We start from the raw sequence: 219,721 nt of genomic DNA, 5'->3' as shown, positions 1-219,721 counted from the left end.
TAAAGGTAGGTATATAATGCACGTGTGCAAAGTGAAGTGAAGTGAAGTGAAGCAAAATCATTGCATTGACCGAAGTGGTGACCTAAATGCAATAGGAAAGATACCTATCTTTTAATATACAGAATCCTCTGAATAAAAGGCCCCCACGTAGGTAACATGTTGAAGATTTTTCTGCATTATTTGATACCTACATGATGAAAGTATCAATTCAGTTCAATATCCTCTAAAATACAATGAACCAGGAAAAAATCTTACTATCGCATTTTTATTGAAACCAGTACCTTTGTCGTCATCAATAAAGTTTTAGTGAGTCACTATAAATTAACACTTACAGCTGCATTAGAGAAGTACCTGTTCACAATCTGTCTCATGCAGTTTCCTCTTAATGAACGGTAAGTATGGTAAAATCCCAGTTTTGCAGCTACCAAGAAAGAGAACATGGAATTATTTTAAATTGGGTCGATGTTCAGATGTTTATTATGTTGTTGAGAAAATATGGGTCTAGGTTGAAAAGCGTCAATTAATAAATAAGAGAGACTATTGTTCAAAGTATTATTTTTATTTGCTCTCATCGTTACTTATATATTTTCAAGTAGATTTATAAACATTATTAACATTGGCTGCATACTTAACCCAATCGCTATGTGATTTCTATGAAATATCTGTTATCAATGAAATAATGCTCTATATAAAAAATCCAGCATGTTTTGTGATTTTAAGATGAATATAAGTCATGGAAAATATGTGAGACTATTGATGTTATGGATGCAGGTGGAAAAAGTATATGACGCACGAGATCAATGAAGGAAAAGTGAAGGTACCTACTTATATAAATAAAAATGAGTTCCAGTCATTTTATTTCCTCCTAACATTCCAAGTAATAGAAATTAGGTATCTCCTTTTCTTTTAGCCCGTATTTTATAAACTATCGGTTACCTGTAGGTATGTTTTAGGCACCATTTTAATAAAGTATGGCCTTTAATACCTAATCATTTTCATATGTACAAACGCCTAATTTGCAAGGCACCATTTCGTGAAGGTTGTGCTCATATACCAAGGTATACCTTGGAACTAATATTATAAATTTCAATAAAAATAAAAGTTTAACAAATGAATCAGTGTGTGACTAGAAACTACTTAGACAGCCTGGCTGCAGTCTACCTATGTAGTTGAATAGGTATTAGGTATAAGAATGTAGCTAAGATGTTTTTCCATTTACGAATATAAATATTTCCTCAATGGTTCATGTGCGTACAGTTTTTCTTTACTTATAGATGAATCGTTTTGTTTGAATCCATCGAACTGGATAAAAAAAATACCATTAAATATGAAAATAGGTTGTCCTGTAAAAATATAAAGGAAAGGCACTAAGGTGTTTTACGATGTCACATAGGTCACGGTAATGTGATTGAAATAAAAAAAAATGAATTTTAATCAATTTAAAAGAAGCAAGGACAACAAACACTAATAATGAAGATGAATTAAACACGAAATACGCTTCAGAAGACAAGAAATTTGGATCAACAGTGACGATAATTTCTGATAACTAAAACAATAGAAACATTATTACTTTAAAACTTTTTATTGCAATTTGTTCGCAGTTGATTAGCCATGTAATAAAGGTCAGTGTCGACCTCCATAAGACTAATTAGCGTAGTTATATAAAAAGTAACAGTCAAGGCAAATAAAAAAGGAAATGTAAAAATTAAGGAATCAGATTTGTTCGGAAACCCGTTTTGTACATAAATGGTCTAATGTACGTAGGTATGGTTTCTGCTTCCTTCCTTTAGTGGTTTGGATACGATAATGTTAACACGTGTAAGCAGGTAGGTAGCTGAAGTTGATCTTGAAGGGGTGAATGTGTCAAGAATTTGGGTATAAGTAGAGTAACTTTTTATAGATCAAAAATGACCTTTCCTCAGCATTCACAATGTGAATCGTTTACCTCCTATCTGAGCTCATCATATCTTTTAGTTTAATATATCCTGTGATACTTCTGTAGACTGCTCAGGATATCTGTGAAGGATTTTCATTCGGAGGTTTGCTAGTTTCTTCAGATCTCATCCTTATTTCTATGCCTCAGGAATCAGATTCATTTATAGAACTAAATTGTAAATAATTACACTTGTGAGCTGTGTGTATTAGACCGTAATTTGTTCAGTAATTGATTATCTTTAATTTACGGTCTACCGTTCACTTCAAATGTTGATTAAAGATATATTATTTTTAAATAAGTAGCTATTACTGATAGCCTTGAGGGGTTAGGCAGTAATTAAGTCAATCTAAATTCAGGTAATACTTAAGTATACCTTAAACTATGGAGTGCCAAGTGCGGCATCTTTTGTTGTTTCTAATGTGGCTAATTTTGGCATCCTTGAACATTTCAATTAGTTGACAAATGCAAAAAGAATAGAGGGAGAAATCCATTATCATCCTCCTGTCCTGGATAGTAATTGACGAAGCAAGAGCAGCTATTTTTGAAAACATTTGGTCAAAGTAATTAACTTATTAATTATCAGATCAGGCCTGTGGGGTTGTGAGGGTTGTGAGGGTGAAAAAAGTAATATTTACGTCTGTTTTATGAATCTCATTAATTACTCATAAGTTGTTGCAATTTTTGCAAAACGGAACTGATCTGAGGGATTTCGGAAGAGAACTTCCGTTCAAAAAAATACATTAGCATAATATAATGCAAGCAATTGATTAAAATGTATCAGTTGACACGCTTTGACAAAGTTTGCAAATCACACATTTGTTTATATTTTACTGGAGTAACCTTACGAAGTGAATTGACGTCGCGCAGTAGTATTTAAGAAGGCTACGCAATTACTGACGAGTCAAACCTTCGGTTCAGAGGCTCGCGGCCGGCCGCAGCAGCCATTCGCAATACAAAACAAATGCACAATTGAAAACTTTATTTTCTTTGAATAAAACCACGTGTTGAGTGAAAGAAGATAAAGTCAAAATGCCTGCCGATTCAGATCTTATTGTACCCGATGGTGAAGACCGAGGAGTAGACAAGGATCTTTACAAGAGTCTTGCTGAAAGATCGAAACATGAAGATTTTATGAGGCGGGCTGTGGATTTGTTGGTGGAACGGGTGGTCTTCGCAAGAGTTTCTAGGACTTCGAAGGTGGTAGAGTGGGCTTCTCCTGATGATATCAAGAAGGCTATCGATTTGAAGCCGAGGGATTCGCCAGTATCGCACGATGAACTTCTGGCACTTATGGCTGACGTGAGTTTTGATTCTTGTGGGTTCTTGTGGGTAATTGACAGGAAGAAATAGTGATACCGATAGCTTAGTTAAACATGCTAGGATAGGTCATCATCATCATCATCATCATCATCAGCCTATCGCAGTCCACTGCTGGACATAGGCCTCTCCAAGTGCACGCCACTGAGATCGATTTTCGGCTTCTCGCATCCAGCTCCTGCCAGCCGTCTTGCGCAAGTCATCACTCCACCGTGCCTGAGGACGTCCTACACTACGTTTGCCGAGGCGCGGTCTCCACTCTAGAACTCGTTTACCCCAACGGTTATCGGTTCTTCGGCTAATATGGCCAGCCCACTGCCACTTCAGCTTGCTGATTCGATAGGCTATGTCGATGACCTTGGTTCTCTGACGGATTACCTCATTTCTGATGCGATCCCTCAGAGAAACGCCGAGCATAGCCCTTTCCATAGCCCGCTGAGCGACTTTAAACTTGTGGACCAGCCGTACCGTCAGTGTCCACGTTTCGGCTCCGTAAGTCATGACAGGTAGGACGCACTGATTAAAGACTTTTGTCTTTAGGCACTGTGGGATCGACGATGTTAGGACTCGACGTAGCTTCCCAAATGCAGCCCAACCCAACTGAATTCTCCTATTCGCCTCGTCCTCAAAGTTGTTTCTACCTAACTGCAATGTCTGCCCGAGGTATACATATTTCCGAACAACTTCGAGAACGGCGCCGTGTATCGCAATCGGTTCCGGTAGAACATGTTCATTGAACATGACCTTGGTTTTGTCCAAGTTCATCCGTAGGCCGATGCGTAGAGAAGATTCAGCCAGGTCGTTCAGCATCTGTTGTAGGTCCTGCAGCGTTTCCGCCATGATGACGATATCGTCAGCAAATCGCAAGTGAGAGATGTGTTCGCCATTGATGTTGATGCCGCGTCCTTTCCAGTTCAGCGTTTTGAACATATCCTCCATTGCATTAGTGAACAGTTTCGGGGAAATAACATCCCCTTGTCTCACTCCTCGATGCAACGGTATGGGCCTTGTTTGCTGATTCTGTACTTGGACGGACATTGTAGCGGCTTCGTAGAGACATCTCATCACTTGGATGTATCGCCAATCTACTTGACAACGCTGCAGGGACTCCAGAACAGACCAGATTTCAACCGAGTCAAAGGCCTTCTCATAGTCCACAAATGCTAGACACAGGGGCTGATTATACTCTTCGGTCTTCTGTATAATCTGCCGCACTGTGTGGATGTGGTCTATAGTGCCGTATCCGCTCCGAAACCCAGCCTGCTCCGGTGGTTGGAATTCGTCGAGTCTTCGCGCAAGTCGGTTCGTGATCACTCTTGAGAACAGCTTATATACGTGGCTTAGGAGGGAAATGGGTCGATAGTTCTTCAACTGGGTTTTGTCTCCCTTTTTGAAGAACAGGACGACAACACTCCTACTCCACGCCTCTGGAGTTCTCCCTTCAAACAGGACGGCATTAAAAAGCTTCTGGAGCTCCCCCAGTACGGGCTTACCTCCTGCTTTTAAAAGCTCTGTTGTAATGCCATCCTCGCCAGGGGCTTTTCCATTTTTGAGCTGTCTCAGAGCGATCTCGATTTCGCCACTAGGATAGGTAATCTTTAGAAAACAGTAGTCGTAGCTCTACTTATTTGTCGATAGAGGAATTTTTATTTAAATATCTTACTCCATCCATCCAAATAACGAAGCAAAATCTTCAATGAAAACCATTTTATTTCCGAAGCAAAATTATTTTGCCCAATTTCCTATTAGCAAAATATTAATTAGTTCATCATTTCAGGTCGCTCGCTATTCCGTTAACACAGGACACCCATACTTCGTGAACCAATTGTTTTCTTCAGTAGACCCTTACGGTCTGATCGGTCAATGGCTGACCGATGCCTTAAACCCCAGCGTTTATACCTTTGAAGTGGCACCAGTGTTCACTCTGATGGAGGAAGAGGTTCTTCGAGAAATGAGGGCCATTGTTGGATGGCCAGAAGGTGATGGCGATGGCATCTTCTCTCCTGGAGGATCTATTTCTAATGGCTATGCTATCAGCTGTGCTCGGTACTACTTCTACCCAGAAATTAAGGTAAGTTTATTTTTACACTTTAGCTGTAGCTTTTTAATCGTGTTGTGTTTGACAAAAAATACAGTTTAGGAATCATTGGGACCTTCATTTTGCAATAAACCTAATTTCATTGTTTGGTCCAATATTATTTTTAAATATCCTTACAAAAATAATGCCGATGAACTATAACAGTACAAATATTCAATCCAATTCACGCAATTATACAATTAGTTAGTTGGTATAGTAGATCAATCTCCTTCAATCGCTTTTTAAATGAGTTTCATTAATTTATAAACGTACAATATTTATAACAGGTTGTTAGACTAATTATTTTATCTCGTATTGCAGTCGTTCATTATATAGATTGCTAGTTTTGCAGGAAGCATACCGTTCGGTAGTTACCTTAACCCCGATATACCGATCATTATTATCGCGTGCAGTAGTTTGTGTAAACCTTGGTATTTTGTTTTATAAAAAACTGTTTAGTGTTTTATCTGTACTCTGAGAAATGGAGCACGTAGAACTGGCATTAAAATCTTTAACATCTTCGGCTTTATACTTAGGTTCATTCAATCGTTCATTGATAGTAACAACTTCGGCAGCTTATCGTAATAAAAGCTTGTCAATATTTGAATTCGCAATCTTAACGATAGACGCTCTTATCAATCGAGAGATTTGTCAATATTCATTGATTATTGGGTCAAGAGATTCATAAACATTTAGCTTCTTTATTGATCTATTTCAGAAATGTTTCCGTACTCCATTAAATAGGACTAGGAACTATTTATAGATCTATTTGAGTTGACAAGGGTACCTAGAGTTGTTAAATTAATACTGATTGATTAATGGCTTTGTGGCATCAACAGTTATGAAGCTGATGACTTAGCCGAAGCTTATATCCTTATAATAGGAACCATCTAATCACAGATATTAACACAGTTCGTAAAGAATGAAGTCATTATTTCAGTTGAAGATTTTGCTGCAGCCTAATTAAACATTGACCATTTATTAGGTACAAATCTAGAATAGTGTTATTTAATTATTGATGTTAATCAGTTAAAATGCAAGGGCAAGAAGCTCAACGTAAATAAACGTAATGAGTGACCGTTTTTTATTGCTGTAATAATGTTTACAATGCAAGAATTAATAAAGATATTTATAATGACCTTGACCTACAATTAAAGTAAGTAACATATGTTTTTAGTAGTTTTAGTGCAAAATATAGTTCAGAATTCTTTGCCCAACAATATTAAGACATAGTTAGGACTCATACATAAGTATGATATGTAAGAGATCTAGAAAGAAATTAAGTAGATCTATTTATTATCATCGTTGGTTTATCGCAGCGTTATTCAATACAGAAAGGAAACGGATTAAATTAGTTACGGGTTTTCTTGACTCAAAGTTATGACGCCAAAAATAAAGACAAAAAAGTACACATAGCTTGCAGGAAAAAGCAGGCAAAAACGATTTTAGGGTGAATGCACATTTTAAGAAAGGTGACAAACCCGTTACTTCAACTAAGGTCAAACTTGCAACTGTGGGACAATTCGTGAACTGGATTGAAAGTACTCAATTTAATACGTGACAATTATGTCTGTAACTGATGGACTGTGACTAGGGTTGCCAACTTTTTTTACAAGAAATAAAGTATATTCAGGTCTATGAAGATGATTAAACAGTATTTTAGCAAAACAAACAGTATTTATTTATTATTTTTGTAAAAATATGTTTGTGAGCGTCTAATTGTAACACATAATAATGTGTCTGCATTTTGATGCCGAAAACAGTATTTTGTATACTTTTTTTTTGTTAAACAGTAAAAAGTATAATTTAGTGAAAAACAGTAGAATACTGTTTAAAACAGTATAGTTGGCAACAATAGCTGTGACAATGCATTACAGTTTTATTTTGCTAAACAAAATGTTCGTAGGTCATTTCTAAACCTTCCGCTTACTGATTGATTAAATAGGTAATTGTTGTAGAATTTATTGACTAAAAACTTATATCAAATCAGTGTCGAATTTGCAATAAGTTTCTACTGTTGTCAAAATCGCACAAATGGCTGGTGCCATGTGCAAAGCACAGTTGAATGGGACACATTAATTGTTCGGAATGTCTAATCAATTTATTGATACTTCGAAGAATGTGTAATAGCAGAACCGAATAAAAAATATCAACATTGGCTTCAAGCAAAAAGACATAAAACCAATCAAACAATGTCAGTTGATTGCTATCAATAAAATATTATATATTTTTATTAATATTTCCAGATAGTACCCAGTAGTATGTTCATTTTGTAGTACATACTAACGTATTCCTGTTATACTCAAGAAGTCCTGTAAATAAAATATGTTTTTTTTTTTCTCTTTACATAAATGTTCGATTTTACAAAAGCTTATTGGGCCATTTTTATCAAATGTCTTTCATCCATTTTCATCACCCATTTGAGATATTTAATACAAATAGTTTATCCGAATAAGTAACAAGGACTATAGTTCTAATGTACTGTCCGTGGGTTGCATTTGTAATTAGGCTTTCCAACTCGTTACAAATATTAACATGCCCAAATTGTTTCTCGTAGATATTAGATCTATGTTTAGGGACTTGTGGAGAATTTGCGGAATTGGGGTACGAAGGTCAGATTCCTTGGACTTAGTTTGTGTCTGGTCTTAACAGTGGGTTGCTTGAGATACATTAGATATTAACTGTAATTTTACGGTCAATTTGACTATCGACTATTTCAGTATAGCTGATGGTAAGGAATCTATTTTGAGACATATTGGTTACACATAGGTTTTCGAAATCAAGCGCTTGAGTTTAAAAAAAATTTTATTTCGGAGCAAATCTGTTCAAAAAGATGACGGAATAGAGATAATAACAATGTCAAAAAATAATTCGATCATATTGAATCAAGTTACGATAACTGAATACATACTTTAATTCAACAACAATCACTTAACTGTTATTCAACCCATGTAAATAGAACCAGTTAAAAGTTGTAGAACTTTTTAACATAAATCAATCTTCTATGCTTTTTATATACGTTGAATTGCAATCAAGGAGCTGTGACAAGTAATTATAAAAGTATTTAAATCCATATGTAAATCCTTTATTCATAAACCTATGCTTATCACCTCTACATGTATATATTATTATATCCTTGTTTTTATATCTTGTTAAATAAGTAATTTCCGCTTTGCTAATACGTACACACAGACGCGTAATCTTAAGGATTTTATACCTAAGTATCTACAATTCTTCGCGGCTATCCGCGTACTTTGAGGTCATTATTCTAGTTTGCGTAATTACTATAAGATACTCGTAAAATTAATATTTTGTAGTGTTAATTTTTTGTTAAAAGATACTCAAAATATTTTCCGATTGAGTATTGGCATAAGTACATAATCATGAATGGGGTATCTTCAAAATGCAATGTCAATGCACGTGTCAATCTAGTTTATATATTCAACAATGATAGATTCTAGATTACATAAAAGAAAAGAAAATTAAATAAATGTAGCAGAATTTCTTAATGAGTTTATGATGATATCGAAATTAATAAATACTAATGAATATAAACTTATTCAATATGATCAAATAACCTCAAAGACAAACTATCCCAGACAAGATAGTAAACTTATGAAACTTGTCAGTTTTCATTAAAACAGCATTGTATTTATTCGATATCAAAACTTATAATTAATTCATAGATTTATTACAAGCAAAAATACAATTATTGTACGTTAAAATGTTAGTATTAGTTATTCCACAAACAAATATTCATTTAAAACAAAACAGTTCTGACAAAGTAGTTTATATTCAAACGTATACAAACGTTTTTGATGTGCTTAACATAACTTTTTTCTTTTCAGAGCAAAGGCGTTTACGCAGTGCCAAGGCTGGTTCTCTTCACATCAGAGCTAGCTCATTACTCCACAAAAAAACTCGCCACATTCATGGGCATTGGTGGTGACAACTGCATATTGGTGAAAACTGATGTAAACGGAAAAATAATTCCTGAAGATTTGGAAACTAAGATTGCTACTGCAATCGAAGATGGTGCTTCTCCCTTCTTGGTCACGGCGACGGCTGGTACAACTGTCTATGGGGCTTTTGATCCTTTGGTGGAGATTTCTGAGATCTGCAAAAAATACAACCTGTGGCTCCATGTGGATGCTGCTTGGGGTGGTGGAGCCCTAATGTCTAAGAAGCACAGACATCTTCTGAATGGTATTGAATTGTAAGAACATATTGATTTTTGATAATTTTGCGACGCTCAAATTGATCTAAATATTTTGAACTATGCTAAAGCATTTTTATGACTTATTTATCTTCCATAAAAAACAGTATTCATAACGAACTTCCTCCCAGACACTTTCATAGTTTTAAAAACAAAACAAAAGCGTTAATATAACAAACAATTTCGCAGGGCGGACTCGGTGACGTGGAACCCTCACAAGCTCTTAGCGGCGCCACAACAGTGCTCCACCTTCCTAATTAGACACAAGAATGTCCTCAAAGACTGTCATTCGAGCCACGCCAAGTACCTCTTCCAGAAGGACAAATTCTACGACACTACATACGATACTGGAGACAAACATATACAATGTGGTAGAAGGGCAGATGTACTGAAGTACTGGTTCATGTGGAAGGCTAAAGGTAATGAAGGATTCGAGAAACATATCGACGTTCTTTTCGATAATGCAGCGTTCTTCACGGAGCATATACGACAGCGGGAAGGTTTCCAACTAGTATTAGAGAAGCCCGAGTGCACCAACATCATGTTTTGGTATATCCCTCGCTGTCTCCGCGGTCAAGAGAATGAGCCAGACTATAAAGAAAGGCTGCACAAGGTCGCGCCGAAAATAAAAGAGCGCATGATAAAGGAAGGAAGCATGATGGTGACCTACCAGCCGCAAGGTGACCTCGTCAATTTCTTCCGCATCGTTTTCCAAAACTCCTCTCTAGACCACAAGGATATGGTCTACTTCGCGAACGAGATCGATAGACTCGGCAAAGACATGGTAGTTTAAATAATATTACAATTAATATTTAAATAAACTGAGCATAAAGCTGTACAAATTTTAATGTCAGTTGACCTGTGATTATTTTTAAAGAATTATAATATATTATTCGATTTATTTAGATTTAGAGAAATTCATGTGATTAATGTAAATGTACTGTAAATAAATTATATGTTATTTAGAGTTATGGTCTGTTTTTTTGCACTCGCCTCTTCATAAGTAATGGATGTAATAAAAGTACGGAGCAGGCATTATGATGATGGTCCTTGCAATATGCTGCTTGAATAAACATTTGTCAAGCACACTGAATATAATTTTCAGTTTTTCAGCAGTATAGTGTATTGTGTTGTAAGCACACTATTTTTCAGGGGCACTTTAGCATGTTCAGCATTTACATAAATATATTTTTAATAAAGATGGATAGGGTTTTCGTTATAGGGCTTTACGTGCAGTAAGTATTATAAATATCCCTCATATTTAGGATTGTAAAATAACGTAATGTCACCTGTCGTTATTCTTAGAAGTATACTGTTACAGCCTTTTTATCGTCCCACTGCTGGGCACACGCCTCCTCTCACAAGGAGAAGGATTGAGCATTAATCACCACGCTTGCTCAATGCGGGTTGGTGATTTCAGACTATAGTCCAGGTTTCCTCAAGATGTTTTCCTTCACCTTTTTAATAGCCATTGGTGTCCAAGATATACTTAGAAAGTATAATAACCAGTTTACAAAATAAAGTGAGATAGAATAGAATATTTCTTTTTGAGTTAATCCCTAAGAAAAAATAAGACCAAACAAATTATCACTTAGATGCTGTTCAGTAGCTTTAGCATGAAATCGTAACAAACCTACAGAATAGCCACTATACGTTAAATACTTTGAATTCTCCATTCAAATTACAAAAGGTCATATAGATCCATTGAATATTACCTGCCCAATGAGCTAGTTCTGAATACATTGACAGATGTATCCCTGGGTAATTTGACCGGTTGCAAATTAGCCACGACCGAGTTAATACCCTATTTACATAGATCATTTGTCAATATTTACGGTAGATATGTATCATATCACCTATGATTTGGACCGAATATCAACCCCTGAGGCATCCCTTGGGTCTCATTAGATAGTCCAAACAAAATTAATCATTGGACTCCATTATTTAATTCAAGGAGTTTTTATTTCGTCTATGGATATTGATTCGTATTATAATAGGAGTAAATACTATACTTTATACGATTTTTTTTTTAGTGTAAGTTAAATGTAACCCAATATTAAATGTGAGACATGATTTCACAGAAAAATGCGATGGTACATTAATTTGTATAAAAGTAATAACATTTACACAGATTTTATATAGAGTCGAGTTACATGCTCGACATGTAGAAAATGTAAAAGGTTGGTAAAAATAACGTCAAGAAAACAGAATACCTATAGCTTTAAATAATCATTTATTTTTATTAATTAGTGCTTATAAATTATTGTCAAGATTAGCTCAGAAATAAATTACATTCACCCAATAATTATATTATTAATACAAGATATCACCCCACTATCATGGGAAGTCGACAAAATCAAACTAAAGTAAACGATTATTCACGTTTCTATTTACACTATTATAGCAATACTTTTTTTTATAGAAATCTATCAAATCACAGGCCATCACTATACATCCCACTTCACGCCCGTAAAGTTTCAATAGTAGGCACATAGTCGAGTTGTCACCGAGTAGTTCTCCTTAGAACATCTCTTAACGTTTAGACTCACTTTGCCCATCCTAACCAAGCTCATTAACTCTAAATGGGCACTAGACTCAACGAGCCAGTCATTAAAATAAAAATTACAATTATCAGATCATTATCTTATCACATCTTCCTCCGGAACGTCTTCTAAGGGCATCTCTTCGCAATTCAGCTGAAAAAGAAACGACTAATTAAACAAATGAATCGCTCGCTGGTTCGCAACCTAAGAGTACCTGTTTACTGCCAACTTTTAGTCAGCTATAGTTCGGCCATTCAGAGAATGCGTTCCTGACACGTCGCGATTGAACTGACGACGTAACTACATTCATTGATTATTGATATAATAATGTTGTTTTAATGCTCCTCAATTGTTAAAACGGTAAACAACCAGCAAAAATATTTTTATCGTAACTGCAACGCCATTGCAAAGTTACGTCGTCAGTTCAATCGCGACGTGTCAGGAACGCATTCTCTGAATGGCCGAACAATAATAGTTTGTTTAAGCTCATAAACCAGTATTTAAATCAGTTAAACGATTGGGTATTTGGCCGTTATCAGACCGCCTCAAAACTTTGAATTCACGATAAAAAAAAAGACAAATCATCGGACAACTTTCGGTCGACTGTTTAGTCTGCAGTGTGCTAATTGTATTTAAAAATCATTAGTTAGTATACATTGCTTCCGATGTTTGAAAGTACAAACTACTCACAGCACAAATGTTGTAATGGATATTATTGACAGTGATCCAATTGGAACTGGCAGAAAATCGAGTTACGTAATTACAGAGTGGATTCCTCTAAACGTTAACTAGGACATTGGGTCGAACACATTCAGAATTAAAATGAGGTACTTCATTAGTACCAACTAGTTACTAGAGCATCGAAACTGCAATAATGATTACGATTTATCTCTTTTTTATTGAAACTGCTTATTCGATTTTTACTTATTTATAAATAATCGTCGATTAACGCTATTCACAGAAATAATATTAATTTCAGTTTCGTCGAAAGTTAAAATGATAACTGTCGGATAATGGATTAATATTTGTAGTCATTAAATATAGGAACAAAAATTCATTTTCCGTGTAATAGTGAAAAGTTAAATATCCGCTTCATTTGAATAGTTTTTGTGTTAAACCTAGTTAATTCTAAATTTTATCAGAACGATATTTTTGTTAATTTACTGAAAACAATTGGTATAATTCGCTGAGTACTGTTATTAAATAAACCTATGAAATAGTTTTGTGATTTTTAAAGATTATCTCTAAAGAGTGTTAAATTAGATTGGACGGTGATCGTAATTGAATGAACAATATTGTTATATTAATTTCTTACCAATATTTCATCGTTAGGTACTCTAGACAGCAGATCCATTATCTCATTATTTGGTATTCTGTTTGGTCGCAATATTTTTCTCGTGAACTTGTGAATTCCTGAAATAAATTGCAAAATAAATGATTAACGTTACCAAAAATGGCAAATCAATGAAACAATAACATTATGTATAAGTGAGTATCTACTGATAAAAATTACGAAATTGAGAATTTAAGTTTTAAGTATTGCAATGATTAGTTTACTACATACATATTTGGGTTCAGAATCGATTATAGATGATGAAAAAATAATAAGAAAGTAAAAATTGTACATATATTTTTGCTTGCTTTTGCTTTGCTGGGGGGGGTGCCAGCAAAGCAAAAGCATTCTTAAAAAAAAAAATATATGTACAATTTTTACTTTCTTATTATTTTTTCATGTTTCAGATTTTCTTTATAACATGGATGTAATAACAAAACTATTTGAACTTACCCCAAATGATAAATATGTATTTCGTTGGTATCATAAACATAACGAATGCAATCACTAGTATCAGGAAAATTGCCAGAAGACTGAGGAATGGTACTGTGAAGTTGAATAAGCTGCAAAAGAAAATAAGACATAATTATTCATATCATTATCGAATTGTATTCAAAGAGAGTTAAGTAGTATATATTTAAAAAAAAAATTGAAAAAAAAATACCGTCGAAGTCAGTTTTAATAGCCAGTACAAAATGAGCCCGATGAGACTAACTATGGTGTTGGTCGTCTTGATATTTTAGTTACACACAGCTACCCTACATTTTGTTGATTATTATTGACGATCAGACTCACGCAAAACGAGCTCACTTATCATAATTAGGATCGTTCTAAAATATAAAAACGAAAAATAGTTCCTGTATATAACCCACTGAATGAGTTTGGTTAAAAAAAAATGTAATTCGTTGTAGAGTAGAATGTCCTAAAGTACCTGTATGTGATGGGATTTTATGTGATTATGTATGACACATTTTGTATAAGCACCTACCTACTATTTAGAAGTTCAAGACTTACTTTTTAATACTTTCCCCGAGGTTTGCAAAGGCACCAATAAAGTTTTGCACAGATTGCACCATTTCTTGGAAACTGTTTATTTTTTGTCTTAGGGATTGATTTTTCTCTTCCTGTAATTAATAAAACTTGTTTTTAATGTCACGTCCAGCGTTAATACATATTTGAAATGATAATGAAAAATTAAATATAAAAATATGTTACCTTTTCTTTTTTGATATCATCTTCGACAGGAATTTTCTTTAAAAAGTAGTCTTTCCCTGTAAAATAAGTTAAATAAATAATTAAAGATTACAGAAAAAAACCACACCATATTGATGAAGATGCCTATTTACTATTCAAAAATATATATTGAGTTAAAATCAGATTTGAAATATGACGAACTTAGTTTTATAATAAGGGAACAAATTAATTTAAGTTCAGCTATTTACTAAGTCAAAATGCTTACATCTAAGTAGGAAGTATTTCGGAGGTCGGTACCAAAAGAATGGTATAAGCAGGATTAGTGGCAACATCCATATTTTGAAGAACCAGCAGAATACCATCCATATCATCAACGCTATTACATTGGCTTTTCTTGACTCCCATTCGAAACATGTTCTGAAAAAAAGTAGTTAATATTAAGAAAAGTCGTAAAAATATGCATTTAAAGAAGAAAAAAAAGTTTTACGCGAGTTGCATTTATTTTATGTCAAAACAGCTCAACCATTTTTGATAAAATTTGGTAACCTGGTATCTGGTTTCCCAGGATAGAGTGAAAATGCGAGCTAATCCAATGCTCAACTTGTGTAGGTAAATGAAAATTAAATTCATGAATTTCTAAACACAACATAAAACCTCCGTAAGTAATTCAATCTTATAATTTAATTCTCAGTTGTACTCTTAAGGCCCTAATTACTTGAAACGAGCTGATCAAAGCCGATAAGTGGCCCACTTAGTGTTGGAGGAAATTCTACTGGAAAGTGCAAACTTTACTTGAATTTCTCAACACTTGCGCAATAAAAAAGTTTTTAGTTAAGGCTCTTTTTAGGTTCAGTAATTTCTTATTTTTCCTTGTGAAGACTTTTTTAGATTTTACCGGAGCTAGGAGTGGAGTTAGACTCAATGGGACTGTGGTACTATATGAAGGACCATGTTTTGCATTTACCTACATCTTAATTTGCAAATTCTTTTCGCACAAAGAGGTCACGGGACACTTAGGAATGTTCCTGAGTGAGGATTATCGATACTGAAAAATTTAATCTTAATATTAAGTTACCTCATTATCTTTTAATCCCACTGCATACCTATGCACAATAGGGTATTTTAGTCTAGATGAGAAAAAAATTAAAAGTGTATTACAATGATTGTTTAGAGGAAAAGCAATCGGGAAATGTTAGTTTCACTTCGTAAGGTACATAAATATATTTTTTATTGCAGTTTAAAGTTTTTAGGTTTTTTTATCTGTCTTTGAACACTACGAAATGTCGCCGCCATGCTAATGACGTCATTACGGTAGTAAACAAAAGTGTATAACCTCTAAATATTATCCACATTTCCCAAAGTATTGATTCTTGAAGTAGTTAACCTATCATTAAAGAGTATATTTCATGTTAATACAGTTACTTACATCAAAGTGATCTTCACAAAAGTATAAACGAGATTTATCTGATAACAGTCCGGGATCTCGTCTCGCAACTTTTAACCAAGTGTTTCTCATATTTATATCCACTGGTACTTGAATCCATAATTTGTCTGGTGTTTTTACACTAGTGTTCTCACATTCAGAAACAACACACCAACGATACGGAGCATAATTACTCATTATTAAAATGTTCAATACATATCAAAATATGTATTACTGACAGCTGTAGTTTGTTTACTAACGTAATGACGTCATGACCAAAAAACAATCATGGCGTCCGTTGTGTGCCGCGTTTTCGCGAAATACGCGCGAAATTTGAAATTATGATAAAACAATTAATTTATATTCGTACATAACGTGAGAAAAAAAAAAAAATAATTTTTTAGAGATATATTAAGACTAAAGAATTTATTTAAGATATATTTCAAAAATGCATGTAAAACCCTATTAAGTATTCCAAATCAAATTTGATATAAATTGATACCAAAAAATATTATTTTTATACGTATACATTCAAAACTTCCTTCAGATGGCTAGTAAAACCAAAATAGAGTTCCTTTAAATATTCTAGCTAAAACTTACTTCATAACTCCAAAAGCGTCCAGCGTCCAATTTAGCACAACTTTAGCTCGTGCGAGGTTCCTCGTAAATGTGTGTCGGTCCAGCTTCTGCTTGGTCTCAAGATATTTGGCCTCTTTCGGGTTTACTACGCGGACTGATGCTTTCAGCTGAAGATTTAAATTGGAAATGTTGAAATTTACTAAAAATGTACTATGTTGACTTTTTTTGAAATCAAGTGTCAAGAGGTAATTGTCGTGGAGGCCTAGTTGTTAAAGCACTGGCGCTCAAGTGTAAACGTGTGGGTTTGATTCCTGGTCAAGCAAGTATCAATGTGTTTAAAATTGAGTAATGCTAAAGGAAAACATCTTGAGGAAACCTGGGCTTACTGACTCTGCTGATAATACATTTGGGAGTTAAACCGGCAATTACTAAGGATAACTATGCTTTACCTCAAAAACAAGTTTTTTTTTTGTTTTTGAGGTAAAGCAATAAAAAAAAGTATTGATGTATTTTCGACCCTGATAAGGTCAGTAACCTCACACTATTTACTGAGGACGTATTCATTTATTCACATAGCTACACGATTTATCATGAAAGTGATATTAAGAAATTAGTTTCTCGGAGACGCGATTTCTCATTATCTGTCACCCATGTTGTCTTTTCCTGTTATATAGTCTTATTTTCTTCTGACAAGTGGCAGACAGATAATATTATAAGGAAAATAACTACGGTTCTATACGTGTTATTTTATTACTGGGCTACTTCTATTGTTCTAAGAAAAATATACATTGAGTCATCAGTTGGAGCGTCGCTATCTGGTATTTGGGTTTGGTTTCCAGTCTTTGAGTATTTGGACTTATGAATACCTATGTAAGTAAATAAGATAACTATTTCTAGTTCCATTTTGTTAGTACGTACGTACATGTAATACGGCACTTTTGTTGTGGGACTTGTGGGTTAAGTCCCTTTACGAAAGTTTGTAGAGTTATCGTAAAATGACTTTGCTACTGTGCAATTGACGAATAGTGACTTCACGATAGTAAATGTATTAATTTCTATAATAGAGTTAAAGATTTTTGCATTTGTAGGTACATTAAATAAAATTTTACTGTAACTCAATATTTTTAGTTGATAGAAAATAGATTTCTTTCCTTTTACATAATGTTAAAGACCGCTATGTCTATATTTGTTTAAACAAATGATAATTTAAATGTTAGGAAAACATTCGGATTAATATTTCTTATCAAAGTTCTACTTACGAGTTTCCAAGTGAGATTCATTTCTAGCAGTATCCTGGGATTATTTCCTTTAGCTCTCTCTCTTAGACTGGAGTCTTTGAGCGCGTACCACTTCTTCTCGCCACTTTTGAAGTTAAGCAAAGGTATTGAGAGACATCCTACTTCTTCGGTTTTTTTCTCATCGAGGATTGTGATATTAAGGATCGAGGTAACGTCGGATACTTCGCTGTAATTAGACAAAAAAGTAGGATTTAATGTGAAGCCTACTAATGTTACAGAAAAGGTACTAAACTTCCGTAATTGGAAACTTGAAAGTTGCATTCTAGGAATCTGGAAGTTTGAGCTCTTTTCTGTGACATCAGATTGTCATCCCATAGGGCTATGAGTGTGAAGGAATAGAGAAGGCACCAGTGTCTGCCTAAATGCTTATGTACCACAATATGTCCCGTGCAGCTGACTGATCTCTTTAGGGAAAACTGCCACGGTGGTCGACCATCCATCTGAATGTATTTTTTTTTTAATAATTCGATAAACTTACAAAGTAAATATCTTCATCCAGTTAGGGTCAGATGTTTTGAACTCAGTTTGCGTCTGCAGTCTTTCGTTGTCAAGTTCTAGAACACAGTAGCACTCATTGCAGGCCAGTCCTTTGGCGCCATAGACTATTACTGTTAGACTGCCAACCTCATCTGATTTGCCTTTGTATTTGTACCAGGGCTGTAAAAAAGTACGTACATGGTTAAAAATTGCCATATTTCTTTTTCGGATTTTTTGTTAAATGTTATATAGGAATATTATCAAACAGTCTTCAGTCAATCTTTTCTCTAGAAATGAACGATGATAATATCCTGATGCATATCAAATTTTGCGCACATGTTGTTAATTTGTTAGTGGTACACTCATAGTTAACTTAATTTTCAGGTATATGGAAAATTATTTATCCTTATAATTTCAAACAGGCCTACGATATGACGAATTCTAAATATCATCTTTTTATTATCTCATATTATCGTAAGTAAGTACATAACGGAACTTACAGAATTCTTCGTGACCATAGCAAGCCTCCTCTGCGTCTCCTGATATTCATCAAGGCTTATCAGAGAAAACCCAGTGACTGTCAGCAACATAAACATTTCAACCTTCTCTAGATCACCTTCTAACTTTATTCGTAATTTGTGAGTTTTTTCTTTTTTCAATTCTGTTAGATCGATTTGTGTTCTGAAAATAAGGAGAGATGGAAATTACGAATATAAAGTTTTATGTGGGTTAACATAAAGCAGTTTTTTCTTTAAATACCAAAGAAGGAAAAGTATATTATATGGATTTAAAATGTATTTATAAATAAAGGATTTTTTTTAATACGTACGTAATAGTACGTCAAAGTTTTATCCAGTTAGCGATGATAAGATATAAAACAAAACACGATAACGATCAAACGATGTAGGTTTAGTAAACTAATTTAAGAGAGTTTTTCTTTAACGGGCAGAATAAAAATTGCTGACAAAACTCACATTCAATCTTCATACAATATATTAAACGACAAATTACGAATAACAAAATATTGTTATCCAATATATACCATAGGGAACTTAATGAAAATCCTCGGCATTAAAATTATGTTTTTCCTTTCAAATATTAAAATATGGTACAAAAAGGAACTCAATATACCTGCCAACACAAAAATCTTTTTCCAATAGTTGTATTTCCACAATGTTGTCTTCGTACAAATTAAAATTGAACAATTCTTGCCATTTTGCTTTAGATGTGTTCGTTTTTATTACTTTCGACTTATATTTTTCTGTGCCCAACCTGTAATAAATTAAGTACATCTATAATAAGGAAGCAAGAACGTTTGATATCGCTCTAATTAAAATAGATAAAAGGTCCGAATTTTCCCGTAAAAATATTCATTTGAAATATAAATGAAATAGGTACGAACGATGTAATTCACTTATACTTTCATGACATACTTTGAACAGGATGTTCAGACTTTAAAAGATATATAAATTAATCGTATGCAATTAAACCACTTATGTACACACATAAGTAATCTTGATAAACTACAAGATAACAATAAGGCAACTTTGCTTCCTAAACATGAAACGAAAATTCATAAACAAAGAAATAATAAAAGGCGTTGGCAACTCACCTAAATCGACAAAACAATAACCGGGGTTTGTCTTCTAAAACATCAGTTTCCAAACCAGTGGCTTCAATTAAAGCAATGGTCACCGTAGCCACTTTTGTCCTTTTCAACGTTTTTACTCTTTCTTCTTTAGTATTGCTCAAAATAAACTGAAAACAAAGAACTCCTTTATTTACTTGTCACTCCTAAAAAAATAAATCTTTTTTATTTTGCTGAAAGAAAGTCCAATAAATCGTAACAGGCGATGCTTTACGGGATGTCACTGTCGGGAATTTGTAAACATTAAAGAAAGAGTTTAGCAATCGCAATCGTAACGTTCTGTTGAAATGTAAATAAAAAGGACCTTTTCGACTTTCTCCCGAGCTGATTTTTTCTCGTTTTCAGCCTTTTCTTTCTCCTTTTGTCGTCGTTTGTCTTTAACAGCTGATATTCGCGAGCCAATTTTGTTTCGTATCGATAATGGCGGGGGTGGAGTGGGAGTTGGCGTTTGATACTCGTCGCTTTCTTTAGCCACTTCATTTAATCTGAAATATTGCAGGAATTCCTCATTACTTTTAAAATTGTCTCTTAAATAAAGCTGGGGCTACAATATAAATTTCAAACTTCACACTTCAATGTTTTTGATTTGTTGTTGTCGTGACTTTTAATACCCATGTCAAAATTTTGTAATTTTTCTTAAATCTAATGTAATTAATTCTGTCTGGTGTTTGTTCTAGATCTTAACTCATCCTTAACATAGAAAATAAGAGGAACTTACGATTCGAGACTCAGCTTGGAGAATTCATCACCGAAGAATTGGTTTGAATCACTATCATTCTCGTTTCCACACTTAATAGTTGGCGTAGGCTCAGATTCAGATATACTGGCCTGCCTTGCACTAATATACTGTAAGGAGGCATCATTTTTAGCGATCTCCTCAACAATAACACTGTATTTAACACTATGTCTTTCGAAGGGCACGTCTTGTCTTTTCATCGTGGTATCAATATTATTAATATCAGCACAGCTCGCGTATCTGGGTTCCTTGTAGACGTAATCTTCTTTGAGTGATGACAGCGAATCAACGGACCTAGATTTATCAAGTTTTCTTTGCATCTCCTCATATTTGTTTTGTATTCTTTCATGGAGTCTCGCGAAATGACTTTTCTTGAGCACATCGCCGTTTCCACGCACTTCCTCCATTTAGTTTAAGCACTATAAATATTTTTTCGCACACAAAAGACGTAAAATGATGTTCACGTGAACGATACGTTAACATTGGCAAATCATTTTGCTGCGTGTTGAGTATAGATAACGTTATCAGTCGAGGTATTGATTATTTTGACTAATCTATTATCTTTGAGGTATTTTTAGTTATGCGGGGGTTTTTGCACAGGTGCGAGTACGTCGATGGTCGAAGGGATATGAGTACTGGTTCTAATATGATAGAAATTAAAATAAAGCATAGTTAGTTGTGCTGCGTACTGATAAATCTTATCAGATTGAGTTGATGAGTAATCAGCCAAGTACGTTATGTGAAGATAAACTAACACGCGTTCAATCAATATCATATACAATTAGGAGATAATATCGCAAAAAACAACAATGACAGTGATATAGTATACAGTTTCAGGTGAAAAATGTTAATAAAAATATTAATACTTATTGTAGCCAATAAGCCTGATATTGTGGTGATAGATCGATTAGCGCGCCGCGCGATGATAGTCGATGTCGCCGTTCCGCATGACGAGAACCTTGTGAAAGCTGAGAAAGAGAAACAAATAAAGTATCTCGACTTAGCGCACGAGGTTGTCGCCATGTGGAGTGTCGACACGGCTGTTGTTGTGCCGATTGTCGTTACGGCCAATGGTTTAATAGCCAAGAGCCTCGACGAACACCTCAGGAGGCTCTCGTTGGGCGGCTGGATCAAGGGACTGATTCAGAAGGCAGTACTCCTTGATATGGCACGTATCGTGAGGAGGTTTCTGTCTCTGGGACCCTAACCACCGGTACCTTGGACCCTGTGCCCGATATCGGTGGCAACCTATTTTTTATATTTTTAAATGTTTTTTATTTTTATATTTAATATTTAAAAATGTAAATTATATGTTCTAAATAAATAAATGACTATAAAAATATTAATACGATCGCATCATCTGCCTAGACTTTCCCAACTACATAAAGTGGTCGTCTTCCAGTCTAATTTACAAAGAGACTATCTATATGACCACGTCGACCCAGTCAAATGCGCAAATCCCTGTACCCCTTGGTAGGACTACTCAACAGACTAATATTTCTGGTTACCCGTAATGCATGCTCAAATGCAAATGTGTTTGGCCCACCAATTTAACGTGCTTTCCGAAACTTGGAAGAACTCGTCATGTCACGATAGACCACGAACGTTCCGCACCAAGTGTGTTGCTTTCCATTTACATTCAGTATTGACAACCACGATATCGGTTACTTATATTGCATCATAAAAATTGTATTTTTTCCTTGTAGTTTAGGTACTAACGTTAGGTAATAAAGTTAGGTACTCGTATTTGTACTGTTTTATCATATAGGTAGTTAGGCACCTATGGATTAGTCATCTTTTAATAAACTGCCATTTCAGTATTTCCAGAGTTTGTATACCTATTACCTATGCCGAATATAGGGATAAATACGACTGTCTAGATGGGTTATATTTTTATATCTTAATTGGCATCTCTTGCTCGAAATATGGTCTACTTAAAGTTCTCTATATGTTAATCCACGTTAACAGGTTAAATATTTATTTCTGACCAATAGATTCAAAAGAAATTGGATGGTTGTTTTAAACATTCATCGACTTTTTAAAACTTTAAGATATGTCTGAAAGACAGGAACGAAAGAAGTACTTATTTCTAAGGGGGCTGGGATGTTTCAATGTACATATTTTTTAAGACCAAGTATATGTGTTTGTTACTTCTTCCTCCTATCCTCTCTGACTTCGTCTTTTGTCATGTAAACTTGACGAACTTTCTGGATATGAACTTCTTTCTTGTCATGAGATCTAAAATCTTAAATACTACACATATAATGTGAGTTTCTTGTTATTTACTAAGTGAATATAGAAAATAATATCGATTGATTTTTTTTTGTATCATGTCGAAGCTTGATAAAAACAATCATGGATACAATAACTGCTGGAAGCGAAACAGATGCGACCACAATGATAAGTTTTAACTTTTCTTAAAACTACTTTCGAGAATCGCAATCGTAGTAAGCCTTAATTTTTCCCAATTTGAGTGAAAATTCTTTCTGAGTACCCAGCTAAGAAATATTTTTTCAATCAGAGTAGTAATTCTTGAGATTAGCGAGGTCAGATATCTGCCCATACAGAGCTTTATGATGTCCTCCTAACCGATTATCGGCTACGGCGACTGTTCTCATGTAAGGAGATTAGCCAACTGCGCAGGACATAGGTATTATAGAGCACAAGCATTTGCGCAGACACAAGTGCACCCACTATTCCTTCACTCTCATAGCCCGATGGGACCGTAATCCAACACAACTTTAGCTTTATAATATTAGCTCTTATCTATACTAATATTATAAAGAGGAAAACTTTGTTTGTTTGTTTGTTTGTTTGGTTGTAATGGATAAACTCAAAAACTACTGGACCGATTTTAAATATTCTTTCACCATTAGAAAGCTGTATTATCTGCGAGTAACATAGGCTATATTTTATCCTGGTGCGGGCAGTAGCTCCCACGGGACGCGGGTGAACGCGGGTGAAAGGGCGGGGTGGGTATTATGTAAAGAGATATGTTATACACCAATGCTAAATTGATTTTCGCATCCTGTGCTCTTAGTGTCTACGGCCGTAATCTATGATAGCATAACGTTAATGCTTGTTATGATAGTAGATAACACGTCATAGTATTACTGTTATCACTTCAAGTTGTATGTTATCATACAAAGACGCTTCCTTATAATGCCTTGTAAGTGTCGCTTTCGAACTTTCGAGTACATTTTAACTTCTTTCAGAACAACTCGGAGATTATCTAAGGAACATTTTTTCGAAAATCATTTAATCGTACCGTGGAATTCGTAAATGGTTAAAATTCTCAAAACAGCTCGATATTTTTGTCCAAGAAACTTTTCATGGGTAATTTTAATTTGTAAGTTTTTTCAAGTTTGTAAATAATGTAAATGTTATTTCGAAAACTGTTCACTAATGCAATGGAGGATATGTTCAAGACGCTGAACTGGAAAGGACGCGGCATCAACATCAATGGCGAACACATCTCTCACTTGCGATTTGCTGACGATATCGTCATCATGGCGGAAACGCTGCAGGAACTACAACAGATGCTGAACGACCTGGCTGAATCTTCTCTACGCATCGGCCTACGGATGAACTTGGACAAAACCAAGGTCATGTTCAATGAACATGTTCTACCGGAACCGATTGCGATTTACGGCGCCGTTCTCTTAGTTGTTCGGAAATATGTATACCTCGGGCAGACATTGCAGTTAGGTAGAAACAACTTTGAAGACGAGGTGAATAGGAGAATTCACTTGGGTTGGACTGCATTTGGGAAGCTACGTCGAGTCCTAACATCGTCGATCCCACAGTGCCTAAAGACAAAAGTCTTCAATCAGTGCGTCCTACCTGTCATGACTTACGGAGCCGAAACGTACGACTGGTGTGGACTGAGACGGTACGGCTGGTTCACAAGCTTAAAGTCACTCAGCGGGCTATGGAAAGAGCTATGCTCGGCATTTCTCTGAGGGATCGCATCAGAAATGAGGTAATCCGTCAGAGAACCAAGGTCATCGACATAGCCCACCGAATCAGCAAGCTGAAGTGGCAGTGGGCTGGCCATATTAACCGAAGAACCGATAACCGTTGGGGTAAACGAGTTCTAGAGTGGAGACCACGCCTCGGCAAACGTAGTGTAGGACGTCCTCAGGCACGGTGGAGTGATGACTTGCGCAAGACGGCTGGCAGGAGCTGGATGCGAGCAGCCGAAAATCGATCTCGGTGACGTGCACTTGGAGAGGCCTATGTCCAGCAGTGGACTGTGATAGGCTGATGATGAAATAATGTAAAAAAATATTGTATTAGAATCTTCTGACCATCGCTAAGTCACTAGTATCCAATTTCATCCGGACCCTCGAAGTTGGTGATTGATGCACCCGTACATCGGAGAGTATGTAAATGTCGGTCCTGCGCCTGATCTCTCTGAGGTCATGTCGGATTGCCGACCCATCGCGCTACGAGAGTGAAGGAATAGTGAGTGCACCTATGTCTGCGCAAGTACTTTTGCACTATAATGTGTCGCAGTTGGGTAATCTCCTTATAAGGGAACATCCGCCGGTAATCGGCTAGAATATCATCGTCACTAGAAGCCGCAAAGTTATTTGAGGAAAACGATGTTAAAATGTGTGAGAGGGTAAAAAATGCGACTCAAAAGATTTAACATTTTCGGTTATGCTGTTTATATAAATTTTTGGCTTATGTGTTTCCCGATAAACAAATCGGTAATAATCGTAAGATGTAATGAATTAAATAAATGTTTCATTGATAATAACAATGATAAGTTTAGTTATCAAAGGCGAACCTGTGTAATGTTATGACTTTATGACGAATCATACTACATTTTACACAAGTTAATAAAGGATTAAGGATCTAAATTATGCGGTTTATCTTATTATGTGATTTGAAAAAATCTTTACAATCCGGGATAATTTTGGTATGAGTTGAGTCATTATTTTGTGTTTACCTAAACTGGGTTCTAAAATAATTTGAGCCATATTTAAATGGAAGATGTTTGATTCGAATGACTAATTAAAGGGTAACTAAGAACACATAATTCTTGGAACAAGTTGAGTATCTTGACTTGAAGATATCAACAAACGATGTATTATCAGCAACTTACGTATATAGTGAGGAATTTAATTAAAGTACAGAAATGTGTTCACTTAACTTGAGACTTTTAAGTGGCTGTTTGTCATTTACTGTACACCTCTAAAGAATAACATCTAGAATACACAGAGAAGAGGCAATTGGATTACTGAAGCACGATAATTATAAAAATATTAGCAATCTTAATCCATATACTTATTTTGCACGATTTGGGGGATTCCCCGTCTGTATTCTGAAAAGGCAATAAATTATTTTTATGCACTAATTTTACCGAATAGATTATTTTTTTTACAATATAATAATAAATATATTAAGGCAGCCAAAATAATTCTAGTAGCAAAACATAAATTCAAAGTTTTACACGTTTCAAAAACTACACTCCTAAACTTACTTTCAAATAAACCGGGGCAACCAAACATTTTGCTCCTAATTATGCGAAGTTCTTTAGTATATAAAACCTTATAATAAAGCTGGTTGGTTAACCAACTCCGGCGAACTAACAAGACGAACAAACTCGAATAAGTCCGACTGAATTAAAGGAGGAAGCAACGATTCTGGAACTTTCTGCGAGTCAAATGGACGCGAACTTTAAGGTTCTGTGGGTCAGTTGGGCACAATTGTTGGGTACTTTTGACCCTTTGATATGAGTGCTGAATTAAATGGTGTTGTGGGTTCAATAATTTATATTAAGTGTATAGGGATGTGGGGATGGAAGTTTGTTTTTGTAACATTTTGGGGTCGTTATTTTAGATTTATTTATCTAGTTGTTAGTCTCGTGAAATGTAGGTTGCTGTACATCGTATTTATTTCATTCGTCCAGTAACCATGAGGAGATGATTTCTTTGCGATAGGTATTCAAATTGTCTCTTATTTGCGAACTTTTTGATGACATTTAAATATAACAATAATCACAGCCCCGCATAACTAAATGATCTATAACATAGTAATTTATCATCCATAAAACTTTACTTAATACACAGTTCAAACAATAAAGCAACTATTTCATAATGTTCTTAAGTAATACTTACTAACAAAAAAAAAAAAAACAATAGCAGTTATTTAACTCTTTATTATTGCAACACAGTGTAACGAACTCCGTAATGGAGGCATCTTGACCAGTGATTAGCTATCGAGGTCTAGGTGACGAAGGCTCGAAAGCCAATTAAAATGGCCGACGTTATTATAAAATGAACAAAAAGATGTCAATCTTGTCGTTGGAATTTATGGAGGAATCTGCAATCATAATAAAATAGATTGGTGTTGATTGTACGTGGTTTTAGAATGGCTACTTTGAGATAATTCACATTTTGAGTGCTAATTTTAATGTAGCTGTTTTAATTAACAAAATGAAGGTCGTAATCGAGTGTGGCTACATTAAAATTAGAGCAGAGCTAAATAAGTAGGTATCATATTGTAGAAAAAATACTAACCAGGTTATTTGGTACTTAATCCGACAGGGGTCGACAATGACTGCCCGAAGCTTCCTAGTCATATCATCAAAGGAATTTAAGGGTTTCATTTTGTAATTGGAACCTTCCTTGTGAGACATTATTCACTATTTATCTTAGGTATTGTCTGTTACGAATCCTCATAAGCATTAGAACTAAACTAAAGATAATTTTATAATCCATATGAATGAAAGAAATCCTTTTGGAAAACCTATATTTAACACATTAAAGATAATGCATTGATAATAGATATTGGAATGAGATAACAAGAGGATATGAATCATGAAATCATCTTTAGTAGTACCTTAGTACAGCGTTATTTACAAGCTTTTATTTTTTTTTAATTTTAAGTAACAGCAAACAGTTACATTATAAAATCTTACAACTAATATAACAGTGGCTTGTTGTGGTCATAATGTAACCCACAACGCTATATACAGGGAAACATAAAACAAATTGAGAAATAAATAATATAAGAGGTCTCTAAGAGTAAGGGTAACATAAAAAGTCCTCATCGTTGTCGACCGTTAGCTTGCCCAAAAGGCTGGCAGCACTGCCACGTTGGACGGCAATGCTTATCCTTTGTCCAAGGCATCAACCAGCAGTTTGGAAAACTCCTTAGAAAGAACGTGGGCATTCAGAACCTACGACCCGAGGGTTTCAACCATAAAACTTGTAAGTTACAAAAACATAATTCTCTTTCTGGTGCTGTCGATTAATAAAGAGGTGAAGATCACGAATGTAGGTTGAATTTTAATTAGTAATTCGATGTAATTAGACACTGCCTTGACAAGTTCAATTATTGTGACTAATATTTATGACAGATCTTACAATAGATATTGTTTTGATTGATCCTATTATACTGTAGTTTATTAAGTTGTTTTTTATGATGATTTATCATAAAATATTCCACTAAAATGTACGAAGAAATATTTGTGTGCTATTGTTGTAAGTATAGTTTTTATTGTATGTGCAGAACTGCACACACTGCGGTTTGACTGGTCCTCGATTCTAAAATAGTTGGGAAAAGGCTATGTAGATGATGAAATGATTTCAACGTGTGTGGATTTTCTTGCCAGTTCTTCTCCATGAGACCAATTCTTTGGACCATGCAACTAGCTTGACGGTTTCGCTGTTATGGGTCCATTTGAAATTAAAAATGTGACTTTATAAGCCACGTATGCTGCTACAATAAGGGGAAGACTGGACACAAAATAAGACAGCAAACTCATACAATACCAGCATAAAACTGAAGAAAGTCTATGAAATAGAGGAGCGTAGTGCTAAATGATGGTAATGTGGGGCGCCAGGCTGCCGGTTTGTCACGTCACGACTAAGTTATGAGCAGAGGTGCATGCTGCCCCAAGAGTAATGACGTCATCAACTTGCAGCTATTTAAATGTGGTCTTCTTTTGTTTCGAGTATTTAATTGGGGTTTATTTAATAATGCTTCTGTGTTATTTTTAATTTGTGTCTGTGAAAGAAAGGAACAAGTTCTTATGTAAAATGTCAGGAGTCATGTTGAGTACTGAAGTTGAAATATAAAAAATTTGCGATAAAATGTTGTAGAGTATTGATGTTCGACTTATCCGTTGTACTAATTACACAGAAATATTCTAGCTACACCTAAAATTAAATGAATAAATACCTCACTATGAAGGTTTTAAACTAAATAAATAAAACAAACACAACCAGGTATAAACAAGACATTACAAATTCGAAATTCAGAATATAAATACTTCGTGCCAACTCAACAAACAGCTAATCCATTTGAATTCGTATTATATTTGTTATATCTTTTGATGTGGTTCCATCGGATCGGAAGCAAAACTTTCGCGTTCTGAGTAAAGAGTAAAGTTTCATCGAACTTGCCCATTCACATTCAGGGATCCAGGCAAACTTGTTTCGAGAACTTCAGCCGTGAATATAATTTGAAAAAAAAAAAAAAAATTATGTCTCTTTTCTAGGTTCTATGGATGAAACTTCTTTGTTATTTATGTCTATGGTCCATGTATACTGTGAACCTTTCGAACCTAAATCTTTTACGATTAAGTCAGTGGATACATACATAGATTTTTCAGTTTATTTAATATCAACTTTCATGCAGATATGAACAGTAAAATGGCAAATTGGCTACTGGCCATTTGTGGATTTATAATAAATACTCCAAAAAATTGCATTGCTTGAATCCCACAAGATTACATAAATCCGCTTTATTTCGACAATGAAATAAAAAACAAGTCTTGAAAAAAAAATGACTCAATCATCTTTTGAAAATCGAATCACGTCTCTAAGCTGAAAAAATAAAAGTGCAGAGAAAACATAACGATAAAGATAAAACAGAAAAGATTAAAAAGATATTGAAGATGATAGATAAACTAGGGTCGCCGTTAGATTTGCATCTTGACCTTTATAGGCAAATCGACTTATCTTTTTATGATTTCTGCTATTTATTGTAGCAAAAGCAGTGGTTGAGTTTGTTTTTTCTTTCGGCGTAAAGTAAACATGAAAACATAAAATGGGTAGGTACTGAATTTGAAGAATACGTTTTGGAGATTCCTGTCATAAATAGACCAGTTTTTGTCTTACTGTGTTTTCTAAACAGCTCTACGATTTTTTTTATGCTTACGACAGAAATGGGTGAAAGAACACTGGGGGAAGGCCTTTGCCCATCACCCAGTGATCTTATGATATGATAGACAAGGCTCAGTAAAATGGGACAGCCTAATAAAAAAATTGGTAAGTACATTTGTCTCACATACTCATATTTGAGTGCCTACACTCATTGTTATCGAAACAAATAAACCGGCCAAGTGCGAGTCGGACTCGCGCACCGAGGGTTCCGTACAAATGCTGTATAGATAAAAAGTGAGTTTCGCGCCAACCGTTCAATTTAGAACAATCATAGTTATGGTAATTTCGTGAGAGTCAAAATAGTTAATATTTTTTATTTTATAATATAACTAAAATAGTAGGCCAGTACCTTGTAAAAGTTATTTTATTGAAGTTATTTATATACAACATTTTATAGTCATCATTCAGAAATCTGATTGAAAATAACTAATTATGTCTTAAAGGTCATGGGGCATATCTGACCCGCTTTGTAAAAAGTGGCGGACATGAATCAAAGTCGTTTTAAATCGTGGAGAATGGTATGACGTTTCTTTGAATATAAATATTTTATTAAAATTCCATGGAGACGAATGTCCAGGATCGTTTGAAAAATATAAAAGACAAGCAGTTTCAGAGGATTGTACAGGTTGCAATGCTAGTTTTTATTGTTAAAGACATTTCATAAAGAAGGAAGGTGCCAATCCGGATGACCAGGATCTGATGAGGATCTGGAAACCCAGAGAAAACTCTTGAATATTGTAGGCACGCATCGAGTCATAACCAGACATGTGAGTGTATTTTTGAGGGTACTGGTAAACTGAAGGTTTGGAGCTGATTTGATTATGGAGACTACAGAGAGTCAAGGGAACTCCCGAACGGTATGTTGCAACTACCACGTGTTTGGGCTTATTTTATTCGTATTGGCGAAGACTTTCCACAAAGATAGGTTTGACTGCCATTGTGGGATCGACAGCTAAGATCAGATATAGTTATGGGAACTCCTTTACAATTTATAACGTAACCTTGTGTTGGAGCTTATTTTATTTTAGGTGATGAGAATTCACTACTAACTTGGGTTAAAGCAGCCATTGCAGGAATGGGATCTTTTATTTTTGAGGGATTAATCACCTAAAGAGCCCCAGTTTCAGGTTTTTTTCGAAACCGCCTGACGACTTGTAGCTGTCGAATTGTAACAACGACTTCTAGAGAGTAGGATTCGGGGCTGCTGGCTTTACGTTTCTAGAGCCTTGACAAAAGTGTAATTCTGTCCCTTTCTTTGTTTTATAAAGTCGGCATTATTTTATTTTGTAGCATTTGACAAACAAATCCAACTTCAAACATATAAAAAAGCAACAAGAAAACAAAAGCAAGGAAGAAATTAAAAAGATGTTAGGTGCATCGGTCTAGAAGTCGGTGTCTAGAGGATGCATCTATATTTATTTAACCACCGAGATCTAGACCGATGCATATAAACAGTTTTCTTGTTGTTTTAGAAGTTGTTTTTTTTTTGTAAAAAGTTTTTATTTTTATAACTTTTGTGAAAAGTTCTCGTCAATACGAATAATATAAGCCCAAACACGACGTAACTAAAACAAACTGTTGAGGAGTTCTCTCGGCTTTCTCACGTCTCCATCATCAGGTAAGCTCTAAACCTTCACTGTTTGACAGTATCACCAGACATACATCTGAGAATCAAGTTTTAATCCTATGCATGCCTACAATTTCTGATAGTTGCCCTCGATTTCTCGGGATTTCCATCATCAGACCCTGACCTGATGACAATGGAAATAAACGGCGAGTATACTCTTTCACTACAAAGAAATGATTTCTCAATTCCGTCAAACTTGGTCGTTTAAATTCCCCATTGAAATGAGGAAAATATTTAATGCTTACACCTGATTTTCTCTAGATTCCCATGGTTCACATTGATGCGACTAATGCCATAGTAAATCAGAGCCTTTATCATTATACTGTGCTATATTTCGTTCGTATCCGCCGTGGGTATGGTTTTCATACTAAGGTGCCCAATGACCATTGAATGATTTAAAATTTTTCACAGTTTAGAGGCCATTATATTTAAGAAGTGTTTGATATGAATTTCACTTTTTATTCAAAACGTTAATATCTCTACGCGTTCATGTGAAAAAGGGTAGGTAGTAAGTTTATAATTATTAAAAAAATATTTTATGTCATGTAAGCAAATATAATATTTTAATATTTTATGTAACTTCAAATTTATCATTTTCGCAATTTTTCCTTTATCTGTACTATATAACGTTGCTTCGTGCCGAATTTTAAGATTCTGAGTTCACGGGAAGTACCTTGTAGGTTTTGATTCCCTAGCGTGTGACGGAAATTCGTCTAAGGTGTCGGTAAAACTGCTGTATCTTTTGATCGCGTTAACTGAGAAGTTTGATTTTTTCATTGCTTAAAGGGACAATAGACCTAGGTATTTGGTATAAATTTCAATTTGGTACCTTTATTCGTTCGTGAGAAATAAGGTAGTAAGTTTCATTTTATTAAAATATTTTTTTTTATATTATATAACAAAAAAAATGAGATTTTCGCAATTTTTCCTATATTTGCATTATATAACAATGCTTCATGCCAAATTTCAAGATTCTGAGTTTACGGGAAGTACCCTGTAGGTTTTGATTCTTTTGCGAGTGTCGAGAATTTGTTGAAAATATCGACATAATCGGTTGTATCTTTTGATTGGCTTGGCTTAGAAGCTTGATATTTTCACAGCCTAAAGGGACAATAGACCCGAGTATTTCATGTGAATTTCAGCTTGATACGTCCACGCGTTCTTAAGATAAAGGGTCTTGACAGACAGACAGACAGACAGACAGACAGACAGACAGACAGACGGACAACAAAGTGATCCTATAAGGGTTCCGTTTTTTCCTTTCGAGGTACGGAACCCTAAAAAGGGAGAAAAGTTGTATGAATAAGATAAGATAAGATGATGAAGATAAGATGTGTGCGAAATTGTGCCAGATTCATATAGCATGCAATATCCGGACTGTGCCAAACACAAGGGTTAAGACTTTCTTATTAAATTAATGCGACTCCTTTTGTAAACGGATCGTGTAAGGATTTCAATCGTATTTCATTTGTTTTTCGTATCGCCTTTTGATCTTCGGGAATTTTGCGAGATTCTTGGTTCTTGTTTGTTTTGTTTTGGTAAAAGTATTGCTTTACTTTGTGTTGAACTTTCAATGTATGATTAGAATGGTATTTCTACATTCTAGAAGACCAATTGCCGACTCTATTGTCCTTCTTCCATCTACAAACAGCCAATACGTTTACAAGCCTAGCTATTAAACTATAAAACTAAAATCAGGTGGCCGTATTGATACGTAACATTTTATCACTTATTCAATCAAAACAAATAACTTTGAACAGCGTCCCGTATTCATAGGCTGGATTTATCTTGTAGGCTTTGAAGGGTGCGCATAAAAATTCGTCTCATGCGCCATGATCACAATTTGATTGCATCCGAGGATCCGCTTGGTGGCGCGGACCCTGCGGTATTAGGATGTCTTCGACTCAAAATTTATGACCGCTATCCACTTTTATTACGGATTGGACGAAAGAGTGCAGATGTCCTCCTGATATATTTCGTCAAGAGGACTTTCTCTGTGTTAGCAATTTTTCCTCCTTAATTTTATGTTTAGATTGAAACGATACGTGGTTTATTTTGATTGGATCGCCGATATTCGGGGACGGTTTGGACTTTTCGGTAATAACTTTCGTCTTTTATTTTCTCGTCACAAGTTTTTAATCAATATAAATGTTTTAGTGTCGTAGACGAATAATCGTTTTGTGGTGACTGATATTTTAGATTTTGTGGTAGGTAAGTTAGTAACAATATGATTATTTTCAGTGACTCATAAATTCACCTTGTGGCTATAGTTACTTGATTAAAGATAAGTGAAGCAAATAAACTGCGACAATTGATTATTTGGATATATTGTTGTTCCAGTTGCCATATGATACATTAAGCATAAAGAGCATAAATATTAACTTCTGTGTCTCATTATTTTTGTAGTTGAATGATTAAATAAAATAAGCTGTAGTCAGAATGGCAATAGAGCTCTATCTAATTCGGTCATAATATGTATCTACCTATGTAACCTGTATTTACTTTTAGCACTTATTACACAATTTTGATATTATTTAACATGTAGGTTGCTAAATAATATCAAAATTTTAAAGACATTTTAGTCCCTAGCCTAGTTAATCCAAATACACTTTAATCTGAAACAATTATCTTTTTCAGACTACCAACAATCACCTTACTTCAAATCAAAAGACTAATATCATCACCAATGGCATAGGTATTTGTCATTGTCATCAATTATCAAAATTACCCATTCAGAGCTTTATCATTTTAATTGACCAATTACTTTTACAATTATGAGAGCCGAATGGATCACAATTCAAACGTCTTTCCCATTTTAGTTATAATTTAAAATCATTTTTGATGTTCTCTTCATTCTGTATAATAATTTACGTTTCGAGATAGCGGCTTTCGGTTTAATCAGTCGGGATTTGGTACTCTAATTGAAAGGACTCGGTGTCCCGCGGACCGACTATGAATTTGAATACCGTTATGGAATTAAAATTTGGAATTTCGCGTTTTGAATTTCGTGTTCGTGATATGTTTCGTTTTGATTCATATTATTTTTTTCATTTTGAAGATTATTTTTGTCTCAATTGTTCAGTTAGTGGCCAGTTCAAAAATCCAGAGTGCACAAATGCAAAGAGGTTAATGTTTACAGAGTTTATCCTAGCCATATAGATCATTTCTGACATCAACAGGATATTTATTAATAAGAAAAAACTTCGTACGAAAGAGAATACAAGATAAATGGAACACGCTGCATATAGATCAACATAAAAAAAAAACTAAAACTGCGATCGGTTACGCCGCGAACGCTTACCGGAGCTGTCAAAATATTTGTACCGTAAGCGTTTGCAAACTAGAAAAACATTTAATAGTTCTGCTGGGAAATATAGTGGTGGGAAGCAAAATGAAATAGCGAAACAAGGAAAACTGTATGACAAGGTAATACAAGGACTGAACAAAACGGTTACAATAAAACACGGTGTTTGGTTATAAAACGGAACGACACGAGAGGGCGCCGCGGGCATTTTAAAATTGTAGGAAATTTTAAATTCATTTCCTGATTGTACTTACTTTATTTTATTGTGAACTATTTATGCGTTGTGTTGCCTTACGTATGTTCCTTTTTAAAATAATATTTGATGCTCACTTGTTTTTTATGTATTTGTGAAGTCCGCAGTCCTGAGCAGTAAGCCTTGGTACACGATGGGCTCTAGAATAAACATATGTAGCTGGTCTGTAAAAGTCTGAAACAGTTGGAAAGGTCATCTATTCGAAATCTTTTTATATAAACCTTTTACACAAACCTCTAACTAAGATATTTCACGTTAAAGTTATATTTGTTTATCAAGAGTATTGATCGTGCGAGATATAACGTTGCTATCTCAATGTAAAACAGCTAACTCCCAATCAAATAATCCGATACACAAAATGCATGTATCTATGTACTTTAGTCGTGAATCATTTTCGTTTACATTATAATTGACGTCAAACTATTGAGTAGGTATTAAAAGCTCTTGAAAAGAAAATTATTACTACGTAGCATTTTTTATCGTACCTGAATAAGTAGAGTAACTATTGATTTAATAATTTTAATCATCATCTTTTCAAATCACACTTTTATTGGAAACGCACAATTTTTCTGTATAGATCTGAGAATAGCTGTCACTTTTTTACGCAAAATAGGACTTACTGATTATTATGAAACTATTGACATAGCTTAATAAACAAAATACATAAAAAGGCACGGAATGAAAAGTTCTTTTACCAACGGAAATAAACCGGCATTTTGATTTTGTATGACTTTCACAGCCTACAGCAAATGACATACGTAGGTTCTATCAGGGTGCCTGAAATAATGCCAATCACAATACGAGATTTATCCTTCTCGTCAGAGACAGATGAAAAGAAGGACCGGTCGTAATTAGTCGACTGTGTACTAATCAGTACACCCTGACTGAAAGTTAGTCAGCTCTGTCATTCTGAAGCGTCACACTTCGCCGCCTCTGGTAATCCGATTTTGAGAGGCTGTACAGATTAAGCAATAATATTTCCTAGAGCCGTGTAGATTTTCGTTTAATTTTATACTGTTTAAAGAAGAATTTATTGCTTGAATAAGTCCATGTAAGAGACGAAATTCTTCAAAATACTTTTATTACTCTATTATATATTCCAAGTAAAAAGTATTATTCCAAACCTTTTCTCATGGTCCTTAAAGTTACAAGAAAGTATAATTTCTTTTCTACGTTGTGTAGGTACCTAACAGAACAATTTTGAAACAATAAGTTCCGCTCACAAAGTCAACTGTAAACAGCCAAACAGAATACAGTACATAGCCTAGGTGTCTGAATACCCCACTGGGGTAACCACGGAAGTCTAAGAGTACCCGCATACTACAAACTTTTAGTTGACCGACGCTTTGCTAGGGCTCATAAATCAGTGTGAAGATGAATGGCAGTAAGCACATAACAACAGTCAAGTATTTGGCCGGTATCAGACCAACTAAAAACTTTATTCACGATTCTCTTAAACAATATACATATATTTCTAGCTTCCGCCCGCGGCTTCGCCCGCGTGGTGTGTTAATAAAAAAAGTATCCTATGTTACCAGAAATATGTGCATAAAGTTTCATGATGATTGGTTAAGTACTTTTTGCGTGAAGGCAAACAAACAGACTTTCGCATTTATAATATTAATAGGATAGTAGGATTCCAACCATCGGGCCAACTGTAGTGTGTGGTTGCCCTAAGCGAGGCACATACTATCGAGCAACCGAGCAACCACAGGCGATTCAAACTTAATTGAAACGCCAAATCCTTTGGAATTAGTGGTAGGATTCCGACAGTTCCCCGGGATTCTTTGTACAAAGTATATTGGGTGCCATTTTTGTTAACCTTTACGACTTCCTTTTATGTGAAGGTGAAAAGTCTTGGCGTAATTAATTTAGTAGATACCAACTAAACCTCTAGCTGGATAGATACAAAACTTACGAAAATAGAAACAGTCTTATCTATACGGTACATGGCTTAAATTAATTATGTTATATCGATGGGAATATAAAGTATGAGAACTGCAAAAATTTGGTGTGGTTGCTACTTATTTCTTAGTAGGCACTTTTTACTTTCAACGCTCAATCTTTCTCCGTGTGAGAGAAACCTGTGCCCAGCAGTGGGATGATAAAGAGGCTGTAACAACGGTGACGACGACGACTTTCTAATTGAGTCATATCAATCATTCCCCGTTTTTATTACCTACTTCTTTTGTAAATATGTAATGAAAATAAGCAAATTGGTTTTATCCCAGTATTCCGAGTAGCTAATAAAATCTAATCAAAATATGCAAAATCGATTTGAAACAGAAACGGATTTCTCTACCCAATTCAGTACCCTTCTAACCTGCCAGCCATACATTTTTAATCACCCATAAAATCCGTAGCGATTCTTAGGGTTTATTTACATCAGCCAAGTTATTTATAGAGACTGTTTAAAAAGAAGGGGTCAACTAACTTTATATTTCTAATTATTAATCAACAAAGTCAATACCCTATTGTATCTATGTCAAACACACATTTTTGAAGTAATGAGAATACAAGATAGCTTGTTTGGTGATCTTGAACACAATTTGAAAGGTTCCGATTGGTAATCCAGAATGATTCACGCATCTTTTTTTTACTTTGATATTTTTAATTTACACGTATCTTATAAGGTATTTATATAAAATGTAATTAGTATTTTTATCAGATATTGAAATTACAAAGTATCTAGCATTAAATACCGAAAAAGAGCGGTAGGTATACAGGTGTACACTATAGGTATACCTACATTTATTTGAATTATAATTTAATCGTAATAGACAGCTGTGTTGTTGGGAAGTTTGTTCTTCACCGCTTCTTCTTCCCAGTCATTACACTAAGAAATGGTGAAACGCCCCTTTTGCTGCTGCTGTCCTTTTGTACTTTTTATGTGAAAGGGTGCTAAAAACTAGCCTACTTTTAATGAACGTTTTGAATTTGACTCTATAAAGATACAATGCCATCAACAAATACCCAATGTACACATCGCCTTACACGTGTCAAAAGTTCCCAGCTAATGTTACCTCGCATTACCCTAATGAAAACCTTCCCAGTGAAATACTTTCGCAATTAAAGTAAACGTTGGGACGTATTGTGTAGACTCCTGGGAAATCAACCGCAGGCAGTTGTAATACCTAATCCCACTTATGTGAGGAAGTCTCATAAATTGACATCGTCGGCATCGTCGGCGTCGAACCTTTTCGAATGCAGATGTGGGGCGGTTAATGGGTTGCGTTGGTTGTGCGTGAGGTTAGATTTGTGGTCCTCGGTATGGTGTATTTTATTGATAGGTAATATTGTTGATGTTAAAGACTCTTATTTTAATATGGACGTAGGGAAAGACAATTAGTCTTTAAATATTGTGTACTTTCGTATTTAAGGAATTTGTTGCATTACCACTTCCCTTGTGTAAAAAATCTATTTTGTTCGTATATGACTTTATTTAAACCTAACCTATCTAACCCTCTCTCTCTTTCCAGCTATTTATCCCATTAACCCACCTTCATAAAATATGTATGTTACTGTTACTGTTACAGCCTTTTTATCGTCCCACTGCTGGGCACAGCAGGTCTCCTCTCACATGGAGAAGGATTGAGCATTGAGGAATAATATGCATGTAGGTTTTTTACCTCGCTTATAAAACTGTGTAAAATATTTTTCTTTTACAAAATATGCAGCACTAAAAGGTCCATTATCGATAGCAAAACGTATTAAACAATTTTAAACTATAAAGCAGGGAAAGGAAACTAGAAATAATAAAAGCTGTATTTATCTAAGAGCGTCTCTTACATTTTCAATTACTGAAGAGGGCATTTTATATCGTACGCTACCATGTATCGACATTATTACGTTCGGAACAACACTATTTTGTTGTGTTCGAGTAAAAATATTATAGTTCGGCCATTCAGAGAATGCGTTCCTGACACGTCGCGATTGAACTGACGACGTAATAACATTCATTGATTATTGATATAATAATGTTGTTTTAATGCTCCTCAATTGTTAAAACGGTAAACAACCAGCAAAAATATTTTTATCGTAACTGCAACGCCATTGCAAAGTTACGTCGTCAGTTCAATCGCGACGTGTCAGGAACGCATTCTCTGAATGGCCGAACTATAACTTCTTATTGTTGAAACTGGTAAAAATTGTAAGAAAGAGAAAACAGTTTATTGTTTAAAAAGGTTTTCTTTCAAAGAAATGTCGGTCTGCATGTCTGTTTTCTAACTGTCATACTACGGGTTTTTTGAAAGGGTTTTTTAGGAAACAAGGTCTGGAACAATATTTTTATTTCTATAGATCATAATAACACTATGTCACTTGTGGTTGAACAGTCTCAAAAAGAAGTGCCTGATATTCAAACACTAGCAATAAGTTGTGAATGCTGTCGGTTGCTGAAGCTTTTATTGAGTAACTTATTTCTTAATTTATAATTTTGTCAGCACATTATAAGCTTTAGGTGAAAGGTGTAAATCAGATATTATATCTAAAGGTGTGCCCCTATTGGGGTCAGGTTGTGGCAATAGCCTAGTTAAATAAAAATACAGACTTACCTACTATGTATACCGTCATCTATGGAAATCTTAAGAATATACTGGCTAGATGATCCATCTTTTTTTTCTTGCTAATGACTTTTATTATTGTGAAAGAAAAATAACCTATTGATACAATGCACATCAACATAAATTTAAAAAGCTTTCGATGTCTCGGAAATAAACATTTTCTATCGAGGACGTAAAGGTCGGAGCTAAGAAAGCATTTGCTAAGAAATAAATATTACCTATGTGAAGTATTTCTTTGTAAGTCATATTAAGATACGCTTGCAACGTGTGGGTAGGTATCGAGGTAAGAGGCAATGAAAACTTTGTTACATCAAGGGCTCGCTTGAAATAATATAAAAAATAAAAGTCAGTTGAAAATAGGAGAATGTTATAGGTTCTACATCCATAGATTTATCTCTCTCTTGTAGTAAATACATGTGTATGTCTGCATACAACCGTACTGGTTCAAGTTTCCTTCAGTTTTTAATGAGCAATGCAGCACGTGACTGTCATTTTACGCTAAAATCTTGGCTGATCTGGTTAATGCAGATTTAGAGAAAAGAAAGAATTTTAATTCTTCACTCAATACATTTACCTTATTAATTTACCATCCCAAAACGTTCTCATTATTTTAAAGGCAACATAATAAGCCGTTGACCTCATAATAATATCAAAAAACGCAAATTCACTCCGAAATATTACCGAAGCATTTCGAAAATGGGATTTTAAACAGTGTGATTTTCGAATAAAAATGGTTCCACACTAATTTATTACACATTGTATTGTAACGAGTGTATTACAGTCCAACGTCCCGTGATTTATGCGTCTGCATATTTTAATATTGCACTACGAATAATTTGGCTTTTGGGTAGGTATGAGCATGGGCTTTTAGTAAGGTTTGTAGTCAATAAAATGTAGGTACGTACTTTCAGTTTTAATCACGGTTTGTTTGGGAAAGTCTCTGATTTTTAAAACAGCCACGCCTTGCTTCCCGATCTCTTCTTGTCTGATACCTTTCCGTGGGTTAACAACGTGAGGGAGTGTCAGACTCTTACTGATTGTTCAATCGGCATTGTTCTTTTTTATTTTATTTCGTTTATTTGTTCGACAAATCAATGTAGTTACATCGCTGCTTACAGCAAGCTGGAGTGGCTTTTATTTAAGAGACTTGGGACCTGAAACTATTCTATTGGCAATATACTTTGATGCAATCAAACCAGCCTTCAAACATGTAGATACAATTAAAACTGCCGAAGTAAAAAAGTTAATATACCAATTGTTTGATAGCCACCCCGATGAAAATAAATTTTGAATGAATACTTAGTTCATACTTAATACTTTTCTTGCTCAGTTAACTTATGTAGGTAGTTTTGTGAAATTAACGATTTACAATTACTGTTTCCCTACAGCAAAACTCAAACATTGCCATACATGAATAACAGTAGCTACTGTTAATAAACTAGTTCGTTATAACAACTCAAAGTTGGCGAGTTAACATAATTCTTCATTGTTGTAACAGAATTTTCAACTGCAATAAAGGATCTAACTTGTGTTTAGTTATTGATAAACATTGGTTTATTGTTACTGTATTAGTATGGCTGAATTTGTCGGATTGGAATGGAATTTATAATGTTAGAGACTGATTTAACTCTTCGATGCGACCTTTAATAAGCTGGGTACTTCTAAGTGAGTACCCAGCTATAGAGAGCTGCTTCGTTTCGGAGCCTAACATTTGACCTACTGTTAGACCATTTATAGAACATTCTCTTACTAAAAACCAGCTTCTCAGGCAGTTGCATCGTCTTCCCGAGATATTGTATAATTACCACACTCGGATTAAAAGTAGTTCATGTCCTTTCTCAGTGACTGAACTATATGTTTGCCAAACTGCATTTAAATAGTCTTGGCCTGAAAGTCTGTCAAAGCCGTACAGACACTCAGAATTACATAAGTTCGCAGTTGTTATATCAGGAATAATTATATTTTAAGTGTTACCTCGTTATTATAGATTTTATTACGCTTACCAAAGGGACGTGAAGAACAGTAATATAAAATAATAATAAAAAAACCGTAACAAGTAAATATTATATAATCTTGTCAATTTAGGATAATTGTTACGAGAGCCTCCATTAAAATTTACAGAAGGTGCCTGTTTATTTATTGCCTAATAACATATTTTTCAAAGGCCATCATAAAAACCTCAATTCCGGAGGAACACATTCATTACGAAAACCTGTTTAGAAATATTATTTTCTTAACTCTCATTGCAGCACGTGCAACATTTTTTTTTGGTTACAAATTCCGTCACCTTAAAGGCTAATTAAGAAATTAAAAAAAAAACACGTTTTCTACCTAGTCACAAAATTAATTCAGAATTATTTCTATGTTTTTTCGCCTTTGGATTAAGCTAGGTAGGTAGGTAATAAAACACTTAATTCTACAATACAAAAATTATTTATTTTTTGTAATAAATAATAATGCAATTTTTTCTCAACTATTTATAATGAGTCCGCTTCCAGACTAACCAGATGCAGCTGAGTGTGTTTTTCAGGAGCCTGCCTATGTAACATACCCAGTTACCTAGGCAACCCGATACGCTTTGGCAAAACTGGTTGTCAGATTTGCTGGTTTCCTTCTACCCGTAAATACTGACATAAGAGGTTTGAATGACAGCCGGGACCCAGAAGCTAATCGGGCCATCTAAAACACGGTTCTGTTTTGGATGGCGACGTATAAGGTTCATAGAAACTTTACAAGTTCATAGATCCCTGTAATGTTTTGACTAATATTTTGTACCTATCATTCATTGAGGAACATTTGAAGTGGTCAGTCGTACTCCTGTTACTGAGTTCTTGTTGAAACCGACTTTGTAACAGATTTGAGAAGGTAAGGTTGACCATCGTTTTGTAGTTAATAGGATAATTTATAGGTAGTGTAACTTGTATCAATTGTATACCCATTGAATACTGTTACGTCTTTAATATTTGTCTAGTGTACGTCCGTAGGTTACTCCAAAGATTTTGTAGATTAATGAGTCACTAAGCTGGTCACAATAGTGCAATCTAGTGTGCCGTGCCGTAAAATTGACCACTTCCCTTAAAAGAACATAAAATCAAAAGAATTTTAATTTAAAGTCGTTCACACACGTAAAACGCCATGTCCTGCTCTAACAACAAAGCCTGTCCGCCCTAAGTCACTCGCGGACAAGTTGGCAAAGCGGTTTAATTTCACCGACCGTTCAAAACTTCTATAAGAGGATTTCGTTACAAAACCATGGTGAGTCTTCGAGCACCGGTGTGTCGCAAAAATACACAGTGGCCCCGCCAAAATGTTTTCTCCACTTTTTTGTCGTAACAATTGAATTTCATAGTTTAACGAAGTAAATTCTGTACTGTGATGTTCGCAGTAACTTTGTTGGTTTTCAATTTTGACTATTTTTGTTTCCCCAGTGTAGTCCCGGCTTTGTGGTGAGTTTTGAGGAATTTAAAGCATAGTTCTTTGTGTCCACAACAAGCTGTTTATTCTGTATCTCTGTCAGGATGAAGAGGTTTTGTCTTTTGTTAATGGTATGCTTTTGTTTATTGCACTACTTTTTTATTTTGAGCTCAAAGTGTGTTTCAATTAACGATCACTTGTGTCAAAACTTTTAGAAACTATTGCAATAAATATTTTTTATTGTATATAGGTAATAAAGACTTTTATTCTCAAAAAACTTAAAATTCAGGTCTTTTTATTTCACAGACTAATTAAGACTTTTTTCTCAAAAAACTTAACATTCACGTGATTCTTCTATTAAAACGTTTTCAAAAATTTCAAAAAAATGTTCCCATCCTTCGTTGTTAATTATAAATAACTTATTACTTTAGTCTAGCGAAGATATATTATAAAAAATATTATTCTCAAAGTAAAAATGTTTTATGTAGGAGCACTTCATTTAGAATTTTGAATAGACTTTGAGCACAGAAACATTTTAACTTCGATGATTTTACGGAAATTAAAAACACTACCTTATCTTTTTAAAAACAAACTCTTGTTGTTTTAGTAGACATTTTTTTTTAAATATTTATCCTAGATTTCTTTACTTATTTATTTCAAAAATGTATTATATTATATTATTTCAAAAACTACGGGCCGATTTGAACAATTATTTCAGTGTCCATAAATAGTAAATTTATCCAAGCAGGCTATAGTTAACTTTTTATCAGGTGTGCGGAGTCGTTTTCATGGGAAAGGGAGGAACACAGAGGACAGCTAGTATTTTGTGATTAATAAGTTGTCCAAACAATCCTTACTATCGGCTTCCAGATTTAGGTACTGTCTTCACTTTGCCTTTTTTCTATGGAATTAGTAGTAGAAAAAAAACTCCATTTTGTTACAGAGTCGTTGCAACATTAATGGAATCGCAAGATGGAATACCTCACAGTTCAGACGGCCTCGTCTCTACTTTAATAAGAAAACTTTTCCTCTTCGATTGACGAAGTTTGTCAACGAGAAAAAATTACGACCTACATAAACACCTGGAGTGTTCTCATATTATTGCGGTTTTGCAAAAAAGAAAAATGTGTTTTAATTGAAAAATTGGTCATGTAGTAAAATATCGATACTTTTATGAGATCCTACTTGAAAATAATTGTTATCCTGAATTTCCAGTATTAACTTTTGTGTTAGCTGCATTGTTAAACTTACAAGATATTATGCTCCATCAAACTAAGACGCTTTGCTAAATGAATTCCGTCTCGTGAAAATCATGCAGTTAATAAATAAAACATGCGGTAGATGTCCCAACTAACTCCAGGGGGCAAAGTTAAGAAGGCTAAAAAAGGATCCTTGAAAAAATAATTTAAATCACAAAAAAATAGATTATACTAATATATTTGGGAGAATTTCACACAGCATAACTTAATGATCATGTTAATTCATGAGTTCATTGAAAAGTTTTTTTTAAAGAACATTAATTGAATAATGTAGGTAATTTAATGTTCATGAAATGAATGAAAAAGAGAGAAAAAAATATAATACCACATAAATTTTTAAAATTAAGCGATTTGTATACGTATTTATAAATAATAGGTACCACGACCATGGTCCGTGCAATTCGACCAAAACGGCGGAAAATGGAAAATAAGAATTACGTATTTAAGTTTGGATTATTTATAAATATGAATACGAAATTAGTCGTCTTAGGCGATGCTGCAGTCAGGAAGATTTATGATAATCACTATGCACTGCTTTATTAAGAAAATTCCTCATTTTTATACCGCTTTATGCGACGTCACTCTTCCCTTTATAAAGTGAGCAAGATAGGCGGTTGCAGTTCATCTGCATAACAGAACTAAAGTAGGGGATAGACTAACGTAAAAATAAATCTTTGTCTTTTCAATGAATTTTCAATTTCAACCAAATGTAAACTTAGATTTATAAAAAATTATAAACAAACCTTTAAACTATTTATAATAATCTTTTACAACCTGGGTATATACGCAACCGTTTGTAGTTACTAAAAGTAGGTGTGACTTTGGAAAAAACGGACATGCAAATGAAGTTTTCTAAATAAGTGTCTAAAGGTAAGTCCCCTTTCATAAAGACTGAGTTTTAGGATTTCTCTAGATAATATATTCTTACGTGGTTTAAGCTAATCCCTGGCAAATAATAAAAAAATGCAGTTTTTGCCTCCAAAATCAATAACGGCGGGAAAAAATCTGCAAGTGCGATTAGGCGTGCCACATTCTACACGGGAAGCCAACCAAAAAAATAGAGTTCCAAATGTTGTTAGCGTTTTCAAAAAAATATTGCAGTCGGCACGAACGCGAATGCACTCAACAACATTTTGTTATGCGTTTTTACGATTAGCTGCACAGCCTAACAAGTTTTGTTCTAATAAAAAAAGCTGCACCTTCAATAGTTTTAGTGTAGTAGAAAATGTATTTCCCTACCTAATATTATATACGAATATATATCTAACTAGCTGTTGCCCGCAACTTCGTCTGCGTGGGCAATATAGAATCGTCAAAATACTACTTATCCCGTAGGTGCATTCTTTCACGTGACAGTATAATTAGGATTAGCACTTAGCAGTCGCATAGATTCATTGATCAAGGTTGTGTTGTGGATGTGACCATTTATCTAAACAAAAGAAGTAAAGTTTGTGACGTTGTTCAGCCAATTTGGAAAATTATTACGTATGGTGCGTAAGTAATTTTCACAGGAAACAGCTATAATCTATGTCTACATGCTTTGAGTCTGACAAAGCCGTCATTTGTACATTTTCTGCAGCTGCTGCGACTAATCAAAAGCCAGAAAGTCTGTCAGTCTTACCATAATATGGATATCGTCTTGTGTAGTTGACTGGATTGTAGATAGGTAGTCGCTCCAAGCAAAATATTGGTACTGAAACAGATTCGGTGACTGGAAGCCAACACCAACATAGTTGGGGAATAGCTGGATAGATGATAAAATGAGTCATCATCATCAGAAGGCGCATAGTTTCACTTACTCATGGTAAGGCTGACCACACATTAGGCGTGCGCGATCCTCGGGCGTGTGAGTAGCGCGGGCGTCGCGAGCGCGCTGCGTGAACGTCGCGTTTTGCTGCCCTACGGCATGTGTGAAGAGTGCAAGCGACGCGCTCGCGGCGAGCACGCGGCGCTCGAGTTGCGTTCTTACCCCTTCGCCTGCTATCCCCGCCGCCCGCTAAACGCCTTAGCAGTTAAGCGTCAAGGAGAGCGGCGCGTGCGCGCCGCGAGCGCGCTGCAAATGCCGCAGGGCAGCAAAACGCGACGCTCACGCAACGCGCTCGCGACGCACGCACGACGTCCGCGCTACTCACACGCCCGAGGATCGCGCACGCCTAATGTGGGGGAGGCCTAAGCCGGGACTCCACCGAAATGTTTGCATTAGTTCACGAATAGGCAAAATGTACGTATCTGTGAGAGTCCACTTCATGTGTTCGTACTTGAAACCTGTAGTTTTGCCAAGATTTTCAGAATGTACACTCGCAATTTGTCATTTTTTGGTGGAGCCAGCAAATCAAAAGAAACATAAGTGTTGTATACTGTGCGTCACTACCGCACACCGGGAAAACGCTCTTGCGGAGGACGTTTATATACCATATTTTGTGTCACACGTAAACAGGACGACAGTAAGTATCCACCGAAACACTTTCAAAGATCTGATGAACGAACAAATCATACCTGACTTGGTCACCTGGGGCCAATCAGAGCTCTATGAAGCGATAATACGCTTTGGCTCCTACTGTTATTGTGGTTTCTGAAAATTTATTCACCTCATTCAACGATGAATGTAATTCTGATGGTACTATTAAGAACACTTGCTTAGCGCAGAAGCTGACGTTGGCAGGTCAACTCTTTTGACTTCTCGAATAGGATACCATTGGTTTTTGTGCAATGCACACCTGCAATGCATTCTGGATTAGGATAAGATATAGGTGGATAGGATTTGCAACAGAGAACAATTCTGTCTTTGTGATTAAATGACATCAAACGTAGTTTTATATAAAAGGTGTTTTTTAGGGTTTTTAGACTTGGCTCGGGTCTTACTGAGACTATTCGTAATCGTGAACAGTATATTTGCGATCAGAAGTTGAAAGTAAGCATGTCTCTGGTATGCGGCGCGTAATTTGTACGTTTTCAGACGCATAAAGCATTTTACGTGTGTATGGTGTTAAATAGAGAGAGCTCCCATTTCTTATCTGCACTTTGTATCTGGGCTTGTTTTTAAAGCTACAGAATCCTACATTACCTTCCTCACGCTTAGCAGCGCTTGCGAGAGATAGATCCTCATTTCTTCTAGGATTAAGTTTACATATTTTGCATCAGAAAAAATAATTAAGGTCTACTTAATACTACTCACTCAAAGTAATTTGTTTTAAGGCCACCACATTAGTGGAAGATAAGCTAAACTATGTTTATGAAAAAATCCTGATATGAACTCCATCTGTAACTTTAAATGATAATTAATTGTTTCACTAAAGTCATCATTTTTGACATAATGTTCAAAAAATAATTTAGATGGCACCGTTTTAAATTTGGCTGAGAACTATTAATTTTCTTTTCATCAAGGTAATAATTATAGTTGGATTTTGATGTGGCACGGCAAACTGACAAACACTATTGAAATGTCTATCGAAAAATTACACTACGTGTTAAAATATGGTCGGGGTCGGTATATGGTATGACATATTGCGCCGACCCCAAGTAATATTTGGGAACAGGGCAGGAGAAAGAAGATCTGTTGAAATAATAATCCTCTATAAAGAATGTATGGTAATATTGTCATTTACCACCTCGCTCCTTTGACAAATTTAATGTATTTTATTTACCACAGATGGAGCTACTTTAACCTTGGCTAAACAAAATTTTCATATTATTTTTTCTTCCGAAGTTACTTTTAAAGGTGTGATTTTCTTTGTAAAGATTAATAATAGGCCGATCAACTAATATAAGAACAACATTCAAATGTACAGTTTTGACAAATAGATTGCGTGTCGTAATATTTTACATCTTGAATTCACAAAATTAATCATATCTTTTGATAGAGTGAATCGATTTCGATGAAACAAAAACTGAGTAATACCCCAAGTTACGTAGAATTTTTGTATATAAGCATTGTCTGCATTTAATTCGTAGATTTTACGTGAATCCCGAACAAACAAACAGATAAACAGACAAACAGACAAAAATGACAAAAATGATGGAAATGGGTTCTGTTAGTTATCCTTTAACATGCTGGCTATTTTTTTTGTCAATTTCTTCAATGTACAAAAATTACTTTTCTACAGATTTATTATATGTATAGATAATAAGTCAGTAAGTAAGAAAGATTTTCTTACGGAAAGTAAATTATAAAATCGTATGTATTTTGAATAGATCTTTAGAAATACACTATAGGTTGTCGGTATGTTATTTAAAGACGAGTGAACTAATTATTAGTTTAACTAATTGACATTAAAATAAATTCGTATCCTTAAAGTCAAATAATCAAGCACACCCTAATCCCAGTTAACTAAAACTTTAACTGTGAATGAAATATATTTCGTGCACCCGTCCCAACTGCAGTGCAGTCCTTACAATTTCGAACCTAAAATTCGCCTTACCTGACTGCGTTTGAGTTGAAATCAATTAGTCTGCCAATCGCAGGCTCGTAGGTAGGGTGTTGCTAACAGCACTCCCCCCCACAAATCAAGGAGAGCGATTCAATAGCCAGACCCGTCAATAGTGTCTGGAATTACTGTGTCTGGATTTCGGTGTTTTAGTTTGACGTTGATTTTTGTCTGGTGAATGAATGGTTTGTTAATGGAGTGAGTGACTATTAGTTGAAGTAATGATGTTGTTATTATCATTTTTTTTAGTGAAAAAATGTTGTAGTTTTCTTGTAGGTACATGTTTTTTGTGCTTTTACGTGTTTCAATAAATCGAACTTTAAGTTTATTGGTTACTTACTTGTATCTTAGTGGTACAAATAGGTTCTAGAAATAATAATTTCATTATCATTATTTTAAGAACAAAAAATCATTGTATATTGACTTGGTAAAGTCTTTCAATAAGTTTCTAAGTATTTATTAGCAACTAGCTGTTGCCCGCAACTTCGTCTGCGTGGGCAATATAGAATCGTCAAAATACTACTTATCCCGTAGGTGCATTCTTTCACGTGACAGTATAATTAGGATTAGCACTTAGCAGTCGCATAGATTCATTGATCAAGGTTGTGTTGTGGATGTGACCATTTATCTAAACAAAAGAAGTAAAGTTTGTGACGTTGTTCAGCCAATTTGGAAAATTATTACGTATGGTGCGTAAGTAATTTTCACAGGAAACAGCTATAATCTATGTCTACATGCTTTGAGTCTGACAAAGCCGTCATTTGTACATTTTCTGCAGCTGCTGCGACTAATCAAAAGCCAGAAAGTCTGTCAGTCTTACCATAATATGGATATCGTCTTGTGTAGTTGACTGGATTGTAGATAGGTAGTCGCTCCAAGCAAAATATTGGTACTGAAACAGATTCGGTGACTGGAAGCCAACACCAACATAGTTGGGGAATAGCTGGATAGATGATAAAATGAGTCATCATCATCAGAAGGCGCATAGTTTCACTTACTCATGGTAAGGCTGACCACACATTAGGCGTGCGCGATCCTCGGGCGTGTGAGTAGCGCGGGCGTCGCGAGCGCGCTGCGTGAACGTCGCGTTTTGCTGCCCTACGGCATGTGTGAAGAGTGCAAGCGACGCGCTCGCGGCGAGCACGCGGCGCTCGAGTTGCGTTCTTACCCCTTCGCCTGCTATCCCCGCCGCCCGCTAAACGCCTTAGCAGTTAAGCGTCAAGGAGAGCGGCGCGTGCGCGCCGCGAGCGCGCTGCAAATGCCGCAGGGCAGCAAAACGCGACGCTCACGCAACGCGCTCGCGACGCACGCACGACGTCCGCGCTACTCACACGCCCGAGGATCGCGCACGCCTAATGTGGGGGAGGCCTAAGCCGGGACTCCACCGAAATGTTTGCATTAGTTCACGAATAGGCAAAATGTACGTATCTGTGAGAGTCCACTTCATGTGTTCGTACTTGAAACCTGTAGTTTTGCCAAGATTTTCAGAATGTACACTCGCAATTTGTCATTTTTTGGTGGAGCCAGCAAATCAAAAGAAACATAAGTGTTGTATACTGTGCGTCACTACCGCACACCGGGAAAACGCTCTTGCGGAGGACGTTTATATACCATATTTTGTGTCACACGTAAACAGGACGACAGTAAGTATCCACCGAAACACTTTCAAAGATCTGATGAACGAACAAATCATACCTGACTTGGTCACCTGGGGCCAATCAGAGCTCTATGAAGCGATAATACGCTTTGGCTCCTACTGTTATTGTGGTTTCTGAAAATTTATTCACCTCATTCAACGATGAATGTAATTCTGATGGTACTATTAAGAACACTTGCTTAGCGCAGAAGCTGACGTTGGCAGGTCAACTCTTTTGACTTCTCGAATAGGATACCATTGGTTTTTGTGCAATGCACACCTGCAATGCATTCTGGATTAGGATAAGATATAGGTGGATAGGATTTGCAACAGAGAACAATTCTGTCTTTGTGATTAAATGACATCAAACGTAGTTTTATATAAAAGGTGTTTTTTAGGGTTTTTAGACTTGGCTCGGGTCTTACTGAGACTATTCGTAATCGTGAACAGTATATTTGCGATCAGAAGTTGAAAGTAAGCATGTCTCTGGTATGCGGCGCGTAATTTGTACGTTTTCAGACGCATAAAGCATTTTACGTGTGTATGGTGTTAAATAGAGAGAGCTCCCATTTCTTATCTGCACTTTGTATCTGGGCTTGTTTTTAAAGCTACAGAATCCTACATTACCTTCCTCACGCTTAGCAGCGCTTGCGAGAGATAGATCCTCATTTCTTCTAGGATTAAGTTTACATATTTTGCATCAGAAAAAATAATTAAGGTCTACTTAATACTACTCACTCAAAGTAATTTGTTTTAAGGCCACCACATTAGTGGAAGATAAGCTAAACTATGTTTATGAAAAAATCCTGATATGAACTCCATCTGTAACTTTAAATGATAATTAATTGTTTCACTAAAGTCATCATTTTTGACATAATGTTCAAAAAATAATTTAGATGGCACCGTTTTAAATTTGGCTGAGAACTATTAATTTTCTTTTCATCAAGGTAATAATTATAGTTGGATTTTGATGTGGCACGGCAAACTGACAAACACTATTGAAATGTCTATCGAAAAATTACACTACGTGTTAAAATATGGTCGGGGTCGGTATATGGTATGACATATTGCGCCGACCCCAAGTAATATTTGGGAACAGGGCAGGAGAAAGAAGATCTGTTGAAATAATAATCCTCTATAAAGAATGTATGGTAATATTGTCATTTACCACCTCGCTCCTTTGACAAATTTAATGTATTTTATTTACCACAGATGGAGCTACTTTAACCTTGGCTAAACAAAATTTTCATATTATTTTTTCTTCCGAAGTTACTTTTAAAGGTGTGATTTTCTTTGTAAAGATTAATAATAGGCCGATCAACTAATATAAGAACAACATTCAAATGTACAGTTTTGACAAATAGATTGCGTGTCGTAATATTTTACATCTTGAATTCACAAAATTAATCATATCTTTTGATAGAGTGAATCGATTTCGATGAAACAAAAACTGAGTAATACCCCAAGTTACGTAGAATTTTTGTATATAAGCATTGTCTGCATTTAATTCGTAGATTTTACGTGAATCCCGAACAAACAAACAGATAAACAGACAAACAGACAAAAATGACAAAAATGATGGAAATGGGTTCTGTTAGTTATCCTTTAACATGCTGGCTATTTTTTTTGTCAATTTCTTCAATGTACAAAAATTACTTTTCTACAGATTTATTATATGTATAGATTATTGTGCGTTAGGGAAGTGAAGTTTGTTATTTGTAAAAAATAAAACAATTTTTCCTACAGTGTCGTGAAAACATTTATTCACTTACTTATCAATATAAATACAGTCGTTCGTAATATAATACACGAATAGTTACATTAAATCGATGTAAAGCGATGCTATGAACGAATATCTCGTAAATGCTTGTCGGTATGTCATGTTGTTTAACAATTGTACTGTTTTACTGCTTTTGTGATGCAAAATGAAATAGTTATTATTTCCTTTATAGTTGTTGAACGGGAAAACTTAAAATTCTATATATACCTAAAGATTAAATAATATAAATAATACCTACCACACACTAAGATGATGTTGAGAAAAAAACATTAGTTTTCGTGCTCAACTAAAAGCTTGTGTAAGTTTATCTAGAAAAATTATGGCTAGATACATATTGTAAAATTATTTTCTACTTTTAATAGTATTTTCCATTAACAAAAGCAGTAAAACAGTATGAGACTAGTCAATTAAAATTACAAATTACTGGTAAAAAATTACAGGTAGGTAGGTACGTCACTACAATGTACTTCTAATATAAATACAAAGTATGTTTAGATAGCAAAATAAATCAGACTTTTATTGTATTATTTCGAATGGCACGAGTTTTGAAAAGGACCAAAGGTGGAAGTACCAATCAATATTTTGGTCCTTACGTCCCACAGTGTACGCGAAAAACTACACACAATATATGGGATTGCAAATGAGGAAATCAGAATATATTGGCAGTACTGAACTTTAAATAAATCTAATCGGAAGTCACAGAAGTAAGCTACTGCATTTATTTAAAAACCTACAAGTATGCATGCAGTAAATTTTTTGTGTGTCCTCTAGCTTGGTAAAAAAAGCTACAAAATAGCATACAAGTTACTAAGTGGTTAGAGAGATAAGTACTATTTTTCTAAAAGTCAAGTATATGGACCAAGTTTTGCTTACAAGAGTAATTAAATATTATATTACGTTAAAACATTAAATACAATAGAGTATAGAACATTGTGATACAAGATGTATATTTCAATTATGATAATAATATTCAGTGCAAATGTTGTTATTGTCGAATTTGGGAGTAAATGCAGACATGACAAGAAATGAGAATGAGATCCCCAGCGGGGCCCAACAGGGCCAAGGTCTGCCGGGGCTGCGGGATTGTTTGAAAGAGTTACCGCGGCCCTGGTACATAAGAGGCCTACGACGGAACATGACGGTTTTTAGTCAGTAAGAGTCTGACACTCCCTTACCGCTGCTAACCCACAGCAGGAGGGGTCATTTGATGGTTTTTGACGTCGTTAAAAAAAAGATGAGAATGAGATTTAAAACACACGAGTTGTGTTTTGAAAAATATACGATAATATTTGATTGTTAGACGAACACAAATAAAAACGATTAGTTTTTATCTGTGCATCGTTTATGGTTTTGTTGCGATGTTAGTTCGAAACAATGTGTTTTATTTGCTGACGATACATAGTCGTACTCTAGTTTTTTTTATTCTGTAGTGTATTTATAAATCAAGTTCGAATAGGATGGTTATGGATCAGAAAGTTCTATTAGGTAACAGTTATTTATGATATTTATATATACGAATGGGATAATAAATGATTTTTATTCTTAATAAAAATTTTAGTGATTTAAGTATTGTCATGTCTGCAGAAATCAAATTACAAAAGTACTTAAGTAAAAATCAGTCAATTACATTTCAGTAAAACATAGCGGTAAGTAATTATTTTGATACTGATAGAATTTAAATAATTAAAAAATTTACTAAATAATTGTAAATACTTCAATTGTCTTAAACTCATAAATAGTTACTTCTCGAATAATAATAATAGTATATACAGTCTCGAATTAATATCTCGAAATAATCACAAACATTGGTATTGTATTAAAAACAAGAAATATTTTAGTAGCAGACTTACTAATCGTCCCACGAAGGTAAATATAATTTACACATGCGGACACAAAAAAAAATGGAACCTAACACTTAGGTACTTCTTTCTCAAACATCACCCCAGATTTCTCTTCCGTCTTCCAACTAAACTTAACTTACTTGTACTAGGTGGGTAAACAACAGATCTGCAGTATTTAATCATAATCTTCTTCGATATCTTATTGCAACATTACATCAATTAGTATTAAGTATTACGTAGGTAAGTTTTCTATCTTCGTAAGATGACTAGTAACTCCACCAACTATACAAACCAATCCAATCCGTAAAATAATTTTACAAAATTTATTTACAAACATCCTAAACGCAGAATGAAGCGCGAACTAATTACATTTCACTATACTTACAGTAATACAAATGTAGGTCTGTAGTAACTTTCACTGGCTTAAGCTTAAACGCTTAGTTTAATAGGAATCTCATATCATGAACACCAAGCTCCGAGACTTGATACTTTAATCTCATTTACGCCCGAAATTTCAGAATTTGACTATAGTTCGGCCATTCAGAGAATGCGTTCCTGACACGTCGCGATTGAACTGACGACGTAACTTTGCAATGGCGTTGCAGTTACGATAAAAATATTTTTGCTGGTTGTTTACCGTTTTAACAATTGAGGAGCATTAAAACAACATTATTATATCAATAATCAATGAATGTTATTACGTCGTCAGTTCAATCGCGACGTGTCAGGAACGCATTCTCTGAATGGCCGAACTATAAACACTTTTACATGATGGGCGTTTGAATTTCGAATCAGAATACATCGACAAAAGACGGTCTTTGCCGTTCGAAATTTTCGTACAACGAAAGAGTTGCTAATCCATTAGCTATCAATGCCACCATTGATGTTTTGCTTCGAAAGATTTCGATATAATCATCGAAAAAGAGATTTTCTTTAAATTGCCAATCTTTTATGCCAAAGGTAACATTTAAATATCTCTTGGGAAGGTCCTAAATATTTTGGAATTTTCATAACAATAATGCACATTATAGATAGCAAACAACGTCAATACAAATCATACGATTTCGAACTCACGAGCCGTTGGTGCATTCTGACGTAACACATGAACGATGACGTCATAACCTAATTCTCTCTAAACGGTTGAGCAAATATTTCGTTCAGTAGTTGTTGGTATTCCTCCGCATTGTAAAGATAGTCGTCGTCATCGAGTGTGCCGGTCGCATTATATCTGTAATAGATTTTGTTAGTGGTTTTTATTTTATTTTAATAGATTAGTTTTGGATTGAAAATGTAATAAGTATCTTTATCCTTTTTGGTCTTTCCGTCAGCAAGCTATTCTTGGTGTTTGGTGTTCTGCCCACCATGCCCTTACCTTGGAGTCTCTCGTTTTCTTCTAGAATTTATTTCTGACGCCACTTCGACGCAAAGCACGATGAAATGACTACTGCATGGATATCTGCAAATATAATTACCTACTATTAAAACAAGTCCCTTCTAAAACTTTATAATATTTCCGTCAAGCAACAGAAAATTAGCAACGAAAAACTTTGCTAATTCCCCGAACCCTTCTGACAAGACACACTCCTGGTTTAAATTGAATTATCAAAATGAACGGGAGGTCTCCAAGTTTTGCCACTACGATAAAAACGGGATTTTGAACTTTGGTCCTTTGAACCAAGGTTTTATTTCGTCGAGCAAAAGAAAATTTACAATTACAGGGAGTCGATATCAAGTTGGATGGAACGCTAATTCATCCAAATGACGCTTTCCGTCTCAAGTCCTAAGGGATAGTAGTAATTAAGGCACCTTGCTATTGTATAAATATTTCAATGTTGAATTCCAGATTTATGAATAGGTATTTTAGACTGGCTGGTGGAATACTTTACCTCTCCTGTGCAAGTAGTTTGTGTGAGTACAATGAAGATCCGAGGCCTCTGTTGGCGGGGTCTCCATTTTGCCACTCATGACAGTAGCTGTCCAAAGCACGCTCGCCGTTCGCACGAGAGCCATGCCAGATTATTTTTTGAGGCCTAGATATAACGAGAAATGTGAAATATAATTGTTACAAGTCATTGTGAGTAGACAAATAATATAAATTATACTATCTAAATCTGTATTTTCCCAAACAACTTCATGGAGAAGACTGAAATGTCAATGTTTAGCCGTAGCGATTCGATATCTAACGATATTTGTACCAAATAGAATTTCACGGTAGGGACCATATCAACGATTTTAGATAGGTACCAGTTTATCCGCAGGGTAGCTGATATGATAATGATGTTGATATGATATTGATTACGTCTATGTTTTTGATATCTTGCATGTGTTACAAAATAATAAAGACATGGATATGGAACGGTTTTCTAAAGATTATGCAATAGTCAAATCATCATCATCATCATCAACTCAGCCATAGGACGTCCACTGCTGAACATAGGCCTCCCCCTTAGATCTCCACAGATACCTGTTGGAGAGTCAAATGCTATGTGATAATTGTGAGTTTTACCAGTAAGAGAACGCTTTTCATTTTTGAACGGGATTTGGTCCAAAAATTCGAATTAATTGACCCCTATTGCTAACCAAAAATACATTAAAGGATCATCCAAATTTGAAAAAGGTATAGTTGTACTCTCTCAAAACAGTGAAAAGTAATATGAACTTACCAAAGCGGGTCAGTCAGAACATTCCTTCCATTGAAGCTGTAGATCCTGGCATCAGAAGCCAACGCCCCATTACCATCAAACATATCAGAGAATGACTTGAACAGCACTTCTCCTTGAGTGTTTACAACTGGCAGATGTCGGTCTGAGTATCGGACTATCGAATCTAAGTTCTGGATCCTAGGACAAAGTATAGCATTAAAATGTGGTCTTTTGTGCCGTATTGTGGTTCGAAATTTAAAACAGTTAATTACACGTTTTTCGAATTAGTGAATGTTTTGTGGTTTTATATGAAACTATGCTGCATTGAGTGCGGTTTTAATCAACGTATTTTATTTTAAATGTATGTATTTATTTAAATTTCGGCAGGTGGGCGTGATAAGTTATCTAAATAATGCAGGTTTGAATTAAGACTGTCATTTCAAACAATTACATATTATTCCACATCAGTTAATTTACATCAAAAGTAGTTTTTATGACTTACTTGCTCGTCAGCAGAGCTCTGAAGGTCCCTCTCAATCCAGCCCGTCTTCCTTGACGATAGCACGCGTAGTCAGCTCTGCGTATACCATGCATGTTCCCTGGTAAAGGCTCATTCAGTGCTGCTAGGTGGAGCTGGTGAAATATTTAATTATTAAAGAATTTATATTTTAAGAATACGTGCTCTACAGAACAACAGTGGCAGCATGGTATATGACTGTGGTGGCAGCATTTAAGTCTTTAGTCAGTCAGCATACAGTCATTATTAGTGTATAAATTTAAAAAGTATTAGGTGCATTCCGATAGGGATTACTGCTCGTATCTTGTAATCGATTCGAGTCACTTATAACATAATACTTTATTTGTTATTGCAGATTTACTAAAATGCAGCGAAATAATCTTGTCACACCTATTTGGCATGACTTGACAAAAGTGACTCGAACACGATATGAAAACAAATACCTATCGGCAGTCTATGCCATGGCAATTTATTACCATGACAGTCCGTAGCTGAAGATAAGTATCGCAAAATTAGTTCTACACAAGGAAATACTGCACGTATCAGGCAATTGTTACAAAGTACCAACTAATTAAAAAGCCTCTTTTGAAGTCTACGGAGTTTCTTGCCGGTTCTTTTCCATGAATCCCACTCCGTGCAACTAGCTTGGCGTTTCGAAAGAGGCTTGATAGGCCAATTTGAAAAAAAATGATTTTGAGTTTGGAACACTTACACTTGGTCCAACGACGGGTGAATTTTCAACCAGGTTCGATATTGGTGGTACATGGACTAAGCTGGCAGCTTGCATTGGAGGAGGTACCGGCGCAGGAGTCGGGTGCGATGGCGCAGCTTGCGTTACCAGGGACCCTAACTGTTGGGAAAAGAAAACATATTTTATTTTAAGCAGTACGTAATATTTTCGTTGTTTGGCTAACGCTGAAAGTTAGTGATGGGGTTCTGTCTCCGCATTACGTTTATTGACTATTTAGTTCCTTCAAAAGGTTGTTTGTGACTAATTGTTTTCAAAGTCTATTGTTATGTTCTTTTTGTATTAGTGTAAAACATATTTTACACTCTACCTATCCACAGAATAAAACGTGGTCGTGCAAATTTTTTAAAAACCTATTCAAAAGTAAATCGAACCACCACAAACAAAAAGTAATCGAGTCCACATACAAATAGCATTTTATCAAACATTTATCTATAATTTGAGCAGGAAACCGAGATTAGTTGAGTAGACAGCGCATTCGAATTGCCACTATTCGATCGTACCATTCGATTTAGTGAAAATCCGTAGCTTATGCAGTATGCAGTTGTTAGTACAAAACTCACCAGTACGTATTGCCATCCGGAATTAACTTTGACGAACAAAGCCTGCTCTTCGACAACGTAACCCAGTGCGCCCACTGGGCTCGATGATGCGAGCTGAAATCAAAATGTTTGATGAACAAACTGGCTTTAGAAAAAAGTGTGGGTAACAATGTTTTTTTTTTTAAATAGAATTCTGTTTAATTACAGCATAAAAGGTATAATAAAGCAATTTCTAGATGAAAGACCACTTGCAAAAATGTTGGTTTTAATTGAATATCAAGATTTTTGCGACACAAGTGCCACTGACAGGATGTAATGAAAGCTACAAAAAAGAAAGATTTAATTATCCCGGAATGTAGGTTGGCAGCACACCTAAAACTTCTTGTGATATTTTACATATACTTACCTAAAATATTTTAATTTAAAATTGACACAGATTTATTTGTTTTACCTTTAACATTTCCTCAGTTGTCTGGAACACGGCGGCACCAGGCACCGATTGCACCGATTTGTTCGGCTCCTCAGTATGGTGATGATGAGTGGCTGGATGTGACTGGATTGGTCCTGGGAATGAAGTCAAGTTAGAATACGCAGAATTTTTTCAAGGACGAACTATATTATATTTTGATTAAACTGACTGAGACAGAATGTAGGTACAATTTTAGTTACCGCTTTTAATACTTGTACAAAAGGACGAGACATGGTCAAAGGACCAGTTTTCTAAAATCATGTTTTATTATATTGACATACTAAAATATAAACAGTTCTACTTATTCTTAGCTATAAAAGATGTCTTAGAAAAAAATATGTCTTCATTTAACTTACGGGTAGTGACAGTTATTTTGATTGAAAGAATTTAAATTACGTCAAACTGATAAAATAGCTGCTTCTGGTACAACATAAAATAATTTACCTACCATATCTTCATGATACCTTTATCATTAAGTTTGACAGATAATAACGGATTTGGTTAATTAAGTAAGATTATGGGTGCCTAGCTACCTACGTACATATTAAATTGATTGTTTACGTACAAACATAACACAGAATTAATTGAAATAGGTACAGAGAGATTGGTAGCTAAGGAGGTTTAACCATATTTTTTAAATTATTTTTTTATTAGATTTTACCACGACTTCGTCTGCCTCCCGTATCCTACACCTACACGAGGTACCTGTTTCCGTTCCCAAGGTACAACTTGTCTTCAAGCCAAAACCACAATTGGTCCATCTGTTTTAACGTCATAGTCCAACAAACAAACTTTGACTTTATAGAAAAACAGAGGAGAGCCAGTTTTTATAAGACTCGGTGACGCAAAGCTATGTTTGACTAATTATATTATTAATTATTAATTTATTAGGATCTATTTATAGGAAATGTTATTTTGTTGCATATTTATTTCAGAGCTTTCACACTGGCGGATAGACACAATTATACCGAGAGGCAAAAAGCTGTTAAGGTTAGTTGTCAATTGTTTGATTCCAACCAGTTGTGAATTGAACGAACCGAACCACAGTGTCGCTCGGAAAAGCCAAACGTTAAATCGACCAGTGTGAAAGCGCTATTATACTTACCGTGTCTATCTCTGTCCCTCTCTTTCAGGTCTTTCAGTTCCTTTAGGGCCTTAAGTTCGTCAAGAGGGCTCTTTATAACTTTTGGAATGCAGCGTGAACAGACACAGAATAAGATATAACAGATTGAATTTCGTTGAATACATGACATTTACTTACACGTTATGAAAATGACATGAATAGAAGGCGTGTACTTTTTATCTCTTAGCCAAAAAACAATCAGGAATTACAAGTCTACAGATTACGATAAAGCATGATTTATGTAATATATGCTTTATACATTAATAGATAAAAAAAAACTTCAATTTTCGTTTCTATTTAATGTTCACATGTTCAACATGTTTAGTTGCTCAAAGTTTGGTTTCAGTGATGTCCTTCTATACCCAGATAATAGTGTAGCTTTTAGAAAAACATTACAACCTATCTTAATTAAAACATATGCAATGTACTTGAAAGAACTTACTCGGTCTTCCATAAAACTTAGTATTTCCATGAACTGGGTGTTCTTCATAATGGCTGAATCCTGGTTCTCCTTTTGGGCCAACTACGGATACCCCAGGAGGTCCCGGAGGTCCAGGCGGGCCAGGAGGACCGGGGGGTCCTGGGAGGTACTGAATAGCTTCAGACAGAGACCCAGAGGGCCCGGGAGGGCCGGAAGGACCAGGTACTCCGGGTAAGCCGGGGAGACCATCGAAGCCTCGCTCACCCTTTTCGCCTTTGAACTGTTTAGGGAAAGATTATGTTGATAAATTAGTAGACTAATAAAAATGAAAATAAGAAGTAATTTCTTAAAAGTTAATTTTACAAAACATAGTTCCTCACACCTTTTGTCTTTAAAAGGAGAAATATTGAAACTAGGGGCAGCTACGGGTAGATACGCCTCTGCGTGGAACAACCTCGCAAGATAAACTTAAGCTGCGTTATTTAAAAAAAAATGCAACGAAATTTAATTTGGTCGTATCTATAATATATAATTCCTATAGACGAAACAAAAACAAACGAATAATGCCAAAGGTACAAAAACAAGAAGGTACCTACGCTTAATTTTATTTGCTTGTTGTAAAAAGTATCTACGTGTCACAATTTGAAAAGTATCACCAGAAAATGTTCGTTTCTTCCTTACAATTCATAAGTCATGAGATATAGCCACATAAACACGATAAAACGAGTTCCCTATAAACTCCAAAGTTGTAAGCTTACGGATGACACAGAAAATCTCAGTTTACTGGCGGTGGGGAACTTTGTTTTATGGCGTTCTCCCGTCGGGATAATTTTCCTATAAAGAGGTTGAGGGTCACAGGAAGTTACCCTTTTTCGTGGACAAAAGATGTTTTTTTTTTGGCAAATAAATGGTTTGGGTTTTAATATCAATATTTTGTTGCATGATATTTATTTATTTATTAATACTTCATGCACATTTTGTACAGTGGTGGACTTAACGCCTTGGGCGTTTTCTCCCAGTCTAATTTTAGGTGGTGGAGAAATAGCAGTGGTAGGCAAGGTTTTTGAATTTTGGTTCGTAGCATTCACTCTTAACAATAATAAAATTATCTTCCACATAGATAGTGTGGGTATTATCTCTGATCGTTAGATCTTCTATTGTTACAATAATGTGTGCTGCATTATTGAATGTGCCTTCAATAAAACCTTGATTGAATATCGCATCACCAATTTTAGGCCTAAAAGTTTATTTTTAGCAACAACAGGTCAAACAACTACATACATTACAATGATAATGATCAAGATGGCCTTGAAACAATATTGTATGTATATTTGTATATATTACCGAAATTGCCTGCGTATAATATTTTTTACACACATTTGATTTGCAGAATATAAATTATGACTACTAGAGCATAATATGGTACCCTAAGTGTAAGTATATATTTTTTTTCACGAATTTTGAAAAGTTAAGAGTACAAAAGAATACAATGAAGTGACTTATCAAAATGATGAGTCATCATGAATAGATCTTATCTTTACGTCAAGATTAGGTATTTTTTGATAGCTTTACCCTACATTGGGTACATTGGGTGTTCTTAAGAAATATGTTTATTATACAATTGCTTTAAAAAATTGCAATGTCTGCATATTAAAAATATTTTAGATTATTTAAAAGTGTAATTATATAAAGATTACGCGTCACATGAAAATTATCAAAACAAAATAATTTAAACCAAATGGACTGTTATATTTTTTGTGCAAATTATTATCAGCAGCGATTATTTTTTTATGTTGATAAACAACGAGATAACGCGAAACAGATCGCTAACGGATTCCTATTGTACTGTGTTCACTATTATATCTTTATATGCGTACGCAGACTCGAGTCGTCAGTAGTTGACATTCGCATCGCGTAGTGTGGACAAGGATCGTGAACTTATGTGAATTAACTCAAACAAAATGTTCCTCATATTAGTGATAGTTGCTCTAGTGTCTCTCTATTTATACGGAACTCGGACATTCGATTATTGGAAGAAACGAGGCATCAAACATGACAAACCGATACCTATTTTTGGTACAAACTTGCAACAGTTTCTACAACAAGCCAGCATGGCTATGATGGCAACTGAAGTATACAACAAATATCCAGAAGAAAAAGTAGTGGGATTCTTCAGAGGAACGGCACCAGAATTAGTAGTAAGAGATCCAGAAATTATCAAGCGAATCCTTGTAACAGACTTTCAATATTTCCATTCGAGAGGGTTCAATCCACACAAGACAGTCATAGAACCCCTACTAAAGAATATTTTCTTCGCTGATGGAGATTTATGGCGTTTGATCAGACAGAGATTCACACCGGCTTTCAGTACTGGCAAACTTAAGGCTATGTTCCATATTATCACAGATAGAGCAGAGAAACTACAGATCATTACAGAAGAAGTGGTTAACAAAGAATATTATGATGTCAGAGAACTTATGGCAAGATATACTACAGATTTCATCGGTGTATGTGCGTTTGGTATAAATATGGATTCATTAAATGATGAAAATTCGCATTTTAGAAAACTGGGTAAAAGAATATTTGAACGAAGATTCAGAGACGCAGTTGCGGGAGCTCTCAAAATTATGTTTCCCGAATTGTGTAAAAATATGCATTTCTTATCACCAGAACTAGAAGCAAACATGAGACATTTAGTTGAAACGGTGCTAAAGAATAGAAATTATAAACCATCTGGTCGAAATGATTTCATAGACTTAATGTTGGAGCTCAGACAAAAAGGCAAAATCATTGGAGAGTCTATTGAAAAGAAGAACGAAGATGGTACATCTAAAATAGTTGAATTAGAAATGGATGATTTATTGATGACTGCTCAAGCTTTTGTTTTCTTCGGTGCTGGTTTTGAAACTTCGTCAACGGCTTCTAGTTACACACTACATCAACTAGCATTCCACCCTGAGTATCAGAAAAAAGTGCAGGAAGAAATTGACACAGTGCTAGCTAAACATAACAATAAGCTAACGTACGATGCGGTCAAAGAGATGCATTATTTAGAAATGGCATTTTACGAATCCATGAGAATGTATCCCTCTGTGGCTTATTTAGTGAGAATGTGTTGTGTTCCTGAATATACTATCCCAGAGATTAATTTAACAATCAATCAAGACGTTAAATTAATGATACCAATTCAAGCTATTCATAGAGATGAGAAATACTTCAGGGAACCACACAAGTTTGACCCTGAGAGATTCAATGAAGGCACAAAAGAAGACATAAAGAATTTTGTATATTTGCCTTTTGGAGAGGGACCTCGTTCCTGTGTTGGTAAGTTACTCCTCAATTACTACAAATACGTTTACCTACATTTGATTTATATTTTAATATTCAAAGTGAAATTTCTAGCGGGGAAACGCACCTGAATTCCAACAGTCCCGACAAAATATCTCAACATGCTAATAGAACAAAAAAACACCAATTCGTTATTAACACCAAACATAAAATTGAATAAACAAATACAGACATACAAACCTCGAATACTTAAAACATCTTATAATATTATAAATTATTTTCTGATCGGTATTTTAAGTGTATCTTTCGTTACTACAGGTGCCAGATTAGGACAGATGCAGTCAATGGCTGGACTTGCTGCAGTTTTACACAAGTACTCAGTGGAACCTGCTGCTTGCACTGTACGAGACCCGTTACCGGAACCAACAGGAATCGTCTCCGAAGGTTTCGTAGGAGGCCTACCTCTTAAAATAAGAAGACGCGAAAAAAACTAGACTGTCTTTAAAAAGTGATTGAGTGGATAATATAACCTTTTGGAATACAGTGAATGTAATGTGATTTAATTTCAACGTGATAAAAACTGGTTTTGATTCCAGTGCCTAAAATATATATTTTAAATGTAAGTGTCTGGTCAAGTAGCTTAAATGAACTGCATTATTATCATACATGCTACCAAGTTGTAATGCTACTATTTTTATTACTTTACGAAATACAAGAGGTAATTTGTGTTGGTGATAAAATAAATATTTTTACCATTGAAACGTCTAAGATGTTAACTCCTGGATCCCCTTTCTCCCCTTTTGGTCCTGCTGGTCCTTGATGCCCCGGTGGTCCTAATGTGCCTGGACGACCCTGTAATCAAAAGTAATTTAAAACGCCCATTTTCAGTTTGCTGATAATAGTGATTCACTGGAATATATTTTTAAGGAGTAACTATTACCATGAAAGAAAAACGAAAATGTATTGTAAACACGTTTTTACCTTCGCATTCTATGCAGCATGGGAAAGAAATAACAATGACTTAATAAAATGTTTTAAATCTTAAACATTTATCAACAAGCGCAAGCAAATTATTAAGTAGTTAAAAACAAATATAATGAATATTTATCACACCCTGTCACGTGCTCTACTTTTTGTTGTCATATTGTATTGTGAATTAAGAGTTAATTTATGCAGTTCTTAACTGTAGATTTAACTGACAGACAGAAAGACGTCACAACTATTGTTTGAATGTCAAGGGTGAATTCTGTGACGTTCGATGTTTATGAATGTACACTAAAAGCTGTGTAATTATTGCAATTAACAGTCGTAAGCATAAAAACCTGGACAAGTGTAATTATATCGATAAGTATAAGTTGGTTGGATTCGCTCACGTCATTATATTATGAATAGTCCAGGAAGCGAATTTTCTTTGCTATATTTTTTCATTTTTTATCATAAAGAACTGAACTTGAGTTGGAAATAAAGCAATGTGCATAAGCCCATTCATAGTACATGACCCACCCAGATCTCCTTTTAAATTGGTCACCACAAATTATATTCTGGTGTATCTATATCTATGAGCTACAACTTACAATCCATCCAGGTAGGCCGATATCTCCTTTATCCCCAGGCCTGCCAGGAGGTCCAGGAGGGCCGGGATTTCCAGAAGATCCTTTAGGTCCAGCGGGCCCAGGCCTACCTCTTCTTCCTCGCAAGCCTGCGTCACCTTTGTCACCCTGTTATTATTAAGTAGCTATGAAATTCGAAGACTTGAGAAAATATTTTATTGCATGTGTCCAGTGCTGTATACCATACCTTGATAGTAACAATGTCAGATCCAGCCATGGTAACACTGATAGGGCCAGGTGGGCCTCTCTCTCCCCTCTCTCCTTTCAATCCAGGTGTTCCCGGCGGGCCAGGAGTTCCGGGCATGCCCGATGGTCCAATGTCGCCACGTTCACCCGCATTACCATCCTTGCCCGGAAACCCGGGTGGGCCGTCATTACCTCGACCGCCTTTTTCACCCTGTTGCATGTCAATGTGTTAAGAGAAACAAAGTATGACCTGACTAGAATAGAAAAGTTCTATAATTATGGGAGAACATGACATGCTCCCAAATTCCAATGAATAGTTAATTGAAGAAGTTATAAATAGAATCAACAACATCGACATCAATTACAAGCTTCGGTATTTACCCAATTAAAAGTCACCTCACATCTCATAATAATGCCATCAATGAATACAAGATGGGGGGATTCTCAAGCGTTCACGAATTCGCCCCAACCTAATTGGTGTTTGAATAATGAATTCAGAACCTCACCTTTTCACCTTTGTCTCCTTTCAAGGCAGCCCCTGCCTGCCTTTGTCCTTTAAATATGAATTTCTATTTGTTAGTAAACATGCGAATGAATTTTTTACAGCATTTTTGTGACTGGCAAAACAAAATCAGACAAAAACATTTAAAATTGTGATGCACGTGACGTCCATTATAATGGTCTGTAATTATGGATTAAAATTATTCTACTGTATACTTAAACCAAATATTTTTGATAAAGTTCATGATGGTAGTAAGACTATGTGGATTGTGTGGTATGTTTGAGACACAATATTTGCTAATTATAAATCTTGTTTAGTGATTTGAGCTTGTAGATGAGATGGAATTCTACAAAGAGTACTTTTAAGGAAAATTATCTATTTTATATCATTATTCATTTAAAATTAAATTGTGATTTGAATTACGTGGTAATTAGAAGGGGGTGAGCTAAAGTACCTGCTGTTAGGAATTCAGCATCATCAGGACTGAACGAACCGATGATTGGAGGTCCTGGTGGACCCGGTTCGCCTCGTTCACCTATACAATGGCAATATAAATATAAATCAACAATTGAAGATCAGAAGATAATATTATATAATGATAATTGACATTCATGTAGCTTACTAAAATGCTAAACAACAAACAAGAAAGACAGGACATGTCAACTCTATTTAAAATGGTTTCGACTTTGACTATATATGCCTTTGATATATGTGCCTATAGAATACATGATTCCACGAGACAGCGAGATTATGTTGTAAACTTACAACAACAAGTCTGTTGTTACCTTTTTCTCCTTTGTCAGCTGGTCTTCCACTAGCGCCTGGGATACCTGGTCTTCCATCCAACCCTGGGCTGCCACGATCTCCTTTGTAACCTCGCTCCCCTTGTGGTCCCGGGTGACCCTGGGTACATAATTTGAATTGCATAAGTGGTTTCTTTAGTTTATTTCTACTTACATACACAAGATCGTAGCGTTTGTATCAGATACTATCTCAGATTTCAAAATGTGATAAAATCCCATTGTTGAATCTGAGGTGTATTTAAAGGAGATAGAGAAGATATGTAAGATCTTCAAAAGTGTTTTGTATTTGGAAGGGGTCGATGTCTATTATTTTCTTGATAATCAAATTTTCGACGGTACCTAATAAATAAGACGCTTAACGATCATTTAAATTATATTGGTATGCATCGTAATCATGACTTTGCAATAAAATTATCTATGTTATCATACGAAACTATATTCTTTACATTTTTACTTACCCTATCTCCTTTAGTTCCACCTACACCCGATTGTCCCCTCTCTCCTTTATGTCCTGGGAAGCCACGTTCGCCTTGTGGTCCGACTGGTCCTGGCTGTCCAGCGTCACCCTTAGGTCCAGGGGCCCCTGGTCTGCCGATAGCTCCTCCGTAAGAGCCAAGAAGGGATTCCTATTACATAGGTATCCGATGTTTTATTTTTATATAACAAAAAAAATAAGGTTGAAATATTGTCAAAAACCTAATTTAGTATAAATTTTTATTCGAGCTCTTAAAAGTCGTTGTGACCCACTTGTCTGTGACTCACTTTTCTAACTCCAATGAAAACACATTTATTGAATTCAGTTTAAATTGTTAAAACATCAATATATTTCCAATACTGTCAAATTTTTATTCAGAAAGTAAACAAACCGGAGAAAATAACAGAACTTCGAACAAAGAAGCCTACGGGAAGATCCAAATTATTTTTATACAGACGATACACATGACAAAACTTTGGGAGAGGCTTTTCAAATAAATTCCCTTATCTGGGCCTGTCGTCGGTATAAATCAACAGTGAACAAGCTACTTTCACACTTCTGCCCAAGTTATTCGGAGTGGTTTGTTTGCTAAAGCGGGCACAATCGTTGCCTCCAAAAAGCAATTCGTTTCAGTCACAAACAAAATGACTTGACAATGAAGGTGATCGGGTAAGATCGATTCTTTTAGTAGACTCCTTGTTAACGATGTTTCTCGTTTTGGAAGTTGAGGTGTTATTTTATTGTTGGATAATAATAATCTTCATAAATTCTAATTGTACGGCATTACTAGTTATTAAAAAGACTGGCTTAGATAAGTGACTACATAATTCGATTTATAAATCTAGTTTTGTCGTTCTATAAATAGAGCTTCTTGCTCAAGCAAACTTTTTATAGATATAGACTAATGATAAACAAAAGATTTCTTAGCTTAAGAAAGCAACGATACATATTTAATCTTTCCTAAAACTTACCTTGTATATTTGTCTAGGCTTCCAATTTGACTAAATTAATAGAAATGGATGGCATGAAAATGATAAAAAGTCACACTCGCATTAGAATTTAGGCAATGAGTCTATTTTTGCTATAGCATAATTTTAACTCAAATTCAATCTATTTTCAGCTAACATAAAACAGCGTTTTCATTATTTTATTACTTCTCATCTGAAAATATGGTAGAATGTCCTCTGTTTTTATTTCAGGTTTACTTTATGAAAAGTGATAAAACATGTTCACATGATAAATGCTGGCTGGCATTTTATTTTGGTTATCTATCTGCAACTTTACTAATCTTTATTTTAGCGATACAACACAAATATGTTGGCTATATTGAAGCTCAAATAGCTGATTAAAAGAATCAATACCACAGATTGGTTCTTACATCAAAGTTACTGTAATCTGATGCTCCTGGTGGCCCAGGCGGGCCCGGCGGACCTACAGCACCTGGTCTCCCGTCTACTCCCGCCTCTCCTTTAGCACCCGCTGGTCCTTCGGGACCCCTTGGGCCGCTGTCACCTCTGTCTCCTTTATCTCCTCGTGGTCCTATAGGACCACGCTCACCTGGTGATCCTGGTTGACCCTGTAAAACATAGTTTTAAAGAATGAGCACGTAATTATCAGAGCACTATAAAATCTAAAATAATTCTATTCTGAGGGTTTTTTTATTCTGAACAATAAACAAAATAATCTAAAAATGTTTTAAGTAAACTATCTTACATTATTAAATTGAATAAAATAACGACTGAAATACCTGTCTTATGACATAAGATTGCAGCTTCATTCACACTTTTAGTAAATCGACACAAAAATAATGTAAGTAATACTTACAGGTAGCCCAGGTGAGCCAGTGCGTCCATCAGCACCGGTAATTCCCGGAGGACCGGGAGGTCCCTTTAACTCAGGCGCTGTTTGCAGAAGTGCAAGGATTGTACTAGAATTGCACCCACATTGACCCATGGACACGTAGTTCTCTCCGAAGATCTGCTGCTGAAGAAAACGAAACGAATATACTACGAACCTTTCACTGTTGATTAAGAACCCCCGGATTCATCCACTCGAAACAAAATTGAGAATATCTCGTTAAGGGATTAGTCTAGAACGTGAAATCAAGCAAAAATTCGCGATTCTTATCGAAGTTAGTTACCATGAACCGTTTTTGGATCAAGTACTTTTAATTTAGGATTCCATTGTGAAGTCGACGAAAAGTTGTTACAAGTACCTTTATCGGAAATATAAGGGTTTGTAAAGATAAAAAAGGTCTGTATAGATACTCAATGTACAGTTAAGTATTAAGGAATGAATTACACTTGATCTTTAGTCTCGGAATATAGGCCTTTTAAAATACAAGGGTAGTAAGTAAGAGGTCGAATGTTTCATACGAAACTCTCAAGACCTATTCCTAAGATTAGTTACAAATAACCACAATATTGGAGCATCCATTTATTTAGAAGCGAAAATAAACTGTTACCGGTTTGGCAGCGGCACTAACAAAACACCAATTAGGAATATGCTGTTGTATTGATCAAGGCACACTCTAATGTGGCTTTCGAATAGGGTGGTCGACCAAATAGGCACACTGCCAAATTCTGCACTACAGGAATGTGGTTTCAATTGAATTAAATTAATTACTAAACCTACTTTTGTACGTCTAATTGTGCTAACGACTGAGTAGAAGTGGAGTGTAATGATACTGATTATTTTTATCGAATAACAACCCTCGGTCATTGTGTAATGTTTGTTCCTCAAGTTGTGTTGAGGTTTGCAAAGGATCCGAGCCTCATTAAGGCTGTCAAGTTATCTCGTATTATGCAAAACACATTCAGGCGGAAACATTTTCACATTATAGGGGGTTCATATTACGGTGTAGTTTGCTCTGCTGATTTTATTCCATAAAATTATATTAAAAGTAAGTGGAGTTTGGAGGAAACTAGAAGATGGTTTGTTTTTTCGATTAATTTAAATTGTGTAGTGTTTGCATTTTTGTACTAATTATTGGAGGATTTGGAAAGATAGAGTAAAAGTGCAGTTGTAACAAAGATTCGTGTGAAGTAAGAGAAGAAAGTAAGATTGTTTTTGATAGATAAGAGGAGTATATAATGTGTAAAGCTGAAAATGTTATAAGTATCCTAGAATATTATGTTTGAACAGTAATTTTAGTTAGTAAGATAAAATAATATTAGGTAAAGACTATACTAACCTTGACTGTACTCTTCTGTGTCGGTGCCAGAGGTGCAGGAAAAAAGAAATAACAATTTAAATAAATACAGATAACAATTGAAATATATAAGTATATCTATACTAATATTATAAAGAGGAAAACTTTGTTTGTTTGGTTATAATGGATAAACTCAAAAACTACTGGACTGCTTTTAAATATTCTTTCACCATTAGAAAGCTATATTATCTGCGAGTAACATAGGCTATATTTTATCCCGGTGCGGGCAGTAGCTCTCACGGGACGTGGGTGAAACCGCGGGAAAACGGCTAGTACTACATATTTACCAGGTACTTAGTCTATGAATAGTCAGTTGTGATTCATGAAAGGCTTAGAAAACAGATTTTAAAAACTTTGGAACATTAATTAGTATCAATAGAATTTCTAATAACATTCAATTAAGAAAAGTATAAGCTGACGATTAAAAGAACTCCAGACGATTAATAGTACTTGAAAACAAAAATGAAATTAGTTCTTAAGAACTAAAAGAATAGAAACAAATGACTGTAGAGATTGGCGAATTCGATTAGTTAAGATCGTTACACCGTCGAATCGACTCAAAACCTCTTGGAGAGAGAATCAATTGAATCGATATTGTCAAATCGAATGTAGGACGGGCGCCAAGAGCATAATAAACTTTGTTACGACTGTAACAGGCAGAATGGTCCAATTTAGTCGCCAATATTGAATGTTCTCACTATAGGTCCACTAATATAAGAAACATATTTTTTTATTACAGCGCAGGATATAATTGGGTAGTGGGGTTGGTTTCTGGTGAAAATGAATCGATAATTGAATAAAATAGAAATCTGAGTTTATATCTGTAGGCCTACACGTTAATACCAATATTATTTATGATAGGGTTATTCATTTTCTTCTAAATAAATAACAATGAAATAACATGAATACTGAACAGACTCGTTATTAAAAATTTATAAATCACACAAAGTACAATACAGACTGAAAATGATAACAGTAACAAATGGACCTAAAAAAACTACAATTTTAACTAGACATAAACATATTATACAAAAACAACTCATTTGAAACCACTATCAAAGCGAAACAAAATAAATGAAATAACAAAAACTGTTTATTTTACACAGCGAGTTTCAAGTGGCCGAGAATAATGTAAAAAGTTGGTTTTCAATAGCCTATTCAAGTTCATGTTAGATATAACTACGCGTATTGTGACCAACGGAGTAGGCAGAGATAGTGCTATTATGCTTATATCGTATGGTACAAGGGACGAAAAACTAAGTATTTAAAAAATATTCGTTTCTGTAACCGTAAGTAAAGAAAAGGTCCAAGTTGGGTGTGTAGTGTGTAATAAAGAATAAGAGGATACACGTTTTCCAAATTAGTTACAACTAAGCTATACTGAAAACTAAACTAGGTACATAAAGTTAAAAAAAAGATCAAACTATGTATAAAGTTTCTACTTAGAAAATTGCCATTATAGAACTAAATTCCATGATAGAGTCCAAATGTAAAGAGCACCGATGATCATTTTTTAGCCAATCAGCGTTCATTTCTAATTGTAAGGCGTCGCGACTGCCCACAACTTTAGCCATGCATAAGGTACTCGCATGCTTGCTTACAGGGGAGGCAGGTGATATCCGCAGGCTAAATGAGAACTCTGCGGTCTAGACTTTGATATGGGCTAGGGCCAAGGAGTAAGGAAAGATAAGCGGAGATATCATAATGCAGGTAGGTTGCGCCATCCTCTAGGCTAGGTCAAATTCGCACTGCGGGCCTGACCAAAACGATCAGTTACGAGTGAACTAACAAGGCGAGATATCTGTCAACGATATTTGGTACAGTGGTCGGACCAAAGAAGGTGTATTAGGACTAAAACAGGAACGTTTCTCGTCCCTCACCCACCCGCATTTTGGCGCGCTACTTTCCTAGGCGTTTTTCTATTATGGCACCTCCGCTGATCATTTTGTTATCCATGGTAGGGGGCCGACCAGTCCAGTACGTATGGACGGTAACGAGGTCTTGTTTAGACGTCCTCGTAACGAACCTTCAAATGAGCTGTATTCATACCGAAATATGATAGTGTTTTGTCATTAATTTTGTCTCTGTTGGCGTGTGTGGCAGGTATTATGCGACAGAGTTTTTGGGGACCTACGTAGTTTGTTAAAGTAGAGTTGTTACGGTGATCTTTGGGATTTAAAATCAGTACTTATATTATGATGTGAGGTTTGTGTCATTATTTGTGAGTTTGTGACGTTATGATGGGTTCCTAATCTCTTGATCTACTAAACAGATTGTGAAAATGATTATCAATAGACAACTGCAGCATTTGTGAGTGACATATTCTGTATTTGATATAAGAAGTAGTTCAATCGGGCGGGTGATATTTCAGGGAACAGCTAGTTATACATTGATATATTTTACGAGAAAAAAACTTCTACGTCATTATTGAACAATTATATAAGTAGGTACTTACATCATCTCCCGAGCCGGATATTTCAGCAATTACTCCAGGTGTTCCAGATATACCAGGAGGTCCTGGAGGCCCGGGCGGACCCGGCGGACCTCTTATAGATTCTCCTGGTGCACCCTGTATAGAAACAATAGTTAGTAACAATACAACAACATAATAATATGCCCCTTACATTATATGTTGCCTTTGATGTTGAAGAAATAGGTATTCCGAAGTGATTTAAAATTGTATTATAGTTCTAATTTTGCTAACATTTGTAATTATTTCATAGATAAAGTTAATTGACAACGGTCTTATGAATGTGTGAATGATTCACACATTAAAATTTCATGGACAATGGACATACGTATGTTGGACATAAGAGTCTCCGTCCTTACTTGCTACCTATAGTAGCTATACGCAACTACACCAATCCAAACTAATATTATAAATGCGAAAGTAACTCTGTCTGTCTGTCTGTCTGTCTGTCTGTCTGTCTGTCTGTCTTTTCTTCACGCCTAAACTACTGAACCGATTTGTGTGAAATTTGGTACAGACATAGTTTGAAACTTGAGAAAGGACATAGGATAGTTTTTATTACAAAAAAAAAAAATATTCCGGGCATATAGCGCCATCTATTGGTCAAATCAAAAATCTGCTGGTAGTCACTATTCCACGCGAACGAAGTTGCGGGCAAAAGCTAGTATCATTATAAAAGCAAGAATGAAACGTCATAAAATATTTACCCAACTATCTACCTAACCCTCCCTCAGTTAGGGTGGAGCAACAGTTTCAAGCACACACAGGGTTGTGACGATCAGCAAACATCGTGTTAAGTGTGCCGTAATGGCCCTATATCATGTTGTTAGTGAAGTTTCGTAGCTTTCGAATATGTAATTTTGGTTACCAGGTTATAAAATTGTACAGTCGATAAATTTTTATGGTTCTATAAAAGTGTTGAGCTTTATTTAAGGGAAAAGTTTCTTCAATGTAGAATGGCTGGAAAAAAAATCTATGTCGTAATAAGTGTGTATCCTGCTTTAATTTCCCGGTTTTTATAAGCATAAAATATAAAAAAGAGGAAAAATAAGCACAGGACATCAATGACAGGTAAATAAAAGAGTACGGATATCTTTCAACTTGCATACTTTTTGACAGGAATACTCAATGGACAGTTTGTCGACAGCCTTTTTATTTATTTTTTGCGAATTTTATAAATAAATGCCTTTTATTTATGATGTTACTGAACCACTTTAAATTTTAATGAAAATAGGAAGCCATTGTAAAGGCCAAAGAACTTAATTCTTGTTTAATTTAGAATATAATGATGTTATTGTATTCATGCAAATAGCTTACCTATATTGAATGCCTTACACAAAGAGAAAGCTATGGAACTTTTCCCTGATTCAAGCAAGCTGGCTGCAAACGTATTGACATTTCTAAAGTATCTCATGTCCCATAAATTATTTGAGCGATAACGTAATGTAGATAGGTCTATAATAAAGCCATATATTCATACACATGTCCCATGCACCTAAACACGATTCCTATAGGCGAACCGGGCTATAAATCGAAAGCCAAAACAATGGACGACCACCTTTTGTATGAAAACGACCTGGTATGTGTTACCGATCACATATTTGTTTATAATAAATGGTTATTCCAAAGCATTTTGGAATTTAAATGGCGTTTTAAATCTATACGTGTATTGTTTGAAAAATGTTAATCGCTTCGAAAACTGTCGTTTCGGGATTTTCATTTTCCCATTCAAAGTTTGACTATGAATAAATTTATTGTTATTTATTGTGTCTCGAATTCTAGAGCTTATATTTATGGCTTATTTTATAGCTATGCTATCTATCTTCAATTCTATAAAATATCCTTGACCTATATCCTCAATTATCCATAATTCTGATGTTATGTCGTCAATAATCTTCTGGACATGTTTTTCTTGTAATATACTAAATGAAAATAATTTTAAAATCTTGCCCTTGGTCCGCGTTCTCCTTTCTCGCCTTTCAGTCGTAACGAGTAGCCTGAAAACAAAAAAGAATAATATCTAATAGTAAAATACCTATTTCTACAAGGTTTCGTATTTTGTACATAATCTGCACAGTTCTTTATTTTCACATAGGTATAAAGTTGCACCCGGTTAATATTTTTTGGTGAAAATGTTTAAAATTCAACAGTTAATTTAATTATCTAGTCATAATTATGATAATCGAGACAATTAATCTAAGAAAGATAAAAAATAAAATACAATGATTACTTCTCAAATTAATAACGAAATAAAAAAAATACTTATTATTTTAAATTACTTCTTTCAACTGTCCGAACTGTACATAAGCGTAATAAAATACATTGGGTCGAGTTGAATCCTTACCTCCATCCAAGCCGGGTGGTGGTGGCGGGAACGGTGGAATAGTACCGTACCTTCCAGAACCTTCCGCGTCACCTTCTTCTTGGTCCACCTAGAGGTAATAGCATAATACAATAGACGTGAACTCTTTAGAGGGTTGTTACCACATTAACTTGTGTTAGTCATGACAATATTGGTCAATGGTCAGTAGCAAAGGATAGATAGAGGTTGGTGCTTCGAAAGATTCTCAGCTTAGATTTGATGCTAAATCTAGTTTATTCAATTGATTGGCAGTAATTAATATTGCTTGAATCAAAAGGGTTTTTTTCTGCTAAAAAGCAATCTTTTCAAGGCCCAATCTCAATTTAGGCACTGAAAAATTTAAAATTCAAATCTCACTAAAATCAGGTCAGCTATTACAGAATACACCCCAAAAAGGTTTTGTAAACAGGACACCTCCTTTCAGTAATCCCCTGATTACGTAGGACCGGGCATGTTCAAATATTCACCATGTAACCCGCAATTAGAAGGGTGTTCCGAGCAAACAAGAAGATTTGTCTTGGCATTAATGCAGTAGGATTTCCTAGGGTTAAGATGTTAGTAAATACTGTATGATTAATATGCAATCCTAACCTCTTTGATAAAGCGTGTTGTTGCAAAATGGTGAGCAAGTGAATAGCTGTTATTGGTAGGATGTTATTGTTAGGTTTAAGCGTCGGGTGAAGTGACAAACTATTAATTATTGTGAAAGTGTGGGTTACTAGTATAAACTAAAATCAATAATTTTCTGTTCGTTTGGGTAATTTTGAATTTTGATTTCATTTATCTGCTGGGTGCATAAAAGTGACCTCTATACATTTGTCTACTTTTTTCATTGTTCATCATTTGATTAAGAGCCGTTACATATAACGTCACCTATTGAGCTATTTCAAGTCGCTTACTAAAGCTCAAGTACTTAAAAAATCTTTTTATTACTGCACCATAGCAAAAAAACTGTCATCATTTAAACCCACTAAAAATCCATTATGAACCAACTGCCATCTTGTTACGCGAATTACGCGAATTCCGCTTTGACTATTGTGTTCCGGAGTACGTAGTTACTTATTCTGCAAACACGAGAGTCGTTAGCGCACGATAGCGGTACACGAGTGCTACGAACAAAGGTCTGAGGAAGTTTCTACTTATCAATGTTACTGGATATGTAGGCTTTGATTACCGAATCAGACTTCAAAATGCGAAGACTCGTGTCGGGTTCTTGGTGATTTTTTGACTGGAAATGGTGGAATAATTTTGGGGGTCTTTCTGATTTGGTGTGTATTGCAGAGTGGGTATCTATATTCTGAAAGAGTTTTGAGCTTCGAACTTTCTAATATTTATTTTTATTTTAGAAATAAATTCTTAGCATATGATGCTACAAAAGTATGTTAGGCAGTAGATAAGGTATAATTAGAAACACCAAGCAAAAAAGTCCCATTCAAAAACCCAATGGTACTTTTTGATCTTGGAAAAACATTCTCGTTTGCAAACACGACAAGAAGCGGAATTAAAAATAATTGAAAGAACCTGTGCGGTTCAGAAAACTTCAGGATATTTCATCCTCAAAAACGTGTTTGGAAATCCGAGCGAATTTTTACGGAGCACTGGAATTGTTATTCGAAATTCGCAGAGCTCAGCATCAGAGCAGAGCTTTATCTGAAGTTGATATCTAATGCCGAATGTAAACACGACGCCATGATGCAGTTCCACTTGACAATGTGACATCGATACCTATGATTCGGAAGCGGTTTGGGTGCATCAGAGAGCGGTAGCGGGGAACAAAAATGTGAGGTGTCAAAAGTCGAAATAAGACACATATTTATTCAATCGGATTGTTTTCGGGTGTGGAGATATGACGACACAGTGTATTATCGTCTGTCAAATGATTTTTTGTGATTCATTCCTTGTCGTAAAAGTAACTCTCGATGGCAAAAATATACTTAAAAGTTCGATTGTCTTTGACTTTCAAATGTTTTAAAAGTCTAAAAAGAGACATTACTCCTGGCTTTATGCGATCACGGTCCATAGCAGTAATTTTTATTACACAAGTTATTTTATTGCACGACTCTTAAAATTGGACGGGGTCTTTGCAAACTTTTTGTGATTAAATATAAAAATGTTTGACAAGATTTAAAGCTTTGACATGTGTATGAAAAGTTGGGTTATATGAATAGTTTTTACTAATATTTTGAGATATTGCTTTGACTGCTTTAAAGTCTGACAGCTTAATAATCTTCTATGTAACAGATGTCTCTTTAAGTATAGGTTCGGCCTTGTATTTTCTGTTTTTATTTGTGAAATAGTTCGAGGAACCGATTTCTGATAAATAAACTTAATTACACCGTCGTTTATGCTTTTGTTTAAACTTTCAGTTCCCCTGTGAAATGACGTAGACATCTTCTTTCACTTCATATGTATAGTTTACAAAAATAACTTTAAAATAATTTCCGCTACTCACACTCAGTCCACACCCTACATGATTGCAATCCGATGTTCCGCTACCGAGTTTGTTTACGATATTACTGTTTGTGCTTGGCAGTGTCAACGAACAACAGAGAGGTTAGAAATCATCAGATGTGGATCGCTGGCATGTCAAGTAGATCTACTACTGCCGGTTGAGTCCATGTTGTCGAATAGTTTTATGTAGTTCCCCGATACCGGGGAGTTATGAAGCGGTACATTTTTGTGCAGGCTTTTTTCAATCTTTGATTTGAGGACGTTTGGTATTTCGATTTTAGGGATTATAATGGGAACCGTTTCCTCTGATATCATGCGATAGTTTTGTAGTTTGAAAAAGTACTTTTTATGTAATAAATGTTGTAGTTTTTCAATATTACAAATTATTAATAATTAAATTACATAGATTATGTTTGTTTAGGTACATGTATATTCATTAAGTAATGTAAGTATTTTTTTTTCTCTGTCCAATTTCAATTTAGCCCTAAACCCACGAAAAGCGTTAAGAGCCAATAAAATAAATCCTTGAGCGTCTATTTGTGCCCATTTGGTTAAGTAAACAAGTTTAATTTTGCAAGCAATTTATTTTATTGCACTGCATACCGCGGTAGTGGACTAGTGTTATTATCTTTGTTCTCGTAATAAAGATCAGCTTTGTTAATGGAGTCGATGACTCTTAAAGATAATATCATTACATATTCTTTAATATATTTCGCCACTATCGCATAATATTGCGTTTCCGATTTTTTTATGTAAGTGTATTGACTTCATTTTGCAGGTTTTGAATAGAGGTAAATTATTGAATTGGTCATTATTTATTTACAGTATTATATATTTTTTTGTTTTTTCCTAATAAGAGATTAAAAATATATTTGGCCACGTTATTACCGATTCTTTTTTATAATTTTGTTTTAAATATTAGCAATAATACTATGTTTTTCAAAGACCATTTGGTGAATTGCTGTGCTACGGTTGTGCAAAGTTTACGATCGAATACTTTCATATTAATAGCACAATCACTAGTGGAACAATAGGTATGTGGCCTGAATTTTTTGCTACATTCAAGTATTACTTTAGGTATCGAATATTGTTAGTACTGTGAAAACATTTAATAAATTAGTTAGGACACCACAAAAACCGTGTTAGGTACAGCATTTCAGTGAAAAGCGATCAATTATATTATTTTGTAATCACCAAGTAATTGTCAATGTCTATCTCGTCTCCATCGCCGGATTCCTGTCAAAACGTTGAAAATTGTACATTTGTGTGAATTCTGTGAAATAGAGCCAAGCCAAGATTGCAGCTTCAATATTGCACCATTTAGAAATTCAGTTATATTGTACTACTGACAAGTTTAACTATGAAAGTTTTGTAAGAAATGTGTGAGAAATGCTATGAGAGCATCATGATATGATTTTATAAGTAAAACAAAATAATTGCGACTGTATTTTGAAAGTATTGAGGTATCTTTTAACCTCCACAGCTTCATTCGATACTACAGTTTATAATGCAGATATAGTAATTTAAAAAAGGGGTTTTGTCACCTTGTGTATTTAGAGTATAATTAATAAAAAAATCTTACCTCAAAAGTGTTGACACATTGAACTTCAGCCTGCGTCGGAGATCCATACAACTTGAGCTCTTGAAACGCACCCTGTATCACGATTATAATTAGCAATCGATATAATATCGATTCCATTTCGATTGACAACGTATCGAGTGTTCACTTTGTCCGGTTATACACATCATAATACTGGCATTTTGTAGGGTTACCGACATTCAAATCGATAAGTAAATATGGGAAGAAACATTGTTGGAACAAGTGTTCCTAGTGCATGTCAGACAATAGAAAAAAGTTAGGTGTAGTTAAAAATATTTGCCTAACAATTTGTTCCTAGTTTTTGCTTTATATAAGCCGCCGGAAATAAGGATGTTTCTTCCTTTATTAGGTTTAAAAATAACTTAATTTCACAGAAGTGAAATGCGATACGTGAGACTTAATTAAAGGAACAACCTATTAGGTAGGTACAATTTCCGGATAGTGAGGATACGAGTAAGTATTCCTAGAAGAGATTTGTTTATACATCTACAAAACTAATTATACCGTTTTTATATGAATGCTGGCCATATGCATTTACTTCTCATTATAAATTATACGCAGACACATATATAAATTGTATTTTTATACATTAATATAAGTACCTAAGTTATACACAGGTAGGTATATAATTTTAGAAAAATCTTTGCAACTTTATTTACTTTGATATTTTTTGCGGCTTTGATAGGTGATTCTTGAAAGCCAAACCAATTAATTCTTAATTAGCGCGCTTAGATGTCAAATAATTAAAACTTTTAACTAGTAATTTAAACTTTGTATTTTACTTGACACTAGAAAAAACTTAGGAATACAAATTATCTGTTTGGAAGATCGCTTTCATCAACCCATTGATAATTAAAATTCACACCAATAAAAACTTTTTAGATTTGATTTTTTTATTAGTTCAATGAACTTTCAAATGGTTTTTAATTTTTGTTTTATCAACTATCACACTTCAACTCACAGTTTGTTGACCTTTAACTGAAAAAAAAATAAATGCCAAACCGGTATATTATTAAGGTGCGTACACGCATGCATTCGGTCGCATGCGCCGCGATGCACTAAATTTAACCGAAGCAAGTCAAAGGATGAGGTTAAACGTCCAGTTAAACTTGACCTTTATACAGTTAGCATTGTTTATGTAAGTTCTGGAAAACTGCGGTTCGGTTAAAATCGGTCAAAACATGATAAGTATGAAGATTAAGAAGTTAAAACGAAAATAAATAAATCTTAATACCAAAAATAATTATTATAAAAAAATAAAAATAAAAGTCATCTGTTGTGAATAAATTAGTTATAATGTCTAGAACACCAAGCCGTGTATTTTGTGTTGTTGCTAGTATTATTTTCTAAATAAACCTCTGTATTTCATACTAAACTCAACTGAGAGTTTTAATCAAATACCACTCCCAAATTAAAAACAGTTAAAATTCGGAACATCGGTTCGTTGATTAAGTTGAGTAAGTTCTCAACTTTTTTATAATAAAAACTCAATTTCTTAATTATAGCTTTCTGGATTAGTTTTCAATCGGAATTAAATCCATGCCATTACATAAGAAAAGGAAAAACAGTCCTCGACCTTTTTTTATCTTTCTGTACAGGTTGTCCAAAATAATACTGAATAGATTGGACAGTGACACCACCTAGGTGCCAAAATTCATTACGGTAGAACTGTAGTTCCATTGAGTTGCACATCTCTTTGTCGCACTAAGTTCTATTCAGGGGAAGCGCGATCTAATTACTACTGCTTGTCAGAATTGAAGTATGGGGGCTATTGTGATATCACTCGATATAATGCGAGTGACTGGCTTTGGATAATCAGTGTCAATGTTGTGGAACGGCTAGCTCTGTTCCTCTTAAAATCATCGTTCCTACATTCCAACTCGCAAACCTTTAGTCAGTTCATAGTTACATGAATAATATATCGTCCTACATAGTTGTTATAACTGCTTAATTACACATGTCAATCAACTAAACTTAAAGAAGTCAATTCACTAAAATGACAAAATATAAACTTCAAATCATAACACGAACAATAAATCTGAACGTCCAATTTTTTTTTTAATGTCGCGACACCTTTTCACACACGGTTGGTTAGCCCCATGGTAAGTTATTAATTAACTTGTGTTATGAGTGCTAACACAACTGATAAACTACATATAGCTACATATATACATATTTATAAATACATATTGTAACACCCAGACCACAGAATTAAATAACATAACTGTCTACTTTTTCATAAAATAAAATAAATAGGCACGAAGCAGCACTGCAAGGCGGCACTGGGCAATAAACTAGGCTTTAACACACAATAAAGCGAGTAATGCTCAGCACATTTCTTACTCTGAATACCGCATACGACTTTATGGAACATTTCGACCATTTCTCTAGCACTTTGAGAATAGGACCCCGGCATTCGTTAGCTAATAGAACATTAAAGCTTTGTGCTACTAGGGTCTTATCTAGATATTGTGTCTGACGGCGTTAATTAAATGCTCGCGAATTGTTCGCGATCAAAGTAGCTCCTCTTGCAGTATGAAAATATTATGAAAAAGTTTTAATTAAAATTATCTTTACATTGTTTTGTTTTCTGGTTTTTGTGTTCGTAATTGCAACTTTAAGACTTAATTGTTCTCACTACAAAAAAGTTAACGTTCATCACGTGTTTAAAATAATTCTCGACAAAAATTTCTTATTTCTTAAACACGTGACGAACTTCTGTTTACTTTTTTGTAGTAAGATCATGAAGATTTAAAATCTTGGGAATCAACATTTTTGAAAACGAGTAACAAAGTTTTCTCCGATGGACTCTCCTTCCAAACAACTCAAAACTGCCTGTAAACAGTTAAATTATTTTTATTTATATTAATAAACTGCTGACGTAACTCAAAATAAAATTGGATCAGACGCGACCTTTTCAAGTTGTAGCAACTGACGTCTCAAGTTACAGAAAACTCAGTTGAAAAAATATTTGTTGAGACGCAAATTGAAATTAACAGGTAAAGAGAATTCCTTGACTCCTACGCAATATTAATTGAACCTAGTCGAAAATAAATGTACCCAAAGTCCCATATAGCAACTAAAGTGTTCTGAAAAAGCGCGCAAAAATTTCGATCCACATAATGTTTTTAATTAAAAATACTGCGGGGTCAAAAGTGAGTTTGGCGGACTCACCTCCATTTTCATGACATCGAAAGCCGGGACTAAAAGTAAATCCGGAATTCAGGAATTTTATTTTTTGTACATGTACGTAACAATATTTTTTTCGACGGCCCACATTGGAAAACGCTCGTCAAATCGGATAACGATGACATCTCGCGTACTTCGATAATAGGGGCAAAATAAAAATTGTTTGATAAATATTTGTCTAAGAGCGTCTCTACATCAATAAGTTGGGAACTATGTAAGCTTCAGATTTTTAATTTGGCAAATAAAAAAAACTCAATATACAATTTAATTTATTATACACAAAAATGCGTCTTATTCTTCTACTATAAATTTATAAAATTAAAATAACAGATAAATGCACCTAGAAAATTTAAACAGAATTTCACAATACATTTAAGCTAACAAGCCGTACTTCCAAGCCCTCTTTCTATTACGTTAGGTCAAAACGTTAACCCTTTTATCGCACATTTGGCTTCTAATGAAAAACGACCCTACTGGTCGATTCAGCCGAGGCGATAATAGAACACCCCGAATAATGACGAGTGGCCTGCCACGCAAAAATAACGCTAATTTTTTCAACACCAAGATTTATTACAGCTTAAACGGATTTAGGACACGTACGAAATCACACAATAGGCAGGCCGTGTAAATAAAATTGATAGCCTTACATGAACCATTTTCTAGTTGAAAAATGTATTTTTAAGTTGGAATGACGCAGGTGGAAATTCGTAAAAGAAAAATTCGCTTTTGATTTATGTAGTTGTAACTGTAATGTAGTAAAAACAAAGTTAAAATGTAATCTCGCTTTTGGCATGTTATGGCTGCGCTGTGTACATTAAGCTGTGTTGGGTTTCATATATCATCGCAAATACTGGTTGTAAATAATGAACTTTGGTACTCATCTAACTGAACGCGTTTTTGTGCTTAGTTTTGAAATACGACTTGGGTCATTTGAATTTTGCTGTGACTTTACTTACTTAGTGTAATCCTAGTTCAACATCATTACGTTTTAAGCTCTTAAACACACTGTTGCTCTTATTATGCATGAGGGTTAAAACCCAGAAAAATAACAGCTTTTTATAGCATTCTATTTAACAACTTTATTAATACAAAACCCTGATCCTATAATACCATATCTTACAAATTATCCAGTTCACAAACGAGTCCACGTAAAAAAAGGCCAGTACCACACTACCGATATACAAAAGCCCTTCAGAGACCGCAAGTAGCCCACAAGAGCTCTTTTAGTTAACAGCTTCCAAGTTTTTCCTAGCATACATAGCTACAAATTGTTATTGCCGGAATGTGGACACGCGATAACGGGTAGTTACTGTTGAACTGGGCGATTTCGGCGATGTGAGACAATTCCCAGTAATGACACTTCATATCGCTAGGGATTGTTCTAGAAGGGATGTAATAAAGACTTTAGTGCTAGAAATCATAAAAGTGTATGTTTCACTTTAGTTGGTACGTGGGTTTGTATTTAGAGTGTGTGTGTATAAAAGTTGTTACAATAAGGGTGATGCTTTTATTAAAGCTATTTTATTAGTGTCGGTTTTAAATATACAAGTAATTTAGTTCCTTTTCATTTAGGGCATATTAGTCAGTAGTCCGATCTAGGCCAACCTGTGATACTAAGCGATTAATTTAAAAAATATGTAGGTAAAAGACTCGAAATAATCGTCATTTAAAAGAGAAGCCAATATTAAAAGTCTGAAAATATATTAGGTGTCTTATGTCTATTTATTTGATAAAGACTTTTTCATATACAAGAGGTTGCAATTAACATTCAAACAAATGACAATAGTTTGCTTCTTCCTCAATAATTCAAGGATCTAAAAATAAAAATCCCATTATCTGCGCATTCAGCAGGTAACGCGATGGTAAGCAGGACAAAGATTGAATAGGCTATCTTTTCTAAACCATTTCGGAAGACATGCGAACCCCATTAATTTTATAGGTCGTTGGCACTTCAGGAGCGTGACGTCACAGGTAGCCAATAAATCCAGACCTATAAATCCTCTTTAACACTAAACTTAGACAGGTCAAAGTAATTTGGTGAAATGTAATAACGTTGTAACGTAAAAGTGCGGTCATTCCGGTAAGAGCCGGTTTTACGGAAGGCTTTTCCGGTTTTGATTGTACCGATTTATCGTAACTATTACCGTTTATTTGGTTTAATAGAACTTAACTATTATTAGGATGAATGAACTATTAGTTGGGTGATTTGCTGCTAATCGCTTTAGATCGCGCCATTGTAGTAGTAAAATTAATGAGGCCTATAAAAACCAATGGGTGTGTAATTTGGAATTTGATTTGGAATTTCGCGTATTTACTGATGTTAAATAAATACTAATCATTATAATATGAAATTGAATTTGGTTTTGAACGGACTTAGATGAAATATGGGGCTTAAAAATTAAAGGAAAGTAGTAGTCAATAAATTTATAGAGAGGGCATTTAAAAGACTTCTCTTCTTCAACTGAAGGTAAAAAAATGAAGAAAGGTAGGTACGAAACAGTTCTCATGCTTTTTATAGTTTTACCAAATAACCATTACTAGGTATAGGTACTGAATTATAACATAATACCTATTTCTCCAACATCAATCTAAAAAGATACCTCTAAGTAGCAAATGAAGATTGTAGTTTTTTTTTGTTTAAAAAATATCTAATCTTCGCTTAAACTAAGTTACTTACACCACCAATTTCCACGATCTGCGGCGCTGAAGTCTGACTGTACTTTTCAGCCAAAGCGTAGTGATGTTCCTTCTTATCGAACAGTCCTAGTGTCGATATCACAGCCAACACTATGCCCAGAGCCACTAACAAGAACAGCGAGCATATACAACACTTTGATTTTCTTGACACTACCATCGCCATTTTGGATTTGTTTTTTTTTTTACTGCACTTTTAGCACAAAGTTTCTTTGGCACGTTTCAGTCTTTTATTTGTAGCACTTTTTGGTTTAGTTTGTAGTAAAAAAGGTTAATATTCAATGCATTATATGCGTCTTTATAATTATGATATAGGGATGAAATGATGATTATGTTTAATTAAATACTTAAGTAAATAATTGTTTGTGACTGTTCTTATAACTGTCTTGAATTACTGTTGTAAGTATGTAGATACCTATATATTCTTCAATTCTACATTGCAATTTATATCAAAATAATTATAGGTACATTTCTGCTGACACCGTAATACGTCAAGCTTACAATTCTAACCTATATTCACCTGTACACTGCAGGCCAAATATATTGGGCACCAAACGTATCTACTGATTAGTAACGACAGATCGATGCATTACCGACATTCCTGTTTCGCCGTACTAATTCCCTTGATAATCCCTTCAAACTACATAAGCTTCGTCGGCTAGATGTAGGATTATTACCACATCAGTAGGATAGGATTCGAACCGACAAATTCTAATTAGAAATCACAAAAGAGGTTTTGAATTTGGATGAACTTCTGTCAAAAGTACAGCTTATATAGGAATTCGTTGGTCTAGTGGTCGCAAGCGCGGCTGCTGTGCTCGAGATCTCGGGTTCGATTCCCGGGTCGGGCCGAATCGCTTTGTGGGTTTTCTTGAACTTTCACAAAGCAGCCCGTAGTCTGGAAGTTGGTGATTGATTCACCCGTGCATCGGAGAGCACGTAAATGTCGATCCTGCGCCTGATCTCTTTCCGGTTGTGTCGGATTGCCGTCCCATCGGGTTATGAGAGTGAAGGAATAGGGAGTGCACCTGTGTCTGCGCAAATGCTCGTGCACTATAATATGTCCTGCGCGGCTGGCTGATCTCCTTAAATGAGAACAGCCGCCGTGGCCGAAATCGGCCGTAGACGCCATTAATCTATGATATTGCTATGATATTGATCTAAGATAAGTTAAATAAAACTACATATTAAGCTTCATTTGATTATTTTTTTAAGGTCACAAGATTAATAAGCACTAATCGTAAACATTTACAAAAGAAGATACAGTGTTATCATCACACCCACTTAGTTCGTGAAATATCATATTTTTTTTTGCTTTACTGAAAATATGAAAAATTTTGACATGTTTGTACCTACACTCAGCATGTGAAACACAGAATTCAACTCTCAATATGATTTAATTAATATTTGTACAATTTCAATACTCAAGACATTTTTACAACTGCACCCATTGTATAGGTCTCAAGGCTAAGACATTTCAGATAAATAATAAAACTAAACATAACTCATCTTAACAATACACCCAGAGCACATCTCCATCGTTGCCCTTCAAATGCAAATAGAATACCAACTGATAATACTAGGACATAATATTATGTCCATAGAGGAAAAAAGATAAACGGAGATGCCATAAGGCAAGTAGATAGGACAGGCGTCCTCCTCTAGGTCTACGTACGGGCGTGACTAAAACGCTCAGGTACGAGTGAACTGAAATCTGTCGAAGATTGTTGATGTTAAATTTTTTTTTTTTCGGGCGGGCTTCAAAGAAGGCGCAGGGGCATAGCTAGTAACTTTCCTCGTCTCCCAAACACCCCCATTTTGGCCACGCCACTTTCTTAGATTTTTCGTTCTAACATATCCGCTTTTCATTTTGTTCTCTATGAACATGTCCTATTTCAGTCAGTGACAGGCATTCAAGTGCGGTCTACTCAGGCATTCAGTCGCAAGTTGCACTTCAATGTCAAAGCTATGAGAATCAATGGTGAAGCTATGAATGAAGGCGAAAGGAGGTATAGGTTTGATAAGGGTTTGTAAGGGTTCTATGTTCCAGAATAGACTGTTGTAGGTATTCGTGGGAGTTGAGACAGTTGAGATAATTTTGATTTAATGTCTTGTTACTTTTGAACGGCAAAATAGATGAAACCTACATAAAAAATAAACTTAAAACTAATCTCTAAAGGGCGTCAAAAAATTGTAAAAAAAAAAAATAATCTTTATATAGATATTTCTAGATTGTCTCAAGCCTAAAATAAAATACCTATGGTAAATTATGTTGTTATAAATTATCAGAAAGCAAGTAACCAAATAGTTTAAGTAAGTAAGCACCTGCTGTAGTAAAGGAACAAACTTAAGTAAACGCTACCTCCAATAAACTTTAAATATCGTCTTGTCCAATTTAGTATAACCCCTATAAAGTACCTATTTAGAAGAACCTACCACAAAATTTATAATTCAATTAACATTTTTCACTATTAATGGCCCATTAAATTCTAAATTAACTTCGGATATTCGACACTGGCGACTTTGCCACTTAAATCGCCAAGCGCCTACTAAAATGTGAAAGGCAATTTAGTATTCCATCAGTGTTACATAGAAAGTGTAAGGCGCTTAGCCCTTGTTTTAACGCTGCATAACAAATTGACAACGTAGTTTAATATTCAATTTGCCATCTTAACCCGAAAATGATACCAGTGAACGGTTTTTAGTATAGCTAGGTAATCACAATATCCCGTTCAGTGTAGTTAGACATTAAATCTATGGTTTATTCATGGCGTACTAAGAAAAACCGTTTGGATTGCTTGATGGGTACATAAAAGAAGAGGAAATGAGAAGTACTTATCAATGCATTTTGAATTATTTTACCCGTAGGTAATAGATAGGTAATGTTGATTGCCCTAATTGCGAAAACTAACCTTCATTTGTCGAACTTAGTCGATTCTTTTTCACAAACTTTTATCCTGACAAACATTAGGGTAGATTTCTTGAATTACTAATAGGTACATTCTATCCTTGTCAGAGCTGACAGATAAGACTGGCAGTACAAATTAGTTCGCACATTCTTCGTAAAAAGCTTGCCTACTAACAAAATAATCATTTTGTATGGACAATCAACATAGATAGGCTACGTTGTAAGGCTAGATTTATCTTTGCCAATCTTTTAATCTTCTCGATCTGCCACTGGAAGTAATCGATTCCTTATCGTTCTACTCGGTTCTAAATCGAATCAAATTAATAACGGTACGGCTCCCGTTTATTGCTGTTTATACAGTAAAAAGTTTTAGAGTTTTACTTTATTTACTGTGAAAAGTCCGCTTTTTCTATTATTGGCAGGATTATTAAATTTTTAATTTTAAAACGATTCATGATGCTTATTATGAGTGATCGTTTGGCCAAATATGAGTAATACTAACTATAGTATCAAGCTGTTTAATTTTCTAAGTATTCTCTTGTTATACGTAGCACAATTTAAATCTATACTAGGTTCTGCTCGCTACCTCGTCCGCGTTAAATTATGATTTTGTGTAAAGAGGGATCCTACATGAAGAAATATTAGAAGGCAAGTACCATATAAGTACATTTACTATGACACAAAAAATAAAAACTACCTTAACCTAGAACTCCTATATATATCTATATAATATACTTCTATCTAGACACACGGCAGTGTGTCCGCCAAGTTCGAGCAAAAAAAAAGCGACACACCGGCCGTGGGTTATATTACACGAACCATTTCGGGCCAAATTCGATCCCCCTATAACTCAAAATCTATTTTATTTACGCATATCAAATTTCTAGTATCTGTTGAGACCCCCTCACTTATTTAAAATAAAAAATTTCATTAATATACCTTTAATAGGTCTTGAGATATTGACGTCAGAAAATCGCTATTTTTACTATACACTCACTGACTGACTCACTCACTCATCAAAAACCTAGACCACTTCCAATAGTCGTATTGACTTGAAATTTTCAAGGCAAGTTTTAATAGAAAATGATATACTTGATTCATTGCGTTTAGTAGGTTTATAACAAGGTGTGTGAAAGCTTGCCAAGTAACATCATTAAAAAGTAACTATTTTTTAACTGAGGTATGTTTATGGAACTTGGTACTTATTCAGATCTCACTTCTTTTATAGGCGAAGCATTCCCATATTATCGAACTTGGCAGCCTTTCACATTTTTGTTTTGGGTGGGATATAATTGTACTACATTCTGACAAATAAATTTTTCTTTCTTTCTTCTTTCTTTCGTCCTGTAAGCTCATTTGTAACCAGATCCCCCTTTAATTCACACTAAATACATGATCAGTTTTAAAATACATCTCGTTTTCAATAGCAAGTGGTATTTCAGTCTGTTTATCGATTTTATTACGCAGGTATCGATACATTAAAAGTATCGTGACCCGAATACACTGAGATTTGGCGGGGTGATTGATTTGCACTCAACGTTTGACGTATAGGGATGACTATTTTAAGACTTGCTGGAATCAAGAACATTGAAAAGAAAGTGAAGTGGGTGAACAGTTGTATACAATTTGTACTTGATAGAAGGTAATGTTCAAAAGTGAGTGTTGGTAAAGCTGTATCTAGCAAGTTGATGGATTAGTAACAGTATTAATGGAGAGGGATTTTGGTTACCTGAAAGAAGTTGTATGTTCTTTGTGGGCTGTTTACCAAAACTCTTGATTACACTAGATGTTCAGTTCTTAAATAAATTTCTTCGACTAAAAACGTTCACTGCTGATCAAATTGGGGGGATATGCCACTGGGGTATCCTAAGTACCCCTTTTGATATAATAAATTATTGAAATATTAAAAGCCTTCTTCTCACCCTTACGAAATTATATATTCATCATCAGCTTATAGCAGTCCACTGCTGGACATAGGCCTCTCCAAGTGCACGCCACTGAGATTGATTTTCGGCTGCTCGCATCCAGCTCCTGCCAGCCGTCTTGCGCAAGTCATCACTCCTCCGTGCCTGAGGACGTCCTACACTACGTTTGCCGAGGCGTGGTAAATTATATATTAGAGTCCTTTAAATTCGATAGATATACCTATGTGTTACTCTATTGTAGGACAATATAACTCTTTGATGTTTGTTGCTACACAAGAAGCTAGTTATTAAATTAAATTCAAAGTAAACCGGGTAAGCGTGTGAACCACAGTAACTTCTTCGCAAGAAAATTGAGGCAGAATATTTCAAGCAAAATTCATCCAAAAACTCTCAAGTATAAGGTAGAAATTACAATGAGAAATATTATCGTAGCCTTCACGACTTCTTCTATTCAGGATGAAATCACAAAAGATGGCCACACGCGAAAAACATTGAAGGATTAAACCGAAATTATTCTAATTCTGACACATCATGGTAAAAACTGTCACTTGTGTAAGAGAAAAGGAAATTCCTACAGGAAGCACTAGTAAGTATATTCAATGACATCGTTACTAACTTTATAATCAGTTTATACGTAAAAATACTTTTATTTACCATCTTTGCATGTTACAACAAAACACTCGATTCAAATGTCATAAAATCACTTTGATATTTTCTAACACAGCTTAGACGCACTACCCACAATTAGGGACCAAACGCTATCATATCGACTTTCTACCACTTAACATAAGACAAAATGATAAGAATAATTATAATTAAAGGAATACAGATAACGAACACAATCATATTTCTTTTTAAATCACACGCGACGCAAAAGGCCGTAGAAGACCAGCCAGTTACAAAAAATTATACAACGGTCTTAGAGAGTTGACTTAACACTTTTGAAAAAAGAATAACTATTTTCGGTTTGCCAGCGTTTAACTTGGAATTGGTAAAACGGTCTCAGAGAATTGACTTAACACTTTTGAAAAAAGAATTACTATTTTCGGTTTGGCAACGCGTAATTTGGTCCGGAATCCGCGTGCACGCGTCCCGGCACTGCTCTCATGCTACTAAAATCTTGGAACATCAGCTGTTCAAGTCGATATCAGTGGCGTCGTCTCGTCTCCCAATCTGACCCCGATGTCTGGTTGCCTAGTTCCGTAGTTCCCGTGGCCGATTACATGGCGCAGTTGCTGTTATGTAAGAAGGGGTGCTGGTACATAAAATGGAATAACTGCCGAGCCATTTTTTTTTTGCAATTTTGGAGAATTTGAGGGTAAATGATGCAAACCGTGCAGGTGGGAATTGCATTATATTTATAGCTGGTTTACCCGGTACTACGGTTAACGAAGTTTGTTTTTTTGTCTACTTACTAGATTCTCTTTACAATTTGTAGTCTTAGGAAAACTAGTTTACAAAGAATGTAACCGTTTCGGTATGTGGGAGGCTGTTAGCGGCTCGTAATTTTATGCTCTTTTATCGCGCTGTCTGAACTAACATGCACTTTTTAGAAATCTATAGCCGCGTCTGGGTAGTATCATTCTTTATTTGAACATTTTTATTCTTCTTTCTGACTCTTAGATATAACTCAGTTTCACTACCCCTTCATTCGTCAGAAGCATTCACAGACATGCAAAGTTGAGATGCTCGAAAATGACCAGCTAGCCATTTCTGGTTACCAACAAAAAATGGCTATTTATCTAACAGACTTAGTTTAGGGGGCTAATATTTTTAAGATTGGCCGATATCTGCCTTCAGTTTACACCTTCAGTTAACACGTGCATAGTCCTAGTACAGGAATAGCACAATAAAACCTGTTTACCAATTCTAAGTGATGAGATTCCAAGAACTCAATAGTAGGGGCGCCGTTAGCCTGTCTACACCGTTCATATACTTCAATAAGTCATGCTCTATTAACTTTAATATTTCATATTTCTAGCGGAAAATATGAAGAACAGGAACTCTAAGGATTGTTCGAACGATATGTAGAACAAGTTATTGATGTGTACAAAACAATATGACTTTAGATTTCTATATTATCTTGTTATACAGAAGCTTACCTATGTCAATCATGTTATATCAAAAGGATTAACTTATATTATGATATTGTTATATATAAAAAATAATAGTAAAACTAGAATAGGCCATAACAAAGACAAGCTTTCATGTTTTTAACCGACTTCAAAAAAGGAGGTTCTCAATTCGACCGTATTTTTTTTTTTTTTTTTTTTTTTTTTGTATGTTTGTTACGCGATTACTCCGCCAGTTATTAATCGATTTTGATGATTCTTTTTTTGTTTGATAGGATATACTCCCGAGGTGGTCCCATAGACATCAGGTCAGGATCTGATGATGGAAACCCTGAGAAATCGAGGGCAACCTTCGAAAGTTGTAGGCATACATAGGGTAAAAACTTGATACTCAGGTGTACGCCTAAAAGCACTATTCAACAGTGAAGATTTGGAGCTGACCTGATGATGGAGACCAGAGAGGGTCGAGGGAACTCGACAACTGAATATGTAAACTACCTCGTGTTTGGGCTTAAATAATTTGTATTGACAAGACCTTTGCAACAGTGAAGGTTTGAAGCTGACCTGATCACGGAGACCAGAGAAAGTCGAGGGAACTCGACAACTGAATATGTAAAATACCTCGTATTTGGACTTATATTCTTTGTATTGATGAGAACTTCCCACTTGTATGGATAGTGACAACTATACGTATCACTGAAAAGCTTTAAATAAAAAACTTTTTTACAAAAAAATTAAACCGACTTCCCAAAACACTAAAAAGCAAAAAAAAAACTATTTTTAGGTGCATCGGCCTAGAAGTCGGTGGCAAAATTAACTTAGTAACATCCATTAGACACCGAATTCTAGGCCGATGCACCTAAAAATAGTTTTTTTTTTGCTTTTTAGTGTTTTGGGAAGTCGGTTTAATTTTTTTGTAAAAAAGTTTTCTTGTTGTAATGTCTAGAAATTATAGATAGTACAGTGCTACAGCTTATCTCTCGGGGACAGTAGTGGTCGCTTAGTTTACGCAGCTTAATTCCCTTAAGAAACTTCACTATGGCTAATATTGTGGCAAGTATTTTCTAAGGGATTGATAATATAATTTCCGAAGGACCTAAATATTGAGAAAATTTGTTCGTACGTAACTTGTCACGAGCAGTCATACATGGTACTTTAAAAAGGTAACAGGGTTCCTCTATATTTTGAATTTACTCAAACTAATCTGGTTATTTACGAATAAAATAAAAAATAATACCCTAAATAAAAGTCCACAGGTACAAAATTCATTCGCAACTTGCACTCAAAACAAGTTAATTGAAATACATTGTATTCAGTTGGTACCACTCCAGTTTGCACCAAAGTCGCAAGCAAACTAGTGCCCGTCGGAAATTTGCAAATTTGCTCAAACGTAGATACAGGATCCACGAAGTGATTGAAACACTGTTTCAAAAACCAATTTTGGTGGTCCGACCATAGGGAATGAGATGGGTCTGATAAAACATGGATAGACCGTGATGGATACCGATTGGAAAAATAATGATGATGTTCGATTGAGTCTTGAAAACGATAGGGTGATGAAAGAAAATAGTGAGGGACGGTGAATAAAAATCTATATTTGGGTTGGTAGACAAGAGCGCGGTTCGCAAAATGGATAAGTGAAGAAAGTAAGGAAGGTTTTAATAAAAACAATTTGAACTACTTTTATATAAAAAAAAAAAAATTTTTTTGAGCGAAGCTCTGAAACTTGAAATAAAAATATCGTTCCATATTTTTCCATCACGCTGACTTATAGCCTACAGGGTTTTATTAAAATAATACACGAACAACAACACTGTAATATTCATTGAAAATCCTGCTATTGTTTGCCTTAAAAATTCTTTGTGTTGTTATTATGAAACCGATGCCATCAAGTTATCTATCGCTCAATAATCGCGGCGCCGGCAAGTCTGCGAAGTCAATATCATTCAAATGTCTTGTTAGCTGTATTGTTTCTGCTTTATTATAATAAACCTAAATGTACGTGGGATGTCATAAATCAAATTATTGGAGTCTTCTATTTTATTCTGTCATTTTTATTGAGATCGGTTTTATTGAGGTTTTTTGAGACTTTATTTAAATGTTTTTATTTACTGTTATTCCTATGCTGAACATTACCAACATACCTGTAGCTATTATTAAGGGGCATAACTACACTCAGACATAAATAATGGCCAGGTATTCCAATACCTACAATATAATCTTTAAAGATGTGCTTAAGCAACAGGTGGCGCCATCTATGACTCCCAAACAAGTAAGTACTTTTCTTCGATTAGTTTACCACCGACAGATACAAACGCAATTGTTTTATTTCGAGCGTTGATGAATCAATCTGAACATTTCTTTAAAACAAATGCAACTTCAATCAACGTCAAACATCTTGAAGAATCTCAAAGAAAATTCTGGAAATTTTACAGCGATGTAACTTTCGTTTATTGTTTATTTTCCCCCGTTTCTCGTATTCCCTGTGCGGAGACTAGTCAATAGTCCAGGCGCCTCTCAGTCTGCAGAACTGACCCAGTTATCTCGGAATACCGCAGTGAGCCGACTACCCGCTAAACGACGTTTTTACATCGTCCCCAGAGTACATTCACGTTTATTTATCCGCCGCAAATTAAAAGTTTCAAAGTGATATACTGCTTTTTTGAGTGCAGTGTCCTAGCCCCCACCCTATTCAACATCTACACAAACGATCAGCCGCAACCACCTAATACAACCAGTTTTATCTATGCCGACGACCTGGCACTGGCAGCGCAGGCAAAATCGTTTGAAGTGGTCGAGACCTACCTCTCTGCTGCCCTTGAAGACCTGGACATCTATTACAGGGAAAACGCCCTGAAACCGAATCCTGCCAAGACACAGTCCTGCGCCTATCACCTGCGCAACCGTATGGCTAACCGCAAATTAGACGTCGTTTGGAGAGGCGTACGCATCACACACACTGACTGCCCAAAGTACCTGGGTGTTACCTTAGATAGGTCATTGACGTATAAGACCAACTGCGAGAACGTCAAGAAGAAAGTGTTCAGCCGTAATAACCTCCTGCGACGTCTAACCACCTCCAAATGGGGTGCTGCCCCGAATGTCCTGCGTACCACTGGATTAGCATTATGTTTTTCTGCCGGTGAATATGCTTGCCCGGTTTGGGGTCGCTCCACGCACACAAAGGGGGTGGATGTAGCTCTTAATGAGACGTGTAGAATAATTACAGGTTGTCTCAAACCAACACCGGTTCAAATGTTATATCCACTCGCCGGAATTGCACCCCCAGCGGTACGCAGGAACGTGGCTGCCTCCCTGGAAAAAATGCGCCAAGAAACGGACCACCGTCATCCGCTACATGGCGCTAGACCACCGTGCAGCCGACTAAAAAGCAGGAACAGTTTCCTCGCCAGTGTAGCCCCAGTTAAAGATGCTCATAAGACCCGCATCGAACAATGGGAAGAACTTGCTCTGCCTGACTTCCTTCCACCCGTAGAACGGCTTCCACCAGGTTACGACCAACCGTGGCCTGTATGGAAGTCTCTTAACAGGCTACGTGCACAGGTAGGCAGGTGCAGGGAAAACCTATGTAAGTGGGGCTACACTGACGACAACAGCTGCGGGTGTGATGCCATTCCACAAACCATGCGGCACCTTCTATGCTGTCCACTATGCCCCGACAGCTGCATAGTGGAGGACCTTTACAACGCTACTGACAATGCCGTATGCGTAGCGAAATATTGGGCCTCCAAAATTTAAGTTGCCATCGACTCGCCAAGAAGAAGACTGCTTTTTTGCCATAAAATTCTTCTTACGTACGGTTAACGTTGTAAAGTTTTATTTGTGTGTACTTAGTTTTTAGTGCTTACGTGTTGAACACGAGTACTTTTTTATGTTGAGACTAAGACTTCTTTTCAGTCTTAATTAGGTGCCCATGCCTCTTAGAAATGTTAATGAATATCATTTTGTAATGTTACCCAGAATTATACTAATTATATCGATAGTCAATAGAGTTTTGAATTAGTTATGAAGAGAATCTCTACAAGTACCGTCAAGTGAGACTATGAGCTATTTTAAGCTCAAATCGATACCATTTCGATTGCCTCTCCATTATTTTTGTTTTATTCAGTGACAGTTGGAAATTTCTAAGTAAGTACTCTTCACGTTTTCATCCAAATATGAACGGAATTTTACAAACACGCGCTTTTCAATCAACATGCAACAGTATTATTGGTTTTATACCCAACTTTAACGGTTAACATAAACTTTATAGGTTATAATCACTTGACAGTAACAAAGTTACAGCTTCACTAACATTATTAAGTCCACAGTCCCAATATTGGGTTACATAAATGCGGCTAATTAATGCACTCCTAATTTGAAATTCAAAATACGTTGGTAACTGTCATTCATTTCGTGCGAGTCACGTGACCATCATGGCGGATCGCATCGGCGTGTCACGCGCATTCGGTTAACGTCACTTCACGTCACTCTCACGTCAATATGACACGTGTGGTATGACACTATAACTATGTATATTACGTGCGCGCCCCGCAACCGACCGATCTAGACTGAGATGTAATCCACTTCTCTCGCTATACACTTGCCAAAATATACGTGAAGGATAAAAACGCCATTGTATCACAAACTACGGTACATTAAATTAGGACGAAGTTCGAACGAGGATGGACTTGTTAAGGTAACAAGTTTTGGTGCGTTGTCTCTATTTTTGGGCGGGAAAAGTACCTAGTTCGTTTGATTATGGGCCGATGCGGTGGTGGTATGCCCGATAATGGAATAAACTATCCTTGGGTGGAGGGTGGTCTTTACCTCGGTCAAACTCGGTTATGTAAACAAACTGCTCATCCATTTTCTTGTTATCACTTAGCTGAAGTTGATTATTGGATGGAATTACAATTAGTTATTGTTTTGTTTATAATTCGAATATAAATATTGACTTTGTATTAATTTAAATATTCACTTTATTCAACAACTAACAACTACAGCCTGAGAGGCCAGACGTTTTTTGATCTCTTATCGAAATTCAAGTAACTACCCTTCGTAAATCGTGACTTATTTAAGTAACAAAGTATTAGGTACACAAAACTGTCTGTCTGACTCGTTTTCCAATCATTCAAACATTGAGATTCACACTGGCGACTAGATTTTGAATCTAAAAGTTGTGGCCAAAAGTTACTCGCAGTCGGTGTTAGTTCAAATCAAGTTGATATCTGAACCAACCGTCTATGAACTTTATACTTGACTAGACAGACAAACTTTTCTAGTTATTGCATTGAGTTATGACAAAACTTTCATGAACAGATATAATATGTGAGACGATGATTTCAACAAAAACTTTTATAAAATCAACTTTTGAGACGAGACAAGTTTTATTAGTGTAGATAGAAATAATTTTATTTAAATGTCTCACCTCAAAGTTTTTTTACTGTTTATTTTTTTTTTATTTCAATTTGTCTTTAAAATATAATGAAATTAAATATTTATTTTGAACAAAATCCTGTACCTATCTATGTATAACATTTAGGAAGTGACAGTGTCAAGAAAAGGCACAAATCAGATTCAAAGTCTCCAGAGAAAGAAACCTTTTATCAATATGCATACGATGTTGTCTCCGAGTCTATTTATCACTATTTTATATTATGATTGATAGATATTATTTCCGAATACCTCAGCAAATTTACGTGTTTTTCAAATGAAAGTTAACAACAACTCCAGGAAACTTAAACATACTTAGCTAGTAAAATCAGAATTAAATTTTAAAACCGTCTTAGTTCATACCAGTTGGATTTTTCGTGGAACCTTCTAGAAATATTTCACCTGGATAAAGCTATCTTGAATTCACATAGCTGGCTGAATACACAACGAGGGACCAACCCGAATGATTAAAGTAAACACGTCATCACCCCGTGAAGGACTGGCTGATTGTACCCTGAAATTTTTATAGCGTTTGCACCAGACCTCTTTTGCAGTAATTTGAGTAATGTCGCGTTCTTTTTTCGAAAATGTTTGCTTTTAGATGGCATTTGTTTTTGGAAGGAAGACATATAGTCGGCCTGGTATATGAATGAATTTCTTATGTTAGAAGTAAATTAGGTAGGTACCTAAAATAAAATCTATTTTAGTGCCTATATTGAAATAAGTATTTTATCTGGTACATTAGGAAAGACAAGTCAGCTCGAAAATAAAAGGAAAATGGATAAGCACGTGAAATAAAAATAAGTCCTAAATATATAATACCTACGCCAGGACATGTATTTTAGAAACTAAAATTAAATTTAGTAGATGAGATAATTACTCTTTGTTTTGTCTCCAGTGTTTGTAATCCCAAAGGAACTACTAACATCAACGGTAGTTTATTTTTAATGTTTACAAACTCTTTTAGATCTTACCTTTATAGCGCCTACGAGTGTACTATTTTGGTCACTTCAAACTCCTTCAATTTGATGTATTGATCTATTGATATGCGTCATTAAGAACTGTTGAGCGGGTGGAAACTGCTTGGAATTTATCGTTGTAAAGGTACTTATACAAATCCTTACCAATATTAATGTTAGTTTGTCTCTATGTCTGTCTGTTTTTCATGACAAAACTACTGAACCAATTGAAATGAAAAGTACGCAAACAACCTGATGGGCTACTTTTGATGCTGGAATTTGTTCGAAGTAGTTTCGTCAAGTCATAATGTAAAACATGAGATTAAACCAATCATTTTTTTGGCTTTTTTAAACCCCATGGACCGTAAATAGGTAAGTTTTCCCTTCAAATTAAGTCAAGATATGCTTTGCAAAGAAGAAAAAATATTTTTCTATTGCATATGTACGGAAAATGCTTAGTATCTGTGACTTCATAGTGTTGAGCGCTCGTTCACAAATAAGTGTGCGTCCTAAGTTAGCATGCATGCCTGCAAGCTATATTGTGCTTACAGCATGTGCAAGTTTATTACATTGTTAGGGACACCGGCCAACTTAAAGGTGTTTGTAGCGGAGTTAGCTAACTAGAACAACTTGTACTAAAGCTAGGATACTTGATTACTTGCAGTGAAGATGGGTGTTTTAATGAGAAATGTATTGAAGGATCATTTGAGCTATGTTTGCTGTTTATCTTTTGTTTTTATTAGGTTTTCCTAGGAGGAGGTGTAGAAATCATCAACTGAAAAACTTGTAAGATGTATAGAAACTTTTGATTCTAAACGAATAGAAGACTAGGGACCGAATTAGTATTATAATTATGAGGTTGTAAGCATAAGCAAATGGTTTGAATGATGCCTAAGTACCGAAAGTGACATGGTAAGCTTGCATTTCCTTTTTTTTCACTCATACAAAAAATGCCTCCTCTGAGTACTGATTTAAAAACAACATTCCTTTAATATTTCTATTGTCTTTTTCTACAGTTTTGACGTTTTATAAACCGCCAGTCGTCTACGTGGTCGCTGTACGGTCGAGCTACGAATTATGAGCTGGTAGTACGTGCCAATTGGAGACCATCACTCGACGTGTGCAGGCTTTTTTGTTTGTTTGTCTGTCTGTATGAACCGGAATGGGCGGTTACCGTGTTTTCGTGCACATCAAAGGTGGCGTTGAATATAAAAAAGAATTTATGTTTTGGGAATCATTCGATGACGTTGCAAAGAAAAAAATTAAAGAAGTATCGATTCAATGAATTCTCACAACTTTTGATTTAGATGGGAATAAAGGGTTGGACCTTAATCTTCTTCTTCTTCTTGGCGATTCGATGGACACGATATCAACACGCTTAGAAATAGCAGCAACCAAAAGTGTAGTAAAATAAATACGTTTCTTTATGCATGGGAATAAATATGAAATCTGCCACTGAGAGCAGAACAGGAAATTGTCAGACTTTGTGACCCATCAGTTCTTTTATTACCCTTTCGCCGTTTATTCCCAAACAAACTTTTCCACCTATCCCACATAAAAAAGTCAAACTATTCAACATACCTGGCAACTAAAGCACCTACGAAATACCTCAAAATACTGATTTAAATATCAATAAAAGCATTCCAAACGCATGTGCTTCAGCATTGATATTGAGTCTATAAACGACTGACGATACGAGGCAAACATCCCACTCTGCCCTGAAACGTTACAGGAGCTTTTGCGGTATAACCACGGATAAGTTGTAAATGGAGTGCCATATATTTGACACTGCATTTAAATGTCATGAAGCTGTTCTTATTTCCTCTGGGAATTTTTGAATGAAACTCAGTATTCGAGTAGTTATATGTGCTTAGGAGTCTGCCTTAAAAACTATGTTTCAGATTTCTAGATTATTAAAAACATATCACCTGACAGCAGAATGTTCGTGATTTCTTCGAATAACATTTTGGCTAAGATTAAAAAAAAATGCTACTGAAAAGAAATAAATACTCCATTCACTCACTCATTCATCGCGTTAACTCAACACGTCAACAGCTCTTTACGAGTCAACAAATACATTTTCTCTATCTACAAGACAAATTACAACCTAAGTCCCTTGTGTTAAAGTGCTAATTCGATTGACAAGTGTTTTGGCAACTGCATTCAATAAGTCTGCACGGGCTGTCGTTATATACTGCCGTATTGAGTGTGTCTTAGTGTTCCAGTTCTAGTTCTGTGTGCGAAATGTGAGTCTAGACGTGCGACTAAAGCTGCGGGTGTGCGTTTGTCGCAAGGATTAGTAGTAATGTTGCTTGGTCTGGGTTTATAAACAATTTATAATCATTATTGCTGACGCCCGTTCCCGATTTTCTGATGTTGTTTTGACTGAACAACTGAATACCTATATTAATTAGAACTTACTTGGCTTATCTCAATTTTTTATCTCTAGTAAGCCAATCAACGATAGAATATTGGAAACCAAACCGTTATAATTTTCGACTGCGCTTAACTAAATACATAAAAATAAAAGGTGATTTAAATAGCGAGCTGGTATCGTTACACTATATCTAGGTACCTACATTGTCTGAAAATGTTGAACCTTTAGTCTATTTACGGCAATAATTTACTTGCAACGTTTTAACAAAAAGAGCACATGAAAGTAAAATAAAAATAATAATGCGACTAATCGCAAGTCTGCACAGTCGCGCCGAGGGAACTCCCAGCGTTCGTTTGAAAGATACACCGCAGTATCGAATGTTTGATTCAGACTGGTGTTATAACGAAGTGCGGAACCCACTCCTGTGGTGTTAAAAGGTTTTCCGGATCATCCACAACGTGCTCTTGACTACCAGGATTTCGCTTTGAACTTCACGAGTATTTAAATTTCAGAGATAAAAATAGATACCGAATGTTAAAGGAAATAAAAATATATACGCGGTTGAATAAAGCACCTCTCTCTTTTTGGGTTGTTAAACAAATGAACTGAGACTTAAAAATCGATTCTTTGGTGACAGTAAATACTTATTTCAACTCATAGATGGCGCCACTTTGAGCGTTGTGTTTCGAGCGGTAATCTATAGATAGCGCTACTATACTGAAAAAAATACGATCATTTCTAAAAGCGAATGTGTTTGGCAATTTAAAATTCAAACATGCAGAGCATAGTGGTTGAATTTATAATACCGTAACACATAGAATATGCAAGAGTTTAATAACTGAAAAAATGGGTGAAAAAAATATTTTTTTGAATAAAAGTTTGACCTAACGTTATTATTTTAGTATTCTAATAAGCTTTGGTTAATCTTTTTATGGGCGTTTATCTGATAAATTATGTAGAAGTTGTAATATTTTAATGTTACGTGGGTGGTGTTTTTATATGGGCTATAAAATCGGCGGCGTTGGTTGTAAATAGTGAATTCTAAAATTTATACTTAATAAACTAAGCAATTTGCTGATAACTGCTTTAATAATGTGTGAGTTTACATAATCGAATAAGAGATCTCATACTGAGACTTGAAATTGAATTGAAATATCTACTGGTAATCAAATAAAAGAGGTGCTTTTTGAAAGCAAGTTAATGTCAGTGACAAATGCTTTCTAGTTGTTATATACTAAAAATGAAATTCATACGGACTAATACAATCTTTCGTGTATTAGCCAGTCTTGTTATTATAAAAATATTCGTAAAACAACTAGGTGAATAGTTTTTTTTATCCTCTAGACTGAGCTAATAATCTTCTCAAACATATTTTTCCGCTTAAAACCGTCCTCATGACTATGTAAAAGACTAAAGCTTTTCAGTTTTACCCAAATGCAGGTTGAGCCCACGATATGAATAAATAGCAGAAGACCAACTTTTTGCAAAAGCAACTTCGAATCCAGAAAAGCTTGCAATAGAAAGAAAATAACTTGTAAGCGTTATTGTATTTTAATGAGACGCAATGGATAAATATTTTTTTTATACCTACTCATGGTAGGTGCTTTCAGCTTTTCTGATGATGTAAAAAAAGTTACAACAACCTACCTAACCCACAGTGAAAGCTATGTTTAATATAAATATATAATTAGTCTGTTTAGTCTAAATATATCATCTTATCTAGTTGGCGTTGTGGAAATGAGTGTAGGATTAAAAATAAGTGAAAAGTTTTAATTGCAGGGACTCGTAAAAGTCAGACAAGTCTTTAGAGAAGAAACGGCAAGAAACTTCATTGATAGTCATAAAGTGTTGTAAACCTTCTGTCTTATATTTTCAGTGGTCCCCGAGTGGCTTAGCTCTAGGCGGTTAGCGGGCACCTCTCCCACATTCACTTGCAGTACATATTTGACTAGTCAAACCACTGAGATGTCCTGAATGAATTTCTTGGCGCGCTCTCAACTTTTTATTCTATTTTAGGGACATTGTCGTAGATTTTATAAAACTTGTTAAGCACAAAGTAGAATTTTATTACATTAATGGCCTTGAAACGAATTAAATTTTAACAAATCACACTATTTATTAAACACGAAAGTTAACATGATAACTTACGTCTACAATATGACTTTCTAGGAACTTTTATTTTTAAGAAAGGAATTTCTAATATTATTCTATAAATTCTATCTCTAGTATGCAAATCAACAGAGACATAGGTAATATTGGAAACGGTTTTTTTCCGATATTAGGCGTTTATCACATGACAGAACAAAAGAAAACTTCTCAACCGCACATAGATTAGCATTTAAGCAGCACCTATTTGCAACAAGACACCACCTAATATATCCTCCATTAAAATACAATTTGTCAATGAAAACAAGCAGCCGTATAGAATTACTAGCCTCGTTCAAATAAACCAACAGACTGATAGATAATAACTCAGAGAGTCTGGAGTATAAAGTATGTTCCTTAATTGACTCCTACGACTTTCAGCTAGCAACTAATGCACTCAATGTCTATTTAATTCAGACTAACGTGGGAATAAACTACCGAAACTCGTTAATAATTGGAGCGCACTAGTTGGTGTCCTAGTTTTATACGATCATAGGAATCTAACCTTTAGGTTTTGTAGCTCTCTTTTTCTCTTTCAAATATTTGGTCCTCTCGCAATTTTTTCTCGTCTTTTTCAAAGATTTTTCTGCATATTAGATAATTTGTCATTGTTTTTTATTATTATTTATTGATCAAAAAGGTACATTTTAATTTTTATAAGGTACATAATGTCCAAGAAAACAAGACACATAGTTTGCCTGTTGGATCAAAAATGTTTCTTCTAATACGGAGAAAGAATGTATTGATTGCGAAATCTTAATCGAAATAACTTAGATAATTACCTAAACAATGTTTTTTTTTAAGGTTTACTTTGGTGTAAGTACCTATACTAAGAATCAAACCAATCAAACAGACACCATATCTCAAAAATCTACAAAACTAACCCGGAAAAATATTAAAAATAAGTCGTGCCCGTTTTACGAAGGCATTCAACCGAAATAAAAGCGTTCGCGCGTGCGAAAGTCACCCGGGGTAGCTGAACGTACGGTAGGTACTAGCCTTATGTACGCTGAATTAATCTTTGAGAGGATTTCCAAAGGAACTTTTCAGTCCAGGTTTTTAAAGTAGTGAGAGATTTTGATGGCAGTACCGTTGCAATATTTATTTAAAAGAATTTCGCGTCGATTTTTCAGTTAACTATTTATTTTGCGTCGACTTTTACATTGGTGTTTCTTGGTGTAAATTTTATTTTGGTAGGTAATTTTGGGCTTGTTACAGAATTATTTATCGACATACGTTATTTACCAGAATAAATTGTAATAAATATGGTATGATTTTAATAACATATTAGATAATAATTGCAAGTTAAGTTTGGCCAAAATAATAATATTCGGTGTTTCCTCAAACTTTTCGAAACTAACTTTCATATGCGAGCTATCAAATGTGTTCACACTGGGTATTTTACCAATTACCAATTGTACAAACAAGAAGTTACGACATTGTACAAACTTTGGAACACTGCACTAGTTATTTTTGGACTAAACTGGAATAACTGTTGGACTACGAATAACTTTGATTTGCATTTAGTTTTGATTTCAGGAATAAATTATTGCTGGATGTTGATGGTCTTCAATAATAAAATTGAAAAAAAACTTGGACCACAAAGGGAAGGCACGATTGTATTTAAAAGCACGTTATATACGTTATGCGATATCATTATTAATAAATACATCAGCAGCGGTTTCGTCTGCCTTCCCTTGGAAAAGCGCTATTTAAAACTGTTGGATTTTTCAAACGGACTTAGTAGTTACTGAGGCTAGCATGTTCAACCAATCAAACAAACAAACTCTTTAGCTGATTATATTAAGTATAGATTGAAGGCATAAAATTGCTTCTAACTTTACTTCATTTACAAAAAAAGTACGACTTTCAATAGTAAGAGTTTCTCCCAAAACTTCATCTCAAGTGCCACTAAAAGTTTCGTCCAAAATATTTCCGCGGTAATTTGCAAATCCGCTTGCATACTATAACGTTAAGTAGTAACTTATGAAACTTGTACGTTGCCAGCGACATCTGTAAACTTAACTGCTACATTTGATATGCAAACGTGGCCTCGCATCGGCAAACTTTGTCACAAACTTTAGGTACCTGAGTGAGTAAGGGCTGCTTCTTTTAAGTTTTTGTGTAGAAATCTTTTTCGGGCTTGTACGGCGACTGTGCTCAACTGTGAAGGGCAGTGGAAGCAAATGAGAGCAAACTGCTCATGAGGGTGAGCGAGCTCTTTCGATCCGCTTTACCGCCTGTCACTGTGGTGCGTACGGGGTCTTAAGAAAACGGCCATTTTCCTGCCCAATATATTATTCTCAGCTGCATAAGATGTAATTAATATTGTTTGTTTTATGTGAGTCGTGAACTCTTTATTAATAGAAAGAAGCATAAAGTATTTCTTTATTAAGCATACATTTTTAAAATGTGTAAAACATTTGTGTCAGTGGACAAGTTATCTGTGACAACCCTGTCGAGACATTAGCTCGGAGGATTATGGCCAAGACGAAGTTTAAGAAAAACAAAAAGTTATACAACAATTTCCAAAGTTTTATCTAAAATAACCGCATGCACTTGCATAGCTTGTGGTACTCAGAAATTTAATTATAACTTTTGGGAAGTTAATCTTTTATAAGATAAATATTTGCTATGGAAATTATAATTCGTATGTAGGTAAGTATATTATATACTTAACTTAACAAATTATTTTCACAGGTATATACCATACTTTTCTGTACTAAATATAGAAAAATGATGTACCAATTTATGATCCTCAAACAACTCTATAATACACCATACAGTTGAAGCTAAAAACAAATATAAACAAAAGTAAGGAAAAATCTAACCACTGAAACAACATTTATTTGGTTCGTTTCCTTAAAATTAAGACAAACAACCACGCATGATTTGTGTTGAAAAATATGTAATCCCATCGTGCACGATAGGGATTTCAAATATTCAGGGGTACAGCGGAGTTGGTACTTTGGACAAAATACCGACAGCTTAAATGAACAACTCAGTAATCTTGTTCATCCAACTAGGATTTCTATGTAGGATTATAAAATTTACCGTAAGCTGTGAAATGAAAACAACTGCCACATTCGTCAAACTGAAAAAAAAAACAATAAAGTTCTCTTTGAAGAAAAATATCAAGAGATTTTCCAACTATAATATTTCAGACCCCAGTAGAAACAACTCTTAGGCATCATCTATTGCATAATGCTCACCTTTTTATGACAAGATTTTTTGGATTTAAGAAAAAACTATCAAAATAAGATAAAAAACAAAATAAACATATGACCAGAACCCAAAGTATGAGGTATCAACGCCAACCTTCTAAACCTTATTGTCCGAACTAAATAACAGTGTGTCACAAACATTGTTAAGCCAAACCATAGCGACAAAATGTTGTTTATCTGCGTTCAGTAGAAGCTGTTTTGTGCATGAGATAAAAAGGATATACATAAGCTTGCTCCTTAAAATTACTCTTATTTTTGGTAGGCTCGATTATTAGTTCTTACGATTCGTATTATCCCTGGTAATAATTAAGACGGGAATGTAATTCATGAATTGATAGCTTGAGGAATCCATTTGCGTGTGAATAACTGAGTAGGTATTTACTCATTAGAGTAATAAATAACTACTATCTAGCCTTTTAAAGCACACAATGATAAATTCATTCAATTCTTTTGAACAAGTTTGTGGCCACAGCACAGTAGAAAAGTTCCATTTTAAATCGACGGTACAAAACGAATATTTGCAATTCACAGATTCATGATGTCTCGTTAACTCATTCAGTAGTTTATCCTCATAATTATTTAGAGCTTTCATTGAAGCCAAGACAAATTGTCTCTCACCGTCTTTTGTCACACAAATAGCGTTTTTAGAATTGCAATTCTATTGTTTATCAAAACGCCTTTATCTTTATAATTGAAGTAGTTTTGTATCGTCTCCTTCATTTAATATTTCTTGATGAAAAGCTTTTGCCGTAATCTCAGTTCGGAATTAGTATCATTAACGTTATAATGTTTAAGTTTATGAATAATTGCTGTTTGTAGTAAGTTTGGGATTGTAATGATCTTTGAACTATTCTGTCTTAGATTAATTTGTCTTGCTGTGACTTTTGTGTGACTCTTCAATCTTAGATGTCTTGTGCCTTAGGGACTTAACCTGTAATATTTATAAGGCAGATTTTTTTCTAAACGTTGATTTGATATTTCCTACTTTTAAGATTGTTTAATCCATAAACAAGTTGCTGCATTGAGATTAGGATACTGTCTAACTCGGTGTCTTCAACTTAATAGAAAAGTTTGCAAGCATCGCCACTGGGGGAATCTTTGTACCCAACTGTTGCAAAGTGAGGGTTGTTTCAAACGGGTTTTTAAACGCATTAAAACTTTTCATTGGATGCAAAGTGCCAGTATTATTTTTGAACAAAAAGTTAAGTGCCGATTAAAGATGGCGTAAATACGATCGGTCGATACGTTGTCAGTACGGAAATAACATCTTATAGTGTAAGTAATAATATCAGAGCTTTTTGTAATTAATTATTTAAAAATAGAACGGTACTTACGTGAAAAGCGCCTCTTATCAACGGTCCAGCTTGTCCAACATACAGAGTCGAAGCAGAATCGAAGACCAACTCCAGCGGGTTCCTCTTCACCACCACAGTATCAAACTCATGACAATTCAGGAACAGCGTGACATTATCAGTTGTAACCCTCAAAGCAAATCTGCTCCATTTCTTAGCAAACGAAGGTACGACGAATGACGCAATGGTCTGAGATAACGCGTAGATATTAGCGTCAGTGTATAGCAGCGAAATATTTGTTAGTCCGGGGCCCGAAGGAATTAATTGCACTCCCAATTGTACTACCGTTTCTAAAGGGTTTACAACTGAGAATAGGAATCCGCCATCTTTGTTCGCCGGCCTGACGGTGGCTGTTATTGAGAACTCGGCGTATAGTTTCTCTGGCATGAACAGGCGGTAGGGGGATTTTATATCCGATCCCGGCATGAGGCCGTAGGCAGGGAACCCATCGAGGCCTTCGTCGAAGTATTGTGTTTTCGGATTGCTGAACGGAACTCCGATTGCGTGCAGGAGGTCGTATTCGGGAATATCTGGAAGATAAATACAAATCGAATTTGGTATCGGTTTTGATTGACTAACGAAGTTGTTTGAATAAAAAAACAAAAGAATTTCTCTAAAGTGCAATCTGGCAGCAATTAAAATTATAGAAATATGATCTGAACTGAATAAAAAATACGAGTCCAAAAATAATGTCTGCAACAGAAAACTGCTCAAAATTAGAACTCAATAATTATACAAGAGCTCCAATTCTTCTCACAATAAAAAATCTTCTTCTAAATAAGAGCCTTTTCTAAGTACTATTTAATTCAGTTGGAAGGCAGTGGAAAATGCAACTTGGTAAGAGTCGGTCTGAGTGGTATTAGTGGTGTTGGTCTATAAACGTTATTCTAGCTACATTTAAAAAGTCTACAGTAAACGTCCTGAATAAGAAACTAGGTACTTGGAATTAAAATTGCATTAGTAAGCGGCAAGAAAAAAACATTAATGTGGGGTATTTTGGGACTTGTCCATATAGGGGAAATAATTTGTTGACGGGTAGTGTTATTTGTAGTTAGAATGTGGAATGGAAAATAGCAGGATTTATGAAATCCTCGACAGGTTTATTTTGGATGGCAACGGTACAGCCTTTTCAAATTGCAACCATGACTTTTTAAGTTGCTTGTTAATTGCAAAATTGATTTACTTCAAAACTAAAATCGTTCTTATTTTAAGCAAGGAAATAAGTCATTTACGTCCTTATATTGGATACAGGAAATTAAACTTTAGTGCTTTGACATAATGCTTTTAATAAATTCCGATTAATAGTGCGTGAAATATGGCGTTTCAGTTTTCATATTTATGTCAGGACTTCTAGCTAGCGCCACCACATAAACACAGAAATTGCCAATAAACGCGATATTTTCTAACAGATCAGTTTTAAGAATAAATTCCGCATATACCCCAGTATATTTTGAAACAACAAACTTTAAAATGCCTTCGCTTGCGAGGGGAATAATGAAGCCCTTACGAACGTGAACCTAAATAATTCAGATGTTTCTACAAACGTTGCTGTAGTGTTCTTCATGCATGCGAAATATTTTCCGGAATTTTCAAGTCTACTTCACAGAACTGAGAACAACAAAATGTTTGTATACACTTGTCGGAAGACATAGCTGGAATACTTTGGCTGACTTTATGGATAACGTAATAAGTAACCGCTGCTCTTGTGGGTATGTCTTAGGTTTAAGCGCGGCTAGTGAAGCTGGCTTAGCTACCCATATACATGGTCTTTACTGGCCGTTGGATGCCGTTGTTATCTTTTCGGCTTTTGTGCAGACATTTCTTGGAGGCTTAAGGTTATTCTTTCGCGGTATGAAAGCGGCCCATGTGTCACATTTATAAGCATGAGGAGCTGTTTATTAATTGTCTAGTCTACTCGTATAGTCTATAACACCCACTTATGTATATAAGATAGGCAACCAATTGAACCATTTATTAAATACTACATGTGCAATGCAAACTAAAATATCTTCTCATCTTTTCGCTATGCCTACAATAACATAACCTTTGTCGCTCGTGATCAATATCAAGCTTATTACACAAAACTCCCGCTATTTCTCATAACATAACAATAAAAAGACAAATGCCAAACGCGAAGAATTTAAAACACAAGAGTCCGGCGCAAACTGCACGATTAATGAGCCACAAATGCATGCTATGCACGTAACTTGTATACATAGGTCCATATATTTGCATGCCTTTAGCGTTTCCTGCGGCTCCTGTACTATATTTTCCCCAGGGAATCTTGTTATGTGCACTTGGTATATTGGCCAGTATGGTTCCAACAGTGTCTTTGGTAATATTGGTATCTACCGAGGTTAGTTGTAAACACATTGAATAAATTAATGCTGTGACATTGGAGTCTGATTCTTGTGTTTGGTTTGTCAGTGACGGGAATCAGGTACTGATGGTAGCTGGTATGACATTAATCGATTTGATGACTGCGCTACCATGAGCAATTAATGCTGTAAGAAAGAAACAAACTGTTAGGGTGATAAGTTAACTATCACATAACTGTAGAAGCATTACTTAAAGTCTGATAAAATGCACATTTGTCTTCTTTGCATGGGGTTTTAACGTTGATGTCGTATAGCCACATTAAACTTAATCTCCGTATTAAACGTTTATGTCATTCTCGTTTTCCAAAGCAGGATGCTTATAAAAACACCCTAACCTAACTACGCAACTATTTCGTTTCAAAACAAAATAATACTTTCTTTTACGAAATACTACTCGTATCTTTTAATTCCGTCTCACTTTAACGTCGACCTTCAGAAGAAAGACATTTATTCTCAGGTAAGGTCAAACGTAAGAAGCTTTGCACTAGCACCGCGTCAAATAGAATGCTTCCAATTTCTCCTATGTTAGAAGATAGCTTCCAATACGTACATTTTTAGGGTTCCGTACCCAAAGTGTAAAACGGGACCCTATTGTTTTCACTCCTCTGTCCGTCCGTCCGTCCGTCTGTCACTAGACTGTATCTCATGGACCGTGATAGTTAGAGAGTTGAAATTTTCACAGATGATGTATTTCTGTTGCCGCTATGAACAATGCTACAAATGAAAACTAGAATACAATAAATATTTTGGGGGGCTCACATACAACAAACGTAATTCTTTTGCTCATTTTCTAATTAATGGTACGGAACCCTTCTTATGCGATTCCGACTCCCACTTGGCCGGTTTTTTTTATTTAATTTCCTGAACAACTCGCGAGTCAATATGTGATAGTCAGCTTTGAAGCTTCTTTGTGAAAATACTTACGATTTCTATTTCAGATAACGTTCCTTGATGAAATAACGTAAGAATTTTCTCTATTTTGGCTCGATACGAAGCAATTTTGACGCTGTTATATAACCTTGACCTGATTGTTAGAGTTTACCAATAGGGGAGGAAGATATGACCACAAAGTTTATGTTTTCTTTTTTGTCTTCGAAAGAAACTTTGTGGTCGTATTTTGTTACAAGACTAATGCATTCTTTACAAGTTCAATTATTGCTTTAAATCAGATTTCCGAAATTCTTAATGAAAAAGCTCATCAACGGCAAAGCACTGCTATCATCGATAGTTTTTAATTTCCAAAAATGTTCCACATTTCTAGCAAACGTCGACATTTACGTTTTTGCTTATCATCGCATTTCCGATTATCGATACCAATTTTTAGTATCCGCTGTAGGTCCAATTACACGAACTAACAGCACTAACCTGCCTAGAAATATAAAATCTAAACGATTTCCTAGTAATTACCTTTTCGCATCCAATTAACAGAAATCTCTATACAAATAAAACCGTCAGCAATTGGCGAGGCAGTCCTAAAGCTGTGTTCACACATCCCTTAACTGCCGCGCAGTGTACACTAAAACATAAAATTAAATACTGTATTCCGTGGAGCGAACTTTTCATACAGATTGTTTGCAGCTCTGAGACAATTAACGCCCCACGGTTTTCCTCGCTTTGTAAATGGCGTAGTTAAAACGATTGCGGTTCGTGGAATAGGGATGAGCGTTTCAAACGACGCAATGTAGGTTTATCATCGGCGTGTTATTGTGGAGCTTGGCTGTATTTTGTGTCACTGTTTATGTTTTCGAAGACTGATTTGTTACTTCTAGTTTTATTTTTGATTATTAAAATTAAATATGCTATACTCTGTTTATGTAACGATAGCAAGAACAGGACCTTAAATCATTTTTCTTAATTGTGTCACAGTGAATTTCACTGGTTTAATATTTGCTTGGCTTTGGTTGAGTTTCATAGTTTTGGAAGCCACCTGATCACGGAATCCTTAGGAACATGTTATCGATGCATTTATGATTTGTACCGTTTTAACACTATTGGAATAGAAGAGGGCACTTTAATCTCTTCTATAATCCTACTGAAGTGTACAAATATTAATAGGCATATACCTATTAGTAACATGATTATACTTCGGCCGTTCAGAGAATGCGTTCCTGACACCTATCAGTTAGTCACGACTAGTGATGGGCACAACATAACACTGAGTTCGTTACCGTTCCTTCAAAATGAACCGCCGCATTATTTTAAGATTATTTTCGTTTTAAATTGGCGGAATCATTTGTTTTATATTTTAGTTATTTAAGTGGAAACCAAAAAAAGGTAATATTCATATAATAAAATTGTTTTATTTATTCTTTGTTACAAGTACATTGAATTGAATGTGCGAACAGAATATTAATCAGACTCCGATTTGCTTGAGGAGGTGGTGTCTTCATCATCATCTTCGCCTACATGTATAATTATATTATTATCAATAACAGAATCAATCCTTATATCTCGGTCTAACAAAAGCCGGGTAATCAAATAAAAACAGATCGAAAACACTTGAAAAACGTGGTCTATGCGCACGAAACGACAACGGACGACTGTTTTAGCGTCACAAAATGGCGGCCCATAACGCCATTTGGGGTTACCATTTTTAATATAAGTATAAAAATGCGGTTTGGTCATAGTTTTATTTTTATTTTTCATAAAAGTTATAATTAAGTCTTATAGTCCATTATTTTCCAATTCTTAAAAAGAAAATCAAAACGTATTATTTTATATTATAACTGTATAAGAACAGATTACGATACTTGCCTGTTATTTTTAGCACAGCACTACAAAATATAAACCGCTGACATAACCTTGTAATAGCGCAGTATAGATTTAGAAAAATATTGTTTACCAAGTTATTTGACACTCAGTTTGGCACAAAATTATAACATTCATTGATTATTGATATAATAATGTTGTTTTAATGCTCCTCAATTGTTAAAACGGTAAACAACCAGCAAAAATATTTTTATCGTAACTGCAACGCCATTGCAAAGTTACGTCGTCAGTTCAATCGCGACGTGTCAGGAACGCATTCTCTGAATGGCCGAACTATAGTTAACATAAAACCACCGAAAAATTTTAACTCAAAGCTTATGTCGCAATCAAAGTAAGACTCACAACGTATATTAGCTTAAGTCAGCTTTATCTAACTTCTGATTCAGAAACGACATTTACAATCGTAATGAATAATAAACGATCTAATAAACTTGTTAATTCATGTTACGAGGTATTTACTGGCACGTTATCGCCTTTTATGATTTATGAACGAATTAGCCGCTTTGAATAAAGTGCCTATTAGATATTTATGAGATTTTTAGCGATCCGTTGATTTGAGTTATTGTTTTTTTTTTTAATGTTTTGGAAATGGGTGCAATCTGATGAACTGTTAATGTGAATATTTGTTTGGTTATAATTATAACAAATTGAATGTTAATACGTATTTTTTATCGATTGCTGGAAACTGCATGCATATCAGTTTATGAATTTTAAGGTTCGTCACGAAATACGTAGGTAGATTGCAGGATTTAGGATAAAATATCTTATTTATAAAATGTAGTATAGCACTGTGATGGTTATGTTACTACAACAAAAGTTCATCATCTCTATAAACTAAGCATAAATAAAAACAAAATAAAATAATTACCAAAGAGAATTTGTTTACCAGTCTGGAATTTGGAGCCGAATAGTCCATCGTTACCGGAGCACGTTGAGGATAGCAGCAAGATCAGGAACCAGTGATATCTGTAAAGAAAGTATGTTGTTATAATACATTGAATATATAATAATATAATTTTTGATGGCTGTAATAATTTCTACACCTTTGTTTAAAATTTGTTAGAAGTAGAAGCGGAGGCTATATTGCCGCTTTCTATGTGCCTCAATGACTAGGTAAAACTGATGGCACTTTTCAAAAATAGAATTCGATGCAACTGTTCGTAACAATGTTTTTTTAAAGTAACATCACAAAAAAACTTTTCATCCACACAAAGGGAAAACTGTATTATATTTTTCGTTTCACAAAGCTTATATTTGCAATCGTCACCATTCATTTCAATACGTGCCCAATTTTCTATTCAGGCAATATTCACGCTCCATAAATAAACCTGTCAGAATTCGCCATTTTATTTTTTTTGGCGGTCGTTTTCAACACAAATCCGATCATTAGCTAACATAAACGGCTGAATCACAAACAGAGTGTTTGTACACTTTGATTTATCCAATGGTTCGATAAGCAATTCGTCAAAAGGACCAATTGGTCCTTTCGCCCGTGGAAACAAACTTGGACGATTTAAGAGGCGTCGAATTTCCAATTAGATCCATTTAGACGTACATTGGGAATGAGAAGAAAAAGTGTGTATTTGCAATTCAGATCGTGTTTGAAACCGTTCGGCTGAAGAGAGCTTAATTGATACGAATATTGGCGCCGCTGTCGAATGTAGTTTACGTTTTTGAAATTTATTGCTATCGTTATTTTTGTCTGCGTAAACTTTAGACGATGTTTTTGCGACAAAGTCAAAGTGATTTGAGCAAACAAACCTATTCACGTGCAAACTGCTGAAGACTGTTTAAAATGCTTAATAGATCGAGACCGGAATAGAACAAAAGTATTTATTTATTCTTGTATCTAAGCTTCTGTATCAAGTCATATTTACCTGCTTGTATTTCATAAACCATATATTTTGACCGTTTCACATAACTGTTTCCTTCTCCCACGAAACGTTGTTTGCGTTTCTACATCAAATAAATTAATATAAACATTTCAACACGAAATTCTACGTTTATTTCTAAATTTCTACTCAAGAAGTACCTCTACATTTAATAGTCGCAATATTAATAATAAATAGTTATGTACAACTTATTGCTTAAGGAGCCTCACCTTCTCTTAGGTTGGTCTTATAACTTGCGTAGGAAGTATCTTTCATACAAGTACCCAATCATCATAACTCATGAGTACTAAGCACAAGTCTATAATGATAATAGATTTTCAATCAAAGCTCGCAAAATTTCGCAACGAACAATATTATAAGACGAAGATTTGCATTTCAATTACACGATTGTAAACTTTAACCTATCATTAATTTTATAATCAATACTTATCAAGTCGTGAGTGCAAGACGTTTTGAATACTCAGACGTGAATTAGGTAATACCTGTTCTCACATTAAAGTTATTTAACTCTTACATGTTTCTAGGTACCTAACACTTAGTCTCTTTATAACAGTGCTGTCTTCCTACTTAATAGGCATAATTTGTGCCCAAATATTTAGTGAAATATAGTCTATACTCTAAGTATATCTACGCACATTATTGGGGTATTACCTGACGTGATCCACATTAATGGCAGTCCGTCTCTAAACTATTTTTATAAATAGTAACATCAAGAGGAGTTACTTTATTTGAACATATTGATACTCTTGCTGTTAGGTTTTATCTAGGTTACAATTCCAATTTCCATGTAATAAGCTTACATTGGTCAATCCTTCGTAAGCCAATTACAACTGGAACTTTTATGATGTCAATCTGCCTTCGATTCAATGGTCAGTTAGTCAGATTTACAACCTTCTATGAATAAAGAAGTCTAAATACGGTAAATGGAATTGTGCAATTGATTGGTACGGACGAATTAGTTTGTGAATAATATTATGCTAATTTACTTATGGTGAGTTTTACCATTTAACTATAACGATAACCGAACGATTTTCAGTTGTCAAATCGCTTGTTGACCAATCAATAGGTAAGCTGTGATTTCACGGCTGGTTATGATTTGATATAAAGTTAAAGGGTGCAATCCCCTTTTGATTAAAATTCTTCACTAGAAATAACGTTTTGTTTTAGATTTATTATGATTTAGTTACAGGTATAGTAGTTAGGGTGTTATTATTTGCTTGTTTTAGTCAAAAGGTTTGCTTTTTAAAATATTTCGGAACAAGAACTTAATTTAACAGTTAGAATAATTTTAAGCATTCACATGGGAATTATGTCATCAATTGCTTCTGAATAGCGCCACGATGGTAAGATTCACGACTTGATTATTTATAATCTACTGAGTACCGAAAGTATGTCAAATGCAAGCACATTGGTCATTTTAATTGCGTGTAGTCGTTACAAAGAACACACGGATTTATAGAAGTCAAAGGGCATATTTAGGTTACAGGTCACATTTACTAACCTATTGTTTATGAATTTATGATATAAATAAAATTATTAAATATAAAAGGGAAAATGCGCGTTGGTACATGAAAATAGCCTACTTTTTGTCAAGACAATTTTCATCTTTGCGGTAAGATTCCTATTTCTGGCTTACGCATCTTATTATTAAAGCAAAATGTGGGCGGTATCACATACAAGAGCTAAAAATAAAAACGCCCGTAAACAATAAGCGTGAGGAAACACCCTAGCAAACTCGTTTCTCAAAATTTCATACCTATCTAATGAAACTGAGTTTCCACTGAAGCTCAACTTGTTCTCAAAGCGTTTAACACAGCGTTTCAATGCTCATATTAAAGCTAAAACAAAAGAAAGAGAGGATTTTAGTCTAAAGTTTCAAACAGGACTTCTATTGAGACTCAACTATGCGTTTATTCTAATAAACGGGAGTCGGTCCCTTGATTCGAAGCTCCGCGCTTTCTAATAAAGTCTAAATTTTATTCGTCGCACAAGCTGCATCGTTCGCTTGGAATTTAATACGTTGGCAAAAGATTTTCGTTGAAATTGAACTCCTAAAATGTACGTTTTCCTTTTGTTTAAAGGTCTTCCTCATTATTCACACCTTTATTAATTCACTGTATACTATTTTAGTTATTCTAAGTAGGTACTCCTAGGACGTATTTGAAAGCAGCCATTGAATTGATAAAAGTAATTCTTCTACGTTGTTTTGATCAATCTCTCTTAAGGCAATCTTTAAACGAGTTCAAAAACTAATACTGCCTTACAAGTCCTTTGTAGTTCTTCGTTCGACGACGTGAAACAAATTGTTATTCCTATCAAAGAATGTTTAATTACTCCTTTATCCTTAGACTTGGAAAGACAAACAAAAACATCTGAAGTAGCTAGATACTGTAGCTATCTTTAAGTTCAAAGAAAACATCTTTGATAGGCAACAGTTTACTTTGAAACAATAGTTATTTCTATAGAGAGGTTCTATTAATAATCAAGTGTGTGGGAAGCCTTGATTCATTATTAAAGCGTATATTATTATGAGGACGTGTGAATCTCACTTGAAGTGATTGCTCACAAGTCATTTGTACGTAGGCGATCACAGCTGAGGTTTATTACCCAACCGGTAAGAGCGGCCGCATATTTACCTTTTACCCAGAATTTGTCGCACAATAAAGTTTGGTCAACAATGGCAAATATGATAACGATGTGCCCAATGTACGTGTATTGGGTGCTAAAGGCTCCCGTACGTAATAATGACGAAACTAAGTACTTAAGTTGGCCATTGTCCTGCGGTGCACATTTAACGTACCTATGTTAATGATCGGCTACACTTTATACGTACGATGCCAGTGAATATTTACAAAGTACGTCGGAATAGGTCTCCTCTCTGCATTCACTAATTGAATGAATATGCATACAACTTCAATGAATGGAAGTGCGGTTCTATTTATCATCTGCGGGGACAGCATGAATAACGCGCAATTTTCTTACATTTCTATCGTATAATGTGCGCCTGATCTAACGTAACATTTTATTGGTCACTTTCATCACACTAAAGATAATAACTCATAAAATTAATAGACTTAATAAACATAAAAAAAGTCTACGTAAAGGCACGTAAATAACAGTAATTTAATAACAATTATTGCATTTACAACGTCAATTAATGAATTCCGTACATAATAATTCATAATAACAGTTTATTGATCTTTCAATATTTATAGGAATTGATAATTTGGTATCGAAGGGATAATTACAAGATCGAGTTTATTTTGTTAAATTATCGTGTTGCATATGTAAATCAATTTGGTTATATGGATTTACGTAAAGTTCCGTATTAATGACTGCACTTAAATACGTATTAACACAGATTTTAATTAATCTTGATTAAGTTAAATTCGATACTGGTTTGTTTGGAATCGAACACTATATTCATAATGTTCTCACGTATATTTGCGAGACTAGGGCAGCAACATTAAGATAACATAATAGGGATTTTGAACTGACAAACATGTTTGTGTTATTAATGAATCACTAACAAGGCATATTATAACAGTAACATCATTACTCATTTATTCGCATAGCAATCATGATCGATTCCCCGTAGGGTACACATTTGTAAGTTCTAATTTTAGTACAATTATACCTATAGCTAAAATACCGACCAAAAAATTCAAAAGGTTTGTATGGATGTTTCCTGTTTGGTTTTCCTTATCAAATAATTTCCTTAAAAACGGAAAATGAAGGGTCAAGCGTATCTTATTGTATTGTAATCTTGAACCAATTATAGTTGACCCACATACGAAAAACATATCTAAAACATAATAAAATCCTCGTCCGAACCTGAGGGTTGTCACGACAACCCACAACCCTTTTACGAAACAATGACGAGACGTTTATAATACAACACAATCCGCATAATATCGTTATCGTGGTATTGTTCAGCTAACATCTGAGATAGGGGTCTATTCTGTCATGAATGGACCTTGGATTACGGAAACGGTCGAAATTAATTATCGCGAGGGGTACAAAAGTCTCAAGGACCAATCCATCACGCTGAAGAAGGACAGACAACGGTCCAATTTGTGCACTATTCAAAGTGATGGAAGGCGTGTGTGGAATTTTCGAGTGAAGACGTGAATTGGTAGCTTTATTTGTTACTGCTCGTGTAATTATTTCATTAGGCTGTTGGGTAAAAGTTAACTTGCTTATTAAGCACTTTAAAAGTGATAATGTTTTGATTTATTAAGAGGATTTTTTTAGTTAGTATTGTTGTAAGTTAGTTTAGTTAGTATAGTTCATATATTTGTAGTTCATTTGCATTTTTTTTGTTAGTAATGTGTTAAATTATAATTTTCATAAAATATGAGCGTTTAGGAACGATTACATAAGGACCAAACAGACTGGTCCCACTGCCATCAACTTAATTGTGTCTGCATTAAGGCTTACTTGCAATACTTACTTATAGGTTTTTTATAAATGAATAAATACAAATTGCATCATGCAGTTACAAGTCTTACTAATTAAAGTCAACGTATTTAAAGGTCAGTGACTGAACCCACCCACAGAGTTGATGCGATTTTGATGATAATGTGATAAACGATAGTAACAATAAATTGTTTGTAAATTGGTCCCTTAATTAATACGTGGGAGAAGTCAATCTGCATTTAATAAGCTCTTAACTGTTTCATATAGAATATACTGCAGCAAAATCTTGTAAAATTAAATCAAAAGATAAGAAAGTTAAATTACAACTTTGACATTTCATAGTTAAGATTTATTATCATCGTTTCATCATAAAGCCACTTTATATCAAGTCCTAAGCATTTAATGTTCAGAATACCTACTTATTGCAATTGATTTACTATCCTGAATGGATACTTGGCCATCTGGTCAACCAATAGGGACGTTCTGTCAACAATCTATCGAGAGAACCCTTGTATCGATAAGTGGAATTTAGTAATTAAATCGATGCTCATAATAAGACCCTTTGAAACTCTGCCGGTCTACAATATAGATAAGAGTATTCTTAATTAATTTATCGATACATTGACGCCTGAAGTCCAAAGGATACACATTTTGTATGAGTGTATCGCTCTATAGTAGGTTAATAGTCTCAAATTGTCGTTACAAATGTTCTCGATAAAAATAATGTGGTCGTTTTGTTCCGCTCTATATGTTTGAATTACCTATATAGATTAATTTAGACGACTTAAAGAAGCGTTAAAGTGTTATCTAAGTAGTTGTAAGTACATTGTTAGCTAATTAAATAATAGGTACTTGCAACTGTTATAATTTAATTTGTATTTTTTGGAATACAAAATCACCGAACAAACGATTTTAAATTCGACCGAAATTCTATAAAATCTACAGCCATTAACGAGCCAATACAATTGAAAATTATTTCTCGAATGCTGAATGTATTTCGTTCAATATTCTATAACGATACTTAAATGTTTAAGCGTACATTTTCCAGTAACAGATTATGTCAATTGCATAGTCAGTAAATCATCTGTGTGTGATATGGACGTACGATACACTATCTATGATTGTGCGTGATGTAACAATGATCTGCATCGAAATATTGAATCATTGTGCCTTTGGGATGTATCTGTCGTAGGGATATGATAAAAACGGGGATTTGATCAATTCCCTAAGGGATTTCATCATATCACGGAGGATGTTAAAATAACAACACGATTTTATCTTTTTCCTAAACAAATCTAGTGAATTGAACAAATCCCTAAATTGGTTCAGTGAAATGACAAAGAACATGTCAGTTCTTGTCTTGTGCCTGTAAGAAATTCCTTCATGTAATTCACAATGCCACAAATCAGCTACATGTTTTAATAAGTGATTATTACAAATAGGCATATCATACGCAACTAAAATATTTTTTAATTTTTGAAGAAATTTTTGTTCATTCTTTCAAAAAAATAAATAAATATTGTTCTGAGTAATGGTGATTTTTTATATCAATATTTCCTTATATTACACATACCTGATTATCATAATTATGTAGGCATATCTTACCAAATAAACCTTTAAAATATCAAAGCAAAATTATTTTTGTCATTACACTGAACCAATTTAGGGATTTGTTCAATTCACTAGATTTGTTTAGAGAAAAGATAAAATCGTGTTTTTATTTTAACATCCTCCGTGATTTGATCAAATCCCTTAGGGAATTGATCAAATCCCCATTTTTATCATATCCCTGCGACATATCTATTATTGATATGAATTGTAATTTCCGAAGTTATATTAGGTACGCTTTTATTTCTGTAATAAGTAAGCAGTGACGCGCTCGGTAGCTTTGGTCAATCAAACTTGATCTTGCCGATTTGAAACTAATCTGGTAGCACTGTGATATAAGTTATATTCAATTTGTAAAATATTATGTTCTTTAATTTGTAATAAGATCGCTAAGCTAAATATAAACATGTAATGCAACTTTAATTTTATAAACTGTAGCTCTAAGAATATATTATGTACACTTTGTATACTTACTATTAAATATTATATTCTAGTTATTTAAACATGTGACCAATATTCAAAGAAAAATATATTCTGTATACTTATACATATACATTTTTCTTTTTCGAAGAGGGAAGGTGTAGTGGTAGAATGTCTTTGTTATATTTAAGTCTATATTATTCGCATATAATCGTGTGTAATTTACAATAAACAGCAGTTCTGTATCATCCTCCGATCGTTTCACTTCTCTCCTTACGTCGATCCCTACAGTAGCATTTTACTTTTTGGGGAGAGAAAATAGATAGGCCTAAAACTGTGAAAAATCTAAATCTTTAAATCATTAGTTAATTTATATCTTAAATGGCATATTAAATGCAAATTCGGAACCTTCATCAATAACTTCAAAATATGATAGATTGGTAACTCAATTTTATTCGACCATAAACTAAGCCTATAAATCTTCAAATAAATTACGATTGTCGAATCGTAAACACTGATTAAATTTGATAAAATCTGACTTGGAAATGATGGCAACATATTCATTATGGCGATCTCAGAACCTCTCACCTCTGCATGTTAAAATTTACGATTTCATTGCTTACAATGGAGTGCATAAGTACCACGGAGGAAGGAAAGATGACGAAGATGCCATAAAGAAGCTAGGTCAGGCGCCTTCATGTAGGTCAAGTAACGTACTTTAGGCCTGATCAGTTACTAGAGATAATGAAGCATTCGGGCTCCTTGTCGAATCAAGACCTATCTGTCAAAGATTGGTCTTGATTTATTGGTGATTATATTTTAAAATAAATAGGGCGGGTTCCAAAGAAGGCATATGAGAGCGGAGCTAGTAATGTTTTTCGTCTCCCGAAGACCCGCATGTTGGCGCGCTACTTGCTTTGGAAATGCGTTATGAGATCTCCGCTAGTCATTTTGTTCTCCGTGATAGGGACTTACATACTTACAAAGATAGATTCGTCATTTCCCAACACTTTAATCACAGCATGATGTCATAGAAAATAAAAAATAAAAATAATCATAATCGCATTCATACATTGTAAATCCCGTAACAAATCACCCAAACAAAGTATTAATGGCCTTTAAGGTGAAAGTTCATAATTTCGAACACACCTTTACATTATTTATTGTTATTAGGCATTCGGTGTAACCATTGTGGATTATGACCCTAATTCATATTGACCTTTGACAGATATGTAATTATGGACCTTAAGGTGAAAAGAATTCGGTTCTTTGTGTTTTGACTGTAATTAGGGCAGGCAATGGTATTTTGTGGTCTGTTTTTGATGAAATAATAACTTGATTCTCTCAAATGTAATACCTCCACGTAAATAATGCAATGGTTCATTCTTCATGATTATTATTTTAGAATATTACTATAATTCTATAAAAAATCTAAAATATTAACTCTAGTTGCTCTATTTTATATCTAAACATAATTCTCAATTAATTTGCTCATAGACAAAAGTCTCTATCCTCCGAGCACAAAACATTTTCAACAACAAACACAAAATAAATGCAACCTCCTTTCACAACGTAAACAAAGCTGGACCATAGAGGATCGAACACATGTTATAATGACGTGTAGTTACAGCATTATCTATGTTAATTACTGTGTTGCTACACCTATATAACGATAACCCTGTCTTGATAATTAATCGTCCGATCGTTCCACATAGTTGACCCTTTCTAATGTCTTTGTGATACTAAATTGTCTCCAATGTTATGCTGTGTGATAAACAATGCGAAACATGTTTCAATTTGGACTGAATTCAAAAATGGAACACGTTCTAGACTTCTTTAAAACCTCTTTAGTGTAATAGTTCTGGGAGCCTCGTTGATACTGGCTATCTGTATGTGTTCAATTTTAGATTTGAAATTAGAACGTAATTTTTTTAATATGTAATTATATGAATCATTTTTATTAGTATTGTCTGGCTACAATTTGAAGAATTTGGGAATTATCTCCTAGGTACTTTTAAGCACTTTTTACAAAGCGAGCAATAAAGCAGTACACTCTTAATTGTCATTCTATATTCTGTATCCGCAGTAGTTTCCACGGCTCCGATTTGACACATCGCCCACAACATTTATCCATTTACCCAGAAACGTAACTTTAACACAAATTCTACAAGACAACCCATCCAATGAACATAGCAATACAGAATAAACTTATCCGATTGATTTACAACGATTTAACTAATCATTTGCGTACACACGTTAACTATAAATTTACTCGAGACAAGCCGCTACCTCCAATCGTATTCATAGTCACGGATTGATTTTATCGACCGCCTGATTCACGGAACCATTGAAATGAAGTAACGGATGAATGAAAAAGGAGTGCCTGGATCGAGGAATTAGCCGTAATGTGAACTGCTTTTCTATCTTGGATTTTATATAGGTAATCGTCCATCAATGCAATTTCATTTTTTGCAGGAGAGATTGTGTCTGTTTTTTAACAGAATTGTTTCAAAGGCTAAAAGAAGACAGAAGGACAACCATTTCAGAGCTGACCGACAACAAAAATAAAATACTTTCGAAAGAAAATAAGAAGACTCTGTTCAGACGTCTGTTATAAGGCTTATGACTTTCCAAAATATATTAGTTATTTTTTTTTAATTTAAGTACGTCAATAGAAGATGAACCAAACCGTCTCAAGAATCCTCACTACTAATACAACTATAAGATGCTGTCAATAAATTCAATCGCAACAACCGTCAGAACACGTCGATTGACAAGAGACAATGTCTAATTTACATTCGGAACAACTCGTCGAGAATTCATGTTATAATACCTACCTGAGTGGGCGCATCCATGATGTATCGTGTGAATAAACGTTATAGGTACTTCAAGTTTGCGCGCGCAATCGAGATTCAATTTTGAATAATGAATTTGTTTTTAAGTGGCCAGTGTTTAAAATAAAATCAAGGGAAATGAGGTCGGATATGCGACAAATTCTGTGTTTATGATTGGTCTATTAAGTAGATCATCATCCTTTACACATTCTTCAATATACTTTTTAATTTGATTAAATTATTAGCAATAATGAAACGATGATTTTTGAATTTCGAAATCACGTCGTTGTAAATATTAAGAGAGGCATGCAGCGGCCGGTGGTCCTACGATTTCCATATTAATGATCCATTAAAATATATTTTCATAAATTAAATTACAATAGAAGAGACAATGCGCGGCTCGTGTGATGTTAATAGGTAACATTAAACTTTATATCGCTTCTTCGGCATCAAGTTATTTATCTTCGTGTCAGTGCAAATAACTGTCAACTTACTGTCTTTAAAATTTTATGGAGTTCATGTAACTTTGACAGTTTTGTTAGCCTGTGTAGTGGATAGACAAGAGATTTAATTATGCTTAATATACCTGAGAGAAGAGTTTCTTTAAGTCCATATGAAATAAGGACAAGTAAACGAAATTATAACGTTGTATTGGTTTCCGAAACAGACTTATCCACCTGAACATAATGTAATGTTAATATTCATATCAAGCGTCAGTAATTAACCTAAGAATTTTCATACATTTTCGATTCTTCCACATCTTTTTACCTTCCATATGCTTTTCGTTTCTTCCGCATCTTTCTCTTGCACCAGAACTCGAAATATTCCTGTTCAACACTTATTACAGTCTATTATGGAAATGTTTGACACCAGACAATGTCTCTTTTGCATTTACAAGCACTTAGAGCGTTTGATTTTGTCAAACTGGTACATGTGTGGGATTTCTTGTTCCAGGAAGATATTGGAGTGAAAACTGTCATAGATGTAAGGCGTACTTTATGTACCTCAAATCCATACTAATGTATTGTTAGAAATGCGACAGTTACTCTGTCTGTCACGTGGTAACGTCAAAGCTTATGACCGATTTCAATGAAAGGACAATGGGCAGATTGGTATACCCCACCAATAGCAATGTCATATATATCATTGGATAGGCCTTTTTATGTAGAACAATATTTACTATGACAGCTTTGCTGAAATGTTTGTCCGTTCTGAGATATAGATCAAAAACTGTGCAAAAGTTAGAACGAAGTAATCTATTGATAACTCAAGTTTTTAAAGGAAAATCTAAGAACTACTAAGTGTAAGTCTTGTATGAAAGAAAATCAGATTACAGTATTGATTAGCATCAGTTTTAAGATTGTTTGTTATCTATATCTCAGAACGGACAAACAATAGAACAAAGCTGTCATAGTAAATGTTGTTCCAGTTAAAAAGACCTATCCAATGATATGTATGACTTTCCTATTGGTGCGGTTTCTCACTACGCCCAACATCCAGTTGGTACAATAAAAGGTTGAAATGCTACATAATAGTAACAATTATGGATCCTAACGGGCACAGTAGTACTTACAAGACTTAAAGTTATTAGTACTTAGATTTTCCTTTAAAAACTTGAGGTATCAATAGATTACTTAGTTCTAACTTTAGCACAGTTTTTGATCTATATCTCAGAACGGACAAACATTTCAGCAAAGCTGTCATAGTAAATCTTGTCCTACATAAAAAGGCCTATCCAATGATATATATGACATTCCTATTGGTGGGGTATACCAGGTCCCATATATTTGTGCCCATTGTCCTTTCTTTACTACTTTTTCTCTGGATGCGGAAAGTGGTTCTCCCGGAATGTGAGTGAAACCGTGGAAAACAGCTAGTGTATTTATTATCATCCCCGTATATTGTAAATATCGTAAAATATATCCTACAACACAATATCTGCAATTTCCTATTATTACAATACAACGTATTTTCTCCGTAACCTGTCTTAAATTTTCTCTCTAAAACAAACATTTGTACAAACTGACCGACATAGCTTTCAGGTCTGACAGTATCTACCTATTGTAAATATCGGTGTTTCCAGTATTACAATATTTGCTATGAACATTCAACCAGCCGGAGGCGCCAAAGGTACGAGACCAGTTAGCCGGTCATACTCATACATAGCCTTAATTTCATCTATTTTATGATAGAAATAAAAAAATATATTCTTATAAATAGTGGGATTTATAAGAATAAGTTTTGATGAGTCTCGATGAAAAAAATTTTGTTCTGAGTTTTTGCACACCTTTTGCTACATGCGTCAAGTTTATGTTTGTGAATTTTGAGTGTGACATAAGTGAGTTCTCCATCAGTTGCACAAAGTTTAATTAAATCCATTGTCATTTTTCATCTTGTTGGCAAAGAAAGTGTCAGCAATAGATTTAAAGAAGCTTTAACTTTAATGGAGCTTTGCGTAAATAACGGTATATGTATTATATTTACTACGCTGCCTTTACCCCTCGCGTACATTAGCAGCCATTTTCGTATGGAGATTTCTGCTAATAGCGGTTCCAACAGTTTCAATGCTCTTAGAAAATTTGTGTATGTGATTTGTATCGAATAACATAAGGAATATAATGCTCGTGGTAAGTTTGGAACGTTAATTAAATTGTGAAGCTTTCGCATTGTTATCGAAACTAAATGCCGTTGACGTGATTATTATTATTGTGTGGCGATTTTACTTCAAATATACGAGTACCTATTTTGGTTGTTCATAATAATTTTGGTTTGTTGTTGAGTCTTGGTTATCATTTCAGAGTGTATCAATATCTCAATGTGACGGGTTGTTCGCTATAGTTCCCAGATAAAAGGCTGGCTATGTGCATTCTCAGTCTTTAAGACTATATCTCAGTAGTATGTACTTATGATTAAAATGGGCACGGTAGCATTGGCGTGACAAACAGACTTGACTACTTTTGCATTTACAATAATATTAAGAGTACATATCATTGCGTTAATGAGGATTTTGTGATATTCCTGTTGTTGATTAGTCAAAACCCAAATAACGGGTCATACATTCGACATATTTTATTATTTCTTGATTTCATGTTTCGTTTGTACATTTACAAAAATCTACGTTAATATGTACATCGATTATTATGTTTTACATACCTATTTAAATTCGATATTTTCATAATCATGACCTAGACACAAAATATATTTATTGATAGGCAATATAAATAAAGTTCTTAACAATTCTGAAGTTAGTTAAGAACACTACTAGGTTTATTTAAAATTTAAAGATAAAGATAATAATAACGTTTTGTATTAATTGTTTTTTTGTCAATGGCCTTTCGGTCTGAGAGGCTCTTGTGAAATAATTTGGAGGTGAGAGCTCGTTTTAATTGGTATTTTTACCCGCGTGCCAAGTGAATGTCAGTCAAATAGATTATTTATTAAATTAATTACTATTGTTTGATGACCGTGATATGCTCAATCCTTCTCCGTGTGAGAGGAGGCCCTGTGCCCAGCAGTGGGACGATAAAAAGGCTGTAACAGTAATGAATGAACGTGATATGAATACTTAGATTAATAGTTGATATCTTGAAAATAAAAAAATCTAACTGAGATTTTGATGCTTGCGATGAAGAAAAAACCTTTAATACAATAATTCATATAAAATATCTGCTAGAAATGATTATCTTACTTAAATATAATGTCTAATTATTTAACAAAACTTTAACAATAGTACTGCAAAAGAGAGTAAATGCGACTAATTTGTTGCACTCGTAAACTACTTGCATAGTTTATTTTAACTCTACTCTAATTAGCAGCAGAATGTAGGGCGATAGTTTTCTTACAAACATGTGGGTATGTTTGTAACACGGAGTAAGAAATGATGACCGGAGACGCCGTAATGCAGCTAGGTCAGTCACTTTCTTCTAGGTCAAATACGTACGGTGGACATGACCAAAATGATCAGGAACCAGTTACCAGGCGTTGGGGTTCTTTGTGAAATTCGTCAACGATTTTTGGTAGTACAAAAAATGATCGGGTCTAAAAAAGGCGTAGGTATTAAGGCGAGGACAGTAATGTTCCTCGTCCCCCGCACACCCGCATTTTGGCTCTCTACTGCATATCTGTTATGGCACCTCCGCTGGTAATTTTGTTCTCCATGGTTTGTAATCATGGTTTGTTGTGTCAAAGCGAAATGGGAACATTTTTATATTGACTCGCTATATTTGAAGGTTTCGACACAATAGTAGCATTTCCTTTACTTGTATTAGTTTTGCTGCTCAATATTTATTGTGCACGGGAAAAAATTTAGGACGGTATAATTATGCGTTTGTAAAATAATATGTAATGCGGAAGTTGATATTATATTCGCAAACATTCTTGGTAGCTTTCGGTATTTTGACCCCAAAAGGGTACCATCTTAAGAGATAGGTACGAATATAATAGGTAAGAGTATATTCTAAACTCATACATAATGAGTTTAAATCGAAAGAAAGAATAGAGGATTAAGATATCCAAAGGAATATTTCAATTAATTTTATCATTATACAGCAAAGTGGTAAAAATTATAAATTAAAAAAAAACCCCGACCCAAAAAAGTACGCAATTAGTATGACAAAAGGTTAAAAACGCTAAACCCTATAAAAAGCAAAAAATAACTTGTAACTCTACGTAAGTACCAACTAAAGCATGTCAGACTAAACTAAATTTTGTCGTGTCGGGGGACCGCTCTAATTTATTAGCCTAACGTTAGAAGTAATTAAGTATATACTACTTATAACTGTGTATATAATTTTGTTTTATACGAATGTTGTAATTAGGTAGGTATCATTTGATTTATGTAAGTATTTTTGAAGGTAAAAAGCGGTCCCCCGACACGTCAAAATTTAGTTTAGTCTGACATGCTTTAGTTGGTACTTACGTAGAGTTAAAAGTTATTTTTTGCTTTTTATAGGGTTTAACGTTTTTAACCTTTTGTCATACTAATTGCGTACTTTTTTGGGTCGGGGGTTTTTTTAAATTTATAATTTAATTTTATTTCATGCTTTTTGAAGGAGCTCCTTAATTTTTCCTTCTTTCAGTTAATTTCTTTTATTTTAAGATGGGGTCGCTCTATGCGATCTCGGCCAAAGGATGCTGTTTAACAATCCTTATAACATACTGGCTCTGGGAGAATTGCACAGATTGAGGAAACATAAACCTTTGGTCATTCTAGATTTTCAGCGAAGATATAAATCGGTTTATCCGTTTCATTCCGGCATTCCAGGGTTTCATCCGCCACATCCCATTTCCAGTATCAGGTTCTCGTCAATTGAAGAGAACTAGTCAAGAGAAATTCAACGAGCCCAAACTCGATGGGTTTACTAAAAGGCAGTTCAGGGTTACGTCTCCTACCTTCGTGCCCTAACAGCAGACCAGCTCAGTGGTTCCAGAAGACATTAGTGTTTCAAATTTCAGATCCCACACATGCTTGCAAGTAAACTGAGCGTGTAACATTCCTCTCACACCTAACAAACGAGCTGATGACCTTGAAGACCTGAACCGATTTCCACCAAACATAGCTAAGAACACTCCCGAATGACACTCCTTTTAAACAAAAAAAACCGCATTACAATCGGATCATCCGTTTGGGAGCTACGATGCCACATACACACACACACACACACACACAGACAAGTCAAACTTATAACACCCCGTCGTTTTTGCGTCGGGGGTTAAAAAAATATATTTGTGTCATATGCTATGTATTTCTGGCTCAGTGGATGCAGTAGACTAGGATGGTTCCATGTTGATCTACCGATAAACACCGTAAGAGAATAAAATCTGTTTTCTATACTAATATTATAAAGAGGAAAACTTTGTTTGTTTGGTTGTAATGGATAAACTCAAAAACTTCTTGACCGATTTTAAATATTCTTTCACCATTAGGAAGCTATATTATCTGCGAGTAACATAGGCTACATTTTAACCCGGTGCGGGCAGTAGCTCCCATGGGACGCGGGTGAAACCGCGGGAAAACGGCTTGTACCTTATATAATCTCGATTCCCACCATAAAGTATCATAATACAAACTACCTTCCTTATTCGGCAAACAAAACTAAGTCTAATTCGTGTCTACTTGAGCCAATAAACAATCTCCGTTGTCAATTACCGAAGGATTGATCGGTGCTCTAATATGTACTTAGTAGTACCTACAACGAAACTGCTTGGCATTCCAAGTACGTACTCGCGTAGATTGATTGAATTACTGCTATATGCAACTGGTGCATATTTGGGGATAGGGCCATTGAAATGTATGTCATGGTTCATGAATAATGTATCTATAATTTTTAATATGAATTAGTTTTTCGTGAAGATGGCGAAAGAAGCGCAATTTGAAAGTAACAATATCGAGCAATAATTTTTAACCAAGAAAAGTGGGCGAATGGATGATGTGTGGGATGAGAGTTACTTTAATACTACCTCTGTTCCTTCTGGAACCCTATGTGTACCAGCTTGTAGTGACTGTTCTCAAGTTCCTCAGACCCGGCAGACAAAGGTAGTCTCCTGCGACTTTCATAACTGCAATATGGAAGAATAGCTGTTTATTAGTCCAATACTTTATTAAGTTCCTAGGAACATAACGTGACTAAAAATGATTTCCGATTTCCTCTTCGATATCAATTTCGTAGTTCTGTACAAATATAACATGCTATAAGGATTATGTAAGCTGAACTTACTTGAAATCCAGATATTCCTGCACTACCAATGAGAAATAGTATGATTTTATGGTTGAAAGTAGGAAATACTCGGATTATATAAACTTATCTCTGTTTATGCTGTTTTTATGGCCACACCAGTAATAGTAGAGCAATATTGCTCTAACCAAACATTGTACAAATCAGATCGATGAACAACAATTGCATAAAATAAACCTTATCACTAAGAAATAAAGTATCTTTTGCATTGCAGTAGTATAGGAATCGAAGTTAATTGGCTGCTGAATAGTGCTCATTATAAAATAATTTTTCCCGAAGACTTGAAACGTCTTAATAAGTGTTTCGTTTACTTAAATAATTGAAGCTAGTTTTGTTATTTGAAATTCGAATAAAGCTCATTTGTTTGTTTTTCTCAGCTGTTCATTAAGGTTTGAAGATCATTTCACAATGTTTTTTCGAAGATATTTTGTTAATTCACTTTCGTACGTTTGTAAGGCCGTGGGAAAAACAAAAGAGATCAATTATCACGTATGTGTGTGTAGGCAGGTTTTATATCCATATCGTAAATACTTTGTGTGTGTAGTCTGTTGTCACTTTCGTTTAGTGAACTTTAGTGCGTGGGTTTGGTACGAAGCTACAAAAAACTTTTTACATGGAAACATAACATTAAAGAGTGCAATAGGAGCTTTTAAAAGGCTATATAAATATGAAAAGGCGATTATTTTGTAGTTAATGTCCATTTATGGAATTTTTTGTGCCCACTGTTTCTTCGTGGGCGTTCGATGTAAGTATTAGTCTTGGAGGCATTACCATTGTAATAATTATTTTAGTTATTCGCTTCCTTGGTGGTCTAGTGATCATATTTGACTATTGAGTGAAGGATCGTAGTTTCAATCCTTTAAAGAGACAAAGTAGCATGTCAGTGACCTTTGTGCTTTTATGTGAAATTAGAGGGCACATTTAATTACAAATTAAGTAATTATGAGGTGCGTTTAAAACACCTTATAAAGATTAAATCTTTATTGGTTCAATTTTATTGTTAGACTGTTTCATCTCAAATAAGTTGATGACGCATCATTTTCCAATATCTGATGGTATCTATAATTGAGTGGCAATGACGAAATATTATTTCACACGCTAACTTAAGTAATTCCAATGTTTGATTAATGATAATAGAGTAGATAGGTAAAAGGTTTTGGATAAGTAAAGCTCTATAACGAAACATTTTTTTTTGTGTAAAACTTGAAACACGCAACATTGAATAGATACTTATTGTTATCGACATGTGTCTATTATCTGTGGAGGCTTGTCATTAGCGATATGATTATTGTATATTGTAAACTATTATTGTATTAGTCTGTAAGCCTTCTTAATAGAAAAAAAAATGTAGATTCTTAAATATAGGTATGTATTAATGTAGTTCTATGATTGTAAGAACTTTATTTTTTTCAGTATCAATAGTAAAATCGCAGTATAACCTTACTATTATTTTAGGACAAAGAGCAAAGTTCTATTCTCAAGATTAAGATACATTAGAAATTAATTTAACTAGAGAAGAAACGCAATTTTGGTCTAATCATTATTATCGGTACATAAGTCATTAGACTCAATAGCAACTGGATCATATTACGTCATAAAGGTAGACAGAATCATAACAACTATGATAAACACCACAAAGACAGTTTAATAACCCCACCCCATTATCAGCAAAGCGCCCTCGCTTATGTAAATCAAGACGCCTCATTAAAAAACAATTGACACCGAGAAAACAAAAGACTCGCGTGCCAAGACCCGAACGTCAAAACAAACTATCGGCGGCTTCATGAATTATTAAAAGCAAGACATTTCCCGGCTGGGTAACAAAAAAGAAGGAAAATGTCACCTCTCTGTTAGGCCCTTGGGACCAATAGACTGTTCCCTACCACAGTCTCAAGACATTTGCCTAAAGTACTCTGTAACCATAAAAAAGGAGTAATTCAATACGATGTTTTTGAGACGGCAGTCGTAAAGTTGGCGAGTGTATCGAACTGAAATTAAGTGTGCGGTTTCCGAGATTGTGGGTTGTTTAGTGTCGTTTTTTGGTTGTGCATAGTTAATCTATTGCTTTAGGTGCCTAGCGTCAGTTTTTACAACAGTTCAGAAATCCCAAATTAGGGAATTAATTTAATACTTAATTAATTTAATGTTAAGGCTGGCTGACAAAAAAATCCGACCTATAATGTAGAGTATAGTAGTACGTAGCTTGAAATGTCGATATCGATTTTGATTTCGTTCTTCAAAATTCCAAAAAACTTCAAAATAGAGCCAACAGCCAAAGTGATATTGGTGACAAATAAAATAATATATTATGGAAAACTACTGCACAGAATCATAGTTTTCATTTCCATCTGTATTATCCTTGAAAGATACCTATACTATAAGATACCTCAATAAACGCACAAACCGACAAAAAAAAAATACGAGGTGTTAACATTAACATTCACAAAATTCACATTATGACACTGTCATTGTCCTTATGCGTGTAATTGACCACGTCGAGGAGCGACGGAATAATTCACAAAGAGAAAATGGAATTTCAACATGTACCTGCAATCTTCTGTCGGATGACTGGTCACACTATGAGCTCCATAATTTGTGCTTTTCATAATGGGAGTCTGTGCGAAATAAACTGAGCGGTGCGGTGACATTTATTTGTTTCTTTTTTGGATTTCGAAGCATTTTGATGTACCTAGCTAGTATTTTGTTTTTGGTTCGAAGATGTCAAATCCTAGAAATTGTAATGCACCTCGTTTTATAGTAGGAACAGGTGTCTGTAAGTTTAGATAAGTAGACTGGTACGTAAATGGGCATCTAAATTATCAAGGATTGGTGTAGCCAAAAGTGAATTTTTATTCTGAACAGTGAGGTTTTGCGTTAGAGACCAGTTTAGAATAGGTCTGATATTATAAAACATTAGTTATTGGTATTATATCTTAACACCATAATTGCATATTACCCATACTGATAGGTACCTACCCCCTTTAGCTAATATTAATTAAATCAAAACAGATTACTAATTCCCCTAAAGAACTGAACTCTTGTCAATCCCATGATTACTCGCTCATCTCCCACCGAGAGCTTACTGAAAGCGATTTCCACGTAAATGACGTGAAATACGGCCTGAAACATTGTACCGTTGATTGAAATCTTTTGTCAACTTAAATACTGAAGAGTTTAATCCGTTTAATTTTTGCACAGAAGTTGATTGCGTTTATTACTGATTTTAAATAATGGTAATGATGTATTGAAGTGAGTGTTGAAACTGGAATGTCGATTTATGTTAATTATGTCGATGGTTTTTAAAGTAATTTTTCGATTGTGTTCAGTTTCAGGACAATGAAGCTATTTCTATCAACAAATGTCAGATATAAATGTCAGATATTTGCAGGCTTTCTTAAAATTTTTAAGTTACATGCGAAAGTAACTCTGTTTGTTGTACTTTTACGTCAAAACTACTGAACCAATTTAAATGAAATTTGGTAGATAGTTAGTCCAGACCTTGAAAAGGACAAAGTCCACTAAACTTAGCCGATTGCCAAAAAATTGGTTTACCTGGAACGTGGATAAAATCACAGGGACAGTTAGTATGTAGTACCATATCTGAAAGGAGGAGCGAATGCGCCAGCTTCATACATACAGCACTCAATAAATAGTAACCAAATTATGACAATGACAACATCACTACGTTACATAAAACATAATTTTGTAGATCGGGTGTGGCCATTTCAACAGTGGTTTTTTATCAAGAGATATGGTAATGGAAAACCAGAAATTGTGACGTGCCGAGTGCCTCTCGGGAAAATGGTGGTCCGACTTGTATGTTAATTTTTACGCCACCCAACACAAAGGAAATAATGTCGATGTTAATACACTTCCAACAAAAATGATTGGTAATTTGATTTAAAAGTGAAATTTTATTTATTTGCTGAAATAAAATAATGTGAAGAGAATAATGAATGTGATTGCATTCGAATAATTATTCTTTTACACGCTGTTAAATGAGTTCTGCGGTTTTGTAGTATATTGAGGTAAAAGAGTTAATTTATATTTTTCTGGATATTGAAGCCGATGTTTCCTTTGAGGATGAAAATAAATAATTGGAAGTCTGTTTTTCTTTTTTACCTATACAGCCTTTTACTGTGTTCATATGAAAGAGAAGTACCCGCATACTTGTTATTGTACTATACCTATTAAAATGTATTCCTTCTTTCTGCTCTGTTCTCAATTTTATTTGGGTTCGGTGAAACATGTTTTCCTTTTGATTCCTCTCTGGCACTATTCATACTAACTTCCACTGCCTCTTTTACTCAATTTATTTCATTATAATATTATAACAACAAACAACAATCAAACATATTTGACTGCAAAATTGAACTGACACTTTACCTCAATATGGTTTTCATGCACCTTATTCATTTAAGACCAACAAAACTTTTTGGAGTAACGAACTTATTTTAAAATGCAAGTAGCGATTGCGTACGACATTTTTAAATAAAGAATAAAAAGTCATGTATACCATTGTTCCTTTAATGTCGCCTTGTCTCAATTTCGTGATGGTTGACGCGTCGAGTACAAAATATGAAATGTTAAAAAGTCTTTTGAATACTAATTGTTTCGTGTATGTCTTAAAAGCTGTGGAAGAAGTTTTTGGCCTTTTTTCGTCAGGGTTTAATTTTAATCTCGAATAAGACTTATTCACCCGTAAAACATATTATCTTACGATGCTCAGCCACCTGATCTTCATCATGTTAAGAAGCGTATTCAACAGAGATCTAAATTGACCCATCACAACTCAAGATCAAATCACCCGACCACTATCTGTCAAATGCGGTCACTTTACATAAAATTAAATTAAACCAATCGATTCGGATCAAAATCGATTAACATTCCGCAAACGAAGTAGGTGAAAGCTAGTTAAAATTTAATTACATTTTCACATACCTAGTTGTAGACTGAGTTTATTTTAAACGCAAAATAAGGTTTAGAAATTCCGTTCGGAGCACGTTCGGGTGCTTGGGAAGAAAGTAACAGAAGTAAGTACCTTGTTTCCTATGAGTGATTTACAACTAATTGCGATGTAAATTAGAACGGCAATGGTAATAGGTAGCGGTTAGGAGCATAATGTAAAGCGATGTAAGGCGATGGTTCGACTTCGGAAGCGTTTTCATTGTTTTACAAAGTTTAATGTGTTTTTCAATGAGTTTGGTCCCGTTTGCTGGTGCATTTGTAAGACAAGTTTGGTTGACAGTTTGCTTCTTATACTCGGTTTTATATTCTTTGGGTCTTAAATCTATCAAAGTATAAGTGCATCAATTTCGGTAACACTTTTTCCAAAGCAATTAACGAGCTTACCATTTTCTTTGCGCCTACATAATTTTAATAACTCTTCTGAAATCGTCGGGTAAGTATCTAGGGACTTAAAACTTTATCGTCTACGAAAAAGTCTTTAGGGTTCAAGTTCTTAATGATAGATTCTTAGTGTTTAACTTTAATTTCGTGCTTCAGCACCTAATCTGCGTTACGTAAAAGTTGTAAAAAAAAATGCGCATTTTTTACGGGATTTTCGTGATTATCATCTTGCGATGCGTTACCGATCTATCACCACTATATCAGGCTTACTGAGTCCTATTAGTGATGATACCTACCTATATGTTGAAAAATAAACAGATTAAGTTATTGTTTTTAAAAGTACCTATCCTCAAGGATTGTTCTTACATCTCATTACCAAGACCATATTAATTCCGAAGATTCAAAGGGTCTTTGAACTCCAATAATAAAAACCGTATCAGATGCATAATTAAGGATTTGATATTCACGGTTCAATAGCTCGAAGACAATAATCTTTCCATTGTGATGGTACATTTGAACGTTATGACCAATTTAAATTGACCTCCAATCTTCATTGAAGCCATTCATTTGTTTCATTGATCATAGACTTTTGTTTATTGGGCATAGTATTGTGAGATGTAGAATTTGTTTACTCATGTTAATTATCAGTTTATATGTTTAGATTTAAATACTGATTTGTCGGTTACAATTGATTAGTATCCGTTCGCACAGTAATCAAATAAATATAAATATGTATATTGTGATAAGTTAACAAATACTTTTCTGTAGGTATAACAAAATTAACTTTCCTAATGGAAAAGGTAGTACCTCGCAGTAGAAAGGTTTATTCTCACTGAATTTACAGTAGCGTAGGTATATGATAATTACAAACATTTTAACACAAAGAGCATCACGCTTTAAATCTCACAGCTGCAATATTTATGTAAGCGTAATTTCTTCTTGAAATTATTCCAACGCGTTTTCTTAGAATAATTATACTTCATAAACAAATGCACGAGTGGCTTGATCAAGATACTGATATTTTTCCACCATTTAATTTTTCGTTCCTTTTATAAAAACTTTACCGCTCTTAATAAACAGAAAACAATGGAATTAAAAAAGCTTTTGAATTAAAATTCAAACTGGCCGTTTTTAAATTTAAATATAGAACGGGATTACCGGGAATCACTTTTGAAAATGTTCTTTAATTTATGCTGCAGATTTTTATTAGAGGTTGTTATGATTGTGTCTTGTTTTCGTGGAAGCATTTTTTAATGGACGCGCTTTTAGCCGTGGTAGCAGTCAGAAAGACGGAAAGACTTTCCGAGTCTAAATAAAAAGAAGTTTACCTATAGTTAACTTTTCATTAAAAACTGTTTACAAATAAATATAACCGATATCAGTAATATTCCTAAAACCTTCCAGCTAAGATAAAATACTACTCTGAAAAACGCATCAAAATCAGTTCAACTAAACGTGAAATAATGACGCACCAACATACAAACACACGAGTCAAACTGAGAACTTCTTTTTTTGAAGTCGGTTTAAAACCCTTCTATTTGCAACACATTATGTGTACACATTATGTATCTCGTCTCGAAAATCCTTCAGATTGTTATTCATTTTTAAGTCGGTTTAAAAATCCCTTTTATTCTTTACACATTTCCAACTACGTCGATAATCCTTCAGATTGGCATGTACAACATCTTGGGCCATTGTTTGACGGTTATAACATCTGTAATTACAAGCTAAGTGGGTGCAAATCGCACATGAGGTACTGAATGCATAATTGTGAACATTTAGAGCCCCGCATGTGATTTGGTGGCATAAGTGTGCGAGCATGAATTTGGCCCCTCAATTCAGTCACGTACATTTCAATTATATGGTTTGCTGGAATATTTGTGTTGCCTTTTATTCTGCCGATGCTGGGCCATAGTGCATTATACAAAGTAAAAATAATTTTAATCAGAAGATATCAGAAACAAAAAAAAAAAACAGACGGGCTCACAATATTTGGAAGGTTTTCAATAAGAGATAAAGAACAGCTGAGGTAAATAAAATTTACCTCAAAATACGAGGAAGGCAAATTATAATAAAGTTAAAAGTATTATCTGGATTTGACTAGCTACTAAAGTAGCATAGTTAATCGTAAACTTATGGCACAAGAAACACCTTGAGATAATTATGTATCAGCGTACTCTATCAATTCTATTAATTTAAATATTCAACTGTTTAAGTACGATAGCCATCACGGGATTACGGAAACCTTATTACGTAAATGTGACTGGAAATGAAAGGAAGCGTACATTGCATATACAAGTAGTAATAGCAAGTATATGATCTATCGATGACTAAGATTGATCGCAGGAAAACATCGCGAGATCGCTTACAATTTCACAATTAATGTGAAGCGTCATTAGATGTGCGTGTTTTATTGATTTACGTAACATTATCTATGAAATAGTGAATGTAGAGAAAATGACTGTTAGCAAATATTTCTTTTTGTCAAAATACAATTCGATTCAACTAATTTATTCATTTTGTGAAACAGGGGTGATACTGTGACGCCAAAATTATTTCGTTCCATTATGTAAGCGACAAAGTTCCTAGTTTAGTTAAATAAAAATGTCTTGAAATATGCAAAAAGAAGGAATATACTAAGAGAAGTTTCAGGCGTGTGAAACCTAAAAGCAAGATAATAATTCTAAACATGGCCATATCAACAACATAAACAGTTATATATGAGAACGTAATGAAAATTGCATCTATTTAGGCCACGGCTTATATTAGGCAGTAAGAACTACAAACCATGGCCCATATTCTATTATAAAACCGTAAACATACAGTAGTAATTCAAATTGTTTGCATGATTACAAACTACACAAATAATGTTTCGCTTTAAACAAACTTTGATTAGCGGCTATTATTTACTCATCACATATAGCAAACAAAATCTATGAAGCGATTCAAATATTTAGTTTGTACAATTTGTAGATGGTATCTCTGAACTTATTTTATTTTTATTTGAGCACATCGTTTCACCTCATTAGAGTTGCAGTAAGCTCTGTGCGACCACAGTAACATCTATGTACTCAACACACTCAAAAAAATCTGCTGGGTCATTTTACTTCAATACCTAATTTTGTTTAAAGCTAAACTGTAGAATATAAAATTAGTCTGTGAAAGCGAACAAAAGAAACAAAATCATCACGGAAAAAGAGTCAATCAACTTAGCGCTTTTTTACAAATATCCATTGCTAAATGCACACAACATCCAAGCTAGAACTACACAAAGTGCTACACACTTATCTTAATAAACACATGTTTATTCTAATTTAAAATATATCATCTATAGCCAAAATGTAGTTACCACTACACAGGTTTATAAACTAGATACACAAGCCAGGTGTACACCTCATAACTAGTTCACCGACTCCCAAAGATCACATCGTCGCAATTACTCGAAGTAATTAATGGCGCACATCAATCTATCTACGCACTAATTAAACTTCTAAATCCGCACACACATTCATTTTAATCTGCATAAACAACGAGTCTTGGTTTAAATAATTGACTCAATGAAAAATCCTCAAGAGAACAATTCTCACTTGTTGATTAGCAAAAGGAACAAATAAGGAGATAGACGCCACACTGAAATTGTTAAGGATCATGTCTAATTGTTGCGTAGACGGTTGGAAAACGCAATATTAATTTATTGCCCACGACGACTCACATAATGTTCTACTAGTATCAATGACATAGAGAACTTATCTTAAAAATGTACTTCTGAAAATATTACTCTAAAGTTTAAAGTACTGAGAAAAACATTAGAAAAAATTACAAAGCGTATTCACCTTGACACCTGGTGATTAATGCCCTGCCATTCGTAATGAGAAAAGACGTTTAGTCACGATTACTGAAATATGTCAAAAAGGAATAAACGTAACGGAACAGGCATACTGACTGTGTTAAAGCAACTTTTGCTCAGTACTTAAAATAATACAAGAACAAGTATACTTTTTCAAAGTAAAAGAAAACTAAAAACTAATAACAGACCACCATCTGTGTAGGCAGACGAACCATAAACTCATTTTTTGACTTTTTTGACGACCTCTGTGGCGCAAAGGTCACCAAGCCGGACTGCCGAATCTGAGGTCCCGGGTTCGATTCCCGGTTCGATCGACATTTGTGTGATGAGCATGCTTGTTGGTCGTGGTCTGGGTGTTACAATATGTATTTATAAATATGTATATATGTAGCTATATGTAGTTTATCAGTTGTGTTAGCACCCATAACACAAGTTAATTAATAACTTAGCGTGGGGCTAACCGACCGTGTGTGAAAAGGTGTCCCGACATTATTTGATGTTTTTACGCAGCGATTCCAGATTAGATCTAAAAGGGTCTTTACAAAGAGTGCACTGTGTGTATGCAGTGTGAAATGTCGAGACAAATTAAAGGCAGCTGCAAAGTGCTCGCGTGATTGGCGAGTGCACATTTAGATTTATGATTAAAGTGTGTGAGTAATATGGTCTGAAGCTCCCTTTAGATCATCTTTTATTAAACCTTTTTTGTGTCTTTTTGTGGCTGCTGTTAGATTGTGTTGTTTGCAGTCAATGTTTTTTTTTTTGGATACGAAAACGAGTCTTCATATCATTGATAAATAAACATAATTCGCCAAAAGCCGCGGTCTGTCCATGAATGGGCGGCCAATTTCTGAATATTGAATCCTATAGGTTACTCAGTCCACATAAAATCGTGGGACCTTCGCTGACAGTGTGTGCAGAGTAACTGTTAACATACCCACACCTTCTCGTGTGAAATGTCCATTTACCAAATTACTTTAACTGCTCTAAACGACCCAATCAAACTACAAGCTTGAAATTCCGAAACAGATGATCACACATTAAATTCTAAGAACAGTTGTAAAACAACAAATCGAATCAAGTAATACAGAGACGTTTACTACCAAATGCTAATAAAATCGTTCAACATAATGCATATAAAATCAGTATTCCCCCAACATTTTCCAGTAACACAATGTGCATGAACCGAATTAGGAAAGAAAATACACGCAAAAATTCTAAGAAGGCATAGGATTGAGATGTAAATCAATGTTCCTTTGTAACGCCCGTCACCGTGTTCCTATTGTAACAGCACTATTCTGACACCGCGACCTAAAAGGGCGTAAGTTTCTTTCAGATGATCTCTACGAAAATGCGATTTTGAACTTTAATGCTTTTGATTAAATGGCAAATTTAAATAAGATTGCAAATTATGGAGATAAGTCTAGAGTCAATTCACAAAATTTTGTTAATAGTTTCGTAGATTCTATTAAGCAAATATCAAAAGGACGTAAATACGTGGTTTATGTTAAGAACTTACGTCCTTTTAAGTTAGGTCGCTTGTATTTCCTCTTTCCCTCCTGAGACATTGCGTGCCATAGTAAAATCTATGTTGTTAAGAACATGTTCTTTCCATCTTATTTGTTTCCAGTTTTGGAATAGTGTCGGATTTGAATGGATTTTATTTTTCAGATCTTATTGGTTCGTCGAACGAATCCTTTACTTGAAGGGTTAAGTTGAAAGCTTTGAAAAGGTATCAATAGGTCTTCATGATACTTTTGGGACGCCGGAGTGATTTTATTTCTTATTTACCTAACACTTTTAGTCGTAGTTTAGTTTCAATTGCTTTTCCCTCAACTGATGCTTATTAAACGTTGCTCATAAAAGGACTTAGTAGGTAAAACTCACCCACCAATTTAATCCAATTAATTCGAACTCCTAATTAATGCGTCACCACATTCGACCAATTTGCACTATTTGATCCATTTATCGTATGAGAATCAATTTCAATTATGCAAAGACATAGAGTTCATATTCAGAACAACCTACGTACAATGTCTCTCAAAAAGGTTTTCTCTCTCAATAACGTAAAAAGACATCCAATTATATGAAACACGATAGCTACAACACTAAAAAGACAAACGACGCAAACAATTATAACCGAAAGCGAACACTATCAATGTTTTTCGATATTAATCATTAATAAAGTGATATAGATAGACGTTCTATTGTGGTGTGATGCCCCGCCTAATGGACTGTCACGTACACTCCCCTATTGTCTACGAATAATAGCGACACATGAAATTACCTGTCTTTCATACGGAGAACAGTGACATATTATAAATTACGCGAAAACAATGCTTATGTCACAAAGGGTTCTAAATTTTGTACTGCGGGTAACAGCCAACTGACGTTTGTGGTTCCCTTTGATTTTGATGTTTACAATTACGCGGGGAATTAATTTGTTTGTTTATGTCAGTTTGTGGGATTAGTTTAATGTGATCACAGAGGATATTAATCATAGTTAACAGTTTGACCTTTTGAGTAATACGAGTTTCATTCAATTTCTGTAATTTTATTCGTTGAGTGACATGGACAAAGGATGCGGAAGTTTGTGGTCGTTTATCGGCACATCGAAATATTTCACAATAAAATGATATCATATTTTAGATTATTATCCATCGCAATAATATAAATACGGCATTTTCTATGCGTAAGCTACAATCATTAAGTCCATTGACTGCCTACTAAATACGGCACAATAGCTTAGATGTCGGTTTTATCATACTCCAGCTAATTACTTAATGACACGACAGTCACCAATGATACTAAACAACCCAATTGTAAAACAATGAGCAGTTATAACGCAATACCTAGTCATGAAGACAATAAACAAGTACGTATCGGAACACAATACCAAAATCTGAAAACAATTTACAATAACAAAGATCAGAAGCGACACTGATTTGTAACCTAACTGAACTGATCCTCTTAAAATGGAAATGTTCAGTACATGGCCCTTTGTTTTATACTCTTGTGGAGTCAATAGTGCAACATGAATCACACTTGAGTCATAGAGTATGAAAATAAATTGCAGTTGTTGTACCAAGCGCAGAGAGGGCATACCAATTAGGTGTGATTTCAAAAGACTCTTCAACTCTAGTTGAAATGAAAGATGTTGCCTTAAATAGTTCTGTTTACCCCCTTTTGTGAAAGTTAGGAGCAATATCTCCCAGATTTATGTTTGTACTACTAAATTATTCCCAAGATTTTCTGCTGAGTTGTTCTAGTTTGCTATTCTGAAACGATGTCAGGCGTTTCGAGGTGCTTTTAATTTTGAATGGAGAGACATACATAATAAATTATTGTCTATTGAGATCGCGTTAAATTACAAATTGAGTTGGTTTGTTGATAGAATTTGGATCAATTTTATTTTCGATACATTTTTCACACCGTGTTTTTACTATGTTGTTTTATACGTCTAAATAAGACAAGACAGGACCGGACACATTTGTAAATATGTTGGCACACTGTCTGCCGTCTCCGGTGACACATGTTACGAAAAGATTGTCCCTAATGAACACCAGCCCTTTAGCACTGAATTTAGCATTCTGCAAACACCGGTTTAAATCCCGCACTACTTTTATTTTATTTTCCTGTCACATTTGCTACTAACATAAATCTTACGCTGAATTTAATTCACACAGTCATTTTTAATGAAGCGTTACCATATCCATTAATATTGTTGCTGTCCAACTTAAAGTCGTGTACAGTCCGTGCCATATAACTTTTTGTTTCTGAAGTTAGCTATTTGACTCCTCACGAATGCCTACCCAAAAGAGTTTTGTTTATATTTTTTTTTTTGACGATTGCGCGAAAATGAAATCAATAGTAGCCAACTTCAGTCATGCAAAGCTCCTCAGTATGTTCTAGCAGGCCGTGCTAGAGTGCTCCAGTTATCTGGTGACGTTTTCGGGGCATGGTCAAATTCCCCAAGACTGAAAATAACTAACTTCAGATACCTATGCAAAGTTGTATGGGCACGAACTGTACTTTCCTTACCGTGCTACCATGCAGATTTGGCGAAATTCTGCGTGAACGCAGCTGACACCGATTTATCAGTTCTTAGAATTTACAGGACTTTAGACCATTGTAAATCTTTGGTGAAATTTCCTTTTGCTAAATGTTGGAAACCTTTGTTACCGTATTTGGTATCGAGTGTTTGTTCTTTCATGAAATGTCAAATGTTTGCCTACGCTTGTTTTAAGCCTTTTATTTGTATTGTTGCATTTATCTACATCGTTTGAATTACCTGTTTTGTGACCAATTAATATTGACTTAGTGAAAATTTTACTTATATCTTATAATAATTTTATGGCGTTATTATAAAAATGTTTACTGCCAGTATCTCGAATCAGCCAATACAACTTTGATCATTTATCATTTTTAATGCACTTTTTATAGCACTTACTCTTAAAAAAGACTTGGTCTATTTTTAGATGACTCGGTCAAACGTTATAAAACTTATTCCTTTTTTGTACCGCCAGCAAATGCATCTGTAAATGATGTAATGCAATTAAAAGATAATAAATCATAGGGTCTGCATTACTTCCGAGATAAGATCAAAACGCTAATGGTCCAATCTAATTTCTTACAAGTAATATAAATAAAACTATTTATAGATCATAGATGAAAACTAAGCAATGGACGGAATATATGAAACTTTTAACCATAATAATATTTCAGCATATTTGTTTACTCGGTCTATAAAGTTCAGTGTTGCAACAAAAATAACATACTGCCCGAGTTTAATTTATGAATTACGTATGAACGGTAATCTAGTTAAATGAGAGATGAATGAACTATTTTAAAGTTCATTTTGCTCATTGTTTTGGTTAATCTTTCATACACCAATTACCTACCTTTAACCTTTAATACAGTTCTTTTGAATAGTCAACACATTTTTGATAATTTTGGCTTCAAATCTCATTTTCACACATAAGTCTTTACAAACGCTCGGGCACCTAACATTGTCCTACATCCCTTTATACCTTCATTACGTCCATGCAAGCTGAACGACAGACAGAAATCGCATCGAAGTAAGCACCATGATCTATCGAGCCAGTACATCATGATGTATGAGTACAAAGCGTGCTCACGAAGGCCAGTCAGAATTGTCGCCGCGAACCTTTGGCAGGTCATATATCAACTTAAGACAATAAAACATAGACGATAGAAGTGGGTGTACGAGGGGTTATCGGAATCTGCGACGGTCACTAACGCCGCATTAGTCTTTATAAATCATGCTTCGGATAAAAGGTTGTTTTGAAATTTTCGTTTTGAATGTCATGCTTTTAGTGCGGTTTTTTTTATCTTTGTTATGACGATACGTCTCGAGGGACCTAGATACAAATAGGTAGAATGGATGAGAGTAATCTGAATTTCATTCTGATACAGGAACAAGGTGAATAAATTCCAAATCCATCTATTATAGTAGTGTTTGTGTGAAAGAGGAAGAAACTTTCATACATGAAACCTTTCGTGTTAATAATATTAATAATGTATCCGAATCTGTTAATGTTTGAATCATTTAAGTGGCATTAGAAATTATTTATCACTGTCAAAATGACTAAGACACATCCTGAAAATACAGTGGACCTAAGACACACCCTTGTGGCATGCTATGCGTAATTAGGTACTGGTGTTAACTTAGCTTAGTTAGTGATGAATGGCGCCAGTCTAACAGATATACTTATCCCGAACAAGTCACAAATTAATTGCACACTTCACGATGTAAACTGCTCCTAAGATATTTAGGTTTCTAGTCCATTGTCATTATCAGTGGATCTAAATATTTCTATTGGCCTAGCGCCGGCCAGATGATACGATCGTCTTTTGTCTAACGATCTCATCTTTGCTTGATCATTTTGTTCGTTCGGTGCATTAATGACTATATTTATACGTGACGTAATATTAAACAATATTTTATTAAAATAAATATGATCTGCCTAAAAAGTTGCAGCTCAGATTTACATGATGAAATCCTAATTATGTATTTATCTATAATATCAATCTCAATTATCTAAGCATCGTTGAATATAATATCGTTCAAAATGGATTATAGAGATTTAAATTGTATTACCATATGAAATCACTCTATTGTAAATTCAATACAAATAATCCAATCCATTATTGAAGCGAATTTTAATATCGAACGACGTTTTACCTTTGAACAATACTTAAACGGTCCTCGAAAAACCAAGTTAATATTTTTTGGATTGGGTACAATACTTAATTAAACATAGCTAATATCAATAGAATTGTTTTGGAAAGATCTTGATACAATAGCTCTTTGTCTTCGAAGGGCAGAGCTTGAGTCTATTACGTTACATTTTCAAAGTTCCCAAACTCCTGAATGGAGTTCTTAGTTAATTTCGGTGCAAATAGACTTCGGTAGAATTATCTCGGAACTACTTTCGACGGTTCGTTTACTCGTACATGTATATTGATTAGTGTGTGTATGTGTGTGTGAGGTAGGTTCTTTGAAAAAGATCACATCATTTTCTAAAGGAGAATAATACGTACCTACTTCTTAGCTTTATTTTTCTCTATGCTTGTGTAAATGTTCCAAGAAAACATCTACAATAAATGGCTTTGTCATAACTAGCAGCGAGGTTCGACGATTCATTTTTCATTGATGGCTCTTACTATTTGTTTGGGATTGTTTATTCTTATTTATTGCTTTCAATTTGCTTTTGCAGTTTATATTTACTTTCAATTTAAGATCAAAACATGACAATCATTGCATTCATAATGACTTGTCTACTCAAATATTTCTTCATCTTCTGATCTTTCGGAATTCAAAAAAATAAATTAAGTGAAGCGTTGTATTAATGTATTTATAATTATACTGTTTCAGCGTCCAAACCATTCATTACGTTAATAACTCAATTAAAAACGGCCTTAAATCCCTTACAGCCACTGAAGACATCATCAACGAAAAAGAAGGTCTTAGTTCATTAAAAACATTTTCGGCCGATACGTTCCATTCGGAAACGTTCCTAATTACTTAGTCGTACTACCTAACTGCTGATTCCAGTACCAGCTAATTGGACGCCTGTTAATTAGTTCTTGAAATCTCCGTAACAGACTCGTTCCTCAGTGCTAATTAGAATAACAGCTACATCGCCAATTAAATGAGAATACCATAAATTGTCTTCGCTTCTATTTGTACAGTAGTCTAAGTTTGCTCACCTTTTGATCCTAGGTTATGTCAAGTAAGCACGCGACTTTGCTTTTGTTACGTAATTAAGATAGGTTGGTCATAAACAATGGTATTATCTTGGTAACCTTTGAAGGGTTAAGCAAAGGGTCAAACGCAATGGTGTTGGTGACATTTAATAATCTTTCGATAGTTCTGTTCGCACCGTTTAAGTAGCTGTGGGTTACGTAAAGGTAGCTGATAAACAAAAGAATGTGTTAAAAGCATTGTCTAAGTTGTTAATGACAAGAGATATGTCTTGTTTTGAAATCATTCCTACCACAGCATAAGAGAAAGTTTGAAAAATTACAATAATTCATAATAATACCCTCCTGCCTTTAATAGAGCCAGTACTCGCAAACATTTCTAAATTAATCAAAATAGTAAAAAAAACGACATCTAAAACACTAAAATCAGATTAACCGTATCACAAATACCAGTCCATAATGTAAGCGTATACTACTAAAATTAGCCCAAAAGATAGCTCTCACATTTCCAAACAACGTGGCTAGAGGAAGCTCTCAGTATAAAACTATTCCAGTTAGGAAATTACGTAATTCTGAAGACTCGAAGTTTGGAACCGTTATGGTCACGTATTTTCTAGAACTCCGTGGAACAAACTTGGGTTTCTAGGACATCTGGCACTTTGTAATTGATATGCCAACTTTGAGTGATTAAAACGAACACCTTTTCTATTATTTTGGATTTAACACCAGCTTGGGACGTTTTTCGGGTAATAAGACTCGGTCTTTTTGTTGGAATCTTGAATAGAAGTGGTATATTTGAACAGAAATTTTTATCCTTAAACCTAGTAGTTTAAGGTTTGTTTTTTGACTATGTTACTTGATGATATTTTATTTAAACACCGAATTCCGTTTCTGTAAAACTTAACCAATTTCTTTTACAATTCATTTATCAGGACTATAAAACTCAAATAAAAGTACAACTAAAATTGGGACAAAAGTTTTTGTTAATAAGTTAAGATTATTTGTATTGTATTCCCTATATTCAAAACTTTTTTCGTCCTAAGTTTTATTTTAACTTAAAACCATACGTAACTCAACAATGATTATGCAAATAAGGCATAACAAACACCTCATACAACTGTATGGTCACAGGTGGAGTTACTTTCCTCTGTTCCCGAAGCTTTGCAGTCGCGTTTAATTTCATTACGAATGCGTGCTTCCTCTCCGGTTAGTTCCACTAATTTACCGGCTCGGTGTTGAAAGAACTTACTCATAGACCACGTGTGATAAATAGTTTGGAATGAGTGGTTTGGTGCTGATAAAACTAGTTATTTCAAACTAGCAGCAATTTTTGGACCCTCAATATCAATATCTGAGTAAAAAATACTGAAGACCTTACAAAGCTACGGACAAATCAAGGAACATGTATGGTGCTAGCCAGTTAGAATCTACCTAATAATCAGTTTTCAAAGTGTTCAAAGGCTCTTAATCTCATACATGCAGAAAAAGGTGTCTTATGCAAAGCACGTCTGTTTGCGCATAAGTTTTAAATATTTTCTGACCCTATCCTCCAAAAAAAAAAATCAGCGTCATATTCCCCAAAAAAGCTTTCTCATGACTAACTAACACAATCCATTTAAGCACACGAATTTCAATGTGACATCGTTGTTTGCAGCCCAAACATCACGATTGGCAATATTCCAAACCGTTTTAACAGTAAAACAATGACAACACGAAAAAAACTTCGTGATACGGGACCACGAGGCGGAAACGTTGACAAGGGCCACAAGACAACTGCCGTCGGACTGACCTGTGGGTAGATAGTGCTGCCGATGCGGGCTCAATTTGTATGGCCTATTGTGTACTTGTCTACTTTCAGCTGGATGATTTCGTGTTGGGGTTTAGGTAGTCAAGGATTAGGTGATGAAGATTCTATTTAATCTTTTAAAGCTGGAGAGTTTTTTCTTGATAAAATTTGATAATTGTAAGCCTACGCAGATTTGAAAAAATATTGCCATAGGTTGTTTATTGAGGAAGGTAGGCTACTGTTTATTTGAGTACATCAATGAGTAGGTATCTTAAAACGAGTGAAATTGTTGAAAGAGCTCGTTCTTGGCTGCACCTTCTTTGTACCTTTCTGGGAGTATTTTTTATATTTTAATCAGAAATCAGACTTTATTTAGGAAAAACCTGTAAAATAAAATATCTAATCAAAGTTTGGATATTAAACTGGCGAATATTTTGGTTGTGTTGACCTAATTAATCATGCCAAAGTTTGTAGTTTTGCAGCTCAAACTTTTATATGCTCGTACAGGCAACATTTAATTTTATGTTAAAAGACTTGTTGATAATTTAAAGTTTTATATTGACTTAGGATCAAGTAACCTCTTTACCATTTTGCATACAAATCAATCTCATCACTCCATTTCATTGAATCTACCGTAAATATCAAAACTCGCAATTTGATTCTCTCCTCAGTACCTCGATAGTCACCTACGTCTCCCTTCAATATATCATCGATATATCATTTAACATTTCTCGATTGTTTAGTCAGTTCATCTTAAACAAACGTGTGTTCAACAGAGTGCTAAGCGGAGTCACGGTACGAAATGCCTCACTCACCACGGCGCTCGCGCATCCAACGCTCAAAGTTCTTACATGATCTAATAATAGGTTCGTTGAAGTTTTTATTGCGTTTCTGACATTTGTGTTATGTGTTACTGTTTATGTTTACCTCATATGGCTATTGAAATGATTGGTCTGCTGTACTGTTGAGCTCATCACCGCCTTTTAATGTACCATCGGGGTGAAGAGTGTCATCACGTTGGGAAGCAGACTTGAGAAGCAAATTTTCTCCAAAATTTTGTTTAGGTACTGCGGTTTCAAGTAACTTTTCGTCTTCAGCAAACTTCAGAATATGTTTATTTATAGTTGCTAGTGGTGGATAGCGCATGATAAACTTTAACAATTGATACTTTATGTCTCGCTTTAGTCTCAAAGCTGATATGACTTAAAGTGTCTAGCTATTAAGCTTTATTACACAATTTTCTTCACCTGTTTGTCTGTAAATCACAGCTTATGAACGTCAAGCAGTTGACTCAAAAGTGACCAGTTTCGGTTTAATGTTTATGAGTATTTAATGTTCTACGCTTATTCGCTCCACTAGTTTTAACTTTAGTGGCAGACCATCATTATGTATGGGATTATTCTATTTCAACACACGTTACACCTGCTTTCCACAAATCTCTAAGCAGTAGTTTATTATATCGATACTTTATATATTTTTCGTATTGTATTGCACCCACAACTCAAAATCATTGCCTATATTGTTCATTTGTTTGACAATAACACGCAATTGTGCCTAAATCTTATGACCACGCTATCCACTAAATCAAACGCACTAATAACATTATTCATGTTATAGAATACGTTATTGTGACCATTATGAAATTTATTCAAGTCCACAACTACTTTATGCGATTACCACAAACTCATTGGTTTAAGTCACGTTCATTTATTGCTAAGACCATAACCGTTTGCGTTTTAATAACGTCCAATTAAAGTCGTTACCTTGTCTCTGATTGAGTTATAAAGTACCAAACGCGGTCACGGTGTACAGATATGCCTTTTAAGGGCCCAAACCATCTGATAACAAATTACTACTAGAAACTAAACGCAGCTCACAAGTAAGTGATTCATTAAACACGCAAGAGATCCTTAATACAATTTATTTGCGATATTGTACACTTGTAACAAACATTCCAAGTACACTACTTAAGACATCCTCGAAGATTTATGCTTGTACAAACTACAGAGCACCCTTGAATCTCTAGCCCTTACTACACCGTCATAAAGTTCAATATCGTAGTCATAAATTAAGTTAATACAACATATAACGATGCAGGCTTAGTTTTAATACGCTTACTTGGCTGCCGACATTGGTTACGTTGTCACACCAAGATAAATGGCCCACAGACGTTTATATAAAGTGACAACTTCGTCACGAGCACTTGAATTAATGGATGACAACTGGCGAAGTTCGACGGTTGAACCACCGGTGTTAACTTTGCTTTATTGTATGTTTATGTGATCGTTAAACCATTGCCGTAATGACAGGTACGTGCACTAAAGTAAATAGGTTTGTAGGTTAAAAGCTCGTCAACTTGCTAACTAGAGTTTCTTCGAGATTTGAACTGAATTTTGAATCACCTTGTGTAATCCTCCTTGCTGTTTATTTTACAAAATTATGACGAAAAAAACTCCTTGATATACGACCGAAGATTAGTTTTTATGTCTGGCTAGAATTTTTATGGCTGGATTTTATAGAGCAGAGGATTACTATGCAAATTATATTTTGCTGAAATATCTCACAAAAGTTGGGTCAGCGTTGGCTCTGGCCCATGTTTATTTAAAAAGGTAGCACTACCTTTAAAAATAAAATAAACAATTTTTGACCCACTGGTGTACAGAAAATATTTTGCAGATAGTAAAAAATGATAAAAATATTTTTTAGGTGTAGGTTGCACAAGTCCCTACAAATAGACAGTTAAAAAAATTACCCTAGGTAATATGACTGTAAAAATTTTACCGGGGTATTAACATTCAAAATTTCCATTTTGCTAAGCTTTAATTGTTAGTGTTACCATCATCATCATTTGCCTAGCCTTTTCCCAACTATCGTGTCGGCTTCCAGTCTAACAGGGTACAGCTGAGTACTAGTATTTTACAGGAAACAACTGCCTATCTGGCCTGCTCAATCCAGTTACCCTCATCACTAATAATTGTTAGAATTACCATTTTTTTTAATCCTTCATCTTCCTTTTTAATCATTTATCACCTTCGTCTAAGGAATGATCTTATAGAATCAACATCGACAATTTCTTCCAACGTGTCATATTTCACTAAACACTGTCGACGAAGGTTGATGGAACATTTTATTACGCTATTAACCTCTGTAGTATAATTGACTCTTACCCGGGAGTTAGTACTACAGTTAACGGACACTTAATTTTCGATTATAAGTTGTTATGATAGTGTTAGGGACTGAGTCCACAATTAACACTTCATCGAACAAACGTAACTTCTGATCTTGGGGTATGAACTACTTAGAAGTTTTGAGAAGCATTCACGGTAGTATGATAGGGACAGTTTCTTGTCGTTTATATTTCTTGCCATTAATTCTTGCAAAAAGTGCTTTTAAAAGTAACACTTAATTAGGGATTATTATACTAACCTTTGGCTTCCCTCCGAATTTTTCTTATGATTCATGCAATCCGGCGAAAATACTGAGATGGATAATAACATTGAAGTATCAGAGAAATACCACGTTAACTAAAATAAAACGAAATATTACGTGTAAGCATTAAGAAAACTCCACTATGCAATCTTATCACTGAAATGAACGTTTTTGAGCATCGGTCAAAACTGTAAATTGGCCCACATTTGATAATGTTCCATCGACTATACTTAACAAAAACTTTTACTTAATATATTATGTATGAATGTGGTAGGTAAATGATTATATTCGACAAATTGCGGTTCATAATTTAACTGTTGAGTTCTGAGAGGCTCTTTACTTATCTTTATGCTGTCATCAGATTTTCTCAATGTTTAAGAGAAATATTTCTATGCCATAAATTAATTTATCAAGGTTAATTGAAGACATGAGCGACGCGCTATCAAAACGTAACAATTTATTTTTGGAGATTCTATATCAGTGCTTTATATTTTTATGGCGTAGCTTTCTGGTCGGTAGTGGGTTTTCTTACACAAACGGATTTGGTGGAAGGCCAGAGGTTACACGAAATTACGGACGCTAGACAATGGAGAATCTTAATGCATGTCCCAAGCTTTTGGTTTTAAAAAAAATAATGTCGGGACACTTTTTCACACACGGTCGGTTTGCCCCATGCTAAGTTATTAATTAACTTGTGTTATGGGTGCTAGCACAACTAATAAACTACATATAGCTACATATATACATATTTATAAATACATATTGTAACACCCAGACCACGGCCAACAAGCATGCTCATCACACAACTGTCGACCGAACCGGGAATCGAACCCGGGACCTCAGGTTCGGCAGTCCGGCATGGTGACCATTGCGCCATCGAGGTTTAGTTCTAACTCGAAATCCACAAACTATCTTTAGGATAGTTTAGATCAGTCTAATTATTCCCAAACAATAATTTCGTCTACATAATCATCTGTCAGAAAACTCCGATTAAATTACCCAAGTCTTTTGAGAATACAAAGTCAAAGTTTAAATTCTCTATAATTTAACACATGTCAAATATCCTTCTAAATGTAAAGAGCGTTGATATGGCAGCGTTATACTGTAGTTCAAGTTGAGGGACTGACTGCTCGCGTTGCCTGCAGGCACCTTAATGACCCATAACCCTGTTTGTCTTACTCAACTTGCGCAGATCGGCTTGCGTACATTATTATGATTAAGCTTGCGCGTTCATTTGTTCGTTTAACTTTGAGCTGCGTTGTGCATTTAAGTAAGTAATGTGTTATTATATAGAATTAGAAGTACAATTTACACATAAAATGATTTAAGGTAGGCTAAGTGCTAGTAGAAGTTGTAACATCAAATACTTCTAAATATTTGTATTTGCAGGACTTTCACGTATATAAACCTCATCGTCAACATCATCCTCCTGCCCTTATCCCAATTTTATTTGGGGTCGGAGCAGCATGTTTTCTCCTTCCATACTCTTCTATCTGCCGTCATCTCACATTATATCTAATAATAATATATCACTTATATTATACGTACCTGTGTGTGTGTGTTTTGTTCCTTTTCTATCATACCAGATGCACCTATTGCAACATTAAAAGTATAATGTTATGTGCAAGCACGACCAAATACACTTTTTATCGTACTTGCCCAATCATCGGATATCACAGAACCTTTATTGACCTCATAAAGAGTATATTTATTAATTTTCAAGCATATAATTTACATTTTTAAATATTAAATATAAAAATAAAAAACATTTAAAAATATAAAAAATAGGTTGCCACCGATATTTATTACATTTCTATTCTTCGTTCATGTTATACTTATTGTATTGTTGGCGTGGGCGTCACGTGGGTAGACATTTATCGACGCCATTATTTCAAAGAGTACCTGTAATTAATTGCTTTTCAATCTTTCTCTTTAATGTATTACATTGTAAAATTAAATGTTCTTTCTATCTATTTGTAATTCGATATTTTATTTGTTTGTGTTTAGTGTTTTATTTTGAACGCATCATAAGAAAGAAGTTTTATTCAAATATTTACATAATATTTACATTAATTTTAAAAATTAAAAATAAACTTATATATACAACTTAAAACTAATACATAGCATCAAAAAATTGCTCCTCATCGCTGTCACCGGGTAATGTACCCAGAAGGCTGGCAGCATTGCCACGTTGGATGGCAATGCTCAACCTCTGTGCGAAATAAAAGCCAGCCCTTGGGTCACGAGAAGTGTCAACAAGGCGCTTAGAAATTTCCTTTGCAAGCGCGTGAGCACTCGGACCCCACGGCCCGAGAGTTTCAACCCCAAACGGCTCAAACATGTAATTCCCGATAAGGCTACTATATTTGCGCCGTTTGAGGTCTTCTGCTTGTGAAGCGGCGGAGCCGACACAACACGCAGTTCTAGGAAGATGGGATGGCGCAAGAGTGTCGACGCAGGTCGCGTCCCACACTAAAGTCCTACCCATCTTCCACGGAAATAGCGACATGCCGTCTGGTCTCTTGCCATCGTCGCGTGCCAAACCATTTGGTTCAAGTACGGCTGGCACGCCGACGGCAACAAGAGCCCGACGGATCACGTCGTTGATATTCGCATGTCGTGGTATGCGGCCCGCACTCCGGCTGCACGACAGGCCGTGGTGACCGAGGCTGTTGACAGCTTCCCCGCAGTGGCAGCGGTGAGGAGTGCAGCATGAAGCACCCAGACGCAGGCAGACAGCGAGTCTGAAAGTGGTGTCGTCAAACATGGTGCCTATGTTTGCCGACGGAAATGCGTGAAGCCAAAGACCTGACTCCCATTCACCCACAGCCAGTAGGCGTGCTCGCTCCGCAGAAGTAATTGACGTATCAATGAGATTTTTCCGTATTACTCTGCAGAGCGGCTCATGTTTAGTGTTTGTTTTATTTAGTTTTGGTTTGGCTATGGTTATTGTGGTTTTGTTTAGTTAAACGTTATCACGATTCATGACTATCTATCTGTTTGTCTGTTTATTTTGTTCCAAGTACAAAATAAGTGTGATACTCAGTCCTACTCACGAAGAATTTTGGTAAAATGACTCAAATGTGTTTTGTCAGAGATAATTTTAAATCACAACTAGCTCAGCCAATAATTATGCTTCATTGTCTTTCAAAAGCTAAGATTTAAGTCAACATTCATAAAAATGCTACAAAAGGAAATATAATATCCGACTATTGATATTGGTTCATAATAAACATAAAATAAAATCTTTAGAAGCACCCACAGATAAAAATATAGGTCGTTATAAATAGATAGAGGATATCATAAGATATGTATGAATAGTAGTAATACTTTATATCAAACATATTCAGAGAATCGGTTCGATCTAAGGCTTATGATAAAGTTCTTCTTAATTCTAATCCGGTACGCTCGTAAACTTGTAAATGTGAATCGTTTCCTGCCATTTGTTATCGATTAGCTATTCAACTTTTAGTAATGAAGGTATTCTTTTCAATTTTATTACGTTTTCTTATTTGTTTCCAATTTTATGTGCCCTGTCGATGTACGTTGGTACACCTTTAATCTTAAAGTTTAGTAATGTTACTATTAAGGTATCTAACAGGGTTTTATTCTGAGAAATGAAAGTTTCGATTTTATTATAACGACTTTATTACGGTTACGATCAGTCTACTGGGACTACAAACATCTTAAGTCCCGAATCATCAACTATTTTAGGCTGTCACCTTTTTATTTTATTCTTTCGCGCTTTCTTATTAACTTATCGATATTCTATCAGCGTCGTTCCTTATACTCGTTACTTCATTACAAACAATAGTTTTACCCTTCATGATATTAATCATCATTATGCTTTCTTTCATCCCCATCCACTTGCCTATACCACCACAATCGAGTTCCTCAGAAACGTACACAAATTCATGGAATTTATTTAAGCTGCCTTCTTGTTTGTCGTCAAAAGCCTTTTATCAAAAAGCCGGATTATGTTTTCTATCTTCGTAAAAATAGCGACAAACTAAGGGTCAGTCGAGTTTATAACCAAAAGGTCATGATTCAGAAGAATTTATTTAAGCTGTTCGCCTGTCAGCGTTAGTCTATGTACTTTCTCTTGGCTGTCTAGTAACTTCTTTGACAATGTCATCTAGAATTGTAGAAATATTAACAATATTTTTAGAAATGTCATGATATATTTCTTCTATACTTATAAAGTCAACTAAAACAATAGTTTTCTTACATGTCTTTCTGTTGGTAAATGATACAAATGTGTAGGTGGCTTTACATATCGCACTCCAATAAATATGAACCTCTTGTTTGAAGCGATTCTGCCCGATTCACTGAGCAATTGACATTAATCCGGATATAAAAACATCCGTACTTATTATCGATTAATTAATGAAACATGAATGTCCTCAATAATATGTATTTTGTATATTTCGCTCTGAATTTAATATTATTGTCACATTATCTATAAATATTTAACCATCTGGGTGGAGCAATTGTACAGTTAGATTTAAAATCCTTACCATCACGGGGAATCATCAATTATGCTTTGTTACGGCTTTAACTTAGTATCGGTTTTCTCTTATTTTATTCAGAGTTTAAGCATTCTCATAACATCAATTCTTTAAAATAAGTGCCATATCGAGTCAACGAGCTTTAATTATTCTCATTATATGTACCGAAAGAAAGGAGCATTAAATAATTGTAATCGATCTTGACGAGAGCATTGAGATGAGCTGACGAACATACGTGTCTCGTGTTAATTGACTGATTATGCGGGATGACCACTTGACCAGAGGTTCAATGATTGCTCACGTATTACGATTACGAAATATTATTTACATAGCTTACGAATTGGATGAGATAATCGAAGAATCAATTACTAAAAATTCCTATTTATATGGTACTGTTATTTTTCTGTGATCTTTTGTTATGACTTGTTTATAGAAAGTTTCGGATTCCTAAAAAATTCTTTGTAACGAAGTAACAGGTATTAGAAACAGCACTGATAGAAACTGCGTTAAAGATAATTAAAACCTTTCGATAAATATATCTAAAGACAATAATGCTTTTGTAATTGGAGAAAAAAGAAATCTTAACTGCATCTTGACAGAGATTTCAACGATTAATTGAGTAATTTCCAGGAATCAATCAACTGAACAGAGTAGGCGTAATCAAATCGATAGAACACTTTGTCCTCTGATCCTGTAATCGATGTATCGTGATTTAATAATCACATAGAACGAGAATACCCAAAGGTTTGTCCCTAGTTTCGTAAAGCTGGTTAATATAGTCCCTTTTGTTAGCCGAATTAATAAGTCACACTCGAGTTTGGAACAAGGAGTAGATAAATGATGAATACGTGAATGATGAGCGGAGATGATATAATACAGGTAGGTAGGTTGAGCGCCTTCTTCTCGGCCAAATAGGTACGTATGGTGGGCTTGACTTTGACTAAAACGATCAGTTACGAGTGAACTAACGAGGTGTTTGGGTTCTTTGAGACATCTGTAAATAATTTTTGGTATTACGAAAAATTAGCAGGTTACAATTACAAATTAAAAATGGGCGGAGACAATAACTGTCTCGTCAGCCCCACACCCGCAGTTTGGCGCGCTACTCACTTTGGAGATTTTCCGTTATGGCATCTCCGCTAGTGATTTTGTTCTCCATGGTTTGGAAATTCTCCTGTGTAGGGAATAGCGCTAATTATACAATGTTGGTCTGCTTCGTCTATTTGCGGTACTGAATTTTGTAACGATTTATCATTTATTAAACGTTTGGTCTGTGATTTCCTGGTTTTGATAGCATGGGCTTTGTTTGCGGTTCGGCTGTTGATTATGGAGAATCATTGTTAAATGAACTTGTTTCTGTTTTGGGTTTTGTGTGTTAATGTTTACTAGCTTTGACTATACTTATGAACTTAATACACTAGATTTTTTGAGTTACATGGATCATACTTTTTTATTATGCACTAGCTTTCGCCCGCGGTTTCACCCGCATCCCGTAGCCGGATGGTGACAAAAACCTTCTCCCGGGTCTAAGTTACCTCCCCTCTAATTTTCAGCCAAATCGGTCAAGCCGTTTTCATGTTATGTCGTGACAACGGAAAGCGGGTTTCATTTTTAGGGTTCCGTAGCCAAAATGGCAAAAACGGAACCCTTATAGTTTCGTCATGTCCGTCTGTCCGTCTGTCCGTCTGTCCGTCTGTCACAGCCGATTTACTCGGAAACTATAAGTACTACAGTGATGAAATTTGATGGGAATATGTGTTGTATGAACCGCTACAAAAATATGACACTAAATAGTAAAAAAAAGAATTGGGGGTGGGGCCCCCCATACATGTAACTGAGGGATGAAATTTTTTTTTTCGATGTACATACCCGTGTGGGGTATCAATGGAAAGGTCTTTTAAAATGATATAAAGTTTTCTAAAAAACATTTTTCTTAAAGTGAACGGTTTTTGAGATATCAGCTCTCAAAGTCGTAAAAAGTATGTCCCCCCCCCTCTATTTTTATAACTACGGGGTATAAAATTCTAAAAAAAATAGAGGTGATGCATGCTAATTAACTCTTTCAACGATTTTTGGTTTGATCAAAGTATCTCTTATAGTTTTTGAGATAGGTTGATTTAACTGTAATTTACGGAACCCTTCGTGCACGAGTCCGACTCGCACTTGGCCGGTTTTTATATATGTTTATAGATATAGATTATAAAAATTGTATGTTAACAAACCGTTATTGTAATAACTGATTCATTTTCTATGGATTTAATCTAAAGCAAATGAATATTATTTATTTCACAGATTTTATATGTATTTTATTACCCTGACATAAGAATAATTTTAGTTCTCAAATCATTAAAGTCTAGCCTGATTAAAATCAACTCTGGGTAATTTGCTCAAAGGAAGCTTTAAATCGAGTGATTGTACTTTACCTCGGCAAAACGGAAACCACAATGCACGTTAATTAGTCGTAGATCAGGACTTAATTCTATACTCACTTGAAATGTCTACCTACCATTTAAAATTAATTACTAACATAACAGCAAGGAAAGATATAACTAAAACGAAATCGGATACTTAGACTATTGAATTCAATTTTGTGTTGCAAATATCGATATCATTAATTAGCATCATCCGTAAATGATTTTGAATAAATTAATAAACAGTCCATTCAAATATCTTACTCCAGGTAAAGTGGTGGGAGATACAAGTCTTATTTCGGCTGAAGCTTGTTTTACCCATTGGGGACATTTTTCCTCATCGTGTATCATCGTACTGAGAAATGAAATTGATTGTTTAATTTAGACTGAAGTACGACACACACTACATAGCCAACCAATCTCTTAAGCATCGATAAAGTTATAAGGCAGCGTCAAACCCTATTACGCTTTTGGTTCTCAAAGAAAGGTTGTTTCTATTCGATCGTCTCATCCTACTCGAATCGATCGATATTAATGAATGAAGTGTCAACCGTATACCGTGGGAGTGACACTCAGTGTATAGATTTTGGGACACTCTCTGTTAGTAGCGTTTGAGGGCAGCCTCATCAATTATGCTTAGTTTCCGTTGCAATGCAGTGTACGTTGTTTATGTATCGAGTATCATTTGTTGGTAAAGGACTTGTATTTCGATAGTTCGATTGGGTTTCGTTATGCAGACTTCAAAATTTTGAAAAAAAGTCCCACTTAATTGAATAAAAATCACTTATAAAATTTTTCACAATAACAAAAAAATTGAGCTGATATTTAATAGCTTGTATATTTTATTTAAATCCAAACCAAATTAAAGAGACATATCTGTGGGTTAAAAGATACAAATTCCATTATACTCGTAACTTTACACTTCGTAAGCTCCAAAAACACGTGTAAGCTGTCCACTTTGTTTTTAAAAAGAGAACACCGGAGAAGGTTTTTTTTTTCTTTTTTCTTTTAATCTGTAACAATACTCTTTTGGTAACCAAAACGCGGCACGCTTTGTCGCACTCAGCCGGAAACGCGCGATGCATAAATCATTGTGTGTGGCAACACCTTTATTGTATGTTGTATCAATTATGGGGACGATTCGTTCGGAAATTTTATTGGACATTAATGTGTTGGTAGCCTTAGAGTTGCGCTGGATATGTCATCGTAAATATCGTGGAGGTTTTATTCTTATTGCTTATACGGGCATGTAGCGGGAGCGTTTATATGACACTTCTAGCAATACGGCTTGCATAAAACTTGTCTACGTGATTGGAACACTGACTTGAGTAATTGGCGGACAATCCAATAATCTGGGCGAAATTATTCCTAGAGTTTTGTCGCTAGGTAAAGTTGAGTAGTTACAGGTTTAGACTTTATGTTCATTCTGGGTCCAAACATCTTAGTCGTTAACGGACACGTTATACGTAAGTATCTATTGCTTGGACATATAAAATTATCCCGTGCGGCAATAAAATGTATATTGCTACTGGACTGTGGTACTACATGATACATTTACTCTCACACAAAATATTCGACATTATTTCCATAGCTGAAATATGTTGATATGATATCAAATATAATATGTCGATAATAAAAAATGCTTTAGAACGCCTTTGATGCATCAGCATTGACACAATGTAAAAAGAACTCTCTTTTTATTTGAAGACTAACATAAGATTTAGAATTCGTTTAAGCAGACCCCATTTGGGTACAATAACGAGGCAATTTGTAGGGTAATCACTGGTTCTAAACCTAATGGAATTCGAAATTATCGATTTGTAACCGACTACGACCTAATCTTCGACATTAAATTGAATTGTTAGAAAAAACTTTTATATTAACATAACAAATATAGACACCCACACCTTTTTAAATATTTTTCATTCACTGATTTTTATCGTGTCTGTATTTATTTAGGCTCATGCGCATCATTATCGATAGTATCGATTACACAGTTAGTATCGATAAATCAACCAAATGTTTGTTCAAACAAACACGTTCTAACGTTACAGTGTAGAACCGATTATCGATTATAGCATATTCGATGCATAGAGGCGCTGATTGAAAAATTACCGACAAGATTATCGAGGAGTGCGCATTAAATCATTCGATTGTAACCGAGCTTTATATCGATTGTAGCTGATCAAACGATTTTCTTAGCTTTCTAATGTCATCGTCTTATGCATTATGCAATACGTAATGAGCGTAATGAAGTACAAGGAATTTTAAGTGAGTTAGATAAAGTGATTGATTTAAAAGCTACTTGATATGCAAGCGTGATAAGATTTCTAAGATAATAATTAATAACACTGCGGGAAGTGGGTTTAATAAGATAATCAGTAATCTTGGCTTCACGAGGCGTGTGTCAATGATATTAGATCGAAGATCGATCGATCTGAAGCGATCTGGGAATTACTCTGCAGGCTAATTAGGTACAATGACAAGATACAATGCTTTGAATATATCATGTTTCGACAATCAGTAACATTATGTACAATTAGTAACAGGGAACATGGACAGCTTCTTTAGGATTTCAAGTAGGTAGGTTTTAAGAGTCAAATGAAAATCGTTCAGGATTGTTAAGTGTAAAAAGATGTTATACGAATGATCATAGAATATAATAAGTAACTGTATCACAATTTTCAGAATTCAGAAATCCAAAAATAAAAATGGAAGCTAAGAACTATCCATACATTTTTTAAAACAAGTCTTTTAAACAACACAACCTTTTTAGTTGCATTGCAGCAGTTTATCCGTAAGTCCAAACGGCAGCTATGTCCCGTATACTCCATTAAGCAAGCCAAATGCAATGAACGAAACGCAATGTAGTGGAGTCTCGAACGGTATCACAAAACGTTTTGCTCCGTACAAACATCCTTTAAATAAAAAATTCCATTGAAATCGATGGGACATCGGGGTATCTTTGATACACCTCCGTTTGCGTCTTTGAACATTCTTTTGCGTACCTATGGAAAAAGTACTTTACCAAAATGACTTTGAAACTCAGAGTTCAGAAGTTCCAGAGCCTCTAAAGGTGTCCAAGATTTAACTACAACTCTCTTTAGAATACCTATATACATAGAAAGTCTTTTCATTCATTTTTATGTATTTCAGCTGCCATGGCTAAAAATCTTCACGATATGTATCATTAATACTAGAGTTAACTTATACAACCACAATACTACAGTTCCTATGTATGATAAGAGCTTTTCTTCTTCTTTTGTGTTGATGACATTCTTATAGTGAAACTACACTTTGTCAGCCCAATATGCCGCCACAGTGAGAACCTGGTCGGATGCGCTCATGAGGTACTCCCGCGAGTAAGTTTCAGGACACAATGGACATGCGATGAGGTGGGACATGGTCTGCACAGCAGCCTCGCACTCGCACCCTAGAGCTTTTAATTTCCCCTGAATAATTTTAGCAACTCAATCAAACCCAAATGTTCTTATGTTTTATTGATACTAATAAAATCAAACCAACAGTACTTATGAAACAGGACCATTCGTTACAAAATCGACTTCTAAGATTATTCTTAACCACAGCTACTGTCTTTTTTTTTCTTTTAAAATAACAAGGAGCATCATTTTGTGTTGTGACGTCGGTGTATCCGATTTCATTGCACACTAAAACAATCATGGCGTTACGAATTGTGTCAGATATTTTTATCCGATATAAATAGATGCACAGTTAAGTAATGAGTGAACAAAAAAAATTGTATCGTTAAGATCTTTGAAATTACTTTTGAAATAAAGACTGCTTTAGTGTGAATATAAACTATCAAATATTTTTATTAAATGTTTAAGTCTAAGCGCATTCCTATAATCAAATTCTAATTCGAGAAACTCTAAGGTTCTGTCGTAGGTACTCCATAATGGAATGGCTTAAGAGTTTTTCACACACACTTTTTTATTTATATATTCTATTATTTGGTGTGCTTTTCAAAAATTATGATGATTTTGAGTCGTAATTACGAAAAAAACTGATTCAGATACCGGACTTTAATACGTCTATTAATGTCAAAATGACAATCTTCAGGGAAATTATTTGTAGTAAAACAAACTTCGCTGCGTCTCGGTTTGAAATTGGGACATCGGAACATCTGATCATTCTTTACAATAACTAAAATCTGTTGCCTCTTTGCAATCATTATTAATTCTTTTATCAACGCTGCAACGCTATCAAGTGTGTAAAGAACTCATTATTTTATTTCAAGTTGGTATATTGACATGAATGACTTAAATAATTGCTTGCACTTCCTTCAACAAACCGTCATTTAACCATACAACGACATAAACTCTCAATTTTATTATGCCTAAAAAAGTCATCCACATATACTGAAATCTTCGAATATTTACTTTATGTGAACGTAATGGCAAAATATCGATTGGGCTTAACAAGAAAACTTTCCGCTTACCAAACGAACTATTCAATTCAGTTTTTAATCAAGGAAAAAATTTGAAAAATATGGTGGACTTTATAAACATTTTGTGTAATATTTGGTATTCATTAACGGCTTTATTTTGATGTCCTGCTGATTAAGTATTGAGCGGAAAATTATAATGATTCTGACTGTAATCAACGCAATAATTACTCTCGTGTGGATAACTATTGACTTTTATTTATGTAAACAATGAGTACCTAACAAATATTCTACTCATTTATGAGAAAAGAAATGGTGAGAAATGTTCACAAAACGGATGGTATTAAATGTTGAAATTAGGTAAAACAATAATAAAACAACATAATACCTTACGTAAACTAGTTCCCAGAAAAAAAACATTTTTTTTTTGGAATCAAGGCCAAAACGATAAATGGACAAAAAATATATTAATTAAACACGAAATAAACAGCTAATCCCTATATACTCATACATATTTATAAATAAAACATCTGCCAAGAATAATAACGTCTTCAATAAATTAGCACATACACCAGATTTTGCTCAAGAAATTATATGCCCATAAACTCTATACATTAAGCTAACGTTTGCACGGTAACTTGCGTAATTATAGCAAGTCATATGCAGTGTTTTGCGGTTTACTACATATGCGGTACACTACATATATTATGGGGTAATAACATCATTTAATTTCAGTGGCCCTTGTATGAACTCAGCTTTAAGTTAGTATGCTTATTATATATTTTACGATTATTAATTACTATATGTTTTGGTAGTGTTTATTGCCACTAAAACTAAGATATACGTAGGTAATTATAAGTTAAAAATAATATTTGCCAAATAAGCTTAGAACTTATGAGATAACTCGTTTTAAAAATAAAATAGGATTTTTGTAATGTATCTCATCTCATCATTCGGCTTTGACTAATCTCTCGTGTAAATTAACCATCTAACTGAACTCATAAATATTCTTGACTCATTTCTAACTTAATCAAAAAGGTATGATCTGTTAGTGCGAACAAACAATTAGTCGATAAGGAACTACATAGTCATGACTACCTAAAATACGCATGACCTAATATTGCTCTTATTGAATTCCTAAGAAATGGGTTGGCAAAACTAGAAGCGCCAAGCGGCATACATCAATGCTTTAGTTAATTAATAACAGAACATAATTATGTCAAAGAATTTGCAACATTGTGTATCTACTGACCTCTATTTCTTAGCCATATGTCATAAGTTTTTAGAGTCAAGCCATAAAAAAGTAACACAATTTTAATGTCCTTAGCTAAATATCAATTTAATGTAAAAGAAATATTTTTTTCATAAAATAAATATATTCACTGAGAAACTTCAATACCTGGCGGATGGTATAGAAAATATTTTCTAAACGAGAATGGTTCGAACGGTGCTGCCCTCTGGGAGCAGTGACGTAAACCTTTATTGAGTTATATTAAAAACCCATCGAACTATACATATATTATTTATAGACACGCATTTACTTCTTGTCAATAATCACAAGGCTTTCAAACTGTAAAAATCATTCTTCTTTTTCGTAAGGTTGTTATCTTTTTGTGGGCGACACCTTAAATTGATTTTATTAAACCTACTCTAGACATCATAATTATGATTGGTGCACCTTGCATATCTCAGCATGACAACACTTCCCAGTACTCTAGCGCTAAACAAAACCAAATGGATGAATTATGCCAGTTGCACCAATGTTCTACATGCGCTATATCTAAATATAGACGACAACAAACTGACTTAATTGGCTGACATAATTTTTCAACTTTACATTCAGGCCAGAGTACACATTCTCGTCCATAATGTCTATTGTTTGCTTCTTTTTAATACCTCAAAGTGGGTCACTGAAGCACGCGTTAAGCATTGTGTGAAAAGTACTTTACACCAAGAACGGTTTCGCCTTTAGAAGGCGTCCTCGAAAATCAAGGGCCCTCCCCTTGTTCGTTTTTCAAATTATTTATATTGTGCACCGCAGTAAGGAAACTGTTAAAGAAAATTATGGTACTTCGAGGTTAAACGTATCGGATGCGTTGTGTGAATTCATGTGAGAGTGTTTAAAAGCTTTTGTGAGATCGAAAGCAGGAAGAGTGGAGCAACTTGTGATCCGGCCTTCGCCGCTATTGAATGCAGGCTAGCGGATCGAATCTCCAGATATATCGGCAACAGTAAATTTTGAAAGCAATTCCTGGAATCCTTTAGGATTTTCCCCGTGTTCCTGATTCTTAACACTGTGGATTTTAGTGCTCTTGGCGTTTACAAATGGGTTTTAAATTTTTACACTTTTATTTGGATGCTATGTTGCACTCCGTGTGATTGTATTTTCTTGGTTCAGGTGTATGCATGAATTTTACTAGTCTGTTGCAAAATTGTGTTATATTCCATTAGAAGCAAACACAGAAAATATGTTTGTTGGCATTGAGATGATAATATTTATTTTATTTATTTATTTTATTTATTCCTTTATTTCAGGCAACTAGGGCCCATAAAAATACAAATACACATATATCGTACATTACAATACTTATAAACTAATACATAAAAATTCACCATATCAATATATATATACAATACTATATCTATAAAAACTTAAACATACTATAAATACATAACAAATATTCTTAAAACTAATGCACACGATGTGTCGGCGTCGTGTTACGCTGACTGGTGTCACGTAGCCGGCCACGAAACCGGCGGTACATAACACCCTTCGGCCAAAAAATCTTCCTTGAGGACCTTCTCGAGACCTTGTGTCGGAACACGCACCACGAACGAGTTAAAATTTGTGTTGTGACGCGGTTCCAACCTCACGACCCTCAAGGTCCAGCTGGTCTTCACGCGCAGATATTCCACGACCTCCTCAACCTTCGTGGAATGGTGCAGCCTGGACACGTACAGCTGCGTCGTCGGAATAGCTGGACGCAGCAGCATATTGGGCCCCGCCAGCGCAGTACCGCACTGGTTCCGACAAGGAGGTTTCTTTTTCTTCCTCTTCTCGACCTTGACGAAACCATCCTTGTCGCACGTGTCGACCTTGGGACCCTGCCTTCTCAAAACCTGATTTGGTTTCGATCACCTCTTCTTACCCCCTTTTGTGGTTTCCGCTATATTAACCTGCGAGTTTTGTGGCTCAACAGGCTTCTTAGCGGCTACAATTGCTGCGTAGGCTCGTTTGGGGGTTGACGAACCTACACGAGTCATCGTCTCTACCGATGTCGAGGCAGGGACGGCGGCGGCACACGTTGCAACGCATGCATTCTCGGCAGTAGGTGACGCATTCGAGCCCGCCGACTAGAAACTGCAGATGGAGGCATTTTGCGCCCCGCGACGCGTGTTCACATTTCTGTCGCCGTCGGTAGGTGACCTACTTGCAGGAATTGCATTGCGCAATGCTACTAATTTTGCCCGTAGATCACTGATGGTGTTGTTGGACACCTCCAGCTGATGCTGCATCTCGGCCTGGCTTTGCTTCAGGAGTGTAATGTCCTTCAGCAGCCTGGTGACATCTACGTGGTCGAACGTGACGGGAGGAAGCTTGTGCAGGTCCTTCGCCACGAAATCGGGCACATCGTCCGGGTCGGTCTCCTTCAACAGCGTGACGATGTCTTGGAGACTCTTCTCTGTGCCATCCCTTCGCCGAGACGGCATCTGGCTAACTTTGCCAAGTGTCGTGAAAAGCAGCAATTTAGCACTGCTAATTTCATCTTCCTCGAACGAGGTCTTGCAGATCTGCAAGATGCTAACCTCGTCCATGTAGTCGATGGCATGTTTAATAAATGCCAACACTTCGTTGGCTATGAGCATTTGTGCACTCATAGCGAAAACCGGGCAGCGGCTATAGCCGCGCAATTCGCGAATTTAAAATTCATACAGTGCAGCGCAAACGCGTCCGTACTTGACCGCGTATCGCACTGGTAATATATCTGTAACACAAGAGGCCCTCAAATCTGATATCAATAATTACCTCAATATCAGTCTACACTCACCTCAAAGCTATTCTCAGTACTTATACAGTACTTAAATACCAAAGTAAGCAAACTGTAAGGACTGTTTTCGTGAAGCTCCTAAAATCCTTTTCACGTAAGAATGCACCTCTTACAATCACGGCAGCTCACTACGGAAATCGAATAACCTCAATACTTTATACTTCCACTCCATGTTTGGACTTAGCTATAAAGTCGGAACAAATCCCCAAGCAGACGCTATATAACAAAACACTTTACCGACTTTCTTTAAAATTCTCGACACAATTTCTATCGTAAGGTTATAACAAACGTACTTGGGACACCTCTCATCTCGATTGTATCGGTCCTTGTTGCAAAAAACAGTGTTCGTGGAACACAATATCGATATTGTTATTGCAAAACTTTCCCCACACTAGTATCGGGGAGAACGTCGTTTGAAATCGTACAGTATCGTTAAGTATTGCTTTAAATTGAAGATTTAGAGCGGGGACAAGGAATGAGTTTCTAACTGTGTTTTCTTTTTATTACTTGTATTGTCTTTGCTTTTCCTAGTTCAATAAGTGTTATGATATTATCTACCTACCTGTTCTGTGTTATGATTTGAAATTAATGTTTGGATCCTTGTTAGTTTTAAGATGATATTTTGAAACATTATTTCTGAAGTCTCATGGCAATGTTTTAAATGGTTAAAGTACTTACAAGTAATTGTAGCTGGCTGGAGTTCTAGTCATTCTGTAAAAAAAGAAAACATTAGATAAATACATTATAAATTGAAGCTCGTACATTCTACGTTTATCATGTGTGTATGTCAAATGGACGATACTGCAAATGCAGTCCGAATAATTGCATTTGAAAAAGAAAAACATTTATTTGATTTAGGTCATCATAACTCACTAATCTTACGTAAACTCTTCAATTTAAACGTAAACGTCCCAGATATAAAACCCGGTAAAAACAAGCACTCGAAGCATTAAAATAATATTCAGCCTCTAACCCTGCAAACGCTGACGGCACAGCGAGCAATAAACGGGTACTTACAAATAGCTCGTTACACTCCAAATGAGATTGAAAACGAGCAACGTGAGCAAATATTCGCTCAAACATTTACTGTATTTGGTCGTCATTGTATATGGTACCTGCAATCAACGCGAGCGCACTTCTATGTTAATTCGCGGGTTTCGGGTTGTAAGCACGCTAAGGTGAAAATATCATGGGATAGCAACTATATTTCCTATGGATAGTTTGCAAACAAATGTAGTATTAGCAATAAGTAGAATTGATCTTTTGTATCCAAAAATGCATTCATTCATTCGGCATTTGAGTCTTGTAAAGCTCTAGAATTAAGGTTGTTCCTCAGATTTCTGTTTAGTCTGTTGTAGCTTAATACAAGAAATAAAATCTTGTTTCATATTATTATAATCCATTTAATATTTTCTGGATAAATTATACGAAAACTTGTCTTAAATAACCCATTTAATGTTTTTAGGATAAAATATAGTTGTTAGACTTATGAAAAGCGTATTTTATAACTCATTATTCTATTCACAATCGTCGATTGTCAGTCATTTCGAAGCGTAAATCTATTCACCCAACCATTACACGGTAAAAGAACAATAGAATTAAAAACACAATAGAAAATAAATGAGCATCTTTACGTTCCTTTTACTCGACCAATGAAAAAACTCAAGCAAAAAAATTGCATTATAGAAAATATTGATGGAACCGGAGAAAACCTTATTCTCTGCGGATAGTGATCGATGGATGCTATACCTCGCGCCAGATGCAGTCCACAGGATAAGTAGCGGCGAAGAAAACCCCAAAGGTGTAAACGTTCGAACGTAGCCAATAAAATTGCCTCGCAATTTATTAATGCACTTCCAGTAATGTATTGAATCTAAGATTGGTTTGAATGCTGTATGTTGCGGACTGGTGGAAGCCGTTCAAAATATAAGCTTGTTTTCTTGTAAAATACATTTTTGAAAGCCAAGATAAGACTTTGATTACAGGTTCTTTGTATATAAGTTTTCTTTTAAGTATTGTTTGGTAGGTATACAGTTGGTTGCCAGTGCAAATACGCAAAAAACTCAAGTTCGAATCACAAGCAGCATAAATAATATTTACCCAAATTAAAAATTCACGCACAAGCTGTCATCAAACTTACGGCATACTCTTCGCAAACTTTTCCCGATTTCCAAACTTCAGTAAGGTCCCTAACCAAACATGGCGTATAAAAACAAAGTCGCTGCCACTTCCGATTACGACCCGACAACAGCCGAAAATAGCCGAATGTCTCCGATAGACCGATACCATGGAGAAAATAATGACTAGCGGAGATGTCACCTAAGAAAGTAGCTAGTTAAAAGGCGGTCGTTCGAGGGACGAGGAACGTTACGAGCTAAGCCCTTACAGTACTTTTATGGAACCCACACATTATTTTCAAAATTAAATTGCTTATGTGTAATGGTTTTGATTTGACGAGGAACCCGAACGCCTCGTAAGTTCAAGTATTTCATCACGCTTTTCGTACGTTGCTTGATCTACAAGAAGCCGCTTACCTTTCTTACGAGTATAGCATCTCCGCTATATTTTCTTCTTCCGTGATCGATACCTACTTTCGTTGCGTTTGAGCGAACAAAACAAATATTTACACAGTTTACAACGCTCGTTCAAACTACTTGAAGCGAAACCGTGCAAGTTGAATTTGCGATTGCCTTTTCACCGTACTTTTACTTTCACGTGTATATTTTTTTGGCATGTGTACTCGGCTTTATATTAAGTTGAATATTTTTAGTTGCAACTCGGCTTATACAGTCTGTAACTGAAAGTGTGTAGCATTTATTCAATAGTTTCAAAACGCGTTACCTCGACGTCTTAAACCTACTTTTTAGGAACTAATAATTGGTGAATAGTGCTTCAAACATGTTGAACCAACGTTAATTTATATAAGACGCAAATAACCAAAGATTTTTCATCTCTACTGATTTAGCCACTTCCACAAAATCATATAGTGAATGCCGCGTATAATATTGTTTCATCATTTTAATGGTAAACTGATACATAAATAAACACTTCATTTACCGCACTCGTTAGTAAATAAGCAGCATTTTTTGCGTTCGTAAACAGCTCAAGTAGAATTTACGTTGGCGCCACAAAAAACCTTAAAAGGATAAAAACATGTGTGGATTCTAGCTAACATCATTATAGAATCTAGTTACGTAGATAAAAACTAGCTGATTAAAAGCTTATCCTTATTTGATAGATGATTAACGATCATTTATTCGGAGACTGACAGTCATGTGTCAAGTTATTATTAATTTGAACGTTGTGCGCACCTGTAATTAACATATTTACGCAGGACTTATTACAATTATAAACTTATATATGTGAAAGTATTTGTAAATAAGTTGTTGGTGTGCCTAAATAAATAAATAAATAAATAAATGTGTAATTTGTCTTAGGGGAATAAATTGGCGTTGCAAGGAAAATTGCTATATTGATTCATCTACGTAAAATGTAGTTACTTTGTAATCAAGATTGAAAATATCAAGGTTTATGAGATGGGTTTCATGCAGGTTTATTCTAATAATGAAAAACGGATCTAAGGTAAGAGATACATTGTAAAAAGATTTTAACTTAATTTATACCTAACGTAGCTTATGTTATGGCGAGTCTTATAGTAAATTGAGGTAGCTTGGGTTAATGAAACTCGATAATAATGGAAATTTGAAGTTTTAGTGTAAGCTAGCCTATTGAATGAGGTTATAAAAAGGATTGGCTACTTTTAATATAGGTGAGCGGCGCAGTTCCGACGGGACGCGGATAAAACAGCTGCCGATTGCTATTAATATTTACAAATAATGTCACGCTATATAAATCATTCTATCAAACAAACAAAAACATTAAATTAAAATTATGAATGGAAAAGCCGCCAATTCATTCAAAGTGAAAAAGAATATCAAACTTCCTCAATAAAATCCTAATCTGCGAAGATTTCCTCACTATTCCGGCAATAAATTATTATGTGCGCGTGAACAATCTCTGAAAGTTATTTGGGTTATCTGTGGTGTGTCACAGTTGAGTTACAATGTAGATAAGAAAGTTCAGAAGGCCGACTTCGTACAACAACGTTAGTGGTATTTGACTGTCGTGAACTTTGAATACTGTTGTGATCATCGTTTAGTTCGCTTTTATTCTTCTTGGGCAATGGCAACTAAAACTTTGGTATTTAGTATTTGATATTTCTATGCTGAGTACCTGTAGCTTATATTATGTACAGCTGATTTATGGAACAAATATCGACCAATATGAACGATAAATAAATAGTAAACAATATATTACTGAAACGATTGTCAAGGAAGAGGAAGAAAGAGCTAAACATAAGCCACCATACCACACCATATAAAATTGAGATGATTATGACGTATTATATTATAGACCTCATTCCTACAAGTGTCTTTTACATGTATGCTTTTTCTTACTCGTAAAACCAAGTGGATCTTCTGAACATGATCTACTCTATGGTCGGGTAGAGGATGAGTTGCTCCAGTTACTCAGTTTGATACGGGACACCTTGATTAATGTATAGAACGTGTAGTTATGTGCCAGGTGCCATGATTATAGGGTAACGTGTAAGGACAGTAAGTTTCCCACTAAGATTTATTATAGTAAATTCATTAGTTGCGGTCGTGTTTCTTTCTTTGTGACGGGTGGGGCAAATTAATGATTAAAACGGATTATGGTTGGTATTGATATTAAAAACTTAAACTAAATAAGCCACTGTTGCATTTAATGATCTATGTTATATTTTGAAGCAGTAGGTGGTATAAAAACATAAAAAAATCCTATTAAAAATTCTCTTTGTCTCATTCATGATACCCCAATTTCACGCACATCCAATCGCAAATCCACGCGCAATAAAGCGCAAGACACTTCACATCCTAACACATTTAATGACCTAAACAAAGTGCCAACATGAATAAACAATGCAGCTATCCATCATAAAAGATAGCAAATGAACTTTAAGGATTGATAACGGTACAACAAAAGGCGCGGTTTAATAATCTCATTAAAACCTTTTACTGACATTTAACGGCCTATAAAGTACTCACGAGGGCACTATTTGTTCGTTCGTCGTTCACGGGTCGAAACCGAATAAGCTTTATTTATACTGAAGTTTGATTTTACAGCTTTCTTTGTTTTTGTTTAGCAATCATTTTGTTTAAAGAGTGGAATTCTTTGTCCTTAATTTGAAGGACGTTTCCCTTTTGTTCGAATTTTAAATGGCCGTCTTGAGGTTTTGTTTTGAAATTAAATGGCCGGGAAAATGTTTTGGGAATTTGCTGTTAATATTTTCTGATGTTGATGAAAAATATTTCTGAAGTAAAATGGAGGTTTCATTCCTTTTATTAGATATACAATACAATAAGGATTTCCGTTAACATTTAGTTCAAACTAAATATGTCTGAAATACAACACAGTTTTGACCAGTTCTCCTAACAAACTCTAGAGTGCTGACGCTAACCATGTACCATCGGATTTAGAACCAAAATTAGATTGGATTCGGCACGTGAATCATCGGTGTAGGGCAATTAGAATTTCATACGTTTCCGCCCGTCTGGCTAATATTTTATTTAAGGCCCAGTAATTCGATTAACACTTTCGGTATGTGAATTTCGTTTCGCATATCTGGTACTCAGGCACTCAATTACGGTTCTAAGAACGTTTTGCTCTTCATTATGATGTTACTACAATAGTTAATACAGGTTTTACTTGTAAATCATTTTCTTCCAACTTTTCAGAGCTTTGAAATATTTTCGTATTAGTTTCTTTCATTCACAATTTTGTTTAAAAAGCGGCACACATGCTCTGTTTTTATAAGGTTAGCTTTCCATCGACATTTAACCAATCGGTTATAACAAATTTTCACCTCATTAGCCATCATATTTTCCCAAAAACCAGTATCAACTAGACCTACATAACGTTTTACAATACATCTATCTTCTAACTACTTATCACTTTGCGCTGTGCCGACAAATTATTGCCTATTTGTTAATGCGGTGCGTATGCGCTGGTTACAAGCATACTATCCGCCGGACGCGACCAATTACAGCTAGCATCTCTTTCCTGCCTTCCAACGTTTTATTTTTACAACTCCAAATTTGTTGGCGGGTAATTGGGAAATTTATGACCGATATAAATGGGGTATATATGGAGTGTTCTATGTATAGAAGTTTTGGGACAATGCTTTGGTTAGCTGGAGTTTGGATAGTGAATTAGTGAATTTGATATGTTTTTTTTAACATACGACTCAAAAAAAGCAATGATGTTGTAGGTTTGGCCATTATGTGTGCCTGCCTGAGGCATCGTAGTTCTTAAACGGATAAACCAATTCAGATGCGGTTTTCTAAAGTTTGATATTAACTGACCTACCTATATTTACTACTTAAGTTATTCGTAGCCATTTCCAGATCGTTTTTGAGATAGTAAGTAAGATGTCTAAGTAAACCTTATTAATAAAGAAAAACTTAGAATAATCTGAACTATTCTGATTTTAAACGACATTTCAGTAAGATCGTGGTACATCTTCGCCTTAAGCGAAGTTCTCAATATTATTGCAAGGTACATATTATATCAATTTATTAGTGGGGATCGCTTCAAAATATTTATGCTAGCAGTAGGCCAGTTTTAGTAAGCAAACTATCGAAATGTACCTGCAAGTCTTGCATGTTCCTAATTTATTAGATCTTCACTTCCTGGCTTAGTTTAGGTGTTGCAAAATACAGTTTGAGAACTGAAAATTCGTTCCCTAGCTTCATTTTCTAATTGAATTTCAATAAAACTGAGAATTGGTACTTCAAAATATGTTCTCTTTTATTAGAACTACTTTTTAGAGATCAAGAAAAATGTTAAAGTGAGTAATGTATCTGACGACGTAAAATTATAATCGTATGGTAGATAGCATAGTTTAAATTGATGTCAAGCTCAAGTTTACTCTTAGAAACTTTATGGTATGATTGATACATTTTTTTTAATAAATAAAAAATAATCATTTTCAAAAATCGTAAAAAGACAACCACCCCTTCCTTCCCGACTCCCTTCAATACCTTTGAAATAAAAATCCTTCGCAAAAATACGTTGCTAAAGATTGAAATTCAACCCACTTCGAGAAGTCGGCTAACTGCCGTTCCCTTGGTGGTAAAACCGCAAACTTCCGATTTTAATTCCTTAGTAGGTTTTTATGGGTAATGCAAAAACCACAGTCTATGGCGTAATAACGTTACTTGTACTAGCTGCATCCTGGGTGGTTTTACTAAGTATTAGCGGAATGATTTAGAAAATTATAGTCGTAAATCTTATGGGAGATCATGAATTAACTGTTTACTGGTCGTTAATAAGATCTTCTCAATTAACGGACTAGAAATCAAAGTAAAAAAAATAGTTCATTTAGACCTTTAAAAAACTTGTGAACGTCAAAAATATAGATTAGATACGTTTATATTTGTTACTTCCAAAAGTAACTTTCTGTAGAGAACGGGCAAGAAACTCCATGGTTATTATCCTATATCTCCAATATATCTCCAATATTTAATTTCTTCTTCTATGTATTGAGTGATATGCAGGTTTTGCATCACATAAAACGCCTTTATCAGAGTTTTCTCTTGTCCGCCTGACGGCAAATATCTAACAAAATACACGAAACTATTATTATGCCTATCAAATTAAATAATTTAAACACAGCAGTAAGTATTTAGTTAATAGACTGCATGCGTTGACAATGGAATACCATAAATTTAGTTTTAGCTACAAATCACTGATTTTCACCTAATTGACGCCTAGCGTGTGAATATATTTAGAACTCAAAACATCAAATATACGGGTCTTAAATTCAACATTCAGTAATTCATTTATTGTTGCATTTTGTGAGTAAAATTATATGTTTTGTGTCATTTGTTTGTTATTTTCGGTAATCCATAATGTGATGTGTGTTGTAAGATGTTTGCAAGGTCAAATTAACTTGAGAAAATAACAAACAAACAATAAATGACTTTAATCTTCAGTAATCTTTCAAGTAAAAATTAAGAATACAAAAGTTTTAAACTAAGCAAAATACTCTAATTTCAATAGAACTTTCCATTGATACCGGGTATTTTCGTAGTAAAACACAGTGCTTTATTGAAGAGGCATAAATCAGCATTATTCTTTGAACAAGAGCTGCTAGGGGTAACTCGTAAGCTATTCTAGGAAATATCAATCAGGTTCTTGCTTTAGTTAAGGAAATAATTGCCAATCGTGAAGAATAATAATAGTGCTTTCCGGAAAATGAAATGATCGAGATTTCTTTATTTACAAAAAAATGCTCACAGAGAGAAGTAATGAAGATATTTTTAATATTTTAAGTTTCTGTTTAAGTAATATTTTTCTTTTCTTGTTCTAATAGTTAATACGAAAGTGTTATTGTCTTCCAGTGTGTCTAAGTAATCTAATTTAAAACCATCTGATTAGAAGCTTTTGATTGTAACATACTTAATAGACGCCATTAATTTTACGTAAGGGATACTCATGAAAAATGTGGTTTGTTTCTGTCTGAACTTTAACTGGTTTTTAAGTAACTTCAAAAAAGGGCTTAGCAGTATATTTAAGCTTAAAAGTATATTTTTGAAGTCGGTTTCATTTAAATGTAATTTTTTTACAGATCAATTCCAGAACATTCCTCAAACAATAAGACCTCTTTACCTAATTGAGTCGTCGTCACTCTTATCGATTTGATATTTTATTTTTATGTATATATATATATATATTATTATTATGTATTAAGTATTTATGTATTGTAATATGTTTTTATTCATATCTATTCATGACTTTCTCTTTTTTTTTTTTTGTACTACCTATTTATTTTCTCCCTTTAACCTGATGGTTGACTGGTAGAGAATGCCTTGAGGCATTAAGTCCGCCAATGTACCTATTTTGTACATAAAGTATAAATAAATAAATAAATAAATAAATAAATAAATAAGAAGAGCAATTTACTTGCATTTGTTCAGCTATTTGTTGTTGTTACACATAAATCTCCTCGCAACCGATTGTCGCGATAAAGCCAATTTCTAGTCGAGACACTGCTATCGAGAACTACCCACACATTTCGTATTTAAAGCGATTCCAGTGATTGATATGCATTGCGTGTTATATCAACATTGAAGAGTGTTACATGTAGAATGCTGACTCGATTAAAAATAATCGATAGGTACCGAATAAAAATATTATTGGGAAATTAACGTTTATGAAGCTGATCAGGTTGGCAGTTTTGGCAAAATGAAACGTAATTTTGAAGTTACATCGAGGATAGTATTTAATAGCTTCAAAAGGAAATAATAATTAGTATTTAGTAGTGTACTCATACGTAAATAATAAGTAAACCTACTCTTTAAACCAACTAACTTAGGGGCTACTTACTATTTACTTTCTACTGTCAATTCGCCTAAAGTAGGTACCGTTTCCAAATTGTTTATTTGTATATTTTAAAAAATGACTTTATAATTCAAATCTTACAATAATCCAAAAACACCACAAAACAAATTACTTCAGCCACGTAACACAGAATGCAACGCAAATTCGGATGCTTGATTAAATTAAGCCCAGTTAGTCATAGGAAGTGCAAGTCCACATTTGCTTGGTTTAACTATCGAACCGGCCAAGTGCGAGTTCACCATTGTGTGATTGCTTCTGAGTATATTATAATTGTGAGTTTAAAATTAGACTGGTGCGGTCTATTTTTGGTGTAGATTGAATGAATGGTAGTGGCTTATTCGGTCTTTCTTGTAGAAGGATTGAGTTGGGATTAACATATCCTGTGGGATATAGGTACTATTGCTGGTGTTACTTAGAACCAAAGTAAACCTAGAGCAACACTTCAGATAAAAGACATCCACTGCTTTACAAAGACCTCCCCCAAAGTTGGCTGGTCTTAAACAACTCGCATCTAATGAAATGCTTATCAAATCAATCTATTAGAATATAAAATATAGAAAAAAAACTGTTCAGCTTAACCCTAGAATTTAGCGCACACATACATAAATTATACTCGTACACACATACAGGTCAAACTAAGAACATCATTTTTTATGTTGAATAAAAAAACATAATAATGTGATATCACAAAAAATGCAACGCCAATCCATAACAAGTATTGTACTACATACACCGTGTCAAAAAAATGCTAATTAAAACCATGTCGCCTACACCTTTGCCATGCTTCGCTACTCAATAATTCATAGCGTTTTTATTTCGTATTTTAACATTGAATGATGGTGTACACAGCACAACAGGTTTCGAGAAAGTGGTCCACAGAAATAAGAAATAAGTCCAATAAAAATTGATAGTGCAATATAACAAGTTTTATTTTTAGATAGCTGGCTGTTGGAGCTTTACCTTTTTCTAGAGGTCTGAGTGGTCTAGTCCTTTTAAGTATACAACCTCTATTCTATGTGCTAGTGTCGCAAAAAAATATGTAGATATAGGTATCAGCAAAGACGTCCGTTATGGTTATGGCTTCTTTAAAGTAGATACCAGATTTCTGCGTGTAAATCTTTTAAATATTAAAATCGTATCGGGTCGATAACATAAAATACAAATAAATCAATAAAAAAATATTATGCGTCATTAGTATGTAGGTAAGTACCTACTTAACTTACAGCCAGTTTCTTCATCAAAAGTTAAAGCCAAAGTAAAAGTCAAAGTAATGTCTAAAGTAAAAGTAACGGTCAAATTCAATTTTTCTATTAGTTTTGCTGTCACTTTAGCCTTGAAAAAACTTATTTGACCGTTACTTTTACTTTACACATTACTTTAACTTTTGATGAAGAAACTGGCCGTTAAAGTTTTTACTAAACTTCGCGTTTACAATCTGTTTTTTTTTTCAACGTTATTTGGTAGGTAGGTACGTTTCTATTTTCTATTACTCAAAGACAAGAAAAAAAAAAGGAATAAAAAAATTGTGTTTAGAAATATTTCAGTTCATGTAAAAGAAACTTCTTTCTAAAAGTTCTGCCCAATAAAACAGTAAAGAAGCGTAAAAGAAATAAAGTTAAAAGGCCAGCGAAGACTAGAAGAAATTTTAATTTTACGGCACTGAAACTGTCGGTTTCAATTAAGAACGTGGTAGCATAAAAATTTAAAATATCAAAAAGGATTATATCTCTAATTTTTAATAAGCAGCTCCGAAAATAATTTATTACCGGATCACTGGACTATAAACTATTAAAAGGCATATCATTTTTATTTAGTCCTTTATTCTAGAAGTGTGTAAGATGAAGATTTTAAATTTACAGTTAAGTATTGTATAACGAAAGATAAACATCATTTCTCGAAGATATAACGTGGTTTGGATTTTTAAATTCTTTTCAGGGTTCCGAACCCAAAGGGTAAAACGGTCGTAAAAAACCCTATTGTTTTCGCTCCTCTGTCCGTCTGTCCGTCCGGCCGTCCGTCCGTCCGTCCGTCCGTCTGTCACCAGGCTGTATCTCATGAACCGTGATAGTAAGATAGCTGAAATTTTGACAGATGATGTATTTCTGTTGCCGCTATAACAACAAATACTGAAAACTAGAATAAAATAAACATTTCGGGGGGCTCCCATACAACAAACGTGATTTTTTGCTCGATATCCATAAATATATATAGGACTAGCCGTTTTCCCGCGGTTTCACCCGCGTCCCGTGGGAGCTACTGCCCGCACCGGGATAAAATATAGCCTATGTTACTCGCAGATAATACAGCTTTCTAATGATGAAAGAATATTTAAAATCGGTCCAGTAGTTTTTGAGTTTATCCATTACAACCAAACAAACAAACAAAGTTTTCCTCTTTATAATATTAGTATAGATATTTGTTTGGAAGGTACGGAACCCTACGTGCGCGAGTCCAACTCGCACTTGGCCGGTTTTTTCATCGTTGTAAAGGAAATATTTCAAAGACGTAACAGGATTATTTGTTTGCTGCGGTAAAGATAATGTGAATTTCAAAAAGAGATAAGGTTTTTTGTCCACAAATGCCATGTTTTACCGCTTTTTGACGTTTGTGGAAAAGATGTTTTCTTTTAATGCGAGGAAAATTATTGCTTGATGGTATTATTATAGGTACGTTACGTGTAAATTATGTATTTGTATTTATTTTAAAATATGTAATGATGTAGTCCATTGAGTATTTTGATAAGTCTGCGTGAAGGAATTAATATATTCCAATAAATAAATAAAACGAAACAATTTACTTATCAACAAACACATTAATAAAACAACAATAAACTCTAAAGTGATAGTTCAAAATGTTAATAAAATTAGAACCCTTTATAATCTCGTTTATTTGTATTACAATTGAATGCATGAATGATACCGAAAGGGTCACGTTAAGTGGAACTTACTTAATTTACATACTAACGATTATTATTTTAACTGTGCCATGCGTTTTGAATTTGTAACAACTAAACGCTTAATTTGAACGACGCAATTGCTTTGGGGATACCCAGCGTTTTTGAAACTTTTTTGACATGGTTTTATTTAAATTGAGTTTAGGGATATTCAGCTTTCTGTTATAATTAAAAAAGTTTGTGTTATTAGAAAAAAATATTAATATTTTCCCATGTATGACTAAAAAAGACTGAAATACTAACTGCGGTGATAATATAACATTTCAATAAACGCATATAACATAAACCTACCCTTAAATATTTGTAAACCTTGAAAGTAGAAAAAGAAAAAAACAGCACATGTCTTATTCTCGAAAAAATGAAATAAAAAATAGAATAGGTACATAAGTTACTATATCCCCTGCGTACAAGTCTAGTCTAGTAACATTTCAGCACTAAACCAGTATCAAGCTACTAGAGGTATAAGTTATTTACGAGAGCTTCTTAATGTAGCTTGGAAACAATAACAACTACAGATAAGTAGTGTTCGAGATCAGTATTGCAACTAACAGCTTCAGTTATCTTATCTTAACATTCTGTTATCTCGAAACTTACTGCATACTACCGCTTTGTAGTTATCGGTTAAGTTAGGTCTCGCGGCTTTACCTGTTTCTTGAGATAATTTTAGTTCAATAATTCCTGTATTTGAATAATAAGTTACCTAAAGTAAAGTGCCTCTAAGATCCTAAAACCTACACCATTTGTATCATTCGTTCAGGAATTTGACTGAGAAAAAGTAACAAAAACCCCTTTTATAAGAAAAAACCTACTTCAATGATATAAGATCCTAAAACCTCCTAAGTCTAAGAACTACTATTCTGAAAAGCACAATAAAATTGACTCAACCAAACTTGAGATACTCACACACAAACATACATACACACTTATCGAATAAAGCACCTCCTTTGTTGAAGTCAATTAAAAATATCTACAATTTACTAATATGGCCAAATTACAAATGTAGACATCAATTTATAAAAAAAGAAATAGATCTTACACTCATTGCATCATCTTCACAGACCAGCAAAGACGTAACATTGAGTAACACCGCTCCAAACTACTTCGGGGAAATGTAAAAATAAGTAAATCGTAAACCGTAAAGTTTATATCTTCCGAAACAAGTCAATCGAGCGCTCTACATAAATAAAGATTTGATTCACTGAGACAAACCGTTTGTAAACAAAACAAACATGGTTCCGATTGGGGCCGATAGTAAAAAGATTAGAGGGATTGACTTCTTGTATGTATATCGGTTACAGAGAATTGTAACTAACTGGAGACGTCATTATCGTACCTTCCCTTCTGCTAAAGGGCCACAAGAGCGCCATTCATACTGGTTTGAACGTAAATGTACTTCAAGTTTATGCTTGTGTTTGATAACTTTGTCGTTTGCATTATCTGCCTGCTCTCTTGGTCTTGCTGACGCAAGCGCGGCTCCTGTGCACGGGGTCTCGGGCTATGAGAGTGACGGAATAATGAGTGCACCTGTATCTGCATAAATGCTTGTGTACTATAATATGTCCTGCGCAGTTGACTGATCTCCTTAATATGAGAACAGCCGCCTTGGACGATAATCGGCTAGGAAGACATTATCATCATCATTATGACTATTTATTTGTTACGTTACCTCAGCGTGAGTATTGGTAGGCTTTTATGGCTTAGAGTTTTATGCTCGTGGAGGATCCGGTTGATTAAATGATCTAAGTTATCGGCTACTTGTAATGCATTGTCCTGTTTTGTGTCACTGTAGAATAGACAATAATGGACTTTACTACGTATTAATGGCACGACTGTTGGTGGACAAACCGTTTGTTAGTTTAGGATAACGATTATAAAGTTTATGTATTAGTTGAATGATTTGCGCATAAGGTTTGCTTCAATCAGTAAAGACCAGAGGACACAGTGTAGAAACAATAATTAAAAAATGTAAAACTTCTTACAATGCATATTGATCTTAAATAGAAGGTGGTATTTGAATATGGTATCCAATTTATTTTGACCTACTCACAAGTGGAAATTAAATAATGTATCAAACAAAATACTTATAAAATAAACAAAAAGTGCAATTTTAATTGCCACTCATATTTTGCACAGCGGAAAAGACTTTTAAATCCCTAAAATAAATTGTCAACCTCCATGCATGACGTGGCTATATTTTTAAAACGTCAATTATACACTCACAAACGACATACTAGGAAGCGATGTGAACTAATGGATACCGGAAAAATAGATTAGCTGGTGTAAATAACCGCTGAGTTGACGGTTAGTTGGAAGAATAGAAAATGTCTCTCTTTAAAAACCGGTGTTTTTTTTGTGAACTTAGTCGTACATCGATTAATATATTTGTTTGAAATATGCATATTTTTTTGTCAATTGTGGCTGAATTAAAGCTAAGTAATGCATCTATTACATTGACAATTTACCTCTACATTGCTAATAAATTGTTTACTCCATAACGAGTTACATTCTTCTGTTAAAGCTGTTCATTTGTTTATTTAATTTACTTTATCTTGCATATTATCCAATTTATATTTAAAGACTACTTTAATTGTTGTAATACGAATAGATAAACAGTATTACAAAATACAAAAATCTATGTTAATACATTTATTCAAAATACTTAAATACAGGTAGGTATTTCGCTTATCTGTCTAATCGCATTTAAATGACGTATTTCTTAAATACCTACACAAATATTGCATGTAAAATATACAAAATTCCAGTCATGTTTGTTCAAGATAAGCGAAACATACCAAAACAAATAGAATTGTATCGGAACATAACGATTACTCGATACACAGCCAAGAATTATCGATAAAATCAAGAATCGATTGTAATGCACTTCATGGGAATAACTATCATATCTGCTTGGTATGTTAAATATTTACATAAAGCCCACACAGATACTCGGAATTTAACTTTCATGTATGAATGAAAATATAGTGTGGTATTTTTTTTTTTAATTCAGTAATTATGAATAATGTGTTTTATAGGTCATAAACATAAGTATTTCCCGTTCAAATGGAAAAACATGCATATTAGAAAGAGATAAGATAAAATGCAATGAATTTGCAACTCATCCCGATTAGTTAAATAATGACCAATGGGAGTGAAAATTTTTATTTTTAGCGTATTCACACACTGCAGACTTTTTGGTCCACCGATAGTTTGATTGGAAGCTTGATAAGTATGGAAATGAATGGTAGTACGCCCATAACAATGATCTGGTATATGGCCGGTCTATGGCCAACTGTCAGCCAACTCTTTCGTATGCAGTGTGCGGATACTCTTAGAGAATTATTATTAATAAATAAATATGAGGAGGATTATAAAAGATTTTTTGCAAAAAATCGCAGATTTTATGCGAAATTTTATCACGGCTTGCGCACACTTGCTTTTATATACCTACATACGCCCTCCACATATGTATAGAATACCTTTATAAAATAAAATAAAGCAGCCTACTCAATTATCCCGTTCATCGATGTACCTACCATTCATTAGCATACTGTCCCTTCTCTTACTTTAAAATAGATTGATAGCGGCATGATAACGTCCTGCGATCGGTTCTCAGTTTAACAAAATGTATAATTGAATCGGTTCTAGATTATATTTTAAATAGAAGTAGCGGTTGAATGAATAAAAGGTTTGTGCGTATCTGATTGATTTTCTTGGCAATTTTCCCGGAGGTTTTAGCGTTGTTAATTAGAATAACTGTTAAAATGGAGTATGGAGTGAGTACTTGCTTTAAGAAAGAGTTTCTAATAGGTTCTAATAGGTGTTAGGTACATAAATGTGAGTAACCAGCTAATAGCATAATTATAGCTCGAATTATATCGATTTAATGCGAATTAAACATTCTTTAATTAACCATCGTGTTTGTGAATGCGAGATAATCGGGGGTAGAAATGGCCTTGTAATATTTTAATTCTCAAACGTCTCTATAAAAGTACACACTCGAACTGAAAATATATGTTTTTTAGGAAGTCAGTAAAAATAATTGAAGTTGATAAATACTTGATTATGACTTCAACTTGATCAGCACATATTAAGCTTTTAGAGTCAACTTCGAAAAAGTATTTTTTCAAACCAAGGTCTTCAAGGAATTCAATTACTTTCACGGCATAATCGACTATTCTGGAACGTGGAACTCGACTAAAAACCCATTCACTTCGCATCACTATCTGGATAGAAGCTCGAGTGGGACCCGGCTTATCTCACTTAGATATTCCGAAAGCTTTTAGATTTTAAAAACGGGCTCACAATCTAAATTTATGCATTTCTACGCCAATCTTAGCAAGTTTGAGTTTTACTAACGGCCGATCTCAATACTCTACCAAGAGTTAAACTCGGTTAGCTACCAGAGTTTTACTGTTACTTTTGATCTATCATTAACTGTCGTCTCAATAACAAAACTTCCGTAACGTTATCTACAGTTAAAGACAGATAGGTCCTTTCCCTCACAAAAAATGCGTTACGTTTTGTTTCTCGTGAAAAATATTACTTTTGCTTATACGATATTAGCTTCAGTAAAATTGTACTTTAAAAAAAACCTGCTTTTATAATTTATATGAAAACGGTGAAATTTTATAATAAAATAATGATGAAATGCATTGTGAATGCAATGCATGATGAATTTCTAACATGATGCAATAAAACGCATTTTTGACATTTGCCAGCAAACGACGCGACGCTAACGATATCGCGCTTTCAAATTCCCGCGCTCGCTCGCAGCCACATCTGTTTTGAATTGTTTCGAGTTTTCGACTTGTGATTTGGTTGGAAATCTCATTTGTATTTATAAAGTACCTATAATAGTGTGCAACAATTTTATAAAATTTTATTAAATTTGGTAAAATTTTTACTAATAACTCATTTACACTACTTTTATTTAATCTAAATCTAAATGTAAATTCCGAGTCAGAAAATTCGCTTTCATAGTTAATGCGACTGTATACTCTGCATTCACCAGATACTGTAGGTGTCGCAGAATCAAATACACCAGCTTTATACATCTCATTATCACTTTCATCATTGAACAAATCCAATTTTATTATGAAATAAGTTATAATTACAACGTAAACCAGCAGTAAATCGCCCGATTTCGGGAGATAGCAAATTTTTAACTGACAGTAACAAAAACAAACTAAAGTTAACGGTCAAAATGTTATTGAGACGCTCTTTATTTTTTTTCTATGGATCCACTTAACTATGGTAAGCGGTAAGCCCTCCCGTAGGTAGATCAAAGTAAAGGTTGATATTCCTATCTATCTTTAGTTTATTGAAACGCACAAATACGGTTGTAGCTACTAAAGATCGATAATGTAACAGATGGTTAAAGGTAAGTACGTTATTGAGATCGGCCGTAAGAGAGCACACAGCAAACTTTTAGTCGACCGTTAGTTTGGGCATATAAATCAGTATGAAGATGAATGGTAGTACGCACGTTACAACGATCAGGTATTTATCCGACCAAAAACTTTGATTGAATACAAGATATTCTTATAAAATATTTATTACAACAGTGGGCCAACTGCCGACTATTTAGTTTGCAGTGTGTTGGTCCTCTAAAGCAAGTGAGCCTTTCAGAGGTTATTTTCGATTCGGAATTTCTTGGTCATAATGCCTTCCTGCATGGTACGTCTGGTTATCGACCCCTGTCTGAAGTTTGAATAATGTATGTCACTGCCATTGAAGTGAGTGCATTTGTGTATGTGTTGGTAGCAATAATGATGAATCTATTGTACGCGGGTTATGAACTGCAATCCAGACTATATGCATGACAGTTTGGTGACCGTTCGAGTGGTGGCGTACATTTTTTATTGGGATCAAAACTGTCTGTGGTTTGTATCAATGTTTGGGTACACTAATGAAATTATTAGATTGGTTAATAAGATATTTTTACTAATAGTATAATAGACTGATTTATAAAACATATTTATAATAATGAATGCATAGTGTTATGTCATTGAAATTGAAGACGAATGTTTAAAATTGATACAACTTTTTTAAATAATATAATTATTTGTATTTTTTTAATATCAACATTGAAAGTCTTATGTTCCTTAGAGGACCTAAGTATTTAATTAATTAATCTCGCTTCATAAAATTTCCACTAGTTCTAAAACAAACTTACTTAGATGGTAAGAAAGAAAAAGATTACAAGCAACTCGTTTAAAATTGCTTACATTATGAAACTGTATTTCAAAGTGAGCATTACTTAGCATCTAACTACGAAACTAGTTTAAATAAAGTGGAATATTTAAACCTCTTTTAAGAAAACTACTCTAGTGCTAACACTTTTCAAGGAAATTAAGGTAAAGTGTAGATTCATTATACCTCGGTACTACTTCAATGATAGCTGAGCTTGGAAATATAATCACAGGATACGCGTCATATAATGCGGGATATTATGAAAATAAAGGAAATCTATTTATAATATTTTTCCTAGTACGTACAGCTCAAACGCTCAATTCATTTATATAATGCTTCTCCCGTATGGACTTTGGTCAATCCGCTATGGGATAAAGAGTATTGTCGTTTGTTTTTATTTCGAAGCTTGCCTCTGCTTAACGTTTCACTTTAGAATGACAGGCACAGTGAACATTCATTTTCACGCGTATATTCTGTATTCGCTACTGTTCGTATCCTGTGATTTAACGGATCCACGAAGCTGAGCGATAAATAATGTAGATATTGGCAATACACAAAATGGCGTATTCCTTTCATCCATTAAATGTCAGTTAGTGAAATTAAAAAGAGATTCGGGTTAAACTGTAATTGTTTTCGAGGAAAGGTTATTGTTTAATGCCAGTTGCGGGCTTATTATGTTCGTATGTCAACTAATTTTGGGCCCGATCTGTATTCTGCATATCAAATACGGCTACGTGAGTAATGGAAATGATGTTATATGCGCTTTAGTCAAATGAGGACATTTTGTGGGAAATTAAAGTCTTCTTCTCACAATATCTTTTGTTCCGTAAGTGCTTATTTGATGTTTAGTCATTGTTGTATCCATTTATTCTGAGATTATTGATTTTTGAAAAATACGAAAACGTTTTTCATAGTCGTGAGTTTGTTAAAAGAAAAGTTACACAATGAAAAAACAATATATAGGTAGATAATATTAAATTTTAAAATTAATTAAAACTCGGCAAGGTCCGACCTACTACCTATGTCCCAAAAACTTTCTGCTCCAACTTTCTCAAACAAAAACAAAATACATATTTAGTAAACAAACCCGTTATTCACGTTCACGTAATAATAAATAGCGCATTAAACAAACCTTGTACGCGCACTATTCATGTAAATTAGGATGAAGAAGCTTTGCCATAACGGTTGGAAGACGGCTCGAACAAAGCTCCTGTTGGCTTTTTAGCCTAAGTTCAGAATAATGAAAATGTGGGGAGGCATCGGGGCGATCAAAAAAGATAAAATGGAAGAAAATTGCTGATTTTAATATACGAGTTCGGTATTATAGCCTTTTGTGTTCTAGTTATCTATAATTCTACAGCTATAGGTACCTACTTCGTGTTGGTGATTACCTTTACTTTTTGCTTTTGATTTCATATTAAAAACTTACATTTTATGCTGCGAAATGATACAAGGATAAAGGTTTTATTCCGATATTTTTTATTCAGTTCTCTTTAGTGCGGAAATTGATAATTAATTCTTTAGTTTGAAAGAAGTAATTAAGTCATTATACAATATTATAATCACGCGCTCAGCAGTAACACAGAAGAGTTATACTTAATATTGTGTTAAATAATTACAACAGTCCAGGTAACCTACTTCTAAAATTCCACTTCATCCTCTACAATATTATCACGTGAAGCATAATAAAAATCTTAAATATCATACAGAGGTCTTTGAAATCGTTTTTCAAATGCCATCCATTTTCCTTTAAGATTCCTTCACGTTTGCTTCGCCGACTGTATGAAACTAGTTCGAGAGAAGTAAATGGAATTTGATATCGAACATCCAGTTCGTAAGAACATTAAATCGTGTGTTATTACAATCGATGCTAGCAACAATGTGACTCGATATTCTATCGATACCTACGATAAACTAGGAGCTGTCGATGGAAACCATTAATGTGGCTTCTGTTGGATTAACAGCTTCTTGCGTAATCGATTAATAATATCCAATATTGCAGGCAGCGAATTGGTGTCCTTTGTCACTAAAATAGAGTAATATCGATTTATTAATCGCAAAACTGAAATTGCTTGTGATTTGATGCCCACCATGTATGTACCTAATGTTTTACTAAGAGCCACCTTGTGGTATCAAAATAATTGAAATATGTCTCCTACATTTTATATGTTTTTATGTGTTTTTTTTTTCTTAACAATCACGTCTTTGTTTTCATCGAAACAGCTGATATCCATATTTCATATTATAAAAAACACACATATGATTTTACTAAAATAAAGACGTCTAGACGATATAAAAGCTTCAACTACATCAATAAATCATGATAGGCCATAAATCAACAGGCGATATTCCAAAGATTGTTTATAAGGGCTCACAGTATTGACAGATAAGGTTAACCCTGTCATTTCTTGTGCACGACGAACAGTGAAAGACACAAGACATAACCTTAAACGGTTTTAGCGTACCACTAGCTCCGTTTCATATGTGCCTGGTAACCTCAATAAATAAATTCAAGTCCGTCTCGTCTTCGATTCAGAGAAATAACTTGTTGGCAATCGGCCAAGTTTTTGCGTCCTTCCTTTATAGGAGAATTGCTAAGAAAAGAATTTTAATCTTTCACGCGGTTACCATCTTTGCTTCTTTCGCACGGCAATGGTTGTGTTTTGTTTTAAGGCGCTTTTTATCTAGCGTTGGGTACACAACCACCCACCGCACTTGCTGTTGACTATTTACGATCCGTTTGCGCAATGAAATTGATAACGCGATTTTATAGTTGTAAAATTTGTTATAGTTTTAATCCTATTCATACTTCAATGGAGCCCTAAAAGCATTTTATTGGACTCACGCTTTGATAGCAATATAAAAGATTTTTATGCAGATGTCTTTCAAAGATTACTTTCTGTCGATCGTCGCCCGTTTAATCTCCCTAAGTGATAAATATTTTGATGACCGTCATTCAGGAAGGACGTGTTTTCATAAAACCGCTATAAGGATTACGTATTTTATTTCAGTTCTATTTTGAAAATCCATTATCTTAATAGTTAAAATTCTCTGGCGTACATAAAATATGTTGTTGTACATATTCTTGCTTTTACGAGTTCATTCATTTGGAACATAACGAGTATCGCCTCCATGTTTGGTTTTTTACATTTATATCCGTATAAACACGCACTATCTTCAGCGAGCAATAAACTTTGATCTACGATGATCCGTCCACTAACTCACAATGATCCAAAAATAACATCATCGAGCGAGGAAGTCAAACAAAAATAGATCGGTGAAATCCTAATGACACACTTCACTCGCACTCTATGTTGTTTTATTATTCGTGGTCCTATTCTCCGAAATCGCCTTACGGGTGGTCGTCTTAACAGCTATTTAATTTATTGTCTTGGTCAGATAAAGATAAACTACCTGACGTACCTAATTTTATCGCCGTTATTAAGATTAATCGATGTAGCCACTGAATTATTCATCAATACATCGTACCGATCATAATACATAATCGATTTATCCGTGTGACGAATATTAACTTGTTTCGCTAATCGGTGTCAGTTGTTCAGTTTCCTGCAATAACTCAAATCGATATCACAATTCAATAATTACGGTTATTCGTAATTTGTTGGTGTCGGGAAGTTTATCGGTGGAGTCACTGACCTTCGCATTATGTCAGTGGCGCGGATCGATAGTATCGATATTGGCGACGAAGTACGAGTAAGTGCATCACTATTCAACGCGCGTTCGATGTCGGATTCATTGATAATAATATAATCTCAAGTGAATGTAGATATAGGCGGCATCTCGCTGCAGGATTAAATTGAGCTGAGCGTGCTGAAGCTCGCCATGTTTTATTTACTCGCTTCTCTTAGCATAAAATATTAAGTTTTTAGCTGGCACATGCTTTAGTCGCCCGCAAAAAGGGTAGGAAGGTCCGAGCCTGACGCGTCTGTAGGCTTATTTACATAAAGTGGAATAATTAATTGCAACTTAAAAGACAAAGAACGGCCGCTCGTTCGCTATTCATGTAAATTAAGTCTAGAATACAGCACTATATTTTTGAACATAGTGCACAGATTTCAGTTGAAAATACACCATTATTATGCAAGTTTAGCCGCAGGGCTGTTTATGTAATCTGCAGATATCCTAGCGGAATGATTTACACTACAAACGGTTGTGAAGCTTTCGGTATTCCGGCGGCTAATAGTGTAGGTCCGGATATTAAAGTAGCCACAAAGGCTGTCACGGTACCTGTTTCGAAAACTAATAACCCTCCCAATAACATTAAACATTTGGCAATACAAGACGTGTCCAGCATTAAAGCAGTTGGCGAAATTTCATTAAGCACATCTCTGAAGACAGACAATTTGTCTTGTCATCCGAGCAGTCATCATCTTGAGAAGTAATTTGAATTTGTAATGAAACCACAATCACGATTTACTGTTAAATATGACGAATGATGTGTCCGAGAAGCGATTAAGATCAGATACTCCCAAATAGTTGACAACAATTTCCAATAATGATCGTCAATATTAATTATGGGTGAGAGACAAGACATTGGCTGTGTGATAAATTTCGCCTATCTATAATTAAAATTGAACAAACGGAGCGTTGTTTACTTGAAACACATAGTGTGACATCATACGGAATGAACAATACAGAATTAAAAACTTTTCTCATTCACAGTATAGTATTTGATTGCGTTCTTTGTAATTAATATCTTGTCTGAACTTCTGTCTGTCAGCAAAGCTGACGTTTGTTGGCATAGGATTTGAAAGTAATTTGCTTTGTGGTTTTTATTGTTGTGAAAATAAAATTCTTGACCACACATTTCGTTTGTTTGGTATTTAGATTGATTTCTTGCATATGGTACTCCATTTGGCTTTTGAATGACTTCAACCTTTAAAATAGCATCCAAATTCTTCTGGACCATTATTTCTGTAGCCATAACTATTCTGTTCTCATCCATTCCTATTGATGCATACTTTACTTTACTCAATGCGATTACGAGAACACCACAAACGCTCAGCATAACCTTTACCCGTACCTACATTTCTAAACTCTCACGATATTGTGAATCTCAAATCTGTATGTCACCAAAGGGCAAATCTGTGTCAGTCCCTATGTAAATTGCAAAGGTTACTTACGCAACTAACATACGAACTAAACTAACAGAGTAACCTCGTCCCATCTAATTAGATGCACAATTTTCAAAGTGAAACTCAGTGGGACTATACGCTTGTGGTTTGTGTTACACAAAAGCTTTGTAAATGATTTGAGGAGTTAGCTGTTGGAACTTAGTTTAAAATGCTTCGTTAAAGGTGAGGGTTTAAGGGATGATGTTTTTTTTGATTGCCATGTTTGTGTTCTCAGAATAATTGGATGAACCTGAAGATGCTAGATGGCTTAATATGAGAAACAGTGTGGATATGATACAATGTAACTAAATAAATAATTTAATTTTATAATGAAAGGGTACTTAAAGTAATATCAGATGGAATATTTTTTGCTGTGTGTTACTAAAATTAAAACAGCATATTTTAGATTATCTTACACACTTATTTTTGGCTTTAAATAACATACCATGAGAGACTTAAAATTAAAAGCTTTCGCAGCGAGTGATAAAATTCCCTGAAAACTTAAAATAATTCCGTTTTACGCTACCATGGCACTGTAGAATTTATATTAGTGAATATGTTTAAGAGATTTTAATTTCAAATTCTAGTTTGCGCACAAAAAACAGAACTGAATTTTGTGTCCAATATTTGCTTATTTCAGAAATTCTTAGTTTTAACTTTCTAGCTTTAGAATGTACCTTGCTGTAGTTTTTAATACAAATACACACAAACATACACACATATTTATTTTAAATAATCAACAATTTCAAAGACAAACCAATTTTACAATCATATTCCAGTGGCAAAATCTCGAAACAAATTTTTCGATAAAAATATGTTAATAGGTCCTAATTAGGCGTTCGATTAAAATAGAGATAAACATGTGGTCCTATAAGTCCTTATCTAAAAGCTTTCCCTCGCTAATTATGTGGGTAAGCAGAGAGGTAGAATCTTGACAATCTTGTTCTGTGACTATTAGCGAGTTTCGTGCACTTAGGCCCTTCGCACATGGAGCTACTCAAATATGACGGAATTAATCAGTAATTAGAATTACAAACTAGTTATAAACTGTATTTCGCACACGACGCTACTCACATTGCAAGGTTTCAGTCACTCCTGTTATTTCTACTACCAAATAAACACGTGCGAAAAACCTAGCAAGGGGAAATATTGGAAGCAATAAAAATGTCGAGTGGATCGAGCGAAGATGACGATGTCATTCTACTATAATCATCATAACAGACGCCGAAGGAATCGACGCAGATTTTGGATTCACCCCGACGCAGATTTTGGAGTTGATAATGTGTGGAATTTGATATTGACTGGCAAATTACATTGTTTATGTGAAATTTGTGGATGATTTTTAAAAACAAACTAACATAATATTTATTTATATTTTTAAAGAGGTTGTTACTTTATAAATTAGGGCTGATTAAAAAAATATTTTGATTGTTAGATATCGATAATTATTGAGGAAGACTTTGGCTACGTTTCAGTGCGTGAAGTTTTTCCCACGAGAAGCAGTCGTAATCTTGGGTTTGCTTTGATTTATAAAGACATTTATCTAAACAAGAATGCATGACTAATTGATTGAAGACAAAAGAAAAACATTTCTAATAAAGAATGTTGAACTTCCTAAACGTGATTAAAAAAGAAAAAATATAAACGACCACACAACATGTCTATGATCTTGAATTTATCAATCAAAGGGATAAAAGCCACACACAGATCTAAGACATTTTGTAGAAAAATTCTACGGATTGTAAGAAATATTTGATCTTAGTAGTACGTACCTAAGCTACAAACTTTTAGTCGGCCGATAGTTTGTTTAGGCTCATAAATCAGTATGAAGATGAATGGTAGTGCGCACATTACGGAGATCAAATCAAGATTTTCTTTAAAAAAAATGCCAACCACCGGGTCAACTGTCGGCCAACTGTAGTCTGCAGTGTGTATTTAGTAAAACCACTGATATGCATAAATATTCTAACATTCAACAATTCTAATCGTCAAAAGGAACAACTAGAGCAATAAGTGAATACATGAACTAGCTAACATAAACAGCCCATTACATTAAACAAAAATCATAATATTAATATGAATCAGGGAATAAAATAGGAGCTTAACAACATCAAAGGCAGAAATATCGTTTTCATTATATTTACGTACCAGTTTTTGCTGGCGACGTCGTCTGCGTTTGATTTAGAACTTCGTGTTTCGGTTCGGATGAGCCAGGGATTGTATTTGGAGTAATGACGAGTCTGTGGTTCAAATAACGTGATGGCAGAACTATCGATGTCGGTTTTAATTTATGTAAAAGTTTTCGTACGAGTTATAATCGCAGGTCGGAAATAGATTTTAGGTGTCTATTTTATGGTTTGAGTTTAATTGACATTAATCAAAAACAAGACAATTTTTTATCTAAATCAAATAATTTCTTAAGAGGGGGGGTTAAGTTCTTATTTTTTGAAAAGAGTGTAGAGTTTCTTGCCGGTTCGATATGAAAACCTTTAGCTTCGAGTTCTGCAATGTGTTTGTAAGGAAACCTACCTTATTCTCCTAATTTGTTATGTGCATAATGCCTATTAGCAGAACTTGCACTAAGTTTATAATTAACCCTTCAAGCCAAATTCATTGTTTAAGCTGAGCAGAAAGTTTTCTAACTATCTCGCCCACAAAGACCTGATGTAACGTCGAAAATATTAATTCACTCATTCAATTACACTTACGGACATCAAATTCGACTCAGCTCGATAAGACGCGTGGGATCACTCATTTAACACACTTCCAGTATTCCCATTCAAGTTTTTTGACGAAGTGTGATTTTTACTGTCCAGAAGTGTATTCTTATAATCTTTTCTTCAGACGAGAATGTAGCTTTAGAAGATTTTATGGAAAATTCTGTTTGAATTAATTCGAATACTTTACGAGTAAACTTGTCGTAGTTTTCAGGTATTTCATTAAAAGTTTTCTCGTCTTTTTTGGATTACTTTTTTTTCACGCCAGTAATACACGAGCTACTTAGAAAAGTAAAATATTTGAATAATTGAAAATAAAAAATACTTAACACTTTTTCAGTTTAGCTTTTAACAAAATTTTCCATTAAATCAGTCACGCAAGTAGAGAAGATGAGTATGACGCAAAATCATGAAAAGCTTAGCTGTATAAAACCTACCAAGTCATTGAACTGTCTAGTAATTAAAAAGTCATCAATGCATTCGCGTCATACATTCGTGGTCACATTGATGGCCGCCATAAAACCGTTTCACACTATATTTGTTCGTTCACGGATTTTGTTTGTAAAAACGAAATTGATGATCACCGAAAAAGTTGTTAAATAAACAAACAGTAGTTCTGTACTGGAAAAATGTTAACTGCGGCGCCAAATATTGCGCGCGTTTTGTTTGTCTTGAAATTGAACTTTTTGTATGTATTGTATGCAATTACGCAGATACGGTCTCTTTCAAGATTGGTCAACAAAAATTGTAAGTTGCTACCGTAAAAATTATTTAAATAATAACTTATGCATGTTGTAAAAAGAACAAAGCAATTTCAATAAGCGACTTATGATGGAGTTTTACACTTGTAAATTTATCTTTAATATATTTTTAGTTAATGATAAACAATAGGTGAAAATATTTTTTTACGCACCAATCATAAATGCACCTCTTAAAGCTCTTCATTTCTCAAACACTTGTTATTGAAGTCTTATTGTAGTTTATAAAACAGCAAAATAACACAATCTAGATCAGCAACTTCTTTGTTTGTTTGTTTGTACATCCTATTGTCGAGTCTGTATATCCCGTTCTTTGTAACTTTGTAGTATAATTTCCGCTAGGGACGACTCGGAAATAATGTGCCTTGCTAGTTCCCGACACCCTTTTTCTGTGACAATTGGAACGGTACTCTTGCACTGCCTTTTCTAGTTTTATAAGTATACACAATGTCAGATTCAGCAAGAAAATACTTTCAAAAAATAATTTTATTTATATCGTAAAGAAGTTAAATTTAAAAAAAAAAACCTCGATTATTTAATTTAGAGTTTGCTTTTTTTGCCATAATTTTTTCACTACTTAAAATATCTTCTGGTGTGCGATCAAAAACCTGGCTATCGCCATCATATATTTAGTTCTCAATAAATAACCCTCTATTATAAAGTTCTTTTGTGCTATTCATCGCATTATATGACACATGCCTACTTATATATATAATCAATGAAGAGAACACCGTCCTCTAAATAAAAGAACTCATTTTGTGCATGATACTTATCATTTCATATTTAATTATCTGTCATGTCATTTTGCGCGTCCCTTACGAGAGTGAAACTTGCAGATAAAGAAGAAGTCTTGTCTGCAAAAAGTTTGACATTTAATGTATTTCACAAAAAAATGTTTGAATAGGTATTTGAATTCCCCGCTCGGCCTACTGGATGAGATTATCACGGCCGAGTTAATAAATAAGTCCTATTTTAGTTCCCGAAATAACAGTCGATACAAAAGCTTCCCAACTCATTTTAATCCCAAAAAACAAGCGGTGTAAGAAGATTACACCAATCTACCATAACCTTTTTGCCAAAAACCACACATTATTATATCAGCCTCAGTTAACATTTCAAAAAGATAAAAGGGTTCTTACGATCCAAAATTAGAACAAACTCCATTAATGGGGCCTATTTATAAAAACCTCTAATTAAACAGAGACTCTTATCAAACGGGAAAGAAAACACACACGGGAAAATTATGCAAAACGCGATAATTATAATGAGAAGTCCGATTTATATCAAGGACTTATTACTTCCGTTCCGAAGGGAGTAGTGGGACCTATCTTAGACACGTGCGCGGTGACGCGATGCCTCGTTTGTTAGAGAACCGATTCACATCGTTAACTTTGCTTGTTATAACTTTACGTGTCTCCTGAGTGTACGGAATTTAAATTAACTGAATATAAATGATTCAGGGATGAATATTACTCCAGATATGAATATCTGAGCGCCGGCCAAGACCGTGTGTAATCACGCGTTAAGAATTATTCAAGATCTTCTTAAGTGATGTTAGTGAATTGATAAGTTAAGCGACTTGATTTGATGAAATCGTTGAGTCGTTTTAGTTTTGAAGTAAATTAAAGATTTATACTTGAATAATGCCGTTCAAAACGTAATGTACTGATTTATAGATTTGTTACGCTTCGTTAAATTGCAATCATTTGTTTTAATGCAACTGTAAACCAAGAGAGATAGCATGATATTTCGTCTTCGTAATAACTTAAATCTTTTTGTTGGGTTCTCATCCTCTAGGGCAACTTATATGTGCATTATAAAGTTTCACTATTATTAAAGAACTAGGCAATGGCAATCCCTAATCAATGGCAATGACTATAAAAGATGAATATTCTCCATGGTGAGAGTGTAGGTTCCTACATAAGGGCGTTTCTACAAGGTGCATGTAGCTGGAGCAAGTTAACATGCACAAGCGACCCGCGCGAACGCAACATAGCACGCGGGTGTGTATCTTGCTTTGTCGAGTCGCTAGACCCGCACGTTTTTAAAATGCGTGTAACCTGCGCATGTGCCTCAACATGCGCAAGCTACTTGCACCGTGTAGATGCACCCTTAAAAGAAAAAGGGAACCACAATACCATTTACTTTTAAGTTCAGTGTCAAAATATCTAGTGCGTTCAGTTAAAACAAAGCGATTCAGCTGCACTCATCACTCACTGTCAGAGATTCGAGATGCAAGTAATAAGACCACTAGAACCTTGAATGGCAACTTTAAACATTATTCAACAGGTTTAAGAGCTAGTTTTATTTGTGGAATTTACGTTGAAAGTGCTATTCTGAAGCTTATGACCGAATTTGATAAACGGGAGCTTAAAGATTATCCCGTAAAGGTTTAAGATATTTTTATTTACGCTTATCTAGTTACAACTAACAATGAATGTACTGTGAAATATTTGTAACTAATTCCTTTAATTATCTACCCATCATCAGGTCAGGAACATGCTAATTATTTTTCCAAAATATTAAAACAATGAATGCGTTTTATATTATGTTCTCAAAATTAAAACGGTAAGATTAAGCAGTTGACGTTAAACACGTATAATTTATTCATAAGTAACCAAAAACATCACATCCGCATTTTTGCATTACTGCAAAATTAATTTACTTTTGCATTACTGTCTCCAACCGTGAAGTAAAGATGGTTAGTAAATCAAGCCCTTATGAATACGCTAAACCCCGAACAGAAATCCCACTCAAAAACAAGTAACAGATATGTGTCATAAATTATCACTCACATATCACAAAGAGAACTTACAATGAAAACAAATTGATTAACAGCCATTTAACCTTGCTCTTTTGTAATACACTTAAAAACTTCCGCATTCAGCTTGGGCTCATACATCAAATTTCTCGAAAGTTCTCAGTTCTCTATAGGATAAAAGGCATTCTTGTCACGTAACCGCCAAATCACTTGACTCATCCTGAACGCACGATAAATTTGAACACTTAAGATGGAATTTTCTAGAAAATGAAGTACATAGGAGAGAGAGCTTAGCAGTTTTCGCATAGATCACTCGGGGACTGTGAAGATAAGTCTAGGATTTAGTTGGGAGGTGTCGCCTGCCTGTCACGGATCAGGTTAAGCCTTAAATCCAAGCAGGTGAGCTCGTAAAGTCCGCAAAGAAGTTTTGTTAACATAACTTTTGTAGTATGCAAACTAAATTGTAACTTTCATACTTATTACCTACTAGCCGTTTTCTCGCGGTTTTACCCGCGTCCCGTGGTAACTACTGCCCATACCGGGATAAAATATAGCCTATGTTACTCGTGGATAATGTAGCTTTCGAATGGTGAAAGAATTTAAAAAATCGATCCAGTAGTTTTTGAGCCTATTCATTACAACCAAACAAAGTTTTCCTCTTTATAATATTAGTATAGATTAGTATAGATGTAAAATTTATATGAAAAAGTTGGGGCTCAATTTTTATTTTATCATGTATCTTGTGGAACGCAATTTTAATGTACAAAATATTTCATTCAACTTTGATACTGACTGTACTTTGAATTTTAGAAGATCTATAGTAAATTAATTTAAGCGAAATTTGAGATAAGCGTTGCTGTGAAGAGGGTATACTACCGTATTAAATAGCTCGATACAAAATAATATAATTCCATTATTTAGAGGGTGTCATTTCATTTCCTGTTAGTAGTCTTTGAAGATCAATAAATGTCGGTTATACAGCGTCACAAGTCTAGCCCAACCTATAAAACAATATTAATGACCCTTGATATTTGCGATGTTTCAACATTTATTTTAGTTCCCAACTCCACTAGTCATAAGTTTGAGTCACAAAGAAATTAATAATACCGAAACTAACTGCCAAGACGCGGTTTTATTGTAACTGTGAAAAACAGTTAAGCTGTAAGTACTTTATTGCATAACAACGTAATATTCGTGTAATAATTACATTGACGACCAAATCATGGTAGAACATTAGTCATGTTACTAATATTGAAAAAGCATTTTAATTCCAGAGACATTGGTACATTGGCTTAGGGGTTCATTCACTTCTTTAGCAGTCGTTACGGGTCATCAGGAACCAGTAAGTCCAACCAGGCTAAACAAGCCATGTAGTGTTTCCTGAGTAACTGGGTTGAGAAGGTCAATTAGGCAGTCCTTCCTTGCAAAACACTGATACTCATGCATAGAGTTAGACTGGAAGCCGACCCCAACAAATTCGGAAAAGCCTAGGCAGATGACGAATAAATATTCGTATGCTCTAAAATAAAATAAAAATAAGACCAAACTACAAAACAAACAAAAGCATAATAAAGCTATAAAAAACTACTTCATTCAATACGATTTTAATAAAGCAATAAATATGTACGCCGTCATTGCCCACAAGAAAAACAATAACTGGATCTACAATCTTGTTGATATTTCAAGTGCATCTTCTTCTAACAATAAGTCAATAAAAATAGCTTCGAGTAAAAATTGAATTGTTCTATTTACTTCTTTACTTAGTAGCTACCGGCTCTTGCTCGAAGAATTGTCTGCTATTGATATGGACTTTGAATTAAGTATAGCCTAGTTTAAAATTCAATATTTTTGTGCTCTGATTTTTATTCTATCACATTCTTCACTACTATCTGTTTTGCTATTTTACCGTTCTAGCATAAATATTATGAAGAAAGAAAACACAGGTACAAATCTGTTAAATAATGTCTACGTGCGAACTTAAAAAAATGCGACTGACAAATTATCATATCTATCCAATTCATTGTTCAAATTGTGTATGTAATATAAAAGTTGAATAGGAAAACTACATTTTTACGTTATTGTAATGTAGCCCACGTATACCAAATCATGTTTTTTAAAAATCGTTTCTTCAAGAAGAATGTTAAATTTGTAACAGTACAGCCCAAATAACCTTGGGAAACGGGAAGACATGTACAAAGACCATTTCGAATTTCTGTACGTTCCATCTTTCATTTAATGTTCTACTTGACCTTCTTACATACAAAAAGTTCATTTAATATATTATATTTGATTACACATCCGCTCGCTTCATTCATAATTTTTAAATGGTCAGTGATATATTGAATATCAATGAATTAGTGATTTACCGTTTTCACTATTGGATTTCTTGTTCGTTATTTATTGGTGGGATCGCTTTTTTGATAAATCTTGTCTTGCTTAAGGAGTGTTTAGAGTGAAAGCTCTTTTGAAAGTGTTGTAATATCTAGTGTCATTGATCGTCTAATGTTATTGCAATATCTTCGTTTTATCAATGAAAAGTGACAGTAAGTGTGTTCGCTTATACAAAATAAATTTTTGAATCATAAACAAAATTAATGCGATGTGAAAGATCTGTTAAAGCAACATTGTGTGTGACATTTCTGTCACAATATTGGAACAAGATCTTTTGACAAAAATGTGGGACTCTGTAAACTAGATCTTTCGGCCGCATTCCAAAATAAGGTTTACAAAACATTTCACTAGTTCATCACCTAGTCAATAGTTTTCACTCGACTGAAGTTATTTCCTATTTAACACGTGTCATAAAATGTATTGTGGGCGTGAATCATTAGCAAAGCTTTTATCGGAGATGCGCGGGCGCATGGGAAACCGTTAAATTTTAAAGAACTGTTGATTTTACTTACGATGCTGTTTTAGATAAATATTTTCTTAGGAAAAGACAGTGTGGGCTTTTAAAATGAAAAAAAAAAATGAAAAATATTTATTAGAAGTAACAAAGTGTAATGTACAAGAATTGTGTTTGGAGCCTCCTTTTAGACAAACAATGCCTGTGTTAGGAGACTCCGCTCTTCCATATCATAGATAAGGTTACATCATGTTACTTAAAAAAAAAAAAAAACAATAAAATAAGAATAAGTACATGCATGTTTTGAAGAAACTTGATGTATTGTTTTGGTTTGTATGTACGGTATGTGTGTGAAATGTAGTGTGGTTCAATATGATAAGATAAGATAATGTGTGGTGTGACGAGTGGAGTGTTGTGATGTGGTGTGGTGTTATGTAGTGTGAAGAGTGGTGTGGTGTTATGTGGTGTGACGAGTGGAGTGTTGTGATGTGGTGTGGTGTTATGTAGTGTGAGGAGTGGTGTGGTGTTATGTGGTGTGACGAGTGGAGTGTTGTGATGTGGTGAGGTGTTATGTAGTGTGAGGAGTGGTGTGGTGTTATGTGGTGTGAAGAGTGGTGTGGTTTGGAGTGGTGTAGAGAGTGATGTGGTATGGTGATTTGCATAGCTATAGCGTGTGGTTACATTACTCATGAAAAACCAGAAGAGCTTCCGTATCCTCGTAAGAGAGAGACTTAATCCAGTTCACTATCATTTTTTTACAGACATAATAGTTGTGATTGTGTATGTAGATTTTTTTATTAATCCTGTTATATAGCTGTGCTGAGAGATAGTAATATTGTCTACTACTAAATATGGTTTTACATTGGGGAACTATTGCAATTTTATCTTTTCTCCTTTTAGGTTTCTTATTCGCATGATAAGGGAGGGTTTTATGTTTTTTTAGAACTGTTTGGGTTATGTACAGTTTCCTGACTGAGAGTAAATTACTGATGACGTATAAGAATTCAGTGGAGTATCTTTTATTTTTAAAGTACATGACCTTTATAAGTGCTCGTTGTGCACGTTCCAAGTCCATGAATCTAGTTTTGGCTGCCCCACCCCAAATGGGGATACAATACAATAGAACAGACTGTGCTTAATGGACGATAATTTTGCAGATAACTTGATCTACAGATATTTTAATTTTTTACTTAAAAAGCTTGATCTGAGTAATACAAAATTGCATTGGTGATCAAAAGAGTACCTCGCTAGTTGTAAATACAACATTATCTACAAAGTGTGACATCATTATAGTATGTTCAAAACACATTTTATAACGTTACTAAATCAACTATAACTTTGTACAGAAAATATCATACAAACATTGTATTTGACACGACTTTTACATCAGCTACACTTTATTGTCACTTTAAGCTGATCTACGATACTCAGAAACTGTCTTTGACAATATCGCTAAATTAAAGTGCACCATTTCATTTATTCTAACGCAGTACTTAATGTCATCGTCTGGCTATGCGCAGACGCAAGTTTTATGCGGAGACAGTGTTATGCGTCACACAATGATTTGTATGGGACTAATATAGTTTAGATATGACAGGTGGTAACAATGTGTGAATGGCAAGTGAGGGGGTATTGTAACCTATGTTATGGCCTTCTGAAGGACTTTTAATGGGCCTAATACATATTTATACGTTGTAGTTTTCTAAGTATGAATTTATGGCCGGCTACCTATAAGTCTAACTCTGTCGGTGGTTTACTTATTCAATGTTAAGAAAAAGTAGTGGATATTAAGTATAATACTCAATTTTTTTATTGGGATTAGAAACCTCAGAATAGAATTATGAATGATATCTGATTCTGATGGTGATAAATAGACACTGTCTCATTAGTTCGATTGTTATCAAAGAAATATGTGGAGAAAAGCTTTCTCTGCCTTGTTTTACATAGATGTCTTTTGATAATGTCAATGACCTATATAGATGTTTTTCGAGTATGTACATTATTTATTTAGTTTGATCCCTCAAAGTATGGATCAACTCAAGTTTGAAATTGGGCAGGTCATTTCCAAAGTCTTACAGTGAAGAATGTAGGTGACTGAGAATTATTTTTCCAATATTTTTTGTATGGCTGGTTTCCCAATATTTTTTTTTTATTCTTCAGGCCTGCGTACAAATAAGATGCCTTCATGAATAATAATGGTTCCATATTAAAAAGATGACTGAAAATAGTTCCATTGATTCACACCGGGAGACGATGTTTCCCGTCTGTGACGGGTCCGCATTTCCTCATACAAGTTCCACAAAGAATTCTAAAGAACGTGACATAATTATGACGAGTTAAATTTACTGTGAATTCATCTATAAACTGTCTGTCTGTCTGTAGGTCCCGGCTGTCATTGAACATCCTTGGCAGTCGTTACGGGTAGTCAGAAGCCAGTAAGTCTGACACCAGTCTAACCAAGGGGTATTGGGTTGCCCGGGTAACTGGGTTGAGGAGGTCAGGCAGGGCAGTCGCTCCTTGTAAAGCACTGGTACTCAGCTACATCCGGTTAGACTGGAAGCCGACCCCAACATAGTTTGGGAAAAAGGCTCGGAGGATGGATGGATATGAATAAATTTATTTCATTAAACCTTCCGTATAAATGGAACTGCGAATAGTCGGTAACATTATGTTTAATCGTTTTTACTATGAATTTTTCAATACAATAAAAATAATTTCCAAATGTGTCATGAAACCAATAAATTCCGCAAACTCTAAATAAACAACACCTATTTACTTTCAACGAGTCCCCAATACCACTCGTACCCGATACAACAATCGATAACAATAAAATTCACACTTAAGCTTTCCTCACACGATTTTCTCATGACACAATCTATTAGCGTTGTTGTACTGAAGATCAATCTAAACACTGCACCGAGCGTCTATTATTGTCACTACGTATCGCAGACGGTCGGTAGCACATTGCCCTCATTCACATTTAGGTAACGTTTAAAACGTTTCTCTAGTGATAAGCAACTGATATGATAGTAATTATATGTTCGGACAACATTTGATGCACGTTAACATCATCTGTCTACCCTTTTCCCGAATATGTTAGGTTACAATGTTATGTTAGGCTACGGCTTCCAGTCTAACTGACTGCAGCGAAGTACCTTTATTTTACAAGTAACGACTGCCTCTGACCTTCTCCAAAGTTATGCGGGCACCGAAATACCCCTAGGAAAGACTGGATGTCATACTTAGTGGCTTCGGACTATCCGTACATGCCAAAGATGGTTATTGACAGCCGTTTTCACAGAATAGTCTTTAGGCTCATTGACGCCAGTCTTTTTTTATCAGTATAACGTCCTTGTTAATGGCTCCTTTTGGCGAGTATTCCGACATGCGCTTCAAGAAGCTCGTCCTGAGAACTCTCATTATCTCCGATCGTGTGTCAACGCCTGTTAACACGTGTGAACTGAGCCTAAAACCCAGTTTTACCTTATCAGCTCTCCCTAAACTATGCAGTTGATATATTGTCACTTAATTAGGTGCACCAAATGAGACAGTAGAACGTTAATTTCACACTTTAATTTATAAGGGCCTACTAATTAGTGCGGCTAATAAAGTGTGTAATTTATTTCTTTTTCTTGGTTTTTAGTGAGGGCCTTTAAAAGCGGGGTGAGAGATTAAATTTTGTCCTGTCATTGCTGTACCGTAAAGGTGTTACGATGTACCTACAATCTCGATGTAATTATTTTAATTACCTGTCAAAGATTTTTATGGTAAGCTTAGAAGACTTTTTTCTATTATTATGTTCAAAACGATACTAATAATTAACACTACCCAAAATTTACTAACTGTTAACCGATAGTAAATTAAACTAACCCGATTATTTACGTCCAAATTGCAGTAAAAGTTGAAATCCGACACCGTTAAGACGTGGTTAAGAGACAAGAAAAAGCCAGTGGGCGTACATAAACTACTGATGATACGTCTGTAGGAAGCAAGACACGTATTTCACAGTTTAATACGACCAATTAGACACGGTAATAAATTAAATATCCGATATATTGGCACGACGCGACGCAACACAAACGGGCGTGTCTGCGCTTGCGCAACAAATGCGTGACTTTACTGAAATGTCAAAGTTTTAATACTTGTAGTGCATGGTTTTAGATATTAGTTATTAGACCGTTTTACTATTATGCGGCCTATAAATCAGAAAATTAATTAAATAGTTGGCAAAGTTTCTTTGCATCGTAAACAGTATGTTTCTCCACTGATATTTGTTTTAGTAATTTAACAAGATTTTACACCATTGATGTTTATTTATTTAACAGCACTATCTTTCGTAACAAGTAATTGTGATAATATGAATTAATGACACAAAATGTGATGGCTTATGAGGTATGTGGAATATTAGTGGGAATTACATTTATAAGTAAATATTGTCGCTTATGTATTTATTTACTAGTTTTTTCTGACCATTCTAGGAACTTCAATTGTTTTACGCTTTTTATCATTGGACCTAAAATGTCGAATCAATCTCATTCATACCAACATTTGAACTTTATCATCGTGCATTGATATAAATGATTATTAAATCATATCAGTGGAGTTAGAATCAAGGTTCAGCAAGGTCAGAAGGCCATTCACATTGAAGTTATTTCGATACCTTATGATTTGCACGTACAACGTTTGATGTTTATTGCACTTGAATACTCATATTTGGAATGCTCTTGAGATGTGATATTTACGTCTAAATAAATTATTAATATCAATTTTATAAACTTATGTATCTATAGTAGGTACGTCAGCATAAATATTCTATATTAAATATTTTAGTGATAGGAGATATCAAAGAGCAGTTTGGTATTAAAAATAAGTCACAGAAAATAACTGTTACTTCTATCTTATTTTTGTATTAAATTATTTTTTGTATTACCTCTGCAGCTAGGTAATAATAATAATTAGGTAATTGGTTGGATTACGTTAGGTACTTATATTTTTTTTATATTGTGCCATATGTTGAGATAGATGCAATCAACGTAATATTGTATCCGTATTTTAACTAAAAGTGAATGTTTACTAAAACTAACAGTGGCTCATACCTATCATTTTAGGAACCTCTTAGAAGAGAGTGTAAACAATTTTTGACGAACAGACAAACATTGCTAAGTACGCTATGACTAGATGACTACGTATTCTGGTGTATTTACTGGAACAGTAACCTGAATAATTTTAAGTCACTTCTACAGTGTGATTCATTTTAGCCATTGATGCAGAAATAAGAGCTCATTGCAAACTTTTAACCGACCTATAGCATGATCGGGCTTGTGAATGAATACTAGCTGTGAAAACATTATGGATATCATGGAATCAGGGTATCAGATCGACTAGTTCAATTGTATTCACGATTACTTTCAAAATAAACTGTGAACCAACCATCAGGATAAGTATCGATTGATGACTTACGGCCAGTTTCTTCATCAAAAGTTAAAGTTAAAGTAATGTCTAAAGTAAAAGTAACGGTCAAATTCGTTTTTTCAAGGCTAAAGTGACAGCAAAACTAATAGAAAAAATGAATTTGACCGCTACTTTAACTTTAGACATTACTTTGACTTTTACTTTGGCTTTTACTTTTGATGAAGAAACTGGCTGTTAGACTGCAGTATGCGGGAGTGGACGGTCAGTTTTTTATGAATAAAATATTTCCATATCATTCATAACAAAAGTAGGAAGAGTCTAAGAATATTTTGAGTATCTAAATTTTGTACACACACTAAACTTTGCGTGACGTTTCACGGTTACAGGTTTACACACCATAACACGCTTTTCGTGACGAACTTAAACACTTTGACATGCATCTAAAAATTAGATCTTCCCTGTTGACCTAAACCGACCAAAAATTATTTAAGCTAAGCTTTACCTAGGTACTGTAGCGCGTGGCGTGCTAGGGACCGGGGATCTTGGGATATTTTTCAATTAAAACATTCAATAAGAACTAACTTTAGTTTATTCGCTGACTGGGGGTGAAGTAAGTGACAACTTCAATATCAAAACCTATTCTATTTACATCTAAATTTTTTAAATAATTGTCCGACCAGTAATAAATATACCTATTGAATAAAACCTTACAACGAAAGAGTTAACTACTCTACAGTACCTACGTACTTAAAATATGTACAAAAATCTAAAAATATTTTAAAATGCATTGATTGATATATTTTGTATTTCATATTTTAAATAAATAAATAGGCATTAATAATAATTAAAATTTTGGTGCTATATAATTATACTATAAAATTATCGATCAATTTCAATATTCCAATTCATCAAGAAAAACTTAAATGGACAAAAAAATGAATTAAAATCCACTACGACAATGACTAAACTCGACTAATCGATGCGCTACACGAGTCCTCTTCAGAGTATCGAATAACAAGTACTAGAGGGTTATTAGTGGTTGTGTTAGTGACTCCCCAAGGAGGCCACTAAGGAGTGTATCGATTTCGCGAGGAAGCCGCACTTGCCTTGTTTAATCGCGCTTAACTTGACTGTTTGTTAGACTAACTATTTTTGTATTATGAACCATTAAAGGTGCTATAGTATTAGATCTTAATGAAATATGTCAAACTTTTTGGTATTAATTTAAGTTAAAATTATTAGACGAAATAGTCGTAACTATAAGCTGTATATCTTAGCCAAAAAACTTTATTATTTACCTTCGTATTATAATCGTGATCATAATGGAATACCAATCAATACTTACTCGGACTCAGCCCAAGCGTAACATGAATCGAATTAATCGAATCACGCGCGAAACCCATATCGATTACCGCCTCCATGATCGAGAGAATAATGCACGACATTTCACCATCAAAGGCCTCTCATACTTCTCAAATCCTTTAAAAAACAAAAGCTACTCACAAATTCCTTGCAAAAATATTGGAGAAAATATCAAAGAATACTCTAACCGTTTGTGCCTAAAAGTGCCGAACATCTGAAGACAAAAAAGCCACTACAATACCCATCTTTCTTTCGAGACGCGACACCACTTTGAAAACAAAAGGAAGTAAAACGCTCCATTATTTTAGTACCGGTCCCTTTGTGATATGAATAAAATATCCGACGTGAGAATTACAGCAGGTGAAAAATAATTGGTACTATTGGTTCTCGAACATATCCTTCCGTATACTAGTTTGTCATTTTATAACGTAAATGCAAGTATTGTCGTTTGAGCTTGCATAGTTAAAAATAAATGGGCATAGAACTAATATGGATTTTTAGTAGCTAACTTTCAGCTAAAAATATCAAAAATGCAAATTATAACATATTATATATATTTCTCACTGCTGTTATTGATACTAGTTGGAGACTACATTTAAAAGTTTTTCCGAGCAGTAATTGGTAATTCTACATAGTAAAAATCCATGCTATAAATATTTACTTACAGTCAAACTTCTTCATTATTTTCACCGTTGATTCAAATCCTCTATCTCTTAGTACAAGTACAAACAAGCTATACATAATGCAAGATATAAACAGGAATCTCCAAGATCTCAAGCCACCCACGTTGACAGTAATTCAAGAAAACTAGGAAACATTTAACATGTTTAACTACTATGATTTCTTCTTGAAAAGGAGCTAGTTTATTACACACTGATGATACCAAGTATGCGCATACGCACGCACGTTCTTAAAGCGGTAAGGCGAAGATAAGCAACATGTTTTATTTATGAGAACTTAGGTGGTTCAGCAATAAAATAATTTAAGTTTTAGTTACTTAAAATATAATTAGCAATTGAATATGCCAATTAATTTTAGAAAATTGAAGTCTGAAATCAACCGTTTGTAAAATAGATATTACTCCATGGATCTTGCAGCTACCTAAGATTTACAAGTTATGAAGTAGTCATCAAATCAGTTTGCTCTTTTGAAGTCATTTAAAATCTCGAGCATACGAAGTGTGTTATGTGCGTACAAAGACTAACTTCATGTCGGCAAAGTATCAAAGTAAATTGATGAGAAATGTATCGACTTACTATATAAATCCAGGACAGGATTTTTTCGTGGTTGTCTCACCACGGATTACAGCAGCAGATTAGCACGCTTACCAAAGATCGTGAGAATATTATTAGGAGTATCGAAATAATAATCCCGTAAGCGTGATTATCACATCATGCCTTCCGAGTTACAAGACTTTCTTTGAAAGTGGGATTAAAATACATCTGACATCACAAAAAATTGCTTTATGAAAAATATAGTTTCGCATCCATCAACAAGTCAAAGTCTAGAAGTTATGTACCGTTGAGTTTATTTCGCTACTGACTTTTTTTGTAGGAAAGCATTAAATGACCCGCTGTGGGAGCAGCGTGAGGGAGTGTCAGACTCTTACTGACTAAAACCCACATATTCCTTCTTGAGCTCTTTGTGTACCAGAGCCGCGGTAGCTCTTTCAAGCAATCCCGCAGCCCTTGCAGGCTGCTGACTTTAGATAATAAGTCCTATAGTTTCCAGGACCACCGTGCTACACACAAACAAACAGATATATTTCTATAAAATATTTATTACTTAACATTGAATATAAACCTAGTCCAATTATCACTTGGAAATCGCAGCTTTGTACCAAATGCCTACTGTTTTGCTACATTCCTAGCTTATCAGATTGACAAGTTCTGATAAAATTGGAATGCAGTATAATTGTAGGAATTCGTTATAAGTTAATAGAATTATGTATTAGAACTCTTATTAAATAGATAGTTTGTGAGATAACATATGTTGTTTGACTGGAAGTGACATTGAAACTTAGAAGCTTTGGTGATATCTTTGTTTGTTAATTATCTTAGTATTTTAATTTTATACGTTAATTTCCATAAGTACACAATTAGGCTGATGTTTTGATTTTTAAATGCCACATTTGAGTTTGTGAGTCAAATCTTTTTATAATTAATATTAAAAAAAATAAGAATAGTTTTTGCAATTTACGACAAAATTCTTTGAAAGTCCCTTCTAAGAATGATTGACCTCTCTTCATAAGAAATTATACCGTTAACGTTAAATAAAAAAAAATTGATTGATTTCAAAGGACGTTGATAGTTGATAATTATTCTTAGTTCCTCCTAGGAACAACAAGACTCCTACAAGTTCATAAAAAGGCTTATTAGATGACAACATTAATATTGTAAAGAAAATAACACAAGAGTATGCACAGGCACAGGTGTTGTTTCTATGATCTTGTATACCGATAAGGAACAACTATGAAGACAACTGGCGCAAGACCAAAGTACCTTCTTTACGTGCTTGAATAGAAATGTTACAATCATCTGCCAATAGGCTTGCTTTGGCATATCCAAGTAAGCCTAGTAGGTTCAAATATATTTATGTATTTTGCTAAGAAATTCTATGTATAAATTTAATTTTTGTAGCACCCTAGGTTTATGTACTCAAAAATACTAAAACCAAATCAAAATGTTTTAAAAAATAAAAATCCCACCAAAAACATTAAATGTAAAAAAAAGCCAATCCTCTACGCAATCCCTCCACCGTAAAAAGTTTTGAGATCGCATAGAAGCCAAGTCCTGTTCAACTTTATTTGTAATAATAAATCAAGACAATATTATTGTAATGTGAACAAAACTATTGATATAGTCACAAAATATTGATTTATTATTACAAATAAAGTTGAACAGGACTTGGCTTCTATGCGATCTCAAAGCTTTTTACGGTGGAGGGATTGCGTAGAGGATTGGCTTTTTTTACATTTAATGTTTTTGGTGGGATCTAATTTATTTTTTGTAGGTCTCTTTCTTCTCTAAGTATTTAACAAATTAAATTAACTTACATGCAACTAACTAAATATGTACACCGAAAGTAGCACGTAAACAACATTTTTTAAAAATAAACTAAAAAAATTCGAAATTGTCGAATTTTTGAATCGAATATCTTTTAGAATAAAAGAGATTTATTTCAGAGGTAGATGGCGCTATCACATATTTTTTTTTTTAAGTACTACTTATACTATGCTATGTAACGAAACCATAGCGCGATTTAGACCAGGACAACGCCATCTATCGAGCGAGCATGCAGTATTTATCGCACTGCATTAATATGAAAGATTTTATCATTATTCATTTCATTTTAACCTAGCTTTTTTATTCATATGTATGTATATTTAATACATAATAACAATATACCACACTACGTAACAATAAAACAAATACATTTTGTACATAAATAAATAACAAAGTTATCAATGCAGTCAAAATTCATACACAATGTTCTTGAAAAACCGCAAATATAAATTTGTTTCCGATTTTTTTATTAAGTTTTAAGGTTTTTATAATTTTCCCTTTATATGTAGCTGATAACCTGTGTTGGTGCCAAATTTGAAGGTTCTCAGTTTGCTAGAAGTACCTTAGACTTTTGATGATCGGTCAGTGAGTCAGTGACAAAATCGTGTAACTTCGATCGCTCATAACTCGTAAACTATTTATTCAAATGTCTTGTAATTTTGAGACTGAGCTTGTTCTAATAGTTACTCTTGGTCATCGAAAACCTAAACTCCTAGCTTTGTTCACATGGAAGATACAGGGGGCTGAAATAGCCGCGAAACGCTTCGAGAAAAGATGGTACGGCCGTGCCCGCTTTGCTCGAGTCTTGGCTGGGGCACTGCCGTGCCCTCAGATAAACATTAATCTTTACAAATCGAATTAAACCATTTAAATTAAGGCCTTTGTTAAAATATAAAAAAGGTTTATTACTAAAATAGATTGTACGTAAAGGGTAATACATCATATTATACGTAGGTTTTATTTTTGAGAATTGTAGTACAAGTAAAGGAGAGGAGGCCTGTGCCCAGTGGGACGATAAAAAAAAAAAAAAAAAAAAAAAAAAAAAAAAAAAAAAAAAAAAAAAAGGCTGTAGTACAATCTGTAGGTAATCTATGTATGTATGACGATAAATTGATAAACCGTGGGATCAAATAGCACACGGCTGCCAAACCGTTTGAGGATTATAAGCTTAACAGTCGTAAGTAGATACTTATAGGTTTACTTAAGGTTTATAATACATCTACAACAAGATATATAATAAGATAATGGGTAATTTCGAACGATTCAGTCCACGATTTCATCATGATAAGATGGTCACCCATCCGCCGACCGTAAGCACCAAGCGATGCTTAACCTTATAATCAATCGACCCGTGTGACTACCTACTTAGCGACGAGCTGAAATCCTTTTGTTATTGCTGCCTGCAAACACAAAGTAAATGACGAAAACTAAATCAACGTCACTCAAAAACAAGTACTAACAATTAGGTTCAAAGACTTTAGTCTTAATATAACAAAAGATGATGTCACAGTTGAACGCTCTAGCATTTCTAGAGCTGACACATGCCTACAAAAATAGTTAGCCAAGATAAAACAATGCAAAAACTTAACTGTTTCACCAAAATATTAGCAACGCGGTTCCGCAGACTCATTAATATTCAAGTGCACACATAGACAAGCTCTCTGTATATGTACATACTTTGTTGACATAGTGACGAGCATGCGCAGAGGTGACGCTATACATAAACAATGAATTTAATTTGTCGCAGGCCAACCTATGCGGAGCCTTACCTAAGGACATGACAGGACAATTAATCTGGTAACTGAATTTGAAACTCCATTCTAGAACCCCTTCGCTGAAAGCAATTTAAGTTGCGAGTCCCTTTCGCACTATATGTGTTATGTAGGTTATAATGGTATCGTGAATTTTAATGGCAGCTTTCCACGGCCCCCTGTATATCGATACGTCGAACCGGGAGGGATGACCGATACGGGTCATTACTTCCTCAAATAAGGGCGAGTCATTCACTCCCAGTCATCAATCATCCACTCACAACGACTACATTACTCTCAACTTCGATTGAACCTATTTACTCCCAACAAAATAATATGAAACAAATATTTGGCACCCAACTTCGAAATTAAATTAATTCAAGATACCGATCCTCAATCAAAAATCTCATTAGCGACTTACCGAAAACACTCCATAGCCGGCAGAAATTGGGCCAAGCAATATTTAATAATCATCCTTGATGTGGCTCCCTTGATCTTACAACATCTCTATGTATCGGTCGTTCATTCACGTAAACTGTTATCAAAAACACTTTCTCTGTCGCTTCAGTTCGCGCACATCGCACTGTTGATAAAAGAAAAAAAAAACCGAGCCGGCTTTTGTGAACGATTCGACTGTCAAAATCACGTGGAGAGGCAACACTCACACACGCATCACTGCTGGGCGCAAGCGGAATACGCTTTTTCGCGGCGAACGCTTAGCGCATGACATTCAAGGAACATTATATTCATGTAGCGAACTAACCTCCCACACAGTTCGTGAAGAACTAAGCGCAAGCAGTCGAGGTGCACGTGGTCCGTAGCTTACGCGACGGCCGCCCTTCCAAAGCGGCGTCCACACACTACGAAAATCGACTTTCGCTCGAACGGTAGACGACACCATTTCGCCCAAAAACGGTACGAGCCGACGAGATGAGCCAGAATATGGGACGTTACACACAGAGTATTTCCGTACTATCGTTAACAGTGTGCGTACGTTGCGTACATGTACAACGGAAGAGAAAAGTGCATTGTGTTTTTTATTTTCGCAAACCCCGAATCGTGGGTATTCTTTTGTGAATAATTCGATTGAGTTTAAGCCGGCAGATAAATCGTTATGGTTATCCGGGGAGAAATTTGATACGGAATTTATTCCGCTAGCGGATAGAGAAAAAAAGCTCCGGCCATTGTTGTCGAGCCAGATATTGAAAATGTTTCTAGTTGGAGTAACGAGGGCTTCCTTTTGTCTTGTTTTTAAAGGATTATATGAAACTTAGTGGGCAGTCCGTTTAATCTCCCGCTTTTGTTGGGACATGACTTGATCTTTTTAAACGATCCCGTGTTTTGTTATTTGAATTTCTTTTCGCTTTCGTTCTTTTATTGTATACGAGCTACTAGCGAACGCCGAATAGAAAAGTTTTAAAGTAAATATTGACGTAACTCGTCACATGTGAATGTATTGGAAAACATACGCATAATATTAAGCGTGTGTGACCCGTGGGTTAGTAAGCCAAGCGGTCTTACCTGTCAATACAGGCCATTGACGATTATAACGTTTGGTGTTATAATCAATTTTATCTTCAGCACTTTTACGTGTTACTTAATCGGCCCTTTGCTACTTCCGGATGCATAGAGTATACCAATCGAGTTCTATTGATTGAAAGGTGTTTAAATATTTACTTGCGTTTGTGACAGTGACGTCATTGTGGAGCCACGAGTTCAGCGATAATCGTCTTAAACCGGTAGCGATAAGAGAATTTCACATGCTTAAGTAGGCTGCCATAAAATGTTAAAAATAACTTGCTCTAAGATTTATAGCAAGTATTAGCATAAACTCCTAATTAAATTGAACATTTGACAATGTTAACGATTTTTTTATGTTCAGATAACACAAGGTTGAAATGTAGATTTATCACCTTTACAAGTGATTATTTGAACAAATACATTTTATTGGTCGTAAAATTGGTCACAAATATTGGTAGTAAACTTAGAACATTACATGTTTGATTTGAATTTAAATAATTAATATTTAAAGAGCTAGTGAACAATTTGTTTTATAGCGTAGACAAATTCTTAGGCCTCTGCCTCGAATTTTGCGGGCAGCGGGGCGGCAGCGGCGGCGGCGCAGGAGCGGCAGGATCTTACGCGTATATTCATATGGACCGGCCCTCGAATACAGCGGCGCGGGAGCGGCGCGGCGGCGGGCAACGAGCGGTGCGCTCCAGTCAAGCGGTGACCGCCCGCGTTGGGCATCTGCATTGTAGGCATAGTGTTATACATTTTTTTTGTGACGTATCAAAATGTGTTCGGACGTGCAAGAGCTAATTATTTCGGCCATCTTTGAGAGGACACCCATATGGAACAGCAAACACAACAGAACACAACACTACACTGCTATAGTGCCGAGCGATCTGCCCGCTAGTTTCGAGAACACGTATCCGTTGCCCGCCCCGCTCCCGCGCCGCCGCCGCTGCCGCCCCGCTGCCCGCAAAATTCGAGGCAGAGGCCTTAGAAAAACTCTTTCGTCGTGGATATAAAGAAATTTTATGCCTAAAAAAATTAGTCACGAATTACTATGTATAATAAAATAAAATAAAAATATTTAATATTAAAAAATGTGAAAAATGTTTTCTAAAACAAATAAATGAGAAATAATAATGTTTTTTTTTTTTTAATTTAGAGCTACTTCCAAAAACTTATTCCGCCGATTTATTAGCCACAACTTCTCATATTTACTTTGAAAATTATACCATAATTTCCCCCATAACTCGTTCTCATAACAGTTGCCGTTGAGTTCCTATATTTATTGACATTCTCTAATACATCTGTAACATTTAGAATTATGAGATCACTTTCAGTTAATCACTTAAATGGTATGTTGTGTAATGTTGGTTTATCGCATACATAATTCAAAATGGCGACTGTAATTATAACTGTCACTTAATGATTGGTTATGGAAGTTGAGTTTGAATTTGCTGTATTTAATATTTAATTTGTAAATTGAACTTAAACTGTTACATAAGTGTCTAATCCATGTGCGAAATAAGGTATACTTTTCAAAATTTTTCCTCGAATGCTCTGTTTCTAATAAATAAGAACTCTTCTATATAAATAGGAAAGTTCAATGTAAATAAGAACTAAGATTTAACCAAATCCATGATAAGTCAATTTAGTAGCTGATAAGCTCAAAATAAAATAAGGATTCTTTTCTACCTAGCTAGGTACTTCTTAAGACATAATTTCTCAAACATAGCTTCACAAACTAAAGGCATTTACAAAAACATTTTTTAGCCGAAAGAGATTAATAAAAAATAAATATAGGTACTTTACACATAAAAAGAAACAAAAGAATGCAGGATATAAATAGCGAAAGCGATGCATCATCGGGTATTTAATTAACGTTCTTCTCAGCTACAGTTCAATACTGATAGCAATAAACATGGAATAAGATTTATTATTTATTTATTGATTTCTTGAATGATGTTACAATAACAAGGATATAACAATCAGAACGGATATTTATTTTGTTGTAATTGGAAGAGTAAATAAATAATTATAATTATTGTTCAGGGTCCATTATTTTTTTATTTTGTTTAATCTATGGTGACACTGCAGGGCAAAGACCTCCCGTAGGCCGTAAAATCCATAAAAAAAATCTTTTTGTATAAAGTAATATCTCAAGAGTATTTACCCAAAAAGTATTTACGATCTACCATCCCCCGCTTTTCCCTATGGGGTGAGCTATGGCGCCTGTATACCGCTTTCTTATGGGATGGGATTTTGTATATTTTTAACGTACCTATTGCTTTCTACAGTGTAGTATTTATGTATACCTATGTGTACTTTTTTTCTTCTTGTCATAACCAGAATAGTTCGACACCATCAAAGAGTAGATAATATAGAACTGTAGGTAAATACAGGCAGGTATGTTAAATAGATAATACACATACAATCGATCTCGTCATTACCAAATAATCAAAACAGGTACATGAAACCGATCATGATAACAATACAAAATTCAAATCGACAAAACAGCACGCTAATTAGTAATCCAGCTAAATACACACAAAATTATTGTGAACCAATTAATGTTTGCTGTTCAATTAAGCGTTAAATAGGTGACCACACAGAACACAGACTCCATACTACGTCGCACTATGAAATAGGTTGGTTACTCTAATTTTGGATTTAAAATTGCTTTTTGACCGCCGATTAACCAACCGGGCAGTATTCTGGAAAACAGTATATTTTACTGAAATAAATTATTATTAGGTGAAAAGCTTTGTGTTGTGGTTTTACTTTATTGTGTTGGAAAGATATATTGGTTTTCATTTGTTACGTATGTAACCTGTTTTTATGACTTTTTGCGGCGGGGTAAAATATGAGTTTGTTCTCACTGGTTTGTCGTTGAACTATAAAGAAGTCAAGTGTGAGTGATTTTAGAGAAAATGAAATCAAAGAAGATGGATCAAAATTGCCCCACGTCCTATAACAATGTGACGTATCTAAAAAAAAGATAAAAATGTTAAAAAAAATATGGCATACTCTCTAATTCATTTTTTTACACCTTCATACGAAAAAAATGCTTTAAAAATTGTTCAGGCGCTGTTATGAAAACATCGTTCATAGGACTATTTATGGACTATTTTATTAAATTATTTTTTGTTTTGATAGGGTATACCTCACAGATGGTCCCATAATCATCAGGTCAGGATCTGATGATGGAAACCCTGAGAAATCCAGGGCAGTGAAAGTTGTAGGCATGCGCAGGATAAAAACTTGACTATAAGGTGTACGTCTTATAACAATATGCAACAGTAAAGGTTTGGAGCTGACCTGATGATGGAAACAAAAGAAGGTCGATGGTACTCGATAACCGAATATGTAAACTACCTCGTGTTTGGGCTCATATTATTTGTATTGAATAGACCTTTGCAACAGTAAAGGTTTGAAGCTGACTTGATGATGGAGACCAGAGAAGGGCGATGGAACTGGACAACTGAATATGTGAACTGCCTCGTGTTTGGGCTTATATTATTCGTATTGATAAGAACTTTCCACTTATGCGGATAGTGACAACTGTGCTTGTCACTGAAAAGCCAAAAATAATAAAAAAAACTTTTTACAATAAAAAAAAACTTCCAAAAACACTGAAAAGCAAAAAAAAATAGTCTTAGGAGCATCGACCTAGAAGTCGTGGGGGAAATAAACTTAGGTACATCCATTAGACACCGACTTCTGAGGTAGTTTAAATATTTTGCTGTCGAGTTCCCTCGACCTTCTTTCGTCTCCATCATCAGGTCAGCTCCAAACCTTTACTGTTGCATATTGTTATAAGACGTACACCTTATAGTCAAGTTTTTATCCTGCGCATGCCTACAACTTTCAAAAGTTGCCCTGGATTTCTCAGGGTTTCCATCATCAGATCCGGACCTGATGATTATGGGACCACCTGTGAGATATACCCTATCAAACAAAAAATAATTTAATAAAATAGTCCATAAATAGTCCTATGAACGATGTTTTCATAACAGCACCTGAACAATTTTTAAAGCATTTTTTTCGTATGAAGGTGTAAAAAAAATGAATTAGAGAGTATGCCATATTTTTTTAAACATTTTTATTCTTTTTTGAGATACGTCACATTGTTATAGGACGTGGGGCAATTTTGTATGGATTGTGATCCGTCTTCTTTACTTAAAGGTAAACAAAAGATTAAAGATACTTAAAAAAAAAAAAAACTTATAGATATTTTTAATGAATGTGAACTTAAAGAGACTGGATTACCACTGTTTCTTGTGAAATAATAATAATTATTTCTCCTAGAACGCCTATCCTGTAAATGTCGGTGTTCTTTTGTGTTATATTTAGACTTCAGATTAGAAATTCCGGCGACAAATTCCACTAAAACGGTTCACATAAATATAATTGCTTTAATTTGCGGCAGCTTTACAAAACACTGTTTGAGAAATAGGACAACTCTTTGTAGGTATTTAACAGATGTAAAGCATGGATTCAATGATCGTGGGTAGATCATTTTTGTTGCGTAGTTATTAGCGAAAGAAAAGCTAACTATATAATCCTTGTAAAACCCTGGTTGTATTTCTTTAATTCCAGTCTAGATACAATTTATTGTGTTTGTAATACACTCAAGGCACATCAGGCCTATCGAATATTCATCATCCTCCGAGCCTTTTTCCCAATCATGTTGGGGTCGGCTTCCAGTCTAACCGGATTCAGCTGAGTACCAGTGCTTTACAAGAAGCGACTGCCTATCTGACCTCCTCAACCCAGTTACCCGGGCAACCCGATACCCCTTGGTTAGACTGGTGTCAGATTTACTGGCTTCTGACTACCCGTAACGACTGCCAAGGATGTTCAATGACAGCCGGGACCTACAGTTTAACGTGCCATCCGAAACACAGCCAATGGTGTCTAAGATATACTTAGAAAGTACATACAGAAAAGTTGCATTGGTACTTGCCTGACCTGGGATCGAACCCGCGCTCTCATACTTGAGAGATTGGTCCTTTACCCACTAGGCCACCACGACTTTTTTTAGGCCTATCGAATATTATGAATCGGAAAACTTTACCGGTCCGGTTTGAAAAAATATTTTAGTGATTTTTCTTTTTGAAGGAAAATAACTTTTCATCCGGTTGCCCGTGATCCAAAGTTAATGTAAGATATTAGGATTTAGGTATTTCAGTTTGAGCGAAAACTTCTTGATGATTTTTTAAACTACACCACAACAACATAAAATTCATGTGGCCTTACTACAAAAACTTTAGCAACTGTTTTACACTTGTCTAAAAAAAATGTGGCTCCAAAATGAACCATATGTCAACGTCATAATTTGACATTTTTTTAGACAAGTCTTAAACTGACGTTAAAAAGTTTTTGTGGTAAGACGGATAATATTTAGTTCCAATTTCCAGTACCCATAGAACGATGCAATGAAGCATTGAAACGCCAGTAAGTTGTGATATAATTGTTGCATAGAAACCGACTTCATGATGTTAGACAGACGTTCTACTCGTAACCCTGATTGTGAGGAAACTACTTCGGAAGCTTCGAGAACTGTGAACTGTCTTCAGGCAATCCTGTTACCAACTATAATTATTGTTGTTGTTATAATCGTTGGGAAGATTTCGGCATTCCGACCTAGTTGTTACTCATGTTAATAACTTGAGTGTGTTTATGAGATTTCAAAACTTATAGTGCTGACACACTAGTGGATTTTCCAAGGCGGACTCTTGACACGTGCCTCCGCCATATAGTTTTATTGCCCGCAATGTTAACGTGGAAAAAAACCGAGCGGATAATTTGCTGGTCTGAAAGCGATATTGTCTGTCTATGAAGATGCTAAAAGTCAAGAGAACAATATAATAGGTTACAGACAAGCATGCACCTCCTTCGATCATCTGAGAATCGGTTTATCGCGTGTAACCATTAGGTAAGATAGTGGTCTATCGCATGTTTATCATCAGTAAGAAAAACATCTGAA

At 34.7% G+C, this 219,721-nt stretch overlaps 4 protein-coding genes across 4 annotated transcripts; 2 read left to right on the top strand and 2 right to left on the bottom strand.

Moving 5' to 3' along the window:
- The first annotated feature begins 2,895 nt into the window (after nucleotides 1-2,895).
- Nucleotides 2,896-10,513, top strand: LOC124634835 (cysteine sulfinic acid decarboxylase). The gene is made up of 4 exons (XM_047170483.1): nucleotides 2,896-3,235; nucleotides 5,031-5,324; nucleotides 9,179-9,546; nucleotides 9,736-10,513. The coding sequence occupies exons 1-4, from the start codon at nucleotides 2,966-2,968 to the stop codon at nucleotides 10,337-10,339; spliced, it is 1,536 nt and encodes a 511-aa protein (XP_047026439.1). The 5' UTR covers nucleotides 2,896-2,965; the 3' UTR covers nucleotides 10,340-10,513.
- Nucleotides 10,514-11,762: 1,249 nt separating this feature from the next.
- LOC124635316 (multiple C2 and transmembrane domain-containing protein-like) lies at nucleotides 11,763-21,413 on the bottom strand. Its single transcript, XM_047171188.1, has 14 exons — nucleotides 20,760-21,413; nucleotides 20,346-20,526; nucleotides 20,006-20,151; nucleotides 19,525-19,665; nucleotides 18,894-19,074; nucleotides 18,395-18,573; nucleotides 17,878-18,082; nucleotides 16,640-16,785; nucleotides 14,882-15,033; nucleotides 14,638-14,693; nucleotides 14,437-14,546; nucleotides 13,876-13,985; nucleotides 13,405-13,502; nucleotides 11,763-12,242 (listed from the first exon to the last, which is right to left on the bottom strand). The coding sequence occupies exons 1-14, from the start codon at nucleotides 21,182-21,184 to the stop codon at nucleotides 12,186-12,188; spliced, it is 2,187 nt and encodes a 728-aa protein (XP_047027144.1). The 5' UTR covers nucleotides 21,185-21,413; the 3' UTR covers nucleotides 11,763-12,185.
- Nucleotides 21,414-54,701: 33,288 nt separating this feature from the next.
- Nucleotides 54,702-212,974, bottom strand: LOC124635013 (collagen alpha-1(XVIII) chain-like). Its single transcript, XM_047170748.1, has 28 exons — nucleotides 212,639-212,974; nucleotides 168,501-168,533; nucleotides 113,794-113,873; nucleotides 107,743-108,290; nucleotides 79,462-79,533; nucleotides 79,074-79,115; nucleotides 75,411-75,498; nucleotides 75,017-75,063; nucleotides 73,052-73,165; nucleotides 70,579-70,593; nucleotides 69,210-69,365; nucleotides 68,764-68,961; nucleotides 67,369-67,536; nucleotides 66,893-67,010; nucleotides 66,562-66,642; nucleotides 66,112-66,158; nucleotides 65,607-65,816; nucleotides 65,384-65,527; nucleotides 64,563-64,661; nucleotides 60,529-60,801; nucleotides 58,960-59,061; nucleotides 58,530-58,622; nucleotides 57,931-58,068; nucleotides 57,204-57,334; nucleotides 56,723-56,899; nucleotides 55,946-56,089; nucleotides 55,432-55,515; nucleotides 54,702-55,287 (listed from the first exon to the last, which is right to left on the bottom strand). The coding sequence occupies exons 1-28, from the start codon at nucleotides 212,689-212,691 to the stop codon at nucleotides 55,182-55,184; spliced, it is 3,561 nt and encodes a 1,186-aa protein (XP_047026704.1). The 5' UTR covers nucleotides 212,692-212,974; the 3' UTR covers nucleotides 54,702-55,181.
- Nucleotides 62,390-64,570, top strand: LOC124635012 (cytochrome P450 6B2-like). The gene is made up of 2 exons (XM_047170747.1): nucleotides 62,390-63,845; nucleotides 64,128-64,570. Exons 1-2 carry the CDS (start codon nucleotides 62,483-62,485, stop codon nucleotides 64,301-64,303), a joined length of 1,539 nt encoding a protein of 512 aa, XP_047026703.1. The 5' UTR covers nucleotides 62,390-62,482; the 3' UTR covers nucleotides 64,304-64,570.
- Nucleotides 212,975-219,721: the final 6,747 nt, after the last annotated feature.

This window comes from Helicoverpa zea, chromosome 12 (genome assembly GCF_022581195.2).
Source record: "Helicoverpa zea isolate HzStark_Cry1AcR chromosome 12, ilHelZeax1.1, whole genome shotgun sequence".
NCBI classification, from domain to species: Eukaryota; Metazoa; Arthropoda; class Insecta; order Lepidoptera; family Noctuidae; genus Helicoverpa; species Helicoverpa zea.
The sequence above is the reverse complement of the archived record's forward strand: the minus strand, read 5'-3'. Positions and strand labels throughout refer to the sequence as shown.

What these genes read in the sequence shown, in the direction of transcription:
- LOC124634835 (XM_047170483.1), top strand. Translation starts at nt 2,966, where the DNA reads ATGCCTGCCGATTCAGATCTTATTGTACCCGATGGTGAAGACCGAGGA. An exon ending in TTCTGGCACTTATGGCTGAC is followed by an intron (nt 3,236 to 5,030) that starts GTGAGTTTTGAT and finishes TCATCATTTCAG; the next exon opens with GTCGCTCGCTATTCCGTTAA. An exon ending in CTTCTGAATGGTATTGAATT is followed by an intron (nt 9,547 to 9,735) that starts GTAAGAACATAT and finishes ACAATTTCGCAG; the next exon opens with GGCGGACTCGGTGACGTGGA.
- LOC124635012 (XM_047170747.1), top strand. Translation starts at nt 62,483, where the DNA reads ATGTTCCTCATATTAGTGATAGTTGCTCTAGTGTCTCTCTATTTATAC. An exon ending in GGGACCTCGTTCCTGTGTTG is followed by an intron (nt 63,846 to 64,127) that starts GTAAGTTACTCC and finishes TCGTTACTACAG; the next exon opens with GTGCCAGATTAGGACAGATG.
- LOC124635013 (XM_047170748.1), bottom strand. Translation starts at nt 212,691, where the DNA reads ATGATTATTAAATATTGCTTGGCCCAATTTCTGCCGGCTATGGAGTGT. An exon ending in TGATAAGAGGCGCTTTTCAC is followed by an intron (nt 79,534 to 107,742) that starts GTAAGTACCGTT and finishes ATCGTGATACAG; the next exon opens with GGTGCGTTTCAAGAGCTCAA. An exon ending in AAGGAGACAAAGGTGAAAAG is followed by an intron (nt 65,817 to 66,111) that starts GTGAGGTTCTGA and finishes GACATGCAACAG; the next exon opens with GGTGAAAAAGGCGGTCGAGG.
- LOC124635316 (XM_047171188.1), bottom strand. Translation starts at nt 21,184, where the DNA reads ATGGAGGAAGTGCGTGGAAACGGCGATGTGCTCAAGAAAAGTCATTTC. An exon ending in CTCGGGAGAAAGTCGAAAAG is followed by an intron (nt 20,152 to 20,345) that starts GTCCTTTTTATT and finishes CTTTGTTTTCAG; the next exon opens with TTTATTTTGAGCAATACTAA. An exon ending in TGAATCTCACTTGGAAACTC is followed by an intron (nt 16,786 to 17,877) that starts GTAAGTAGAACT and finishes TTAAATCTTCAG; the next exon opens with CTGAAAGCATCAGTCCGCGT.